Source organism: Calonectris borealis, chromosome 2 (assembly GCF_964195595.1).
Source record: "Calonectris borealis chromosome 2, bCalBor7.hap1.2, whole genome shotgun sequence".
NCBI lineage: Eukaryota > Metazoa > Chordata > Aves > Procellariiformes > Procellariidae > Calonectris > Calonectris borealis.
The window spans coordinates 88303638-88591995 of record NC_134313.1 but is presented as its reverse complement, the minus strand read 5'-3'; the positions used below and the strand labels follow the sequence as shown (position 1 = coordinate 88591995).

The window sequence follows — 288358 nt, the reverse complement described above, 5'->3', positions numbered from 1 at the left end:
AATACATTAGGAAGGTGTCCAAAACAATATTCATTATGTAGAAGTTCAATGGGTACTTTTATGTTTTGGGTATAAGTGATACTTTTAATTAACTAGAATCCCACAAACTTTATATACTGTAAAGAATAAGCAATGATATAGAATGGTGTTATTTCTTCTTCCTGTCAAAAACATGCAATTTTTAATGTCATCAAGATGTTTTGAGCTATAACAGAAAAATGGGTACAGCTCAGATTGAGAAATGCTATACCGAAGTTGGGGAGAAGTTTAGCTCGTAGAATTAAAATCTGGCATCCATATAGACTAAATAGAGGAATAGCCTTATGTCCTTCTGTTTAAATATAGCTGGACATACCACCTCAATACTCACCTGTGCGAAAGATCAGAAATTTCAACTATGCTAATTAAGTGACTTAACTGTTAGTTAGACATAAGCATAGTTGTGGACACTGACTTGGTTCCAACATATTTCCTGTACATGTGAGAAGAGGACAGGCACTTTCTTAAAGTGTGCTAGCTAAAATGAACAAGACCTCCAAAATGTAAAAAAATGCTAAAGGGAAATGTTGATGCCTGAAAAAGATGTATTGCTACTGTAGGCAAATAAAGTATCACCTATCATTTAATTCTTTATCTCTGAAGTGAAAGAGAAACAGAAATTTGCTGAAAAAATATTAATTCCATTACCAATTTTATTAACAACTTGAACAAGAGAAGTAATAGTATTATTGCTTCCTTTTCAGGTAGACTGTTAAGTCCAAGTTTGAAGAACAAAGCAGAAAATAAACAAGCAAAAGCCTTACAGAGCTCAAAACATTTGTAGTTACATATAACTTGACAAAGTAAGTATTTTTGCAATGGATACAGTATATACATTTGAAGAAGGTTGGTTTTGTCCAGAGGAGAAGGGGTGTTCATATTCAAAAGCTAACATTCCTCTTCACTACTGAAGATGAAACACAGTATTTTCCTTTACCTTTCAGAGATGGTCATAAACTCTTTTTGACTTCAGCATAAGTAGAGAAAGACTAACTGTTAGTACTTTTGAAGATTCCACCTCAAATCTTTTCATTCTACAATAATTATTTTACATTTTCTCTTGAGTATCTGAAATACTTTCCTCAAACTTTAGTATTTAATGGCGAGTCAGATTTTATGATACTACCTCACAACTTCCCTGCTTCTTTTCCTTTCCTTTTATTACTGATTAGCATCTATTCTTCTTACAACTATCAAGTTTTAATACTTTAATATATGTACATAAGAAAGAAAGAAAACAGTCAAGATACACGTATAACAGCAAGCAGGTCACATAATAGACAGGTAGAAATCTTCTTGCTTCATACTGTTCATTCATTTTTCACTGGCTGTTAGATCCTTGATCTAAGAATCTGTCTTTTTGTGTCTACACTATCACACTTCTATTTTTTATTCACAGATTTCTGGGACATTTTCCAAGTAATTAATAAAAACATACATATCATGCAGGCTTGCATATAAGAAATAATTTTTCTTATTATGAGATTTCATATTTTCTGGACAAAATTATTTCTTTTAACAGTAAAGGCAGATGAAAAGCTTTAAAACTTTGGTTTAAAGCCCTAAGATTTGATGGTTGTTTTGCGTCAAGTATCTTAGTCAAACCAACTCAGTCTCTTGGGTTTACGGGATTGGCTTGGAAATCTCCAAAAGAAGGCTTTCCCCTGAGGCTTGGTTGTGTTTCTCATGTCCATGTAGTTAGCTCCACAATACCACAAGAACTGCATTTCTTATGGTATCTTTTTTGTATACACTTCAGGAAGTACAAAGATTTATGGAAATGAAAGCATACTAAATTTTTTTATAGCTACAGAAATGGATTAGACATTGGTTTCCTGTTCAGGTAACTTATATTTTTTTACCTGGACCAGTTTTAGTATAGGGTAATTTAAGGATATGAACAGCTGCTGTAATTTCTAACAATGGTTAGCATAGTCCACTGCAAAACTTACGAGAAAATATCTTAGAAAGGAAACTTAAATACTGAGACAGGAAGCTTAAGGGAAAAAAAAAATTGGAAAGGCAAGTCCTGAATACTGTGATTATAACAGCTCTTATTTTTCCTTTTTTTTTTTTCCTTGAATTTATGCATATATACTCCTATAGCTGGCAAACTCTCTTAGTGACAATATCTATTTCTATCTTCAACTCTCTGGGCTCTAACAAATATGTTTTTCGTTACTTTGGATGTCAAGATGACTGAATGTACAATGTGTGTTTTGTAGAATATTTTTTCACAAAAAACACCCAGGTTTTTTATACAAGTTAATGTTACATTACTGTGTTGAGACTGGCCTTTTCAGGGTTGAAGTGAATCCTAAATGAAAGTTTCAATAAATAAATTCTTTATTTTCCTTCTATTTTCCATCTCAATTTTTTTTTTGCAGTTATATCTTCTGCTTTCAAACCAGAAAGATATATTCTTTTTTTTTAATTATGTCAGCTTTATGTAGTGTGTTTTGAAAATATTCAGGAAAACATATGTTTTTTAAAGGACAGTCTGGGTTTCCTTTAATTTTTGTAAATCCAGTTGATAGTGTTTTATGCAGCCTTTAAGTCATTCAACCGGTAATACTTCTATTATGTAAATGGAATTCTTTTTAATTTATTGGTTGCAGACAAGTGATCCTGAGAAAGAGTCTGGTAAATGCTGAGTATGCTAGATTACTATTAAATTCTCTTTCTGTTTTCCCAATTTAAAATGTCTTCTACAAATCCATATAGGCTTATATTTTCCTTCTACTTATCATTTTAATCTGCATATCCACTTAGTTTTTCAAGTACACAAAGAATGCCATGAGGTTAAGATAATGGTAAGGATAAAGAGGGGAGAGAGACAAACTAATCTATCATTGGACTGAAACCAATAAAATATGCTTGTTCCAATGCTTAAACTGTCCAATGGAGTCACAACAGCTCATGATAAAAATTTGAGATTGATTAGTTGTGCATTTCTGTACCTCAGTTGGGGCAAGCTACATAAAATGAATTCTTTACCAGCCCGCTCTTGGGATTAGTCACATATTCTCTATAATTGCTTTTTTTCCTTAGCTTATATATGTCCTCTGCCTTGATTTCATTTTAATATATCTTTTTAAGGAATATACAGCAGTTTGCATGTGCATATGTTTGTGTTAGTAGGTACGTACACAAGACATACATAAAGATGCACAAACCAAAAGTTTTGTTTTGAACAGTATGTATATTGGTCACTATATTTTACAGCCCTAAATCTTTGAACGTAATCAAATGAACCACAACAAGTGCCATGCTAGAACAAATTCTTTCATTGCTTTGCATGGTTAAGCCATTCAATTGCATTCAGCTTCCTCATGGCTTTTTCCACATTTTGTTCACAAGCTAAAACTTTTGCAGAGTCTCAGCTTATTAAGTCTCTAAGAACACTAGCTTTGAACATTTAAAGGTTACTGGTTAAAAAAAAAAACAAGCTAGTACTTCTTATGAGTCACAGTCAAAGTTGGTATACAGTATTCATCTAAGCTAGAAAGAAGAAAAGGGTAGATTTCTCTAAAATCTTTTATATTCATTTCTTTTGTCAAGGCTTGGGATTGCTAATGATATGTATATATGTTACCATAACTCAGGAGTTCTGCAGGAATTTCAATTAAAAAAAAAATCTGCAGCAGTTTTCTATTCTGATTCACTTTCTACAACAAACATAAATCTGTTCTTCTTTCATTCTGTATATATATATATTCCTATACATAACTGAAGTTAGTCTTGGTGAGGAGGATACAAGTAGCTCTACACTGTCAGTCTCCTAGCTTTTCTTTCCAGCTGCATTACAAACAACAGAAGTTGCTGGTTAAGTCCTGCTCTGCCCTTGCAGGTTTTAAAAGAATAATGCTCAGTCATTCTGCAACAGTGGCATGTGTCAGCTATCTGCATATGTAACTTACAGAGGCTTGCACAAAACAAATTAAGTTACTAAAAAGGTAGCCTCGTCTCTGTTAGGCATACATGGACTGCAATGGTTCAAAGTTTTATGATTTAGATAAATGTTTACAGTTTCAGTAGACAATTAAGAATTCAGCAAACAGCACATATGACTTCTCATCTGCCAAAACCTTGCTTCAGAGAGATCTTCTTAAGAATTAATTAGTTGTAGGCCAATTATATTGTATTACTATACAATTACCATACTATAACTATTACTAGTTATAATGTTACAGATTACAGAACTATATTTGTGGAAACACATCACATGTGCTTCTTGTCCACATATTACTGGTAATAATAACACACATTCATACTAGAAACAACATGGAACATTTATCAAGTAAAATTTCAGTCTATGTAACTACAATTTGGCATGGTTATCAGTAACTAAAAAAAAGCTATTTCCATGAAAAACATCAGACCACCTTAAATAGTGATTATATTAACAAATTCATCTTTAATGATGAAATTATAGATGTTTGTATGACAAATAAAAAAGCAAGAGATAATTGAAACTAAAAAAAAAAGGGTTAGAAAACAAAGAAAACAAAAGAGTTGATTTACAATGCAGTTTTCAAAAGCCAGATTACCATAAACAAAGAGTAACTAGACTGAAATAAAAATGAGACTAAAACCAGGGAGAAGTGAAAACAAATAAAATACAATGGCAAAGAAAACCAAAATAACAAAGGGACTACTGAAAGGACCCAGCATTAAACAATATGAGATGTAAAAATGGAATGACAGACAATAGACAGCAAAACCCATGTACATATTGGACCCATTAAGAGAGAATATAAAAGATGAAAAGATTTTCTCTTGATATTTCTTAAACTAAATAATACTCTACTTTGATTTTTTTTTTTTTGGGGGGAGTCAGGAGTCCAAGACAGTTAAAATGTTTGAAGAGGAACTGCTTTGGGTTTAAGTGAGCATACCAAAGACAGCAAAAGTTTCCAATCTCCTAGATTGTGTTTAATTACAACACAAAGAGAAAAACTGCTACAAGTCAACCTTTTAAGCAGACTGGCTGTGATAAAATTTAAGAAGTTTTGAAACAGATTTCTGCTCTGCCCACTGTGTCCTCACAGAAGCAGAACTATTCTTGTGATTCTTCCTTTCTGCACTGAATTTTAGTTGTTTCCTATGTTGCAACAAGCTCCCTTAAAAAAAAAAAAAACCAAAAACCAAAACAAAACCAAAAAAAACCCCAAAAAATCAAACCAAAAGAACTTTTGATTCTTAGTTTTTTTATCAGTTCTAAGGTATGGCTTTTGCTCTGATGCCTACTGGCTGCAACTTCCCTGTTCATCTCAGGAATCTCAGCTGAGACACATAATACAGGATTAGGGTACACTGAAATAAATCCAGTTGTTCTCAAAGAAGGAGCATGCCCTTTATCCCTCCTTCCAGAAGATTGCCTCTGCTTTGTAATGCAGTGGCAAAGACAAGGTGGTCACATTTTTTTAAACAGAAGATCAGTCACATAGAAAACACATGGTAAACTGTGAACAAGCCAGTAAGTCTACTGTCATACATTTCTACAAGCCTGAACTCATTTTAGTATGGGAGTTATAGAAAAACAAAAATCATAATAACACAATCAGCTTGTCAGGGAATAACCCATTGGGCCTTAAGTAAAACTCTGTTGAAGGAGAAGAAATGCATACAGATAAACACGAGCTCTTTGTTGCCTAGAATTGAAGTTAAATACAACTGCTCAACTTCTTGGAGTGGTTATATCTCACTACCTACTGAGTCTGGTTTTGTGTTTTGGGATGCACCTCTCTGCTGTAATAATACAGCAGTAAACCTATGAATGCCAATATATGGATTCTGTTAATAAAACTATTAATGAATTTAGTCTTTGTGCAATTTCTAGTAAGGTACATGCTTTATAAGCAGAAGTCCTTTGTCACAACATTTTTCTTGTGGTCTACCAAATGGTTCATACTGTCCTAATAATGTGTGTGGCATTGCCACCTTATGGGTTTACCCTGACATATTTTCATCCTCTCTTCTTTATTTAACTTTATTGAGTACGGTCCAATGCTTGCTATAAGGAGCAAAAATTCATTAAGATTTTTTAAGAAAGAGGAGAAGTAATTAACAGTAAAACAACAAAAGCAAAAAGATGGTTGAATAGAAACAGAAACAGAAAAGTAGACAAAACTCAAACTCAATAGCTTATGGGAGGAACTGTATTTCCTACAATAGTTGACACCTTTCAGAACTTTTGAAATCTTACGAGACGTTTTACTCAGTGCGAACACTGTTAAATTTCTGAATAAATAGTTCATGACACTGATTTTTTTTCAAAGCTGTGGTTAGAGGCACAAATTTTCTCTTTTTGTCATAATCACTCTGATTAGGTTTAATACCGAATGCAAAGTTTTTCCGTGCTTATTATAACCACATAGCCCTGTAGGACAGTATTGTGATTGCTAGTAGCTGGCTATAAGCTTTGTATGGAATTTGCAAAGCCTCAAGATCAAGGTGCCTTCTTCACCTTCCTGCAGCTTTGTTTTACTTGGTTTAGCTGTGACAGCAATTTTTCTAATTGACCAGATATCTAAGAGTAATTTGTTTTGCTTTTGTTTATCTTTGTGTGATACAATCATAGTTTTACACAAATAGCTGTAACAAGCATGTAGTCTATGTAGAATGGCATGTTTGTGACTCTAAAATAATGATGAAGTATAGAGAAATACAGGCCTGGTCCAATAGCACAGGCTTTGAGAACAGTCACGCAATGAGGTGCAGAGGAGCACAGACATGGGAAGAGATAGGGCACAGGGTCAGTAATGGAGACCCCACAGCAATAAACAACTCTTCGGTGGTCAGTTAAAGAAATGCAGACCTGGATCTAGACAAAACTAGTCTTAACGGTAACAAAAAGAGCTAAGAAATTATATATAATATACATGAAAGGCATTTGGGTGTAACATGGAGCTGCAAACCAAGGAAGAGAAAGGTGTAAAAGCATGTTAGGAAACATATAAAAATGATCCCAAGTAGATCCCTTAACGAGAAAGAAGAAACCATCAACATGAACATCATATTCCTCCTGGAGAAGGTCTCCAGATGCTGACAACTCACCCAACACCCCCCAACCACCACCACCACCAGAGCGAGACCACTGACCACCCAGAGCAATAGGGGAAGTAGAGCATAACACCAGGGAAAAGTATAAAAACTAAGGTGTGTGCCTGTTGTAGTTTTGACTGCACTACTTTTCTTTCTTTTTCTCTAACAATATTTCAGTTAAGCTGACAATAATTTCTTGGGTTTAGGTATATATGAGGTCTGCTTCCTCTTTGCCTGTGAACAATATTTGCAATATTTTGAATGCAATATCTTCAGGCTTACATTGTGGTTGGTATTCCCCAAAGAAGTGTCCTACGTGTATGCTATCTGTAATGTTGCAGATAAAAATAAAACAAATTGTACTAAAAAGCAGACTCCAGCTTTTTTTTGTTTTTTGCTTTTAGCACAGAGTCAATGTATAAGTCACCAACATTTGCTGCCACTTCAAAATTGTTATGACTTGCTGGGACAGCCATATACCAGTCAAAATAGTAATGCTGTAAATTAAAATGGACATAAAGATTCCCAGATTTTTACTTGGCTGTCTGTTGAAGGGGTTGCTGAGATATCATGAATATTAAAACACATGACTTGAGATGCCAAACTTCTTGAAACTAGAATATCTGTTTCAGGAAAGAGAAAGTCTAGAATTCTGAAAAAAAAATTAGTGGCATTTTGGAATGAAAAATGAGATTTTAAAGATTTTCTGCAAAAGAGAAATCAAAAATAGTAAAAGAGATGGTTTAAAAATAAAAATGAGGTTGAAAATACAGACTCTGAATTCACAGCTCAGACATAATCCCAGGGTTTCTAGTCCTGTGGCACAGAAATATGGAGACGAATGAGAAACGAGCCGGAAACCCAGAAATCTGTGAGGGGTAGGAGTCAAAGCTCCAATGTAGGCTGACAGGAACCCCAACTGCCTCTGTCTCATCAGAAGTTCAGCATGAGTAATGCGTTCTCATTCTTCTCTCACCCCTCCAAAATCATATAATCATTTTCTGAATGCAACCTGTGACACTCAAAAACTTCCAGCCAATCCTACTATGTTGGAAACTGGAATGGTACTAATACCATGGTTGCCTTACAGTATTCTGTTGTTTTTCACAAATGGAAACTTTCCCCTGGTTGTTAAGGAAGTTTTATTGCTGTCAATTTATCTATTATAAGATTTATAAAATATCACTTTGCTGTTATCAGATTAATAATGCTGAATGAGCAACTGCCAGATGTACTTGCAGATGTATATAGGATGTATGCAGAGTCTTAAACTTAGCATCAAAGTTGGTTTAACAGCTCTGTTCTCTTGGAAAATCTTCTTACTTGTGATTGAGAGTATTTGTTAAAACCCTGATCTAAGGAAGGATTGTGACTGGTTTTGAAGGATGACAGGGGCTTTGATGTACTGTGGGATCGAAGGGAATAACAGCAAGGAAATAACCTGTTTTATGGACAGTGTGTTCTGCTAACAATAATAAACTAACAGCAGTCTTCTGGGTTTTGCCCTCAATTAAGTATTTTAGCTACTATTTATCTACATTTTTCTTCACTTTTTACAGTATACTTATTACCAGACTGTCTCAAAAAGATATGAATAGATTAGCTCAGGGAGAAGACAAGGTTATACCAGTTACATGTGTCATATTAGATTGCCTGAACAAGTTTAAAAAAACAACCCCATGGAATTGCTGAGACAAGACATTACACAAAACATTAACAACATTTCTTTTAGAATATGTTTTTTATGAGTCCACATGCAGACAGTGTAGGAATTCCCAACATATACCACAGGAAAATAAGAAGATTTTGTGACTGACACTGCATTTGTATCTTCAGCATGAGAGGGCATAACTTTGAATCAAAAGGAAGAAAAAGGAGAGAGAAAATAATTTGTTAACCAATCACATTATGGGATTTGGGGTTACACCTTCAGACCCACCTGGAAAGTTCCAAACATATAGGCATTTTCACTGCATAACACATACATAATGCCTCTGATGTTTCCTAGAAATGACGTGCAGTGACTCCATCATGTCCAGAACACACAGATCTTGCTGAAGCTGTGCAGACCGCCTGTGTGGCACATGCACAGCAGTAAGCAGAAAATGTTTTGCTCTGGGATTGCTAATGAGGATTGGTAACTATTGCCACACTGGCAAATCTCTGCCTATAGTAAACAAAATTTCCACATGTTGAAACAGAATTGCACTGGAATGAGAGAGTCCCCTAAAGCAGATAGGCTGTTTTATTGCTGGGTTTAAATGGTTTAAACCAGAATCCTAGTACCTTTTCATTTTTAGGAGTGGCCAGGCTTTGGGGAATGCATGCAACCAACACCAGCAGAAGAGGGCAGTTTCTAACAGACATGAGGTTTGTGTCTTGGGCCCTTGTGTTTAAGGGAAGGGAAAAGGTCTCCTTAAACCTTTCCTTACACCTCCACAATGATTGGGACAGTCTGACCTTCTGAATTTATCAACCATTGTTAAAAACAGAAAATAAAGGGAGAAGCAAGGCAAGGGATGCAGTTTGAGCATAAAGCAAACCTGACATTAGCCACCACTTTGGGAAAAGTCTGTAAGACATAACAAAATGAGAAATAAAAAGTTAAAAACTGGGTATTTGAATGTTAGGAGGAAATATAATAAGGTCATTAAATAAGCATCCATGCCTGGAGTAAATTATGATGTAGTTGAAGAATCATAAACTGAGAAGAAAGATATGGTAATAGAAATTGTTATAGGTTAAATTAGATAAAACTGCAGTACTTTCAATAGCCATATAGAACTAAACTTTATTACAGTTATACTATTCTTCAACTGATGACTCACTATTGTGAATCGTTTAAACAAGCATTTACTAATCAAACATTTGATTAGCTAGTGGCATTATGTTTTTTTCCCTCACTGTTTTGTATGTGAAACTAGTATAAAAATTAAATTTCTTATATTATATGTGTATCTCAGATTCATCATGATATGTTTGAAATTTCCAACCTTATTCTTTCCTTTATCATTTTAATATTTTTACCTACCAGCAGTGATTCTGCCTCAATGATACATACACATCAAGCTCATTACCTGTTATTTCTCAAAAATCCCAACTAAACAAATAAGGTACTACAGATTTATATTCTATTAGTGAGGTTTCTATACTGAGGTACTTTTCTCAAATTATATACATGGTAAAAACTCAGCAATTTCACAGTTCCTTTTTCTTTTTTTTTTCCCCAATGCAAAGACTAAGGTCATTGCATTGCTATTCTGTAATGACCTAAATATATGTCTTCGGGTGGCTGATGTTTAATAAATATTATAACTCTTTTTGGCTGCTAGAAATAAACAAATCCAACCAAAATATCAAGCTGTGTTTTGATTAAGTGTTTTAAATGCAATTAATGTGACAGCATCTGTCACAGAGTTATCTGTGACCTCTCCCTGAGCCTTTTCAGCTGGTTGCTTTCCGCTTTCTTTGCTTTCCACCACCACCTCTGCAGCTGTGGGGGGAGCACTTTGGGGAGCACCAAGCCACACAGCAGGGACATAGCCGGTGCTCCCTGTGCCGGCAGTGGCTTGTCAGACCCAACACCCCCTAAGCAGAGGGTGCAGCCTGGAGTCCCGCTCCCACCTTGTGCCCCTGTCTGGTGGGTCAGTGGGTGGTTTCCAAAATTGGAGTCATGGACATGAAAGTAGTTGACCTACACAGAGCCATGGGAGAACAGAGAGAAGGAGATCAGCACTCCCCTAAGTAGTTAACACCATGAGAATTAATATTCTCCTTTCCCTGTTGCCTTGGACCCCAAGAGAAGGGGGCAGGAGCCTTCCTTTCTTGCACAGTGGGGACCTGCACCTCTTCTCTCCCCAACCCCAGCGGCCCTGTGGGGGAGCAGAGCAGGGACCCAACAGGAGTCAGGTCAGCCCTGATGCCCTGGCTTCCTCCAGATCCAAATGGTGATCCCACTTGAATTATAGAATGATTCACTTCTTCTTGGCCCCTTCAAAGGTGTGCAGCCACCCATCTGGCTCCTCTCACCAGCGTGCCTTCCTGGCACAAAGCAATGCCAGCGGCTTGCCTGTTCCCCACGGGAGCCCCAGAGCCAGCAGCAATCGGGCATGCATCTGACATGTCAAGTGGAACAGAAACAGCATGTCTTAACAGGCAGATAAAAAGTGAGTAAATGACATACTGGCGAGGTGGAAATGCAATTGTATGAAAGATTACCTGTAGGGAGTGGCAAGGAAACACAGATACACACACCAGTGCTGTACAGCAAGTGCCGCCACGGTTGAACTACATCAGGGTGTGAGACCTGGATGAGGTTTGTAACCCCTTTCCCACGAGCTCACCCCTGTGGCAGTCAACGGAAAGCTCAGTGAGGCACACTTTGCAGCAGGACTGATTCTGCCTTCCTGGCCAGCCTGTCCAGCTGGCTTCTGCATGTAACATTTCAAACCTGTTTTATCATGATACACACAATACGAGGAGATAAAACTCTTCAAAAACATATTACAGAGAGTGTGAATATTTGCACACAATACTAAACAAGCAATAGCTGTCTCATGTTTTAGACTTACCTGACATCTCGACAAATGTTAGCAGATTGAAAACTCAAAACTTAGATGAAGGGTAAGTGTTCCCTTGTAAAATTACTGTGAATTTGAGTGGATATATTGTTAACACATCCTCCATCTGAGACTTTTTAAAAGAAACTACATGGCTGCATACTTTAATTTTCAGCAATCAACAACTACCTTACAGTAGACTGTATTTCCAAAAGGATCTGAGCACTGCCCCTTGAAATAAGGTAGCTGAAATAGACTATAAATTACATTTTAAAAGGGGACTATTTTCCCCTCCTCCACATATATATGCAATGTATGTATATATTTAAAAATATCTATTACTTTAGCTGTCTGCTCATTATGCTAAAGAGAGAGGTGGTGAGGTGAATAAATGGTCCTGTGGCCTTTTTCCCTCTAACATTCACTTAATGTCAAAATAACTTAATCTGATGGGACAATGTAACAAGCATTCTAACATGGAAATCAAATTCTAAGTTTGTGTTTCTAGCTGAAATAAGATATACTTCTCAATTATGTTATATGTCTGTTTTATTTTGGGGAATGTGCAGAATGATTCCTCCCAGAGGTATTTGAGAAATATAGACCCAATGTCCAAAAACTTTAATCAAATTTTATATACTTCTGATGATTTTTACTATATAAGGAGTTATAATAATGGCATACGTTGTCACACTGCAGAGCAAGAATATCTTACGATGTTAATTCCAGGGTCATCTCCAAACAAATTCTCTGGTTTTATCCAATGCCTTTAAACCTCTGCTACACAGACCCTGAAGCAACTGCAAAGTTTTTACCTGACATGTTTCTTACTTGTTAAAACCAATAAGTTTCAATGACATAATAACAATGCAATATGTAATATATATTGACTATGGTCTACATTTAGAGGGCGTAAACAATGTGCTGTTTGTAGAAAAAGTAAATGACAATGGGAGTTAATGGCCAAAGCTATATGCTGAGTGCATTATGGGGCACTGGAAGTTAAATATTCAACCAGGGATGCACTGGTTGTTTTAATAAAACAAAATCTCCAATCTTTGCAGAGTTTATTATTGTGTTGTTGGGGTGTTTTTTTTCTTACAATAGACAATAGGGATGTAATTTCTGATGTTCTGCTAACAGTTGTTTGTATCTTGGATTATTGTAAATAAACTGTCTTCATTTTATAGATTCTCCCACAGCTGCCTTTTTTTTAAACTGAAAACTCAGTGGGTCTTTGATTAAAATGAAATAGAACCAGAATGAAATTTCATTCGGTGATACAGTGTAATTTTCTTCTCTTAAAGCTGTTTTAAAGAGCTCTTAAAGCTCTTTCCATGATGATTCTTTGAGTAGTCCCTTCATACTTGGAGGTGAAAAGAAATGTTGTGTTGTTGACAAACAAAAAAATTTGATTGAATACCCTCTGCTTCACTAATTTACAGTATATGTATGTTTCAACCACAGCAATATATTTATATCACACGTATTTTTATGTTTATGTTGCATTCTAATTGATTTTACTTGAGCTTTCTTATTGAGTGGTAGGGCAGTTTTTTGTTTTGCTTTTTTGTAACGCTAACTATAAAGTAGATACACATTCTGAGATAAAAGTACTTTCAGTGTTTCTCACTAATAGTTATGTAATACTTTTTATCTCACAGGGAAGATGTTAGGTTAAACTCTCTGGATTTTGTAAAGTGGATACATGTGGTGATGAACTCTGCAGAAAAATCCCGCAAAAATCAGTAAATGGTAATGGTAGTGTCTCCGTAGGTGATTTAATCATTCATATGATAATTTTAAGGAGCCTATAGTGCTGATTCAGAAGATTCTGGGGGATATAATGATAGGAATTCACTTATGGAAGTAGGATGTCTGAAAATTAGGTACTATGATGTCCAACAAGGAGGATCCCAAGGCCCTTTTTTGGATCGGGGCCTGTTTTTCTAAGGAAATTGTGTGATCTGAGAATGTGACTTATCCAGCTGCAGGAACCTATTAAATGACATGCACTTTGCCCTTATCTTTTTGTCATTCAGAATAGTACAGAACAGTACATTGTGTTCAGAAGTGACACTGAATCAGTATCAGATGGCTGGGGAACGTGAACTGTGAAATAATATTGAGGAATTCTACTAAGTATTTTACAGGAAGTATCAGAATGGGGTACATTTTACTTCCTTCAGATAATTTTATGGTTTTGATTTTACAAAAGATCATGCTTGCTTTCATCCTTAAATAACAAACCCATCTGTAATTAATCTAAAATAAGTAATGTTTCAGTTACATTGGAATAAATACTATTGTAGTTTCACACATATTACCTGAGGAGGTCTGTCGAAAATCTTTAATTTCATAGAGATACTGCTTACACTCATATGTCTGTAAACAGACAGCCTTTTCTTTCCTCACTTCTACTTTTTCCTTTTTTCCCTGGCTCTGAGATCTTTCCCTCATATAGATGACAGGAGTATATGATTATGTAGTACTTTTATTCAAGCAACAACGTTTTAGAAGTGTTGATTATCTAAGACAGTTTGTAAGTACGAAAATGAAGTATCATCCTCATTTGCAGTTGATTAAACTGCAGAACAGAGAAGTGATATTACCTTGTTCAATATCCTAACTTAAATGTATGGCAGAAACAGGAATCATAGAATCATAGAGTCATAGGATAGTTTGGGATGGAAGGGACCTTTAAAGGTCATCTAGTCCAACCCCCCCTGCAATGAGCAGGGATGTCTTTGACTAGATCAGGTTGCTCAAAGCCCCATCCAACCTGACCTTGAATATTTCCAGGGATGGGGCATCTACCACCTCTCTGGGCAACCTGTTCCAGTGTTTCACCACCCTTATCATAAGAAATTTCTTCCTTATGTCTAGCCTGAATCTATCCTCTTTTAGCTTAAAACCATTCCCCCTTGTCCTGTTACAACAGGTCCTACTAAAAAGTCTGTCCCCATCTTTCTAATAAGCCCCCTTTATGTATTGAAAGGCTGCAATAAGGTCTCCCTGGAGCCTTCTCTCCTCCAGGCTGAATAACCCCAACTCTCTCAGCCTTTCTTCATAGGAGAGGCGTTCCATCCCCCTGATCATTTTTGTGGCCCTCCTCTGGACCCGCTCCAACAGGTCCACTTCTTTCTTGTGCTGAGGACTCCAGAGCTGGACGCAGTACTCCAGGTGGGATCTCACCAGAGCAGAGTAGAGGGGCAGAATCACCTCCCTTGAACTGCTGGCCACGCTTCTTTTGATGCAGCCCAGGATACGGTTGGCCTTCTGGGCTGCGAGCGCACATTGCTGGCTCATGTCCAGCTTTTCATCCACCAGTACCCCCAAGTCCTTCTTGGCAGGGCTGCTCTCAATCCCTTCATCCCCCAGCCTGTATGGATACTGGGGGTTGCCCCGACCCAGGTGCAGGACCTTGCACTTGGCCTTGTTGAACCCCATGAGGTTCACATGGGCCCACTTCTCAAGCTTGTCCAGGTCCCTCTGGATGTCATCCCTTCCCTCAGGCATGTCAGCCGTACCACTCAGTTTGGTGTCGTCTGCAAACTCGCTGAGGGTGCACTTGATCCCACTGTCTATGTCATTGATGAAGGTATTAAACAGTACTGGTCCCAATACGGACCCCTGAGGGACACCACTCATCACTGATCTCCATCTGGACACTGAGCCATTGACCATTACCCTCTGGATGCAACCATCCAACCAATTCCTTATCCACCGAACAGTACATCCACCAAATCCATATTTCTCCAATTTAGAGAGAAGGATGTTGTGGGGGACCATGTCAAAGGCCTTACAGAAGTCCAGATAGACAACATCCGTAGCTCTTCCCTTGTCCACTGATGTAGTCACTCCATCATAGAAGGACACTAGGTTGGTCAGGCAAGACTTGTGCTTGGTAAAGCCATGCTGGCTGTCTGAAATCACCTCTCTGTCCTCTATGTGCCTTAGCATAGCTTCTAGGAAGATCTGTTCCATGATCTTCCCAGGCACAGATGTGAGGCTGACAGGTAGGTAGTTCCCAGGGTCCTCCTTTCTATCCTTTTTAAAAATGGGTGCAATGTTTCCCTTTTTCCAGTCACCAGGGACTTCACCTGACTGCCATGACTTCTTGATTATCATGGAGAGTGGCTTGGCAACTACATCAGCCAATTCCCTCAGGACTCTGGGATGCTTCTCGTCAGGTCCCATAGGCTTATGTATGTTCAGGTTCCTCAGGTGGTCACGAACCTGATCTTCACTTACAGTGGGAGAAGAGCATAGAATTCGTTCTGCCACTACCGTCTTTTTGTTGGTGAAACACATACACTTCATAGGTTATACTTCCTAGTAATTCTGATTTGTTTGTCCCTAAGATGCTACCTTAGTCTAGAAAGTAACCTAGTGAAATATTAAACAAACATATATGTGCTAAAGAATGATGTAGACTCACATTCAGAAGAAAATAATAATGTGTCATTAAGTAGTTGTCTCCACAGTTATGAGAAAACTGAAAGAATGACCTGTAACGGTGCCAAAGAAAGTCGATCTGGCTTCATCAAAAAAATGGGTGACTAGTGTGCATTCCTTGACATGCTTAGGTTATATGACATGCATATTTTATGAATGGACAAAAATTTGTTGTTCTTGACAGTTACCTACTTCATGCAGTTTATTTTTTAATTTTACTGTGCCACACCTCACTTGTAACCTCAAATAGCCTGTTTGGCATTTTACTTAAAATAATTTCTGTTGTCACATTAATTTCAGTACTTTCTTCTGCTTGACACTTATTATAATGTTATATAAGAATACCTTGAGTTATATGCCTGTTAGTTGTTTCAGCACCTGATGTTGTAGAATAACAACAACAAAAGCATTTAAATGTATTACTGTACTTAATTTTAGCATCACTATTATCCCTCAGGTCAATTGTTGTTCTGCTGTGATTGAATCAAACTCTAAGGGAAAACTGTAGTATCCAGGGATTATCTTTGTTGAATGAACATGTTCAGATACAGTTCTGAAATCAATGAACTAGAAAGATGTCTGCTTATGCTGGGAACACAACTTACCTGTATGGTAATAAACACACAGAGAAGGTGTCATGCAAACAAAGCCATAGCCTGCAGCAGCAAATGACAGTTCTCTGAATTAGTATGCTTGTCCTTAAGCTTAAATTTGGATATGTTTCAAATCTTTCTGATAAAATGCTCAATACTGCACTGTGAAGTTAGCAGATTAAAGCCTCTCTGGTTTTGCTGGATAAAAATGACAAGAAGAGCTATGAAAAAAAAGTGGGTGGAGGGAAAAGTTCACTCTACTCATTTTTTTCCCTTTGGAAACAAAAATGTTGCAAAAGTTATGGTATTCCATAGAAATGTCAGCACTGCAATCTGTCTGCAGAAGTCTGCATAATTGGGAGAACTTTCACTAAACACAATGTAGAAGCAGAACCAAGTAAAAGGTCATGTGTTATTATTCACTGCGTAGTGCAAGAGGGAAAAGCAATTAAAAAAGCCAGAGGGAAACGCAAAAGCAGCAGCAGTGCACCTAAAGCTCTTAGCTAAATTTTAGAAGTGGCAGAGTGGGAGGATACCATATGTATTGGTCCCTAAGGCTAGCATCTTTAATTTCTGGATGAGATGAATCAAGGTAAAAACAAAATTCACAGCCCAAGCTATCAGCAAAAGTAACAATGAACTAATTAGGAAAAAAGCTATTATTAAACAATAATACAGTAGAAGAAGAAGAATAAGGTATAATAAATCATTCAACCCCCCCTCCCAACACACCACCACTACCACATACAAGCCCTGCTATATTACTATTATGGACAGGAGAAAGGTTTTTAGAGTGCATCCGGCCAGATTCACCAGTATTTACGTGTTTTGTGAATTCCTGGACTACAGTTATTTTCAGTTTTTAAATACAACTTGAGAAGCTGGGATATGCAGTATTACTGAGTTTTGTTTATCCCTATGCTCACTTTTATTTCATTCAAGTAGTTAATTTTTCATCCTGGGTCAGAGTAATCCATTGCTAAAACCTGTTGTGAACAGGAGTGTGATTGACTGTTTGTGCAAACTCATTTTCTTTTCTCCCTGTTAATCTTTTTTACCCAGTGGGACAAAGATGGGAACACCTGAAAGGCTTTTTTTTTGATCGTTAGGACATGGAGCTACTAGCTAAATATAACTTAGGAAACATACATATTGGAAAGATTGGTTCAGTTTTCTGAAGTTCACTTAGTCTGGAGTTTCAGTAATGTGCTGTATCTATTTCAGAGGTGCAGGACTGTTATGTACAAAATCTTGTTGTGGGCAAAAAGGAAACACACTTTACAGGTAAAGCCAATAATGTATTGCTGGTATAACAGAAATATTAACAATCTAATCAACAAATTCTTTTTAGCCCAGATCTAATTACAAAAAAGAAAAAAAAAAAGAGAGAAAAAGAAGAATCCTACTGTTACAGAAGGTCTCTGTGCTAATAATACCGTTAGATAGACATACATGCACTTCCTAGTATATATCTCTTTTTCTGGTGCTATGTTCAACCTTCCACAGCCCTTCTAGGTCCTCGGGTTGATAGCTTCAGTTTGGTTGTGGTGTACAGCAAGTTATCAGCATCTGAAGTTCTCTACCAGAAGGGGTATGATGCTGGTGATTTCTTCTTCCTCACGCTAGGTTTCCGTTTGGGTCACTTTTATATATTTGCTAATGTACTTTTGCAGGTCCATGTTACATCTGAACTTACTGTACATGGTAAATTTTACATATCTTACATACTTGTGTTTACTTACCCCAAGACTGGTTAGTCTTAGCCCTGTGTTCCAACGTTCAAGGCCCCCACTAATATACCAGGGCTGTATTCCTCTACACTATACCACTATATCAGAGTTGTATATATTTCATTCTGCACAGAATAAGTACTTGTACTACTATTTGTATAAAAGTCTGGTTATATCATATGAAAATAAGCAAAAATAAAACAAATCATAAAACAAATCAGAAGTAGCTATCTTGTCATTAGAAAAAAAAAATTCTTAGAGCTAAGCAAAGTGAAAACAAAGCTCCAGGAGGGTCAACACAAGTTGAGACAAAATAAGCCTGGCAAGCCTCAGTTTTGCAAACTCAGTGCAAAGTCTGTGGCCTGTTACTATCAATGTTAATATCATATGTACTGGGCTCAGTTCACTTTGCACTTCAAGTATTCTGAGTAGTCTATAGGGAGGGTATATCAATAATTATGTCAGCTCATCATATGTACTCTTTGTGTTAGAGTCAATTCTATAGCAAGTCAGTAGATTTTTAAATAGACTATGCATGGCTCTTAAGCAGGCCATGCAAGGATGAAAAGTTCTTATACTCTTCTAGTTGTCTGCCACATTGGTCAGGGATGAGGCATATGCTGTGACCAGAAGCAGAACATGAAATCATCAGGTTTCAGTTCTCATGAAAGACATTAAATGAATGACAAACGTAACCCATCAGGTTTAGACTTTTCATGCATACATATATAATACATAGGCTAATATTGAAATATGAAAGAATTTACTGTGCTATAGCTAGTCTAAAAATTTAATTTAAGACAATATAGCTTTAACGGAAAAATTCCACAGTACATGGATTATTTTTTCATTAGATTGAATGTTAGTCCCAGTAGCTGTAATCAGAGCATGTTTTCTTTAATTGTTCATTAACATATCTGTTATGTTGCAGTTAAATGATGCAAATACAATTAATGAATTCTTACAAAATCATTATAGATCCTTACCTTTAATTGATACTTAAAAAAATCTTTCCACTGTCTTTTTATGAATAGGGTATATGGGCAGTAAGACAGTTTAAGTTACAATGTGTTTGGTGGTTTTTTGGTTGGTTTTTTTTTAGTATAATAAAATATCCTGTTTAAAACATTTAACTGACTAATAAACTCAAAAATAACCGTTTGGGTAAGTATATGGCCGCAATGTTGCATCTAGTTTTCCTTTTTCCTTTAGCTTCAGAAAAGCTTAATGAAATACTATTTAAAAAAAAAAAGAAATCCAAAATAAATTGCAATGAACAAGAAAGTTTCTTTTTTTCCAGTGACATATTAAACCATATGTGAAATGCAGGAGTGACATTTTGTATAGTTTTCAGTAAATTGGGTTGCATTGATTAATATTCCTTACTGCTCCTTGTAGCAAGTTATTTATGGTGTGGTGAGATCACCTACCTACTACAGTGATTCCTTTGTGTTACAGTACTTGATTCTTAATATTTTTCAATGCATTTTATTGCCTGTTTTTTGTTGGGTTTTTTTACCCAGTGGCAAGATAGCTTATCTATCTTTGGTTATCTAATTTTTTATGTATAAAGCACTTCCCAAAGAAATAACATCATATATTTTAAGCTTTGCAGAAGTGGAAATGGTAAATGTAAAGCTTAAACAATCAGGACCAAAGCATGATAATATGTGTCTCATGCATAATAAACTTCACTGTAATATCTAAATCAATTATTATACTTGCATTTTAATTGACAGTGAGTTAAGAAATCAATAAAAGAGGAGAGTAGATACTACTATGTAGAAATTCCATGTATACTTCAATGAGACTATATGAAGTGATAGTCATTACAAAATTAGTTTTTCTTGTATTATCAGGTTTTAGTCATAAATATTTCTTTAGGGAATGACAGGCTGGTGCAAAAAATGGTGAAAGAACTACTAAAAACCCAACACAACTTCATGAAAAAAAAAACCAACAAAATGCAAAACTATAATCAGTGGGTAAAATGCCTATCTGCATTTCCCTTTCTGAAAGGGAAAATCTTTCAATGATCTGACATAATGTTTTGTACTAATTCTAAATCGTCTCCAGCTGAGCAATATTTTCTTCCAGAAGGCGATATAATGATATATTTTTAGGTCTTTGTGTCCCTGTATTAAAAATATTGGTAATGCATATTCCAAGCATCCATAATTCTAGAGTAATATTTAAAAGAAGCTGAAATCCATTAGTGAATCCATGGTAAAATAGGAAAAAAATTATATTTAATGATGTTGATATCCTTGTTGGATAATAGGAGAAGTTCAGAAAATAGATTACAGGAACACAGACAAGAGATGCAAAAGAAAATAGAAAGAGTTATGATATATTTGTGGTTTCAAGTAAAGAATGAGTATGTCATGAGTAGTATTATGATAGTGAGTAATGATTGGAGACAGGTGATCGTATGGTTGGGTTGCATAGATGCCTAGATATCATATTTACTGATTTAATTATACTTCCATAATTTACTTGTATAAGAAAATATTTGGATGCCTACTAGAAATAAATTGAATATCAACACCTTGTGCCCCTCACTACTCGCACTGAGACTGCAACAATCTGCAAAAGTCTGTCTACTTTTCAAGGAGTTCAACATAAGTTCATGTGCAGCACTGAACATAAACAACAGACAACTTTATGTTCATGTAACTACTAAATTAGGACCTTTGGGCTTTATGGTAATTTTACCTTTCCTTTGAATCTCAAAAGTGTTTGTATTGAATTGATCCTGGTTTGTAATACTATATACTAATAATGTACAACTAGGTGTGATTGCAAATTCATTATTAATTCATGTCATTTTTCATATTATGTATTACACTAACACTACTAATGAATAGAGATTGATAACCTCATGTCTCTGCTTCTGCTGAAATTGAATGTCCTGTGGGCCTGGTTTATTAAAACAATAAAAATAAAAATCTTAAAGAAGCCCAGATCTATAAAAAACAAAATAACAGATTTCTAATACCTAATACAACATTCTGAAAGCCTGGTTAATTTATGTAGGTTACATTTTGTGTTCCAAGCCTGCTTAAGGATCATGAATTTTAAGCACTGTATTTTTTCTTCCTTTTAGTTCAATCAGGTTTGGTTGAAGTTCAGCCTCTAATTTTCTTTTCCTTAAAAATGCACCTTTAACAACAAAAAGAGCTAACCAAATAGAAATGGACCTTTAAAACTATTGGAATACTGTAGGAAAGGGAATTTTACAAACTCCTTCCATTTTAAATGATTGCCGTTTTATCATAAATAAATCTACTCTGTACCAGTATGTAAATCAGATGCAGCAACTTAATTCTTGCCCTTCCCTTCAGAGGAAACCAAGAGCTGCAGTTTGTCAGGATCATTAAGTATGTAATGAACTCTTCAAACACAAAAGGAGTGAGTCAGATTATTGTAATATACTAGTTAATGATGCCTTCGTATTAGCAATTGCCAGAAACCATGTCTTTTTGATTTATATAAAAAAGAAAGTTTACTTGTTGTATTACATTCGTACACACTACTTCCCTTATATGGTGGTATCCACAAGAAAATTACAGACCTAAAGAATAAACTGCATTGCTGATATAAAATATCAAATATGTAATAATCTAAATTGTGTAGCACATAAAATAATGTTTGCCACTCTGCTATTGTACTCTGCTATTACCTATTGACATTAACACTGCAACATATAGGTCATTGTCAAAATTGCTCCCATATTTTTTTGTGTTTATATTATGAGTTGATTCATGCCATTAATTTATTTATTCTTTCCCCCCTCCCCCCTTTTACTTAATCCCCATACTATGTCACTAATCCAAAATGCAGTAAAAGGCAAAACTGATCTTTAGAAGCAGATTTGGGATGTTGTTCATGTGCCTTACAGCTTTACAAAACTAGAAGCAGGAGCTTTCTATCACTAGAATGCTTTCCAATGGGACATGCAGCATTTGCTGTTATAGATTTCATGTTATAATAAAATCTTTCTCTGAATCTTGTTAAGTTATAATCACAATATAAGAACAAAGCTAGGCATCTGTTTCATATATGACATTAGTGCTATATAAGCCTCTTCATACCAGTAAAAAATATGTCTCAGCCAGGTCATTTAGTACAAAAAATATATAAAAATTAAAATGGCCACAAAACGCTAAAATATTTCTAGAATACTGTTTTCTGTGACACAGGGAGTAGTCTCTGTATTTTATCTGAGATTCTTGTTTTGTTATCCAGGGATAATATTACTAGAAAACATTTTTTTCTTTAAAATGAACATCATAAAGCAAAATGGTGAAGAATTAATCAAGTGGACTGAAGGAAGACAGTATGCTCTGAGAACTTTATGAGTATTTATTTGAAGATGGCACATTACAGTGCATTGAATATTGAATTTATCTATATGAATACCAATGAAAAATTCACATACTGTCATGTGTTTTATTTGGTTTTTATTTTGGAGCATATACATTATTTATTGGAACTCTTTTTTTTTTCTGCATTTACAGTCAGATACCATGAAAGAAAGAGGGGAGATAAAATTTAGACTAAGACTAAAAACTTATTTTAATAAATACTTTTTCATTCATTGAAAATGCTATGATATTAAAGTATATTAACCTTCCAACTGTAAAAGTTCACTCTATCTCATTGAATGTGGAGGATATCTCAGATGAGTCAATGTTATACAATGCTTCTTTCTTCTTTTTTTTTTCCTTTTTTGAGTCATGTTAATAGTTCAGTATTTTTTGCTCTTACTCATATTATGAATATGAATTGAGAGTAATTTAATTAAATTACATAAACAATTTTAATTTGACACAGAATGCATGTTGTCAAGTCATTCCTATGGCCTTGTATCTAAAAGCAGTGTGATTTTAGAGAGTTACTATAAATTACAGCTGAACAGTTGCACATTTTTTGTGGCAAAGTTTGAATTTGGGTAACTTTTTTGGAGGGTGGTAACTTCTTAAAAGTTGCTTAGAGTTTGCAGTAGTAGAAGTAATGTTAAAAACAGCTTATGTTGACTTATGAGCATCTTCGATAGATACAATTTTGATTCCAAAACAAGAAAAGCGATGTTGTTATCTCTAGAGGAAACCACGCGCTACCGCTTCACTGTACTATGTTTCTTCTTGTTTTCATATCTAAAGACCAATCCAGATACAATATTCTCAATTTTAAAAGAACTTCACAGTCATTGTTTTGTAGCATTATTTTGTGTTTGTATGTAAAGCAGAGAAGCACAGGATATTTGTGGCATAACTGAGAATTCTGTCAAATCTCTCTGCCTAAAATGTAAAAATGTGCGTATTTTTACTTAATTTATGTTGGTAAAATATCTTATAGGAAACATGTAAGTATAATGAATCATAAATCTTTAAAAGTATGATACTTGAGGGATTGCTGGAGGCAAAGAAACAAGTCTTGCTACTGGTACGTCATTACTGGCCAGTTTCTGATTTATGACTATCAGTTTTTGTAAAAAAATTCAAAGAAAAAATAATGATTCCAAGCAGCAAAAGGGAAAAAACTCATCTATGAAGAACACGTGAAGTACAGTGCTATAGAAAAGACTCAGGGTTTTTATTCATATAGTTGGTATTGTATTATATATATATATATATATAGTGCCGGGTCCTGCACTTCGGCCACAACAACCCCAGGCAACGCTACAGGCTTGGGGAAGAGTGGCTGGAAAGCTGCCCAGAGGAAAAGGACCTGGGGGTACTGGTTGACAGCCGGCTGAACATGAGCCGGCAGTGTGCTCAGGTGGCCAAGAAGGCCAACAGCATCCTGGCCTGTATTAGAAATAGAGTGGCCAGCAGGAGCAGGGAGGTGATCGTGCCCCTGTACTCGGCACCGGTGAGGCCGCACCTCGAATACTGTGTTCAGTTTTGGGCCCCTCACTACAGGAAGGACATGGAGGTGCTGGAGCGTGTCCAGAGGAGGGCAACGAAGCTGGTGAAGGGCCTGGAGCACAAGTCTTATGAGGAGCGGCTGAGGGAACTGGGGTTGTTTAGTCTGGAGAAGAGGAGGCTGAGGGGAGACCTCATCACGCTCTACAACTACCTGAAAGGAGGTTGTAGTGAGGTGGGTGTTGGTCTCTTCTGCCAAGTAACTAGCGATAGGACAAGAGGAAATGGCCTCAAGTTGCGCCAAGGGAGGTTTAGATTGAACATTAGGAAAAATTTCTTTACTGAAAGAGTGGTCAGGCCTTGGAACAGGCTGCCCAGGGAAGTGGTGGAGTCACCATCCCTGGAGGTATTTAAAAGACGTGTAGATGAGGCCCTTAGGGACATGGTGTAGTGGGCATGGTGGTGTTGGTTTGACGGTTGGACACGATGATCTTAGAGGTCTTTTCCAACCTGTATGATTCTATGATTCTATGATTCTATGATTCTATATTATAATCCTTTCCCTGATGTAGTTTTGGGAGTTATCTGCCAGTCATAATAGCTTAAAGACTAAATAATTTTTTGCTGTAGCCAAGAGGTTTAATGTGCATGAATTTCAGATGGTCGTATCACCCACTTACGGCACAGAGTTAAGGTTATCCCAAGCAATAGCCAGCAGAAGTTTAAACTACAATACACAGAGTTTATTTTGTGTAAGCCACGTAAAATTAGAATTATCTGTACAGGGAAGCTAGTTTACTAAGTTTCACAGTGACTTTTGGTTCTTTTATCAGGACTGCTTTTTCGTACGCTTCAGTAATACAAATCTTGACAGTTCCATGCCATTCCAACTATAAATTGTTCAAAAAGTAACAAACATTCTTAAAAACAAAGGAAGATTACTTAGACAGTACCATGGTTTATGATCTTCTAAAGAGCAGAGACTATCCCCTGTTTTTTCAGTTCATTTCAATGTGTTTGTGACAGGCATATATAGGCTAAATATAGGTAGATAAAACAAGCATTCGGAAATTAGTAAAATTAGCAAAACTGCAGAAAATTCTAATAATTTTGCCCATAGTGGTAACTTTAGGTGCCTTACGAACACAAGTTACTCCTACAACATTAAGAACATTTGTAAAATGTACTGTATGGTAAAATATTAGTTTTGTCTTAAAGTAAAAAAAAATGAATGAGGGGTGCTAACTGTACTCAACAGCAGAAAGATTGTGTGTATCCTTTTTTTCCCCATTTTAATATTAGATTTGAAATAGTTAGGAATACTGTTTGAGGAAAGCAGATTGATGAACATTTATGGAGGAAAAGAAATAAAAAACAAGTATATTTTTAATATTCTCAGCACAGAGGAAAATATCAGACTAAAACGCATCCTCAAAAGTAAACATTTTTTGTATTTAAACTGAATTTCCTTTCAAGAATTATCTGGCAACATTCATGTCAGTTCAGATGCTCTGACTCCAAGACACGATTGCAATATAATGAAGACTCAGAACACGATGAAGAAAAATTGGACTCTTGAACACTTGATGTTTACTAAGCAGAATGAAAGTGAAAAGAGCAGAATGAAAGTCTTAGGTAGAGCTGAGGCACTTGAGTCCAAAAATACAAATTACACAATCCTTTTCAGTCTCACTATGCAATGTCATAATTTACTTTCAAGCTCTCAGGAAACAAGTTTGTCTGATGAATATAGCCAGGACTGCCAGGACTGGACAGATCTTTTTCTGATTTGTGACTAACCCAGAATCCAGGAACTAGGCATTTTTCATGTAAATCTTTAGAGAATCTTGATCTAACAAGCATAAGGCTTAAGAAACCCAGTCTGGCAGTGAGTTGTAGATTTTTCTTTTAAAACAGAACTAAACTAGGAGCTAGTATGGGTACCAGTGCTTCTTTTGTTGTTGTTGTTGTTGTTGTTGTTATTATTATTATTATTATTATTATTATTATTATTATTATTTTGATCTCTTGTTATTAGTTTAGTAATTGAAAAAGCAAATCTTAGATTTGATTTTGTCTGGAAAAAAAAACATTTTTTTTGAGTGGAAGTTAACCATTGGGATACAGGTGCTAGATACATATACCTACATACATATACATTAATTAATTATTTCTCTCTCTTCCTCTTGCTCAAGGAAATTATATTTTTTTCTGTATCACTTTATAAACAAAGGTGGAAAGTGATTTCATTTTGGACATGCTAAATTACTTACTAAGGAAGACAATTTTGGGAAATGGAGATTTGAATTGCTTCATTTTAACAGAGAAATTAAAAGATGTCTGCTTGAGGATCCTAACTACTTAGCACAGAAATATAGGTTGCTTCTTCCCACAATTGTGTTTTGCTAGAAAACAGCCTTCTGCAGTTCTTTGAAAGAACTGTTACAGGAGAGACTTCCAAATCCTTGATAGAGTTGCTTAAGCCTCAGAAAATCTCCATCAGACAAGCTGATACAGCTTTACGCTTACAGTTTTCCTTTTACCTACTCTAAGTGGCTCACTGCTCAACTTAAGGATTTCTAGAGCTGCCATTTTAGAGCACCTAACTGTCTCCAGAGATTGTGCAAAACTTAAGGAACTTTACTCACGAGAGACCTTATGCCATTAACTAAAATAAAGTAGTTCACAAACCTTTTTTGTGTCTACCCACGCTAAGCATGTTAGATTTATACATACAGGGAAACTGGTTAACTTAATAGGATTTACAATAGAAAATGCCTATCTTCTACTCCATGACTCTCCTGCTATATAGCTGCACTCGCTATTGTTTCTATTGTGACTATTTAATTATTATGCAGAATTAGCTCCAGCTGGGGTAAATGTAGGTACAGATAACTGTTGAGCAGTAGTTCATGGTCTCATTTCTTTGTTCAAGATAATAGTTCCTATTCTGATTGAATATTTTTTTCTTATCATTTGATAAAGGCTACTTGATTTGGCAGCATTATTTTATTGGTATATTGAGCTTTTTCTTTTAATTTAAGCTGATTACAGTAGTGCTAAACCATTTGATTGACTTTTACTACCGAGATAAAGAACATATGATTTCCTGCATGCTTTCTTGCTTTAAAAAAAGAAGGTGTGGGTTTTTTTTTTTTTGTCCTCACATGTCAGAGTTTGGTGTGTCAAGGAATTAAAATCAGACAACCATCATGGATTTGTGGCTTCCTTCTATTCCCATTAAAGTCAACAGAAACATTTCCTGTGAGAGTTCAAAGACAAAAGAATTAAGCTATCTTAAGGAAAAAAAGGACCATTGTGTCTGTTTCCATCATTTTTGTAATCTAAATGATTACTTGATAAAAATGTAAGAGGGAGTATTAATAAATCCTAGTCTATATTGTTCCCTTAGGGCCATACTCCAGATATTAGATAATAAACAACAGAGGGAAAGTAGGTAGGCAAGCTCCTCTGCCACAATCCATAAAAGATTGATTCCTATCTACTTGTCTGTCTAATTTTTCTAAGAACCTAATTTTGCTGAAACAGTCCACTGAAACTTTTTTACTGTGAAAAGATATGTTTAACAGTTGGAAAAAAGGAGGGCAGTTAAGATGTAATTTCCTTTTTCCTCTTCCTTCTCCAATTCCTTCTCATTTCTGGTGATTCATGGATCTGGATTCACCTCACTAAATATGTTCTATTGAACAATTTTTCTGTAAGTTTTATATATTTATGTGTGTGTGTGTAGCATTTAATAAGGTTTTCACAGAGTGACTGAGCTTGTTGCAGTATTTTTGGGGTATATTGCTGTGATATATAAGGCAACTAACACCTAACCTCTGTAAGTTAGGTATTATTTGGTCATTTTTTTAGGGCATAATGTCACAACCATGTGTTTCAATTGCAGTGTCTGCTTGTGCACTACAGTCATGCATTCCCATCACCAGATTGGCCATGACAGTACAATTACTGTAAGTCCCCATGGTGAAGTATATTAGTGAGCTGATGAGAGTTCACCATGCAGTTATGGCTGCACAGGATTTGGGGTGGTACTAGGACAAAATCATCAGATGTGTAAGCTAGCAGTGTTATTGGGGAGGGGATAAAGGGAAAGCTTGTGAAAATTAAGCTGTAGTCTTGACTAGTTCTGTTAATTAGGCTTCCCTTTAGTTAGTCTGCAGTTCCTTTATTGTGTTGTCTTTGCTTGTTTGTGCTACAGAAGGACTACTAGTTGTAATTGTGCCTCTAAAAATTCCTAATAGTTTCATTTCTCTTTAAGCAAAATCACTTGGGGGAATACTTTGAGGAATTTAGAGCCATGTTTATCACCCTCCTTCAGACAGAGGACACAGGAAAAACATGATGAAGTGGAGTTAGTATGAGGTTTTAAAGCGGACTGAGAAAGCAGGTGGATATGGTGTCAAGGAAATTTTAAAAATTAGTGTGTGGTTTCTTCTTAGCTACTTTTTGGGGTTTATTTTTGAGTTATGAATTCTGTTAGCTCTGTACTGAATAAAGGAAAATATGTGAGTGCAGATAAATAGAAATGTTTTTAAAAAGTACAATCCAAGGACATATAACTTCAGTTTCAGCCAAGTTATAGAGATAGTCTTGTAGTACTAAATTTCTAATTCTCAGTTCAGCTAGCCATCATTTTCTACTTATATAACAAGTGTCCTTCTGAATAAAGAGGTCCCGTTTACTTTAGGAAGAGCTAAGGTGGACTGGGTGGTTGCACAGGTGTAAGATAGCCCCCTACAATAAAAGCACTTGGGTTGTCACTTCTTTCACTTTTGTCAAAACTGGTGAAGAATGTATGTTTTTAAAAATTCTGTCTCCTAATGTGCATGGGCAGTAAGAGTATGATTTTGAGCTTTTTTGCTTTATTTCAATAAAGCAATAATGCTGCATAACCTAAACATCAGTAATTACATCTCAAGGAAGAGAAGAAAAAATCCAGGGTTTTTTTGTGTTTTGTGTTGTGTTTTTACATTCAACTGAAGAGCTGTGTTTCATCTTCTGAAGCACCTGTCATTTTCCGCTGTCAAAGGCTGAGGCTTATTATCAATAATATGCAGCTAAGTCAGTGTTCAGTTTAAAAGTAGAGGGGGAAAAATCTGTTTACACTTTCTTTTAAAGTTTTAAACTGTAGTTCTGAACAAATTTTATTTGTCATGTTTTTCATTTGCGTGACCAATGTATTTAGCTGGCATAAAACTCAAATTGGAATTTGGCTAGGGTACTGAAACAAGCATTCTATAACTTCTCATAATTAGCATTTCCACCACAATCTTTTTACATGTTTGGGTGTTCAGAGTTATTTTCTTGCACATTTGGTATCTTCAAGATGTTTCTCCAGGGTTTTCATCAAAGAAAATGTTTTGATGAATTTTGTCTGGATGAGTATACTATGTCTTTAGTGGATGCTTGCATAAGAGTTTGTGATACTTCACCTTCATAATTGATCTGGTGTTTGCAAACCGTAGAAAATGCCTCAAAGGAAAATATTATAGAGAAACAATCTTGAATACTGTCTTAATTTGTCTGTTTATGAGTGAGGTTTTAAACATCTGCTTTCCTTTCAACTGGTCTTTACAAATATTTTGAAGTTTCACAACAGCACAGTTGATCAAAGTACATTAGGGGCCAACAAACAGGAAATAAGAACAAAGCGGGAAAGAGAGAGAATATAAATGGGAAACAATGATGTGAAAGGTGATAATAGAAGAAAAATGAGAGGAAAATAAGACTGTAGAGATTCCTTTTTCTAATACCAGTGTTTTATTGGCCCTCAACAGACTTTTCATATAAGAAGAATATAAAATGATGAGAGAAATACCACGTGTTACTTATATGCCTAGTACAGTATGACCACAGATAGATCATCCAGATGACATGAAAAATATGAGAAGTCTAGTGGAAGTGGGATAAGTTACATTTCTCTGCTTTTTGATGTCTTGAAGTTTCATGATACTTCTCTTCTTCTAATGTTTTTTCATTCTAAGTATTCATGTAGGTTTAATTCCAGAAGTTCCTGTGTGTATTACAACAGCAATGAATCCCACAAAATACTTTTCATTTTAACTGATTGGAAGTAGAAAAAAGATAACAGTAGCTAAAGCTTCATAATGTCCTTCCAACACAGTGAAAGTGAGTCTTTAATACAGATGAAAGCAGAAATTATTAACACATTACAACTTGGTAGGTATGGAGAAGAAAGAATTTAAATTAACATTTAAATAGTGTTAAATGTGCTGGATTTATACTTACGTAAAAGAAATGTCTATCTGTGCTGAAGTGTCCTTGACATAACTTTAAAATGTCGCAGATACCATATCTCCTCACATAACAGCCACTCTACCTGACTCAGTCACAATCAACAGAATACTATAATTTATGATAGATACTTACTATGACCATGAGCTCTTTTTTGAGGGAAAAATCTCAGGCTGATCATTGGGAAAACATACTGTATGCAACTAGATTAATCATACTTAAGTATTATTGTAAAGCAAAGGAAAATAGGTTTGAGTATGAAATTAAATGTAAAAGTTAAGTTTGCACATTTAGATTTGACTTGTGTTGTATGCTAGTTTTCAGGTAGTACTTTCTTTTTCTTTGTCATCTTAAAGGACTGTAACTGGAACAAGCCAAACCTTTCTCTGCTCAGCAATGCTATAGGGGATCGGTAGCTAAGAAACAGTTGCATGTGTAGATCTTTATAATAGTTTTCTGTGTTCATGAATAGGTCTACATGGTTCACCTGTGGTTCGACTTAGAAGGCCAAGCAGGAGATAATGGAAAACTGCATAATCTCTGGGGAAGTGAGTTATTGATAAATCTGAGCAATTGGTGTATAAAATGGCATGGGAAATCTGGGAAATCCATCAATATATATCTGTTTTGGCTCAGATCACAGACTATTCTAAGCTGCTGCTTTTTGAAGTTATAAATTTTATAAACTACTTTATAAGAAGGAAATGCTATTTCGTCCTGATTCAGGAAGAAGATAAATCAGGCAGTTTTAGCAGGTCAAACATGATTTGAAATTCTTAGTAAAAAACATGAAAATTACATGAGACAATTGAACCTACTTCCTAAAATACAAAATTACTATTTCTTCCATTTAACTATGTTTGTATATTTAAATATTACCTGAACCGTGTAACATACTTGACATTCTTTTTTCCCGTTTTGTCGTTGCTCATGTGCAAAATCTGTTAATAGACTTCCATAACAAAAGGTCTGTCAAAGCATTAACTCTTGCAGAGACAAAAAGTGAAATGAAATTTTTCACTGTCAAATTTGCTAATGAAAATTTTTCATGATGGTGTTGTCAGATCTACATCACTGACTGATGAAAGTAGCTAACTCTATTAATCCAATTTCATTTTCACTGCCACACACAACTGCTGCCTTTCCAAAATGTTTTTGATTAACTATAATATTTATTCATAGAATGAAAATACCTAATTTTTTTGCATGTGGTCCAAGCTGGATAGAAAACACAGGGTTTTTCATGCAAACCTGCACTGAAAATATTTGGTTAAGTGATACAAAAATTGTCCTTTTGGACAGACACTCTACTGTTTTAATTTATAACTGTGAAGAAACAATTGATAAGTAATGTTAAGTGGTGCCACGTGTACAATTTTCTTTACACTCTTGGAAATGTTATATCATCTCACACATATGAAAAGACTAAATGGGAAGAGCAAAATTAGCTATACAATAAAGATTTGTAAATGATCAGGCAACTGAGTTACAAAAAAGAAAAATCCAATTTGTTAATAGGCACTAGAATGGACTTTATACTAACAAAACAACTTCTTTAGTTCAGTGAGGGCATATGTCAATCACATATGTAATGTTCTCAGACAGTGATAGTACTTTCTCTCTAGCTCATAAGTGATCCTCTTTCATGAAAGCAAAATCTGAATTCTTCCTTAAATGAGAATTGTTGAAACAAGCCAGAATACTAATAACTTTTAAAGAACAAAAACCTTACTGTATTATCATGTTAGATGATTTTTATCATGTTATAATGTTTTATCAGGTTAGGCAGTTTTATTCCTAAGAATATAGGCACTCGAAGGAAGGTGCTCTGGTGGCAAAGAGTGTAACGTATTGATGCCCTCTTGCCAGAATAGTGGGAAGATATTTTTAAAATGTAGACTTGGGGAAAAAATAGAAATGGAAAACTAAGTCTTTTTCATATTATTTCAAATTATTTCTTAACAGTTTTCTATTTATAAAGAATGCAGACAACATCTTTCCTCAGAAAGATGGTAGGCTTGATAAAAAACAGACTGCCTCAATTTCTATATCAATGTTTGGATCCCCAGAGAACTCTGTGCTCCTCCAGAAGTCAAGACTTACCACTGCTACTCCTATTATGTCCTTGCTTTCTCATCTGACATGCACATAGCTTCCCAAACACCTGCTCTTGAGCATTATTTTCTGCAATCAGTCCCTCAGAAAACCTTTCAGACCATGTAGGTTGGCTATACTCAGGCTGTACTCATGATCTCGTACAATGGTACCCTGAACTGTAGAAATGTCTTGAAGGTGACCAGGCTTCTTGTGGAAGAGTCTTGCTGACCCTGCAAGGAGGATTAACAGAAGCAAGCCAGCTGTCTCACTCTTTGCTGACTGAATCCTTTTAACAGGACAGAATGTAAAACTATGAGCAAAGAAAACACATACTCTCCATCATGAATGGCAATCATTAACTCTCCTAATTAAAAGTATATTTGGACAATTAAGTAATAATGTATTTAGAAAGATAATCACACTTAAATCTCCAGCAACTTCCGTGTATAATGTAAACTGAGACTGTATGCAGCCTCACTAGGCAAAAAAATATTTAAATTGCCCCAATACTTCCAGTAGCATCAAGCAGGCATATGATAACACATTTTCCAGATGCACAGTTCCTATGAGTGCTCCATAATTAATTCCAGGCAAAATCAGCCAGATTAGTTTAAATAGTTTACACAGATATTTTGAGCACTTGGGTGAACTGCCTTGCCATCAGGATAGCAGGGGCGCTAGCTTCCATGTGATGCTGGCGGTGTACAATGCAGAAAGACACCAAAAGGAAACCAAGATGACGTCTGCAGATGTCACTAAAGTAAAGACCTAACATATACTGAACATCTCAGTATATAAAATAAAGCTTTTGCACCACTGTGGCCCATAGCTAAACCTTGTCATCTGGGAGATTATATTAAAAAAAACATGCTAGTTTACAGGAAGAAATGACAAATGGGTAAAGTGAGAAGATTCGTTGCTGATGGTAATGTATACATCAGTCACAAAAAAACAAAATCAGAAAACTTGAGTTCTATTCTTTAGGATGTTTTGTTCTGTTACTCTTTTAACAATAAATCATTTAATGTCTCTGCCTCTGTGTCTCACCTGCAAAATGAGGATTACATCAATGTCCTTTGAACTTCTGATATATCTGTATGAAAAAGGTTCTTAAACGCAGAATTACTATGCATAGAGAAGACAAGGTATGTGTTTCTCTTAGGATAAAAGGCAAAGTAGGTCTGTGAAGGACATTTTTTGGATCTTTGTTTTGTTTTCATAATCTGTTATTGAACTTCTCCCACCGCCATGTACATGTACCCCAGGAGACATGTAAGGAAATCTGGAATATTTGATAATGATCTGTATGTTCTTGGAAAGACTATGGCTCCATTAAAATTCTGATGTCTCCCTTGAAGACATTATATAGAATCATAGAATCATAGAATCATACAGGTTGGAAAAGACCTCTAAGATCATCGTGTCCAACCGTCAACCCAACACCACCATGCCCACTACACCATGTCCCTAAGGGCCTCATCTACACGTCTTTTAAATACTTCCAGGGATGGTGACTCCACCACTTCCCTGGGCAGCCTGTTCCAAGGCCTGACCACTCTTTCAGTAAAGAAATTTCTCCAAATGTTCAATCTAAACCTCCCCTGGTGCAACTTGAGGCCATTTCCTCTCGTCCTATCGCTAGTTACTTGGCAGAAGAGACCAACACCCACCTCGCTACAACCTCCCTTCAGGTAGTTGTAGAGCGCGATGAGGTCTCCCCTCAGCCTCCTCTTCTCCAGGCTAAACAACCCCAGTTCCCTCAGCCGCTCCTCATAAGGCTTGTGCTCCAGGCCCTTCACCAGCTTCGTTGCCCTCCTCTGGACACGCTCCAGCACCTCCATGTCCTTCTTGTAGTGAGGGGCCCAAAACTGAACACAGTATTCGAGGTGCGGCCTCACCAGTGCCGAGTACAGGGGCACGATCACCTCCCTACTCCTGCTGGCCACACTATTTCTGATACAGGCCAGGATGCCGTTGGCCTTCTTGGCCACCTGGGCACACTGCTGGTTCATGTTCAGCCGGCTGTCAACCAGCACCCCCAGGTCCTTTTCCTCTGGGCAGCTTTCCAGCCACTCTTGCCCAAGCCTGTAGCGTTGCCTGGGGTTGTTGTGACCCAAGTGCAGGACCCGGCACTTGGCCTTGTTGAACCTCATACAGTTGGCCTCGGCCCATCGATCCAGCCTGTCCAGGTCCCTCTGCAGAGCCTTCCTACCCTCGAGCAGATCAACTCTCCCGCCCAACTCGGTGTCGTCTGCAAACTTACTGAGGGAGCACTCGATCCCCTCGTCCAGATCACTGATAAAGATATTGAACAGGACCGGCCCCAGTACTGAGCCCTGGGGAACACTGCTCGTGACCGGCTGCCAACTGGATTTAACTCCGTTCACCACAACTCTCTGGGCTCGGCCGTCCAGCCAGTTTTTTACCCAGCGAATATGTATCGTTTCTCTTTGGAACAGTGCATGGGCAACTGCCTACATTATCTTTCTGTGAGAAACTGTATCTCTCTCCTCTGCCTTATCCAGGCTGACATTCTTATCCTTCACATTGTAAAGGATTATAACGTGAGAACAGGATGTGAGGTGACGAAATGTACTCACCTTTTGGAAGGGACTTTCTGCCAGCATCTAAGTTGGCTAAGGCATGACGTGATTCATCAAGCAATAATTTGAGTGTGGATTGGATTAGGAATGATTTCTTAACTGATAAATTGGACTGAGTAAATGGCTGTCTCTTATGAGAGCCGTTTTCATTGTTCTGAATAGAGTAGAATGCTGTGAACTCCTTTGATTTAATTGAAAATTTGGTGGTTTTCCTAGTTAGCAGCTCCTAGAGTAGTACGTTTTCATGGAAAGCTCAAGGTTTTTCTTATCTACTGCTCTGTACTTAAAAGTTCATGTGTATTACTTAGATCATATTTATCATCATCTCTTTTTCTTGATGATGAAACATAATGGAATAAGACATTTGGACAAACTACTGAGATACCGAAGGAAAGAATTTGGAAACATGAAAATTTGGATTTTATTTTTATTTGTATTGTTTTCTAAGAAAACAAAATGTTACTCTCTCTTATTGCCTATAAAAGCCCCAGGAGCCCAGCACATGTTTCACACAGAAACCTTAAGTTGTTGTAGGGGTCACTAGCCAAGTGTAAAGTTTGAATTTTACTTGGCTAGTCCTGTTTAGATAATTTTAACTCAGCCCAAAGGAAACCTGGAATGTGAAAGTATTCTTAAAATACATTAATTTCTATATATGAGCATCTGAGCATGGAAAGTATTTTAATGGTATTTGCCATTTTATTTTCTTTTTTTGTTATTTTATTTCTATTCAATTTTTTACATAGCAAATATTTAAATTGGTTTTTCTTCCTAACAAAACTGCCTTACATATTATTATAACCATTAACTCTTCTGATTAATTAGTCTGTACAAGTACCTGCTTTCCAACAAATGAAGGGAAAGTAAAAGGCCATAGAAATAGCAAGCAAAATGACATAATACCCTCAGTTTATCAACATACTGACATTTTCATTGACCTTTCTTTACCCCTTTAAGTAGAAATAGGTTTTGGAGAAAGAAACTGAAACATTTTGTTATCTCATGTTGTATTACACTCTTTCATAAAGTACTGAAGTGAGTTGTAGTGTCATCTAGTCTGACATAAATGGTGGTGACATTCTCTTTCCTGTGTTTTAGAACTACTATATGATATATCTTAAGTCAAGTATAGACAAATTTAGAAATATGCTATATTAATTACACTGAAGAGTACACTCTTGTGAGAAATATTTTGATTTTATATTTAGAATTATTTTCTCTCTTTCTCCTTTTGTATTGCAGTGCATATGTAGATATATTACGTACTTAAGTGAAAGGGAAGACAACTGACATTACATAAAATAAAAGAAATGTAAGGGGATAATACGTATTGTCCCCCCCAAAAAGAAGTAACATGCACCGAGTATCCTAGATTTCTTTGCAGAATTATTTTCAGTGTAATACAGGTGAACATGATGACCTCTGGTTCTTTACATCCGGTTCCCTTATTCCAAATCAATTGCTTCTACAGGCCTAGTTTATTGCACCTCTATGTTTTTGCTCTAAATGTTTTCCTCAGGAAATCAGCATATCAGAAATCTTCATATCACATAAAAAGTTTGGAAAATAGTTAATTTTCCATTGTCAGCTTCAGAAATAAAAGGTAAGCATAGAATAATGAATCTCATTTTATTTGCTAAAGCATAGAGGAATGAATCTTATTTTATTTGCTAAAGCCACTTACCATTGACTATTAGTTATATGTGTTTAAAAAAAACCCAACAAAATAGGCAGGTTAAGTATAGATTGCACAAATTAATCATATGGATCTATAGTAGCATCTGTGCACTTTCATTCAGAGTGACCTTTATTTTCTTTATACAATACACTGATATTAATTCTACAGCCTGCATACAGTAAGAAAATACACAGCACTCAACAAAAACATGGACAAATATCTACAATAGGATGAATTCCTATGTACTTAAACATACCAAGGAAAAAGGATTTGAGCTCTTTTCTTAACATTAAGAAGCTTTAAATGTAGGAATGTTTTAAATATAGAAATGTTTTAAATGAAGAGACATTTTAAAGTATAGTTTAAAATACTTTTTACTTAAATTATCTTCAACTTTTACAAGAAATAAACTACAGACTATCTGAATACCAATATTTTATGTCAACTTTGATGATACATTGTCAGAAGGGGTTTTTTAGTACTAGCCTGATTTTACTTTTTTTCTCAAATCTTTTTTTTTTTTTTCCAAATCCTCTAAAAAGTGACTAATTTCAATTGACACGTGTTCTTTTTAGGATAATCAAAGTCTGCCTTATTCATGTAGTATACAGTATACTTTTGTTGGGCTATATGGCATGTAACTGTTGGTTCTTCATGATTGCCTAGCTATTATCTAAATTAGACTTACTACTAGGACTATGGTGTGTCAACAAGACATTTTTTTCTGAGGGTTGACTAACATCCATAATGTGAAAAGACTTTGGTATGTCCTGGGTAACTAACAATTACATCTTTGAATTGCTGAACATCTCATGTTTTGGTCAGAGCTGGGATACTGCAGTGTATGTTTTTCTCTATATTAAGCATTGATTCCCGAGGAAAAACAGCCGTTTGTCTTACGTTTTCTTTACATCCTCCACATATTCTTCCAGGCCACAGTAATCAATGGATTTGTGATAGTTGTTTGGTGTTTGAGGCTATCACACATGGGTGATGGGTCTCATTTTTCTATGAATTTCCTTGGACTGATGAGGACCAGGGTGTCCAAAACTGGAAAAATCTCCAGAGATGGTATGCAGTTTTTTGCATTGGTGATCATTGTGTTAATAATTTATTTTCACTAGAAGATAATCAAGATCCTAGTTTCTTTGGTTTTTCTTTTTTGTTTCTATTTTTGAAGGGAGAGCGGGACATTTAGGTGCATATGGAAAGAAATGTAGTTTTAAAGTCTGAAATTAAAATTTTATATATCTGTGATATTATATTCTAATTTAAATTTCTTAAAGCTTATAACACTGCTTTGCATTCAACAGCATGCAACACTTCTGCATACTCAGTTGCAAAATATATCTGCAGTGTGAATTGGTAATGGGGCATTCAATCAGCCTAAACCAAATTCTTTCTACACAGAATATATTATAAGGTGGAAGAGAGTTCTGAAGTCTAATTTCAGCTGTAGGTTTTTGCTTCAAATCTGTTTTGAACTATGCTTACTGCAACAGTTTATGTACTGGCTTATGTAGTTCATAAAGATAACTGGAACTGCCTAGCACTTTCACAGAAGATCATAGAATCACTAAGGTTGGAAAAGACCTCTAAGATTATTGAGTCCAACCCATCAACCCAACACCATGATGCCCACTGAACAAGGTCCCTAAGCGCCTCATCTACACGTCTTTTAAATACTTCCAGGGATGAATTTCACAGAATTTATTAATACAGAGGGGAAAAACAAATTAAATTCTGCTTCTTGATTTGAGAGGTCACTTGGGGATAATCATGTCAATGTTTAAGGTCTATTTATTTAGTACTAATGATACTCTGTAGATTTGCAATTATTGTAGGACATATTTTGCAGGTTACTGAGAATGACTGGTTTTTATATTAAAGGAACAATATGTAGATGCATTATTCACTAGAGAATATTCTATAAAATTCTGCAATATAACTGTCTTTTATCTGAGGCAAGATACTATTTAATCATTCAGATTCCTCTTAAACACACAGGAAAATGTTACCTATCCCACACATTTAGTGTAACATTTATGCATTGGTATTTCTGCTGAAAAATCAGCCATATCATTCCTAGTTAAATTTTTAATCTAAGAAGATTCCTATCTGTATACAGCTTTGAAATTGTGTGGAGAAAAGTGTTCAACTATTGTACTGTGAAGTTATTTTCACAGTGAGCAACCAAATAATGATGGTATGTGAACAACATAATATACATAGCAATTTTACTTTTAAAGTATTTTTATTGTGTATTTGTTGTATGTTGCAGTTTCCCTCATTCCCTCCCACCTCCAAAAATTTACAAATTTAGGACAGACTAGTAGCATACTTCACGCTGAAAATATATGGTAGGGCAATGTGGTGGTTACATTTATATCAGCTAGCTCAGTGGTTATTCCCTTTCTCTGAATATGAAAGGTCTGTTCCATCTTCTGACTGAAGAGATCTGATCCCGGGACTATGTCTAAACTGAACAGACTATAACATAACAAGTTCTTACCATTCTACCATATTTGCCTTTCCTTTTATTACAAATGTATGAAACAAACCCACCCTCTCTGTAAAGAATTGTACTGAAATATTTGAAATATTAGCAATGGATGGCTATAAGCTGTTCAGAAGGGACAGGCGAGGAAGGAGAGGCGGTGGGGTAGCCCTGTATATTAGGGAGTGCTTCGACTGTCTAGAGCTCAATGGTAGTGATGATGAGGTCGAGTGCTTATATGTAATGATGAGGGGGAAGGCCAACAAGGCAGATATCCTGCTGGGAGTCTGTTATAGACCACCCAGCCAGGACAAGGAGGCAGACCAAATATTCTACAAAAGGCTGGCAGATGTCTCACAGTCGCTAGCCCTTGTTCTCGTGGGGGACTTCAACTTTCCGGACGTCTGCTAGAAATACCACACGGCAGAGAGGAAACAGTCGAGGAGGTTCCTGGAGTGTGTGGAAGATAACTTCCTGATGCAGCTGGTAAGCAAGCCCACTAGGGGAAGTGCCTTGCTTGACCTGCTGTTCACGAACAGAGAAGGACTGGTGGGAGATGTGGTGGTCGGAGGCCGGCTTGGGCTTAGCGACCATGAAATGATAGAATACTCAATACTTAGTGAGGTAAAGAGAGGGACCAACAAAACCGCTACCATGGACTTCCGGAGGGTGGACTTTGGCCTGCTCAGGACACTAGTCGAGAGGGTCCCTTGGGAGACAGTCCTGAAGGGCAAAGGGGTCCAGAAAGGCTGGACGTTCTTCAAGAAGGAAGTCTTAAAGGCGCAGGAGCGGGCTGTCCCCATGTGCCGCAAGAAGAACGGGCGGGGAAGACGACCGGCCTGGCTAAACGGGGAGCTCTGGCTGGGACTCAGGAAAAAAAAAGGAGAGTTTATCACCTTTGGAAGAAGGGGCAGGCAACTCAGGAAGAGTACAGGGATCTCGTTAGGTCGTGCAGAGTGGAAATCAGAAAGGCAAAAGCCCAGCTAGAATTCAAACCTGGCTGCTGTCGTGAGAGACAACAAAAAATGCTTTTACAAGTATATTAATGACAAAAGGAGAGCCAAGGAGAATCTCCATCCTTTATTGGATGCGGGGGGGGAATGTTGCCACCAAGGACGAGGATAAGGCTGAGGTACTCAACGCCTTCTTTGCCTCAGTCTTTAATAGTCAGAGCAGTTATCCCCAGGGTACTCAGCCCCCTGAGCTGGAAGACAAGGACGGCGACCAGGATAAACCCCCCATAATCCAAGAGGAAGAAGTTAATGACCTGCTATGCCACCTGGACGTTCACAAGTCTATGGGGTCGGATGGGATCCACCCTAGGGTACTGAGGGAGCTGGCGGAGGAGCTTGCCGAGCCGCTCTCCATCATTTACCAGCAGTCCTGGTTAACAGGGGAGGTCCCGGACATCTGGAGCCTTGCCAATGTGACGCCCATCTACAAGAAGGGCCGGAAGGAGGATCCGGGGAACTACAGGCCTGTCAGCCTGACCTCGGTGCCGGGGAAGATCATGGAGCGGTTCGTTTTGAGGGCGCTCATGAGCCATGTCCGGGACAACTGGGGGATCAGGCCCAGCCAGCACGGGTTCATGGAAGGCAGGTCCTGCTTGACCAACCTGATCTCCTTCTATGACGAGGTGACCTGCTTAGTGGATGAGGGAAAGGCTGTGGATGTGGTCTACCTGGACTTCAGTAAAGCCTTTGACACTGTCTCCCACGGCATTCTCCTAGAGAAGCTGGCGGCTCACAGCTTAGACAGGTGCACTCTTCGCTGGGTAAAAAATGGGCTGGACGGCCGAGCTCAGAGAGTTGTGGTGAATGGAGTTAAATCCAGTTGGCGGCTGGTCACGAGTGGTGTTCCCCAGGGCTCAGTTTTGGGGCCGGTCCTGTTCAATATCTTTATCAATGATCTGGACGAGGGGATCGAGTGCTCCCTCAGTAGGTTTGCAGACGACACCAAGCTGGACGGGAGTGTTGATCTGCTGGAGGGTAGGAAGGTTCTGCAGAGGGACCTGGACAGGCTGGATCGATGGGCCGAGATCAGTTGTATGAGGTTCAACAAGGCCAAGTGCCGGGTCCTGCACTTTGGCCACAACAACCCCAGGCAACGCTGCAGGCTTGGGCAAGAGTGGCTGGAAAGCTGCCCAGAGGAAAAGGACTTGGGGGTGCTGATTGACAGCCAGCTGAATATGAGCTGGCAGTGTGCCCAGGTGGCCAAGAAGGCCAATGGCATCCTGGCCTGTATCAGAACTAGTGTGGCCAGCAGGAGCAGGGAGGTGATCGTGCCCCTGTACTTGGCACTGGTGAGGCCGCACCTCGAATACTGTGTTCAGTTTTGGGCCCCTCACTACAAGAAGGACATGGAGGTGCTGGAGCGTGTCCAGAGAAGGGCAACGAAGCTGGTGAAGGGCCTGGAGCACAAGCCTTATGAGGAGCGGCTGAGGGAACTGGGACTGTTTAGTCTGGAGAAGAGGAGGCTGAGGGGAGACCTCATCGCGCTCTACAACTACCTGAAGGGAGGTTGTAGCGAGGTGGGTGTTGGTCTCTTCTGCCAAGAAACTAGCGATAGGAGGAGAGGAAATGGCCTCAAGTTGTGCCAAGGGAGGTTTAGACTGGACATTAGGAAAAATTCCTTTACTGAAAGAGTGGTCAGGCCTTGGAACAGGCTGCCCAGGGAAGTGGTTGAGTCACCATCCCTGGAAATATTTAAAAGACGTGTAGATGAGGCGCTTAGGGACATGGTGTAGTGGGCATGGTGGTGTTGGGTTGACGGTTGGACTCGATGATCTTAGAGGTCTTTTCCAACCTTAATGATCCTATGATTCTATGAAGTATAAATGTCTGCTGAGGAATTTAAAGAATTTGTTTTCAAATTATGTACAGTTGGAGATGTGATGCGTGATGCAGAAAACAGGGGATTCTCCAAAATTATATTGATGAAAGATTAGAACAGCTATTTACACTGAAAAATGAGCTAGAAAGAAAGGAAATACATACGAAAAAAGCACTCAAGATTTGTTGTGTGTGAATCACATGGATCTTCATATTTTTCTTTGAATTTGGAAAGCTTTGCAATACCCAATCCAGAAGAGGAAGTACTTAAATTTCCAAACTTAATGTAGTTATTTAGTACTAAATTATACTCTAAGTTGAAAAGAAAGCTTTAAACAACCTAAGGTTTGTACTGTTTGTACTACCTTTTTTTTTTTTTTTTGGTCAGCTTCAGCTCCATTGCTTTAAACATAAGGGTGACCTCTCTTCCCTCAGACACTATGATAATGATTCTCTTGTGTATGTGTTTGTGTGTTAGTGTGTGCTAATATCTCTCAGGCATATAAGATCTACACAGCCACATATTCGTGTAATCCAAAACTGGCAATTACAGGGGCTGGATTTGTGCTCCTGTTGCCGTTTCCTTCATTTTTGCATCTACCCATCTGGCATGAACACTTGCCATCTTCCCTTTCCTTGGCATTAGGAGTAGCCTGCATGCCTCTCCTTTGTGCAACAGGGGGGAAAGAGGTGCAAGGGAAGGAAGTGTCAGGACACCACAGAAGTTCAAAGATATAGCCAGTGTCTGGGAGAACTGTACTGGCCACTGGTCTGTCCTCTCAGCAGCAGCAACATACTGTCATTGCCAAGCTATGAGTAGCTACTAAGTAAACAGGTATGCCTCACCTCTTTGAGGGAAAAGGCAGCAGGCCAGATGGCAATGGGTCTCCAGGGTGTCATTTGAACTGTACAGGACTAAATTGTGTCTTATTAATCACAATTAAATTGTGATTTATTAAATCACATTTATTTATTGATTTATTTATTAAATTGTGTCTGATTTTTCCTCGTTATCAGAATACATTCGTCTCCCACAGAACACTTTAATATGTAGATAGCCTGGTTTATGTATTATTTGGCATGCTAATACAAGAGACTGTTTAAGATGCACAGTTAGAAACTCAGAATTCAAAGCAATTCCAATTGCATCCTTAATTCAGTTAAGCACAAGTGCCTTTATTTGTCAAAGAAGCTGTAGGATGCAGAGGGACTAAGACAAGAAGGTGGTACATGAATGCTGTCTTTAAGAAATGGCTCCTTTTCTGTTTCTGCTGCAGAGGAAGTACTGCAGACACTCAGTGAAAAAAAAAAAAAAAAAAAAAAAAGTTTTTTTTTGACTCAATGATCTTAGAGGTCTTTTCCAGCCTTAATGATTCTAAAGGGACTGAATGACAAGTGTTGAAGAAGGACATCATTCAAACTTAATTTATACTTTCTGTTCAGTGTATTATCTATCAATTGAAAGAAGCAAAGTTTCTGTAGAAAATTTGATCCCGTCACTTAAAAAGTTTGCCAGAATGTAAGAAGCTTAACTGAATGTAGTTAGTGTTGACGTGGGTATCTCTAGCTTTTGAAGTCTTTGTTTTGCAAGCTACTATAGTCTCTTGGTATGGAAACCAAATTAAAGATTTCTATTTTATTATTAACTGATCTTTCAACTTTGAACTATTTGAGTGACTGCCTTGCAACACAAAAGGATTTTATGAGGGTAAGGACCATTGTCCTGCAAATATTTTAAGTGCATAGAGCATACAAAAATGAAAGTTGGAGGGAATTTTGTGAAACAAGCAGGCTATATATGATGTTTATAATAAAAAAGAAAAAGAGGAAACCTTTTTCTTTTTCCCTGATACACTGAATGTGCTACTCTAGTATGAAAGCAATTTTTCCAGACTATATATTTCAATTCTATTGATTTTGACAAAGCATCACATGTATTAGAATTAATAGTGTTATACAATTTATACAAAACAAATAAACAGAGCACAACACTTTTCATAGTGAGAAATCCTAGTATACATCCCAATGAGCAAATAATTTGGCATCATTAACTTGCAATGTCTGAGAAAGCTAACTTTTTTTTAATCAGTCCCAGATTACTCGGAATTTGCCTGCAAGTCATAAGACTATTTCAGAAATACTATTTTGGTAATTTACAAGTTCATGGTATTCCCCATAATGATATTTACATTTCAAATTATGAGTATAGGTTTCTTGTCAGCCATGCATCACAGTGTCAGAAGCTATGCTGTCATGTGAAATACTGGTATTAATGCGCAAGTTAGATAAGTACTTCTATATATGTATGCATGTACTGGAAAATCAAGAATCTTGTAAGTCAAGTTTCAAGGTTTTACTTCTGTATCTAATCAGGAACAGATATTAATTCCCACTTGAGATTTAATGATTATATAAGGCTAGATATAGAAGATCTACTTGTTATCTTTATGTTTCCTTTTTTAGCAAGACCAGTAATAGTCAATATCTATTCAGAAAGACCTCTCTCTTATTTTATCACAATATTTATAACATATAAATCGATAGTGCTGCATAACATAGAACAGTCACATAAATTACTCAGATCTACATTGACCTTCAGTTAGAAGAAAAAACTATTCAATATTATCTCTCTCATTCTTCCATATCTATGCATAAGTTATCAAGACCTTATACTTTCGGTGGCCAACAGAAATCTGACTTTTCAACAACTTTCTCTTGGAGCACAGTTGCAAATGTTCTGTGCTCACGAACTTACAAAAAAGTCTGGCTACTGTGGATGATTTAAGAGTACCCTGACAAGACAAATAATCAAAGTGGTATGAAATGAAGAAACTAAATATAAACTGGGCCAAAACCCAAACATTAGTTCCATAATTTCTTAATCCAGAATTTGAGTCTTCATTAAGTTAATATGTATCTTGAGTGGACTTGTACTCTCACAAAAAAATGTTACATTATAATACATGCCCTGTTTCCTATTTTACTAACATTGGTCCTCACTGAAGTGCATATCTCATAGCCTGGAAAGATAAACATGAACGTACTTCACATGACTCATTTGAAAACTAGAACACCTGCATCCTGCTGCTATCCATAAAAAACAAAGTTGTCATTCACTCTAATTCCTACTAGTGTTAATTTTATCCTGGTTAAATGTCTTCACCAAAACCTAGTCAAGAAGCTTTTATTAGAAATTTTCACTGTCTTTCAAATATTCAAATACTTCCTTATCTCAGTAGGTTCCCATTTAAAAAAAAAAAAAAAAAAAGAATCAGAAATTCATCTCCAGAAAAAGACATTTTCACCAATGTGTAGGATAAAGGTGGCAGACAGTGGTTTAACTGAAGAAACAAATTAGTGACTCTTTCATTTTTCATACTGTTCATTATGTAATAGAAGAGTATACAAATTAAGTTTCCATACTATCTATGCTAAAACTATTTTAGGCTTTTTGTGAACATGGTATTAGCTTACTACTGTGCACAAAAGATGACTCAGACATAAGGGCTGAAATTATTAGTGTGGTGAAAGTCTCATAGTGAAATCTTAACTTATGAGAACTGGTATACCTCCAGAGGAAAAAAGTCTCTAATATGAAATGCTAACACATGGAAAATGGAACCACTCAATTTTTACATCTATTAAATGGAAAAGGTAATATGCAGTTTTCTCCCAAGCCTTTTGTTTTGGATCACTTTTATTATATATCCAAGGGTCATTTATCATTGCAACCAAGGATTCTGAAAATGTGCAATTTAATTTGAGGAACAATGATGACAAGTGCAGTCAGGTATTTTTTACTGGGCTTTTCTAATTGTTGTAGAATGCCCTAAAAAAGATGTAGAAGGAGGTGTCAAGAAAAAAAAAAAAGAGGAAAAATTAAATAACATTTCCATGCCTCTTACAAGCCAGAGAAGATATCAGGTCTTCCAGCAGTGTAGGGTACTTCATAGAATAAAAACTTGAGAGCAGCAAGTGTGATGTTCCTGTAGGAAAATGCTAAATGGAGACTTGTTTTTACAAGCTTCTGTACATAAAGAGTATGAATAGGAAGTATTTTTAATCAGTTCTCTTATCTAAAATTTTATTTACAAATAATCGCATCTACTGTGCTTAAACAGTAGATGTTCTGGAGCACAAGTCTTATGACCGGAGCACAAGTCTTATGAGGAGCAGCTGAGGGAACTGGGGTTGTTTAGTCTAGAGAAGAGGAGGCTGAGGGGAGACCTCATCGCGCTCTACAACTACCTGAAAGGAGGTTGTAGCGAGGTGGGTGTTGGTCTCTTCTGCCAAGTAACTAGCGATAGGACGAGAGGAAATGGCCTCAAGTTGCACCAAGGGAGGTTTAGACTGGACATTAGGAGAAATTTCTTTACTGAAAGAGTGGTCAGGCCTTGGAACAGGCTGCCCAGGGAAGTGGTTGAGTCACCATCCCTGGAAGTATTTAAAAGACATGTAGATGAGGCACTTAGGGACATGGTGTAGTGGGCATGGTGGTGTTGGGTTGACGGTTGGACTCGATGATCTTAGAGGTCTTTTCCAACCTTAATGATTCTATGATTCTATAAACCCTTTCTGCACTTCTTGCTTTACATCATTTTTTAATAACAAATATCATCATAAGGAAGTTCTGATGGGCTGGAGTGCTTTCAAGTTGCCTTAAAATCAAGGGATACCTTGAAAATGTCAAGTAGAGACCTGTGGGGTTTTTTTAAATCCATAAGAGCAAGCAGTGGTAGAACATTTTTCATCTCTTCTTCCCTATTCTTGGCAGAAGACTAGCCATTTACACACGGGTGTACTGACATCTTCATGTTGCACACAAATTCTTGGCTAGTTATTCATATTCTGCAAAGATTGTATTCTTGTGCTATAATTCCCTATGGAAACAGTGTCAGGTAACTAGCGTACTTGAGCATGTTTCATCCCCAGCTGTTAGACAAAATTACTTTGAGGCAAGGCAGGTATGATCCTTCTACAGTATGTATTATACAGGATAAATGTGGCCTACATGTGCTAAGTATTTAGATATGATTAGAAGAAAATATCAAGGAATTTTACCCATTGCAATATTTCATTAAGAGTTCCCAATTTAAAAATAAGAAGGGCATGGTTCTTTATAAGCATGAGCGTTAGATAGTCATTTACATCTGAGTCTGGCTAGAAAGGAAATTTAAGATGTACCTTTTTGGTGTGCTTCCAACACAAACTCTGCACATTCATGTGAAGATACCTTACCTGAAAGAATTCACAGCTGAAGACTAGCTACACATGATGTGCAGGGAGAATAGAACTGCAGAGTGGGTACAGTGGCTACCATTGCTGAGGGAGTTGAAGGAAAGGAATGATATTTTCCTTACTTGAATTGGAGAGGTCACAAACAGATGGAGTAAAGCATTTAGAAATTTTTGCAGAAAAGTGGGCAAGCAGAAGATAAAGTTGGTGATGTTGGAAGAGCATGTGGTGTAGATCAGTGTGCTGGAGCAGCAGCTGGGAAAAAAGAACGTAGTTCTGAAAAGCTTTGGCATTGGAATGGGAATCTGGATATTAATCTTCTGTTCACAAGTTAAAGATTTAAATTGGGGTAAAAAACCAAACAAACAAACAAAACCACATACACACACAAAAAACCCCAATAACAACAACATCCAAATAAACTAGAAAATGCTGTGTTTCCTAAAATAAATTTTCTGGCAGATTGCCTCCTGTTACAATCCATTGTGGCAGTTATATTCAGTTATGCTCTTTGTGGATAGTTTAAAAAATTATTATTTTTCCTTCTAGCTTTTTAAGTATGTATTTTCTTCGTAAAATTGGTAAAAAAATGTTTAATGGTTAAGTAATACATATAACATTTAGAAGAGTTCATCTTTTACCCTTGTATTGCAACAGTAATAGGTTTTAAATTTTTTTTTCCTCTAAAGTTGCTTTCCTTATGTTGATTGTTTTCAAGGTCTTCTCTCTTACAAACACTCACATGTCTATTCCAAAGGGAAGATTTTCTTGCTAAGCAAGATTTCACTCCCCACCTGGAAACTACAAAAATAATTCAATGAAAATATTTCAAAAATATTTTTTTGTATAATAAAAAATAGAGAAACACTGATAGTAAGAACAAAATCAGTTCAGGGATCTAGCTAACTTATAACATGTTATTCTTTAATTCTCTTAGCCACACACAGAACAGAATATTTATTGTATTGTCACAGTGCTATTAGTAAGTTCCCTTTCAGTGATAAATAGTAAATGTCTCTATCAAAGTCAGTTTTCAGGAGGATTTTTCTGATACCAGAAATTCCTTAAAGCTTTGTAATCAGAAAATAAGCCTGCCCTGGAGAGGATTGCCTCTCCTAGGTTATAAAGCTAGTATAATTTACTTGAAATTCAAAAACCTTATTTAGAAAGAATTTTCCTCTTTTTGCTTCCTTTCTCTGTTACTATTGCAAGAAATAGTAGCTAGCAATTATGATAGGCAATTATAAAAATGAAAGCAGAATTAAGAGGCGAAGCCTTTAGTGTTATGTTTGAGTTAGTTTTTGTACAAAATGAGAGGTGAGTGCTGCAGGGATGGGGTGAATGAAGGCTGCTTGACAGTGTGGCCAAAATTAGATTTCATTGCTGTAGGGTGATATGCCAGAGCCTTATTACCTTATTCACAAGAAATCATGGGAGAAGAAGGGAGAGGGATGGGAATCCCTGTTTCTTTTACTGCTGATAGGATGGACATGGCAAGTACTAATGTTAGAAATGATCACCTCTGCTCTTGAGTGGCCATCACCAGACAGGTTTGTCCTCTAGTGGAGACAAGAGTTGCAACCATTCTGAGTTTCCAGAGACACAGCATGGGCAAAGTAAGCACCAGTTTAAGGTTATTTTGTTGCCCCAGGTGACTGGCTACATTGCTCATGTTAAGGTTCATCTCATGTCTTAATGCATCCATTCTTCAAAAACACCCACATTAACTCATTAACTAAATCTGTGGATGTGTCTTCATGGGTCACCAGAGGATATTTTAGCACATAACTTGTGGCTTTTCAGCTAGTACATTTAAGAAATGTCATTGATAATGCTATAGCAATTTCTCACAATTCAGAAATAATATTTTGATCATCACAAACAGAAAATACTTTCATGGACTATAGTCATAACATGCTTTCAAAGTGCCATCCACAGATTCCAAATATTCTCAGCTTGTGCACTGTTGCCATATATCTAGGACATATTTTGAAAAAAGTACAGAAGCATATATAATAAAATAGATTATGGAAAGATTTTGTTCCTTTATGGCAATTTATAAAGTAGTTGTTGCTTTTTTTCTTTTTTTTTTTAACTGAATTGTATTCATTATTTATTTAAAAGGAAAGGCATGATGGAAAGGGAAAGAATCAGGCGTGTTATGTACCTTTCAACCTAATTTCTGATCAAAATAAAGATTACAGCTGATAAAACAAACCAAATAACCTTTGTTTTCTTGCATGAAATAAATTGGCTCCTTTTAGATCTCTACCTTCTAGTTTCTGGTATCTTTCTGGTCTGTGCATTAGCTTGTTATGACCTGATGAGTTTAAAAAAAAAAAAAAAAGTAGTTTTGTTTGTGTAAAGATGAAAGGAGTTTCTTTTTTTAAAAATTTCTTTTAAAATGTCCTAAGTATCATTGAAAAACTATCATAATAGTAGATGAACATGCCTAATTCATTAAGATTCATTAACAGTTTTGACAGATATTGTCAATAGAAGTTGTTTATATTTTTAGAAACCATTACTAATTCAGTGGGTTGCTGCTATACTGTTTTCTGTTAAAACATTTCATATAAACCTCACTACAAAAAACTTGATTATTTAATGTAATTGTGAACCAGCTCCTCCACAACAGTTTACAGAGATTCACTCAGTACTGGTCTCCTCCTGCATTGTGTCACTGGTGAAAGAGCCCACTGTTTTACATTTCCTGCTGCCTAACACCGTTTTCTCTTTATCTTTGCTTTACATTAATTTCAAAACTCAACTGAAAAGTTTTTTGTCCCTGGCCAGAACCTCTGAATATAAGGGGACTAAAAACTAAATGAAACAATGTTGTTTTTTTTTTTTAATTGAATGTTGTGGATGGATCTGTCTTAAAAGAGAAAAATATTAATGAGTATTTCAGCAAAGATACTGTCAAAGCATTAATATTAGCAGAGTTGCAACTGTGCTCATAGATAATCTCAGAGAAAAAGATTTCAGGTGTGTGCATTGTACATTGACAGTCAGCACTGGATACATATGAAAGATCCTAGCCAAAATAGGTAGAAGCGTGTCTGAACATGTATTGCCTGTTCTGTAGAAATACTAATAGTTTCAGAAATTTCAGCATAAAAATGTCATTAATTTAATTAAAGGATCTCAAGGTGAAAAATAATCTGAAATGTTTTGCACTATGAAAGTAGAAAAAACAACTGTAGTTTGAAACTGTTTTTAACTTCAGTTCTTGAAGTGTGGGGAAAGGAGTCAGACTACTGAGAATTGAACCTTCTGGGCTGTTAGGAGGGAAACATGGCCTGAAACCAAAAGCAGCCTAATCAGATGGGACAGAAAGGTGACAAGAGAGAATTGAAAGTATCTATAAGGTGAGCCAAGAGGAAGTTTTTTTTCCAGAACTGTGGAAAATTAAAGGTAAGATAGAAAAAGGATACAAAAGTTGTGAGAAGATTTTTTTTCTTTCATTGGATGAGATGAGGAAGGGCTTGTAATTTAAAAGAAATGGGAAGGAAAAAGGAGGGGAAAAAAAGAAGGAAATAATGAGGGAAATATTGAGAGACATTCGAGGCAGCAGTATTTTAGAGGGAGGAAAGCATTTTAAAAGGGCAAGGAAGTTAATTTCTTGATGCTGGCAGCAGAAAAACTAACCTACCAATAAAAACATTTAATATCTTTGTGAAGGGGGTGAGGACTGATAACACTTCGGAAGATAGAAATTAGTCTTTGCAACTCTCTAAAACTAAAATGTCACTAGAATACTTAATAATTGTTAGAACTTGACAGCGTAAGTTCCCTCAATGTTCAGGTAATTCCTTCTCTTAACATTTTCAACTGGTTTGATCCTTTAACTTTTCTCCTTTAAAACTAACATTCAGTGAGGTAGTTGGGCAACAAGATCAATATTACCAATGTCACTGTGACATTTGATTAAGTAAAGTCTTGCCTGGCTTATCATGAGAAAATTCTGGATTTTCATTGCCAGAACTTAATTAATTCCCATCTTTCTAATTTGATTAGCTTTGCAAATTCAACTTGCATTTTAATTGTGAGTACTGTTTCAGAAGCTAAATACTGTCTAGATTGTCAGAACCATTGAGACTTGTATAGTTTAGTCACAATGTGTGTTTGTGGGCTGGGTCTTTTTTCCTTTTTTTCTTTTCCTTTCACATGTGGAACATATTGTCTGATATAAAATCTGATTTCTATTAGGGCTTGAAGGCTAAACAGATTAGATACCGACATTGCAGTTTTAGTTTGCTATTTTTCTGCTCTGAAATAACATTGGGAAACTTAGCTTTATTTTCAGGCTTCCTTTCCATGGCATAATCAGAGTTGCCATGTTATTTTGTCTAGCTACCAGTTACCTTATCTAACCACTAAAAATGTGCTTTTTGGGTTTTCAATTTTATTTTTGGTGTGAGGTATTTGTGGGGTTTTTTTGCAAGCTACAACTAAAACAAAAAATTATATTCTATTCTTAATTATAAAGGGTTTTCTTTTTGCTACAAACAGAGAAAGGTATTGTATTTGGTCTCTGTATAGTTCTTCCAGAAACCAACACAGTTTAGAAAGAAGTGCCTAAGCGAAACATTCGCATGGGAAGGTGTGTGTCAGCGGGGAGGCCATAGGATGTCTGAGGCCATAGGATGAATTAACAGCCATTACCCACAACAACAAATTTTGGTCTTATTATTACCTAAACGTTTGGATTTATGTGGCCAAAATTCATGAAGCTTAATGAGACTTTGAGTACTTCAATGTTAATCTTTATATTGCACCATGGTTATCACAATTCACATAGATTCAAACCAGGAGGTGTTATTGTATATTTTGCTTTACTGATAGCAGTTTTCAGTTCACCTTTGTGCTATGCAGGAGTTTAAAGCTGTAATTCATCGGCATAATTCATACTGTTATTACAAAAAATTTCACTATTCATTACTGTTAAAAAAGGAACGTTGTTACTTTAGAAGGCAACTTGTGGTTTAAAAACGGTGCCACTTGAAGCTGCTATTGGAGAGAAAGTATTAAACCATTTTACCTTCTTTTCAGACTGCTGAAGGTTTAAGTCAGTTCAAACAAAGTGTAGCTAGATTAGCACTAGTAACAGCGAGAGTTTCCTGCAGGACATGTCTAATCTCGACAAGGAAGGTGATAGACTCTATCTCTTCTGAAAATTCACTTAGTTGCACAGCTAAAAAAGACTTGGTTTTCATTTTGGTCAGACTCTTACTCTTAAGATGTCACAGAATGACATGTCTCTAAACAATGATCTACCGCAGAAAACTGTGATCTAGAAGTGCACTTAAGTGTCTCTTGTAAAACACTTGGAAACACTGTCAATGAAGTTAGTAAAACTGCTGGGAGAAATCAAAAGCCGTGTTGAAGCAATTTGAGTCAAAAGTTCATAAGGAATCTCAAATATATCTGGAAAACAGACTAGGAAGAAGCTAAAGCTCTCTCCTCCAGGGCTGCTAAGCTTTTGAGTTTCTTGAAATGTCACTGATCTTGAGACCAGTAATGCATTTATCATTATTTTATTATATTCCATTTTACACAAAAATAAACTTATTGATGTAGAATCTATTATATACATTTTCTACTGATACTTCAGTGTGAGTTTTACATCTACAAACAAGAGAAGAATTTGGGGTTCTTTAAAAACCTCAGTGGTACTTGGCATTGTTCCCAAACCCTGAGTTTGCCAGAGGTCAGAAGCGTGCTGACCGTCCAATGATTCATTTCATATATTTCTAGTGTTATTAACTGCTCCAAGCAGACATTCCAAAACTAGTCTGTATAACTTGTAAATAAATACGTTGACCTGAAGCTTGTTTGTTTGCAAGAACTCTAGAAGTCTACCAGTCTAATCTGTGCTCACAGCAAGTCCAACTAGATCGGGTCATGCAGAGCTCAGCCACATGGGCTTTAAGGGATGGAGGCTTCAGAGCTGGCTTCACTGACAAGGTGTTGGCAGCGGGGGGCTGCAGGGCGGCCCCTGCGAGGCGCGGCCGGGGCTGCCCCGGGCCGGGCATAGCCGGTTCCAGCCGGCTCCAACGGCCCCAGCGCAGGGCACAGCTGCGCCCCTCAGCCGCGGGCGGGCGCCTCGGGGAGAGCCCGGGTAAGGAAGGGCAAAACGCTGCCCGGCAGCCAGGGCTGAGGAACCCGTGTGAGAACCAGCCCTGCGAGCCCCGCGGGGAGAGCAGGAGGAGGGGCGGAGGGGCTCCGGGCGCCCCAGCAGAGACGCCCCTGCGGCCCCGGGAGAGACCCCGATGGGGCAGGGGTTTCCCTGCAGCCCGTGGGAAGGCCCCAGGCTGGAGCAGGGAAACGCGTGAGGAGGAGGGAGCGGCAGGGAGGGGCTGTTGTGGACTGACCGCAGCCCCCAGCCCCCTGCGCTGCTCGGCAGGGAGGAGGTCGAGGAGTCGGGAGTGAAGGGGTGAAACTGAGCCTGGGAAAAAAAAGGGAGGAGAGAGTGAAAAAAGGTGCTGTGTGAATTTTTGGGTTTGTTTCTCATTACTCAAATCTATTTTAATTGGCAATAATTTACATTTATTTCCCCCCGTGATAGTAATTGGTAAGCAATCTACCTGTCTTTATCTCAAGACATGAGCCTTTTCATCCTTTTTTCTTCCCCTGTCCTGTTGAAAAGGGGGAGTGAGAGACTGGCTGAGTGGGCATCTGGCCGTTAGTCAAGGTGAACTCACTGCATCTCCTTTCAGGGTAGATGTAGATAGCCATTAAATCCCCCTTACACTTCCTCTTCTTGTGGCCAAGCAAGTCTTTTCCTCACCCTTGTGGCCCTCTGCTAAAACTACTCCAGTGCATTATCGCTCTTGTACTTGGGAGTCTGAAACTGGATACAGTTTCCAGATCTGGTTTTGTAAGTGCTGCTGTTACTGAACTGGGACATCCACTTCTGTTAACGTTATATCTCTACTAACTTTAAAAGCTAACATCATCATTTATTTGAAAGACTTTTGCATTTGAATGTTCTCTGTCACAGAAAACGGAGATGGAGAAAATTCAAAATAGAACTTCTATTTGGGTAGACAGAGAAAAACAGTATAAAGATATGGAATAAGAAATTAATAAATTATGAAGGTCACAAATGACCACTGTGATCTGCTAATATAATAGCATAAGGGAACTTCATTTCCGTCTTTAAGCTTTAATAAACCTTAAACTATTAAACTACCTTTTTAAAAGGTATCCAAAGTGAATACAAAAATTGAAGAGGTATAGGGATCTTACCAATGTCTTTGGTAGATTTTGCATAGCCTAACTAAATTGACCACTTAAAAAAAAAAATTAAAAAATACAGCCATTGGTCTTACCATACACACATCCAGCTATGCTAGAGTTTTAATCTCAGGAATTACTCTCACCTGTTGGCTTTTGTTTTTCCTTTTGTAGACAAATTAATCTTAGTGTAACACACATAAAAATGCATAGAAGCAAGTTTACAGTAAATCCTTATGTAACAGTGTCAGCATAACATTTCAGATTTTTACAGTCCTTAACTTAAGGAAGCTGTTTGACTGACACAATAGTATTCTTGGTCATTTCAAGAAAATGGCGAAATGGTGACCAGACAGAAAAAAAACATTGCTATGTTTTTATTATGTTAAAATATTTCCATTTCTTAAGAGTATTGCATTTGTTGGAGAAAAAAAAGATCAACAGCAAAGTGCAAATGCGTATCTCGTAGCAACAAAAAATCATAACAGCTGTCAGAAGATTTTAGAGGAAATAACATACCTTTTCAAAGGGATTTTATTGTTAACTGCTTGTAGTACTTTACATACCCATAGTGGACCAGTAGATCAGTTTCCCCGGAACCTTTTCTTATATATTTTTATATATATGTATATAGAATATATATATTTTCTTATATATATTCTTATAAATAATGAAAATTAGATAAGGAAGAGCAAAAGAGGGAAATTTCCCTTTTAGACAGATTATTTTAGACAGATTATTATCAGTAGCGTTATCTAGTAGTATTAGCATTTATTAGCATTTACTTCCTTATAAGAGAAGGAAGCTTCTGTCTTAAAGAGCAAAGTTTCCTGCTTCTTTAAGGAAGCTAAATATTCCTGTAGATAATTTTCCATTTTCCGAGTTCAAAATGGTTTCTGAAACATATATTGGCAAGAACTGGAGATTTTTAATAAAGATTCTAAAAAAGATTACTGTTGATGTAAACTTAGAACAGTTTCTCTTAATTCTCCTCTCTTTCTGTCATTTCTCCCCAGGTTATCTGCTGTACATTTCTGGTTTTCAATTTTTTGCGTCGTAATAGTGAACAAATGTGTCATTAATGTTTTTTACTTAACTGGTTTCCATCCAAATCCTTGCCTCAGATACTTAGAACTATCTGAAATGCTTAAGTGTCTTTTACATACTTTAGATTAGGTTTATTCAAAGCTAGAAATACAGAACACTGTAATGCACTTGGTTAGCTAATAAAATATCACAGTTTGAATTAGAAACCATATCTTTAAATTATTCTTATAAAATGGTTTGAGATAGCTACATTAGGTACTTAATTTTGGAGATTCAATATACAGTTAAAAAGAAAAATTGCAGGATTTCTCCTACTTGTTAATGTTCCTCCCTTTGTCTTCCAGTAATTACTTTTCAGTTTCAGCATAGGTTGTTTTTTGGCTCCTGCCTAGTTTTATTTAACTTGTGCATTCCTGTGAAGGACGGCATTTGCTTGTTCAGCAGTTACAGTAGACATGCAGCTACATTGCATTGTGCTGAAATGAGAGCTAGAGTCTCGAGGTCTGTTTTCCAAACCTTTTATCTGCCACATTCAGGAGAGTTGAATCTTCTCTACTGAAACAAATTCCTCTATTCCAGGTTATATTTCAATAAAACACTAAGATCATTGTTGTGCTGCACAAGCATAACATTTGTGACTCTGAATTCTAAAAGAAATTTTAGTTTGTTGTTTGAATTTGCAATTAAACTATATCCATCATTAGAAAAATGAATGCCTGATCAAAAGGGTTTGAATAATTGCTCAATGCTGTGTAAGGGGTTAGATGATTTTCTTCCTGTGTTCATAGTATATATCTTCCAAATTTTTGTAAGTTTCATTCAAGGCAGATTTCCACTCGTTTTCCTTTTCTTTCAAAAGAAAATAAGCATTCCTTGTTTAATTTTTTCATGTGCTGTTACCCATTTTGATAACTTTCCTCTTTCTGATTTTTAATTTTTGATTAGATATTTTTTGACATTGACTTTTATATAAAGAAAAAGAAATTGTCTGTGGAACACTTGTTTGCATTTGTATTTGTTGCTTTGGTTTTTTTTCCTTTCTTTTGTCCTGAGATTAGAATGAATCTTTCGCAAGAGAACAAGGTTTTCTGAGTAACTGGAGTTATAGAGGCAAAGATTTTGAAAGTGAACTCAGCAAAATAAAACAAATTCAACAAAACTTAAAAAATCTAGGCTTTATTTTCAGAAATTCAGTGAAATATAGCCAAACAACTTGGTAGAATGGAAAAGTCATTTTGTTGGCATGGGATTTTCTCTTCCTTAGCCTTTGTAGATGACTCAGCACTTACGTTTTACTGACCTTCATTTTCCTTATCAGCTTACTGTGTAAAGTTTAAGCAATTATTTATAACCCTATGTATAAGAGGAAAATCTTCAATTTCTAGAAAATGTACATATGTGCTGGATGATTAACTTGTTTGGTTTACAATATTGAATAGGCATTTCAGCTGAGCTGTGTAGATCATGCAGATATAAAATGCAAGGTGTCACATTCTCACAAAGAGTTGCTTTGGAAAAGAAGAGACAAACACTGATACTATTGTAATGTTTCCTGTAAAAATTTTCTCCAATGTATTATATACAATTTATAAGTGGTGCTCTATATAAAAGTGTATTTGTTAAACAGCATTATTTAATGTGCCTTTCCAAATGCACAAGGGTAACAAGACAATTAAACATTTTTATAATGCCTTTCCAAGATAAGTTAGGTAGGGAATTAACTACACTGGTGGCCCTGTGGCTTAAGTCAGAAGCAAGTTAATGAATTTTTTTTTTTTTACAATAGCTAATGCTGAAATTTATTATAATTTTAGTTAAAGAAGAATTTACAAGTTTCTAGGAAGAGCTGTTTCACTAAATAAAGTAAGTCTGGGATTGTATAAACCAAAAGATGATGGAGTGATAACTGAAGAGACTTAAGTGAGATAAATTTATGCATGTATTTGTTGTGAATGAATACACAAAAGAAAGTATGAGGTGATAAAATACAGAGGAAAGTTTGAGACCAGAAGTAAATGAGACCAAGAGGACCATTGGGAAGCTTAAAGGATTAAAATTGATGAGAAACTTGTGTGTTTGTAGGGAGGAGGAAGATGAAGCAGGGTAGGAAATGAGAAATTCTCACTTCAATTTCCTTTTGGAAAAGGTCAGGTGTTTAGTCAGAGAAAGGAGAATAGGAGATTTGTGAAAGGAGTCACAGAGACTGTCAGAGTAGCATTCACTTTAACTAGATAAGTAGAGGTCAGTCAATGGACAAAGAGGAAAACCGAAGTTATAAAAAGCATTCTGGCCTTGGGGTATCCACGTGTGCAGTGGCGATGGGACTTTGCGGGTGGCTGACAGTGTAAGGGTACGGAGAAGGAATTCAAAGTGGGGTGAACCTTGGAGAGATTAAACTGTTCTGGTATATTTCCTTCCTATGTAATGCCGGCTCCAATCAGCCTCACCATAGCGTCTCTTTGGGATGGTTGGTATAATTCAGAAAATTGCTTTATCTTCTGCAATGCAGAGCAGTATGATTAATGTTCAGAAATCATGTTTAGGGAGCTACACAGCTATTCTGGGTTGGTAACTCTTTCTCTTTGAGTTTCCTGTTGTTAGATTGGGACAAAAATGGAGGAGACATAGAGCTAACCAGATATCTGACTGAGAATAATGGAAAGCCTAGCAGGCCAAGAGTCAAAGCAGGACAATAAATGAAAATATAGTTTTCCAATAGGCTTATTTACCCTCTGACAACTATCTGATAACCTTGGGTTTGGTGGGTATCAACTTCCCATTGTGACACATATTTCTTTTCTTATTTTGAGCAACGTACAGTAGCTCTGATGTGCTCAGATATTTCCAGTTTGAGAAAGGAAGAATGAGGGAAGAGAAGGTGCCAGTAACAGTGTAAATATTTTCCCTTATGGTTGCAGGGTGAGAGGTTCTGCATTATTAAATACATGAATAACTTGCTGGTATCAGTTTTATTTCAGTCTTCTATTTTTTTTCTCTAAATTCTAGAATATGTGTCTCAAGGGAGTTTAAATGCTGTAGAGTGCACTGACAGTTTGAAAAAGAAGCTGAACACTGACAGCAGCCTTTCCAGGCAGCTTCAAATATAGGAACAAATGACTTGTCCAAATAGACTATAAACAACTATGTACCACGGATCCAGAAGATAGTAATCGATTAAGCAACAGATAGCGGTGAGTATTCTTATTCCATGTCACTAGTAAATATTCTCAGAAAACAAAAATAATCAGATGGTTATTAAGATGTACAGGATTGGACATTTGGGGAGCGGGCCTCTAAGCAACAAAAATTTAAATGAAGAGATCATACTGAAATTGCATATATCAATAGTTTAAATCGAGTAATTTCGTAATTCAAAACCAACCAACCAAACAAACAAAAAAATCCCAGAAACCCACAACAGAACAGAATGAATAAATTCTTGCTGTCCTAGTGAAAAAGTTACTGTTTCCACAGATAGGGACTTGATGACTCTTGATAAATTATGTCCCATTAAAAAGTTTTGCCTTTGACTAAATTAAACCAAGTTTTGCCTGTGGGAGAGGTGAAATATCCTTTTGATCTTTTTTAATAATGTAACCAAGGTTCAAATATCATCTTTCTCTCATTGCACATGCTCATTAATGCCACTTTAATATCAATACTCTGTCTACTGTGGATGGTAACCTAACACTATGCTGTGCAAACTCTGGCAATAGTTAGCAACAAGTAACAGCTGGTGGTGTATACCAGTGTCCTAACCTCTTTAGCTTTTATTTAACTATTATATTACTATTATATACTTACCAAAAATTCAACTTGAAAAATAAATTGGCATGGTAGTATTATCAGTTTGAAGATGTCTCCTGGGCAGCCAAATAATTGAATTTTTTTCAGTCATTACCAAATGGATATCCTAATAATGCCTCCTGTCAATTGTGTTCTGTAGATTTTTTTTTTTTCCCCTCAAAGTTCTATATTTCTTTCTGGAAAAAATGTTCTTTGAAATTATAAAACCAAATTGACAAACGATACAGGTGCCGCCTCCCTACTTCATCGCAGTTGTTGTAATAGCATTAAAGCTTTTAGTAACTAATGGCTCAGTCTACTAAAGTAGTTTGAGATAAATATTCAAGATCTCTTGACTTGTTAATGCTCTTTAAGTAAAGTTGTGCATCTGTCAAGGGAGAGAATATAGTTCTTTCTTTTGGTCATTCATTCTGTTTGGAATTTAACCTCAGAGCTGAAATAAAATGAGATGTTCATGGGCTAAGAATGGTATTTGATTAGTGGGAGAACTTGGTTTCAGAGAGTCAATAAACTGAAGACCTTCTAGATGTTACAATGACATAAACAATAGAAAATAAGAAATTATACTTATAAGGATCAAGTAAATTAAAAAAAAAAACACTTTTTAAAAAAAAAAGTTCTCTGAGTGGATGGAATACTTATGAGTTTGTAGGAGGCTAATTTCCAGTGCATTTGTTTCTTCTTGTTGGTTGACTTTTTAAGTTAAATTATACTAAAGATTTAGTGTGCACTCACCCTTCATTAGGTACAAGAAAATGCTCATTCAGGAGAGATGATACAAATTCATAACACCAAGAAAAGTTTCGGTCAGCATCTCTTATGGCACAATCAGAGATATACACTCCCACTGCCATTGCCTGCTAGGTGCCTCACTCTCCCCTTGCTTTTTAATGCATAGGCTAATATTTTTTCCTGGAATAAGAATGATTCAGTATTAATCACTTTTTGCGTAACCTGTGTATCTCTAATTCCTGTAGGGTTTTATTTGTTTATTTTAACCTGACATGCAGATCATACAGCTTCCTGCTCTTCCATCCCCGTATCTGCTGACATTAATAGGGATGTTTTATTATATGTGTAGTAATGTAACATTTTTCTACATGAAATTTCCTAGATTGTATGTGTATGTATGTGCATGTATATAGCCATCTTATTTGATGCACTTTTTTTTTAATGTATCATGAAATAGAAACTTTGTAAGAGCTTGTGCATTACTATGATTTCTTCTGTAAACTGCCCAAATGATGCACAGCACAAAATCTGATGTGTGCATATGTATCTAAATGACCTGAAAAGAGTAGAGAAATACCTTGACAAATGATGGCAAATCTCCTCTGAACAGTTTAAGACAAATTATATATGCAGCTAGCCGTGTTTTCTTTGATTAAAAAAAGTATAGCTTATTGGGAAACTTTATTTTACCTTCAACCTTGTCATTCACCTAAAAGGTTTACTTTAGTCAAAAGTATGTCTTTTTGATTGTTGAAAAGCTATGAGTATTTTCATCTCAAGATGAGAGTGCATCTCAAGATGCAGCATAGTGTGTTCTTATCTTCAGTTCCTTACTGCATCCTGGTTTGGTTCAGTTTTTAAACTAGAAATTAGTTACTGCTGTGTACATAATCATCCTGACCCAATATTTTTTTAATTCCCCACTCTTTCAGTTAACTGGTAAGAGAAGGATGAGAACAAAACCTAATAAGAGTTAAAAAAAAAATCATGGTCACTCTCACATACATTTGCTTCCTCTTCCATTCTTGAGAGAAAAAAACACACCTCTTAACCAGAAAATAAGACATACAGTGTCTGTATTGGTTTTCTGTTGAACGCACTGGTGTAACAAATACTTAGCCGTATTAACATACTTTTTTCACCTTACTCTGAAATGGAAGAAGAGGCTTTGGAGTATATGTAACCTAACCCTAACGTATTGTATGTGCCTGCAGGTATCCTGTATGGCTCACTAGTAACTTGGGTCTCTGGGAATAGTAATTAGAGAATTATTGTTACAGAAAATGTCACAACTATAATAGTTTAACCCAAATAATTTTATAGGTTCTTTTGCCATGCAGAAACTCTCTTGATTGTGATTCACATGAAAAAGTAACAGCAACTAAAATTAGAAACACCGTGGCATTGTCCTGAATAGTTCATTCACTCACACACAAGAAATAAGCCTGTGTTCCCTGGTTACTTATTGATTTGCTTATGCACTGCTGGAGAGAGGTGGAATGATTTCTGCACACCTGCTTAGACTAGAAATGCTCTATTTTTTTTTTTTTTAATTCAGTGCATGATTTAGATGAAGACATTCCCTAAATTTGGTTAACATGTCAAAATTCGACCCTCCCATGTTTTAACAAATACATCTATTGTGATGTAGTTTCCCTCTTTATCCCTCTTTGCTCTTCTTTTCCACAGATAAATACAAATCCAACAGAAGTTTTGAAGCAGAGACTGGATGGTGGTTCTTCAGAAATGAACTAATCCATGGAATAGAGCTGCTCATACTCAAGGTAAGTAGATCATGAAATAGCCTTTTTTAAGGATTAGCTTGCAGCTAGTTTTGTGAAGCCCTATTCAAAGACAAAGAATGTTAAAGGCTGATTTCTAGCTTGAAAATAAAGCTAAATGCAAATTTCAGAGTTTACAAATAAGGCTGAGATCAATACATTTTGAAATCATTAAAATATGCTACATAAATTACTGTTAAAATGAAGTACTTTTTAATTTTGCTTTCTATCACAGTATGTTCAAGGTTCCTTTTTGAAATCTTCCAAGAAAAGTAAAGGATTTTATTTTAAAAAATATACCACATTAGAGATGCACAGAAAACCGAACAACGAAACAAAGTAGATCTTGATATGGCTATTCACTTATGTGTATGTTCTTAGCATATCAGAAGGGAAGTCAGTAAGTACATGACCTAAATGTAATATCTCTGTCAAATGACAGAGATTAGCCTACAAGGCTAACTCTGTAGCAATACCTGTCATCTTTTAATAAAACACAATGTTCTTGCATCTCTCAGTTGTTATTTTCTCAGAATCTGAAGGGACATTTCTAATTTATACCTTGAAAGTAAAAAAAATACTGATTCTGAAAGGACAGAAACTTCAGAATATGACTGTAATCTAAGAGTGTTGCTTTTGATATTCTGGGTATTTTAACAAGATTAATTTCTGTCTTTTATATCTGCGAAGACTTAAAGTGAAAAATAGGGATTTAAATCCAAAATGCCTTTGAAATATAGCATGCTGCTATGAAATAACGTAATTGTACCTTGCCTGTATGATGTGAAAGTTTGACCAACAAGGCATATTGCATTCTCCGGAAAACATGACTTTCTGTTAGCCTGACCCAGAAAGAATGCCATTTTCAGAAAAGCAGCATGTCTCTAATGAACACAACAGTTGTCTTATTTTGGATTTCTTTTCGCCTTTTTGGTGATCCATAGCAGGTTTGTCTAATCCTAACTTTGCAGTGACCTCAACTCCGTAGGCTAGAATGTTCTGATTTTTTTTTTCCTCTTTTGGCCAGTATTTCCTATCTATATGTTTCCTGACACAGTGAAAAGTTAACTGCTGCTCTCTGCAGGCACTGTTTCCATCTCTGACTGTGGAGTAAAAGATTGTTCTGGAAACATTCCTGGGTTCTGGGGAAAATCTTTTAATATTTCATGGGGGTGGTGACTTTCAAATTTGTTGTGCTGGTTTTGGCTGGGACAGAGTTAATTTTCTTCATGGTAGCTAGTATGGGGCTATGTTTTGGATTTATGCTGAAAACAGTGTGGATAACACAGAGATGTTTTTGTTATTGCTGAGCAGTGCTTACACAGAGTCAAGGTCTTTTCTGCTTCTTGCACCATCCCACCAGCAAGTAGGCTGGGGGTGCACAAGAAGTTGGGAGGGGACACGGCCAGGACAGCTGACCCCAACTGACCAAAGGCATATTACATACCATATGACGTCATGCTGAGCATATAAAGTTGGGGGAAGAAGAAGGAAGAGGGGGACGTTCAGAGTGATGGCGTTTGTCTTCCCAAGTAAACGTTGCACATGATGGAGCCCTGCTTTCCTGGAGATGGCTGAACACCTGCCTGCCGATGGGAAGTAGTGAATGAATTCCTTGTTCTGCTTTGCTTGCGTGTGCGGCTTTTGCTTTCCCTATTAAACTGTCTTTATCTCAACCCATGAGTTTTCTCACTTTTACCCTTCCGATTCTCTCCCCCATCCCACCGTGGGGGAGTGAGCAAGCGGCTGTGTGGTGCTTAGTTGCCAGTTGGGGTTAAACCACAACATTTGTCAAATTTACTGCAAACCTTAAAATTGTTTTTCCAGCTCCAAATAAAACAAAAATATCAAAACATTCTTATAAAAATACTCTGTATTTTAACACCCTTTGTAGAAAGCATATACTCATTGTAAATCATTATTTTTTATTGCTATTATTGTTAACATCCAATTGCTTTCTAATAACATGGTACAAACATTAGCACTACACTTCTCACAGTTCTTGGGAAAGCCAATGAATAAGAAATCAATTAAAAAAATTATTATTTGGTAGTATTTACTGAAGTTATTTTGTGTTCTTTAATGACAGCTGAGACATTATTTCGCATTATATTTCTGCCAATATTTTGTGGAAGGTAATTAGGTATTTGTGGATGTGTGTGGCTGGTAACAAAAGTTTAATTGGCTAAAAGCTAGACTTACCCAATTAAGGGAAAAAACATGGTATTGTATATGTTTCCAGACAAAATTAGTCTAGCATTGCATAAGTTTCAGTGGAAAAAAATTTGTCAGCTGAGAAGTTGAATGATTAATTATGCAGAAGAAATGCAAGGAAACTGTAAGCTTTGCATGAGCAATTTGCAAATTGAAGGTGAAATATATTCATTCTGTAATTAATATCTCAAGCTTAGTTATGAACACAGATAAGTGATTGGCCAAAATTCACAAAAGGCATTGATGATAGAGATAGAACAGAGGTGATTATCTCTAGAACTTGCCATGTGTAGTTGCTGTTAGACTAGACAGCCTTTACAGTTTACAAGTTATTGTATAATACCTATTGAAGGTATTTTCTGTTATCAGCTTCTTCCTACTCAATTTTTTTTCCTGTAGCAAACCCATTAATAGTGAGTGATGTCCCATGCATCATCTTACAGTTTTCACAGTTTAGTGTTAAATTTTACATTTTTTGATTCATTTAAGTTATGCCAATTTTTGAAAAATTCAGGAGTGTTCTTTTCTTTGCAATGAAACCTAGGAAGCTGTCATGATAGTCTCCTTGAGTGCACTGTATATTCTACTCAATTTAACTGTCCTGAGACCTACATTTAAAGAAATAACTTTTTTTTTTTTTTTACTTAAAAGTAAAAACTAATCAAGGGCCATAGTACGTTAAAAATATTATACAATAATATTCTGTTTTTCAGGGTTCTGTTCTTTTGTCTGCATCTCTTAATTACTAATTCTGCATATGACATTTATGACAAAATTAATATTAAAAGCTATTTGTTCGGTCCTAAAAAAACTGTGCTAATAGTCTCCCATAGGCCTTCATTATACCTTATAACTTCATGTTATACTGCACAGAAGCGTAATTAAAAAATGCCAGAACTTGGAACTCTCAAATACTTGCTTTCTTGGGGATGAGAATGTAGCACAATAAATGGTCTAACAAGAATCTAAGCTTCTTGGCTGATATCCAGTTTGAAGATAAGCTATAAAAAGCTGTTGGCTGTTTTGGGTCTTCCTGGTTTAAGTTATTTTTATTTTTATTTTTTTTAATGCTACTGTCCTGAGGCTAAAATTTTATGGTCTTTTAGAAAGATGTATGCAAAATTCATTTCATGCTAGATTGTGACATTTTTGAATGAAAAGAGAAAGCATTAAATGACTGAAGTGTGAATCATTGTTTAAAGGTTTATGTTACTCTTCTTGCCATAAAGGTCATATTGTGATGAAATGATGAAGGGTCAGAACTTGAAGGTAAATTCACTTCCTATAACTTTTAGGTCACTTCCTGACTCCTGCATAAAAATATCTCCTCAAAGAGGAATGTGTTTCTAGAAAGGTATATATTTAATTTTATTAAGAATATTTCCTTGTATGCATCAGTGTATTTTTCAAAGGATAAGAAATAGTTGGAAATAGCATTGTGGTAAAAAATATGTATATAAAACCCAGAGAAGTTTTACATCTACTTCTGGAATAATATCAAAGTTACAATTCCTAAGCTTCCAAGTAGTATTGAAAAGAAAACAATTCACATCTGTTGTTATCAAAATATCTAACAAAGCACAAAAATAACACTTTTGTTTTTGCTTATGGCTGAAAGTGTACAATTTTATAGAAATAGCATAAAGCCATACACAAAGTAATATACAGTGATCTTAAAGCATAGGTTTAACTGTGTCTTACTATATTATTTGCAAGAATTTTCCCTTTTCTTATTCTGACTAAGCCATGCAAACCAGCAAGGAAGCAACACGTTGTGTGTATTATCTTTCATTCTATTTAGGGACAACCAAATGTAACAGATCTATTTATTTATTTATTTATAAATTCTAAACTCATCTGATTTCATAGGCAGTTTTCTGTGCCAACATTTGTTCATCCGTTTTTATTTTGGCATCAGATTTTATGCTGTCACCTAAGCAAATCTCCTTTCCTTTTCTGTTGAGTCTGCCAACAAGGTTGCTACTCTAATTAGTACTGATAACGATTTTTATGTGTGCGTATTTATGATGTGGGTACTTACTCATTGGGCAGTTGTCCAAGGCAATAAAGTGATTTTATGTAAACCACTAACTGGACATTAAATGATGAAAATTTCTCATATTAACTACAGACTAAATTTTAGTATAAAGTACCTGCATAGTCATGGCCTTGATTATATGTTTTGCCTATTCTGAAGACATCCATTTTTAAAATGAGACTTGCGTGTAGCTATCACATGATTTTGAATTGCAATTTAATATGCTGTTATTTGCCTGAAAGTTGTATTTTGACAATTAACATGTTTCTTTTTCAGAAAGCTTAATGATGAAAGTTCTGCACACAATGTAGATGCTGATCTTTTAGCTAGAATGAGTAAAAGACAGAATGGCTTGAAAATGAGACGTTCTTTCTGTGACACTCCAGTAGGATTCTTCTCTCGATACAGAAAGATCAGATTTCAAGGCTTGAGGTGGGGCAACTGTATCCTCCAAACATGGGAGGGGATGGGAACATTTGTTGACTTCTGGTAATTTGCCCTTGGGGTTAGAGTTGAGCACACACCTGCAGTCTGAAGTCTTTCCTGCTGGGTGAGGACAGTCATTCTTCTGCAGCCTGGAGTTCTGTGTCTCTTTTGCATCCCACTGAAATATTAAGCGCATGAACTCTAATCTAGGGTGCTATTTCATACCTAAATCCCTACAAGTCTCCTGACTGATCTGTCTCTGGTCTTGTATTTGGAATAGAGGAGCTGATGATTTGACTAAATTTTCCAGGGGAAGAAAAAAATAATATGAAGATGTAAAACAGATGAATACAGAAGTTAGAAAGCAAACAGTTCTGCTCAAAGATACTGATGATGGTTTTGCAAACTATAATGGGTGGTTTGACTTTGTCTTTTTCTCCCTTCCTCAGAGAAAGATATTGCTATTCCTGTAGCAAAGATGTTTGCTCACGGGAGGAAGTTTAAGACACGCTATTACGAGGGTCAAAAAAAAAAAAAAGATGCTGTGTGCAACAGCAGCTACATTGTTTTAGCACAGATGCAGCATTTCAGTGAATTATCTGGCAATTTTTTTTTTAAAGCATAATTCTTCTATTTTATGGGAGCCTTTTGTTGGGCTTTTTTCCCTTAATTGAGAGTAAATCATACAGATGAGAGATTTGGTTTTGTGATTGGGAACTTAGGGTAAGCGTCAATGTTAACAAAAGGTGCTCTTTTTTTACTCTAGTACCTTGTTTCCCTTATTACAAGAATAAAACTGCCTTCTGCTGCTTGGTATATGTCTTTTAACATCCATCTATGCAAGATATAATTTTTTGTTTTGGAGCGGGACTTTAACTTTTCCTCCCCTTTCGGTTTCCTTTACTTCTAGTCTAAATTATATCAGTAAGCCTGTATATTACTCGTCTCTCTACAGTGTTTACCAGCGCCTCAAGTTTTCTACCTTTATGGTACTTATTTAGAGTTTATTAATGCTTTTCTTTATTTCTATTTATTCTGAGATATTATCTTCAAATCTTGATTTAGAAACATTATTAACTAACCTCTATTGCAAGCATAACTTCTCTAGGATTATTTATCCTATTAATACAAGTGCAGAGGAAACTGAAGAGAGGCATATATAGAGAAAAGGACAGTTCTGGCAGTCTGATGGGGCTGATAAGACTCTTCCTGATACTGTCATGGTCTAACCTAAGTGGCAGAAGGGAGAGCATTGGTGCTTCAGTTTCGTGAAAGCCAGCAGGGACAGTAACGGCCTTAAGGATATCCTTCTGAGGAGAAATTCATCATTACCTGTGAGAAAGTCAGATCACCTGACAGTCCAAGCAGAAAGGAAGAAGACGATTGTAACCTTTTAGATTAGGAGGAAGTCGTTGTATTGCCAAAGTGCACCAGCCTAGGCAATAGAAAATTTAAATTTTATGCCCAGTTCTATCATGGACCAGTTTTACATTATTTCTTTTTCGCCCACCATCTGTCTTGTTTCTGATTACATTTGGGGTCTCACACAATGGTGTACCAGCTTCTTGAGGTCCCTGTCAAAACATACGCAACTTGAAAGCTTCTGAAGTGACTAAACACTAAAGATATTGTCCTGGCTGGGAAAGGCATTGTATTAAGACAGAATAGGCCAAAGTGGGAACATTTGGTGGGATGGAGATGGAAGATCTGCTCCAAGAATTCTAATAAGGGATGGCTACAACTCTAATAAGATCAGACCAAGAAATAGTTTTCAATATAACAGAATATTGGAGTTTAATGGAGTCAAAGGTATAAAACCCATATTTGTCTTCCAGTAGGAGAAGAGAAACGCAATTCTGCAATATACTTAATTAGCTTGTTTGGTTTTGACATACTTATAATTAAAACGTAAGAAATCGATTGTTACTGATACTTTCTGCCTCCCAGGTGAATGCTTTAAACACAGAGATAAAAAATTTCTAGTAATAATTATGCATTCCATTGAAAACAGCTCTTACTGAGCATTCTGACTGCTTCCACATTCTGAACACCACACTTCTCAGTTAGAATCTGATTTTTCACTGAAGAAAAAAAAAGTGGAGTTTCAACATGCAGCAGTCCTTCCTCCTTTTCTTTAACCCTTTTGTTTATGCAGTGGATCAGATCCCATGAGGTCCAGGAGAATTCTGACACTGACAATAAGACTACATGTGCACAATTACTACTGTCATATTGTGCTCTAAGAGATGTGCATGTCATTTTCATGTACTTGAGTAAAATACTTTTTAAAAAATAATTTAATTGAAGTTCTACAACATCCCAATTTGATTTATACTTGATATAGGTGCAAATTCTTGTTGCTTGGATTTTTGCAAAAAATGTTTGGCTTTCAATCTGGCAGTTCTGGAATTCATGCTAATACCATTGCTCACATAGACTATGTGAGTCTTGAAATATAAAATTGAACCTTCAGTCATGATGGTAATAATTGAAAGGATTCAACCTTTGCTTCCCAAAATTAAGAGCAAAATCATATTTGTTATTCATACCAATAGTCTAGCTAAGGATAAGTTTTTATCTATTTCTACATTGGCTATCTAGACTTCACCAGGAGGTGAAGTTAAGTAGGTGAATTTACTACCAATCTCTCAGTCCTTATGTCTGAATATTGGACTATGTCTTGGTCAGTTCGTATACATAAAGGAGTTTGTATGCATAGGTAAGTGTGGGTTTGTGTGTGATGCTTCTAAAAAAACTTGCATGAAATAGCTATAACCAGAATCTGGAACTATTTGATTTGCATGTTGTTAATCTGATTTGCTCTTTGGTAAAGATCCTAAGTTTGGTCTTATTGGTTCTGTAGTACTTAAATGCATGTATTTTAAGTGTATGATCTGAAACTCATGGTTTTCTCTTTGAATTATGAGTAAGAATAAGTACAGAGTGAATTATGAGTAAGAAATTGTACAGTGAAGTCTCCCCTCTACCTATTGTCAAAAGTAGACTGAATTATTGCCCAGATTATCTAGAATAGATAGAAATATTGCCTGAATTATTTGGAACCAGAGCCCAGGTTGATCTTGTACCCTTCAACAGGCGACTTATTATTACTGTTATTTTTTGTAGGACGTGAAATATTAAATGCCATATCACTCTTCTGTTGTTAGACAACTTCCCTCTCTCTAACTGTTAAGTTTATCCTGGTGCAATTATAGATAGCAAAGAAGAGACTATGAAAATGCTTAGGTTTGCAAACCAAGAGCTGATACCTGAATCAGTGCTAATAAGAAAAGACAAATATTTTGCAACCTCTGCTATTCCATAGTTTTGTATTCTCAGTCAGAACATGAATTCTCATCTAGTCCCTAGTCTAAGCTTTACTAAGGAGGTGTTTCAAAATAAAGGTGGAGTACAAGCACAGGCTGATTCCTATTAGGAGAATTTATAGGTGAAAATTTAGAAGGAATAGAAAAGACTACTAATGGGACTTCCAAACCTGTTGATTGCAGCTGGACTTGGTTACTGCAAATCATTGAAGGTCTGTTAGGAAAGAATTGGGGGTGGAAGGATTGGGGTTTTTTTATTGTTTTGTTTTATTTTTTCTTCACCTGGCTTGTGCCCTGTTAATGTTAATGTTACTCTCTGAGAGAGGTTCATTGGAAAAAAACATTTTCTCAAGTGTACTGCTTTGCACATTGGAAGCTTGAATCGTATCAGGGACAACACAAGAAAGAACAGGTCCTTTCTTTATTTCACTTCTCTTCTGTTATCCTAACTTTAAAGTGTGCCTTTTGATAAATACGAAGGTAGCACAAGAGTGGCACTTTTCATAATCTGTTAAAGCTGAAAAGAGAGTCAATGTGCGTCCTGCTAATTGCATATGAACACTTCAATGAATAAGGAGCTTAAAATGTCCCAAAATCTCTCTGAATCCAAATGTGATATAGCTACAATGATACACACATGTTGAAATGTAGCATTTCTTTGTATTTTTGATTTTTTTTCTGAGCGGGGTTATGGTTTACTGTCTGCTTTTGTTTACAAATGTAATTCCTGGCATTATTTTGACTGAAAAAGCAAGCTTAATTTGATTTTGTTCTCTGCAGAAATACAGCTTCTTTCAAGTGTGAGCAATTGATCTAAAGCTGTTTAGCAGTTTAGCTGTTCTTAACATATCACCATCACATTTGTCAAATGCAAAAGTGATAGATTTAATCTGTGTTCTTCCAGATATGTTATCAAGGGAGGAGGGATTTCCTGTGTATTTGTTCATTTATTTACAATTGCATATACATGCATGTTCTTATTTAAGTGTAATGGGGTGGCACTAAGTTTCCTGACAAACCTGCAGAGACAGATATATGTATAACAGCATTGGTATACTATAGTAAAATTAGAACCATGCAGCTAAAGCAAACATCTGAATAAACCCAATGTATAAAAATATTATTTACTTGTGAATGCAGACAAACATAGTAATGTTAGATGGGAATCAAACAGAAAGTTGTTGGAATTGTTCGTAACATTTCTGGTGCAGTTGTCACTGAATGGAAACTAAGAAATGGAAAGACCACGGAAAAGAGAGATCTGGTAACTTTCACATTACTGTTACTAAGGTCATCTTGCATAGCAGTTTGTGTTTACACAGTGTAATGACTTATATCTGCAAGTAACTTTAACAATGTTTGAGCCAGTACTAACAGACAAATAACAAACAACCGACTGACTTGAAAAGGGAAAATCCACAGAATAATTTTAGTGAAGTCAAGTAAAGGTATTTTCTGTTATATTTATTTTCATAGTATCATACAGAAATAATACCTTTTGTCCAAATCAGAGGATATCTGTTCTGTCAAAAGGCTTCTGCTCAGTTGTATTAATATAGCATTATTTCCAAAAAGCACCCTGTCTGTTCATGCTGCTAAAAACAGGCGATTTGAATGATAGGCGATTTGAAGAATGCTACCAATAATCCATAAAGATTTGTCTTTGTTGTGGTTTAACCCCAGCTGGCGACTAAGCACCACACAGCTGCTCGCTCATTCCCCCGCAGTGGGATGGAGGGAGAGAATCAGAAGGGTAAAACTGAGAAAACTCGTGGATTGGGATAAAGACAGTTTAATAGGGAAAGCAAAACCAGCGCACGCAAGCCAAGCAGAACAAGGAATTTATTCACTACTTCCGATCGGCAGGCAGGTGTTCAGCCATCTCCAGGAAAGCAGGGCGCCATCACGCGTAACGGTTACTTGGGAAGACAAACGCCATCACTCTGAACGTTCCCACCTTCCTTCTTCTTCCCCCAGCTCTATATGCTGAGCATGACTTCATATGGTATGGAATACTCCGTTGGCTAGTTGGGTTAGCTGTCCTGACTATGCTCCCTCCCAGCTTCTTGTGCACCTGGCAGAGCATGGGAGGCTGAAAAGTCCTTGACTGCATAAGCACTGCTTAGCAACAACTAAAACATCATACTAAGTCCAAAACATAGCACTATACCAACTACTAGGAAGAAAATTAACTCTCTCCCAGCCAAAACCAGAACAGTCTTTATGGTTGTTTTAATTTTTTTTATAATCATTAGATAAACCATAGACAAGTTTGTATACAATATAGATGTTTTATTGACATCATTCTTAGTAATTTTGTCTTTTGTGTGTGTAGTCTTTTGTATGAATTAGGTTCCATTTATACCATGTTTATGGAAGTTTTCTAAGTAACATAAACTTTTTTGTTTACTGTACTAAAATTCACTTGTAGCATCAGAACATTTGAATGCTCAGATACAGGAGTAGGAGAGCAGATGATTTATAAAACCAAAAGAGTTTTAGCAGATACCAGGATGTGCGCACTCTGTAAAAACTGCAGTGAGTGAAAGAATGGGTAGTTGATTCTTTGGAGACAGCTATGTACTTATGGCTTTCAATAGTTGGAAAAAAATATCTGTTTGGCTTAAAATGAGATGCCAGAAACTCAAAGAACTCAAACAACTTTCTTGGGTTTTTTTTCCATCATGATAGATCAAAGGAGATTTATAACAGAAGTCAGGGCACTGCAAGGTGTTGCTGAGAGTGCATGGAGAATTAGATGAAATGGTGTGACTGTCAGAGCAGGAGCTGCAGCTGGTATGAACATTACTGAATGTAACGACGTGGTGATGCTACTTTTAGAAGAGTAATATTTCGGACTGGGTACTGTTCTGTTGAATTTTTTTTTCTTAATGCATATACTGTGAAATATTTTGCTCTTCCTTTCTTCATGAACAGCCTTTTGTTCCTAGTACTATCTATGTGTTCCTCCACAGCTCTTAGGCTGTTTGACCTGGAAGCTTTGCTCCTTTATTACACCATCTCCCTGTACTATTTATCATTATTCTTTTCCTGTTGGGTTTGTTTTTTTTTTACTTAGCCACCTTTTTATGTTGTGTTGTCCATCCTTTCATGTCTTCTTTTTGGAAAAAATCCTTCTGTGTGGGATCTGTTGTTGTCATATTTTTGTCTGTGTGGTCTCACAGAATCACAGAATGGTTGTGGTTGTAAGAGACCTCTGGAGGTCATCTTGTCCAATCCACCCCTGCTCAAGCAAGGCCATTTAGAGCCAGTTTTCCAGGACCGTGTCTAGACAACTTCTGAATATCTCCAAGGGTGGAGACTCCACAACCTCTCCACACGACCTGTGCCAGTGCTCAGTCACCCTCACAGGACAAAAGTATTTCCTGATGTTCAGAGGAACCTCCTGCATTCCAGTTTGTGCCCATTGCCTCTTGTCCTGTCACTGGGCACCACTGAAAAGAGCCCGGTTCTGTCCTCTTTGCACCCTCCCTTCAGGTATTTATATACATTGATAAGATCTCCCCTGAACCTTCTTTTCTCTAGGGTAAAGAGTTCCATTTCTTTCAGCCTTTCCTCATATGCGAGGTGCTCCAATCCCTTCATCATCTAAGTGGCCCTTTGCTGGACTCTCTCCAGTATGTTCATGTCTCTCCTGTACTGGGGTGCCCAGAACGGGACACAGCATTCCAGGTGTGGGCCTCACCAGTGTTGAGTAGAGAGGAAGATCACCTCCCATGACCTGCTAACAATACTTTTGCCTAATGCAGCCATTAGCCTTCTTTGTGGCAAGGGCATATTGCTGGCTCATGTTCAGCCTAGTGTCCGGCAGAACCACCAGGTCCTTTTCTGCCAAGCTGCTTTCCATCTGGCCAGCCCCCAGCATATACTGGTGCCTGGGGTCATTCCTCCCCAGATGCAGGACTTTGCACTTCACATTGCTGAACTTCATGGAGTTCCTGTCAGCCCATTTCTCCAGCCTGTTGAGGTCCCTCTGGATGGCAGTATGACCCTCTGACATAACACTCCTCTCAGTTTTGTGTCACCTGCAAACTTGCTGAGAGTATACTCTGCCCTATCACCCAGATCATTAATGAAAATGTTAAACAGAACTGTATCCGATACTGTTCCCTGGGATATACCACTAGCTCCAACTGGCCTCCAACTAGACTTCGTACCCAGGTACCTAGTATATTCATGGTCACTTAATGAATAAATAATAAAAATTCCAAATGCTGATGTGCATGCAGTCATTGTAAAAGAATATTACTAAGATTTCAGATTCAAGTTTGCGGAACTTAGGAAATGCTAAAATTATCTGCTTATCCTGCAGGTAACGCGTTGTGGTGCATAAGAATCATGATATTTTGCTATATTATTGTATTGAAGGCACATATTTTCATAATTAACAACAATTCTGCTTCAATGTTATTATTCAGTGTTGTTTGAGGCACACTTTTCAAATCCTGCTTTTGTATAACTTTTTTAAGGACTTCTGTAGTGCTTAACATTATAATAGCTGAATGTTTTCCAAACATTAGCTTATCCTCTCAGTAAGTGTCTGATGTGGAGACATGATGTTTACCCTTTTCCACAAAATAGAATTTGAGGCATAGAGAAAGACCATGGTCCGAAGTACAAGCTGACTTAGTGACAAGACACAGAGAACAGACTTCATTTTTAAAATGTTTTCTCTTATTGTAGCACAGAATGTGCTGAAACTGTGAGTGTTCAGCACCTCTTTCTATCAGACCCAGCTCTTCAGCCAGAAACTTAGAAATAATAGGACATAACAGGAAAACACCCGTGAAAGAAATCTTTTTCAAGTGACATGCTCAGCACCATAAGGCATAGGTGGCAGAGGATTAGATATGGTCTGGTTCAAAGGAAAATGTTTTCATTGTGAAAACTTCTATTTTCCCCTCCATTCAGCTTCATTCACTACAAATTTTCTTGCTTCTACACCATAAAAGACAATCTTTTCTAGACAACTGTTGCCATGCGGTGACTTACCCATACAGTAAGTGTGCAATGAGGAAGGATACTTTTGGGAGTGTATGAAGGGAGATGGAAAGTAATTAGGAGACATGTAATAAATTGGCTTCTTTTCATACATGCGCTATAATATTTATTTTTCAGTTTGCATTATACATAGATAAACAATTCTGACCTTTGTTAATTTTGGAGTATTTGGGTTTTATTGTTAGGTTTCTGTGTACAATTTTACAGATGTTAAAAATATATCAAACATGGAACAAAAAAAAGGAGAAATGGGATCATCAGGTTCCATACAGCTCATTGCTAGGTTTGGAGTCTTTCAAAACACCACATTGATCACTATTTCATGAGCTCATGAAGCAACTAATGTGCTCTTTTGCTCCATGTGGACCAACACTGAGTGGAAAGAATTCCAGTAGGTTTGACAGACATTTGCTGATAGTGATACTTAGGAAAATAGGGTCTAATTCCAGATTTTTTCTTTCTCATCCTTCTTACACCTGTTGTCTTCCTACAAATGCAACTGTTGGCTTCTGGGATCTCTGCCAAGTTTGTAACCAGAAATAAAAAGCAAGGAAAGCATCTCCGCTGTAGTCTGAGTAGGTATCATACTAGACTTGTCATTTCAGAGGATAAAGCTGCTTACCTTGAAGACAGAGATAGCAAAAAAGCAACCGCACAGTCCCTGGTAAGGTCTGTATCTCTCTTTCTGACTTTTTAGCTTGTGTGCTTCCTTTTCTTAAATTTTTTTTATTTTTCCTTTTTTTTTTTTTTTTCACCCCAGGTTTCCTTCTTCAGTCTCTGTGAATTTATGTCTTTACTCCTAATCTGCCACTGTTTCTTCCTTCTTGCTTCTTTATCAGAAATATGTCTTTTTTTCTTTGCTGGCCAAGAAGAATACGTCCTCCAGCCTCCACTCCTTCTGCTCCTACCACTCTTCCTTTATTTTAATGCTCCTTGACCTAATCTGTCCCTATTGGTAAGCTTCTCTGACTCAAAGGCCAGCTGTACCCTGTGGAGTTTCACATTCTGCCTTCAGAGCATGAAGTTTGTTTTACTCCTGTGAGAATATTCCAGCTGTATATTTTTTCCTCGTTCTCTGAAATCTTGGTATCATTTTGGCTGAAATGTTTTTAAATTATTTCTGCCTGAGGCAGACCATTAGCGTAGAAAATTTAATCCGAAATAATTTGTTTGGTAAATTTATAAGCAACTGTAAAGGACTCTTCTAATGGGAAGTATTAGGCAGTGTTAAAATTAGGTTATGATGCCACCTTGTTTTAAAGTTATTGTCATGTGTATGAATAAGTATATGGTTGAATAGATGTTTTGCCTTAGATATCCATATGCTATCAGTATAAATACCAGCTTTTAAATAGTTGACCATACCAACAGAAACAGGAGTTAGTGACAATGTATGGCTTTTCTAGAGTTAAACCTTAACTCCCAAAATTAGTCCAATTTAAGGGTGCAAGTGTGACTTGCAGTAACTATGCCTGAATAAATTAATATATCTCTAAGATATGATTGGTTCATTCTAGCTGAATAAAATCCTAGAAGAAATATACCAAAATACTCCGCAGAAAAGGGAGTAAGCACACATTCAGTGACTCTGAAGTTCTTGTTCCTGAATAATTCCACTAGGTCATTTATTTTCTTTGACTTCAGAATTGGGCGTAGCTCTATGTGTGTGTATATGTGTGTGTGCATGTGTAGAATAAACTTTTGTATACATACACAAATTGTGATTTATTTCCCACTTCATGGTTGCAACTTAAATAATAGAAGACAAAATGTTAAAAGGAACTGAAGCTTTTAACTTAATTTTCAACACTCAACATTTTGTTCATCATGCAGAAAGCAGTCCAGCTTTAAAGAGCTACTTCCCAGCCATGTATATACATTTCCACATATTTGTGTCTCCTTTCATTATAATTTAATTTGTCTGTATTATCAAATTGAAAGTGCAACTTTTAATCTAAGACAATCTCTAGCTTTCTACTATAGATAGAAGCCTAGATCTAGTATTTTAGGAGGCAGAAGCACAGTTGGTCCAGCCAGAAAAGAAAGTTCCATGAACTTTACCTTCAGGTCAATGTAAGAGGATTTACACAAAATAAGAGAATCTTATGCTTCCAGTTTTCCACAAATAAATGGGTAAACTTGGGAGACAGCACAGATGTCTCAATATTGTCAGTTCCACATGAATCACTGGGAACTGTGAAAGTATCTTTACATAGTGTAATGTCAAATGGTGACAGAGATTAGGAAGCTTGAGTTAGATTCTGCAGTCTCCTCCCTTCCTGGAAGACTTTCAGTGAAAGGACTGAAAATGAAGGTCTTTGGAAACCAGGAGCAGATGCACATGCAGCAATTCTAATTTTTGTACTGATACAACAATGAGAAAGGGAGAAGGAAAGCAATGGCGTTTTTTTTACAGATTTGTTATGCATTGCACTGTGTATTTATGTGCCCAAGTACAGCCAAAGCCAATGAACTTCATCGTCTTTCCTTGAAAGATTAAAAATCTATCATGGTAGATAATTTTTTCAAAACCAAATCATTTCATATATGGTAGTAAAAAGATATTCCCCCCACCCCACCCCCTGGCATTTTGCTGCTTTGCTTCTTTCTATCTCCAGGTGATGTGTTCATGTTACTTAAATGCTGACTTGCTCATCTGCCAAGAGGTTGTACTTAGGTAGTGGCTCATTTCTTCCTACTGATGGTTGCAGATCTGAGGAAGTGACAGCAGTTGGTTACATTAGGAAGTGATACTAAGCACGATAAGGATCTTGCCTTTCTTTTTTTATTGTCTTTTTGACTGATAGTTAGCAGCTGAAAATGAGCAAAATAGTTACCACTGAGCAGCCTAATAACAGCCAGTGATCTATCTACTCCTATATTAGATTTTCATTGTTACTTTCTTCCTCACTCCCAAACATAACATTTTTCAGCTCCTGTTTTAAGAGAATTTGGCTTTTTTTTTTTTTTAGGAAGACTTTTTTACAACCAGAGAAAGTCCCTTATGACACTTTTTAGATAGAGCAATACTGACATCCATTGGTTTAATCTTATGTGACTATTTGTTAAATCTCCTAAATAATGTACACATAACCCTCTACAGTATCATAGTGAAAGGATTGGACTTGATATGATCCGAGGAGGATTGTGCTAAGTCCAATTTGCTGTATTAGAAACATGACACCAACACAGATTAACTTGATGAAAAGGAACACATTGCAAAATATTAAGTCCAAATAAAGTGACTGAAATAAAATAAAAACAGGCATCGCAAGTATCAACTGGGGAAAAAATATTAATGGGGGATTAGTAGTGATGCTGGAATTTTTTTCCGATAACCTCTGGAAATGTGAAAATACCTAATATTATATGAACCTGTTTTGTTTTATATTAATCATAAAACTGGTGAAGCACGGGGAAAAATGTTTCTAATCTAATAGCATAAGCAGTTCAATGAAGAAAATAACTACTCTCTGTGGTTTCATCTGAACCCTCTGAGGTTGTAATTTAACTTGGCACCATGCTATTTTTTTTTAAATATATATATATAAATTTTATAAACATTGCTGTAAGGTCACTGGCAGTGTAGGAAAGTGGTTATATTTAATCAAGAAAAATACACCCCAAAAAGTGGTGGTCTTTTCAGTATTTATTATTACGACAAGCTAAGCAGATGAGGCTGATTACCTTAGACTTCAAAAACAGAGAACCATTCTGTCAGGGAAGGGAGGGCGACGGGCTTTAACAAAAAAGCTCTCCGTTTGCTGTACCCTCCCACAGCATTCACTTGCAAATCACTGTGTGCTTGGAAAAGCCTGCACTTCCCTCGTCTCCAACCTTCCCAGGGTAAGTGCTGCGGCTCCGTCAGCAGCGCCGCTCTCCCCCGCTCTCGTCCTCGGAGGGAGAGTGCGTGTGTGCTTGTCTGTGCATATTGTGTGTGTGTGGTGGAGATGATGGTGTGTCTTTTTTTTTTTTTTTTTTTTAATTAGGAGCTCTGAATGAAAGCCAGTCAGAGGGAGAGCTCCCCCTTAGCTTTGGTTCCCGGCTGTCCAGAGTTAAGTGATGCTGGGAGAAAAAGCCTGAGTTAGATCCAAGTAAGATCAGTCTTAGAAAATAACAGGAGAAAACAAACAAAAAAAGGACTCTAATAGCTCGTTTTTCAGTTTGGTTGGGGTGGACACTACTTCACTTTCTCAGAAGAAGAATAAAAGGTAGGAGCCTTTCTTATTTTTATTTCCTTAAGCTCTTTGTAGTTGTTGTTATTATTATTATCATTATTATAGCATGAACAATATGGTGTTTAATGCAATGCATGGAATTGCTCTACTATATACAACTTTTTACATTTTATAAATATGCTTCAGGAGTCATGAGACAAGGGATAGGAAATAACTGCCGTGTATTCTCTCCTCAAAGTAAACCGATATCATATTTATTCAAACACTAAGCATTTTATAATTTTTTTTTTTCTTCTAGTAAGCAGGCTATCTTTTGAGCAGCAGTTTCCATCTGTATTCAGTTCTTGCAAATTCAGCGAGGGGGGGAACAATACTACTTGAATTGAAAAAAGCACAATGTTTCATAGTGTAACTGTTATGAACATAGCATGAAACATACATATATGCGCCCTCACTTTCTGTATACCAGTGCAAGCCTGTTACAGCTTTCACTGCTATTCGTTCTGCCCTGAATTGAATTTCAGAATAATTATACACACTCAGAGCAAATGGTTCTTATGAAGGAAATCCCTGTGGAGAGGGATAGCAGGGTGGATACAGGCAATATTTCAAATATCTGTACAAAGCTATATACACACAAATGGGGAAAATATTGCCAGGTTTGACATTTCAGTAAGGGGGGGGAGAGAAGGGAAAAGGTGGAGGGAGGAAAAATTTAGTCTGCACCTGTGTGAGCGTTTATTGTCACTGCTGCAATAAAATCCATATTTGATGTGGTGTTAAATTAATGCAGCACAATGCAAGTCTAAATCCATGTTCCCAACTACTAACTATTGATGGCATTGTCAGCTGCATTAGAAATTTACAATAGGCTAATACTGTACATGATACTAGTTGCAGCTGTAAAAATCTAAGTCCTTCAGCTTAACAGAATGCATCTGCACGTGCAATCAGTGACAAATAGTAACCAGCATTTTAAAACTGACCTATCATCTCTGTTGCTTCCACGCAAATGGAGCTGTTGCCTATAATCTTCGTCTTTCATTTCAGTAAAAGCCTCTGTATTACCCCAACTGCACACCCATTGCTTTTACGGTATTTTTTGAATTGTACAACTCATTATGTATGCATATATGAGTGTGTGAGTATGTGCATGGTGTGAGGAAGCAGGTTTGTAAAAAATTATGTGTCTTTTTTTTCTTTTTTTTAAAGCTAGTAGGCTTTAAACTTACATGGTGATATTACTGGAGCAGAAAAGCAGGGAATGTGAGACTGGAACATACTTCTGAACCTCTAAATCCTTTTTAAATACCCTATTTACTAGGAATATTATGAGTCTGGTACAAGCATTTACTGAGATTTTCCAGTTATTCAAACTTTTATATTAATTGGTTACTTTTTGAATGTAATAGTAGTCTGTGCTATTTTAGAGGAGGAGATGAAAGAATGAACTTAGGGAACTGGGAAAGGCAAGTAGAAAAGACAAGCTATCTTTCTGAAGAGTTGAAAAACAGCTTTTTAGAGTCAATATGGGCTTACATCAAGAGAGGAATACTTCTTGGGTAATAAACTGGTAATCTAGTTTGTGCCTGAGGGAGTCTTCTCATATTGTTTTATACTTTGTTAAATAAAAGTATGAATGAAGAGGTCACTTCTGTAGCAGTTTCTGTTAATTTTAGTTTAGCTTCATGTCCATGTTTTCTTTGTGTGGTGTCAAGATGATTTTGTACACTTAAATAGGAACTTTTTAATGTCTGAGGAGTGTTGATTGTAATACAGATATTTAAACTTGAAACTGATGATGAGGATTTGATTTTTTGTTACTTTGGGTAGGATTGGGAAATATGTCTTGGTTGTTTGCTTTGCCAAAGGTTTGTATTTATAGTGCTTTGTAACAGTTCATGGAAAAGAAAATAGCAAAATATATCTTAAAGGGATTGTACGTAGGAATTTATATATTCTTAAATGGTCTTGTTGGCGTTGCATTAGAGTAAATGAGTGTAGATATACTAAAACTTCGTACTTGCATGTTCTCAATAGACAAAGGATCTGTGAAGAAACTGGTGAAACGCTGAAATGTGCTCACAGTAGACACTGTGGTTACTGTTCTTTTCTGTGCCTAGCTGTAGTTGAAAAATGCATAAAAATAATGTTATATGTCAAAGCAAATGAGTTCATCATTAATGAAATGTAGAGAGATATTCATAAGATATACATCTATACATGCACACCAGTATAAAATTTCAGCTAAGTAATATGTTAGTTTTTCCTTGTTAAATAATTAAATGTAAAAGGCAGAAAAGGTTAATTGGAAAATAATATCTACCTCTGATTCTAAGAAAGTAATTTCCTGGTCTCAACGTGATTTCCCAAGGAAACAAGTGACTGAAACAGAGCCTGTCTCATCTGGATAATTCTGTGCAGGTGACTTAGTTTCTATATCTGTTAACCATATTTACAGCCAGCTTGCAAGTGATAACACACTGCCCTTGAATTAGTATGATTTTATACCTTATCACACCACTAGGTTGCAGCACTAGCGCAGGGGGTCAAATTAAGATTGAAATATTGCTGAATGGTAGCAATGGGATGAAGTTTGACTGTTATCATAATATTTTTTTTAATTCATTCATTATTATCACTTGAAACCAAATTTGTAAACACTGAGGTGTCTTAATTGGACTTCACAATATGTCCTTGTTCATAGATTTGAAAAAATCTGCTGTACAGTTAATTCTTTGATATTACATGATAGACGGAAATGGAAGGAAAACACTGATTATTTGGGCAAGTAAATAGGCAGAATACAAGGGTTTAAGAAACATTTTTTGACTCCCTTAAGTGAACCACATAAATATAAATTCTGTATTACCGTTGTATTTACTATGGGCTTTTTAATAACATACTAATTGATGCATCCTTTATTATAAAGGAGGAAAACTGAAATTCAGAAATAAAACCTATTTTCTTATGAGTAGAAATAAAACTTCTTTTCTTTACTTATGCCAAAGTAAAACATAATGAAGGGTGGCTTCACTGCACATAAGGATGCCATACCATAGCACATTTTCAGTTGCTCTGAATAGTATGCAACTATCAATGAAAGCTCATGCAAACTAAAGGTACAGTTCACTGAAACCTTGGTTGACTATACAACACACACACTGCACATCTTGCACCTCCAAATCTACAATGTGAACACTTCTTGAAAAAAACATACTTCCTCTACTGTCCAACTTCTGGAAAAAACTTGAAAGCAAGAAACAATGAAGAAACATTGTCTGAATTCTGTCTTGAACTAAACGTTCCCCAAATCTCTCTTCAGGCCGAGAGAACTCCTATGTTGAATGTTGCTTTTCCCTCCCTGGATTTACAGCTCTTCAGCTTTGAGTCCTCGGCATAGCGACTTCCCTAACTTGCCTGTTTTTGTGGGCTACTCTACAATAGAGCAATAGAAAATAATCCTCATGTCTGGGAAGCTGAGTGTGTTACAGTTATCAGGCAGTATTACTACACACAGAAAAAATCAACTAGACTTGAGCACTGTTTTTTCCTTTGTTCTGTTTTCATCTGGTGGGAAGCCAGAATACCACCCAACCAAAGAGCTATTGAGCTTATATGTTCTGTTTACCGGCTTATCAGTCTAATTTTTAATATGTGGAGGATCTGCCAAAAACCTGCCATTTGAAGCTTTAAACACAGTTCTTTGTACATGCAGTCTTCCTGATTATTAAATGTCAGAGCCAGTTACCTCAAGTGTGTGTGTACAGTAGAGGCAAAACAGGGAAACCTTTGTCTTGTAGAAGGATTGCGTTCTAGCAGGCAGAATACTGTACAATTTCTCTCTTAATTTATATCAACTTTTTATTACTTCACTTTTTCTGTAAGCTCCCACTACCATTTCTTGCCTCTACTAACTTATATGAAATAGATAATGTTTATCACTTCTTTGATAAAGAAGCGTGTCCAGAAGGAGGCATAAGGCTCTAGCAGTATCTCAGAGGTAGTCCCCAGCTTGTACTGTCACAGGGCATCTGATTTGGGATATAAACCCAAGGCTGCTTGCTGGAGGTGTGTAGTACTATGTCTGTACCAACAGGCTGCATCAGGGGAATACAAAGACTTAGGAAGTTAACTGGATATAATGAAAAGCAACATGGCAGGTGTCCCTTTTAATATTTTTCCCACATACACATCATTCTTCACACAATGCTTTTTTTTTTATTTGTAACTTTATTATGGCATCTCTTAATTGTAACTCAAAGTGAACTTGAATCATATTTCAAACAGTAGGAAATCATGTAAAGAAGAGACCATGTGTATGTCCATTTATATAAAGGTAATGATTGAAGAAATGAATTGAAAATAGGCGTTTCCAGAATTATGTTGCTCAAAAGCTAGAACTGTGTTCTTCTGTGTTGTACAAAAATAAATAAATAAACTCAAAAATATTTTCTCATGAAGAACTGTACATTATGTGATATATGTATGTATGTATATGTATGTTTTATGATTTTTACTGTTAATATTCTACCACCTGCCACATTACAGATTGGATTTATTGTATTACCTTATTTCAGTGCTTTGCATTACAGCATAAAGAACATGACATACCATCACTTAGCCTGATCAGATATGACCTTAAAAATGAATGCAATCCTCATGAACTCTGCAATGCTGTAATATCCAGATTTTTAAGACATAAAGAATAGGTACCAATGTAATTTACAGCATTGTGAACAAGGCTCAAAATGCAATGTCCAACAGGACTGGTGGTTTTTTTCCCAAAATTAACATAAAATAAAAATATGTATAACTGAAGTGTTATCGTGTGCTTGTGTATACCACACTTCAGTAGTTCATGTCATATTTACACTTGTTTAATGAATGAAAAGGTTATCTTGTTAATTGTTATGCTATCCTAATAGTAAGCACAAATAAAACAGAGATATGCCTGTGTCTAGGAAACTTAGATGCTGTGCATTGTCATTGGTTACTCTAAGTATAACAAGTGTACAGCTGATTTTTACTTCCACTGGAATCAAGAGAGTTTTACATGTCGATTTTCTTGAATATGCTTCATATCTAACACATACGACAAAATACATGGACAAAACCTTTGAGTTTTTAAATGAGGGTGAGAAAAGAGAATGAAACGCAAAGTATTTGTAATTATTTAGAGGTAATATTCAGGACACAGGGAGGATGGGCAAGTTTATCCTGCTTCTAAGATTTCTAAGAAAAATTATCCCTTAAATGCATAAATTCCTTTCTCTTACAAATAGTCACCTGACATTTTCCTGATGCCTTTTCTATGGTAAGTAGAACTGGGACCATAATGTCCAAGATGCAAGACTTGGTCAGTATCAGTAATGTTGCTGTGCATACAGTGTTAGCATCCTTGCCTCTGTCCCCTGTCTTGGGGCAGTGGAATCTCTAGCGCCAAGGCTCTTGTAACCCTGCAAAAGTCTTTGTACTGGTACTACTGCCACAGATGAAGCCTCCTAAAAAGGGATCTAGACAACCTTTTGAAAATAAGCGAGGACAGATATGAAAAAAGAGACTCCTCCTTCTCTCACGACATTGAGATTTTCCTGACTCTGTCCACGTGGTTTAATAGGCATAATATAATATTTTTTGCTTGATATGGTTACCATTCTCATAATGTTCTTTTAACAATACTGTGCCTCACTAGACCTTAAAATGTTGTCAGATGTGGCCTTGACAGGTATATGAACTTCAATTGTAAATTGGGACTGTAGTGTGTTTTATCTACAAGATCCTATTTTTTAAGGGAAGGACTGTACATAAGAAGATTCCTTAAAGACCTATAGATCAATTTTATCTGTGTGTCATCAGCAAATTAGTTAAAAGTAGACTTAAATGTCATTGATTTCTCTACATCATGAAGATTCTAAGTAATACATTCACTAAGATGTACACGTGTTAATTAGGTGAATAAGATTTAATTCTTAAACTAATGTGAGGTGTTTGTTGTTTTTTTTTTTTTTAATGTTGAGGCTACTCAGAAGATGACCTGGATTTTCAGTAGCGGAGTGTCAGTTGTTAGAAATAATTACAAAACAAAACCCAAGAAAAATAGAAAGAATACAAAGAAAAAAGAAAGCAGAATACATTTAAAACAAAAAAAATCCCAAAACATGATGAATTGAAGCACGAGAATGACAATATTTCAGCTCTTACTTTCTTTCCACCTGTAAGAATAAATTTTAATAACAAATTATGCAAATAACCTTTCACAAAAATTTTACATCATGCTATAGATCATATTTTCATTATCAGTATAGGTGCCTTCTAATTTTTTTTTATTTCATTTAGTAGGGGGAGGACTTTTACATGTCAGTACTGTTGTATATTGTTTTGTTTTCTTTCATTATAATCTTGATCCTGCAAAGTAAGCTATGCAGAGCTACTAGCCTGCCCTCATGACTTTCTGCTAAAAAATCAAAACAAAACCAGTTGATAGAGCTAACTAACCCTTGGGTCATCTAGTAGTGAATTACAGTTAAATACATAGTTTAAAACTAAAAGCCATCCGAATCTATAAAATCACTGCCATAGAGTAAGGGGAGTTTCAGCAGAGACCAACAGCATTCAGCAATTTAATCAGCAGTCTTTAATCAAAATAGTCCTATATTAAATGGTAAGCCATACTGTAGACCTCAATTTAAGAATGAGTTACTGGGGTATACGCAGACATTTTGCAGCTATATGAAAAAGATTTGCTCATTTCTAAGATTGGGGAAGTAAGACATTCATTACGACATTAGAGATAATTTAAGATCTGCTTCAGCATACTACATCCAAGTTCCCTAAATATGCTACTGCTTTCCACTTCCCAAGGCCAAGTTTTAAATAGCATTTTTGTCTCCTACTTCTGTTTCCCTTTGGGATAGTTTCCACAGGCTTTTGGCAGAAATGTAGTATCCATTAAAGAGTAGGATATAGAACACTATCGTGAGTACCATTTTAGGGAATTGTGATTTTTTTCCCTCTGTTGGATGAAGATTTTTCTGTCATTAGCATGCTGAGATGTGCTCTTTCCCTTGAGTAAGAGTATGGTGCTCACGGTCAAGATATCACTGAAGCTGACATCTTGATTAAAATGAGAGAACCAAGCCCCAGGCATATTAGGTACATTTGGTTCTCTCCATGACTTAATACTTGGGGCATTTTATTGACAGTTTGTGATTAAGAACTTAAAAGCTTATGTGTTATGTGTTACTAGATCTACTTTTTTCTAGTAGTTACAGTTGAATGGCAGATGTACAGATACAGATAGATGGATTTTCCTCTGTAACATTATTCTTTTATAAAATATATATTTTTTTCCCTTATACAATTCCTTCAAATTTCTCCTCTTAAGTAGTTTCAAATGAAGTAGTACCCTGATTTGACAAATTAATTTGAGAAAATCTTTCTTAAGGTGGAAATGTATTACTTATTTATTTACATTATTTAGACAGTCTTTAATTGTTCTGATGATCAAAAGAAACTAATCTCTTTTTTAAAATTCAAGTATGTGTGTGGAATATATGTACATAATCGAAAATTAAGACAAAATCATACATTTCTTCTTCTTCTTATCCCCGACTAGCAAGGCATCTGAACACACTCTGAAACACGTGCTATTTCTGAATATATCCTAATTGTTGCTTGGTATCCTCTAGCTTTTTATTTGAGGTCAGAATAATGAGAACTGGAAAAGAATGATGAACTAAGACATAGTGTATTATAGTAATAACCCCATTAAAGTTTTGATGAGCATAAATTTTCAAGAGAATTTAGGAATCTATAATGTGAATAACAAAGGTCACTGGGCTTGAGCTATTCTAAATTGGATACCTAAAAGATTATGACAAAGCAGGAGAAATCAATTATTTAAGTTCTGAAATGCAAAGTTTTTAAAACAGTAACAGTACAATTACAATTCGTTACATTCAGGAGTTTAAATTATACTTGTTATGCTGGTGTTTTAGAACAGAAGTTCCAAATGCCATCTACAAATGGGTTTTTCAGGTTTTCATTTCCAACACCTACTCAGCTGGAGTTAAACACAAATGGTAAAGCTCAAAGTAGTTCAGCCTTTTAAATGACAGGACCAAAAAAAAACCTGTGTTAACACACAGCTGTGACTTCTTGCTAAATTTTGGGTTATGTACATTCAGGAGAGAAAATGCCCACTTTTTCCTTCCTCCATGGCTGCAGCCATCAAGATCCAACGAGTAAGTGCTTATGTACGTAGGGTCGGAGGTGTTTTGCCACTTGGACAGCCTGTGAAAGTCAGGTCTAATGGGATAAAAGCAGCCTAGGTGGATCAATCCCACAGCTTCCAGTTAAATGGTTCCAGCTCAATCTCCAGAAAAGCACACAGTCAGTCTTGTTTTACAGGTATACATGACTGTGGGGTCATTTTAGTGATGTGACTGGTTCCTTGTTACTCTGAGTATGTTGGTTGGAGTCCATTTCTAGCTCTAGCATATTAAAATCCTTCTTTTCACTAAGAAAGGGCACACAAGTAAAATCATGATACTTCACTAGAAAAATTGATTTCTGGACTAGTTTAGAAACTATTTTGTTATCATTATAGTGAATTAAAACTGGACTATTGGTTATTGGGACAATAACAAAAAAAAAATCTGGTGTCATAATGGCATGATGACTGCAAAAAAAAATATTTTAAAGGATTAATTTAAATTCTATTTAAGTAAACAGTATTCATCTCAATGATTCTAATGTGTAATCAAGCACTGACTTCTCAAGGATAATCCATTAGTGCTTTAAAATATACGAGCTAAAATGAAGTGATGTACAGAAAAAAATGTTTTAAGGTAGCTTAATACGTTTCTGTACAATCAGAAATACTAGCAATGAAGATCAGGATCATATTAACACAAAAATAATTCTTTTATAACCTTGATATTTTTCAGGGTCTTTTCTCTTTAAAGGAAACAATTATAATGATTTAAAGAAATTTGCTGGTGAAATAGTAGTTTTATGTTCTGAGATGCTTAGTTTCTTTCTGGCTGAAGGCTGTGAACATTTTTTTAAATAGTTGTTTTGTTGGGTTTTTTTTAATAGATAAATGAAATGTACTATATGAAATAATTGCCAGTGAAGTAATTATGATTTGAAAATTTTCCTCCCCCACAAGGCTTTGGTGTTTCGTTTTGGTTTGGTTTTATGCAGTTAGTGCACGCTGACCTGTTCCTATCATATTACACTATTCTTTGTGAAGGAAGAGGTTTTTATTCTTTGTAAGTATGTGAGAATAGAAAAACACTAATTTGACAATGAGTTATCCTATAAGCTAGAAATACTGTTTCTTCAGTATTTCTCACATTATATAGATGCACCTTTTTACGAGTTCACTAAATTTGAGATCAACTTTATTTTTTTAATTGCAATTGGGAGGGAAAATTGAGTAGAGTAAAAGGAAAATTCTTAATGTATAAGTTGTTGAACTTTACTTTGATAAAATTTCCTTTAGGGGAGACTATAAATTGCTGGTGGGTTTGGAGTTATTTTGGAGTCTCTTTAGTTTGTATTCATATATTTGCATATGTTCTTACTTCCCTGACCTAAAAAGGAAATATATAATTCTAAATGTTCATTGCTTGTTCTTTGCAATTTGTGGGAAACTTAAGCTTTAGTAAAACATTTTTTTTCTCCATATTCATTAACTCTATGGTAAGTCTCAGCATTTCAGCGGTTTGTCAAAATAAGCAGAATTATATTCATAACTTGCTAACCAAATGTTGATGACATTTCTTGTGCAATTCCCTGAAAAGTTTGTTCATCTTTTCAGATGGGAACTTTAGGAATGCAGATATTATTAATCTTTTGGTGCCATCTTGTGGCAAGAGGATAATTATATGAAACCAGGACATACTCTCTTTTCTAGCCCACAGATTCTATGCCTACCAGCAAAATATCTTGCTTTGGCAATAGATATGTATGTATGAATTTTTATAGTGACTGTAAAATACCAAACCAAGTCACACACAGGACAAAGTTCTCTTTGGGTGCTTCTTTTATTTGATCTTTTCAAGTGCATTACTATAAATATTGATTAGAGAAATCTCACAAAAATTGACTATAATTACCACATAGAAATAGATTTTTAGTCTGTAATGCATTAGACCTCTGTAGAATACTTAAATACTTAACTAGTTCAAGGCAATCATCAATAGATTTTTATTGTATTAGTGCGTTAGATCTCTGTAGAATACTTTAATACTTGGCTAGCTCAAGGCAATATTCACTTCAGCATCCTGTAACGTTTAACAGAAAGCCAAGGTCTCGGCTAGCATTCTTGTTTTTCATTTTATTTTCTGGTTTTGGCTTGGGAAAATTCATACTAGCCTGCATCCAAAAAAGCAATAACAGCACAGGAATGCTGTTTATTTTCCTGATGTTTTCACCGGGATTCAGCAAGATGGGTGGTTTTGGTTCTGTGCTAAATGAATACTAGTTTAATACCTGGTTTTTTGAAGATAATGCTTGTAGATGTCTGCAATGAGTACAGATCACATTCTCGCTCAATTTCCTAAGGAGTTTTCTATGTGATAGTCCATATTTGCTTATTTACTTATCTCTGACTTCCAGTCATGCTGAAAGCCTCTAGATGAAAAAATATTACTCCCTGTCAATAGCTGGAAAGAAAATCAGATGTCAGTCCTGTTTTTACTTAAACCAGTGGTTCTCACTCTTTAAAAAGTAAGGATGATTTTATTCTTTCCTTTCCTTTTTTGAAAGACATTTATTGTAGTCTGGTTCAAATAGTATCCAAATATCTTGTAGTCATTGAAGATCAATTGCAGATTATAACTTCGTGAGTTATTATAATATCCTTTTTTCAGACAAGGGGTATGAAAGCAAATGAAGATTAAAAGTGCTCATACCTCAGGGCTAGAAAACAGACTGAAATTTTGAATTTCATTCCAGTACTATAGCCACAAAAGACCAAAAAAAAAAAAATTACAATATTTTTGATAGTATATCCTCCCAGCTAAAGGAGGAAATACTATCAATCAAAATGAGTACCAAATGAGAACACTGTTTAAGATCTCACTTTTGAAATGGAAATAGTATTCCAACTGAATACTCTTGCAATGGCGGATACTTCCATCAATTTCTGTACACACGGGCAATACTGCCTTGTTGTGTATTATATTCTTTCTAAAATTATACAGAAAATAAAAATATGACACGGATGCTAATACAAGATATGTTTTCTAGCAATTATATGGTATATATTAAAATGTTAGTCACTAGAATGTGATTTTTAATAAGCAATCACTAGCTGAGGTACAGTTGTATGCTGCACCAGCTCATGATTGTGATAAATCAGTCAACAGTTGAAGGGTTCCTTTTGGATGGTTAGAAATTGTGTGGTTTCTCTGATTAGGGTTAGCTGGGTTAGCTAGAGATAAAACTCTGTTGCCTATCAGCAGGAGTGGAGGAAAGAATCACAACATTAATGTAATAAGATACCGAATTTCAACAGTTTTGTACATGTATGTGAGGATGTGTTTGTTAGAATTTTTCCTCCTGATCCCAGTAAAATTCTCTTGACGATTAAAACACTTGAATGCTTCTCTCTCTTTCTGTATCTTTTGGTGCCTTCTATAGTATACTTTACCTACAAGATTAAAATGGTAGGTGAATTAATTAAAGAAAGAATTGCAATTGCTCATTCCAGGGAATTCACACCATGTGAAGACAAACCTAAATATGTGTCATAGTCTTTTTAATAGAAAGGTGTGAAGCTTAAGGCATGACTCTAAATAATATTTGTATTATTGACATATATATTGACTTATATAATATGCTAACAATGATTACATTGAAATCCAAAATATAGTTTGTACCTTTTGCAATCCATATAAAATCAGTTTCTATATCATTTTATGATTTGCTTTCTAGGCCTAATAGAGACATTTTCCATAACTACGATTTCTAGGCCTGGTAGAGTTTACATTTTCTTACATCGAGAAATATAGTCAGTATTTAGTCATTAAACAGTATTTTCTGTTATTTCAAAGTAACCTGTGAATGGTCTGTAAAAATGAAATTTTAAAAAGCTTTCTAGAAAATTACTTATCAAAATTGCATCTTCTTAACATCTTATTCTGGATGAATACTTTTCATTTCTGTATGCATGGCACTGTAATTTTCATGTGGTTACATTTAATGCAAACTGAGTACAGAATATTTTAAAGAATATTCAAGAGGGGAAAAATAGAATTCTGTTATGTATATTAAAATTTTTGTTAATTTGGTTTATGGGGTTTTTAAAATGTATTTACTTATAAAAGCTGCAAGTAAGGTAGGCAGCATGCTTAACCTGAAACATGGAGCGAGATAGGCAACAAGTCAAGCACAGACACAGGAAAATGATGTAGCATGTCATAAGTTCCAGTGAGAAATGGTTGTGTTTATGTAGCGCAAAAAGCAGAAATTAACTGTGATAAGTGAATGGATGTTGTGGAGGAACAGACAGAGAGTTCCTTGGATTGATTGATACGCATACGTGAAGCACTTCAGGAAATTAAGTGAATGCTTATTTGAACAGAAGAGTTTTGAAATTTGGAGAGAAAGTGTCGTAAAGATTGCGTCTCTTAATTCACATGAGAACATACTGCACCAGCCTTCAAACATTAAGGAAGAGGCCATATGCAAAAGAAGCATGATTTTCAATGGTTTGGCCAAGAAATAATGTTGACATGAGATTAAGAGAATTTACAGACAGTGTTATGTGGATAAGAGGGATGTAAAATAAATTTAAGGGATAAAAAGAGAATGTAGATAGTTAGGAAAGAGTCTTGGAAAGATGAAATAATCCAAAGTATCAATGTCTCCATTGAAGTTAGAGAGGGAAGAGGAAACATGGTCAATTAAAGTTATTTTTCCTATTTGTGGAGCTTCTTGAGATGAAAAGAAAACAGGGGAAGTTAATGATTTTGTGATTATAATCTGGAACACCTGGAAATCTGTATAGTAACATTTCAGAATATGTTTTTGAAAGTAGTGGAATTGCTAGAATTTCTTCATCTCGGTTGCCAAATCCCTTGTATGCCCTCTCTGCAAATTACACCCATTGAATAGTAGATTTTTCTCTTTCAGTCCCAGTGTGCTTAATTTAGTTAGAATTTTAGGTAGGTAAGTAAATACTTTATTTATGCTGGAAACTGTTAGATCCTGTATATAAACGGGAGACTGAAAAGTGTCTGTCACAGAACTTGTCTAGATGATCAAAAGGAAAAAATGTTTTTTAAAACTGTTTCTGCAGTTAGTCCATCAGATAAGATTGATTGCTGATCTGTGGAACTTGTATATTTAGTGTGTTCTTCTCCTGACTGTCAAAATTATTTATGTCTAGTGTGAATACCCGCTAGTCTAAGCAACATGCATCTAGGCTGTGTCAGTGAAAGAAGAAAATTCATCCTGGAGTACAACTGCAGTAATATATAACTGACATGTTTCAGAGCTTGAATGCCTAGAGAAATTCTAAACAAGATATAAAGGTCACAAAAGCACAGGATCCCAACAACCATGGGTGCCGTTCTTACATACAAGACATAGGTGTACCATCTTTGCAGAAACAGTCTGAATGAGTTTGTCACTATGACTTTGTCCTTCGGAGATTACGGTATTTAGGGCAAACCAGGAAGTGCTATTTAAATCGAAAAGAGAACTGCTAAAATAAGAGGAGTGACACTGATATTTCAGGTTATGCACTTTTTGGCACTAGGTTAAAAGATCTTTCATTTGCCAAAGTGAACTTTGTTGTTTTCTCATGAAGATGAACAGAGAAGCCTATGTATACCTTAGCTGCAAATGAAGCACTTGTTTCCTTCTCTACCTTTTACAGTATAGGAGTAAACTGTGAAACACTTACATGGAGATAGCTGTCACTTTTGAGTATTGTAAAAAGAATTCAGGAAACGAAAGACAAAATAAATTGTAGTTCCATACAAATGGGAGCAAAAAGTCCTGCCTTAAAAAATTTTAAAACATTATTTTTTTCCCTAATTTAACAATAATTTGGCAATAGCCTTGCAATGTCTTGTGCAGGAAAAAAAAAATCAGTGAAACTAAAACCTTGTCTTTCTAGAACTGTCTCTCACCAACAGCATTCAATCAAGTTTTCCTTGGCCAAAGGAAAAAAAAAAATTTCCAGATATTCCAGTAGTTTTTTTGGTAGTCTTAGACCAGGCAGTCTTAGACAGCTCTTTTCTATCTCCTCAGAGTTTGTGACAGCTGATTTACATGAGAAAGGAATGGCAACAATGACCAGCTCTCCTGCTTTCTCTTTGTTAGTCCACATTGCTATCCACAAGAACTCTACAGTTTTTGCACTTTGAAAAGACCATACTGGAGTCTTTCTTGCTCCTCATTTAAAAAAAAAAAAATAATCCTGAAGGAGGGTAACTAAGAGTTAATTTACACTACCTCTTTCTGTGTGTTTTCATACTTTCTCTGAAAGGCATTTTGGTTAACAGCAGCAGTCAGGTGCTCTTGTCAATTAGACTATGCTTGAAATACCATGTGCTTGTTCACACGTAAAAGCCATGCATTTGAAGAACCAGAAGATGCAGGGCTGGGCAGCACTGCAGAAGCTCTTCATTGTCAATAGATTTCTGATGCCCTCTTCCTAATTAGAGGGGAAGGGCTTGCCTGCAAGGAGGATTAAAAGCCACCTCCTACTATGTATTGTAGTCTTGGAGGATGTACTAAACTGCAGAAGTTTGAGGACCATGGTATGTTGTTAAACTAATGTGCTTTTGTGCATGGGAGACCCCAGCATTTTGCAAATGACTTAAGCTTGTGTTTAATTTCCATTACCATTGACAAGATTTGATCATATTTATAAATTTAAGCACATTTAATTTTTTTTTTAACACTGTGCAGATATGTACACACTCATGTGCTTTGGCCAACTTAGTCCTTAATCAAAGCTGTGCCTTGTTCTGAGACTTGAATTTTCTAGCAGAAAATAAGAATAAAATGGCTCTGTATTTCTGAGATTAACTGGATGTTAACCACCAACCTTATCTGCCTTTGTCTCAGTTTGGGCTTAGCAGTACTGTGTTCAGGACTTCTGATTTTTTCAGACATTTTATTGGTTTCCACCTAGATTTTAATAAAAGGGCCATTTTCATCCCTCACGTAATTCTTAGAAGGCAGTGATTTTTTTTCATAACCTTTTAATGATCTCCAATAAGTATTTGTCAGGGAGTTGATTTAATTGATTTAAAGACCAAGATGAGCATTCTGCTTTAGTAATGAAATGCAGAGGACGGTTGCAATGAATGAATTATATATAGAATACATGTGATCAGAGCTTGTCCTGGAAAAGAAGTGCAAAATGAGAACCTACGCTGAGCTGATCATTCTTATTACCAAGGAAGCACTTAATTGCCTTTTGCTTCAGGGTGCATTAAGCAGAAATTTCACATCTAAAGCAATATATAGAATTATATATTTAATAAAATATCAACATGCTATCTCACTAAAAAGGCTACAGTGTTGTAAGTCAAACACTACCAAATATTTTAGAATTATTAAATCTTCAACATAAGACTATGACATAAAATTATAAGGGAAATCAAATTACAAGCTTTCATTTCTGTGCTTTTTTTTATACACATATTTCACCCCTAAAATTTTAATGTTTGTTGTGTTATCCTTTATGTGTTTCTGTTCATAAACTTACAAACAATTTTTTTGTTTCTAATTACAAACAATTTTTTTGTAATGTTTTGTACATCCTAATGTTGCCCAATTGTTACTCAGAACTTGATCACCTGCTTTCTTTATGTGCTGTGCAGGCGCTGGTATTTTGGTGTTCCTTTTATGTGTCATGTTCTTTGCTTAGGACATACTTACGTTCTTTGCTTCTCTCTTCATATTTCCTGCCAACCATGGATGTTTGACTTTCATCTCTATGATGTAATATAGCAAAATAAAAGTTGAATACTTTGAAATCCTGGTTCTTGTGAACAAGACTGGGGTTCACTGTGACAGGCTAAAAGGAGCCTGAAGTCCTCTGTGGGAAATTTTATTATGTAGCTGAAACATAGAACTCTTTTTTAAAACAAAATATATGAATTCTGGCTGGGCATATAAAATTTATTTTCCAGTGGGTGGCTAAGTACTGTGTCATACCTCTTGCAGGTATGCTTTTCCTGGGCTGTATCACTAGGACCCACAAAAATTGGTTAAACTTTGATAGACCTAATTTGAGTAGCAATGCCCTGAAGAAACATGCCACGTAAGAGACAATGTGGCACACTAGCAAGGAGAAACATTAAAAAACTGTTCAGACATAAACACTCATGTGATAAGTCCCTTTACATCTGTCCATAAAATAGACTGTTTATGGGTATCAGTACACACATCCAGATACTTCTTCGATACTCTATCGAAGGATACTTTGGATATCCTTAAAAATAGGGGTTTTTTTCTTGTGTTTCTTCAGTCTCTTACTCATTTTTTAAACATGGATTTTATGGTATGCTTTGGACCTTTTAAGAATATTCAATGCTATCAACAATGTTCATGCTGTACAGCTGTAGTTCCTGGATAATTTTCAATATATAATGGATATTATTTATGAAGATTTAATTAATGATAAGGAAAAGTTAGTTTCTATCATATATCACTTATTAGCTATTAATAGGTATGTGAAGTACTGGGGTTTTTTGAGTTGCAACAGTGTTTGTGCTTAGGCACTGTCCTCTTACCTATTTGTGCACTGCCTGGTTGTTTGCAGAACAGCAAAGGCTTCAGCGTCACTGAAGAGCTTTAGGACTTCTTTTTGTCCATATAACACATGATAATTAATGAACACAAAATACCCCCACAAACTATATCCATTCTACTTATTCTGTAGTCCTCTTAACTCCTAGAAATTTTCTGAGTTATACAGATGGTTGGGCAGCATACAAAGATTTTTTAGTGAAATAAAAAATAGTTCATAACTGAAGTTTTTTGTTCTGGATCCAAACTGAACTAACAATCAGTATTCAATCTAGAGAAGCAGCATGGCTGTTACCACTGTATACCAAATAAAACCTAAAATCAAGTCTTCCTGATTATTTGGAATTATCAAATAGTATATAATACAGTTATGAGTGCACAGATGTTGAGAATGGCATTCTCTCTCAGTTTCATCTTGGGAATTTGTCCTACTAATTGGACTGCTTGGGAATTTGTTCTACTAATTGGGCCCCTTCTTTATAAAGACACTGTGGTGGAACTTGGTTATTCTGTCCTTCCATCTGCCTTCAAAAAGGCTAGGACATGGGGAATAGCTCACAGAGGTTTGAAATAACTTGCCTTAGTTCACACTTCACATTGCTTGAAGGTTTAGGAATAGAAACTCTCTCAGGTTCATCCCTGTCCACTGGCTATGTATCATATTAGTATGCTTAAGTAAAAAAACATGAAAATATACAATAAAATAAATGTGGGAAAAGGAAGATAACTTCCTGGGACCTTTCAAGGCTGATGAAATTTAACAAAATGTTGATTTCGGTTTCTGTGTGTGGTTTTTTTTTTTTTTTTAAAAAAAAAAATAGAAGGTTTCTCTAAATTAAAATTATTGATTGGTTTCCTCTGCTTCTTCCCACCACAATTTCTTTGGAAACATAACGTTTGATAAATGACATATCACATTACAGCTAAGAGTGATTTAAAATGCCTGAAATATCTAAAAGAATCAAACATCATATTGGAGACAGGTCATCCTTAATAGCAATGTGATTACAGTTTTCATACTATTTTTCCTCTTTCAGACAGTGTTTCTTCTGCATACTTGGAATAATTCCATCTTTCTTTCCTTGAAGACACAGCGGGTATATAAGCATTAACCATTGTGTGTTCAGGCCCTTGGGCTATGTTTCCTGTTTCCAGTGATGTTAAAAGGTACTTCTGAAAATCCAGTAGTCTAAAGTGACAACTCTAAAAAAGCAAATGTATGGTGAGCTACTACTAAACAAAATATGAGTAGGCATTTAGTTTTTCAAATTATGTTTAATCCCTAGAGGGCTGTGGAAGCCAACTGGCAAATATTACTTATTTTATGTTCAATCTAGGTTAACAGACCTTTTTATTAATTTTTATTTCACAGAATAGAGTCTGTATGATTAAGATTGGCTCAAAAAATTTGGTTCTCCTACTTTGTTCAGTTATATATCTGAAAATATGTATTATATAGCTTTTTATTGCTGTTTTCAGTGTAAATAAAATAAAGTTCAGGGTTGGTCTTCTGGGTATAGCACTTACAAGATTAAGGATGGATAGAGGTGGAAAGGGAAGTTAATCTCCAAGACAGTCTTAAGAGATGAATTATATTATGTAAATGTGTGCTAGTTCTGTCTGTAGATGTAATTATCATTAAAGTTACAAAAAAATTCATTCCCTGGGCTGGGTTTTGTGTTTTTTTTTCCCAGCTACAAATCATCTCAACCATTACTTCTTGTCATGTTCAGTAGATGTGGATAACAGATTATCCCCTGTCTCTTTTACAGAAATCTTACATCTTTGACAGTTGTAACTTGGTCTCCCCTTTCACACGCTTTTCTGTTATAACCTAGTGGCACCAGTTTGTTCACTTGTGGCAGGATAGTCATGACAATTCCTCTTTTACCCTGGCTTCTCCACACCTGTCCTAAGGTGTGGTGTTCAAAAATGAATTTATTGTTTCAGCTGAGCCCTTCCCATTGTTGCCTGAGTAGAGAAGATATACTTTATTTTTCTTACAGGTAATAATCCTGCTTATATATCAGTTTCTTATTTGGATCCAGGTGATGCTGTTAAATCGTGTTCAGTGATCTGTTTGCCTCACTAGCATTAAGATGGTTGACATTTACTGATTTTTCTCTGTCCACAAGGCATGATGATTATTCAATTATAGAAAGAATTTAGAGTAGAATTGAAGTGGAAAATATATTTTTAAATAAGAGAATGACTAATTATTCTGAAACTGCTCCAGCCAATTCATGTTCTATACTAGTAGTAAATTCATTAGGCCCAGTGCTTTAAAAACCTGTAATTTGCAATGAACAGTATGTGGTCCTTGCCTCGTTCCCATGCTGAGGTGGTTTTATTTTATCAACACATAAACGTGCTGATACTGGGTTGCTTGGTTTTCTGAATGTCTTGTCACTGAAAGAGTTGTCCCATAAGTTAACGTAACTGGGTTGCCTTGCTCATAGCTGCACACCTTGTCCAGTGTGGTTCCATTCCCTTTAGGAGTTCACATCACTTTCCACCTAGGAATTGTTTATGGATTTCTCCAATGTCTCATGGCTCTTGGTTGCAAACCCAGCTTGATACACAGCTAATAGGATTGCAAAGGCTGGCCATTCTCATCTAAGTTCTTCAATTAATCTTTATCCTGACTTCTTCCTGTTTAATGTTGAGACAATAACATCGTGCTGCCGATATTAATTGTATTAGCTACCTGTCCTAAATTTACTTTTAGAAACAGTGCTGCTGAGAAAAGACACTGTATTCTCCAACTTCCTTCATTCTATCTGTAAAAGCACTATTTCTCCATTGATTATTGAACCAAAGTTTTTAATCTTGCTCCTGTTGCTTATGCTCTTACAGAATAATTTCATCCTAGATGTCTCTGACCTCTCATCTTGTGCCTCAACTTTGTCCAATTTACCTCTTTCTTTGCCTGCTATTCCTTTATACTCATATTTAACAATACAATATATTTTATATTTTTGACATGCTTGCTTCCCTATGTTTTGAATAAAATGACGGCTTATCCAAAGTCTGTTCTTTACTGCATTTCCTATCCCACTTTTGCACTAGAAAAGCTTTTGTTTGTGCCATACAGTTTCTTTCAAAAACCATCTCTTCCTTTGGTCTTCTTGTCTTTCCTGAACATAATATTATCATAATAATAATGGAGAAAGTTTCCAAATTAATTGGAAAAGGTTGTGGAATAGGATTTGGAAAAACACTGAGGCACAGAGGTTTTGAAGAGGCTGTTGTCCAATTGCAGACCAGAAGAAGGGACACACATGCAGTACCTGTCAGGACTGAGGATGGAAATGACAGCAGCAGTGCTGCTGCTGTGATCCAGTTGTTCAGCGACATGACTTCTTGCTGACCTCATTGTCTGTCAGGTGGTGTTTGACATCTTACCTCACAAGTTGCCAGAAAGGTGCAAAACTTTCAACAGTGTGAAAGTGACTTTATATCATACTTAGTGTATGGCCATTTTTTAAACACCTGTCTGTCTTCTAGAGCTGGTGTATTTATTGTGGGTTGGTTGTTTTTTTTTTCCTTCACTACCATACAGCTGTCTTTCTCAAAGAGTTGCACTGAATGATGTGATGAAGACATGGCAAATTGGAAAGTTTGTTCATAGGCACAGGAAAAATTTACACTTCTTCGATATTCACTCATATATATCTATTTTACTTTGTAATAGTGTTTAAAGGAGAGGGAGGAAATCATTGCTTGACATTTTCTCTAAGTTTTGCTAATGTGTGTATGTATATTATAGCATTGTAGTTCTGTGCTTCTCATCACTTAGGAAAAAATCACCATAGTTCTTTAGATATGGTAATATACACTTTAAATATATATCACATTGTGCTCTGAATGACACCAGTGAATATCTTCGCGTATGAGTTGGCGGGGCTCATCGAGAGGGCTTTAAACTAGGTTCGAAGGGGGAAGGGCATAAAACCAGGCTCACTAGAGAAGAGCCTAGGGGCGGCACGCCAATGTCGGGGGAGAAATCGGCAGCCCAGCTCAAGTGCATCTACACCAATGCACGCAGCACAGGCAGCAAACAGGAGGAGCTGGAAGCCATTGTGCAGCGGGGTAGCTATGACTTAGTCGCCATCACGGAAACATGGTGGGATGAGTCTCACGATTGGAGTGCTGCAATGGATGGCTATAAGCTCTTCAGAAGGCACAGGCGAGGAAGGAGAGGCGGTGGGGTAGCCCTGTATGTTAAGGAGTGCTTCGACTGTCTAGAGCTCAATGGTAGTGATGATGAGGTCGAGGGCTTGTGGGTAAGGATGAGGGGGAAGGCCAACAAGGCAGATATCCTGCTGGGAGTCTTGTTATAGACCACCTAGTCAGGACGAGGAGGCAGACGAAATATTCTACAAAAGGCTGGCAGAAGTCTCACAGTCGCTAGCCCTGGTTCTCGTGGGGGACTTCAACTTTCTGGACGTCTGCTGGAAATACCACACGGCAGAGAGGAAACAGTCGAGGAGGTTCCTGGAGTGTGTGGAAGATAACTTCCTGTCGCAGCTGGTAAGCGAGCCCACTAGGGGAGGTGCCTGCTGTTCACAAACAGAGAAGGACTGGTGGGAGATGTGGTGGTCGGAGGCCGGCTTGGGCTTAGCGACCATGAAATGGTAGAATACTCAATACTTAGTGAAGTAAGGAGGGGGGCCAGCAAAACCGCTACCATGGACTTCCGGAGGGTGGACTTTGGCCTGCTCAGGACACTGGTTGAGAGGGTCCCTTGGGAGACAGTCCTGAAGGGCAAAGGGGTCCAGGAAGGCTGGACGTTCTTCAAGAAGGAAGTCTTAAAGGTGCAGGAGCGGGCTGTCCCCATGTGCCGTAAGAAGAATAGGTGGGGAAGACGATCATCCTGGCTGAATGGGGAGGTCTGGCTGGGACTCAGGAAAAAAAGGAGAGTTTATCACCTTTGGAAGAAGGGGCAGGCAACTCAAGAAGAGTACAGGGATCTCGTTAGGTCGTGCAGAGAGGAAATTAGAAAGGCAAAAGCCCAGCTAGAACTCAACCTGGCCGCTGTCGTGAGAGACAACAAAAAATGCTTTTATAAGTATGTTAATGACAAAAGGAGAGCCAAGGAGAATCTCCATCCTTTATTGGATGTGGGGGGGAACGTTGCCACCAAGGACGAGGATAAGGCTGAGGTACTCAACGCCTTCTTTGCCTCAGTCTTTAATAGTCAGAGTAGTTATCCCCAGGGTACTCAGCCCCCTGAGCTGGAAGACAGGGATGGTGAGCAGGATAAACCCCCCATAATCCAAGAGGAAGAAGTTAATGACCTGCTATGCTACCTGGATGCTCACAAGTCTATGGGGCCGGATGGGATCCACCTGAGGGTACTGAGGGAGCTGGCAGAGGAGCTTGCCAAGCCACTCTCCATCATTTACCAGCAGTCCTGGTTAACTGGGGAGGTCCGGGACGACTGGAGGCTTGCCAATGTGACGCCAATCTACAAGAAGGGACGGAAGGAGGATCCGGGGAACTACAGGCCTGTCAGCCTGACCTCGGTGCCGGGGAAGATTATGGAGCGGTTTGTTTTGAGGGCACTCAAAAGCCATGTCCGGGACAACCAGGGGATCAGGCCCAGCCAGCACGGGTTCATGGAAGGCAGGTCCTGCTTGACCAACCTGATCTCCTTCTATGAGCAGGTGACCCGCCTCGTGGATGAGGGAAAGGCTGTGGATGTGGTCTACCTGGACTTCAGTAAGGCCTTTGACACTGTCTCTCATAGCATTCTCCTAGAGAAGCTGGCGGCTCACGGCTTAGACAGGTACACTCTTCTCTGGGTAAAATACTGGCTGGACGGCCGAGCCCAGAGAGTTGTGGTCAATGGAGTTAAATCCAGTTGGCGGCCGGTCACGAGCAGTGTTCCCCAGGGCTCAGTACTGGGGTCAGTTCTGTTTAATATCTTTATCAACGATCTGGACGAGGGGATCGAGTGCTCCCTCAGTAGGTTTGCAGACGACACCAAGCTGGGCGGGAGTGTTGATCTGCTGGAGGGTAGGAAGGTTCTGCAGAGGGACCTGGACAGGCTGGATCGATGGGCCGAGGCCAACTGTATGAGGTTCAACAAGGCCAAGTGCCGGGTCCTGCACTTGGGTCACAACAACCCCAGGCAACGCTGCAGGCTTGGGCAAGAGTGGCTGGAAAGCTGCCCGGAGGAAAAGGACCTGGGGGTGCTGGTTGACAGCCGGCTGAACATGAACCAGCAGTGTGCCCAGGTGGCCAGGAATGCCAACAGCATCCTGGCCTGTATCAGAAATAGTGTGGCCAGCAGGAGCAGGGAGGTGATCGTGCCCCTGTACTCGGCACTGCTGAGGCCACACCTCGAATACTGTGTTCAGTTTTGGGCCCCTCACTACAAGAAGGACATGGAGGTGCTGGAGCATGTCCAGAGAAGGGCAACGAAGCTGGTGAAGGGTCTGGAGCACAAGTCTTATGAGGAGCAGCTGAGGGAACTGGGGTTGTTTAGTCTGGAGAAGAGGAGGCTGAGGGGAGATCTCATCGCGCTCTACAACTTCCTGAAAGGAGGTTGTAGCGAGGTGGGTGTTGGTCTCTTCTGCCAAGTAACTAGCGATAGGACAAGAGGAAATGGCCTCAAGTTGCGCCAAGGGAGGTTTAGATTGGACATTAGGAGAAATTTCTTTACTGAAAGAGTGGTCAGGCCTTGGAACAGGCTGCCCAGGGAAGTGGTTGAGTCACCATCCCTGGAAGTATTTCAAAGACATGTAGATGCGGCGCTTAGGGACATGGTGTAGTGGGTATGGTGGTGTTGGGTTGACGGTTGGACTTGATGATCTTAGAGGTCTTTTCCAACCTTAATGATTCTATGATTCTATAAGTACAGTTCAGTCACTGAAGCATCTGGCTTTTTGTTGCTGAAACTGAGAACAGATCCTTGACATTCTTGTAGTAACATAAATATAACACTTTTGTTGTCTTTACATTCTTATGCTAGCCTGCCTTTCTGAAACAAGTGTTTGGAAGAGGACTAAAGGGCCCAGGGATAAAATGAAAATGTTAGGAAAAGAATGGATGGTTGTCAACATACCAATGAAAATACATGTTCAAAATATAGGCTAGAGCAAGTAATTCATGAATGATACTGGATGGAAATTGCAAAAGTGAACAGAGAGAGTCATAAGAAAAAAAACAGTCAATGGGATGTATTACCATGTAATTTATGTGACCTTTACAGCCTGTTAAGAATAATTTTCACTTCCAGTTTGGAACAATTGTTCTTTTGGGCCTTAATGAATGGATGTAGGACCTCAAGTAATGTTCCTCCTGTGTTTTTCTAAAGTTCTAACCTTCTTGTAATTGCTTGCTTTACCGTAAAACAAGCTATAAACGAGGATAGGAAGCTTTAAATGATCAGCATTGCTTCTTCCCATGTTGACACTAGCATTGGGTCTATACATTTTTTTTGGAAGGTGCAACAAATATGTTTGTAGCAGTATGACAGAGATTCAGCCTGACATAAGCCTTCCAGAAGTGAGAAACTGGACACTGTTCTGTAAAAATATCAAGGCATATAAAGGATAAAACAGTAATGCTTTAGCTACTAGCTAAGTTATGGTATGCTTTGAATGGAAATGGATTTGCTTCCCCAGGAGTGATTTTAATCACAGATGGTCAATATTTCCTATACTGACACTTCCCAGGATATTTTTTTTCAGAAAGTATCTGAGTATATTGTATCTGTATGTGTACTCTTGTATCTGTTTCTTTGTGGATTTATTTCCTACCTAGCTTTTAGATGACAGTGTTAGTAGAAGATAGGAGATTCAGATTTTCCTGATGACTTTGCAACCCAAGAACGGTAAGGAGAGTTTATTACAAATAGTTCTGTGATCTTCTATAGCGCTTCCCTCTCTACAAGTGATTTGAAGGAATCTGTTGGAAAAATGTACAGGTCATTTGGTTCTTGTTATCCTGAAAGATACCTCTATTTGAGATAGCTTTCTGTGAGGAAAAAAAATGGATGGATATTGTAGGTTAACCCTGGTAGGCAGCTAAGCACCACACAGTTGCTCCCTCAGTCCCCCTGCAGTGGGATGGGGGAGAGACAGGAAAGGATAAAAGAGAGAAAACTCATAAAGACAGTTTAATAGGTAAAGCAAAAGCCACGCACGCAAGCAAAGCAAAACAAGGAATTCATTCACTACTTCCCATCGGCAGGCAGATGTTCAGCCATCTCCAGGAAAGCAGGGCTCCATCACGCGTAACGGTTACTTGGGAAGACAAACGCCATCACTCCAAACATCCCTCCCTTCTTCCTTTTTTCCCCAGCTTTATATACTGAGCATAATGTCGTATGGTATGTAATATCCCTTTGGTCAGTTGGGGTCAGCTGTCCCAGCTGTGTCGCCTCCCAACTTCTTGTGCACCTCCAGCCTGCTCGCTGGTGGGGCAGCATGAGAAGCAGAAAAGACCTTGACTCTGTGTAAGCACTGCTCAGCAAGGCTAAAACATCCCTGTGTTATCAACACTGTTTTGGTCATAAATCCAAAACACAGCACCATATGAGCCACTGTGAAGAAAATGAATTCTATCCCAGCCAAAATCAGTACAATGCGGAAATTAATTGAGGCATTCTAGTTTATTATTGTATGCATCTAGTGGGATTAAGTGATGAGATTTCCTTGTTTTTTGCCATAGCTGAGTGAATATTTTAAAGCATTAATTCATTTAGAGAAATATTTTGTATCTGTCCAAGCTATACTTCATAGTATCAAGAAATTCTATGTAAAATATCTTAGTTATATGCCACATATCTCTCTATATATTTCACATATGCAAATTTGAAGGGTTTTGCCTTTAAATATGGGAGAGCTATCAAATTCCTGTTGTCCTAAGAGTAACACCTTTGTTCAAGGCAGTTTTCTCAGGGAAGTAGGTGGTATTTACATCATTATTTTTACACTTATTTGGATAGGATGGGACGGAAGTCTGTTTATCACTGAGTAGACACTTTGTTTGAGTACACTGTTGACTCAATTAGAGAATTATTTTTCTGCAGTCTCCTCGTGTTTACCTATTTGTGATCTTTACAGGAGACATTTCACTTGCTGTTCTAGACCTTTGGTAAGTTTACAGAAGAATATTCTCTAGAGAAAAATGTTACGTATTGCCTAAGACAACATCACTTATTCAGAAATTATATTAAAATGTTGCATATAATACAGCACAAGGTAGGAATAAGCCCCTGTAAAAACACTTTAAACCTTTTTGTAGAAAAAATTGCTTTGTAGTCTGTAAGCTTTGAAGATCAATACATCATTAATCATTGATAATTTGTTTTCAGTTTGAAAAAAGACTGTTGTTTAAAAAAAACCTTAAGTTAAATTATTAGTTGTGCACATTGTGAAGAAACAATCCCTAATTTTGTTAAACAACAAATATTTTTAGTTAAAATTATATATTTCTATAAATAGCATTATCTAGAAAAACAATAATTTCCCTGACATATTCTGGTGTAAAAAGAAACAAAAACCAGAGACTAGATAATATTTGACAGACATAAAGAATTCCAATAATCTAGATGTCTTGTATTTCTCCTGTACAATTATTATTCAGTCACATTAAATACAAATAAGCACCATTTTTCACACAGAATTATAAGTTTTGACTCCTAATTGACTTCCAGTTATAATTAAAATATAAATATTTGGTTTCCAATTACAATAGTAATCTATTCATCTTAGATTCAAAATACAAAAAAAAAAGGAGAGTGATAATTGGAAAATTTTATAAATATTGCATGCATCACAAAATAATTTCTTTACTTACGTAGAGCCACAGAATTCACAGTAGAACAGGTATATTGATATAAATCATTGAGTTTTACCAGGATAAAGGATAATCCTACACCAGAATATTATTGTCAGGAAAATTATTGTTTTTCTAGATAATGCTATTTATAGAAATATATAATTTTAACTAAAAATATTTGTTGTTTAACAAAAGAAGAAATTGGGTAAACCTATAATATATGAATCCATTATATGAACCATGACAGTTACCTTGCTATTGTAGTACAATATCCTTAAGTTTTCTTGCAGCCTGTTTTAGTTATTTGCTTGCTAGCTAAATGTTACAAGGTATAGTGTTTGCATTTTTTTTCTGGCTGTTGTAGGTGCAGTTGGAGAATCATTTGAGGGAAGTAGCAAGATTCGTTGCACTTTGGATATGGCGTGGACAGGCAAAGACTCTACCTAGTAGAGGCCCTTGCAGCTTTGCATTTTCAGTTTGGAGTAAAGAGAGCTGTTAGGCAAAAGATAATCTCACTGGATGTGACATGAGGCCTGGTCATTATTGGTTGAATAGTTAATGATAGTTGGTACTTTATGAGTGTCCAACAGCCATGTAAAAGGAATCTATGACTACAGTGATACAGAGAGGAAAAAAAAAAAAAAAGAACCAGAAGAACAAATGAAGCACAGTTGATCAGAGGGGACTTATCAGAGAAACAGAATAGAAGTGGGTTTACTTGAAACAGAATATTGAACAGAATTAATACTAAAATATAAATTAAAAAGCAAAACAAAGTCTTGAATGTTTTTATTTTTCTCTTCGTTTCCCTTCAGAAACAGATATTTTTCTATCTCCGTATAATATTCCTACTACTATGTACTTTGTTGTGTAAGTATTCCTATGTCTGCAAAGTTTATACGTACACACATACATATACACATACATAGAAATAAAACAAACAAGCAACTGCGCCCAGAATTGGATAACTTAAAACTTTATCAGCCATCCAACAACCTCTCAGATAGCACTTGCAATAAAGCCATTGCAGTCTGAAGAGCTCCAGTTTTGTATTTCTGATTTCAAAGACTTTCATGAAATTAAGATAATCTCAGAGAATTCAGCTGAGAAAGAAACCAGTGTAATAATAATATCTATCAAAAAATCTATATTCCTCCAGCTTTTTTTCATCTTGACCTTTTTATGTTATTCCTAGTTCCTGATGATTTTAAAAAATAATTACAGACCATTGTTTTGCTTATATGACTATTTTCTTCCTTTCCCTCAATCTTAGTTTTTGTCCAAAAGGAGAATTTCTCCTTTCTTTTGAGTGAAAAGGATGAAAACTCTCCTTTTAAAACTAGCAGATGCTAGTTTTAAATAATATACTGATAGGCACTGTAGCTGCTGTATATTACCTGCTGATTGCGAATTCAGTATATTCCAGTGTTCCAACTTAGAAGTCTGGTTGGCCAAAAACTCTTGTAAGAACGAAAAGGTAACATCTGTCACCAGCGTAATCCTTACCTAAGTTCTCACCTTCTAATCATTGTTTTATAAATACCAAAAGCCCACAGTAAAAGAAGTAAATTCCTTTTATTGTCCAAATTGTCTCTCGTAAAGAAATTGTCTATGAAATTTCTTGAGTTTTCTGCAAATGGTATTGAAGCATCTTTTTTTTTTACTACAGAATGTTACAAAATAAAGTTAATTTACTCTGCAGATGGTATTGTATGCCATTTTGCCACCAAAAAAAAACCAATCCAAAAACTTAAAAATGGTACCTTATGAGGGTTATATTCTGTTAGCTATTGTCAAACAGTTTAATACAGTTTGTTGGATGATTGCTTCACAGCGATACTAGTGGTCATTGGGGAGAGAGAAAAAAAGGAGGAAAATCTTTTCTGTCAGAAGGATCATGACCAACCTGTTCAGGTGTCCAAAAGTTTAGAGCACTTCAGTTTTCAAGTCCCTAAATAGAACAACGAGGTTAGCCTGAAATTCATGTGTAATTGGAACTTTTTGTGATTGTTACATGAAAAATTAGATCTTGCAAGTCTCAAAACATGTTTTCAAAATGCATTAGCACCTTGGAAATTGTTGATGAAAGCACTGTTTTATCCAGGTTTTTTGTGTGGTTCCTAGAGATACTAATTGGTATTGCAAGCAGAAGGCAAGAGCAGTGAGAGATTGCCAGTGAGAATGCAGATTAGCAACAACTATAATATAATATTCTGCCTGGCTTTGATTTTCCTTCCTCTGAGGCCTTCTTGAATGGCATGACTACTGGGCAGCTGTCATTCTCTCTTACCTTTTTTTCTATGTTTCATCAACTATGAAAAAGTCTACACTGTTGAGTAATTTCAGTGAAAGGGGCTGTGAAAGATCCTAAGACCTGATGTTCAGAACAGGAGAAGAATGGCCTCGGTTAACATCTCTGCCTGATTAGTTGCCATCTGTACTGAATTTGTAAATGATTTTGGAGTTAATGAAGTCACACTTTGGAGAGAAAATGTACTGGGGGAAAAAAACAAAAGCGCCCTACCTTTTAAACAAAAAAACCCGACCTTTTAAACAAATCCTCCTTTCTTGCATTAACAATTTTTAAAGTTTGTATTTTACAATATTTAACCCACACATAGCACCTAATGGGCTTAATGACATGATACAGGACAAACTGGGGGAAAAGAAAAGAAAATTTAATACCACAACTGTAGGTAAAGCTTTTTCTTTTTTTTTTTTTTTTTTTTTAAAAGCACTCTTGGCCAAGCCAATAAACTCAAAACTTAAATTCAAAAGTCCAGTAGATCCTGTAGTTTTTTCGTAAGGATCTATCTGTTGTCTTTCCTCCTTCATGCAGACTGTGCAGACCACAGAAAACATCTCAGATGAATGCCAAGGTCTGGGAAATTTCCCAGACATTCTCTTGTTTTCTTCCTTTTACAGCTCTTTTAAGAACAAGTTTATCTATAATTACATGGTATTATTCCAGGCTTTCTTAAGTCCAATCACTGTGTCAGTTCACTTTCAATTACACTGGAAGATCTTTACTTCCCAAGCTAAAAAAAATAAATACGCACACATACCAATATGGAATAATCATTCCTTTTACATTGTACCATGAGTCAGAGCTATTTTCTTGCTTGTTACCTGATCCCTCTCCTTGCAAATGTCATTACTCTGGAATATTTTCATGCTGTACACCATGGATGTTGCTACTTCATTACTTGCTGCTAAGCAAGGTTTGGGGGTGGGGGAGGAGATTAAGAATGGAGGGTGCTGATTCTCTACAGTCTTTTTTCCTTCTCACTCTCCACTTTGTCCTGCTTGCCAATATGTGCATTGTTTAACTATTCATTCTCCAGACGCTGTGAGCCACACGTAGACCTTCAGGATGCAACTGCTCATGCACCAATTACAAATGGATTCCTGAATTTGCCTCATATCTCGCATCTTTTGAAGACAAGGCCTGCTCATGCTTACCCACACCACTTCACTCAATACTTCATCTGACACATAGCTTTCCTCATTTGGGGCAGCAAAGCAGATAGGTTTTGGTGTCCTGTACATAAGAAGCACTTACTATTTCAGTGATGTCAGTTTTCAGCAATTTCTTTCTGGAGAAGAGTGTCTCTCCTGCATATCTCTTTAACAGTTCCTTATACATTGTGTGATTCATTCTCCTATTATTTATCAGTCCTTGGTATTTATGTTTTAACAGTTTACCAACTTCAACTTTTCATATGTAGTCTCACAAACTTTAATGACAGCCAGCACGAAGTTTTAAATTCATTTTATTCATATTTGGAAGTGACATATGGACCCTTCTTGGTCTGCACATCCTCTCTCACATAATAGCATAGATAACTTCTGTAAAACATTGTTAGTCTTCCTACGGACTAAGGAGATTCTGCTTGTTATTTCATTTTCTAGTTGCTTGTCAGTCCACACTCAATTATGTTAATGCTCTATTACTTCAGTTATATAGCTATAATAATTTAAGTGTGTTTATAGCTCTTCAGAGCATAGCTTTTTCCTACAGGTAGGAGCTTACTACATTTTTCTTGTCTACCACACACCCCCCTGAGCAGCTGAGCAGCTGAATGATTTCACTTGGCTAATAGTAAGTCCATTACTATTCATAAACTTGATGACCTCATCAAATAGGCTTGAAACAGGGTACATAAGTACAGGATGCAGAATAGAAGCCTCTCAGAAGAGGATAAATGAAAGGCCACTCAGTATTGTACCTCGAGACTTCAAAAGATGCAATTTGCCTCCTTGCCTGTCACATACTTACTCTGCAATCTCAGGTGATTACTTTGTCTTTGCCTGAGTTTCTTAGTTATACAGCCTAGAATAACAGACTGGAATAACAGAATAATATTTTATTATTGTGTTCTGTAGAGTAATAGAAAAGAGTATATTCCTTCTCTGCATCATGGATGAAGCAATAATGAATGCCATAAAGACTGCTAGTGTTGCTGTAACTGTAATGATCCAAGGACTTATAGATGAGGTATAGCTTTTTTAATAAAGTCAAAATATTTTACTAGCCTGTCTGGCTGTATTTGGAAAAAAAATTACATTCTTTCAGGCATAGAGGTCCTTTTTTTACATCTGAAATAGAAAAAGTGGACTTAAAAGACTTGTCGTGGTTTAACCTGGCAGGCAGCCAAACACCACACAGCTGCTCGCTCACTCCCCCCCCCCCCCCCCCCCGCCCAGCCAGACGGGGAGAATTGGAAGGCTAAGAGTGACAAAACTCGTGGGTGAGATAAGGACAGTTTAATAGAACAGAAAAGGAAGGGGGGGGAGGGAATAATGATAGAATATACAAAATGAGTGATGCACAATGCAAATTGCTCATCACCCGCCGAGAATGCCCAAAAAACCAGCGATTGCTACTTCCTGGACCACACCTCCTAGTTTATATACTGTGCATGACATCATATGGTATGGAATACCCCGTTGGCCAGCTGAGTCAGCTGTCCCAGCTATGCTTCCTCCCAGCCTCTTGTGCACTTGGCAGAGCATGGGAAGCTGAAAAGTCCTTGACCAGCAGGGTACTTAGCAACAACTAAAAACATCAGTGTGTTATCAACATTCTTCTCTTACTAAATCCAAAATACAGCACTAGGAAGAAATTTAACTCTATTCCAGCTGAAACCAGGACAAGACTAAACAAAAGCTGAGGACAATTTCTCTAATTTTAATTAGATAGCCATCAAGTACATGAACTCTGTAAAGTTTTTTTCTGTAAAGGAAAAAAAAAAAATTATAGTTGCCACCAATGAAATCATCTGGTATGAGAAGGGTGCTGAAGAGAACAAGAGATATTTAGCTCTCAAAGGAAAGAGAGAGTTAGGTAGTTTATAACCTGAGGACACACAGAGGTTAGAAGGGAAGGGAGAGAGATTATAAAGTTCAATAAAACCAGAAACTCATTTGAGTCCATTGTTTTTGGCTTCCAGCTGAGTTTTGAAGTTTTGTTCCTGGTTTATCTTTGAAAGGTGTTTTGTTGGTTTCCCTTGAAAATTGGGAGTGAAAGGCCAGAGATGGAATGACTGTTTTGAAAAAAATGTGTCTCCTGAAGCAGCTGGGTGTAGTCCTTAACCAAATAACTGTGCAAGTTCATTCTAGTGCAAAGTGGTTGCTGATTTCCACCCATGTATTTATCAGAAAAGCTACACTGTGCAAAACATGTTACGTTATGGGAAAAAACACATGTAGAATTCAGTGATCTATTTCTCCAGAGGAGTGTTCTTGTTGGGAAGAGTTCCTCTTCGCATTATTGAGGTGGGTATTACAAGTGTTCTTCAGCACATTGATTTTTTTTTTTTCCTGAAATAATAATTTTTAAGTATTTGTTTTGTCAGTGTTCTACATAGGTGACATCTGGATGGGAAAAGTAGGCACCTCTTTATTGTCTTTCAGTAACTGTCTTCAGACTATTTCTGTAATAGTCCGATATTATTACCATTTTCTCAGATGCTATGGTCATCATCAAAAAACATAACCATTAACCTACAGCATATAGAAAACCAGCAAACCAATATATACATTTCTGTATAACCAGCAACCATGAAAGACATGTCAAAAAAAGTTGTACTATACAAATATGTTCTTAAATATAATCAGATTTGCTCAGAGAATATTTCTGAAATCCACAAATTTATCTGACTTTTCCAGCTAAGCTTGCTAGTCCAATAGAATCTATTGTGTTGGCATAATGTTTTTTACCTTGAAGACTGAGACAGTAACAGAGATTGTATAAAGCATAGAACTGTACAGATATTGCAGGAGGCATTCAGAACAGTCTTGATACAAGTGTGGAGCCCAGGGTCAGAATATGCATAATTTCATTTATCTGATCAATGTGTACCTCTATGGTCTTATACAACTGTGCCACTATACGTATAAAGGATGTTTACCAAGTGTGAAGAGCAATCTGAGTGTCAGTATAATTATAGTGCTGGTGGAGTTTTACAGTACACGGAAACATTTTTAAGAGAAGTTTCTTTACCTCCAAAGTTTCTAATTGGCCCATGTCCATCAGCAGTTTATGCCCTTATGTGATGCCTTGAGTGATGTGTTATTTAAAAGCAGATATCTCTTTTCAAAACTAGTCAAGATGCATCCTTTTCATTATTGAGATATGCAAAAAAGGTGAATTTTTATTATGTGAATTGCAGGTCTTTATAGTTAATCCTGGTGCAAAACTAATTTTGAAAAGATGTGAGCTGTAGCCTGCTGTGTAACGTTTTAAAGCCAGGACCATTTGGGGAAAAATAGGGTGTGATTTTCTAATTAACTGTTATCATCATGCGTACATCGTACAACTGATAGTTTGACATTGCATAGGCAATATCAAATATTATACTGCCTAAATTGAATACCTTGTGTACAGTACTTCATCTTGTTGCAATGCACTATAGATGGTATAATGTTAAGCACAAAAGGCTACAGATATACATATATCTGTATATACAGATATATATACATATATATACACATATATCTGTACATATATACAGATATATATACATATATATGTATATATATACACATATACTGTATATACAGTATACATATATGTAATATATTCTTAAAAGGTTTCTTATCATGGGTTAACATTTAAAACACCTTACAGACAAGTTATAAAGGAGGCTTTATAATTCTGACTCACTAATGGTGAAGAAATTATCATAATTTTATCCAACCATGGCAAACCAGTATAAGAAATGCTATTACCACTCCCTACATTTTTTCTTTTTTTTTTTTTTTCATTATTTCAGGTCATCCTGGCCCGACAAACCGCAGTCACCCCATAAAGGGACTTTTACTTTGCTGCATAAACTGAGAACAATACCAAGAGCCATAGCAGGACTTTTTAATAGGCTAAAATAAGTATAAAGGAATTGAACATAAGGTGAAATTCCAAGCACTTTAAGAAATATTTATAGTAAAAAATTCCAAATGCATTGCAAATATACCTTCTTGTAATTCAAGATTTATTTTTTTAATGCCAAATATAACATTTATGGGATTTGTGAATAATAAAGTGCATTTTTCAATACTTACATGTCTATTCTAATAAATGTGAGAGATACAATCATATGCTTTAACAAACTTTCTTAAAATGTGATCCTCTCTTATCTTTCAACTGTCAGCTTCCATGAGAAATGGTTGTTTCCATTTCTTCCTGTCTGCTAAGAAATAATGTAATCCTTCTGCTATCATCTAATTAGCAGGAATGGGACTATCCATGCTGTAGGCACAGGCACTAACACAAGTTTGAGGAGCCACTGTGTAGACATCAATGAACACTTTATTAAATTACACAGTTTTCTAAGCAGGCACAGTCTCTCAATGCCCCAATTCTTTATGCTTTAGTGAACTGCCTCTGCTCTCTGAAGCTCTAAGGTTTCAGCCTGAGCTGAAGATATAAACTCCTGATGAGATTATGGTGAGTTTTTAGATTTTTGGCACGCTTCTGTGCTTATTCTATTTCTCTAATAAGGCTTAGAGTTTGCTGGCAGGTGAAAGCATTGGGTAGCAAAGACTAGGAGATTTAAAATTCCACCTGCCCTGAAGGGAAAGAATGTCTTTTTTGTAACTGTTCAGCATTATTCATTACAATTCACCCTGTTCAGGAAAACCCTTCCGTACAAGGAGAAAGAATATTAAGTCCCCAGGTCTAGACATTCAATGATCTCTCAGTTTTGGCTTTTGGCAAGTTCCAGACAGAATTTTCTGATCTTTTCATTTCCAGAAAAATCATGCTCTGTCAAAGATGGACTGAAATTAATATGAAAAAGAAAATGGGGTATTAACAAATTCTGTTTAGTATATGCTCTTGTGTCTAAATTACAATGTTATAGTGATGCAAATAGATTTACTTTCTCTGATAAATCACTATTTTCCTCCTATTCCATACGTCTTCAGAGAAGAAAACAACATTCTAGAATTTGTTGTTTGCTATTTCCCATTAGAATGGGTCATTGTCCTCCTCTCCACCATCACTCTCTTCTCCCCTTCCCCTAACATGCATGCTAAATATCAGAACAGTTTGTTTTTTTTTTTTTTAAATTGTGAGGTGTTTTGTTTTGTTTTGTTTTAATTAAATAAACAAAGAAAGAAAAAAAGGAAAAAGAAAGTATAATCAAATACTAAAAGCTGTAACTGTTTGGTTTTTGGCTTTTTTTTTTTTTTAAATAAATGAAGTAGAGGACTACCTTCTTTATAAAAGAAAAAAGTCTGCTAGTAATGGAATGTGGATGTTTTAGAAGGCAACATGGCCACGGGCTAAACACAAAGGGGATAATCAGCTAGGAAGAAGTACATGGGGTAAATTCAGGGTGGAGTAGGAAAGGGGTAAATTCAGGGTGGAGTAGGAAAGAGCTAAATTCACTCTCTATCTGGGAGAATATAGCAGACAATTGATGGGATAAATGCAACTCCAAAATCTTATGGAGGGAGACTCAGAGGACTGGCACAGACCTTATCTAAATGGTAGGGAACCATTTAGTGGCTAGGACTGTGTCATTGGATGTGGAAGAGCATGCTACACTGGCTGGCAAGCAAGAGAATTTAAGCTGTTTTCAACCCACAACAGTAAATCTACAGCCGCTTTTGAGATGAAATTAGATAAATGGAAAAGGATGGGGTTGAGCTGGAATGAATAATACATATTCATATATAGGATAATAGGGTTGCCACTGGTAACAGTGGCACCAGAGGTAGGAAGACATAATGAGGAGAAATAATGACATGGAAAAAGATGGGATAGAGTTCTACAGGACAGAGCTTGAAAAGATCTTGAGAAATCCTCTGGTCACACCAGCTGCAGGCAGCTCATTTCTGAAAGTAGTTCACTCAGATTGTTCTTCCAAACTTTCAGTCACATCTCATTTTGGCTGCCCACTACTCCTGCAAATATATAGGAAGTTTTTCTTAGTGCTTAACCTAAATCATCGTTGTGCGATTGAAACCAATTGCTTTTACTATCATCTGTGGTGTGCATTGAGAATAATTTCTTATTTTCAACAGTGTTTCTGTTTCTGAAAATTACAGTCTTACCACCTTCTTAATATTTTTTCCTCCTGTAGACTAGGCAAATAGGTGTAGTTGTTCTTTCCTCAAAAATAACACTTTTTTCCTAAACATTTTGTTGCTAGCCTGATTTCTCATTATTTACATGTTGGTACTGTGATGTTCAAACCTGGACAGCATTTGAAATGAGGCTGTGTGGAGAGGAAGGATTATTCCATACTTCTTATAAGTATATAAGTATATATAAGAATAATATTCCTGTTCACATATCTTCTTTTCCCCCTTTTTTTTTTTTAAAGATGAATGATAAAATATCCACCATATTAAGATTGTTCAGAACTACTATATTCTTTTTCCTCAATTATTTTCTCCAGAACTGTGCCTAGGTAGTTTCCTCCTATATTGTGCAACCTATTATGATCTTTCCCCTTCTTTTTTTAAATCATATCCTGCACATGTCAATAATTTCTTTAATTTTTTGAGAATACTTCGAATTTTAATTGTTTTTTTTTAAAAAAAAACTCTATAAATGTATAAAATTTATCCGTTCTATAAATTTATTAACTTAACTTTCTAATTGTTCATCCAAATTAAAAATACTGGGTAGCTACCAAGACCTGTGAAAGTTAACTCACTATATATAATCAAATAGGAAAGAGTAATCTAGAAGGGAGAACAGGATGCAGCAAGGAATGAAATGCTATGGGGACCTCACAGGGTACAGAAATGATAAAGATCTATATAACTTTTGCATGTCCACAAGTCACCTACCACTTTGTCACTGCTGCATGCATAACTTCTCTCCCAAAATTTTAGGGACAAAGGTAAATTTAAATGTCTAAATAGAGAATTACCATAATAGTGCGCTACTTTCGATGTCTTGCTGTGAGAAAAAGTGAATTCACCATATATAGAGAGCTAAGAATTATTGTTAGGTTTCCAAGTAATCTAATTAATACAGAAAAGCCTCATTAATAAACAGTCAAAATTGTTATGCAAGACAACTTACCAATATCTTCTGCCTTTTCTCTGGTGTTCTGCTCACCCTTTCAATGTCCTGTTGTGTCTTAAGACCGAGGGTTTCAGTCTTCCTTAAGAAGAATAAGGAAGAGTTGCGGTGAGGCATCCGGAGAGCTTTACAGGGAGGAGGACAATGTTCCCTGCAGCAGGGGAACTGGGAAAAGCGAGGTGTTAATGCTTTCTTCATCCTCAGTTTAGTGTTCGCTTGAGGTTATTTTATCAATTTTTTGGCTATCAATCACGTTTACTGAGCTACCCGTGAAGGGCAGACTGAATCTTTAACCTTCCACTTTGAAATCAGTATAGTGCATGTTAACTTATTTTCTTTAATAACAATTAGGATTTGTACCATATAAATATGCTTAAAAATAAGACATAAGGTATGCTTCTATGTAATCTCTCTGTTGCCTAAAATATTATTTAACTTTCGTAGCAAAAGTTGTAATGCTCAGTATTTCCTTTTCCTTTGTTTCTTCTGCTTGTGTTTCAGTCTTTCTCCCCATGAACTATGAAAATAATATGAAAACTCTCAAGTATTTCTGATGATTGGGAAATATGATTACTATTACTAATTAAAATACATAATTCCTGAAATGTTAGTTGCTTTTTTTAGTTTAGCATCAAACTATGCATACTCAATTCAAATTCCTAAGTGGATCAAGGGTTGCAGGACTTCATAAAGAGGATTGAGTTCTAAAGTTCAAAGGTATAGCTGACTACTTTGCAAGTTCATGTTATAATCTAATAACTCGAAGTGTGGCCACTGCGGTGTGTAAATGTTCCGCTGGAGGCTATGAAATAAGCAGCTTATTGACAATTTACCAATTATCTCCTTATTTCAGAACGAGACAATTATTACATTATGAACAGCTTTAGGCAACTTCATTGGGATATAATAGATAAAGCAAGGAACATAAATCTATAATACAAGGAATGATGAGATTAGAATCCATTAAGGATTGATCATTTGAAAGAGCTCATTTGTTTGCTTCAAGTACTCTTAAAAACCTTTATAAAAAGTGTTGTCGTCTTTTTCCCTTAAGGAGCAACTTACACCTGTAAGTTTCACTTGCAGAGGGAAATATTTTGTTGTGTTTTGAATAAGAGTCTCTTGCAAAGGTGTCTGTTTAGAGTACTTGCTTCATCATAGTGTGCTCTAGAGCATTAGAACTTTCTTCCTGTTTTTGATAAAGAGATGGCAAATAAGTTAAAACACTAAATTAGCTGAGCTGGAGGGTCTTCTGAGGCTCATTGAATATACAGCTTTTTCTGCACTTAGCTGCCTTCCTACTTCAATTTTCACTAGCTGGTTAAATAGTTCCTATTATTTCAAAACCTAGCCACAGTTTTGAATTTTGTTTATGTCATCATAAGCCAGCAGTCAGAGATCTAATAAAATAGAGAGGCACCTTACCAAATTACCTACTTTAAGGAGGAAACCAAAATGCTAGCAATTGTGTTTCATGGCTGATGGCTGTAGCCACTTTGAAAGAGGGTCTGCAGCCTGTGGTGGTAGCTCTATACTGGTGGCTGGAGGGGGACCAAAGATTTGGAGAAATGGGGCAGAAAATAAGAAAAGTTTCTCACTGTGGTTGTATATAAGAATAGATCTATTGCTGTCACCTCTGCAGAGCAGAGAACAAGAACAAAACATGCTCCAGTGTCTTCCATTGTAATAAAATTAAAGATAGTTCTTTTCAGAAAATTCCAATGTAGTTTAACCTAATTTGTCATGAAGCATCTTTGGTTCCACAAATATCTTTCTTTTGTACAAACATAGCAAAAAAGGATTGAAAGACAAGATTAGAGATGTGAATAGGTAACGGCTCCCAGCTGAAACAGAAATGGTAAAAACAGAAATGGCATTGCATAAATATCTTTCTTTAAACAAGCTCTTTGAAATGTTACACAATTAAAATTCAGTTCAAGTTTGACCAAGGTTAAACATGGAACAAAAATCATAAATTGTAGCTATCCCAAGTAAAATTTTTTGCTGTTCAAATTTGGTCTTCACAGGAGAAAGAGAAGTTTACTAATATTAAAAAAAAAAAGAATAGACAAGCTTTTGATCCATATTACAGTTTCTACTTTAAATTTAATTCTGCTGACTTCCAAAAGCAGCTATACATTAATACAAAAAGACAGACAAAAAGAGGAAATCCTTTACTAAAGAAATAACATCTCAGCTGTAAAAGATCAACCTCCTGAAGCAACCAATAAATGGAAGTCTAATTGAGAAGAAGTGCATCAGTTAAAGGTATTCATGGCACACCATGTGTCCGTTAAATCTCATAGGTTTCAAATGGTATGAAGTATGTTTTAGTATTACTAGGAGGCTTGCATGACAGAGCAAGAAAAATATATCATCTTCCAAATTTTGCAAAAATTACATTTGAAATCACATGAATACAGTAGAAGTTGCATTGAAACATTTTCTTCTAAGTTCTGAGGGATATAGAAGTGATTAACCTATGGAATCTGAAAACTGCCTAATTGTTTTAAAATTGATAGCTGAAAGCTAATGGTGAAATGATTAATAGCTTCAGTGATGATTCATCCACCTCCTCCATACTAGAGATTGTTCCAAGAAAATTCATTAAAAATAATTCCAAACCAGAAACCTATATAAACAAGAACAGAGTTAGGCACAATGTTCCTCTGTAGTAACTTTAATGTAATTTAGAATGATATTACACAGAAATATGGAACCTTGCACATATTTGGTAGTTTTTAGAAAGCTTTAAATTTTTTAAAATTTTTTTTTTCTGTATTTCTTTTCTGTTGTGGGAAAAAGTTGAGAAGTGATCTTCTGCAAGAAAAGGTAGAAAGAGATTTGAGGAGAAAGACTGGTGAAATAATTTCATTTGAAACTATTTAAAGCTATTTAAAACTATTTCAGTTCTTTAAAAAAAAACCACTTACTTAAAGCCAGCAAAACTATTACAGTTCTGCTGAGTTCTCAGACCCTCTTCCAAGATAAGATTTTCACCAAAATTTAGACATTTTTCCAATTAGTTTTCCAGGGAATTAAAAAAACCAGATGATAAATTTATCTTCCTCTGTTTACTGCTCCAGTCTGGCAGGGTAGTACAGACCCAAATATGCAATGTATTACAGAACTGGGACTTCTGTCTATTTTCTGTAGGTATATATTAAAAAGTTTCCTTCATCTAACTTTCTTCAAACAAAATTGTTATTAGTTCAGTCTGTTTTTTCTTGTTTGCTAGCTTATTTTTAAAGGTAAATATTATTGCTTTACTGTAGATTACTATCAAACTCATTACATTTAAAGCAGGAAGCTGAACTCTAACAGGAGTCTCAAAGGAGGGAAAAGACCTTGCTGGTACGTACATCCATTAAGCAGCCATGCTTGCCAAGTCCATGTGTATTAGCTGCTTTTGTAACTTTAACAAATTTGATCTGAGCTTTCATTCTGCTGACCTAATTTAACAAGAAGGAAATTCAATAACAACCCCTAATATTGAAGCATTATTTCCCAAGAGGAATTTAACAACACTTCTACATGAAATAATAATGTGTGAATAATGGAATACATATATACTGATGGCAACAAGAAAGTGAAAAAAGAACAAAAAACCCTACATCAAAAAAAGAGAAAATATTACATCTCTCTTTCAAAAAAAACCAGTAGCTTTCCAACTTTTAGGGAAACTAATATCTTGAAGAGCTAATTTCAAGTTTGAAATTCCTATGGTCTTTAAGAAGAAACATTTCTATGTATCTGAGAATAAATCATAGTCCTCCTCTCTCACTCAGTATACTGTTGTTTCAAAAGAACATAAATATGAGTTGTGATAAATAATTTCCAAGGTGGAGGACCACAACTCCAGTCTGTACATGCTGATATAATTTAGCATATGTTATTAGTGGTTTATATTAGAACAGATTGTTCTGGGTAGTATTCAAAGTTCACAAATCAAGTAAATGTCAAAGTTTTAGGAGAAAGGAAGAAGGGATAAATGAAACAATACATAACCTGGTGTTTATTTAGACAAATGGAAATGAACGTCTGTGAGTTACTGAGAACAGCCTGGGGGCTGAAGTCCTTGAAAGGAGTGGCTTTGAGAAGTTCTTTACTCTTCCAAATGTTGGAGGAGAGGGGAGAATGTTCTCCTGAGAGAATTTAACTCTGAAGACAAAAGCTGGTTCCTGGACTGAACTGTTCAGTTATTAACACACACACACACACGCACACATACACAGTGTCTTTTAACTGTAATAAATCATTACATTTCACAGGCTTTCCACTCTAAACCCCTGATATTTTATTGCAAACTTTTAATCAACACAGACTTACTGGAAATATCTTAAGTAACACATCAATATCAAACTGAAACTCAGAAAGAATTTCTGAAAGTTTCACATAGCTCTACTTGGAAAAATAAAAAATATTTAAGACGATAGTGAACTATAGTATAATGTTATTGAAACCAGAAGACACATGGGATTGCTGTGTGCAATGATACTTATCTATCAAAATCAGAAAAGAGGAGAAAAAACCCCTCAAGCTTTTTACTATTTGAGTTTTGTGCCACATATGGAAGAATATATAAGGAACTGTAACTACCATCCATGCATTTTGTTTTCTGTGGGCATGCTAAAAAATAAACACAAACCACCCTGACTAAAATTTGCAGAAACTATACCCTATTATGAAGACAAATCATAGGTTTTCATTATTTACTGAAGGAAAACATTACCAAATTATCTCATTAGCAAAAAGTGTTACTCTTTAAATGCTGGGATGGAAGTAAAGTGAAGAGGACCTGGCTAAATTTGTCTTGCTGAAATAACATCTCATGGTTCTGTCAGAAGAAGGAAAAAATAAAAGAAAACAAAGCAAAACAAAAAAAAAAGTGGAGACAAAGCAAAGATTAATTAGGAGAGGCTTGCCTTCTTTCTGCAATATCACTTCCCACAATCAGATTAATTTCAGTACTTCCAAAATTAAAGTTATTCACGATACTTGCAAAACAGGCCCTCATTTTTTAAATACTTCCTACATTTTAAGGCTAAGTTTGCATCACTCCATATTGCAAGATCATCTCAAGAACTTTTTCTATTTAAAAGTTTGCTTCTTGTCATGTTGTATTTCTTCTGATGCATATGATGTTCTCTTTTACCATTTAAAACACCCTGGAGAACTAGTGTTTTACCATTTCCTCATTTCTAAAACTACTTTGTGTTGGCTTTTCAGTTCTCTTGATAGTAAGATTAATAAAACACTGGAATTCTTGTAAATCAAATCAGGTGGAAAACATTTGAAGCAAAGGCAGCAGTATTTAACGTGTAAGTTTCAGCAATATTAATCCCCCAGTTTATATAAAGAACACACTTAGAAGTTTCTAAATTGAAAGATTTTAATGGGGAAATAGTTGATCATCTCAGGGCACTCTTACTCTTTCTTAGGAAGTGTTTTGACAGCAGCTACCTAACATATTCACAATGTTCTCCCTATCTGCATAACCTTTATATTCCTAACCAGGTTGCTTTTTATGTTTTGTATCTGCAGGGTACAGTAGCAGGGATGTTGGACACTAGGGAGTGAATGCATTTCAACTTACATTGTCTCTTCTCTGTTTACTTTCAGGACTTGGATACTATGTACAGTTCAGAGATGAGTTGCTGGAAACTGCCTGGCTACATCAGCAACTAGGGACATAAAAAGCAAGTCAAGAAAAACAAAACTGTAGCCTCCATTGCAGACCAGCTTGAAGAGCATCAGCAGTGGAGAACTATGACAATACAGCAACTCCTATTGCTTCTGCTGCTCTGGATGTGGCTGCCTCACCCCTGCCATACAGAAATGCTGTTTAGAAGGACTCCTGATCTCAGACCCAAAAGCTTTGGGGGACGTGCATCAGGGAATGATGGAAAATCAATTCACCGCCAGAAGCGAGGCTGGATGTGGAACCAGTTTTTCCTTTTAGAGGAATACACAGGATCTGATTATCAGTATGTAGGCAAGGTAGGTTCCCCATTAAGATTTCTGTATAACTGTCAAGTTTACTTATCTTTCTACAGAGTCCTAGTTTCTATGTATTATTCTACTGCGTAAACAGCAGATTTCCAGGCAATATATAATTTGTCCTGCTAGAATCACTAAATTAGGATTCCTAGTTAAAGTTATTCAGAAACATTTGAATGAAAGAAATGAAGATATCTTTGACGAATTTGTTTGCTTTAGCACATTCCTACCAGCAGCCCATTCAGTATCTCTTCTGTATCAAAGCATATTTTATAATTAATTATAAAATTATTTTTCAACTCTTTGAATATTTCACGTTTCATACAAGTTAATGCAGTCTTTTTCTGTGCTTATGTTTGAAGAATGCAACCTATTTTGAAGAAAAATTATTCTTCCTCTTTTATTCTCTCGGTATTTCAATAAACTGCAGTGAGTAAAATTCATTGACAACCATGTGATAGAAATGAGGTGGTTAGAAAGTGAACTACAATAGAAGTCGACAAAACTGCACATGTGACTGCATAGAATACTAGATGCATACATAAAGGACACTGGAAGTGTCCTTTAAATTATTTTCAATTGATGCTTATGTTTTGCCATGTGATTTATTGAAAAATATATAACACATAATGCCACAACAACATTCAAACAGGTACAAGGAATTAATTCAAAATGGTAATTTGCTTGAAAGTGGAAGTTAGTCTCAGCAGTAATAGGCACCAGTTAGCACCAATGGTTGGTGATAAACACAGAAATTTCTTTTTCTATAATCTAGATTTTCATTTTTTACATGGTTTCGAACTTGTAAAATACTGCAGAGAAGTACTGACTTCTTGAAAATCACAGAATCACAGGATAGCTGAGGTTGTAAGGCACCTCTGGAGATCATCTAGCCCAACCTTCCTGCTCAAAGTAAGGTCAGCGAGAGCTTGCTTAGGACTATATCCAGTCAGATTTTAAATATTTCTAAAGATGGAGACTCCACAATCTGTCTGGGCAACCTGTTCAAGTGTTTGACTACCTTCTCAGTAAAAAGTTTGTTTCTATATTTAAAGGCAATTTCCTGTATTTCAGTTTGTGCCTATTGCTTCTTGTATTGTCACTCGGCACCACTGAAAAGAGATGGGGTCTGTCTCCCTCACTCCTTCCCATCAGGTATTTAGGTACATTAATAAAGTCCGTGCTGAGCCTTCTCTCCTCCAGGCTGAACAGTCTCAGGTCTCTCAGCCTCTCCTCACATGAAAAATCCTCCAGTTTCTTAGTCATCTTAGTGGCCTTTTGCTAGACTCTCTCCAATGGCTCCGTATCTCTCTTCTACTGGGGAGCCCAGAACTGGACACAGCACTCCAGATGTGTCTCACCAGCGCAGAGCAGAGAGGAAGGGTCACCTCTCTTGATCTCCTGGTGATGCTTTTCCTAATGGAGCCCGGGGTGCTGTGGACCTTCTTTGCTGCAAGCGCACATTGCTGGCTCATAGTCAGCTTGCTGTGCACGAGGACCTTGAGCTTTCTGTAAAACTGCTTTCCAGCCAGTTGGTGCCAGCATGTACTGGTGCACGGGATTATTATATTATAAAACGTTTATTGGAAGGATTAAGAATGTTGGGGGGTTTGAGAAAGGAAATGCTTATTAAAATTTATGAAATTTAAACACTAAGTAAAAATTTAAGAGTGGAAACTTATGAATGAGTAAACTGCGTTTTTGTTTCTACTTTTTATTTGTTGCTTTGAGTCTATAACTTTAGCACTAACATTTGAATGATACAGCTATTTCCAAAGCATGTTGAGAGCCTTATAAATAGTCATACTCTTATCAAGCGTAAAGTCATGCCTCCCAGGTGTTCCAAAGTATGTAGGCCCATTCCTCAGTCCAGGCCAGACTGATAGCTTACAGAAATTAATCTTGCCCACAAAATAAGAAGTGTCACTGTATCAAAACACTATGCTGTTGTATTTGGAAGTGTATTGCTCCCAGAAATCCCAGGAAATAAATAGCTTTGCAGAGCATCCTGAATTTCAAATTATTTAGGCTCTTTCAGAAACCTGTTGATTACTTTTTTTGTTGCATTATTTTTGAATGTTTGTGATCCCAAATCATAAAGTGTGAGTGAGTGGTGTCACTTAATAATTTTCTTCCAGTCATGATGAGTGAAGGAAGACTCTTGAGAAGGAAAAGAGTTAACATTTTTATAGGCTAACTCATCTGCATTAGAAAAAGAGAGAGAGATGTTGATAAACACAGAACTACTTTGGCTGAGAGAAAATAAGTGTTTGCAAATGGCAAGTGCTAAGTAAAGATAAGTAAAATGGCAAATAAAAAGTACAGAACTGAGAAGAAACTTGAGGAGCAGCTAAGACTGCACTTTCACCTTTTTTGCTCTGGTTAAAGCAAAAGAATTGCTAATTTGAGCAAGCAAATTTAAAATTAACCTGAGTATATAAAGTTGCCCTATAGTAATTTTCTGACAAGTTTGGGAAAAGTATAAAAAACACATGCAAAATGAAGAGTATCATAGCATTGTATTTGCACAGGGAGAGTTTTGCACAAAAGAAGCAAAAGGAAACAGAGGTTTTATGTGGAGCTAAAAATTGTTTGTTACTCTAATTAATGTTTTAACAGTCTGATAGCCCAAATTCTCAAATTATTAGAGAAAAAAAAGTTAATTATTAAAATCGTGGTACATAAACTTTATAGTAGCTATCTCTTTTCCCTGGTGTTGCACTCACCTTTCCAAAGGCCATCTAGGATGTATAGTCAAATCATTTCTGGATGTTTCCTTTTATCTGATTTTATCCAAAGCCAAAATTATTTGGATAGGTGCGTGACATAAATGCCACATTCCTGTTAATTTCTTCACAACATGTTTGGAGATGGTGTTTGGAAATTATGTGAGATAGTAAGAGCACAAGTTAGAATTCAATGATTCGTGGTCAATGACTAGGAGAGAATGTTTGTCATAGAGAGGTTTCAGTCAAAAATAAGTACTAAGTGTGATTTTAAAAACTGAGAATAATAGTTAGAAGACAAACATACCAGTGAAAGGATCAGCAGAAATTCCAAAACTGAGGCTATCAGATTCATCTGGATTTGTGATTTACATTTGCCTGCTTTCTGAGCTCATGATTGATATATTTTTTCTTGTTTCTTATCCTGCATCTATATATCTGTCAAGGGAGTTTGAAAACCGTTGAATATCACATTATTCTTGAAACCAGTGTCTACAGTTCACAATGCAATTTATGCATTCATTTATTCACTGTTTAAGTCAGCTTGAGAAGGTTCTACTAGAATAATATGATGGAAATGAGGTTCAATGAATGAATGGGACACGTAATCCAGTAACAGCTGAAGAGCTCCTTATTTAAGTCAAACATTCTTGTGAAATGGTAGCAAAGTACATATTGACTGATTATGGACATACACTGGTTGCTTCAGGACAGTATTTATTATTATTATAAAAAAGAAGGATGGTCATCCTTTCCTTCATGTAATACATAGCAACCTGAGGGTAGAAATCAAAACTATACAAGTGAATTTTGTAGACGCAGAACCTCAAACAATAATTACAACAGTAGTTTCTAGTAAAGGCTGAAGCCATAAAAGAGCTATGTGAGAAATCAGACCTGTATATGTATTACACAATTTATCTTTGAGCTATCTTCGCAAAAATATACTAGAACACAATAATTCTGAGAAAAGGTACTTTTCCCAATTTCAGAGAAACAATGCAGGGATGTTCAAAAAGAAGCTTAAACCGCATATCAGAAAACACATTTTATTCATATTTGGGGTTAGAGTTATGGTTAATACTTCCTCTATGTCTTTTTCTGTGCAGGAAGTCTATGTATGCTCTATTATTCTTTCTTAACATACTGAAAGCTGATTCACAGTTTTAATTTCTTTTTGTTACTGTATAGTTTCAAGGCCCATTTATTATTTTTCAGATAAAGTGGTGCAATTACAAAGTATTATGTATTTTCAAACTTGTTCTGAAAAACTTCAATTTATTTTGAATACATCCAGAACAAATATTTTTCTTTTAAATCTAAAAATTATACTCTAACAGCTGTCATCTAAAGAAAGCACTACTATGTACCAACAGTGTCTTAATCCATAGTCATTCAAAAATAAATTTACAAATAAATTCTTCATCCACATTAAAGTTTATTTTCCTTCTTTATTATTTCACCAGATTTTGTCATTTGTTTCATTCTTGCAGATATTTTTCCCACTTTACTTTCTGAGATAGATAGTGACCTTCCAGCAATTTTCATCACAGTAGTTTTATTGCATAAAGGATCAACTGACATGAATTTTTCAGTACTTTGAGAGACTGAAGTTCTTAGTTACACTGCAGTGTTTTTTAGTATCTCAAAAGATAATTTATCATATATTTGCACATAAATTTATATATAATTTTGCAAGTGCCATATTAGAACTGTTACCATAAAGGATTATCTTGGCAGTATTCATAATTGCATGCTTCTAATTGCACCCATTATCTTTGACGATGTAAAGAGCAGAACACGTCAACCTCACTTAGTTCCCTTCAGTTCAAGAACTCCAACACAGACAGGATTCTGAGGAAGGGACTTGGAGTATTAGTAACATATGCATACATGACACAGTTTCAAGAACAATGGTTTGTAGCCTATCTTTTCCTTTTAGTAACTATCTGTGTCTATTGACACCGTGGGTGATTGTCCTGGTTTCAGCTGAGATAGAGTTAAATTTCTTCCTAGTGCTGTGTTTTGGACTTAGTATGAGAAGAATGTTGATAACACACTGATGTTTTCAGTTGTTCCTAAGTACCCTGCTAGTCAAGGACATTCAGCTTAAAAAAACAAAACAAAACAAAACAAAACAAAACAAAACAAGCATTGGGAGGGAGCACAGCCAGGACAGCTGGCCCAGCTGGCCAACGGAATATTCTATACCACGTGACATCATGCTCAGTATATGAATGGTAGGCGTGTTCCAGGAAGTAGCGATCGCTACTTGGTTATCGGTCAACGCAGGTGGTGAGCAATTGCATTGCGCATCACTCATTTTGTATATTTGATGATGATGATGATGATGATGATGATGATGATTATTAATATTATTATTATTATTTTCCCTTTTCTGTTCTGTTAAACTGTCTTTATCTCAACCCACAAGTTCTTCTCACTCTTAACCTTCCAATTCTCTCCCCATCCCACCAGGGGCAGGGGAAGTGAGCGAGCAGCTGCGTGGTATTTGGCTGCCTGCCAGGTTAAACCACGACAGTCCTTTTTGGTGCCCAACGTGGGGCTCAAGGGGTTGAGATAACGACACATCTGACCCGAACGGGTTAAAACAAATTTGTTATAAGCATTCATTATATCAGTTTAGTACTCGTTGGTCACAATGTTGGTTTATTTGCCCCCAGAGCTGTTGGATCTGTTCTTGGAGTTTTGGTATGTCACACCATACTGGCTGTATATACTACTGATTATCAGTATTTATGCGGGGTTTATCATCTCTGGGAAATGGATTAAGGTCATCGGTTTGCTATACTGTGTGACATTGGTTTATGTTATGATAAAATTATTGGTCAGGAGGCTGTACTCAGCACTGCTGTCATTCCTGCTCTTCGGGAGCTATCTTTTGGAAACTATTAATAATTACACTTTTTACGTCTTCTCCTTGGAGAGCCAATTTACCAGGGGAGACAGCTTCCTTCACCTTCCCCTTCTCCTCCAGGCTGATTACAATAGCTCTTGAGGATTTTGAATATCCTTGGGATGTTCAAACCAGCACGTTCCTATTGCTATGTCTCCTGAATGTGTTTCAGGCCTTGTTTAAGGTTAAACAACTATTTAAGAATACCACGCAGAGATCTGCCTCGAGGCTGGATAGTTACGACTGGCAGGGTGTGTGGGATAGTATGGGCAAGTATCTAGGACAGTGGTCACCTCCAATGTTTTGGAGCTTCACCTCTGAACAAGTGCAGAATCCTGAAAAACTAGTAAAATATTTAGAAAACGTATGCTGTCACCCTGGCAATTCCAGAGAGACCCAGATTACTGCAATGTGCTGGGGCCTGGCCCATGCCTACCGAGCCCTGTTCAACACTATTCAGAACCCTCAAGGGGGACAGAAGGTCTCTGGATCTGATGACAAAACGACGAGCACTGCAGCTACTCCAACCCCTGCAACAGGTACTACAGCTGAACCAGAGGACCAACCCTTGCTGGTATCAGTCGCTCCTGTACAGAAGAAGAACTCTTGGAAGCGAAAGTCAGGTCATTTAGAAAGGGATGATGGAAAAGCAGGGCCATCACGAGGAGGGGAGGAGGAAGAGGAAGAACTCGTAAACGAGATGGAAACCACCCGATCCCTATCCCTGAGTGAGTTGCGAGATATGCGGAAAGATTTCAGCCATCGTCCAGGCGAGCATATTGTTACCTGGCTGCTCCGATGCTGGGATAATGGGGCCAGTAGCCTGGAATTAGAGGGTAGGGAAGCCAAACAGCTGGGATCCCTTGCTAGGGAAGGGGGCATTGACAAAGCGATTGGGCAAGGGGCACAAGCACTCAGCCTCTGGAGGCGACTCCCATCATACGTGAAGGAAAGGGTATCCCTTCAAGGAAGATGTTACATGCCACCCACTATGGAGAGAGGTATCCAGTACCTGAGAGAATTAGGCGTGCTGGAGGTGGTTTATAGTGACCTGGACAATGAGCAAATGCCCAAAGATCCAGATGAAGTCCAGTGCACATGACCCATGTGGCGGAAGTTGGTAGGGAGCGCACCAGCGTTGTATGCCAGTTCATTGGCAATACTGTGCTGGAAAGAGGAAGAAGCACCAACGGTGGATGTCATGGTTAGCAGACTCCGGGAATACGAAGAAACTGTCTCCTCCTTCCTTGTCTCAGCTGTGGAGAAACTGTCCTATTCTCCACCTGTACGGACCAGTATCTCAGCCATTAGGAGACAGCGTTTTTCTGCTCAAGAGAGAGGATATAGAAAGTACACACCACGGGGCACCCTGTGGTTTTACCTGCGTGACCATGAAGAGGACATGAGGCAGTGGGATGGAAAACCTACCTTGATCCTAGAGGCACGGGTACATGAGTTGCAAGGAAAAACAATGACACAAGGGGGTTCTCCCAGGAAAAATGCTGCTCCAGTTTTCAGAAAAAACCTGTCTCATGACAGTTCCAGTTTCCAGTGAACAGTTCCCCAGACAGAGTAGAAGGGCTGATCTTACTTTGGATTGTGATGAAGAAATTCTAGATTCGTGTTTGCAAGAAGTGAGAGATGGATACTATGACCAAGAGTAGAGGGGCCCTGCCTCCGGCCAGGTGGAGGAAAGGGACAACCGGGTTTACTGGACTGTGTGGATTCTGGCACTTCAGAGCCACAGGAGTATAAGGCTCTAGTAGACACCAGTGCACAGCGTACCCTGATGCCATCAAGCTATGAAGGGACAGAACCCATATTCTGGAACCGTATTTCTGGAATGACAGGGGGATCCCGAGAGGTAACTGTATTGGAGGCCGAAGTGAGCCTGACTGGGAATGAGTGGCAGAAGCACCCCATTGGGACTGGCCCAGAGGCTCTGTGCATCCTTGGCATAGACTACCTCAGGAGAGGGTGTTTCAAGGACCCAAAAGGGTACCAGTGGGCTTTTGGTATAGCTGCCCTGGAGAAAGAGGAAATTAAACAGTTGTCCATCTTGCCCGGTCTGTCAGAGGACCCTTCTGTTGTGGGGTTGCTGAGGGTTGAAGAACAGCAGGTACCAATTGCTACCACAAAGGTGCACCGGCAGAAATATCGCAGCAACCGAGATTTCCTGATTCCCATCCATAAGCTGATTCATTGACTGGAGAGCCAAGGAATGATCAGCAAGACTCCTCACCCTTTAACAGTCCTATATGGCCAGTGTGAAAGTCTAAGGGAGAGTGGAGACTAACAGTAGACTACCGTGGCCTGAACGAAGTCATGCCACCACTGAGTGCTGCCGTGCCGAACATGCTAGAATTCCAATACGAACTGGAATCAAAGGCAGCCAAGTGGTACGCCACAATTGATATCGCTAATGCCTTCTTCTCAATCCCTTTGGCGGCAGAGTGCAGGCCACAGTTTGCTTTCACTTGGAGGGGCGTCCAGTACACCTGGAACCGACTGCCCCAGGGCTGGAAACACAGCCCTACCATTTGCCATGGACTGATCCACACTGCACTGGAACAGGGTGAGGCTCCATGTCCATTGATGACATCATTGTATGGGGCAACACAGCAGAAGTTGTTTTTGAGAAAGGGGAGAGAATAATTCAAATCCTTCTGAAGGCCGGTTTTGCCATAAAGCAAAGTAAGGTCAAGGGACCTGCACAGGAGATCCAGTTTTTAGGAATAAAATGGCAAGATGGACGTTGTCAGATCCCAATGGATGTGATCAAAAAAATAACAGCCATGTCTCACCAACTAGCAAAAAGGAAACAGAAGCTTTTTTAGGGGAATGCATATTGCAGATTACAGCCTGATTCTAAGCCCTCTCTATCAAGTGACTCGGAAGAAAAACAATTTCAAATGGGGCCCTGAGCAACAACAAGCCTTTGAACAAATTAAACGGGAGATAGTTCATGCAGTAGCCCTTGGGCCAGTCCGGGCAGGACAAGATGTGAAGAATGTGCTCTACACTGCAGCTGGGTTAGAATGGCCCCACCTGGAGCCTCTGGCAGAAAGCACCAGGGGAGACTCGAGGTCGACCCGTAGGGTTCTGGAGTCGGGGATACAGAGGATCCGAGGCCCGCTACACTCCAACTGAGAAGGAGATATTGGCAGCATATGAAGGGGTTCAAGCTGCTTCGGAAGTGGTTGGCACTGAAGCACAGCTCCTCCTGGCACCCCGACTGCCGGTGCTGGGCTGGATGTTCAAAGGGAGGGTCCCCTCTACACATCATGCAACCGATGCTACGTGGAGTAAGTGGGTTGCACTGATCACACAACGGGCTTGAATAGGAAACCCCAGTCACCCAGGAATCTTGGAAGTGATCATGGACTGGCCAGAAGGCAAAGATTTTGGAATATTCCCAGAGGAGGAGGTGACGCGTGCTGAAGAGGCCCCACTGTATGATAAACTACCAGAAAATGAGAAGCAATATGCCCTGTTCACTGATGGGTCCTGTCATCTTGTGGGAAAGCATCAGAGATGGAAGGATGCTGTATGGAGTCCTATACGCCAAGTTGCAGAAACTGCTGAAGGGGAAGGTGAATCGAACCAGTTTGCAGAGGCGAAAGCCATCCAGCTGGCCTTGGCCATTGCTGAACGAGAAACATGGCCAGTACTTTATCTCTATACTGACTCATGGATGGTGGCAAATGCCCTGTGGGGGTGGTTGCAGCAGTGGAAGCAGAACAATTGGCAGCGTAGAGGTAAACCCATCTGGGCCACCGTGTTGTGGCAAGATATTGCTGCCCGGGTAGAGAACCTGGTTGTAAAAGTACGTCACGTAGATGCTCACGTACCCAAGAGTCAGGCCACTGAAGAACATCAAAACAACCAGCAGGTGGACCAGGCTGCTAAGATTTAAGTGGCTCAGGTGGATCCGGACTGGCAACATAAGAGTGAATTATTTATAGCTCAGTGGCCCCATGATGCCTCAGGCCATCAAGGAAGAGATGAAACATATAGATGGGCTTGTGATCGAGGCGTGGACTTAACCATGGACGCTATTGCACAGGTTATCCATGAATGTGAAACATGCACTGCAATCAAGCAAACCAAGCAAGTAAAGCCTCTTTGGTATGGAGGACGATGGTTGAAATACAAATATGGGGAGGCCTGGCAGATTGATTATATCACACTCCCACAAACCCGCCACGGTAAGCGCTATGTGCTCACCATGATGGAAGCAACCACCGGGTGGCTGGAAACATACCCTGTGCCCCATGCCAGCGCCCGGAACACCATCCTGGGCCTTGAAAAGCAAGTCCTATGGTGACATGGCACTCCAGAAAGAATTGAGTCAGACAATGGACTCGTTTCCGAAACACCCTCATAGACACCTGGGCCAAAGAGCATGGCATTGAGTGGGTCTATCACATCCCCTACCATGCACCAGCCTCTGGAAAAATCGAACGATACAATGGACTGCTAAAGACTCCACTGAGAGCAATGGGTGGTGGGACATTCAAGCATTGGCATACACATTTAGCAAAAGCCACCTGGTTAGTCAACACCAGGGGATCTGTTAATTGAACTGGCCCTGCCCAATCAAGACTCTTACGTACTGTAGATGGAGTTAAAGTCCCTGTCGTGCATATGAGAAATATGCTGGGGAAGACAGCCTGGGTTACTCCTGCCTCTGGCAAAGAAAAACCCATCCATGGGATTGCTTTTGCTCAAGGACCTGTGTGCACTTGGTGGGTGATGCGAAAGGATGGGGAAGTCTGATGTGTACCTGAAGGGGATTTGATTTTGGCTGAAAATAGCCAATGAACCAAATTGTATGATGTTAATTGTTATATGATATTGTATATCATTATTTCTATGGCTGCTATCAATGGTATAGCAGTAAAAATCACCCCGATTAATGAAGAATGAACTCTAATGAAACTAAGCAAAGTGCAGCGATGATAGAACCAGATGAGTGCAGCAATAATGGAATCAGAACTGGCTTCAGGATGCAACAATCCAACACCACACACCGTCTCTCCTGCCCTGAAAGACTGTTATGACAGATGGAGCCCAAAGTCATGGACTAAATGAACTCAATGGACATTTTAGAGGGACGGCCCATAGACTAATGGAATGATATCTCTGTGTGTGTGTGTATATATATACATATATATAAAAAGACAAGGAAGGTGATGGTGATTAATTGGAATGTATTAGAAAATGTGAAACCTAAGTATGATGTAAATGGTATAGAATAAGGGGTGGATACTGTCCTGGTTTCGGCTGGGATAGAATTGAATTTCTTCCCAGTGTTGTGTTTTGGATTTAGTTTGAGAAGAATGTTGATAGCAGCAACTAAAAACATCAGTGTGTTAAGTACCCTGCTAGTCAAGGACAAACCAAACCAAACCACAAAACAAGCTTTGGGAGGGAGCATAGCCAGGACAGCTGGCCCAGCTGGCCAACGGGGTATTCCATACCATGTGATGTCATGCTCAGTATATGAGTGGTAGGCGTGTTCCAGGAAGTAGTGATCGCTACTTGGTTATTGGTCAGCGCGGGTGGTGAGCAATTGCATTGTGCATCACTCATTTTGTATATTCTATCATTATCATCATTATTATTATTATTATTTCCCCTTTTCTCTTCTGTTAAACTGTCTTTATCTCAACCCACAAGTTTTTCTCACTCTTACCCTTCCAATTCTCTCCTCGTCCCATCGGGAGTGGGGGGAGTGAGCGAGCGGCCTCATGGTATTTGGCTGCCTGCTAGGTTAAACCATGACAGTGATATACCACAGAACTGGTACCTGAAGGAGGGTCCCACATCCTTAACTCGATAAAGCCTTAGAGGTAGCTATCCCAAAAGTGGCATTGCTTTTGGACACCTCAGCAAGAGCATAGCGTGTAACAAAAGTGTGAATGGAGCCCAGGACAGCTTACCACCCGGTCATAACGATGTAAAGTACGGAAGCCTCAGATGTTTCTTGTACTCTAGTTAAATATATATGTATTAGAGTTAAATATTCTGTTTTAAGTTAGTATTGCTAGTATTCCTTCATATTGCTTTGTAGTGTTCTCATTGCTTCATCTAGTCCATAATCCAATGAGAAACATTTTACGTAGAATTTCGCAACATCAGAGGTAAAAAGTTGTATTTTCCTTAAAGTCCCTGTTCTGTCAACATAAAAGAATAAAGATTAGCTAACATCAGACGTGCATAGAGTTGTCCCTGTTAGAGAAACAGTCAGTTTTAAGGAAAGATTAAACAAAATAATTTCCGGAAAGAAATGAAAGCCAGAAACCATCCTGGGCAGGAATTTTGAATGGACTTTTCTTTCTGATGCAGCAGCTACCAAACATACTGGTTTTGGAGAGAGTAATACAAAAGAACATGTTGTCTTGATTTCAAAGGAGTCACCATCAAGTGGGACACAAAAAAAAAAGATCCTAATGAAGTGTTGCTGTTGTAGTGGTAAGATGAAGACTTACCAAACCCTTTTAAAAACTTCTGTATTTTGATTCCTGAAGAGTGTTTCTACCATAGCTCTTTCTTTTATAAAGACCTTTGGTATCAGGAGAGCCTAAAGAGCAGGATTTTTAATTGAAAGTGCTCATATGCAGGCTTATTATTTGGTGTGAAGATCTGATTGAGCACAAAATGCCTTCCCTTTCAGGTGAAGGGCATCAACTCTGTGGCATTGAATTTCTGTAGAGGTTGAATTTTCAGCTAGGCCAGATTCTCGTGACAGGGATCAATAAAGAAAAATGGAAATGGAGGAAAGATATTCTGCAAACTGAATAAATGAATTGTATTCTGCTATGTCTAGGACTCAGCTGCCAAGGCAAAAGAGGACAGCTTGTCCTTTAAGAGTTTCCACTTGAGATTTTTTTGGTGTAACTCTACTGGATGCAAAAAGCAAGTTGTTCACAGCTGTGTATCTTCAAAAATCTTATCTCATTGAAGATACTGCTGCAGTGAGGTGGAATTGACACTTGAGGGACAACAACATTTAGAAAATTATTTCTTTCTCAGCAGGACTTAACACACAGGCTGTGAAGAGGGTTATTTAAGGCACCAATTTATGGCAAGGATATGAGAGCTTGCTTTTGGTGGTACATGTGTGGGCTCCTAGATATTTCAGCACAGGACAAGAGTGTCAGAGAGAAATATGTTTCAATTTTTTTTCTTTTTGAAGGACTACTTCTTCTTGTAGTCCAGAACACAGGGAACTATGATGGCTTCTCAAAACACATGGTACAACCGTTGTTTTTCCATAACATCAGAGGTATCAAAAGCTTCCTGTAAGATTGTCCTGGAGGCCAACTGATTCTCAGTGAGTGCTGAGATGAAATTCTTTCTCAAACTCTGTTGGGATCCAGCTTAGTAGGGAGTTTATGACTATAACTGGTTAGATTCAGCATTTACTTTAAATTAAAGTTTGCAGAGGGTTTATATTTTCTGTTTGCAAAAGGACTATTCCTTTGGAAACCTCAGTGTATGTTGGAGTCTCTGACTTCTTGCTTCATTAAACAGCAGCAGAAGGTACTGCTGGCAAAGAGCTGACCTGGCTGATTAGTAAGGTTTTATTCCCATACAGAATGAATTATTTGTTAGCTACTGTACTGCATGTATTCCTACAGGACTGGGTTGTGCTGGATGACACAGGATAGAATTAACAGACATTTGTTGAGGAACACGAAGGCTTTGTAATATCCACCAGTGTTAGGGAAGACCGAAGAAGCCACAGTTGTCATGTGTGCCTGAATCCAAAGCCAGATATATTTGTTCAAAGGCTGTGGATTCCCAGCCCTGAACAGATGTCTGTGCATACAAATTTCTTAAAAGTGTTGTCTGGCAAGAAGTGAAGAGGGGTTGGGTCATTTGGGTAGGGTATACTGAGGGCATACTCAACCCAATTGCTTAAGGGTATAATCCCCAGTGTCAAAATTATCCGATGGTAATTTTGGTCAGATGTGTTAGGCACTGTAAATGAAAGACCTAAGTGAGCATTCCCAGTTGCCTCTTTAGACTGGCAAATCTTGGTAAGGAAGAACAGAGACCTACAGTGAAACTCCAGTGCTTCACAGTGAACTAGTACTGGAATGGATTAGTGTCCTTTTAGACTTTTTTTGGAGGGTGCAGGCATCATCCAACAGAGCTGAGAGTAGATGTTCCAAGACAGTTTTGCCCTTCTCGGGGAGTTCAGTGTCAGTATTTGTTCTGTTAAGGAGAAATGCTGAATGCGTTGAATGCATCTCTGCTTAACATCTGTCCTTAAAGACCAAACAGGCAGACTGTTTTGGGATTGTGCTTTTTCCCTAAAATGGTAAAGTCAATAGGACTGTTCATCCAACCAGAACCACCTAGTGCTGCAAGAGACATGTTTCGTAAAACCAGTAGAGCCTCATCAGATGCTGATAGCTCAAACTGTCAAGTGAGGTATTAGAGGAGATACAGCACACAGGAAGGAAGGAAGGAAGGAAGGAAGTATATAGGCAAGGATAGCAAAATGAAACCAAAAAAACTAAAAAGATTAAAAAGTAGTCTAACTAACAGTAATGCCATTCAAACTCTAGCTTAGCAGAGAAGATCTGGTTTGACAGAACTGAAAGGCAGCGTGTCCTATATTTTTATTACTGTATGAGTTGGACACAAGGGAGAGAGCTCGAGCATGCCAATGCCTTTATGGGTGCTGCTAGAGAAAAACCGTCTGGCTAACAGTGCTAACCTAGTTGTAATCAAACGAATATGTCGTCTTTACCAACTGGTATGGTGAAAAGAGGGGAAGCACCATGATTCCAGGTTTGTATCTGTATCAAATCTTCACTGGCAATGAAGTCTGTGCCAGTTCCAGGATCACATCACGTATCCATACATAGCTAATTGCCGGAGGACCTTAAGTCACATTGCAAGTGATGCTCCGGTGAACAAAGTGAACCATGGTCCCAAGAAAACAGAAACCAGTCTCTGAGACTATAAGACTCCAAACAGAAAAGCAAGGTAAACCACATAAAAAAGAACTGTAAGACACTAAATTGCTCAGGTAGACACATCTATGTGTTAGGTAGACACATGTAGATGTGCTTGTTGACAATAGCTTGAAGTTGAACACTAAGCTTAGTCCAGGACCTTTTTCACTTCTATGGGTACAGTTTTATACATAGTTTGCATAATTTTAAAAGTCATGATAACTGGAAAAGAATGAAATGAGATACCATCTCTGAAAGTTATATATGCTCAGCTTCCAAGCAATTACTAATTTGATAGTCTGTTCTTATTTCTCCTCGGCCTCTGTAGGACAATAAGTATTATATAGTTTAACACTGTTAATGGCCTTTAATTGAAATGCAAAGCATGGAAGCTGCAATAGATCCTGAAAAACATGAGGTGGTTTTAATCATTATTCTTTTTTTCCCCTTAAGGAAAACAAAGTAAAACTGCATGCCATTTCTTGTAGGAGGTGCAAAGTAGAGGAAGCTGCTCATTGAAATAGGTCTTGAAACATTAAATTCTGCTGAACAGAGTTATTAATCAATTGAAAATTAAATGAACTTTCTAATTCTTTCTGACCAAAATGACCCTTTTACATGACAGGCATGTAAAAGCTTTCTGTTTCAAGCACTGCTTTTACATACTACTACTACTGTATAAAGTAAAGTAGTAAAGTAGGTAAAGTAGTAAAATGTATTTCCTATTTTCTATCATATGTCACGGGCAGCGTTTTGCCCTTCCTTACCCGGGCTCTCCCCGAGGCGCCCGCCCGCGGCTGAGGGGCTCAGCTGTGCCCTGCGCTGGGGCCGTTGGAGCCGGCTGGAACCGGCTGTGCCCGGCCCGGGGCAGCCCCGGCCGCGCCTCGCAGGGGCCGCCCTGCAGCCCCCCCCTGCTGCTGCTGATGATGATGCTGCTGGTGCTGCTGCTGATGCTGCCGGCACCTGGGCACCTGCACCCTATACGATAACATAATTAGCTCATGTATACTAAAATAGTTTTTTGGTATTCCCTTTTGATACAAGAGTGAAGAAGATTATTCGACTTCTCCATTTTACTATTTTACACATTGATACTTGAGTGCAAGCCATTTATCAATATACTCCATTTTTGTTTTCAAAGAAGAATAAAAGCAGGTGCATCGTGACCATAATTTAGAATCAGAACCTGGGAACTCAAACTGTGATAGAATATGTCAGAGAGATTTTGCATGTGTTTGTTGAGCACACTTAAAGTTGCAGCTGAGGCAGACTTTCTTTTCTGAGTGCAGGAGATGCCTACAACAGTAGCGGTGATAGTTAGAATATAAATAATTCATGGAATAAAGGCTTGGTTCTGGTGTGAATTTGACGAGAAGTTAAGTGATAATGAGAGTTGAGTGGTCAGTATGGTTCTACTAGTCACTGGGGTAAGTTTCCTGCCACTGCCTTTCTCAGTCTCTGAGAAAACTATTTTAAAATGTTGAATTTTTTTTCCCCCCCTAAAAATCCCAATAGCAGTGATCTGCCATTGTGAAACTAATTTCTAAAAGAGACAATTCCACTCTGTGCAAGCACAAAGTGTAATAGCATCCATCAGTGGTCAGGAAGTTTTAGAGGGAAGTTATGGACATCCTTCCAGCAGGTGTAAAATAACCAGTAAGATGCATTTTGCTGCCTTCACAGAGAAGAATTATAGCTCTCTTGGGTGGTTTCCAAACTCAGAGTTTGTACATGGTTATGCATTGCACTTAAAATGGCATCATGCTTCAAAATAGTATGAGAAATAGGGAAGTAGTTTAGTCTGAACTCTCCAGTTCCTTTCAGTTCATTTTCTCTTTCAATTTTAAAATTGTATCTGCTTGTTACAAAAAGATACTCCAAAAAGGAAAGAACTGATAAACCTGAAATGATTTATATTCAAAGCCATAGCTCAGGAAAAGTAGAGTTCACTTCATCACAGTACATTCATTCACTCAAGGAATTAAAAAACTTAATAGAAAATGGAGCTTTAGAAATGTTCACCTACACTTTATTTGAAATGATAAATGTATAAAGAGCCAATAGTTTCGACAGCAATTCAAAGGCTGATGCTTTAGGGTGGTTTTTTTTTTGTCTCTTGATTTTTTTTAAATCAGATGCAGATGACCTTTTGAATATCTGACATATGCAGATAGCAAGGAAGAGCAGGGGGTAATACTGAGGGAAAATCGGTGACTTGCAACAAAATACCCATGAGGGAGAGAGTTCTAAGAAGTTAAAAGTTGATGTTTACCCTTTTAAAATGTCTTCGTGCTGGAAGTGTTTCTTATATTTATAAGAGTGTTTTTGTCTTTGAAGATAATTAAAAATAACCTGAACCAAAAAGGCTGTAATGGCAAGTTCTTTCAAACCCTCCAATGCCTTCTGTTTTGAGGCAGTAAGTAGCTCTACAGTCAATGTATCTGAATTTCCTGGCAGACAGAGTAGGATTTGTTTGCAGGAGTAAACAAACATTATTGTCCAACTCATCAGTGTTACTTCCTCAGACTAAATTATTTCTGTTTCCTGAGTCTTTTAACAGCTATTTACTTGAGAGTGTTAAAGGAGGACTGGACCATTGAGGGAAAATTTGCCCTCTAACTTGACAGTATTTTGGTTTGTAGCAATTTTAAATTGTGCAACCATAGGTGAGTTCACAGACTCTTCAAGTCTGAAAAGAGAAGCTGTCTTGTTTTAATTTCAAAGATCCAATTCACAGACCATACAGTTGCCTGAAATGCAGGTGCAAGGTACCTTACATGTCTGAACACACCTAATAGCTTAGAAAGGCATTAATGAATAATTAGGTTGCTTGGCATGCTAAAAGGCATGTCCAAACAGACTGTATGCAAGCATCTAGATGGAAAATATGAGCTGAAGGAAGGAACATTATGTTCTGGGATATTCATTATATTTTACTTTCGAAAATGCTAGTTGCAAAGATTACTGCCTGCACTGTAAGAATCAGATGGCTGGGCACACAAAATTTCTGTGGGAAAAAATTCTGGATACTTTCAAGAATATAAAAATTGAAGAAAACCTCAGTACTCAATTGCAATTCTCTTCACCTCTTCTGTTCCCCTTTTCCTAATAGAAAAGCCTTGCACCTTCATATTGGCTTACACTGATACTCTGTGCCTTTCTTTTATTTCCTACATCTATGGTCTTCAGTCCACTTATGCTACCTGGATTTAGCATTATTGTTTTACATGCAATGCAGACCCACACCGAATTAACTTTTCTTGGCAAGAGTGTAGGTGCTCTGTTTGCTTCTGAACTTCCTTCGAGCCTGCCTTTCCTTTCAACTTGACTACATATATATCTCAAAGCAGTGGTGGGAAGACATGAACATATTAAGTTTCCTCTTGATGTAAAGTGAGGTTATCATACGGTCCTTCATTGCCAATATTTTGGTGACTTCTGATTTATTTTTATTGCCCAAAGAATGGTTGTTCTTTCTTGATAATTCTCAAGCAAATGGCATTTATTAAGACAAGAAGAGGTTGGACTTGATGATTTGAAATATTTTAGGGTGAAATTGTCGTGACAAAAAAAAAAAAAAAAACACAAACCAAAAAACCTAGTTTGTAGAAGAACTTGGAAGACTACCATTCTGAGTATTTTGTAAAGTGGCTGCATGATACAGTAGAGATGATCCTGCAGAATACTTTGTCTCTTCCTCATCCAAAACCACCTGAGTAAAGAAGTAACCTCTTTTTCCTCCCATCTAGTTAAGAAACTGTTTTATGTAATGAAAATGCTTTTCCGGGTTTTCTTTCTAAAAAGTTTTAATAGTTTTTTTGTAATTATATATAATTTAGAAGTACATATGCTACAATATAGTGATTAGTAGAATAAATAAGACTTGATATGCAGAGGCATAAAGTAGTAATACAGATTTCTTCCTTCTATATTAAGAACCCCATCTTCCAACGAGCACTTTTGCATACCCTTTTCTGAGGTATGGCATTTGATGTAAAGTATGCATAAATTAAAATTTTTGAGTCTGCATGTTTATGATTGCTAATTCCTACAAATGGGATCTTTAGGAAGTAGAAATATTTAAGAAATATTATTTTGGAGTTAATATAAAAATTAACAGCTATTACTACCTAGGCAATCATAGTTATAAATTATTTAGCTTACTACTAAATTATAAAAATGATATCGATATTTTAAATATTGACAATGAGAAAAATGACAGATGTAATTTTGTAAGAGGTGAAGTAAACAGGCATGAGCATTCTATATAAATTTTATATTTTAAAGAGTAGGAATTTAAAAAAATGTCATGAAACAATCCATTTTGAGGAAGGAAACAAAAAAGATAAATAGGGTAACGCAGTGTTCCAGGCCATGTTACTAAAATTTAGGAAAACTTTTGATGAAGTAGATGTACTTGTGAAATGCTAAATTAATGTGACAAATAGAATATATGAGCTTCAGGAGAGGCTAAATCGGTATAGCAGATAAATACAACTATGAGAGGACAGAGCCAGGACAGATACAGGACTTTTGTAAACTGATACTAATTTTACTGGCAAAATTTCACAGAACTCTCCACTCCTTTTGTTCTTTAAAAATATCTGTCACTTCTAAGAATTACTGTGCAGGAATATGGCCACATTTTTACACAGTGATGCTGCTGAGGATGCCAGCTGCACAGAGTATTCCTCAGAGGACTTAGAAATACCTTTAGTAATCAGGAGGATCTTAGGTCATTCAAAAAAGATAGTGAGTCTGCTATATAAATAATACAGTTGGAAGATAAGGAAACTGATTAATTATCTCTTTAGTTAGGTCAGATTATGTGACAGACCATTCTCACTGTGTCAGGAGTGGCAGGTTTCCAGGTAAAAGCCAAGTAAAATAATAGAATCATAGAATCGTTAAGGTTGGAAAAGACTTCTAAGATCATCGAGTCCAACCATCAACCCAACGCCACCATGCCCACTAAACCACGTCCCTAAGCGCCTCATCTACACGTCTTTGAAATACTGCCAGGGATGGTGACTCAACCACTTCCCTGGGCAGCCTGTTCCAAGGCCTGACCACTCTTTCAGTAAAGAAATTTCTCCTAATGTTCAATCTAAACCTCCCTTGGCGCAACTTGAGGCCATTTCCTCTTGTCCTATCACTAGTTACTTGGGAGAAGAGACCAACACCCACCTTGCTACAACCTCCTTTCAGGTAGTTGTAGAGCGCGATGAGGTCTCCCCTCAGCCTCCTCTTCTCCAGACTAAACAGTCCCAGTTCCCTCAGCCGCTCCTCATAAGACTTGTGCTCCATGCCCTTCACCAGCTTCATTGCCCTTCTCTGGACACAGTCCAACACCTCCATGTCCTTCCTGTAGTGAGGGGCCCAAAACTGAACACAGTATTCGAGGTGCGGCCTCACCAGTGCCGAGTACAGGGGCACAATCACTTCCCTGCTCCTGCTGGCCACACTATTTCTGGTACAGGCCAGGATGCTGTTGGCATTCCTGGCCCCCTGGGCACACTGCTGGTTCATGTTCAGCCGGCTGTCAACCAGCACCCCCAGGTCCTTTTCCTCCGGGCAGCTTTCCAGCCACTCTTCCCCAAGCCTGTAGCATTACATGGGGTTGTTGTGGCCGAAGTGCAGGACCCGGCCCTTGGCCTTGTTGAACCTCATACAGTTGGCCTCAGCCCATCGATCCAGCCTGTCCAGATCCCTCTGCAGAGCCTTCCTACCCTCGAGCAGATCAACACTCCCGCCCAGCTTGGTGTCATCTGCAAACTTACTGAGGGAGCACTCGATCCCCTCATCCAGATCGTTGATAAAGGTACTGAACAGGACCGGCCCCAAAACTGAGCCCTGGGGAACACCGCTCGTGACCGGCCGCCAACTGGATTTAACTCCGTTGACCACAACTCTCTGGGCCCGGCGGTCCAGCCAGTTTTTTACCCAGCGAAGAGTGTACCTGTCTAGGCCGTGAGCCGCCAGCTTCTCTAGGAGAATGCCGTGGGAGACAGTGTCAAAGGCTTTACTGAAGTCCAGGTAGACCACATCCACAGCCTTTCCCTCATCCACTAGGCGGGTCACCTGGTCATAGAAGGAGATTAGGTTGGTCAAGCAGGACCTGCCTTCCATGAACCCGTGCTGGCTCGGCCTGATCCCCTGGTTGTCCCGGACATGGCTCGTGAGCGCCCTCAAAACAAACTGCTCCATAATCTTCTCCGGCACCGAGGTCAGGCTGACCGGTCTGTAGTTCCCCGCATCCTCCTTCCGCCCCTTCTTGTAGATGGGCCTCACATTGGCAAGCCTCCAGTCATCCGGGACCTCCCCAGTTAACCAGGACTGCTGGTAAATGATAGAGAGTGGCTTAGCAAGCTCCTCTGCCAGCTGCCTCAGTACGCTCGGGTGGATCCCATCCGGCCCCATAGACTGGTGAACGTCCAGGTGGCATAGCAGGTTGTTAACTTCTTCCTCTTGGATTATGGGGGGGTTTATCCTACCCTCTGTCCCTGTGTTCCAGCTCAGGGGGGTGAGTACCCTGAGGATAACGGCTCTGAATATTAAAGACTGAGGCAAAGAAGGCGTTAAGTACCTCAGCCTTATCCTCGTTCTTGGTGGCAACATTCCCCCCCAGATCCAACAAAGGATGGAGATTCTCCTTGGCTCTCCTTTTGTCATTAATATACTTGTAAAAGTATTTTTTGTTATCTCTCATGACAGCGGCCAGGTTGAGTTCTAGCTGGGCTTTTGCCTTTCTAATTTCCACTCTGCACGACCTAACGAGATCCCTGTACTCTTCCTGAGTTGCCTGCCCCTTCTTCCAAAGGTGATAAACTCTCCTTTTTTTCCTGAGTCCCAGCCAGAGCTCCCCATTCAGCCAGGATGGTCGTCTTCCCCGCCCGTTCTTCTTATGGCACATGGGGACAGCCCGCTCCTGCGCCTTTAAGACTTCCTTCTTGAAGAACGTCCAGCCTTTCTGGACCCCCCTGCCCTTCAGGACTGTCTCCCAAGGGACCTTCTCGACCAGTGTCCTGAGCAGGCCAAAGTCCGCCCTCCAGAAGTCCACGGGAGTGGTTTTGCTGGCCCCCCTCCTTACTTCACTAAGTATTGAGTATTCTATCATTTCATGGTTGCTAAGCCCAAGCCGGCCTCTGACCACCACATATCTCACCAGTCCTTCTCTGTTTGCGAACAGCAGGTCAAGTAAGGCACCTCCCCTAGTGGACTTGCTTACCAGCTGCGTCAGGAAGTTATCTTCCACACACTCCAGGAACCTCCTTGACTGTTTCTTCTCTGCCGTGTGGTATTTCCAGCAGACGTCCGGAAAGTTGAAGTCCCCCACGAGAACAAGGGCTAGCAACTGTGAGACTTCTGCGAGCCTGGTAGAATATTTCGTCTGCCTCCTCATCTTGGTTGGGTGGTCTATAACAGACTCCCAGCAGGATATCTGCCTTGTTGGCCTTCCCCCTCATCCTTACCCACAAACACTCGACCTCATCATCTCTATAAATGTAATAGCTAGAGGAGTACTGAACAGTGCGACACTGAAAAGAACTGCATGGGATTAATCAAGGCTTATCATTTAAGAATAACGGTAGAGATTTCGGTACTACTGATATATATGCTAGGAGGGGATAATGATGTGCTATAGAAAACAAAGTCATCGAAAGAGCAAGGAATACCATTTCAAGTGTCATGTAAGACTGTGTACCATAAAAGAGAATTAGGAAATTTTCTAGGAATAGTGTAGGATTACGGAGATGTGGAGGGGTGGTCCCATGATTGGAGTGTTGCAATGGAGGGATACAGGCTTTTTAGGAAGGACAGGAAGGGAAGACAAGGAGAGGGAGTTGGCCTTTATGTGAGATAGCAGCTAGAGTGCATGGAGCTCTGCTTGGGGATGGCAGAGGAGCCCACGGAGAGTTTATGGCTTAGGATTAAAGAGAGGACAGGCAAAGGTGACATTATAGTGCGTGTCTGCTATAGGCCACCTGACCAGGAAGGACAAGTGGATGATGCCCTCTAAAGACATATAGGAACAGCCTCACATTCACAGGCCCTGGTCCTCCTGGGGGATTTCAAACACCCTGATATCTGTTGGAAAACTACACAGCAAGGCATAAGCAATCCCAGAGGTTCCTGGAGTGCATTGATGATAACTTCTTCCTCCAAGTGACTGAGGAGCCAACAAGGACAGGCGTTCTGCTGGACCTCATACTTACCAAAAAGGAAGGCCTCGTTGAGGATGTGAAGGTCAAAGGCAGCCTTGGCTGCTGTGACCATGAGATGGTGGAGTTCAGGATCCTGAGGAGAGGGAGCAGAGTGAAAAGCAAGCTCACAACCCTGGACTTCAGGAGAGCAGACCTTGGCCTCTTCAAAGATCTGCTTGGAAGGGTCCCATGGGATAAGGCCCTAGAAGGAAAAGAAACCCACAAAAGCTGGTTAATATTCAAGGACCGCCTCCTCCAAGCTCAAGGGAGCTCCATCCCAATGAATAAGAAGTCAGGCAAAAACACCAGGAGGCCTTGTGAGGATGAACAAGGAGCTCCTGGCGAAACACAAACACAAAAAGGAAGCATACAGAGGATGGAAGCAAAGACAGGTAACCTGGGAGGAATACAGAAACATTATGCAAGCATCCAGGGATGAAGTTAGGAAAGCTAAAGCCCCAATAGAATTGAATCTGGCCAGGGATGTCAAAGACAACAAGAAGGGCTTCTGTAAGTACATAGGAGACAAAAGAAAGACTAGAGGAAATGTGGGCCCATTGTTCAACGAGACGGAGGACCTGGTTACACAGGACATGGGAAAGATCAAAGTACTGAATGCTTTCTTTGCCTCAGTCTTTACTGGCAAGACCATCCTTCAGGAATCTCAGATTCCAGAGAGCAGGGGGAAAGGTTGGAGCAAGCAATATATATCCTTGGTGGAAAAGGATCAGGCCAGGAAATACTTGATCAAACTGGACCTCCATAAGTCCATGGGCTCTGATGGGATGCACCCATGAGAGCTGAGGGAGCTGGCAGATTCATTGCAAGGCTACTCTCGATAATCTTTGACCACTTATGATGACTGGAAGAAGTACCCGAAGACTGAAGGAAAGCAAATGTCACCCCCATCTTCAAGAAGGGCAAGGAGGACCTACAGAACTAATGGAGCAGCTAATCCTGGAAGCCATTTCCAGGTACATTAAGGATGAGAGAATTATCAGGAGTAGTCATGCTTGACCAACTTGATAACCTTCTGTGATGAAGCGACTGGCCTGGAAGATGAAGGGACAGCAGTGGATATTGTATACCTGGACCTCAGTAAGGCCTTTGACACTGTCCCCCATGAACTCCTCATAGAGAAGCTGTTGATGTATGGGCTGGATGAGCAGACTCTGAGGTGGACTGAAAACCAGCTTAATGGCCAGGTCCAGAGGGTGCTGATCAGTGGCGCAAAGTCTTGTTGGAGGCCAGTAGCTAGTGGTATATCCCAGGGATCAATATTGGGTACAGTCCTGTTTAACATCCTCATTAATGATCTGGATGATGGGGCAGAGTGTACCCTCAGCCAGTTTGCTGCTGACACCAAATTGGGAGGAGTGGCTGATGGGTCATGCTGCCACACAGAGGGACCTCAACAGGCTGGAGAAATGGGCTGACAGGAAGCCCATGAAGTTCAACAAGGTGAAGTGCAAAGTCCTGCATCTGGGGAGGAACGACCCCAGGCACCAGTATATGCTGGAGGCTGGCCAGATGGAAAGCAGCTTGGCAGAAAAGGTTCTGCTGGACGCTAGGCTGAACATGAGCCAGCAATGTGCCCTTGCCACAAAGAAGGTTAGTCGTATCCTGGGCTGCATTAGGCAAAGTATTGTTAGTAGGTCAAAGGAGGTGATCCTTCCCCTCTACTCAACCTGGAATGCTGTGTCCCGTTCTGGACACCCCAGTACAAGAGAGACATGGACATATTGGATAGAGTCCAGCAAAGGGCCACTGAGATGGTGAAGGGACTGAAGCATCTCTCATATGCAGAAAGGCTGAGAGCTGGGACTGTTCAGCCTGGAGAAGAGAAGGCTTAGGGGGGATCTTATCAATGTATATAAATACCTGAAGGGAGGGTGCAAAGAGGATGGAGCCAGGCTCTTTTCAGTGGTGCCCAGTGACAGGACAAGAGGCAATGGGCACAAAATGAAACGCAGGAGGTTCCCTCTGAAAATCAGGAAACACTTTTATCTGTGAGGGTGACTGAGCGCTGGCACAGGTTGTGTGGAGAGGTTGTAGAGTCTCCATCCTTAGAGATATTCAAAAGTTGTCTAGACACGGTCCTGGACAACTGTTTGTAAGTGGCCCTGCATGAGCAGGGGTGGATTGGACAAGATGACCTCCAGAGGTCCCTTGCAACCTCAACAGTTCTGTAATGTAATTGTGGCTTATCAAATCATTATATATTATTTAAACTATTAACTTCTTTACTTAGTAATTGGTATATAGATAGGATTTTTCTTGAGAATACTGTTCTCTAGAATAATGGATTTCATAATTTACTAAAAGGTGAGACAAATTTTAATGTACAAATAAAAATGTGAGTTGCATTTAAGGGTTTATACATATTACACCTCTCTTCTCTCACAGATCTACCTTTAATACCTTGACTACCCCTGTAGACTTATAAGATAACAATACATTTCTTCTGGACTATGCATCTGTTACATGAATAGTCCCACTGATCTCACTGGGATATAAAATGAAGCCAGGATTGATCCAAGGCAGCTTCATCTGTCCTGGTTTCAGCTGGGACAGAGTTAACTTTCTTCCCAGTAGCGCTGTGTGTGTGTGTGTGTGCACGTGCGTGCGTGCTGTGTTTTGAGTTTGGTATGAGAGGAGCGTTGATGGGCCATTGATGCTTTGGTTGTTGCTGGGTGGTGCTCGCAGCGGGGACTTTTTGGCCTCCCATGCTCTGCCAAGTGCAGGGGAAGCTGGGGGCGGGGAGCATAGCCAGGGCAGTTGTCCCTGCTGGCCAATGGGGTATTCTATACCATGTGACATCATGCTCAGTATAAAAACTGGGAGGCAGGGGGGCTCCCCCCCCGTTCGCAACATGCGGTCCGCGAGTGATAAGCAGTTGCATTGTGCATTGCCTGCTTTGTATATTCTGTTGTTGTTGTTGTTATCATTGTTATTATTACTGTTCTACTGTTTTATTTCCATTATTAAACAGTTTTTATCTCAACCCGCAAGCTTTTCTACTTGTGCCCTCCCGATTCTCTCCTCCCATCCTACCAGACGGGGTTGTGAGTGAGCGGCTGCATGGTGTTTAGTTGCTGGCTGGGGTTAAACCACGACATTGTCCCTCATTGTTTGAAATCTTACAATATTAAATATAGTTCAGATATAGATCAGTTCAGATTCATCAGTAGTTTCCTGAGACATGAAAAATGTGCCTACTCTCTCTCTTTCCCTTTCTTCCCTTCCTTGGAATTAAATTTAACAATAATACTATATTATCATGGATATCACTCTTTTGGAGATTATTAAAATATCCCCTTAATGTTTTTTATTCCTCAATTCTAATATATACTCTCCACCTTAGCTGACATTTTCCACTTCCTGGGTTGACAGACATTGTCACTCAGTTCTCTGTGGTATATTTGTTGTGGCCCCTAAGTATACCTCTTCCAAAGATACACATACTTTAGAATATACATGAGGACAAAATGCACACATAATAAAGGTAGAAAATCTTCACAGCTCTTACCAATGTAAGTTACAGTGATTTCAGGTGGAAACAAAGACAATCTTGTTTAACATGTTTTTAAATGGCCTCCAGCAGTAGGTGAAATGAACTAAGCATCACTGGTGTTCTGCATTTGTTTAAAAAAATGCAATGCTTTGTATGTATAGTGCAAATTGTACATTAGGATATATACAAACTAATGCTGGTTTAGTGGTTATTTTTTCAATAACTAGGCTACTTTAGGAAAACATATATAAGCTATAATAAAAAAATTCTTGTTAACAAAAAAAAAAATTACCTAAAATTGCTTCTTAATTACCTCTTTGTTGTCATTAATGCAGAGAGCATGAGGATTAGTGGTGACTTTTCCTTTAAAAAAACCAAAACTAAACAGACAAGCTCCAAAGCTTTCAAATACATAAAAAAACTGTTCTGTATTCAGTAAATGAAAGATATGTGCTGTTTTAGCATATTAGACTTGCTAGGCCATTCCTTGGTGGAATAGAAAAATTGTTGTGGAAACTACTTAATCCTTTATACAATATTTAGTACAGATTTGTATTTTAGTCCAGAATCAACCAAACAACATAAAACATAAAAAATATGTATGTTAAAAAAAAAAAAATCTGAGGAAAATCTTATCAGACATATTTCCATCCTCAGACCATAGGTTAGTGCACAGAGACTACTCATGGAAGTAGGAATATAGGCTTGTGACACATCAAGCTGAGGAGCAGGACCAAAGAATGCTTTTTTGTTTAGTCCACTTTTGTAATGAAAGGGAACCTGAACAGCAGACATAGGTTAGGATTTTTTTTTTCCCTTTAACACAAGAATTTCCTTCTACATATTCATACCCAATCATCCACAGGAGGTATAAATAACACACAATAGCACAGGACTGGCAAACTGATGATATAACTGAATGATAAAATTAAATGTGTGACAAGTCTCATTAAAATTTAGTGCAAATTCTTGCATCACTGAAGAGAGTTGCTTTAAATATTATCTTAAGGATAAATTGAAATAAGCGGATCTCTTTTGTGAGTAAAATCTGCCTCAAAGCTATGACAGTTAAATCTGGCAACTAAGAGAATAGTGTGCAGGACATGAGCTAGTCTGCAAATCTTTTAGAATAAGTGCAGCTAATGTTAAACAACTGCATCATTTAATAGTTCAGTTCATGATGCTTAAAATAAATATCTCCATTGTGGGAATTCTATATGGATAATTCTCTGGTGATTTCAGATTGAATCTGCCCACTGTTGTGATTATGTTTACAGAGACTATCATTATTATTCTACAAAGTATCCAGTGAAGGTGTTAATTTTATAATATGTGCTGTAAAATTTTGAATGCTTCCACAGGTGTGTTTTGGTATCATATGGCTAATATGATTACTTAGAAAAGAGCTAATAGGTTACAATTTGCCCTGAAATTTGTCCTCAGAATTAGGAGAAATTCAGGACTTATTTGAATAAAATCTAAAAGAGTAATTCAGGAGTGTACTGGGGTTTCATTGTTACTATGATACTTGGATTAAATTGAAATGTTGACGAATATATTGCAGAAAAAGCAGAAAAAACATTTTATAGATTATACAAAAAAAAATTACTGTTATAAAGTAGGAGAGTGAAAATGTGTTTAGTGAGGTAATATTGGAATAGTCTGTCATTTGGTAAAGACTACAAAAAACTGTAAACTATATTGGAAAGTCTCCTATAGATCATAGCATATTAAATTAAGATAAAAAAAACCAACTTGAACTGTGTTAATGCCTACAGTAAGAATTCAAACTAAAGGCTGGTTTGTTAATAGAGTCATATTCTGGTCTCTAGTTATCTGAATACCAATCACTGAAAATTCATAGAGGGACTTCTGAATCTGAAATTCAAATAGAAATAGGTATGACAAATCTTAAATTTTTTATCTGGCATTGTCATAAATAATTTCAAATTCCAGAAGTAGTTTGTATGATAAAACGGGTCTGACTAACCTAATCTGCTCTCTGTTTTTCACAATAGCATCTTCTGGCTTTTTGGTGAAAATAAGATTAACACTTTGTATGCTATTAGAAAAAAGTCCATGACCGTTATATTCACTTAGGAGATTTCAGACTTGGGTGGAATTCATAGGGGGAGAGGAAAGAAAACCCAGACTTCTGTAATTGGCAGGTTTGATCTGAATCATTGGAAGTCAATTAACATAGAATTCACACGTTGTAATTTTCAAGTAATTTTTAAAGCAGAATTATTTTGTTCTTCATCTAAAGTCTTCTGAAAGATGTTTTACAAAGGTATTTTACAGATCTAAAAAGATATTGAGCTGAATTGGATTGTGACATCTTCTAATTAACTCATTTTATTTATGGTTGCATTTACCTTGAAGAACAAGGTAATATATATTAATTAAATCCTTTTTTATTGTAATTGAAGAAAAAAGAAATCCCTCTTTTAAAACGTGTTTTTCTCTCTGTCTTGCATTGGTAACTCAATGAGGTGCCTTGCTTGACCTGCTGTTTACAAACAGAGAAGGACTGGTGGGAGATGTGGTGGTCGGAGGCCGGCTTGGGCTTAGCGACCATGAAATGATAGAATACTCAATACTTAGTGAAGTAAGGAGGGAGGCCAGCAAAACTGCTACCATGGACTTCCAGAGGGTAGACTTTGGCCTGTTCTGGACACTGGTTGGGAGAGTCCTTTGGGAGACAGTTCTGAAGGGCAAAGGGGTCCAGGAAGGCTGGACGTTCTTCAAGAAGGAAGTCTTAAAGGCACAGGAGCGGGCTGTCCCCATGTGCCCTAAGAAGAACGGGCGGGGAAGACGACCGGCCTGGCTGAACAGGGAGCTTTTGTTGGGACTCAGGAAAAAAAGGACAGTTTATCACTTGTGGAAGAAGGGGCAAGCAACTCAAGAAGAGTACAGGGATCTTGTTAGGTCATGCATGCAGAGAGAAAATAAGAAAGGCAAAAGCCCAGCTAGAACACAATCTGGCCACTGTCATAAGAGATAACAAAAAATGTTTTTACAAATATATTAACGACAAAAAGAGAGCCATCCTTTATTGGATGCGGGGGCGAACATTTCCACTGAGGATGAGGAAAAGCCTGAGGTATTTAATGCCTTCTTTGCCTCAGTCTTTAATAGTCAGAACAGTTATCCTTAGGGTACTCAGCACCCTGAGGTGGAAGTGAGGGACGGCAAGCAGGATAACCCCCCCAAAATCCAAGAGGAAGCAGATAACGACCTGCTACGACACCTGGACGCTCACAAGTCTATGGGGCCAGATGGGATCCACCCGAGAGTACTGAGGGAGCTGGCAGAGGAGCTTGCCAAGCCACTCTCCATCATTTACCAGCAGTCCTGGATAACAGGGGAGGTCCCGGACGATTAGAGCCTTGCCAATGTGACGTCCATCTACAAGAAGGGGCGGAAGGAGGATGCGGGGAACTACAGGCCTGTCAGCCTGACCTCGGTGCCAGGGAAGATTATGGAGCGGTTCGTTTTGAGGGCGCTCACAAGCCATGTCCGGGACAACCAGGGGATCAGGCCCAGCCAGCACGGGTTCATGAAAGGCAGGTCCTGCTTGACCAACCTGATCTCCCTCTATGACCAGATGACCCGCCTAGTGGATGAGGGAAAGGCTGTGGATGTGGTCTATGTGGACTTCAGTAAAGCCTTTGACACTGTCTCCCACAGCATTCTCCTAGAGAAACTGGCGGCTCACGGCTTAGACAGGTACACTCTTCGCTGCGTAAAAAACTGGCTGGACGGCCAAGCCCAGAGAGTTGTGGTGAACGGAGTTAAATCCAGTTGGCGGCCGGTCACGAGCGGTGTTCCCCAGGGCTGAGGTTTGGGGCTGGTCTTGTTCAATACCTTTATCAATGATCTGGATGAGGGGATTGAATGCTCCCTCAGTAGGTTTACAGATGACACCAAGTTGGGTGGGAGTGTTGATCTGCTCGAGGGTAGGAAGGGAGGGGACCTGGGCTGAGGCCAATTGTATGAGGTTCAACAAGACCAAGTGCCGGGTCCTGCACTTCGGCCACAACAACCCCAGGCAACGCTACAGGCTTGGGGAAGAGTGGCTGGAAAGCTGCCCAGAGGAAAAGGACCTGGGGGTGCTGATTGACAGCCGGCTGAACATGAGCCGGCAGTGTGCCCAGGTGGCCAAGAAGGCCAATGGCATCCTGGCCTGTATTAGAAATAGTGTGACCAGCAGGAGCAGGGAAGTGATCGTGCCCCTGTACTCGGCACTGGTGAGGCCGCACCTTGAATACTGTGTTCAGTTTTGGGCCCCTCACTACAGGAAGGACACGGAGGTGCTGGAGCGTGTCCAGAGAAGGGCAACGAAGCTGGTGAAGGATCTGGAGCACAAGTCTTAGAGGAGCAGCTGAGGGAACTGGGGTTGTTTAGCCTGGAGAAGAGGAGGCTGAGGGGAGACCTTATCGTGCTGTACAACTTCCTGAGAGGAGGTTGTAGTGACGTGGGTGTTGGTCTCTTCTGTCAAGTAACTAGCGATAGGATGAGAGGAAATGGCATCAAGTTGCACCAAGGGAGGTATAGACTGGACATTAGTAAAAATTTCACTACTGAAAGAGTGGTCAAGCCTTGGAACAGGCTGCCAAGGGAAGTGGCTGACACACCATCCCTGGAAGTATTTAAAAGACATGTAGATGAGGCACTTAGGGATGTGGTTTAGTGGGCATGGTGGTGTTGGGTTGACGGTTGGACTTGATGATCTTAGAGGTCTTTTCCAACCTTAATGATTCTATGATTCTTTTTTAAATATTCATATAACACTCCATTTTGTTACCCTCTCTAAATATTAATTATCTTCTGTTTAACAATAACTTTCTTTTTCATTTATATGTAATCCTTCTAAATTTAAAAGTTTGTTCAACCAGTTTAGATAGATGACCAAATATGCAAAATTGTCTTTCACAGTAATTGCAATTACTGTATGATGAAACAGGGCAATATAAAATAAAACCAACAGACATTCTGATTTTCTATACAGTGAGAAAAATTGTATATAAAGTACGTATACCACCGACAGCTGAAAAGGGAGGTATTTCTGTGGAATAACAGCAAGAAATTCACTGAAACAAGAGTTTGCAAAATATCAGTGACAGATATGAAAACAAAACCACATCTTCACAGCTGATCATTTTGTGCAATAAAATTGCTAAATGAAACAGATGTCTCTCCATTTCTCAGCTTGGCTGACATGATTCACAGATGCCCATTAGCCAAAATAAGTATAGGAAACACTTTATACTAAAAGTAGCAGAGAAATATTTCGCAGAACTTTTTTTAATACTGGAGTATAATGACAAAACTTTGCAGTGCTGATTGACACACTGCTCATTCATGTCAGAGCCGGGTAAAGATTCAGTGTTCAAGGCTGTCAAGCACATAGGGTGGTCTTTAGCCATCTTGATTGCTCTGATAAAATCTGGATTGAATTAAGAGCTAAGAAAATGAAATGAGAGGTATTCTCTTTCCTTGCTTACATATAATACACATTTTCACTCCTTTAATTATATCTGGAAGCCTTTCATTGTATCTATAGCTTTGTGTTTCATGATCACCCAGGAAGACCTTCGGAAATGTCATTCTGAATTTTAAATTTTTCTACAATAACTGTGGATTGTTATGTGTATACATAAAATTTAAATTGGATTATGAATCCAAAGTGAAATTATTAAGCTTTTTTGGAAAATGCAAAGTGTTATAGCTTAAAGTGTTCTTCTAAACCATGCAGGTTGGTATTCCTTATAAATATGTTACTCTAAAGTGCAACTATCAGCTCCCTAAAAGCCTTTATGTGGATGTCTCAAAATCTTATAGTCAGCTCCCTTTCCAGTCTTTTGTCTAATATAGGTTGGGGGAAAAAAAAGTTTGAATTTGGTGGAGGTAAGAGGTTAATGATTTTGTGAGTGGTGTAAAAAGAATATTTTTCACTTCCAAATCAGCTTAGTACATAGCTACAGGAGAAGGAATGGAAAACCATCAACATTGGTAGTACCTTACATATTAGACAAATAAGTATGTGTTGTGGTTTAACCCCAGCTGGTGACTAAACACCACACAGCCGCTTGCTCACTCCCCTACGGTGGGATGGGGGAGAGAATCAGAAGAGTAGAAGTGAGAAAACTCATGGGTTGAGATAAAGACAGTTTAATAGGAAAAGCAAAAGCCACGCACGCAAGCAAAGCAAAACAAGGAATTCATTCACTACTTCCCATTGGCAGGCAGGTGTTCAGCCATCTCCAGGAAAGCAGGGCGCCATCACGTGTAACGGTTACTTGGGAAGACAAATGCCATCACTCTGAACGTCCCTGCCTTCCTCCTTCTTCCCCCAGCTTTATATGCTGAGCATGACATCATATGGTATGGAATACCCTGTTGGCCAGTTGGGTTAGCTGTCCTGACTATGCTCCCTCCCAGCTTCTTGTGCACCTGGCAGAGCATGGGAGGCTGAAAAGTCCTTGACTAGGGTAAACGCTACTTAGCAACAACTAAAACATCAGTGTCTTATCAACATTACTCTCATACTAAATCCAAAACATAGCACTATACCAACTACTAGGAAGAAAATGAACTCTATCCCAGCCGAAACCAGGACAGTATGTTAAAAGATCTTTACACCCTGAATTGAATCTAAATATAGTTGTTCAAAAGCTTCATATTTTGTAGTGTAGGGGTTTTCTTCATTTTCTGATTTAGTTCTGTTCTGTGCTTCTAGTGCCAGCCAACATTCTCAGGCACCAGAATGCAGTTATTGGGATTGCTAAATTATTTTGCAAGTTCCTGGTGTCCTTTTGCGCTCCAAACAATTTCCATGCATGATTTGTGAGTTAAATTTGGCCAGATACTATTTCTGGGAACTGTTTGCATAGGGTTATGCTATTCTGGAGATAGAGAATTTATTAGAATGGACTTTGTCAGATTCTGCTAACTGATTTCTGAGTTAAAGAACAGGCACTGCAGCCTCAATGTACTATTGTCAACTTCTGTAAGAATTTATAATACCAGATCTGACTTTGGAAAGCATATGGGAAAATTGCAATGTGCCCATTTGAAGATTTTTTTGCCCCTCAATCTTTCTTGCTCAAACGAGCCTTTATTTTGTATTTCTGGTGCACATGGCCAAGCAATAGCACCCTCCTATAACTGTTCTTCATCACTCTCTGTGAAAATACTGTATCTAGAGGTCATGGACCATCAGTGAGCTCTTAGGACCAAAACGTTTTTGAAGATAAGGTGGTATCCTAGGAATACTTGGAGAAAAAACACTTAAAAGGATTTTGAGGACTAGTTACACTAAATGACATTATAAAATGGGCCATGGCCTGCAAGATACTGTCCAGTCCCCTAAAAAGAATGTTACCTAGAAGGGTGAAAGGTCACAACTTTAATGGGCCATCAAGAAAGGAGCAGGAGGGATTAAAGTTCACAGTAAAAATTCATTCCCCAAAAGGGGAGTGAGAATGGCTTGAAACCTTCAGTTTGAAGTGAGCAAGAGAAATGGAAGGAAAAGAAAGAATAGGATTTATTTGCAAAAGATTTCTCTTAACATCTACTTTCCTACGCTTCATGTTTGGTGGAGCTTCCTATTTCTTTATTTATTATAGAATGAAATAAAGAAAGTAGTAAGAAAATGTGTATTTTGTAAAGTAAACATACACATACGCAATGTAAGCAAAGTTTAATTTGTCATTCTTTGATAAATGTTTACAGTGTTTCTCAAGGTTTATTTCTGAACTGAAAGAAAATAGGAAAACCTTTATATAGAAAATCAAAGTTCAGAGCAATGATAGGTTTCTAAATTTCTACCATGAAGGCTTTCATCCAAGTTTCCACATGAGCTGCTTCTGTTCCACATATTGCAAGTGTGTGGGAAACATTCAGTGTTTGAAAATGTTTCATGGCAGAGAAGTTTACTGTTTGACTTCAGCTTATTCTACCAGACCACTGTGTATGTTTCGTTTCAGCACAAAAGGCAAGGAAAGCCGCATTCAAAACCCTAATAGTTGAATGTTCTACCTTTGATACTGACTTAAAATGGATGCTTTGGAAGACAATATGAGGGCACCATAGACAAAAAAGAGAGATATTTCCATGACTGCATGCCAAGGGGAATATTTATACTAAGCTACGTGTATAATGTTTTTCATGATCTGAAATGTGAGCTTAAATCAAGAAAAACCCTTCACATGACTAAATATGATCTGACTGCAGTTCTAATTGATGTTGTTAATGTGTGTTCAATTAACTGTTTTTAGGAAGGAAAAAAATGCACTAGTTCTGTCTTAAACTTTTTGAAACATTCTGGTATTTTCTGAGTGTGATTTTTAAAAAGTCTTTATTTTTTTATTTGCACTTCATTTTTGTAATCAGAGCTTCTACTTGATTTGCTGAAGCCAAAAATAAAAAAAGTGTACATTTCATGGTGAAAATGAATCTGAATGCCAGGTTCTTTCAGTTAATTATGAAATCAATGAGATTGGAAGGAACTTTCCAACAAGGTGATGAAAGAAATTATGGTAAGTGTATCCAAAAGATCAAATGAGCCAACCACATTACTGTATTGAACAAAGCAACATAATTGAATATTTTTTTTTTGTTATGGATGTACTAAAGTCAGTCAGTACTACAAGTCATTAATAGATGAAGTTAAGCTTTGTATTATTTACATAATGGATATTAAATCAATACTGAATGCTTAATAAATTTGTTTCTTTCCTTTAGGCTATTTACAATAGTTGATGGAGTGAAAATGATAATGACTTAAAATGAAATGTTCTCCAATTTAGGAGAAATATAAATAATATGAAATAAAATTTAAAAAAAAATTAGTATGACATGGAACAAGTTGTTCTATTTTCCTTAATTGGCATGTATTCTGCCATGTTCTTTATCTGCTTAGTGAATTTACAACTAGCACAGCAGGTTGTGAATTTTTAATAGGATCTCTTCAAGGAAGGAGAAGGTCAGTATTAACATAAAAATCTTCTTTAAGAATTGTGGTGCAAAGGTTTCTTAGCAGAGAACAGGTGTTGCTGCAAAACTAAAATCTGCCACAAGAGTCATGTTGAAAGATTCTTGGAGCTAAGTTAGGAAACAAATGCCTCAGTATGACACCATGATTGCCAGTCAATGGCAAATTACTTTGTTTTGTTGGTATTAAACTTTTGTTGGTCGCAGAATGATTTAATATATAATAACATATAATAATTACTTTTAAAAAGAAAAAAAAACCTTTTCATTACTTCTAAATAAAATGCTTTTATTTTTCTTCCTTTTCAGCTTCATTCTGACCAGGACAAGGGAGATGGATCCCTCAAATACATTTTGTCAGGAGATGGGGCTGGTACTCTTTTTATAATTGATGAGAAAACAGGTGACATTCATGCTACTCGGAGAATTGACAGGGAAGAGAAAGCCTTTTATACCCTACGTGCCCAAGCTATTAATAGAAGAACTCTGAGACCAGTGGAACCTGAATCTGAGTTTGTCATCAAAATCCATGACATCAATGACAATGAACCAACATTTCCGGAAGAAATTTACACTGCCAGTGTTCCTGAAATGTCAGTAGTGGGTAAGTGCTTTATACTGAGGCACAAATGCCTGCTCTATGTTACTTGACGAATAATTTCCCCATTCTCTGTAAAGTCAGTCATGTTTGGAATTCTACCTCATGGGTTAAGTATTTTTCATTTTGCTTTTCTTTTCAAACACTGGAATTGCAACCAGAAACAGATTTTTGTGATTTGACATCTATTTCTACTTGAAATATTCAAATTATTAGTGATTTGGAATATAAATATAAATAGAAAGCAGTTAATGATGAATCACCGTCCTCCGTAAGAACTGTTAGAACAAGATCACTAAATTAGCCTGTTGAAAGCTCAATGATTTTTTCCTTTCATTTTCACTGGAGAACCCCAGTGATGATAAGCAGTGAATGGAGAGCTGTCTCTACTTTCACTCTTTCTGTGGCTGAGGAGAGTTATATGTTTACTCATGTGCTGTTGATGCACTGCCTGAAGGTAGACATCCTCTTTATTCTCTTTGCTTTCAGTTTTTTAGTGTATGGACAAATCCTCTTGTGCTTTCAGTTCCTCCCTTAACTAACTCATGAATGGGAGCTTCACAAGTCTTAAACAGCTGTTTGAGTTAATCTTTCTTCTGTTTGCAATGTATCTTCAGCTCCTATCTTAACTACAAAGTTGTGGCCTAGATCATGCCAGTTGGTCAGATTTATAAACAATAGCATTTTGGAATATGAACTATTATTAATCAGTGCATACAATTCTTTAGAAAGAATCTTGAAAAGCTTAAAAATATATACAGTCTCTTTTTAAAAATTAATATTCACTTATTCATTGTATAACTGTAAGTATAATACTAATTTCTAAATATTCAGAAAACACACAATAACTTCAATACCTCTTTTGGCTATTATTAAAATTTTAATTACTACCACTGCCTGAACTAGATCAAACAGTGTTTTGAGATGTTTTATGCATACAGGTATTGAAGTTTTAGTACTTATTTTCCTGGGCTTTGGAAAATGTTAAAAGAGCAAGAAAATACATAGTTATTGAAAGAGAATGGCCTCAGCAAAGCTGTGCAGCAATGTGTGGAAACATAATACTAATAATTTTCTATTCTTAATAAGATATTTTAATCTGCTTTTAGTTTGTGGTTGAATCATTTTTTAAAGTCCCAACATTCAGCAAGTGGGTTTTAGTATAAAGGAAAACAAAAAAAAGAAGGAGGAAGAAATCTGTCAGATGATTGCATCGGGCTGTACTGGAATCCCATCAAACCAGTCCACATAAAGAGGAGAACTGAAAAGTCTTCTTTCTTTACTGTTCCAAAATAGAACAAAATGTAATATTGATTTATTAATTTACTGATGTATATAGCTTTAGACAAAGGATCTTGAAAGAGCATTGCTGCATTTTCTAGAGAGGCATATGGGAAGATTACAGTAGGGATGAAAAAAGACATCTTAGAGCTTCCACTTTAGTTCTCATGTTCTTTCTAGAAATTCCAGAAGGCATTTCTTAAAATATTCTTGGAAAGATTTTATGCAAATGATTCAGTGTTTTCATTAAATGTTATGCTATTATATAACATTCAGATATAATCTATTGATTCCTAATTTTGTCAGTCTCAATTACATAAAGATCATCTTTTTCTTAAGTGTTCTCAAACATCCAAGACATTATTTCAATGATTCAAAAACATTCAGGATGCAAGGTTCCAGTGTATCTGTACGTCCACATAGATCATACAAATTTTGAAAGTGCAAATTTTGCTGCAGTGTAAAAAAATAAAAGCATGATAAGAAAAAGAGACATGATGATAAGAAAAATATCCAAAAAACTACACTGATGGGTAAAAAACAAAAAAAGGTTGGATGTATTTAGAGTATTAACCCTGTATCTTGCACAAATAGTTGTACTGAAACAAATAGACTTTATTCTGTCAATAAAATGACCATAATTTAGAGAATTGTGACTAGGTTAAAATCTGTCATGTTCCTGGATTTTATAAATGTGATCATTCAGCTGCTAGACTACTGACTACCTGATAGGTAGAATTTGCTTATATCTTTATGGCTTTTAGCTTTATGGCTGATCCCTAGAGGCATATGTTCATCTGCAGTCCATGAGCGGATGATATAATTTTATAAGGTATTCCTCAGAGTTGATTCATTTCTTCATAACACTAATTTAATTTTCCAACTTAAACAAATGTACTCTGCAATCTCAAAACTAAAGGCTGAATGGAGAAGGGGAGAAATGTTCTAAAAGAAAAAGCTGTATAAAACTTTTGAGGCAGATAGAATTAATTAGAAATTTTAAAGTCAGTATGTTAAAAAGTCTTCACATGTTTGTATAATAATTAAATATATTATCACATAATTAATTACAAAATATTTTTAAATCAGTATCTTTTTTATCATACAATTCAAGCATTTTTAGTACAGAAACTTGTATGAGAAATTTATGAAAAAAGAAACATAAAAAATTATTTTTGTTATGACATCACCTCCCCATCAAAAGGAAAACAGGAAGAAATTCCTGCATTGCTCTATTTTGCTCTCTCCAGAATTTTTTTTTTCAGTTATAGTATTGCAAGTAGCCCATTACTTCCCCAGTGCTGTCAGTCATGGGCTAAGAAAGTGTCAGACTTGTTGATCTAAGGAATGCAGAGAGAAACTGCAGTCGGGTATAATCGTACTGTTGCATTCAATCTGTCTCCTCCTGTGGTACTCACCTCTGTGAGCATATAAAAACATATAACCTTTCTATAAGTGTCTGAAAACATTAAGCAGAGTTTAGGATATGAATATTGTCTCAGGTATAGGTACAGTAAGAGAAATTACAAAGACAAATTACAAATTACCTGGGCAAGTAGATAGCATTAGAGAATCATAGAATCATTAAGGTTGGAAAAGACCTCTAAGATCATCAAGTCCAACCGTCAACCCAACACCACCATGCCCACTAAACCATGTACCTAAGTGCCTCATCTACACGTCTTTTAAATACTTCCAGGGATGGTGACTCAACCACTTCCCTGGGCAGCCTGTTCCAAGGCTTGACCACTCTTTCAGTAGTGAAATTTTTCCTAATGTCCAATCTAAACCTCCTTTGGCGCAACTTGAGGCCATTTCCTCTTGTCCTATGGCTAGTTACTTGGCAGAAGAGACCAACACCCACCTCACTACAACCTCCTTTCAGGTAGTTGTAGAGCGCGATGAGGTCTCCCCTCAGCCTCCTCTTCTCCAGACTAAACAACCCCAGTTCCCTCAGCTGCTCCTCATAAGACTTGTGCTCCAGGCCCTTCACCAGCTTCGTTGCCCTTCTCTGGACACGCTCCAGCACCTCCATGTCCTTCTTGTAGTGAGGGGCCCAAAACTGAACACAGTATTTGAGGTGCAGCCTCACCAGGGCCGAGTACAGGGGCACGATCACCTCCCTGCTCCTGCTGGCCACACTATTTCTGATACAGGCCAGGATGCTGTTGGCCTTCTTGGCCACCTGGGCACACTGCCGGCTCATGTTCAGATAGGAGTTATATTGTTCTGTAAAAAGTGCTATGTTATCAGGACTGTAATATTTTCACTATCTAGTCCAGCATAGTCAACATAATATGGCATTGCACTATACTGGGCATCTGAGAAAGAGATAGATTACTGGAACCGCACCCTATTTGCCCTGGGACAGGCCCAACACGCAGACAGGACACATGACACAGAGGATTCCCTATCCTCTCTCCACTTGGCAGAATGTGGTGACTTAAGGGATAGGGGGCAACGGTGACAAGTTCCTGCCTGGCGCAGCAGGCACTTCTCCTCCGTGACTACCCCACCTTCCCAGGTGCCCTTGTACAACAGGTATGAGGCTCTGCAAGTGGAACCAAATAATAACGAGGACGATGGTTCATCTAGGTTGGAGGTGTCGCCAAGGTTAAGTCAGCCTACGCCCTGCATCAAAACCACTTCCATAAAGAAAAAAAGACTGGTCATTGTAATAGGAGACTGCCTTCTGAAGGAAACAGAATGCCCAATATGCAGACCGGACCCACTTCTTAAGGAAGTCTGCTGACTCCCTGGGGCCCGGGTTAAAGACGTGACGAGAAAACTTACTACCCTGGTACAGCCCTCGGATTACTATCCATTATTGATTTTTCATGTAGACTGCAATGAAGTTGCATTAAGCAGTCCAAGGACAATCAAGAGAGACTTCAGGGCCTTGGGAAAACTGGTTAAGGGGTCAGAAGCACAAGTAGTGTTCTCCTCTATTCTTACAGTTGCAGGGAATGATGAGGGAAGAAACAGGAAGAGCTGGCAGATCCACACCTAGCTCTGAGCCTGGTGTCACCAGCAGAATTTTGGGTTTTTTGATCATGGGTCAGTCTACATGGCACCAGGCCTGCTGGCGACAGACAGTGTACACCTTTCTTTCAAAGGGGTAAAAGGTTCTTTGCGCAAGAGTTAGCAGGGCTCATTGAAAGAGCTTTAAAGTAGATTTGAAGGGGCAAAGGGGAAAAGGGATAAACCACGCTCACTAGAGATAAGTCTGGGGGTGGCACACCAATGTTTGAGATGTGCTAGCAAAGTCCTTCAGTCTGCTCCACGATGTGCTGAGAACACTAGAGCACATTTGAAATGTCTTTATACTAATGCGCGCAGCATGAGGCATCAGCAAGAGGAGCTAGAAGCTTTGGTGCAGTCCCAGAGCCACGACATCATTGGCATAAACGAAACCTGGTGGGATGTGTCTTGTGACTGGTGTGCTGTGATGGACAGTTATAGGCTCTTCAGGAGGGATAAGCAGGGCAGGCGCCCTGGGCAGAGGGGGCGGCGCTGTGTATAAGGGAGGGATTGGATTGTATGGAGCTTGCAGTTGGTGACGACATGGTTGAGAGCCTCTGGGTAAGGATGAAGGTTAAAGCAAATAAAATGGATGTTGTCGTGGGATTCTACTATCGACTACCCAGCCAGGATGATGACACTGATGAATTATTCTACAGGGAATTAAGGGATATCTCTAGATCAACTCCCCTTGTCCTTATGGGTGATTTTAACTTCCTGAACATCAACTGGGAATATCATACAGTGGACACAAACAGGTCCAGGAAATTCCTGAAGCATGTTGAAGATAACTTCTTGGTGCAGGTACTAAGGGAGCCGACTAGGAAAAGTGCCCTCATAGATTTGTTGTTTCTAAACAGAAGGGGACTCGTGGGTGAAGTGGTGATTGATGGCTGTCTTGGTCACAGTGACCACGAAGTAGTTGAGTTTCAGATCATTGGAGATAGGAGAAAAACTGCCAGCAAAACTTCGCCCCTGGTTATGGGGAGAGCAGACTTGCTGTTAAAATATGTTAACAGCAAAAGGAAGATCAGAGATAACATTGGTCCATTACTTGATGAGGTCAGTCACCTCACAAATAGGGATGTAGACAAAGCAGAGACGTTTAATGCCACCTTCGCTCTGTCTTCAACACCAATGATGGGTCTTGGGACCCCCGGAGCCCTGTATTGGAAGATCGTGACTGGGGGGATGATAAACTCTCAGCCGACTCTTGAACTTGTTCGAGGCTTGCTGCTCCAGCTGGATACGCATAAATCTATGGGGCCCAATGGGATTCATCCCAGCGTACTGAAAGAGCTGGCTGATGTCATCACGGGACCTCTCTCCATTATTTTTCAGTGGTTTTAGGAGTCTGGAGAGGTCCCAGTTGACTGGAAGCTGTCCCAATTTTCAAGAAGGGTAAGAAAGAAGACCCTGGTAATTACAAGCCTGGCAGTCTCACTTCAGTGCCTGGTAAAATTATGAGAAGGTTATTCTGGGAGTTACTGAAAAACACTTGAGAGACAACACAGTCATTAGTCATAGCCAGCATGGGTTCATGAGGGGAAAGTCCTGCTTAACCAACTTAATTTCCTTTTATGACAAGGTCACCCATCTACTTGACCAAGGGAAGCCAGTAGATGTGGGGGCTTTGGATTTTAGCAAAGCTTTTGATACTGTCTCTCACAGTATCCTTCTGGACAAAATGTCCAGCACACAGCTAGAGAAGTCCATAATACCTTGGGCGAGTAATTGACTGACAGGTCGAGCTCAAAGAGTTATAGTAAATGGGGGTTACAGCAGGCTGGCGGTCAGTCACCGGTGGGATTCCCCAGGGCTTGATTTTAGGGCCAGTGCTCTTTAATGGTTTTATAAATGATCTGGACACAGGAATCAAATGTACATTAAGTAAGTTTGCCGATGATACTAAACTAGGAGGAGCTGTGGACTCCCTGGAGGGTAGAGAGGCTTTACAGGCAAAGCTGGATATACTAGAGAGCTGGGCAATCACCAACCACATGAAATTTAACAAGAGCAAGTGTGGGATTCTGCACCTGGGATGGGGTAATCCTGGTTATATGTACAAATTGGGGGACGAGAGGCTGGAGAGCAGCCCCACGGAAAGAGATCTGAGGGTTTGGGTTGATGGCAAGTTGAAAATGAGTCAACAGCATGCCTTGGCAGCCAAAAGGGCCAACCATGTCCTGGCCTGCATCAAGCACGGCATAGCTAGCCAGTCGAGGGAGGTGACTGTTCCAACCTACGCCACACGGGTGTGGCCCCACCTCGAGTACTGTGTGCAGTTTTGGGTGCCTCAATATAAGAAGAACATCAAACTATTGGAGTGTGTTCAGAGGAGGGCAACAAAGATGGTGAAGAGTCTCGAGGACAAGACATACGAGGAGTGGCTGAGGTCACTTGGTTTGTTCAGCTTGGAGAAGAAAAGGCTGAGGGGTGACTTCATCGCAGTCTACAACTTCCTCAAGGCAGGCGGTGGAGGGGGCGGTGCTGATCTCCTCTCTCTGGTGACCAGCGATAGGACACGAGGAAATGGAATGAAGCTGCGTCAGGGGAAGTTCATATTGGACATTAGGAAAAGATTCTTCACTGAGAGGGTGATCAGTCACTGGAACAGGGTCCCCAGGGAAGTGGTCATGGCACCAAGCCTGACAGAGTTCAAGGAGCATCTGGACGATGCTCTTAGTCATATGATTTAGTTTTAGGTAGTCCTGTGAGGAACAGGGAGTTGGACTCGATGATTCTTATGGGTCTTTTCCAACTGGAGCTATTCTATGATTCCATGATAGAATTATTCACTAAAAATGAGTCTGAATGTTTTTAGAATGCCTTGCACTCCTGCTACTGTCTGTGCATCCAAGTTTGATAGTTTACTATCAATCACTTTATCAGGTGGGAAGGTTGGAGCACTAGACAGGCACATACACGTACACAAACACTGCTTTTTAAAATGACAATTTATTTAAACCAACTATATAGAGAAAATTTTTTTTATATATAAATATGATTGGTGAGTGGTAATAGCAAAATGATGTGAATAGCAAATGAAAAGGCATGGCTTTTTCACTACCAAATGTGAAAAAGGACCTGCTGCAGATAGATGGTAATATTGATCAGATGTCATGCCTTTTATTGGGGGAGACAACACTGGAACAATTCTTTTTGTTCATTAGTTCTAATTCTTGTAGAAGTTGTCGTCATCTTTTACATCCTCTACTTATCTTCTCTATATTTTCACCATCACGTGATGTTTTACAGATGTTAAATTTTTTTTCTTTTTTTTCTTTGTTATACTTTAAATCCAAGTCAATCTGTATTATGACCAGTAACTTACAAATTTTATGCCTTTGGGAGCCTCTGGTATGCATTCTCTGGGACTCTAGGACTGCATTCTCAAGACCTCTGCTATCATCTGGTGCCTGCACTCTCAATCCCAGTACTGAATATTATTGTTTCAAATGGATGTGTTTAATCTTATGTCTATTTTAAGAAGTGTCAAAAAAAACTAGTCAACTATTCTGCAGTTTTGCAACTATGTTGTCTATTTGTACACATCTGTACTGCAACCACAGTGAGGAGATGTTCATATTAACTCTATTTGCACTCGTCTGAATACCAGAAAGAAGACAGACATGGTAGCATATCACATTATATAAGTTTACTCATGTGCCTCATTGCTTTTAGAGCTACACTGTATAATGTAGATAGCAGCTAGAGTTCAGATCTATTGGGTTTCTCTTCATAAATTTTAAGTTTTCAGCAAGATTGCATATATCATTAATTTAATCAGTATACCACCATATCTCTGTTACTTAATAACTGAGGAAATTGGTAAACTTTTAATCACCAGAATTTCTTTACTAATTCATAAATGAAGGCTGTTATTGCCCAATGTCCTGCTTTCTTCACCAAAAGCATTAAAAGAAGTGCACAAGTAGCAAAAATGTGCAAGAAGCATCAGCTTGAAATAACTGAAATCTGTGCACCCTTTGGAGTGCTGGGTTTGCTCCATCCTAAAATGCCCTATACTATAAGGTACTACAAAGTGGGCCAGGAGCTAAGAAAAAGACTATTAAGTCTTTAATTACTCCTTCTGCCCACATCCTTAAGGTATCATAACATGATGTAGCCATACACCAGCTGCCTTCAGACCAGAAACAGCAGTTTTGATTTCTTCCTCAGGCTGTGGTATTAGCCAGATGGATACCTGAGAATGTGGCTATTTCTATTATCAAATACAGTGTCTTGACAAACGCTTATAAATTCTTTGTTGTCTTGTTCATCTTCTGCTGCTCATGAATCATAGTAAAGGCAGAGATAAATGGCTCAACTTCAGGATCTTGCAGTTGCGTCAATATCCTAGAAGACATCTTGTTCTCCTGATGTCTTTGTACTGATTACCAGATATTTTCTGTTCTTTCACTTTTTCCTTTCCTTACTTTCAAAGTTTATGACTGAGAATATTCTTATGGTTTTGACTACAATCTTCTGTTCTGTCCATCATATTTTTCACCTATCTATCTCTCTGCTCATTTAAAGGTTTCTTTTCAGAACTGAAGATTAGTCTATTTTCCTCTATACGGCTTTTCCTGTGAATTTTGCCTATTGGTATCTTTTAGACAAGCTTTCAGAACTTTCTGCTATTTAGACCTTTTTTTTTCATCATCATATCCTCTCTTTTATTTGTTGATGTTTCTCTATTCATCTGTTGTATCCTATATATTCTCTAATCACTCCTTGCCTTTATTCCACCCTGAATCTTCAGCACTATTTCTACTATCTGTCATGCTCCCTACCTGGTCTTTTCTGCTTCTGAATTAGGGATATTAATATATGCTTCATAACATGTAACCTCCCTCTGTGTTTACATGTGAACTACAGGTTGGGTGTCCCACAGTTAGCCTGTCATCTCTGCCTGTGGTTTTCTTTTTGTCTTTCTGATCAGACAGCATTTAGACCTACTCTCGCTTGGCTTTCTCCCTAGGCTTTTTATACACTCCCTCATTAGTGCTGTTCCACCAATTCCCAATGCTTAGTCCTCTCTGCCATAGCATTTATCTTATAACACTCCTTTCTTGTTTCCTATTAAGAAAGATTTTTTAATTTTTTTTTTTATATAGTTCTCTCACCAAACCCTTTTGCATCTTCTGACTTATAATTTCATAACATTAATAATGGCAGATTTTGAAAACCGAAATGATTATATTACATTTTTTGATTTTTTACAAACTCCAATTTCACTCTGCACACAAATCCTGCCATAAGGAGAGGGGACAAAAAAGGGAAAAAAAACCAAAACAAAACCAAAAAACCCCATGATTAAATATTTTTTTTTCTTTAAAAGGGACATCTTAAAAGAATTAGAAAAATCCATTGACGTGCTTGTTTCCAGGTTATTGTTTTCCAAGATACAGGAGTACTATGTAGCCAAAGACCTTTGTGATATCAACTTCTCTGAATATGCAGCGCTTTCCACTTCTCTGTTACTGTGCTTCATTAACTAGTTTATTTCAGGGGAGAACATGTGTCATTATTTCCTCTCTTTTCTGCTAGAAAGAGCAGAAAATTTCAATTAATTCGACTTGTTATTTGTATGGATAATTTACTAGGGAGGGTACTTGCTGTAGTTAAATATCACATAACTCAGTTGGGATTAAGGACAAGGAAATATAAGTTACAAATTCAGCTCTACAATGGATATTCTGTGGGTTCTTTTTCCCAGCTAATTATCTTCAGTGATTCTTATCTAATACGTCTATATCATATAGAATCATGATAGATCATCTAAGATCATCGAGTCCAATCATCAACCCAACACACCACGCCCACTACACCATGTCCCTAAGCACCACATCTACACGTCTTTTAAATACTGCCAGGGATGGTGACTCAGCCACTTCCCTGGGCAGCCTGATCCAAGGCTTGACCACTCTTTCAGTAAAGAAATTTCTCCTAATGTCCAGTCTAAACCTCCCTTGGCACAACTTGAGGCCATTTCCTCTCGTCCTATCGCTAGTTACTTGGCAGAAGAGACCAACACCCACCTCGCTACAACCTCCTTTCAGGTAGTTGTAGAGCGCGATGAGGTCTCCCCTCAGCCTCCTCTTCTCCTCTTCTCCCAGTTCCCTCAGCCGCTCCTCTAAGACTTGTTCTCAAGACCCTTCACCAGCTTCGTTGCCCTTCTCTGGACACGCTCCAGCACCTCCATGTCCTTTTGTAGTGAGGGGCCCAAAACTGAACACAGTATTCGAGGTGTGGCCTCACCAGTGCTGAGTACAGGGGCACGATCACCTCCCTGCTCCTGCTGGCCACACTATTTCTGATACAGGCCAGGATGCTGTTGGCCGCCTTGGCCACCTGGGCACACTGCCGGCTCATGTTCAGCCGGCTGTCAACCAGCACCCCCAGGTCCTTTTCCTCCGGGCAGCTTTCCAGCCACTCTTCCCCAAGCCTGTAGCGTTGCATGGGGTTGTTGTGGCCGAAGTGCAGGACCTGGCACTTGGCCTTGTTGAACCTCATACAGTTGGCCTCAGCCCATCGATCCAGCCTGTCCAGGTCCCTCTGCAGAGCCTTCCTACCCTCGAGCAGATCAACACTCCTGCCCAACTTGGTGTCGTCTGCAAACTTACTGAGGGAGCACTCGATCCCCTCATCCAGATCATTGATAAAGATATTAAACAGGACTGGGCCCCAGTACTGAGTCCTGGGGAACACCGCTCGTGACTGGCCACCAACTGGATTTAACTCCATTCACCACAACTCTCTGGGCTCAGCCGTCCAGCCCGTTTTTTACGCAGCGAAGAATGTACCTGTCTAGGCCGTGAGCCGCCAGCTTCTCTAGGAGAATGCCATGGGAGACAGTGTCAAAGGCTTTACTGAAGTCCAGGTAGACCACATCCACAGCCTTTCCCTCATCCACTAGGCGGGTCATCTGGTCATAGAAGGAGATCAGGTTGGTCAAGCAGGACCTGCCTTCCATGAACCCGTGCTGGCTGGGCCTGACCCCTGGTTGTCCCGGACATGGCTCGTGAGTGCCCTCAAAACGAACTGCTCCATAATCTTCCCCGGCACCGAGGTCAGGCTGACAGGCCTGTAGTTCCCCGCATCCTCCTTCCGGCCCCTCTTGTAGATGGGCGGCACATTGGCAAGCCTCCAGTCATCCGGGACCTCCCCAGTTAACCAGGACTGCTGGTAAATGATGGAGAGTGGCTTGGCAAGCTCCTCTGCCAGCTCCCTCAGTACGCTCGGGTGGATCCCATCTGGCCCCATAGACTTGTGAAAGTCCAGGTGGCATAGCAGGTCGTTAACTTCTTCCTCTTGGATTATGGGGGGTTTATCCTGCTCGCTGTCCCTGTGTTCCAGCTCAGGGGGTGAGTACCCTGAGGATAACCACTCTGACTATTAAAGACTGAGGCAAAGAAGGCGTTAAGTACCTCAGCCTTATCCTCGTCCTTGGTGGCAAGGTTCCCCCCCGCATCCAACAAAGGATGGAGATTCTCCTTGGCTCTCCTTTTGTCATTAATATACTTGTAAAAGCATTTTTTGTTGTCTCTCACGACAGTGGCCAGGTTGAGTTCTAGCTGGGCTTTTGCCTTTCTGATTTCCACTCTGCACGACCTAACGAGATCCCTGTACTCTTCCTGAGTTGCCTGCCCCTTCTTCCAAAGGTGATAAACTCTTCTTTTTTTCCTGAGTCCCAGCCAGAGCTCCCCATTCAGCCAGGATGGTCGTCTTCCCCGCCCGTTCTTCTCATGGCACATGGGGACAGCCCGCTCCTGCGCCTTTAAGACTTCCTTCTTGAAGAACGTCCAGCTTTCCTGGACCCCTTTGCCCTTCAGGACTGTCTCCCAAGGGACCCTCTCAACCAGTGTCCTGAGCAGGCCAAAGTCCAGTCTCCGGAAGTCCGTGGTTGCAGTTTTGCTGGCCCCCCTCCTTACTTCACTAAGTATTGAGTATTCTATCATTTCATGGTTGCTAAGCCCAAGCCAGCCTCCGACCACCACATCTCCCACCAGTCCTTCTCTGTTTGTGAACAGCAGGTCAAGCGAGACACCTCCCCTAGTGGGCTCGCTTGCCAGCTGCGTCAGGAAGTTATCTTCCACACACTCCAGGAACCTCCTTGACTGTTTCTTCTCTGCCGTGTGGTATTTCCAGCAGACGTCCAGAAAGTTGAAGTCCCCCACGAGAACAAGTGCTAGCGACTGTGAGACTTCTGCGAGCCTCTGGTAGAATATTTCGTCTGCCTCCTCATCCTGGTTAGGTGGTCTATAACAGACTCCCAGCAGGATATCTGCCTTGTTGGCCTTCCCCCTCATCCTTACCCACAAGCACTCGACCTCGTCATCACTACCATTGAGCTCTAGACAGTCGAAGCACTCCCTAACATACAGGGCTACCCCACCGCCTCTCCTTCCTCGCCTGTCCCTTCTGAAGAGCTTGTAGCCATCCATTGCAGCACTCCAATTGTGAGACACATCCCACCATGTTTCCGTGATGGCGACTAAGTCATAGCTACCCCGCTGCACAATGGCTTCCAGCTCCTCCTGTTTGCCGCCCATGCTGCGTGCATTGGTGTAGATGCACTTGAGCTGGGCTGCCAATTTCTCCCCTGACATTGGCGTGCCACCCCTAGGCTCTTCTCTAGTGAGCCTGGTTTTATCCCCTTCCCCCTTCGAACCTAGTTTAAAGACCTCTCGATGAGCCCGGCCAACTCACACGCGAGAATCCTTTTCCCCCTCTGAGACAGCTGAACTCCATCTGTCGCCAGCAGGCCCGGTGCCGTGTAAACCTCCCCGTGGTCAAAGAAGCCAAAATTCTGCCGATGGCACCAGCCCCTGAGCCACGTATTGATCCGATGAGTTTTCCTGTTCCCTTCAGTATTCCTCCCCGCCACTAAAGGGATCGAGGAAAACACCACCTGTGCTCCCGATCCTCCCACCAGTCGCCCCAGTGCCCTGAAGTCCCTTTTGATCCCTTCGGGACTTCTCTCTGCAACCTCCTCGCTGCCAACCTGTATAACCAGTAGCGGGCAGTAATCGGAGGGCTGTACCAGACCAGGGAGCTTCCTAGTAATGTCCTTAACCCGGGCCCCAGGGAGGCAGCAGACTTCCCTGTGGGATGGGTCTGGCAAATGCAGTAATATAAAAAATAAATGTATTGTGAGGTCAAAGTCATTAATAATTGTATGGTATTTGAAAATGCTTTCAAGGAACACATTAAAAAGGGCCAAATATATTAATTACTATTATAGTACCAGACCCTAGGGAGATTCAAATATTATAATTAAAATTATGTTAAAATATACCTTCTGAGAACTACAATAATCTGACAAATGACTGTTTATTTCTGGGCCTAGCTCACCACTGTATAATTCTGGTTTATCGTATAATAAAATTTGCAAGTATACAAGGAGAAAATCACAGAATTCCTATGTCTTATTAATAACATAGCTGATGCCATATTCTCCAGTATATTATCACTGTCTCCTTTATGTCCTCCTATAGAGTTCAGATTAGGCTTTAGATCCTGAAGGCCAAAGACTCTTACCAACTTCATCAGAAGCAGTCTGTGCCTATGTAAAAGACAGGGCGAGAGCCAGACCAAGTAGTGCACCTAAGTCACACCGACAATAATTTTTAAACCCCAGGACGACTGATCATCTTCAGTGCTCTTGGGGTTTCTGGTCTGCAGAACAGACCAGAGCAAACAATATATTTGTAGTATTGAGCATCAGTGGCCTTCAGTGACTTCAGTGAACTGAAACAAAGCAAAACAAGCTGATGGTTTGACAGCTGATGTGCACAACATAACTGATATACTGATATACTGGCATACTCTTCCTGTTTGCTTCTTTGAATGGTTTCTGTCAGGTTCTTCCTAAGAATCACTGATCCCTCGGCAGAAGCCTAGAGAGCATGTCTCTCTTCTTCTTATGAGCAAGGGCCAAGATCAAAGTGGTGACTTCTGCATCCTGAATGGCAGGCAGAAGTGTAGCGGTGCCCTTGCACTATGTTCACTGCAGTTAGAGAGAAGGATAGCTGATATGATTTGTTCTGTTTCATGTGTATATGTATTAAAATAGCATTAATTAATATATTATATGTGCATTATAACACTCATAACTGAGGCAGCAGTAACTATTAGACACATTATTACATTGCAAATGGAATTTTTTAAAATGTATTTTAAATCTATTAAACATGTTCTTCAGTTTTCTTCCAAATTATTCTTCAGAGTTGATTCTGCATGATTTTTTAAACTACAATGAAATAAAAATCTCATACAATTGACCTATTAATAAATACTGCTAGTTTGAACATATGAAGGAAATGTGAAAATTAGAAACAAATAATTCAGTTACATGTAATAGCGACAAAATATCACCTTTCATGGGTTTGCAATGTAGACTTTTCTGATTAATACATTGTGCTGTTGTGATAGATGCTTTGATGTTGACTGTTCTCTTTTTTTTCAGATATAAAATGGAGGATTTGTAAACTTTACTTGGATAATGCCATGTTGATCAGTATAATTGGTGGTTTGATTTTTTTTTCCTACTGGTTTTCTGTTGTGTTTTTTTTTTTCCTTGCAGCACTTAAGTTACTGAACATGATTTGTTCTTATCTTTCTTTTACACAACATCTCTTTGCTATTTCAAAGCAAATATTCTTTAGGAGCAAGTATACATTCTAGCACTGCAGTTTGCTACATATTAGGATGGTCCAAAAAGTGCATTTCAGAATCAAGGCAATACTCCTCAGAACTTAAATATACTCAACAAAAAGGCCTCTGTATCTTTTAATAGAATAGTTACATAGACATATATCTACAAATGGAGTTCAATGTGGCTAGAGATATAAGACATTTGTGAATCGGAAACAGATGAAGTTTTTAGGACAGCTCTACCACTCCTACATTCTTATATTTTAAAGATGTTCAGATTTTCAGTTTCAGCCCTAGTCTAGATGATCACTAAAGCAATCATTAGTACAACGGAAAGTATGCATAATTTTCATCTTAGTTTTTCATTATACTTGTGTAGCAATTTTTTATCTTTTTTTAATTTTATTTTGTGTTTGAGGCTTTGTTCTGTTAAACCATTGATTCATTCCATTTTAATATCAGTAATAATATAACCAGGAATTTGCCTATTATGCCTTCTTTATGAGAAGCAAGTACTTTTAGGGACTCACTAAAACATGTGTTTCTGTTCTAAAACAGTTGAAAACTGAACATTTCTCAGGACTCATCTCTGATTCAACAGTTAGGCATGTGCTCATTCCATTGATATTGGCGTAATTGTTCACATGATTGAACAATTGATTTGTCAAAAGATTTGTCATCATCTTGTGAAATCCCAAACTGAGGAAGCTTAGCATTTACTTCTATTTACCTTTCTGTGTATGTTAGAATAAATAAGTAATGTACTCAAAATATGAGAGGGAATAAATAGTTGTGTCAAGTGGCTTGGATTTACAATATTTATTTCACAATATTTGGCAGTATTTAGTGGAGGGAAAGAATGGGGATAAAAGGATAAATATGTTTGAAAGGCGTCTGGTCCTCAGAATAGCCCGTGGCTAACCAGTCACGTGCATATGATGATTTATTTTCTTTTCCTTGTTTTTGTCACTTCTTTCCTATATACTAAAAATCATATCTGCACTTTGTGGATGTGCAATAGGGGAGAGCCTTCTTGATATTTTATTTCTCTGGTGGAAGAATTGAACAGGATGTAGAAACTATTTTGATTCAGCAAGAAATGGCAGAGGCAATGGTAAGCATTTCATGTTTTGAAGGACTGGTATATTCCACTAAAATTTAGAGATGGTTTTTAAGAGTAAAAAATTTTCTGGAGTCTAAATAACCAGCAGATTTCAAAGCCCATATGGCAATATTTCTTCTGGTAGTATCTATCTCTATTAACACTTAGAAGGTAGGGAGAACTGATGACTAGTTTTTCCCAAGTTCCAACGACCTATTTAATCATCTTTTCTTGTCATGTTCCTGCATGTGTAATTTCATATCATGTTGACATCATTGGACAAAAAAAAAAAACTGTTCGAAGTAATGGAAAGTAAATATTTATTGTAATAAAAACAAGTAAGTCTTATGAAAAGAGGAAGTGAGTACATAAGTATGAAATGATTGTATCTGGGTAAGGATAAAAATTCAGCTCAACCATAGCTATTGTTTACCTTTGCTAATTAGATCTTAATCACACTTGTGGGATTAGGGAAGTTTAGATTCAATTTAAGTAGAATGAGATCCTGAAATAGGGAAGAGTGTACCTGAAGTTGAGTATAAGATCATAAATATATTTGAAAAGCCCAACAGACATTAGCTGAAATTTTCTTTGGGTTCTGCTCAAATGGAAATTGATGGTTTTGGACCTCCACCTAGTACCATGTGAAACTAAGTTGACTTCGGATGTTTCAGGTACTTCTGTGGTGCAAGTCACAGCTACTGATGCCGATGACCCTTCATATGGAAACAGTGCCAGAGTAATTTACAGCATACTTCAGGGACAGCCATATTTCTCTGTGGAACCAGAAACAGGTCAGGAAAATTGTCATTATTTCCATTTACCATGAACTGTAGACTTTTTCTTTCATTTTAAAAATCTTAGATCACTTTAAAAAATTAATTTTAAAAACTAACTGAAATGAAATAATATTTCTTGCTTTTTTCCTCATAATTTATAATTCTTATAATAAATATAAAAACTTAGAGTTATTACAGCTGACACTATGAAGCATAAGTAACTTTACAGTGTTACTATTGATAGCTTAAGGATCTAAGTAACAACATTTCTGATAAAGGGAAGAAGAAAGGTTTGTGTCCTAGAAAATGTTGTTCTTTTTTTCATGTTCATGGTTCTACTTGGACTAATAAAAGGTGTTCTTTCTACTCGTAAACCATGTGCATAAATATCTTGAATCATTTTTAGCATGAAATGTAAACTGGAAAGGGAGCTGTGATATAGAACTAAGGATTGTTTAACAAACAGATAGCCTGTACTGAAGACTATTTATAAAGCTTATGTTCAGAAATTTGTACTTTAAAACATGAAATTAATATTCTAGAAATATATTTCACAGACTAATACAAAAAAGATGCAGCAGTTTGCTGCACATTAAAAATAAAGAGATTATGAACAATTTTTGTTTTTTCTTTATTTATTTAAGGCATCATCAGGACTGCTTTGCCAAACATGAACAGAGAGAACAGGGAGCAGTACCAAGTAGTTATCCAGGCAAAGGACATGGGAGGCCAGATGGGTGGATTATCAGGGACCACCACCGTGAACATCACTTTGACTGATGTCAACGACAATCCACCTCGATTCCCCCAGAGTAAGCTTCATTTAATAGTTCCCTTGCACTGTAAGAGCTTCAAACTAAAGAGTTAAGCAATCACCATCTGGTTTAATTTAGAGTAAATCTGGATTATGGGGCACACATGAACAAAAGGCTTATATACTGATTTATTCACTATTATTAAAGCAGTATATTAAATGTTACAGCATTTGTTTGTTAGGAAAACTGTTACATGGTCCAATATAACTGCAGCAAACGTGGAATACTTTCCAGTACTATGGGGGGAAGGGCGGGTAGGTGGGCTCGTAAGAGCATTAGAACAATGTTTTTCTTTTCCCTCACCTATTGCTTAAATCCTACATATTCCCCACTGGAAAATAAAACATGTAGTAATTCTAGATATGCAGAAATGTTTGAATTGTAGTATCTGCTTAAATATTTAATCATGAAGAACATGGAAAAGAAATTACTTGAAGGGAACCAAGCAGATTTGTACTTTTCCAGTTGCAGTGTTACAAAACTTAATAGAAAATTTTCCAAAGTAAAGTAAATGGCATTTAACTTTTTTTTTTACAGCTTAAGTTTACCAAAGCCTTTTATAATGCTTTTTAACTTCTGATAGTACAGCTATCAAGATTTTGTATCCTCAAACTAAAATATAAAAACATTCCTGGTCTCTATGTAATATGGAAATATTAAACTATGTAACATCAAACTTGTTAAAGGTTAAGCATTTTAAATACATTTGAAGCATTTTGCATATACTAAAGTTGTAAATTTGCAAGATGGTTTGGACATACATACTTAATAGCTAAAGGATTTAGAGTATCCTCACCACCATTTTTTCTTCTGTATAACTCTACAGAATCCAGTAGTTACTGATGATCAGCTTTCAGGCACCAAATAACAGATTCAGCTTCAAATGATTCTGATTTTAACATGCTCTTTATGGCACAAATGGAGTACATAATTTTGTTCAATTTAATATTGTAGTTAATATATATATGTTTAGCTACGATGTTTATCAGCATGTGATTTCATATACACACTCAAAATAGAAATATTTTGAACGATTGAGTTTGTGCATTTCCACACAGGCCCTATTCTGGACAGAATTTATTGTTAATTTGTTATTTTATGTTCTTTGTATTTCCACAACTTTTTGATTTATTGTTTTTCTTGTTTTCATTTATATAGAGAGGATTATAGTAATTCCAGTGCTGTGTAGGTGAGGAATGCTGTATTACTCCTCTCTAGACCTATTGAGGAAGACTATTCAAAGAGGTGTCATGTTCAAAGCTATACGGAAAAGCTATTTTCAACAAAAATTTTTTAAAGAAACTTTTTAAAAGAAACTTTTAGTCTTACTCTCATGTTTTTTTTGTTGTTGTTGTTTTGTTTTGTTTTTCTCTCTAATTTCTCTCTGCCAATAGCTTTGCTAGGTATAAATGTATGTTTCACTGGAAATGAAAATGAAAATATTTATAAAGCTGACTTATTTTACTAGATATATGAAAGTAAAAACAGCTATTGACTTTTTAAAAAATCTTTATATTTAATCTCAAAATGCAAATAGACATTATAATGATTCCCGATTTTAAAAGAGTTCAATGAGTCTACTGGAATTGATACTGATTAAGTTAAATTATTCTTATTCTGTTCCATTAATAAAAAATAGATGTGTATTAGGTTCATGAGACAATCATATTCATATCAGATTTATAAATTGCCAGGAAATATATTAAAAGGTCCATTATGTTTTCACAGGACTCAGTAGCATAATACAGCTACATGTTTCAATAAAATATTTCATAACAGATTAAACTTCTCCCACAAGAAACTCATATTAGAATTGTGGAAAATTCTACATGCTGTATTTTATCATACTTTCTCAAAAAAACCAAGAGAGATGTTAATTCCTCTGTTGTTTAGATTACAGAGCAAGGGCTCTTCAGAATATTTTTCTATTCTTAAAGAACTCCTGAAAACCATACAGGTAGCAGTGGCTGTTTTTCTGAGGAAACATGATAAAATTTAAAATGTTATCAAGGTTTTGCATAGAAAGGACATCAAAGACCTCAGATATTGGATCTCTGTATCAACTGTAATCTTTCCAAGTGTTCTCAGAAGTAAGGAGATGGTGTTGAGCAATGACAAATGGGAAAAGTGGTTTATGGACATAGGAGCCCAAGTCTGACTGAAACCCAGTGATTCTGAGTTATGGCAGCACTTCTCATGTGAGACTATAGCCTGTATTACTCTATAAAAGTATTTACCTTTACATTATGTGCCTAGAACGCAATCTGGCCACTGTCGTAAGAGACAACAAAAAATGTTTTTACATATGTATTAATGACAAAAAGAGAGTCAAGGAGAATCTCCATCGTTTATTGGATGCCGGGGGGAACATTGCCACTGAGGACAAGAAAAAGGCAACACTACAGCCTTGGGGAAGAGTGGCTGGAAAGCTGCCTGTCGGAAAAGGACCTGAGGGTACTGGTTGACAGCCGGCTGAACATGAGCCGGCAGTGTGCCCAGGTGGCCAATGTCTTACTTAATGCCTTCTCTGCCTCAGTCTTTAATAGTCAGAGCAGTTATCCTCAGGGTACTCAGCCCCCTAAGCTGGAAGACAGGGATGGTGAGCAGGATAAACCCCTCATAATCCAAGAGGAAGCAGTTAACAATCTGCTATGCCACCTGGGTGCTCACAAGTCTATGGGGCCGGATGGGATCCACCCGAGGGTACTGAGGGAGCTGGCAGAGGAGCTTGCTAAGCCACTCTCCATCATTTACCAGCAGTCCTGGTTAACAGGGGAGGTCCTGGATGACTGGAGCCTTGCCAATGTGACGCCCATCTACAAGAGGGGCCGGAAGGAGGATCCAGGGAACTACAGGCCTGTCAGCCTGACCTCGGTGCCAGGGAAGATTATGGAGCAGTTCATCTTAAGGGTGCTCATGAGCCATGTCCGGGACAACCAGGGGATCAGGCCCAGCCAGCATGGGTTCATGAAAGGCAGGTCCTGCTTGACCAACCTGATCTCCCTCTATGACGAGGTGACCTGCCTAGTGGATGAGGGAAAGGCTGTGGATGTGGTCTACCTGGACTTCAGTAAAGCCTTTGACACTGTCTCCCACAGCATTCTCCTAGAGAAGCTGGCGGCTCACGGCCTAGAAAGGTACATTCTTCGCTGGGTAAAAAACTGGCTGGACGGCCGAGCCCAGAGTGTTGTGGTCAACGGAGTTAAATCCAGTTGGCGGCCGGTCATGAGCGGTGTTCCCCAGGGCTCAGTACTGGGGCCGGTCCTGTTCAATATCTTTATCAACGATCTGGATGAGGGGATCGAGTGCTCCCTCAGTAAGTTTGCAGACGACACCAAGTTGGGCGGGAATGTTGATCTGCTCAAGGGTAGGAAGGCTCTGCAGAGGGACCTGGACAGGCTGGATCAATGGGCCGAGGCCAACTGTATGAGGTTCAACAAGGCCAAGTGCCAGGTCCTGCACTTCGGCCACAACAACCCCATGCAACGGTACAGGCTTGGGGAAGAGTGGCTGGAAAGCTGCCCGGAGGAAAAGGACCTGGGGGTGCTGGTTGACAGCCGGCTGAACATGAGCCGGCAGTGTGCCCAGGTGGCCAAGAAGGCCAATGGCATCCTGGCCTGTATCAGAACTAGTGTGGCCAGCAGGAGCAGGGAAGTGATTGTGCCCCTGTACTCGGCACTGGTGAGGCCGCACCTCGAATACTGTGTTTAGTTTTGGGACCCTCACTACAAGAAGGACATGGAGGTGTTGGACCGTGTCCAGAGAAGGGCAACGAAGCTGGTGAAGGGTCTTGAGAACAAGTCTTATGAGGAGTGGTTGAGGGAACTGGGACTGTTTAGTCTGGAGAAGAGGAGGCTGAGGGGAGACCTCATCGTACTCTACAACTACCTGAAAGGAGGTTGTAGTGAGGTGGGTGTTGGTCTCTTCTCCCAAGTAACTAGTGATAGGACGAGAGGAAATGGCCTCAAGTTGCGCCAAGGGAGGTTTAGACTGGACATTAGGAGAAATTTCTTTACTGAAAGAGTGGTCAGGCCTTGGAACAGGCTGCCCAGGGAAGTGGTTGAGTCACCATCCCTGGAAGTATTTAAAAGACGTGTAGATGTCTTTTAAATATGCGCTTAGGGACATGGTGTAGTGGGCATGGTGGTGTTGGGTTGATGGTTGGACTCGATGATCTTACAGGTCTTTTCTAACCTTAATGATTCTATGATTCTATGATTCTATTCAAGAGTAAACAGGAAGAAGGGTAAACATGAATAAGATTGCTTTTTCATTCTTTATGACTGACTGAAGTATTTCCAGACAGAAGTGTCTCATTTTCACTCCCCTTAGTATATAGAAAAGCTTTTACTTTCCTTGATCCTCCCATTTTCATTCCTCACAGACAAATGAAAGAACATCATTCACTGGAGTAAATGCAAACAGTAAGTTACTCTCCCTGAGGAAGAAGTGAGAGAAAAAGGATTAACAGCTGAGTTTTGCAAGAATAATTCTAGTTTGGTGTAGTTTTTGTTCTGATACAGTGTCTAAAGCTGCATTGCAACCCATACTTAGTCAATGCATTGAATATCTTCAGTAACAAAAATAATAAAATGAAATGTCTCATACTATGGTGGAGATTTCTATAAATGGATAGGTTAGACCTAAAATTATTTTCAGATGATAGGTTTCTGGTTATTTTCACTCTCTGTTTCCACTACCTTATTAGCGATTCAAGATATGAGCTCTTTGCACTTTGTAGACCAAATTAATGAGTTGGGTATTGCAATGAGAGCCAAAATAGCGTCCACAAGGCATAGCTTGGGGATGTAGTTGTAAGAACTCCAGACAAAAATGTGGGCAATAGTTGACACACCATAAAACTGGTTATAACATATAAATATTAATTGGGAAAAAACAAGGGTCTTTCACCATAGTCTGACATAGTACTGAATAAATACTAAATGGGAGCAAAGGTTATTTTTTCTTCTGTTTTTTTAACCATTAGGCGATTACAGAGAGATTATATACTAATGTAGCAAAGTACAGATTTAGGTATTAGAGAAAGGTAATGAAAACGTCAGAGCAAATGCAAGATAAATCACTCAATTGAAACACTAAAATATAACTGAGTAAAAATAAATTCATATAAATAGAATGTGGAGTGTATATGGCTATAAAGTATTAATTCTGGTGCTGTATATCAGTTTCATATCAAAAGCTGCCTAAGTAAAATTATGTGAAGAAATTAAATTTCAATTTTTTATTCAACATTTAATTACAAACTATATGTGAATGTGTTTAGTTTTTTTGAATTTTTCCTTTTTATTTGTTTTAGGTTTGGCAAACTATAACATAACAGAACAGAAAAAAATAGTTCTACAGAATGAAAGTCTCAAATGTCCCAGTGAATAATAGTTTTTTTTTTCAGTGAGCGTTCCCAAAACCAAAAGCAGTTCCTTTGTCACTCTGTAGCTGGCTTGTAATATAGTCTTTTAAGAGACATTGATAATCCTTACATGACTCACCTTTGCTTTCCTGAAGATATGATAAGATCATGTTGCCAGTGGCTTTCCTGTACTGCCTTGCCACTGCTCTCTCCCCATGATTATAGAATCATAGAATCATAGAATCATTCAGGTTGGAAAAGACCTCTAGGATCATCAAGTCCAACCGTCAACCCAACACCACCATGCCCACTAAACCATATCCCTAAGCACGTATTTAAAAGACATCTACACATCTTTTAAATACTTCCAGGGGTGGTGACTCAACCACTTCCCTGGGCAGCCTGTTCCAAGGCTTGACCACTCTTTCAGTAATGAAATTTTTCCTAATGTCCAATCTAAACCTCCCTTGGCGCAACTTGAGGCCATTTCCTCTCATCCTATCACTAGTTACTTGGGAGAAGAGACCAACACCCACCTTGCTACAACCTCCTTTCAGGTAGTTGTAGAGCGCGATGAAGTCTCCCCTCAGCCTCCTCTTCTCCAGACTAAACAACCCCAGTTCCCTCAGCTGCTCTTCATAAGACTTGTTCTCCAGACCCTTCACCAGACCTTCTTCCTGATCGCACAAAACTAGTAATTCCCTTTATGGACTTTTCTGTACTTCCTATTTGTAACAAGGTATATATGTGCTGCTTTTTGGGTAGCCTGTTCAAGTTTTCCTGTTGTGGTTGGTGGCCTTTACCACTTCCACTTTTGTGTTACTGCTAACTGAACTATCTTTCTAACCCATTTTACTTACCGTAGGAAGTCTCTAAGTAAAACAGCAAATCTTGGCACGCTTAACTAAGGCCAGAGAAGATGTTTTTCAACAGAGCTTTGATGACTTAACTTTCATCTTTGGAATGACAGCTGTATCTGCATTCATTTTAAAATCTTTTTCTGAGAATTCTTCATAGTGCATTATGTGTCCCACGTGTTTTCCTACCGTATGTTCTGACAGATGGGACCAGAGATCTCAACCCTTATTTACAGTTTTCACAGTAAGGCTAGGACATAAAATACTAAAATGTTTGGTAAAATATTTATTTCAATTTATTACAGCATGTCTGAATGATGACAGTTTTATTCCTATGTTTTTTATCAGCTGTACGACACCACAATAAAGGGATGCAACTGAGCTAGGAAAAGTAACACAAAACCAAAATTGCAATGTTCATAAGCCTTATTTAAGTATGAATTAACTGCTTTAAGAAGTACAGGCACACCTTCTGCTTGTGGATTTTCAAAAACCTATCCCTGCATTAGGATGTCATTCAAATTTATTTAATATTGTATCTGACTATCTAATTTTGAAAGCTGAAATGTCAGTCTGCTACTCTAGAATTGGCTAGCGAAGTCAGAGCGTTCTGTTCTTTGTATTGCTTCCATGATAAAATAGATATAAAACGTATCCCAAAAGATTCACCTTAGATATTAAGGGGAAAAAAGTAGAGTGAAGCCTGAAATGAACACAGAGCAATCCTTCCAGGTGATGTTTCAGGAATGACGTAGACAAGAAAAGTACAGACATAGTTGATTCTTCTTTGAGATGGAAGAATAGGGGTCCTTTTCAATCCGATTTTTCTATGAATTTTTTTTCTACAATATTGTTTTCAATCTTGTACCTAAAGTCTTCCCCTGCATAGTTCTCTGCCTCACATTTTGGCCATCCTCCCAGTACTAAATGGCAAGTTCTCTAGAATAAAAGATACACAAAAATATGTAATCAGCTATTGTGAGACACGTTACTTAATGCATGTGTAATGGCTTGTGGGGCTCCTGAGCCGCTCTTTGTCTCTTTGACAGGTACCATCCACCTCCGCATTCCCGAGTCCTCCCCAGTTGGGACAGCCATTGGCAGCGTCAAAGCCACAGATGCAGACACTGGAAAAAATGCAGAAGTAGAGTACAGAATTATAGATGGCGATGGGACAGATATGTTTGATATTGTGACACAGAAGGACACACAGGAAGGCATCATAACTGTGCGAAAGGTGTCTATTAGCAACATTCACTGAATGATTTTGGTGTCAACGTTATGCCACAAATGTTCATTGGAAAAAAAGTGCTTAGATCATATGATGACATGTTCTAACTGCTTAACACTTGCAAGCATCCCCCATCACTGACTGAATGGTACTATTTCCTTTTAAGATGAACTGGAAATAACAGGTAGTAACAATATCTGAGACACAGCATAGGTTTAAAGCATTATTGCCAGCAAATGGACCATCCCCAATGTGTTAGTACTAATTATCTCTGATTTCAAATACAGACTTCTTTAGTATTCATGTAACCTATTTTTTTCAGCAAGCAACATGCAGTTCACTCACTACTGAGAGACATAGGTTTTCGTTATCTAGGAGATTCTCATCAACTTAGGTGACCAGTGTATGCCAGAACACAAACACACTCACGGAAGCTGAGTCACAAACTATCTTGTTTGTTTTGTTCCTGTTTCCAACATGTCAGCTGGTTAACACGTGAGCAGTGAATAATGATGGTGTCCCTGTTTCAGAGCTAGCTTTAGTTCTGCCCTCCATCTTGCATCTCAGAACACTTTCAGAGGTGTAAGATCTCAGACTTAGAAATGCCATTTTCCTGCTCCTCAACAATTTCCCTTCCAGAAGTCCCTCAGTACTTTTCTTTGGGATTTTGAGATGTGTTTCTAAAAAGTTCAAGCAGCATTTCTAAGATAAAACACTGTTTATATTAGCTTTTTAAACAAATCTCTGTAAGCTTAGAATAACGAATTAAACGCTACTATAAAATATATCTCCACATCTCTTGCTAATGGCAACCAACGAAAAGATAAGTTCTGCAAAGATCAGAGTGTGTTCCTTTTTAATCTCTATGTTCTTCTACGCTCATAGTCAGCATTGTAGTTTACCTGGGAAGGAACGAAAATACGAAGTTTGGGGCCCGATGTTTTTCCTTTTCCTAGAAGATTGCGAAGGCTTCTCTTGAGATGCTCCTTTCTTGCTTGCTTCAGATTTTTCACACAGACTGCTATTATATTAAATCAATACAGTCTTGAAAAAACAGTCTAATAACTGGATCAAGCATAAAAAATTCATAACTTATAACACAGCAGCTCCAAAAATGTCATCAATAAATACTAATAAACAAGATCTTTTCATTTTGTCATTAGCAATCTGACACATTTTGCAATTTTCAGGATGCTTTCTCATATTGACAAATATGTAGTTTATTTGGATAGCACAGACAACAGCATTAACTAGCAAGGAAGAAGATATGTTCAGTTTGTTCATTTATGAAAATATTCTCTTTTTCTTTATTAGTTAGCCACGTTGATTGTCATTTCTGTTTTCAATGGTGAATAACTACAAATAGCTGGTGTTCCTTTACTGAGCTCTTAAGTTACTAAGACTGAATTTAATAGCTGCTGCATAAGAACTTTTTCTGTAAAAGTTTTTCTATCCAAGTTCTCAAAGACAAAATAATTGCTTTGCCACAATTTCATATATTTGGGCAACAGTTTGTTCATTATTGGTGATATGTTGGAATATGCGTATAATCCACACATTTTATATCCATGTTTTGCAGCGTAGCCTGAAGAGATGTCCAAACTGGATGTGAATATACCAGTAGCAAGTTAATTACATCTGCATGGCACACCTTCTGGCAAATTAAGCCAGCTAATTAGAATAAAGCAGAACTAACATGGCTTCTTTGCTTCTAGGCTTGAAGCCAGCATCCCTTAACAGCAGCATGCTGCACTTTATAGACACACCAATAGTCTCAGATCTAGCTTAAATAGCAGCACTGTGTTCCATTTCTCAATTATATTCATAGATATTCTCCCTTCTGCTCTAACTACTTTTTTAAAACAAGTTTGGGGCAGTGGGGAAACTCATTCTTTCACTGGACTGCATCTTCCTGCTCTTAAATAGAATACTTAAATACATGGCATCTTTCACGAACATTAATTTTTATTTAAAAGCAGTTAGGCAGAAAAAACAAGTCTTCTACCACCTATTTTGATGAATGAAAACTACCAGTTTGGTGTCTCCCTGAGATTTTGGGGGAGTTAATGAAGTCTTTGTGTCAGAAAGGTAAATTCTCAGCTTGCTCATTTCCTCAGTATCATTAATTAGCTAACACTTTTTATCTATGACAGTTAGAAAAATTTGAAGGAATAGAAGTTTTTTTCTATTCAAAATGGTTTCTAATTATAACCTGAACCTTTCCTCATTTCATTTTAAAAAGGAACTGCTGACAAAAATGTCAAATCTATTTTGCAAAAAGAATCTCTGATGTTGGATTCATTAAATTAAATGAAAAGGAACAAGATTAAGCTCTTACTGTTTCTCTAGATATAGAGAACTTTGACACACACACCCTCCTTAAAAGAAACCTAAAACATTCCTGATATTAAAGGCCAGCTACATTTGTTTGACAAAAAGGATACTCAGGCCATTTTGACTATCCAAGAGTTTATAGCATTTCCTGAGAATTATTAGTATTAAGTACCTTGGTTTCAATGTCAGTATTTCAAGTCTGTATTTCAAGTATTTTAAATGCTTATATGATTGTTTCAAATCCATACTCTTGTGAAACAGCTGCAAAATTCACTAAATAATTGGTAAATTTGCACTGAAAATCTTTTTGTCATTGGTGCTATGATAATTCAAACAATACTTAGGAAGAGAAACTTCCTCTAAAAACAATGGAAATTTCTTACTAGAGAAAGTGATCCCTATGCTGTGGAAAATTTGAACTGTATTGGGGTTCCCCCACCCAGGGCAAGATCTGACAAGGCTTGAGTCCTCTTCCGTTTCGATTATGTATATAAGTCAACGTCTATCAATATGTAATGTAATTTAATAAACTTTATCATCGTCTTCATTTTTAGCCACTGGACTATGAGACGAGACGACTTTATACCTTGAAAGTAGAAGCTGAGAATACCCATGTGGATCCACGCTTCTATTATCTTGGGCCTTTCAAAGATACAGCTATTGTGAAAATCTCTGTAGAAGATGTAGATGAACCTCCTGTTTTCAGCAGGTCTTCTTACCTTTTTGAAGTGCATGAAGATATTGAGTTGGGGACAATAATAGGAACAGTAATGGCACGGGATCCTGATTCAGCCTCAAGTCCGATAAGGTAATACTCCAGTCTCTGTAAACACATCATTTGGTAAAGAAATTATGAGAAATAGTAATACAACATGAATTTTCACGTACACATTGTACACAGGAAAAAGATGCTAATGTTTTTTTCTGTTATTTATTAGTGTCCCAGAGATAGACAGAATTGAGAATGATGCTATCCGTAAGCCTCTGAACACCTCAGGGAACAGCCATTCACTTGCACACAAGAGACACAGGAAATGTTTTCTAATACTTCAAATCTCAGAAAACTTATAAAATTACACATTGATTTCAAGTAGGCTGTTCAGGACTACTTCTTCCTTCACATGGTGAAAAAGTGTCAAACCAGTCTATGGCCCAGGAAAGGGACAGAGCTTTCTAATGCTTCCTCGGGTCAGTCCTGGAAAGTATGCAGTGCAGATCTCACCTGCTCTGGTTGGTGCCTCATGCTTTGCAGGCTTGCCGGAGTGATTGCTATACAGAATAAAATTATCTCTGTGCATTCTCAAATACCCCAAGAAATTAGATATTGAAAGATTAATATCTTTAAAAATCTTTTCTATGTATACTACTAGACGCTACGTGCTACATCACCTCTAGCTGAATGTAGTAAACTATATTTTGGTGTGGGGTTTTTTGTTTGTTTTTCTATAATGCATAAGCTTTAAGAAACAGGTAAGACAATGCTGTCCAAGTTGGATGTGTGTTGTCTGAAATACCGAACAAAGTACAAAAATTACATTCTGGCAAAAGAACCTTATTTACTGACTTTGAGTCAATTGCCACATACTTCTTAATGAGGCCCAGGTGGTAAAACTGGATTAGAAAATTAAACTGAATCTAATTTTCTCCTATGGTGATTCGTGTGTATGAAAAAAATAGAGGATAACACCAAGCCTCTAAAATTTAAGAATATATAAATAACTTAGCATTGCATTTTTATCCACTCTAATTTCATGAGACAACTGACAATTTTAGTAGTTATATTTTCTTAATCGTGACTGGAAAAAGAACAAACTTGGAGATTTTGCTCATTTTGTTTCTAACACAATTTGATGAATTGAAGAACTGTGGCAGGTATTTCCCTCATCACTATTATTTACACAAGGTAGCAATCTAAAGATTATTTTATATAATTTTTTTATGTCCTGTTGATGTTTCTTTCACTTTCCCATAGAACATAATTTAAAAGAGGCAGGTGGAGCAAACCAGTAGTAATAACGGTAAAGAAATTTCTAAAAAATTGAAAGGGACCATTGAACCTAGATTTAGTTCGCTTGAAGAAAAAAACTGAAGATATATGTGATAATGCTCTTCATAGCACAGTCATTTCTTTTAGCTTTCATTTAATGCTATCTAGTTGAAGACAAGAACTTTAAAACAATTTGCATAGCATAGGTCAAATTCTCTTTAGTATTTGCTCTGTTCCTCAATTTCCAAAGCAACCTTGTATATTCATTCAAACAAAGATTACCTAGGATAAGTTTTTACAAGCCTTTACTTCTTACAATATCAATATTAAATACAGAGTACTGTGTGTTTACCCCAGAAGTGAACAGCTAACATTTAAACTAAAGTATTTTGAAAGTTGTCATATTTTGAAATTAGGGCAGTTTGTATAATACTTTAATACTGCTATCAAGAAAAAATATTACAGCTTCAGATTGTAGAATTGATTCAGTTTTCAATTTTTTTTCTGTTTAGCTGTTTATTTTTAAATATTAGTTTCTGTTTATTAAAATTCTGTATAAGATAGGCTTCCTATAAATTGAGTGCCAATAGCTTCCTGTTGCACTGATTTCTATTTCTGTTCAATGAATGTGGAGGTATTTTCTGAAAATAATAACTTTGATAGCATTTGCTGGCCATTAGAAGTAATATGATGGGGTAAAAGTATGTGCTTATCTCATGCTATTATCAAATTTAGTTAAGTGCTGTAAGTAAAAATAGATATACTTGATGAACTGTTTAGATCACTCATAAAAGTTCATAGAAACATGAACAATACTGTACAAGCGTACTAGCAGACTTTTTTGTTTTTAATTCGGCCCAATTCTGCCAGGTAGTTAGATAAATGTTCTGTACTTCACAAAATCCTACATTTAATTCCACATCAAATGTTCAATCCTAATTTTGAAGGCAGAAAAATTGGAGGAAAGAGCAATTTTCTGATTCTAGTTTGACATTCTGCCATATTGTGTTAGTAGAAGTTTTGTTTGCAGAAGTATAGCAACTATAGCAACATAGAAGGTCCTTTAACATCAGTATATTCATGAAAGTGCAAGTTCTGCACTGTGAACTTTAACTTGACCTCTAGTAAATTAATATATCCTAAAGTGTAGAAGCTGAGCTTATAACAATACTTTTGAAAAGCTCATAAATTAGCTGTCAGTCTCAGTCTGAAAGAACAGTACATCAAAGGCAATTTTCCTTTCAGGATTAAGTCTTTAATTATTATATTGAAATTCTGACTTATTTTTTATGATTCTCACATATGTCTATAAAAGCTCAGATGATCAAATTTTACACTATTGCATCATATTTATGAAATTCTTGCAATTTTTTTTCTTCATTCTATGGAACTAACCTTGAGAATTTTCATAAATGTTTATAGAAACTAAATATATGTCTTCTCAAAACTAACCTTTGTAATGTAACATATAGAACCTAAAAGCTGTATTGACTTTTTGTGAAACATATGCTTTCTTCCATTTTCTATCATTTTGACAATACTTTTTTTTTCGTTATCATATTTAGGTTTTCTCTGGATCGTCACACTGACCTTGACAGGATATTTAATATTCATTCTGGAAACGGGTCCATCTATACTTCTAAGCCACTTGACCGTGAGATATCACAATGGCACAATCTTAGCGTTATAGCAGCTGAGATCAGTAAGCCAATTTGTCTCTGTTTCTTTTCAGTTTTCCTTAGCCTGCAAAGTTACAGCTGTGACTTCATGAGAAAAAAACTCCCTTCCTTCCCTCCCCCCCCGCCCCTTTCTATTAGATATTCTGGGAAAATAAATTGAGGGTAGCTAAGAGCAGCTGTTTCCTCATTGCTTTTTTCCTCACCTACTTCCACCACTGACCTTTAATGTCCAAGTTACTTCTGAAGTGTGACCCAATTAAATAAAAACACTGGAATAATTCTGTTTTCTTCCTTTTCTTTGAGGACAGTGACATGATTTTGCTGTTAAAGTAGCAGAGTTCAGGATGGTAATCTATGGTTTTGTCTCTACGGTTTTCTTCATTTCCTTAGAAATAATTTCATTCTCTCTTCCTATGGTATCTACACCTACACCTCTTGGAATCAATACAGCTTACAAGTTAGTTTCAATTTGATGCCTAAGCTGTAGCATTTCCTGGACTATTTAAATCAGCTCTCTGTAGATATTTTCATGTTAAAAGTACGAAGAGGAAAGCAGAGATCCTCTTAAACCTGCTACATTATTGAAATTAATTGCCCGACAAAAGATGTTCTAAGGGACAAAGGTCTGATCTGTGAAATCAGCTAGGGAGGATCACTTGCTTTCAAAGACACTGGTTTTTTAGGCTTAATTCTACATCAGTCAAAAAAAAAAAAATGCTGATCAGCAGTGAAGCATGGCTGGCAAGAACTACACTGCAGAGAACTAAATGGAACATTGTGTCCAGCCAATTAACCACTCTTAGCCTGCCTGTCCTCATTTCTGTAGTCCAGACCAATAGGCTGGTTGTATCAAGCATACCCATAGCTGTACCCTTTTTTTTAAAACCTTTTTTTTTCCTCTTGTAATGCATGGTCCTGAGCTTACAATCCTTCATGGTGCTGTCCAATGTTGTAAGAATACTTTTCAAAAGTATTTATATAATGAAAAAACTTAGTATCCTTGTATGCAAATATCATATTGCTAAACCGATTTCCTTGTCAGGATACTTTGAGCAAAATTTACATTCTGGACCTAGTTGGAGTACATAGAATTCTCCAAAGAGGTACATTAGTTTTGGAGAAAGAAGTGAAAGGGGAGATTAGATTTAGGTCTTTAAATCTTTAAAAATATTACCTGTGAAGCACGACCCAATGGGACAGCAGTGTTAAGACTGGAACTCATTTGGAAAGTTAGTACAAAAATGCAAAAGGCTATGAAAAACAGTGCCCTAAACCTGCCATTTTAAACAACTCAGGATGTCAAAAAGATCCACATCACACTCTTTAGCAAAGGTGTTATTAATAACAAGTGAACTTAATGCCAGCTACTCCTAAACGTTTATTGTTTTATTTGAAGCAGTTTGTAAAGGGGGGGGGGGAAGTAATTTTGAATCATCTCTACAGTTACTTATCCTATTCCATTCAGGTTGCAAAATCATACAATATTTAGCTACCAGCCCGCAGAATTCCAAGAAATGGCTGTACTTTTTCACTCCCAGGCATTATTTCAGATTCTTGGTATGGCAACTAGATCAGCAAGTGGGAACAGGGACATTTGTATTCCTGAATTAACCTATACTAATGAGAAGGCACTATAAATAATACTAGGGTTTCGACATTTGGCAAGGGAGAGGTTACTATTCTTGTTTCATAACCTAAGGTCTGAAAATCTACATTCATATTTTTTAAGGCAATTTAAATATAAAAACTCTGATTCTAATAAATTCTTTACCAGATTTTTTTTGGGGGGATACTTTCATTGGCTTTGTTGGAATTTCTCCCTATTTATTAAGGCACAAGGGAGGAAAGTCAGGCTGGAAAAATTTCCAAAACATGTATGCACAAAGTCAATGTCTTTTCTGTGTAAAACAAAACAAATCACAAATCATTTTAAAATTAAAAATCAAAACCTTACAGCAGAATAATACTCTTGAACCCACCAAATAATCAAATTTGTCATGATAGTAATGGGCATACTTTTCATATGCTATATTTGGATAGATTATTAACAGTTGCAGCCCTTATTTTCATGTAAAAGCTTAATTACTCACTAGACACCAATACTTTAATATATTTTTTACTCTAAGTAAAACATCTCCTTATTTTTCAGGAGGCCTGTTTCTTACCTGGTATTAGTTTGTACGCTAGTTTTTGACCAGTTTCATACCTCATCTTGCATGTCTATTGCTCATGAAATTTGGAAAAAAACAGAAAACTTTTAGTAGGAAAATAAACTCCTTCTTCTTCTTTCTTCTCCTGTCAGACAACCCCAAAGATACTACTCGTGTACCTGTCTACGTAAGAATTTTGGATGTTAATGACAATGCCCCACAGTTTGCTGTATTCTACGATACTTTTGTCTGTGAAAATGCAAGAGCTGGACAGGTATGCCTTTGATAAACACTTTCCATTATCCAGTTTTGCTACGGCACTCAATTGTAGATCATTCTTGCCTGTTGCTTGGGAGAAATCATGTCCGAAACAGCTTTTGAAATATTAAAAATGAAAGCAAAGTAGCTCTATAGGTGAGGCTTAGAGTGAAATATCAATATATTACAACAGCATCAGTGTGTGAATTACCACTTTTCTTTACCTAACCCTGTACTACTGTTAAATCCTGACTAGATCTGTCCAAGAGACAAGATCATAATTAGTTTTGTTGTTATCTTCACAAAGTAAAATGTTATATGTAGCTACTAAAAAGTTTGATCTATATTTTCAATAACTCTCAAATAGAAAAATTCAGATGTATTTCAATCCATGCTGATTGTGATTACAGACATCTACATCTGTCACATCTTTTTTTTTTTTTTTTTTTTGCAATTGTTAGGCTTATCTTTTATGATCGCACCAAAAATTTTTGAAAAGAAAATATAAAACATACATTTTTTGAACTGGTAACATAATATTTTGTTTTGCCTCTTAGAGGCTACAGAATGTGTGCTTCAATTTAAGTGAAATGACTGCAGTGCTTAATACCTAGTTCCTAATAGGCAGCTGCTTATTAGAACTGTTAAAAAACTGTTTTCCTATTACAGCACAACACATCCCAGAGCACAGTTGGCCAATAATAAATCCTTTAAAATGGTAGCAGTAGTACCTCAGTGCAATCATTTTAACACCTTTGAATAGAACGTGGGAGAAGTGCCAGCTTGTCTTAACTGTTTGAGTCCTACAGGTATGACATTCAGGTTGTATTACAAGTTTCACATTCAGATTGCCATTCTTCTTTCTAAAGTAACATCAGTTGGAAATTAGAACAGAGGATTAAAGGCCCAAATTTATAATGCATAAAATATCTAAAGGTACTGAGAAAGGGCATTTGTCTGCTACAAGAGTTGTAAGATAATTCAAGCTGTTGGATAAATAGAAATCACTGGCTAAACATCTAGAATTTCTGACAGTTGTACTGTCTTCTATAAATGCTAAAATAATATTTTAATCACTTTCAATTCAATGAGATATGGATTAAGAATTGGAAAAGTAGAACACTGAATTTTCCTCTTCCAGTTTCACAGAAAATTTCCTGGGTAAAAAAAAGTTGAAATGCATTCATCCACAAATCTTACTCTGTTTGAGGTTTTAGAATCTGTTCTATCCAGGTCGCTAACTATAGAGCATACAGGAAATGCTTAATAGAACAGTTATATTTTCATGTAAACATATTTTGAGGAACTCTATTTTTCTGTGCTATCTAGAATATTAAGGTCAATATAATTTAAAAATAAATATATAAGTTATTTCTGCATTACACTGGTTTTCTGTTTACATTCAGAAAAGGCTGTCAGTTAAAAAGTTGAAAAAACCCACACTAATCATTTATGACTAATAAATGAGAACCTAAATAAGTGCATGTATCCATAAATGTTTATTTAAATTGTTATAGAGCTCAGTAGTGTCTCCTTTATCAGAAATAAGTGCCAAGTTTACTAAAAGGGCTATAATTATAATTTTTTTTTAAAAAAATCTGAGTTGCAAATGATTGTTTAAAGAAAACAATTCACAGGAAGACAAAAAAATGCAATGCAGGATAACATGAATAATCTATTTGAATGTAATTATATCCTTCTTGCCTACTGGTAGATCATAAATAAGACTTGTTATTTTGGAATTCAGTCTGTCCTGAGGGATTGAATCTAATCAATCCATACTGAACATGGTTCTCTAAGTTTGGTTCCTCCCACATCTATGCTATTTTTCTTTCCTTTCAGGTTTTCATAATTACATTTGATCCATGATCAAATTTAAATCTTCCATTAGATCACTGAAACTATGATGATACTTCATCAGTCACAAATTCTGTGGTACTCATTTAAATATTTCCTATCTCCTACTGACAAACATTTTAATGAATATTAGAGTTTTCCAGTTTCTTTATTTTCCCTTAAAACTTCCATTTACCTAATTTATATAGAAGTATATATGAAAAATATTTATATACACATATATATACTTACATCTATAGACACACACACTATATATTATATGTGTGTGTGTGTATACATATATACACACATACACATATATGCATGTATTTAGCAAGAGAGAGAGGGAGAGTACTTTTTTTGAAACTTTGGGGTCTGAGTGACTCAAAGGGCCTGTGATTGTTTTCCTGCTTGCTATTACTGTTGATGTCAGATCGTACCATGACCTTCTAAACAACGGGAATACCCTGTTCCAAAAAGCTCAAGCTACAAACAAGCAGCACCTGTGGCAGAATGCCATTTTGATGGCTGTTGTTTTTTTGACCGCCCAAAAATGAGGACAATCTTGGTGTGATGGCATAAAGGGGACACGGGCATTCATGTGGGCTATACAAGGCTGACTCAGTAGGAGTTGAGGGGAAGGAATGAAATGCTCGGACTACTGCAGTCCTGTACACAAAGAATTTCAGCTGTCCTCCACTCCCAGGTGGGAAAAGCCAGGAGCTGGGCATCTAGGCAGATGGATTGCCACTGGTTTTGTCAGCTCCCAGTGGCCACACCTCTGGCAGCTCAGCAGCCAGCCTCCAAAGATCCTCTAATGTAAAAAGACAGGAATCAGTGTAGAAAGTATAAGTCAGTCCTACTTTAGAGAGATTTTACATGGAAGCTGAGTATATTTTTTCTACATATTCACTTTCCCTATAGTAATGGTCAGAAGAGGGGCCCTTCTTCTCCCTTGTAAATGACCTACCAAAAGAAAAAAGGGCATGAGCTGACCTTGGACAGCAGCCAGGTACCCACTCAGCCACTCCCTCCCTCCTCAACAGGACAGGGGAAGAAAAGAGGATAAAAAAACTCATGGGTCAAGACAAAGACAGGGAGATCCCTTACCAATAACTGTCACAGGCAAAACAGACTTGAGGAAAGTTAATTTAATTTATTGCCAATTAAAAGAAAGAAATTAAAAAACCATCTTCTCTCCTCCCTTCCCCCCTCTTTTTTTTTTTTCAGACTCAACTTCACTCCTTCATTCCCAACACATTCTCCCCCCCCGCTTCGCAGCGGTGCAGGGGGACGGGGACTGGGGGCTGCGGCCAGTCCATAACAGCCCCTCCCTGCCGCCCCTTCCTCCTCACGCGTTTCCCTGCTCCAGCCTGGGGCCTTCCCACGGGCTGCAGGGAAACCCCTGCCCCAGCGGGGTCTCTCCCGGGGCCGCAGGGGCGTCTCTGCTGGGGCGCCCGGAGCCCCTCCGCCCCTCCTCCTGCTCTCCCCGCGGGGCTCGCAGGGCTGGTTCTCACAGGGGTTCCTCAGCCCTGGCTGCCGGGCAGCGTTTTGCCCTTCCTTACCCGGGCTCTCCCCGAGGCGCCCGCCCGCGGCTGCGGGGCTCAGCTGTGCCCTGCGCTGGGGCCGTTGGAGCCGGCTGGAACCGGCTGTGCCCGGCCCGGGGCAGCCCCGGCCGCCCCTGCAGCCCCCCGCTGCTGCTGGCACCTGGGCACCTGCACCTGACACAAGTATATTGTGATGTTTAAATGGGAAACTGTTTAGTTTTCTTTTATTTCACCTTGGCTGTTCACCATCTTCTCCTACTTCTTGTCATTGTAATGTATATATACACACGTGTGTCTGGGGGCTTATATACATAAAATTTAAAAATATTGAGTAACAGGCATATACCAAATCACATAGGCCTTGCATTAACAGACCTATACCATCATGGGTGCCCAGTGGCATTCTGGTCCTTTCAAAAATCACGTCCTTTCTCTGAAGGACTACCTGCCTGAGCCAGAGGTAGGAAGTAGGTAAACAGCATGGTTCCCTGTACCTTTCAAAGCCTCAAAAGTAATAAGGAAAGTTGTGTTTTCATCTGTTTGCATCTCCAAGCATGCTTGTTACAATCTTGCTGTTATTAGCCTTCATTTTACCAAACCGATAACATGCTCACTCCCTTTTCATATGTCCCAATGTTATGTGGCTCATCATGGATCCTCTTTCAATAAGATTTTAAAATATGAATGATTTATTCTTTTTTTCTTTTTCCTATACCTTAATTCAGCATAGATGATATAAACACACTAGGTTTCTTGAACCAATTCTTTTTATCAACTTATTTGACCCATATAAAAAACTTTATCAGGGATATTTTTCCCCACCATAACCTTGCTTAAACATGTTTTTTGGTATCTTTATACTTCCAGCAATTTCCTTATTATATTCACCAGGTATCTTTCTAATCATTATTCCTTTTACTGAAAAAATAACTATATATCTATCGAAAAACTAAATTCCTTGCTGTTTCACTTTCTAGGAATTCAATTTTCCCTCCTTTTTTTAGATGTTTTTTATAGAACTTTCTTATATCCTTTGATCCTGAAGTGTTATTTTATCTTTTTTTTTGCATCTCCCTCGTTTCTTTTGTCATACTACAATTTCTGGTCAATTTACTTGAATATTTTTTTCTTTTCCTTTTCCATCTCTTTATTCTTACTTTAGTTCCTTCAATATATTTCCATAGATCTTACCTCTTTCAATTTTTTTAGTAGTATCAGAATCTTCCTGCTTTACTTTTTTCCAAGAACTCTCAAAGTTTTACTCTGTTTTACTCTGGTTAAGAGAAAGTTTTTGTAATGCAAATCAATATAGGGTTTCTAAATAGTTGTGGGTCTTTTTCTTAATATTATATTTCCTGTTCTTTACACAGAATTTAAAAGCAAATATATAGTGTGTTTTAGAAAAAATAAACATATCCTTAAACAGTGGGTAGAACTCATGCTCAAAGTGGACCTACCAAGAACAAAGGTGAATTTTGTTGGAATAAGCAGCCTACACAGCAAACTTGTTTCTACTGTTTTATCAATTTTTAGTGACTAACAACCCTCTTTGTCTACTTTTGGGCCCCTACTTTCCTGGCTGTTTTCAGACAGAGTAACAACCTTGGCTTCCCTGCGGTTGTTAGTGTTTTGTGGCATTGCTAGCAAGGAGAAGCAACTTACTGTGGTGTAACGGGGGTATCCTGTGGTTGATTGGTCTAAGGGGAAAACAATACTGTATGAAACCATGTGTAAAACATGATATATCGCATTAATATAGTTACTTATATCATCAGGAAATAGTATGCAAAACATGCAATATAGTGCAACTGTTTATTTGTGTTTTTTTTTAATGCAGACCAAAAGCACTCCCCCTGCCCTGTCCCATGGGAGTCAAACAGAACAAAGAAGGACTACCACTAACTTACGTAATTGAACATATTGCCTGGAGCAATGGAATACTAACTAGGCTTGCTTCTCGTCAAAATTCCAACATTAAATAAGTTTGTGAGAGTATCATATACATACTAGTATATGTTACGTCATGCAAGAACCCCCTTAGATTATTAATACTGTTTTGTGTCAGTATAATTACTGATATAGATGTTTAGCTATAAAGGCTATGGAGAATAATTTTATGACAATTCCAGGGAAACAAAAGACTTCCCAGATTTCCATTTCTGAAATAGTACTGATAGCTTCTAAACTTCTTCAGACAAATAGCTATTTCCTGGTAGTCTGTCACTTTCTTTCTAAAACTCTGGTTTGTTAAATCAGTTTCTCATGGAAAGGCAGGGGGATAGTAGAAGTTAATCATATTTACTTCCTCCTTCAAAGGGTCCCTTATAACCAAACAGGATTTTCTAAGGAGACTTAAGTACTCCTTTCCTGGATAGTTACTACTGCTTGTTTAATTACATTTTTTAAAAACATAGTACAAAATGGTATAGACAAATTTAAGAAACTGAGGACTAAAACCTTTAATAATTCAGTATTGTTCAGTTTTACTAAAAAATGAAAAAAAATGTACATTAGCAGTAGCAGATTATCTGCAATACCCGTTATCTATATTTACAATGTAACACTGGGTAGTAGATAACCTATAAGGCAGTTTACTCTCTACCATTTCAATTCCTCTCAATTGTAGGTTTATATTTGAAAGCCACTGAGAAAGGGAAAAGGCTGCTAATGTACATATTGATTACAAATTAAGAGGTGTACCCAGTAAAAAAATGTTTCTTTTTTCTTCAAGTGGATTTGCATATATTTAAGACACTCTAAGTAGTTACCCTGCCATCAATTACAGCCCAGAGGTTCAGAGTCAAGAAAGCAATGGCTAAAAACTAGTATACTGAAGGCTTTATCGGTCTTTCAAGAATGAGTCCAGGTTTGGTAAAACACAGATAGTATTGCAAGTGGCTGCCTAGCAACTGCACAAAAGGGAAAACTCGTGCAAAACAGCTGCCGTGGTTAGTTACAATCTTAATTACTTCTATCAGTTCTGTGCCCACAAACAACTGGATAATAACTGGATAAAAATTAAAGAGTTATTGGACTTACCTGTCAGACTGTGGTACAGTCTGGTTAAAGTGGTTAGATTTGTGAAAATACTTAAAAATTTGAGCAAAGACCCACTTTCATGAGATCCATAAGGTGCCCCAAGATGGCTGAGACTGGAATGCTGGAGAAACAAGATGTGGAGCAGCAAGCACAATACACTGAAAGTCTGGAAGATAATATAGTGCATTGGTCTTAGGAAACACTTTCTGTCACATATTGCAATTGCTTGCACTAGGGAACAAAAGGAGGAGTCAAACACAAAGAACTGTCTGATACAAATAGCATGAGATGGAAAGGTCTGACTCCAACCCAAGTCCTCATTAGGCAAGTCTTGGAGAAGAGGCAGAACTGAGTCCAAATGGCTAGTCTGAAAAAATTGTGAAAACAAAATTCCCTGTGCCACACTAGGATCCTCAGTGTCTCCTCACTCTCATTTTTATCACAACTGCTGAAATAGAAGAGAGGGGAGGAAACAAGTACAACAGAGCTATTTTGACCAAAAAAAAAAAAAAAAAAAGGAATGCAGCTGAGAAGGATTCCAGACCTCAACCTACTCTCAAACAGAAGTTGTGATAACTGTTTTTACTCAAGTCAACAATCAGCAAGTCAAATATTAGGACATCCAAACCTGTGATACTGCTATAACTGTCTGCAAGAGAGATGGAATAGGCAAGCAAAGAAATCACCAAAACAATCTACATCTTTGACTATGGCCTATAGCTGTATTTTTATTGCTTCCCAGCAACACAGGAGGAATCTGCTTTCCCCCTTCCTCATTTGTATGTTGTGTCCCTGTGCTGTCTGAAGCTTGCTTCACATTCAGGCCTCAAAAGAGGACAAAAGTTCATGCAGTGCTTCAAAAAGTTAACAGGAAGATGCTGCTCCCTCCAAAGACCAAAGGCCAACTCTAAATAAATATCACCCACACTGAGCTTCCAATCTGGTAAATAGCATGTTCCTTGTGATGACATACAGGAGAAACTCAAGTGCACCAGTGATCCTGCAAGGAGAACTTTCCAGGCTCACACAGGAGATGATGAGTACCTGCTCTACATGGCCTCATTTGAAAAGGAGCTAGTAATGCACTTCGCATGTGAATTTCCAGTAATATCCTCATTTGCAAAGTTTAGGTTCTAATCGAGAATAGGAAAACAAATCATGCTTTTGTTTCTGATATGTTTTACAATTTAATTTACAAGTGTTGTAAATGTGACAATGTATCTAAACATATTGTTTCACTAAGATCAACTTTAAAACTTTGCCTTTTAAAGAAACATATAAGCAAGTAACTTGAAACTGCATAATATCTAGTCAGCCAAATGTTTGCTGGCATTTTTTAATTATTCTTACATTTTAATATTTGAATGATGCTTGCAACAAAAAAAACACAAGCAAGTTGGGCTTTTTATCCCTAATGTAAGCAAATTAGCTGAATTTGCTTGCAAAATATATCATAAGGTTAAACATGATCAGTATTTGAACAGAGAAGTTCCCAGAGAACTTCAATTGCTCCAACACCCACCTTGCTACAACCTCCCTTCTACGACTACCTAAAAGGAGGTTATAGGGAGGTGGGTATCCGTCTCTTTTCCCAAGGACAAGAGGAAAGAGCCTCAAGTTGCACCAGGGAAGGCTTAGATTGGATATTAGGAAAAATTTCTTCACCGAAAGGGTTATCAAGCATTGGAACAGGCTGCCCAGGGAAGTGGTTCAGTCACCATTCCTGGAGGTATTTGAAAGACGTGTAGATGTGGTGCTTAGGGACATGGTTTAGTGGTGGATTTGGCAGTGCTAGGTTAATGGTTGGACTCAATGATCTTAAAGGTCTTTTCCAACCTTAATTATTCTATGATTCTAACAAATGATGAATGCGGGAATTAATAGATATTTTCTTGCTATTTGTTGTTATGCTAAGGGACACAGGTGGGCAGTGCTGTAGTAGCTAAACAATCCCTGTAAACTGGAAAAGATTTTAGGCTATAAAAAATTCTACATACTCCTTTTAAACTATGGGTATGGACACTCAGAAGTGGAGGAGTTGATTTTCATCAACTTAACACAAACAACTGACTGCATTCATGATCTTCACTTGTGAAGTAAAATGGACTAGTGTTTTCTTGACTTAATTTTGCAAAAATCTCTAAAGATTTATTTGCTAATTACTCACTAAATAATTAAAAGGCTCATTCTTTAAAAACAAATAATATTCTATGCTTGTATTATCTGTTTTGTTCATCCAGTAAGTTATTGGAGTTTTATGTGAGAAAACAAATTTAAAGAAAGACAAAACTCCAGTTGAGAAAGCAAGCAAGCTGCTGTATTAAAAGAAATCCAATCCCTGTCTCATGAAGAAATTTGTTGCTGTATTCTGGATGCACAAGAGAGAAGTTGGGAGTTAATCACGCATTTGTTAAGGCAAACAGGAGTACATTGCAATTGTTGATGTTGAAGACAATCAGTCCTGACAAAAGCTGTGAGATGAAGAGAAATGGCTGTATTTGGAAGAACTGGAAGAGGAAAAACAAACAGGGTTTAACAAGTATGCCACAGGGAAAGAGTAGTGTCAAAAATTAGATGTAATTCCATGCTTGAAAAAACACTGCAATTTAAAATGATGGATCAGACGTGAAGAATAAAAAAGACCTAGGCTAAAGATTAACCTATTTTTGGAAGTTAAACTTAAGAACATAACTGAACATTCACACATGTGCACACAAAAATTCAGCTATAGGTACAGTTTTTATTGCTACAGTATTAAAAAAACTCTGCAATAAAGCAATAAAGATGTCAAAAATTGTATTTTGTTTGGGAAATGACATTTTGCCACCCTTATGTGGGTGAAGCTTCAGTGAAAAAAGCTTCAGTGAAAAAAAGCCACAAATTCATTTACCTGGCAGATAAACAAATGTTGATAAAGGGCTTGCCATTACTTCCCCCCAAAATACCCAAACTCTTTTGTAGGCATTGGAGAAATCCCTCAATACAAGGATTGAACTGACCTGATGCAGCTTACTCTGAGAATTGTGACAGCAGATTCACATCCCACTTTGAGGTGGTGCATCTGTAGAGTATGCTACAATGTTTTGCAAGAGTTGAAATATAAATATATAATCTAACTGGCACTTTTCATCTCAGGAATCTTATTGGTATATTTTGCTGTACTAATAAATAGAAAAATCTTGGCTTAGAAACAAATGTTTTTATTTTGAAATTTAATTTGAAACTTTAACTTTCCTATCAGAAACATCTATTTGATAAAATACCATTTTTATCACAAAAATATAAAATATTCTCTGAATTCCTGTCTTAGGTGTTGATTTGATTTTAAAATGATGGAGCAGAGATGAAGAATACAAACAACCTAGGCTAAAGATAAAGCTATTTTTGGCAAGTTTACTCCTCTTTGTAGTTACAAAAATATATAAATATGTATTGAAAAAAGAAATAGAGGACGACTAATGTAGAAGCTGGCCATTTTACACGTGTACATGTACCATGACATGAAACATGTATAGATGCTCTTGTTGGAAAAACTTATATGATGCGCTTGTTTAACATTTGTTCAGTTAATGTGTTCTACAGATTAAGTCAATATGTGTATAGTTTGAATATAAAGTTGTCTTAACACTTCTAGTCTATTTGAAGTAATCAGACAGCTGTATCAAAAACCTAGGTGCATTTGGGTTTTTTTGTTGTTTGTTTGCTTGTGTTTTTTTCCTGCAGCTTATTCAAACCATAAGTGCAGTAGACAAAGATGACCCTCTTGGTGGACAAAAATTTTTCTTCAGTTTAGCTGCTGTTAACCCTAACTTCACTGTTCAGGATAATGAAGGTAAAATTCATGCCTGTTCCAAGGAAGGAATTTTATCTTTGCTGTCTGGCATACATTCCTGAAATATATTTGCTTTGGATGTCTATCAACATGTAGAATAATAATTTTACCTGAATGTTTGTGGTGTAGGACTTCTGCATTTTCATCTGTGTAAGGGAGGCAAAAATTATCATGGCAAAAATGGGATAAAACAAATCATAAAGAAAATCAGTAAAAGTGTTCGTTTGGGGTGAGTAGCCAGATGAAATGCTTGACTGAAGGAGGAAAAAAAGGTTTAAAAAATGGCTTCAGCTGACAAGTTCAGATTTTTCACTTTAGCCTTCTCTCATATAGTGCTGAATCCCCTGGTCTTCTGTTTTGCTTCTTTCTGACCATTAATGAAAGTAATGACTCTGAACGCAAAGCCACTTTGGCTTTTCTTTTGATCCTTTATCAATCCTTCTTTAGCAGAGAAAATTTTCAAAGGACTTTCTTGAGGAAGGGGGACTATGCACCCATTTTGGCCTTCATTATCAGTATGACTAACTGAGAGGGCTCTAGATTACAGAAGAAATAAATGAGGGGGAACATGGTACCAGCCTTCAAATGTGTTAAAGGCATAAAGGCAATAGGAATAATCCCCTTTTCCTGATGAAAATTTCAGGAAGTAATAAGCTGCAAACAACATAAGGAATTTTAGGTTAGATAGAGAAAAAAATTCTAACAGTAGGGAAACTGAAGACTAGAAATCAAATTGTTTGGGTACTTTATAAAATCCCCAGCAGCAGAGGTATTTAAAGATCCATAAGACACACAGTTTTTGATGTTGAGTGAAAACGAATAGCATACAAATACCCAAAACCAGTGAAGGGATGCAATAAAGGAAAACTTTGTTTTTCACATCAGAGAGGCCATGAAAAAAATATATTATTTAATATTTTAAACAAAGATTATATCCTGGTGACTTGGTCCTGAGTGTATAGAGGTATAGACCTTGTTATGTCTTTTCTATCTGTAATTATTTTCTTTCTTTTCGCACATGGGTTATTTTAATTCAGCCTGAAGCTGGCTGGCAAGATAGCTGACCACCTACCTCAAGAGATCCACAAGTATGATGAATAATTTTTCCTTCTAATGGAGACTAAATCTGTATTTTCTCTCTTTTGGACTAAAAAGTTAGCAACCCTACTGTTGGCTCACACTCCAGTGTTGTGGCCCTAACAACAGAAGAAATAGTCTCTCCCTGTTATTCATTTCTTCCCTTCCTTTCCTTCCCTCTGGCCACTCAGTGAACAGCTTTTGATGCTGAAGTATACTGCATGCAGCTAAGATTTGTCTACTACAATACAGTACCAAATACAGTTTGGTAAATTCACTTCTCAAAACTGTGCAGGAAAACCTACCGTCTTTCACATTTTCTGAATTCCTAAGACAATTTTTCCAAAAAAAATCTACTTCATGTGCTAAGGTACATAATTCATTGTTCTACAGCATGTTGAAAGTGTTTTGGTGTGGAAAATCTCATACAGAGTTTACAGATAGCATTCCCGTGGGTGTTGTCACAGAAGATCCATAGAAAGAATCTTTCAAAACAGAGTGCTTGTTGAACAGCATGAAGTGGAAGGTTATTTTTTCTCAGTTGGCCACTTCATTTCAGGGCTTTAGCCCTGAACTGGATCTGTGTCATGCATTGCATGCATTAATCTATAAAACATTTTAAGCTTTGAGAAATCCTCTTTTCAAATCACACTCGAAGGTGCTGCACAGGGGAGCAGGCCAGATGTACGTAAAAAATTATAAATAGCTTTCTGATCAAATGGAAATATCATTAGGAAAAGAGAGATATCACTATGATATCAGGAACAGTTTCAAAATGCTACCAGTGATGTAAAATATGATGGTTTGCATGTACTATAAATGATACACTTTTTGTATTCATATACTATACAACAGTATATTTTAATCAATCTAGATAACACTGCCAGAATTTTGACAAGAAGGAATGGCTTTAGTCGACATGAAATAAGTACTTACCTTCTACCAGTGGTGATATCAGACAACGACTACCCGATCCAGAGCAGCACTGGCACGCTGACCATTCGAGTGTGTGCCTGTGACAGCCAGGGGAACATGCAGTCCTGCAACGCTGAGGCCTTGCTCCTCCCTGCCGGCCTCAGCACGGGGGCACTGGTTGCCATTCTCCTGTGCATCGTTATCCTGCTAGGTAAGACAAAGAAAAAGAAATGCATCTTTCCCCCCATGAACAAATGCTTCAGGCCTGACTCATTTTACAAAGCTATGCAGATTGGTAAAATTAATGATCATGGATTTTGCAAGAAGAATTTAACTGCAACTTAAAACAAAAAGAAAAAAAACGGCAAAACCTGCTTGTCTGGGAATTGGACATTGTAAATAAGAATTCAAGTCACAGACTTTTAAAACTATCACTGTGCAACGAGAAGCTCATTTTTGTTTTTTCGTTAAGTTGTCCAAAAAAGATGATCAGAGAGGAGGAATAGCATAATCAAAAATCACTTTCATGTCTTTCATTTTAAATTTTTTTGATGGAATGTCTCTTTTTTATTTAAATAACTATCTAAAGTCAACATGCAGTACATATTTTACATAGAATAAGCCAGTAAATAGTATTTTTACTATATTAAAGCACTGTCTATCCAGAGGTTTTTGTGCTGTAATAAAAAAAAATGCAAATTTTGTAAAATCTCCATTTTGAGGTTTTCAGAATATCACTTAATGAGCTATAATTCACCTCAAAACCAGTTTTTAGCAGTACACTTTGAGCTTAAAAAAGGGAAAAGATCTTCAGAATAAATCTAGCTATTTTAAAACTCACTGAAGTTACAGAAGGAACATATAGACAAACTCATGGTTCTGTAAAGCAGAGCAGTGTGTGTGCAAAATAGCACATTTTGATATAGACCTTACTGCGCTACCGTTAATACAGATAGAGATGTTTATCCATTTATCAGACAGAAATGAATTGCTGAAATGTAGCTGAAATAAAGCTCTTGTACCTGATGGATTTGCTACTAAGAAATTACTAAATAGAGATCTTTACCCATTCTTTGTTTCTCTCTTTAAGTTATAGTGGTGCTGTTTGCTGCTCTGAAGAGGCAACGAAAGAAGGAGCCTTTGATCCTCTCTAAAGAGGACATCAGAGACAACATTGTGAGTTACAACGATGAAGGCGGTGGAGAGGAAGACACCCAAGCCTTTGATATTGGCACACTGAGGAATCCTGCAGCTATCGAAGATAAGAAGCTTCGACGAGACATTATCCCTGAAACGTTATTTGTACCACGGAGGACTCCTTCAGCACCAGATAACACGGACGTCCGAGATTTCATTAACCAAAGGCTAAAAGAGCACGATACTGATCCTTCTGCACCACCGTATGACTCGCTTGCAACCTATGCCTATGAAGGGAATGATTCAATAGCTGAATCCTTGAGCTCCTTAGAGTCGGGTACTACAGAAGGAGACCAAAACTATGATTACCTCCGAGAATGGGGGCCTCGGTTTAATAAGCTAGCTGAAATGTATGGTGGAGGAGAAAGTGACAAAGACACTTCTTAACCTACAGTAGGCTACATTTTTGTTTCCTTTGAGCGGAAGTAATTTTACAGACACCTTCTGCACTAAACAGTATTTAACATTCAGGAAAATTTTCCTGCCACTCAGCACAATGGTTTCCTTTTAAAATTTGTTTTAAATTTCTCCATTAATGTCATTCATTCTTTCTAGTAAGATGCCACTTGGAATATATACAGCATTTTATTTAATCACCTTCCAAGAGCCAAAGCTATGGAAATTCAGTGTTGTCCATTTTAGTAAGTAAAATAAACAATATCTTACCTTCAGAAATTTGAACAGGGTGATAATCCCTTAAGCAACCTCATGTACAATCCGCTTCTGTTAGGTACATGTCCTATCCTTGCAAGTGCAGCTTTTAAGATGGCAAAGAAGAAAAAATCCAGTATGTCCTGTTCTGTACATTAAAATTAAAACAAAATGTACACGTGGTGTTAATAAGTGTAATATGCAGCTGGTTTAAAAAAAAGTTTGTGCAACTTCATTTCATCAAATTCTATCTGCCAATGTTTTATATTTATATTTTTGTATTTATTTTTAAGAAATAAACCAGTTTTTACAACTATGTTGTTGCTTGCCTGCCTGTTCTGGCCATCAGTTCCAGGCTTGAAGAGTATGTGAAATTTCTCTGATGACAGCACAGCCAACTGCAATTCTATGCTGCAGTATTCTCCATACATTTAACACAGTCTGAAGTGTTTGTGCTCACAGGGAGAGGATCAAGTTATAGACCTATTTGCTTGCTTGAAAGTGCTACTTCCTACAGTTGTCATGTTTAAGAGAAATTTTGTTTTATTTTTGAGCTGAACTAATGATATTCTGTTCTAGAAAGATGAACTCTTTTGTCTCAGTTTGAATTACCTTATTCTAAAAACATGCTCGTACAACTAATCCATCCAAACACATAAAATTAGTTTCAAAAACTGAATTTATTTGTTTTACAGTTCTTAGTTTTGAATCATAATTGCATCATCAGATCTGTAACTGCAATGGATAAAGTGTAAAAAGATGTTTAAACAATCATTTTTAAGCACTATCCATTTCTGAAGACAAATCATTTGATGACAAACCACTATGTGTTGTATTGAGGGTAACCTAATCTCCTTTAAAGCTGTCAGGCTGAAGGCTGACAAAGTGTCAGTAAAACTAGCATACTCCCCACCCGATTTACTGAGTTTTCTGATAGCTTGGAAAAGTCTGGTAAAAGAAACCTGAGCAACTAGCCAACTGTAACAGAAATCATACTTCAGCTATCACACATCAAAGTAGGCATCCCAAGATATTTTAAGATGCCTCATTTTTCTTTCAATCTTTAGATTACACAAATCTATTTAGTAAACAAGCACTATGATTTTGAAACATTGCTGAGATGAAATAATTTCAGAACAAAAGCAGGATGTCATAGGGTCTGTATTTACTTATTTATTGTGGAAGAAACACATCTGAAGGATACTCCCTCCTCTGCCTCTTTTAACTTCTTAATGGCTTAAAATCAACAGATATTGAAAATATATTAGTCCTTCAAAAAGTGCAATGCTGCATTCTTATTTGATCAGATATTTCTTCTCCTTAATGGAGTGATTAAACCCAATGAAGTTGAAAGCTGAATACAGTGCCATTATGCAAGCTATTTTGGTGCAATGGAGACCAAATTTTTATTGACTTGATATCAAGTTAACCTATTTGATCTATTAAGAAACTGTGAAGATTATGGATTTTTCTTCATTTCACTCAATAATACTTTCATTAACCAAGGAATTTTTATATTCCTTAATAGAAAATAATTCCAAGAATATTAAGAAACATCTTAGATAATCAGCATTACAAAGCTTTGTAGAAGTCTTACAGGCCGTACAAACAGTTGATCTTCTTTATGATTGTCTAGTGAAAGGGACCTTCTTTTTTTCTTCCTTCCTAATCTCCATTTGTCCTTCAACAGCATGTAATAGGATGAAACAAACAGACAGAATTCATCCATTAAATACATAAATAGCCAAAAGTCACTCTTCCAATACCGTTTTCTGTCTGCAGCAACACTGAGATCAGTGACACCCTATATAATTGACTGAATATGTATTAGGACAGAAGATAAAATAGGGTGTAATACAGCTGGTTTTTACCTCTTTGTTAAAAACAAGATTTTGGTCAAGTAGGTCCAGACAACACTTTTTTATATAACTCAGTAAGAATGTCTGTTTTGTTTTCAGAAAGAAAACACAGACACGCACAGCTCCCTCACTCCTTAAACATATCAGCAAATGTCAAATAAGACTATTATTTTGATTTGCATTACAGTACTTATTTCTGAATAATAACTATGTGGAAATATTTGTCTATTGCTACATTTAAGGAAGTTATTTTGTAATTGTTCAGCAGAATCTGAACCTAATGTTTAAAATTTAATCTTGTATGCATTATTAAATACAACAGTAGTATATATTGTGGAAATATATAACAATATATAAACATACTACTAAAATTATTATATAAGTAGTATAAACAAAAATTTGTTTTACCCCTTGCCATATCCTTGGAGTTTTATTTCCCAGTACATTTTAGGAAAAGGGAAAAAAAATCCATTTCAGCACTATAGATGTTACTGTGCAAATAGTGTTTCACTGTACAAATATATACCATTTTACTGTACAAATACCTCAGCCTAGTGAAAGTCGGCATAGCAACATCAAGTCACCTGTGCAGACAAATTGTAAAAAAGCATTCAGGAAGTCATAATTCATTGTTATATCTAATTTATTTTAGGAACTGGATCATTTAAGCAACTGAGCCCGGTCCTTAATGTTACACAGAGTCACAAACACAATGTTCTTCATGGTCTTCATGCCAGAGATGAGTCATAACAGCTTAGTCAAAGTTAAGGCCATATTGTAACAGATAAAGGCCATGAGTATCAGAAGTCACGGAAAGGCAGAAGAAAGGAATCCAGGGCACTATCCCAATGTCTTTCTTACACCCTTACAATAGTGAGGAATTGGAAAGTGAAACTCCCAGACAATTGAAAGTGGAGAAAATGTAAAATAGGATACCTGCTTCCAAAGTAGTATCTGCTAAGCCTAAACACATGAAATTGTACGAAACTTAACAAAATGTAACAACATGTAGTAAACAAGACGCTGGCATTGTTTAGTGTGAATGAATTTTCTATACGTTCTTATGACAAAAATGCCACAGAGCCACACAAAACAAAAAGAAAATACATTAATATTGCATTTCAGGTGGAACCTACAAATGACTTACAAGACAGACCTTATGAATGTTTAAAAATTCAGAAACTTATTAAAACTATTGCAGCCACTGGACCCCCAGGAAACAGTGAGTTCTTAGAGTCTGTTGCAAAAAATTGATTTCTTTTTTTTTTTTCAAAGGGATTTTGTGAAAGGAGGTGTGTACAAGATCTTATGCTAACAACTACAACAAAAATAGTAATATTTCCTAAGACCTTCAGGGAAAAGGTTGATGGTAAGAACTGTCTAAACAGACTAAATAAACCCAGGGAATAAAACAAGCACCTAAATCAACAAAATCCTCACATTGCACATCATCGGGTCAATATCCACCAGCTGCCAGCCTTATATATGCAGATGTTTTTCACTCATTCACTGTTACAAGGTGTCACATTTCCACCATTTGTCCTTCAACCACATGTAATACTATTCCCAGACCAAACTATTTATCAATTACATTACTGTCTGTCAAGAGTCTACCCTTCATTCCTCTCACTCATTGTCCACTATTGCCCTTGAAACAGATGTTCCTATAATATTTTTTTAAATTCTTCATATGCTACCTATCACACAAAGTTGGAAGAAAAAGAACCAAATTTGCTACATTATTCTCCTTCAAACCGCTTCTTATAATTTGCTCCTACTGGAGTAACTACAGAAGTACCTGTTAAGGGCTACAGAACTGCTCACTATGCTAACCACAAATGATGGAGACAATTAAATCTAATTATTGCTCCAGGTTGTTTCAGACTGGTTTGCCTTTATTCTAACAGAAGTCAAATTATTGGACAGTGTTCCTCTAGGTTTATCCAACATTTGGGAAAAAGTAAAAACTTTCTTTTGGCCCATCACTAACTACTCAAAAGAAAAATCAATGAACTTTTTAGGAAGCTAGTGAGTAACATATATCTGATATAAGCATATCAACAAAAGAGTCTAGGCTTCCTTACTTTTTGTCATATGAGTGAACTAGAGATCTGACTATAAAGTTACCAGAAGCCTTCAAGCACTGTGTTATCGTTATCAGACTCACTTGAACAGCACAGAAATCACCCAACGGTAATTTGTTCACAGCAAGATGAACAAACAGATGTTCAAGCTAAAACAATTGCACTTATTCGTAACAGTGTTATCTATTATGTCCAAAACCATTATGTAAATAGTAAACATAAGGAGATAATAGCAAATATAAGGACACATAATCCCAACAAAATGTCATGGGCTTCTCTATTGTCTCTCCAGTTTTTCAGAGGCTTATTCAAACTCTATTCTAATATGGTTGAACTGGCTGAAAAGTCACTTTCCACATAATTGAAGATGTAAAATATAGTCATAACAACATGGGAATCAATAAACACAATAAGCCAGATAAAATTAATTTTTAAAAAAATTTATTTTGTTTTCTCTTCTTTACAGCTATTTTTGTTTTCATTTTAAAGGAATATAGTCAACTATGAAATCAAACTGAGTTTTTAAACTAATGTTTTTTCTGAATGCAAGTTTCTCTCTTTTTTTTTTTAAAAAAAAAATTTCAAACCAAACATTTAACTTTTGAGAAAACTTCATTGTCTTTAAGTTGATGTGAACCTCAGTAAACAATGAAAAATAAAAAATTCTTTGAAAAGAACTATGACAAATACTCTTTCTTCAATTTTTGGCTACAAACCAGAGATCAGATATATTTTGAACATATACTTGGCAAAATACTACTGAACTTTTCCATTAATGTTTGCAAAATAATATTTTGATTATTGATTAAGCATTGGAAGGAAAACATTTTCTAAATATATTTGCACCCATGTTTAGGTACTGTGTGTGGAAACTTTCAGCAATCTTCTCTTATATCTGTCCTTTTGAGGGAAACAGAACAAATTCTAATTGTATAATATTCCTTAAAATGCCAGAGGAAAGCCAACAGTTAAATTTAGAAAGTATCTTTTACGTTCTAAACAGGCTATAGGATGATAAAGTAGTGTGACTTGCAGCTGTCACAGTCACAAAATGTACAGCAAATCCAAGAAATTAATTAATCAATAACTCCTGAAAAGTTTTTGAAATCATTACAATGATGACAAAATTTAATTTACAGAGAAACTTTGGTATCTTTAACAATGGTGCATAAAGAATATCTCTATCATAATGCACGTCTCTAGTATGCATCATTGATAATATAAGTGATGCAGTGATGGGACATGGTTATTCACAAATGAGATCTTGGAGTTATAATAATTATGAGAAAAGCTTAGCTCAGTATTAAGTAAATAAAGGAAATAAAATAGTAAGAATTATTAGGAAAAGAACAAAAAAAAATGTTACGAGGTTGTCTGTCACATCCTTATACTAAAGGTTTTATTACAGTCTTTATCACGTTCTCCCCCAGACAAGATAATCTAAACCTAGAAAAGATAAAGAAGAGGTTAAGGGATGGTCAAAGGCAGAAAATGGTTTCTTTGTGAGGAACAATGAGGCCAGTTAGGATTCTTCAGCTGCTAGGAGATATGACAGATGTCTATGAAAACATGAGTGATATAGAGGATCTACTATATTCACTGTGTTTTTCAATAAAAGAAACAGGAATCATCTAATAAAACCAACAAATATCAGGTTCAAAAAGAAGAAAAAGAGGTTATTTTTCAGACACAAAACACACCTAAAGCTGTGGAGTTCCTTGCTGCAAGATTTTGTAGATGCTAATTGCTTAAATGGACCACAAAATTGTTGAAGGAAATGTTTCAAAAGCTCCTCAATGCAAGTTACGATCATCCAAGAAGCCCTGGAATTTTACACTGCCAGCGAACATAGAAGTAACTTCTATGTGAAAGTATATATACATGCTTACTTTATACTTTCACTCTTCCCAACCATCCACAGCTGGCCACCATCAAAGAGAGGCTCTATAGACCTTTGGATTTCTGGTACAGTGATTCATATGTTCTCATTTTTATGACATTCCCCCTGCCCCCCAAAACAAATTCTGAATGCAAATGGATCAGCAATCCTTGACATTCTTTCTTTATAACTGCAACTGCTGCTGAATCATCATGGGATAATTTTCCAGAAAATGCTTTAACAGTATCCAGAAGAGAGGTAGACCAGAAAAATGGTAGATAGTATTGATAGAAAAACATTTTTTTACTCAGCTAAACTCACCTTGCCTTCACTACAGTAGCCCTTTAATATAAGTGGGCCCAAAATATTAATTTATTTGAAGAAAATTTAATGGCTACATTTTCAAGACATTGCTGACATAACAGCTAAAAATCATTAAGTTTAACGTAACTATATTTAAATTGCCATTTAAAATATTTCACTGTATGAAAGTCCATCAGACACAGCAAAGGATATTACAGATAATTTAGGTGCCATAAGCAACATTTTATTTAGTAACAGAAGTTGGTGAAACTTGTTCATAACTCACAGGCTGATGAAAACTGTATTATTGGAAAGAAACTGTTGTCCACCTTCTCTGTCCTCCAAATTATTCATGTTTGAGAAGTATTCTTTTGCTTGCTACTCTTTATTGATGCATTCAAGGCAGAATAGAACATAAAGAAAATATTATTTCTAACATCAATATTCCATATATATGTACACATATGTATGTGTGTTCTAGATAAACATACATATACCTGTACACAAAATATATATGCATGACATGGGAAACAAACATGTTTTTCATATTAACAAGACACAATTTTGGAAATGTCACAGTAACCTTTCTAGATGACACTCCCAGCAGAGAAACTTTAGACAACTATTATGCACAATTATGGCAAACACATATATAAACCTTCCTGCATCATCATCTCAAAATAGTGACCTGAGCAGCCTTGGTATAAATGAGGCTGGAAGACAGAAAAAAAGAAAAGCATGAAGGTTGTGCTCTGCCCTTTAATTATATAATCTGAAAAACTGTTCTTGTAAAAAAACAGTCCTTTGTAGCTAAGGGCTCAGTCTAGCTTTCTTCCATACTAATGCACTGTTGAGAGAGAGAGGAAGAAACCTTCTTCCTTATGGCAAATTTCCATATGCTCCAAGTATTATGGTAACTCCTACATTCTCCGCTATCTTAGTTCATAGTGCTCTATTTTCCTCAGTTACACACTTGGTAGACTTGTTTTGGGAATGGTTCGAGGCTATAGTATAATGACTATTCTGTGTAGAGATTTGCCTCATTTGATACAGAGATTGGTATTCTGCAGTACAAATATTCCAACAAAAACTGCACTCTTCCCAGGGAAGCAGTTTTCTATTTTTACTACAGAGTCTTAAAATAAAATAAGTATTGATAATCATAACTATAAAGTTTTGAATTTCTGAGCTCCAAACTTGCGGAAAAGTGTTCCAGGTATGCAAAACCATCAATCCTTAAGACCAAGAATTCAGAGCTACATATTCCAGCTGGAAGGTATTTTCTTACTTCCGTAGTTATTCCTCAGCTTCTTATTTGTAAAATACAGATAAATAAACCTTTTAGGCTATGAGGATTTTTCTGACTAAATTGTGAAAATTTCACAATTGTTAAACACTTATCTTCTATATGGTAAGCACCATAGGAATGCCAGAAAAAAAAAAAAAACTACTTGGTAGCCCCCTCTGAGCAGAATAGAGCAAATGAAATGTACCACTCATTGGACAAGGACAATAATTACTTAGGAAGTGCAGGTCAGCTTTCATTCAGTAAAGGAGAAACCTGAAAAAACCACCACATGATTAAAACTAACTCATAACACATAAAATAAAGAAATAAGCACAAACAACCTCAATAATGGCATTTCCTGAGTTGCCTTGGCAACCTTAAAAATGTTAACTAATATGGTTTTAGAGTATGATGTCAATTACTACGTGATAAATTTTTCCTTAGAAGTTCAAATTTTCCTGTCTTCTAATGTGTAATAAACCATTTCAGAGGTAGAATTTTCAAACATGACTGGTCTAAGATTCCTTTGTAGTTGTAGCATTTTTAAATATTGGAGTTTATATCAAATGCAAGGAAAACTTGTTTGTTTCTTTGTTTCCTGTAAATGAGGCTCTACCAGATTGTTTCCTAAAAAGCAGAATCTATTAAACTGCAAAATAAAACCTCAGAATGCTTTTCTGCCATGTAGCAGGATGAAAAAAACACCCCAAATCTTCAAATAATAAAACATTAAAAAAAGAAAGCCTCAATATCAGCAGAGAGATAAAAGCAAATTCTATATATTTCCCTAAAATTCCAGCGCATAGGGTAAAAACACGGTTGAATAATAAATTGTAAGTATTGTTAAAAGCAGATTTAACAATTTTGCTGTATTTATTCCCTTCTGATAGCCCACTAAGAAACACCCAAATAAGACTATGACATACTGTTGTCATTTCATTCACAGGCATATCCTGACTAATACCATAGGCCTTCCCTCGTAGAATCATTAAAGTTGGAAAAGACCTCTAAGATCATCCGGTCCAACCGTCAACCCAAGACCACCATGCCCACTACACCATGTCCCTAAGCGCCACATCTACACTTCTTTGAAATACTTCCAGGGATGGTGACTCAACCACTTCCCTGGGCAGCCTGTTCCAAGGCCTGACCACTCTTTCAGTAAAGAAATCTCTCCTAATGTCCAATCTAAACCTCCCTTAGCGCAACTTGATGCCATTTCCTCTCGTCCTATCGCTAGTTACTTGGCAGAAGAGACCAACGCCCACCACGCTACAACCTCCTCTCAGGAAGTTGTAGAGAGCGATAAGGTCTCTCCTCAGCCTCCTCTTCTTCAGACTAAACAGTCCCAGTTCCCTCAGCCGCTCCTCATAAGATGTGTTCTCCAGACCCTTCACCAGCTTCGTTGCCCTCCTCTGGACACGCTCCAGGACCTCAATGTCCTTCTTGTAGTGAGGGGCCCAAAACTGAACACAGTATTCGAGGTGCGGCCTCACCAGTGCCGAGTACAGGGGCACGATCACCTCCCTACTCTTGCTGGCCACACTATTTCTGATAGAGGCCAGGAATGCTGTTGGCCTTCTTGGCCACCTGGGCACACTGCCAGCTCATGTTCAGCCGCCTGTCAGTCAGCACCCCCAGGTCCTTTTCCAACAAGCTTTCCAGCCACTCTTCCCCAAGCATGTAGCGCTGCATGGGGTTGTTGTGACCCAAGTGCAGGACCCGGCACTTAGTCTTCTTAAAACTCATACAGTTGGCCTTGGCCCATCGATCCAGCCCGTCCGGGTCGCCCTGCAGAACCTTCCTACCCTCGAGCAGATCAACATTCCCGCCCAACTTGGTGTCATCTGCAAACTCACTGAGGGAGCACTCGATCCCCTCATCCAAATCGTTGATACAGATATTGAACAAGACCGGCCCCAAAACTGAGCCCTGGGGAACACCGCTCGTGACCGGCCGCCAACTGGATTTAACTCCATTCACCACAACACTCTGGGCTCGGCTGTCCAGCCAGTTTTTTACCCAGCGAAGAATGTACCTGTCTAGGCCGTGAGCCGCCAGCTTCTCTAGGAGAATGCTGTGGGAGACAGTGTCAAAGGCTTTACTGAAGTCCAGGTAGACCACATCCACAGCCTTTCCCTCATCCACTAGGCGGGTCACCTGGTCATAGAAGGAGATCAGGTTGGTCAAGCAGGACCTGCCTTCCATGAACACATGCTGGCTGGGCCTGATCCCCTGGTTGTCCCAGACATGGCTCGTGAGCGCCCTCAAAACGAACTGCTCCATAATCTTCCCTGGCACCGAGGTCAGGCTGACAGGCCTGTACCTCCCCTGATCCTCCTTCTGTCCCTTCTTGTAGATGGGCGTCACATTGGCAAGCCTCCAGTCATCCGGGACCTCCTCAGTTAACCAGGACTGCTGGTAAATGATGGAGAGTGGCTTGGCAAGCTCCTCCGCCAGCTCCCTCAGTACTCTCGGGTGGATCCCATCTGGCCCCATAGACTTGCGAGCATCCAGGTGACGTAGCAGGTCGTTAACTGCTTCCTCTTGGATTATGGGGGGTTTATCCTACTCTCTGTCCCTGTCTTCCAGCTCAGGGGGCCGAATACCCTGACGATAATTGCTCTGACTATTAAAGACTGAGGCAAAGGCGGTGTTAAGTACCTCAGCCTTATCCGCGTCCTCCGTGGCAATGTCCCCCCTCTGCATCCAATAAAGGATGGAGATTCTCCTTGGCTCTCCTTTTGTCATTAATGTATTTGTAAATACATTTTTTTGTTATCTCTTATGACAGTGGCCAGAATGCGTTCTAGCTGGGCTTTTGCCTTTCTAATTTCTTCTCTGCATGTCCTAACGCTATCCCTGTACTCTTCCTGAGTTGCCTGCCCCTTCTTCCACAAGTGATAAACTCTCCTTTTTTTCCTGAGTCCCAGCCAGACCTCCCCATTCAGCCAGGCCGGTCGTCTTCTCTGCCCATTCTTCTTACGGCACATGGGGATAGCCCGCTCCTGCGCCTTTAAGACTTCCTTCTTGAAGAACGTCCAGCCTTCCTGGACCCCTTTGCCCTTCAGGACTGTTTCCCAAGGGACTCTGTCAGCCAGTGTCCTGAGGAGGCCAAAGTCCGTCCTCCGGAAGTCCATGGTAGCCGTTTTGCTGGCCCCCCTCTTTACCTCACTAAGTATTGAGAATTCTACCATTTCATGGTTGCTAAGCCCAAGCTGGCCTCTGACCACCACATCTCCCACCAGTCCTTCTCTGTTTGTGAACAGCAGGTCAAGCGAGACACCTCCCCGAGCAGGCTCGCTTACCAGCTGTGTCAAAAAGTTATCTTCCACACACTCCAGGAACCTCCTCGACTGTTTCCTCTCTGCCATGTGGTATTTCCAGCAGATGTCCGGTAAGTTGAAGTCCCCCACGAGGACAAGGGCTAGCTATTGTGAGACTTCTGCCAGCCGCTTGTAGAATGCTTCATCTGCCTCTTCATCGTTGTTGGGTGGTCTATAACAGACTCCCAGCAGGATATCTACCTTGTTGGCCTTCCCCCTCATCCTTACCTATAAGCACTCGACCTCGTCATCACAATCGTTGAGCTCTAGACAATTGAAGTACTCCCTAACATACAGAGACACTCCACCACTTCTCCTTCTTCGTCTTCTGAAGAGCTTATAGCCATCCATTGCAGCACTCCAATCGTGAGAGTCATCCCACCATGTTCCTGCGATGGCGACAAGTCATAGCTCTCCACAATGGCTTCCAGCTCCTCCTGTTTGCCACCCATGCTGCGTGCATTGGTGTAGATGCAGTTGAGCCAGGCTACTGATTTCACCCCCAGCATTGGCATGCCACCCCTAGGCTCATCTCTAGTGAGCCTGGTTTTGTCCCCTTCCCCCTTCGAACATAGTTTAAAGCCCTTTCGATAAGCTCTGCCAACTCATGAGCAGATCATCCACCTGGTCACAGCGCACACAGGCGTCATCTCTGCTGCCCTCCAGTACAAGTGACAGGCTCAGGCACTCCCTGCAGCTGGAGACCTGGACAGCTGCATGTTTCTGTGGGGGCTCCCTCTGGGTCGCTACATTGCTTCTAGAGATGGCTTTCACCTGAGTGGAAACTGTAGGTAGGTCCTCTTCTGGGACAGCGATGACCACTAGCTGAGTTAGCCTCTACAGCCAGGAAATGGACTGCCCCCTGCCCGATCGCCCTCCCTACCCGCCCTGCCCGCAGGAACTGCCGCGCTGCGCCCTTCTGACCCACCACGCCCTGTTTGCCCGCCGTGGTCGCCGCGCTCCGGGTCGCTCGCGCTCCCTGGGGCTGCTCTTGTGAGTGAGGGCTTTGGCCGCCGTCCCTCCTGTCCCCGCCCGCCCTGGGTCAGAGCAGCCGCTCGTTAGGAGCTCGCTCCTCCGGCTCGGGGGCGGCTGGGGCACCCTCTCCCTGCGCTTTTGACTTCGCGGTTTTTGCCTTTGCGGTTTTGCCGCTTTAGGAAGGGTCCCCCGGCGCCATCCTCCGCTCCGGAGCCCTTCGCCTCGGTGCCTTCGCTGAAATGCCGGCTACAGTGGGTTTCACCCCTCCGGCTCGGGGGCGGGGGGGGGGAGCTGGGGCACCCTCCCTCTCCCTGCGCTTTTGCCTTCACGGAGGATGGCGCCGGGGGACCCTTCCTGAAGCTGCAAAACCACGGCAAAAACCGCGAAGGCAAAAGCGCAGGGAGCGAGAGGGTGCCCCAGCCCCCCTCCCCCGAGCCGGAGGAGCGAGCTCCTGACGAGCGGCACCTCTGGCCCAGCGCGGGCGGGGACAGGAGGGACAGCGGCCAAACCCCCTCAGGTACGAGAGCCGCCCCCAGGGAGCGCGAGCGACCCGGAGCACGGCGACCAGGGCGGGCAAACAGGGCGTGGCGCGTCAGAAGGGCGTGGCGCGGCAGTTTGCGCGGCAGTTCGGGCCGGCAGGGCGTGCGAGGAGGGCGCAGCCCCCCTCCAGGCTCCAGAGGCTGGCTCAACTCGTGGTCATCGCCCTCCCAGAGAGGACCTGGCCATGGTATCCACTCGGCCGAAAGCCATCGCCAGGAGAAACGTGGCGACCCAGACGGAGCCCCTACGCAAACACACATCTGTCCAGGTCTCCGGCTGCAGGGAGTGCCTGAGGCTGTCCCTTGTACAGGAGGGCAGCAGAGATGATGCCTGTGTGCGCTGTGACCAGGTGGATGATCTGCTCAGCCTGGTGGCAGAGCTGAAGGAGGAAGTGGAGAGGTTCAGGAGCATCAGGGAGCGCGAGAGGGAGATAGATTGGTGGAGCCGCACCCTACCATCCCTGAGGCAAGGGTAGCACATGGAGGCTCCACAAGAAGCAGAGGATCCCCTGCCCTCTTGCCACCAGGCAGAAGGAGGGGACCCAGGCGACAGAGGGGAATGGACACAGGTCCCTGCTCGGGCTGCCAGGCGAACCTCCGCCCGGCCTCCCTCACCTCAACCTTCCCAGTTGCCCCTACACAACAGATACGGGGCTCTGGATCTTGAGGGCCAGACAAACGAGGACACAGATGAAGGCCCATCCAGGGGGTTGCCCAAGGAGAGGCAGCCAGCCCCACGCATTACGATTGCTTCTGCTAAGAAAAAAAGGAGGGTAATTGTCATAGGCGATTCCCTTCTGAGGGGGACGGAGGGCCCAATTTGCTGGCCAGACCCATCCCACAGGGAAGTCTGCTGCCTCCCTGGGGCCCGGGTGAAGGACATTACTAGGAAGCTCCCTGGTCTGGTACAGCCCTCCTATTACTACCCGCTACTGGTTATACAGGCTGGCAGTGAGGAGGTTGCAGAGAGAAGTCCCGAAGGGATCAAAAGAGACTTCAGGGCGCTGGGGCGACTGGTGGGAGGATCGGGAGCACAGGTAGTGTTTTCCTCGATCCCTTCAGTGGCAGGGAGGAATACTGAAGGGAACAGGAAAACTCATCGGATCAACACATGGCTCACGGGCTGGTGCCATCGGCAGAATTTTGGCTTCTTTGACCAGGGAGAGGTTTACACGGCACCGGGCCTGCTGGCGACAGATGGAGTTCAGCTGTCAAACGGGGGGAAAAAGATTCTCGCGTATGAGTTGGCCGGGCTCATCGAGAGGGCTTTAAACTAGGTTCGAAGGGGGAAGGGGATAAAACCAGGCTCACTAGAGAAGATCCTAGGGGCGGCACGCCAGTGTCGGGGGAGAAATTGGCAGCCCAGCTCAAGTGCATCTACACCAATGCACGCAGCATGGGCGGCAAACAGGAGGAGCTGGAAGCCATTGTGCAGCGGGGTAGCTATGACTTAGTCACCATCACGGAAACATGGTGGGATGAGTCTCACGATTGAAGTGCTGCAATGGATGGCTACAAGCTCTTCAGAAGGGACAGGCGAGGAAGGAGAGGCGGTGGGGTAGCCCTGCATGTTAGGGAGTGCTTTGACTGTCTAGAGCTCAATGGTAGTGATGACGAGGTCGAGTGCTTGTGGGTAAGGATGAGGGGGAAGGCCAACAAGGCAGATATCCTGCTGGGAGTCTGTTACAGACCACCTAGCCAGGACGAGGAGGCAGATGAAATATTCTACAAGAGGCTCGCAGAAGTCTCACAGTCGCTAGCCTTTGTTCTCGTGGGGGACTTCAACTTTCTGGACGTCTGCTGGAAATACCACACGGCAGAGAGGAAACAGTCGAGGAGGTTCCTGGAGTGTGTGGAAGATAACTTCCTGATGCAGCTGGTAAGTGAGTCCACTAGGGGAGATGCCTCGCTTGACCTGCTGTTTACAAACAGAGAAGGACTGGTGGGAGATGTGGTGGTCAGAGGCTGGCTTGGGCTTAGCGACCATGAAATGATAGAATACTCAATACTTAGTGAGGTAAAGAGGGGGGCCAGCAAAACCACTCCCGTGGACTTCTGGAGGGTGGACTTTGGCCTGCTCAGGACACCTGTCGAGAAGGTCCCTTGGGAGACAGTCCTGAAGGGCAGGGGGGTCCAGGAGGGCTGGACGTTCTTCAAGAAGGAAGTCTTAAAGGCGCAGGAGCGGGCTGTCCCCATGTGCCATAAGAAGAACGGGCGGGGAAGATGACCATCCTGGCTGAACGGGGAGCTCTGGCTGGGACTCAGGAAAAAAAGGAGAGTTTATCACCTTTGGAAGAAGGGGCAGGCAACTCAGGAAGAGTACAGGGATCTCGTTAGGTCATGCAGAGTGGAAATTAGAAAGGCAAAAGCCCAGCTAGAAATCAACCTGGCCGCTGTCGTGAGAGACAACAAAAAATGCTTTTACAAGTATATTAATGACAAAAGGAGAGCCAAGGAGAATCTCCATCCTTTAATGGATGCAGGGGGAACGTTGCCACCAAGAACGAGGATAAGGCTGAGGTACTCAACGCCTTCTTTGCCTCAGTATTTAAGAGTTAGAGCAGTTATCCTCAGGGTACTCACCCCCCTGAGCTGGAAGACAGGGACAGAGAGTAGGATAAACCCCCAATAATCCAAGAGGAAGCAGTTAACGACCTGCTATGCCACCTGGACGTTCACAAGTCTATGGGGCCGGAAGGGATCCACCTGAGGGTACTGAGGGAGCTGGCAGAGGAGCTTGCCAAGCCACTCTCCATCATTTACCAGCAGTCCTGGTTAACTCGGGAGGTCCCGGACGACTGGAGGCTTGCCAATGTGAGGCCCATCTACAAGAGGGGCCGGAAGGAGGATGCGGGGAACTACAGGCCTGTCAGCTTGACCTTGGTGCCCAGGAAGATCATGGAGCAGTTTGTTTTGAGGGCGCTCATGAGCCATGTGCAGGACAACCAGGGGATCAGGCCGAGCCAGCACGTGTTCATAGAAGGCAGGTCCTGCTTGACCAACCCAATATCCTTCTATGACCAGGTGACCCACCTAGTGGATGAAGGAAAGGCTGTGGATGTGGTCTACCTGGACTTCAGTAAAGCCTTTGACACTGTCTCCCACAGCATTCTCCTAGAGAAGCTGGCGGCTCACGGCCTAGACAGGTACATTCTTCGCTGGGTAAAAAACTGGCTGGACAGCCGAGCCCAGAGTGTTGTGGTGAATGGAGTTAAATCCAGTTGGCGGCCGGTCACGAGCGGTGTTCCCCAGGGCTCAGTACTGTGGCCGGTCCTGTTCAATATCTTTATCAATGATCTGGATGAGGGGAGTGAATGCTCCCTCAGTAAGTTTGGAGACGACACCAAGCTGGGCGGAAGTGTTGAATTGCTCGAGGGTAGAAAGGCTCTGCAGAGGGACCTGGACTGGCTGGATCGATGGGCTGAGGCCAACTGTATGAGGTTCAACAAGGCCAAGTGCCAGGTCCTGCACTTCGGCCACAACAACCCCAGGCAATGCTACAGGCTTGGGCAAGAGTGGCTGGAAAGCTGCCCGGAGGAAAAGGACCTGGGGGTGCTGACTGACAGCCGGCTGAACATGAGCCGGCAGTGTGCCCAGGTGGCCAAGAAGGCCAACGGCATCCTGGCCTGTATTAGAACTAGTGTGGCCAGCAGGAGTAGGGAGGTGATCGTGCCCCTGTACTGGGCACTGGTGAGGCCGCACCTCAAATACTGTGTTCAGTTTTGGGCCCCTCACTACAAGAAGGACATGGAGGTGCTGGAGCGTATCCAGAGAAGGGCAACAGCTGGTGAAGGGCCTGGAGCACAAGCCTTATGAGGAGCGGCTAGGGAACTGGGACTGTTTAGTCTGGAGAAGAGGAGGCTGAGGGGAGACCTTATCGTGCTCTACAACTACCTGAAAGGAGGTTGTAGCGAGGTGGGTGTTGGTCTCTTCTCCCAAGTAACCAGCGATAGGATGAGAGGAAATGGCCTCAAGTTGCACCAAGGGAGGTTTAGATTGGACATTAGGAAAAATTTCTTTACTGAAAGAGTGGTCAGGCCTTGGAACAGGCTGCCCAGGGAGGTGGTTGAGTCACCATCCCTGGAAGTATTTAAAAGATGTGTAGATGAGGCGCTTAGGGACATAGTGTAGTGGGTATGGTGGTGTTGGGTTGACGGTTGGACTTGATGATCTTAGAGGTCTTTTCCAACCTTAATGATTCTATGATTCTATGATTAGGAAGGGTCCCCCGGCGCTATCCGCTGCTCCGGAGCCCTTTGCCTCAGTGGCTTCTCTCTTAACTGTCAGAACATCAAATATCTAATGTGAAATTACTCACATAAAGTTCTGTAGCCTTCTACATTTTATTCTGGCCATAACAGTCTTGCAGATATAAAACATGCAAACTGAAAGCATGTATTTTAGCTAAGACAGCAAGCAGCAATCCTTGAAGTATCTGCTTTCAAAATTCAAATCTGTGTAGTTCCAGTGGTATAAACCTGATTGATTATTCATTGTTACAGAGGGACACTAGTTCTTTCATCATCAAGTACAGCATGTGTTACAAAATAAGCAAGGCCCATCTATTTCTCAAGTATGCCTTAATACTATTAACATGAATGGCTGTAAGCTTTATTGAAGATACCTAAAATCAGATTTGAGAGTAACTTTGAAGTCATGTAACAGGAAGGTCAGGGGAAATCTTCATCAAAGTTGTGTGTAAGAAAAAATAAAACAAACCACAGAGCTAATAAAGAAATACATAATCTGAATAGTTATGTTTCAGCTTTGTAGCTATTTATCATCTCTGTCCATTTCAATGAAAACAAAATATTTCTATGATTACATCCATTACTTTAATTAATATAAATAAAAGCAATAGTAATCAACATTTATATGTGTAGATACAGTCTGTGTAAGGCCACTGAAAATAACTCCTCGTGGTCACTGTCAGCTATTTATAAATTTTTAAGCCATTTAATGCACAAACAATTATCTTACATAAGGTATTATGGGAAAAGCAATTCATGTTTAAAAGGAAAATGTTAGACAGGAGAGGGGAGCACTCTAGTTTTTGCCTAGCACCCAAATACTGTAAAATGAATGAACATCAATTCATGCTGCGACTGGAGTTTAAATATAAATTCATTCTTATTTATAAAATAATGCAAGCTGAACAATGAGTTTCATTGATTCTTGTTATTACAAGAAGAAGTGTTAAAATAATATAACAATAAAATATTGCTGTATTACTTGCAAAGATGGCAGATGTTTCCTTCTATCATCAATTTGGTTTCATTTCTTCCATGTTAACAGTAGATGTACCTCAAACAGTTGAGAGGTTCAGTTCGGTTCTGATAAGCGGAAAAGATTCATTTAAAGCCTAATTGAATGTTTTTAGGCCCTAGTCCCTCTTGGTGTCTTGATATTCCACTGCTGATGTTAAAGAAAGTAGAGCCCCAAGTCTGGTAGAGGAGTTTGATATATCATGAGACAACTTTCATGTAATTTCAGCAGCATCCAATTTGAGTTAATCAGCCAGGACCATCTACTTTATGATTTCTGAATTTTTCACCTCTTTCATAACTATACTAGTTTTTGTTGTGCACAATTGAGGAATTAGAGAGAACATGCAAAGATAAAAACATATAAATAAATAAAACCTTCATTAAAATATTTTGTTTCTGAGAAACAAGTATGTACAAGGTAAAAATCAACTTGTTTATTCATGCTGAAAGCCTACCATTCTCTTATGTGTTCCTCAATACAGAAAAATGGTCACAGACTTAAAAAAAGAAAAACAGTAGACTATGGATTTTTTAACTTTCCTCAACAGAGATGGTCATAAGCCAATCTGTGTTTTGGGCATGAGGGGAACTGAGTTTGAAAAGAAGTTGTAGTAGATTCTACTACTATATCCTGGTGTAATTCTCAGAGAGAAGCACCATTAATTTACTTGAATGGCATCTATCCCAGATGGATAAGGAGAAAAACAAGATTAGGGAAAAGACAATAGAACTCCAAAGTCTTTGACCATGCCCTGATTCATAAAAAAAACCAGAAGCAGTATAGCGGGTTTTTACTTATTACTCTCAAAAAACTGACTATGACTGAAGATGACTCATACCTCTGCCTGGCATTACTATATTTCAGGGAGAACGTTACTGGTAGTATTTAATAATTTCTTTGAGAATCAGATTTATATGTTAATATCGCACCACATTTATTAATTGATTTTAATATATTTGGTAACAGGTTGCTGTTATCTTAACCAGAAGAGTGGTGAAGGATGGCAAGAATTATTCAAACACGGTCCATTTTGTGTTCTTCTTTGTTAGTACTCTTCCTAAAATGTATACATATCAAAAATATCACCTAGGCCACTAAGGAGAGATTCAAGATACAACTGTCTACAGTATATTCTATATGCTCAAATATTTCTGCCTTTCAGTGAGAAGCTCTATATTTCTAATGTCTGTGGAAGATACCATCTATTTTGTTCAATATGCAAAGATCAGCATATTTCAGTTATATTTTCTCAAGTATACTTAAATAGAAAGTCAAATATTCAGAAAGTAACAATAATATTTTTACAACATGAAAAAAAAAGAAAGCTGCTTAAATGTTAGGTATTATGATATTGCCAAGAAATTGTATCAGACTGAACTCCTGACTTCCATGTTAACTGCATGTGACATTCTAGCAAAACACGTTTTAAAAGTGTACAGGAATCTAAGTATTTCAGAAGTACTAGTATACGTGATAACATTTCCACAATATGGATATATCAGGTCTCTCTGGTAGACAGAGCTCTGATCAGCTCTCTCTATTAAAGCATATCTAGTTCACATTTCAGCATATCATTAAAGGTATCAATTTCACAAAGATGAAGTTGCTCAAGAAACATGTCATATAGTTTTGTGACTACACAAGACATACATGCTATTATACCACTAAGAGAGGTATAGGAAATGGCTCGGAACTTTGAATTAGAACACTTGAAATTTCTTCTCTAGATAAAATCATTTTACAAATACAAAATTAACCATTGAAAATTAATTCTCATCCCCAAGTGAGCAACTTCCCACTCATGACATTTTACTTCAGCACTGTTACCAATGGGAAAAGAATGAGTTACATCAAAACAAAAAAAATGTTTATTAATATAAACTTATCCAAGCACCTTTATTATACTTTTTATTAGCTTAGTGAGTTTTTGCTTTGGCATAAAAAATCAGGACTCGGTGAAACATTTCTATTGACTTTTTCAGTATAACTGATGTGCCAATTGATTAAACCAAGCAAAAAAAAAGAAGTAAAATCCCAACATAATCTAATGCTATATTTGGAAATCAAGAGACTTTTTAAAATGGGCTTCAAATCCTTCTATTTTGACTTGTGGGTCTTTCATCCCCCTTATTCCCCTGTGGTGGTGCATTCCCCCCCCGCCCTTTTCCCTGGGCCGCTCGTTGATCTTAGAAATTCCCATGAAACCTTGGCCTTGGTGTACTGAGTCTGACGGTTGAGCGCTCCTTGACCATATCAGAAACTCTGCATGGCTGAGGCTGGGAACGTACTCCCACTGCCTGGCCCAGGTGCCATCTTATCTGAGTTGTAGCTCAGTTGTAACAACACTGAAACCTTCAGAATTTTAGTCACTACCACCTCGGACTGTGGCCAGGATGGAAATTTACAGATGACTAAAGCCAATCATCTTGCTCACCTATAAATGGTGGTCCTAAGTGAGACCCTTTGAGCTCTCCTAGACCGCAGTGGGCTGCACCCAGAATCTCCCTCTGAGATGAATGCTCCTGAGAGTTTGCAAACTCTCGAGTATGCGATATTCGGAGGACCATCGCCGGCTGGCACAGGATCTGGGCTGCAGTACCCCTCAAGGCTCAACTCTTTGCCTGTTGAGAAATGCCAAGACATTTTACGTGAGTATTTCACTGAACTCGAGGGGGATTTTTAACAGATATATCTTTGTATATTTACCCATTTTTGCATCCGTGTGCATGCATGTGTGAATTGATGGAAGTACCTGCTAGCAAATATAGTCTGCTAAAATCTTATGATCTATCTTACGGTTGTGAATGAACCTTAGACTGCTGCTAAACTCATATAATCCCTTAGACATATACCATTGACCAAGTCTGAGACTAGGGGTAGATCTAGCCGGGTCTACTCTGAACCTCATGACTCAACGGGAGGGTCTCCCTTTAACCTTTTCGTTCTCGGCCTCTATATAAATCATCCCAACTCAGTTCTAACACGATACCCTGGTTTTGGCTGGGATAGAGTTAATTTTCTTGCTAATAGCTGGTATAGTGCTGTGTTTTGGATTTAGTATAAGAATAATGTTGTAACACTGATGTTTTAGTTGTTGCTGAGTAGTGTTTACACCAGCCAAGGACTCCTCAGTTTCCCATGCTCTTTTCCTTTGTACACTTCATCCGTGTAGTAAGTGATAGAGTGAACCTTGCCATCGAACTCTGCTAAGTAGCACTTTAATAAATTTCTATTAAAATCACTTTCTGTTAATACCCTTAACAGTTATTCTTTGAGCAGCCTCTAAACCACTCATTCGCGACACCCCCCAAACATTTTTTTTTTTTAAACTGGACTGACATTTTAAGCAGGGGCATATTATGCAACAATGCTGCCAAACTGCTTTCTCCTTAATGTTTTGAGCTCAATCACATAATGATGACATTAATTGATTCCACATTAAATATTAGATTGCTGGAATAATTGTTTCAATTGTATTCTTTTAAGTCTTTTACTTGAAGTATACTGAAGTAATACATGTCCTACAGTAGCATTATCAATGCAATTCATAAAATACTAGGAAGAATTAGAAAAAGGACAAATTTCAGATGTTTGTTAAGTGATTTTGCATACTAATGAAATATCTGTAAGAATTCTCTTTTTTTAAAAAATTTTTTTTGGAGTTCATATTAAAATAACATAATCTTCATAACAAAAGGTCTCATGTCCCACCCCCATACTGCATTTCTCAGTAAAATTCTTTGAAGGACCTCTCAATACATTCTACACAGACTGTACGTATAGCAAAAAATTGTGACTCTTTAGCATCTCTTCTGGGTTGAAGTCTCAGAATTGTTTTAGCTCTTTTTCAGCTGGTAATGGCATCCTGCTCAAGACTCTCGGAGACATTCTTGGTCAGTCAAATCCTATGTCTGATGCCTGAGGCTATGACTATTCATTCTTTCCATGAAAACTGTTGGGAGGGTTCACTTACTGTAAAAAGGACCTGTATTGGTTTTTCAGATACCAAGATATGAGAATACAATGGTGTTCAAAGCTTTCCTGAAGCCTTATCCTTTTTCTCATTGAATGTGAGCCATTCTTTTTTATGGCATTCACAGTCTTAATGGAAGGCCATATAATTTCTTCAAGGAAGCTAGATCAGCAGTTGCAGAATGCTATGGAACACATATTTTTCAGGCTGAGACAAAAAGTAATTTTGTATAGCATCTCATCTTTCTAAAACATGGCAATAGAACACCTGATTTAGCAATTCAACTTCTGCCATTATAACATTTATAGCAGTGAAACTGATCTCATTTTCCTCCATGCAAATTTTGAAGGAGAGTAAGTACATTTCAATGACGTTATCTTGGATTTTAACAGGAAAGAAGGAAATCTTGGCATGCTCTTTTCAGATAAACACTTGAGATTTTTTTCTTTAAATATCCTTTGTCGGTAATATTCTAAGTAGTAGAGGAAAAATAACAGGAGTTTTCTTTGAAAAGCACAAATCTTTACTTCCTTTAACCTTTTTGAAAAGGTGCTTGACACCTTATTTCTGCAGATGTTATACCTTATGAACTGCTTCTTACTTTCATGCTAATTAGTTATCTCACAGATTTTTCACAGTTGTTTTTTTCCTGGCAATGTGTGAGGGTTTGCACTATAAAGTGAATGGCATCATCTTGTGGGGGAGAAGTTCTTCTCTATTAAAGTCAAAACCTGAATTCTGACTTTCTCAAACACCCACTGCTATGCAAGCTGTTGTGCAAGGCTTGACTGTCTATAAACTATTTTCCTTTTCTCGTAATCATTTACTAGATTTTGGCTAAGAACAGATGTGATCAAATGCAGGAGGAACCTACTAACATACAATGCTAGCATAGAGGAAAAATGGCATATGTGGCTTAATACGAAGTATTTCTTCCAAACTTATTTTTGCCAAACCACAACAATCTTGTGGAAGGCTTTGCTTAACTGGTGATTTAACACAATGCCACCCAAACAGATGGACAAGGAACATTGGTGACCAGAGGCCACATTTGCACATCTGTCATTGGGTGGGGTTCAAGGTTTTTCGTTGCTGTTTTATATTTTGGTTTTTTTTTTATGGGGAGGTGGGGGGGCTGGAACAGCATTTCCAGCCACGAATGTGAAAATTGGCTCATTATTATTTGTGCGTAAAATATATGTTCTAAGACACTAAACTGCACACAGTTTGTTTTTTAATGTAAACCAAACCAAACCAGACCAAACCAAATATATGTAGCAACATTGCCAGTTGCCAATGTTTGGAATAGATATTTGGAAGCCTTTGTACTCTAGTTAAACTAAACTTCAGTTTACGACTGAAAATGCTCCATCTTTCTTGACTACTCTTGGTTTTTTACTGAGTAAAGACCCATTGATCACTCTTGATACAAACACACCTTATACAAGTATGTGACATAGGTAACTCAGCAATTAAACTGACCAAGTCCAACTTGCTTGTCTTCAAACTGTTCAGGTTCCAGGTGTGAGTCCTATCTCTCCAACCCTTGTTTTCACATCATTCTGCTTTTCCAAGTGTGAGAAACCTTTCAGCAGAGAGCGGTAGAACTGTATTTACTTATTTAAGGTTAGAAATAATAGATAATTGCCATATGGTGATGATGTTCCTTTTAGATGTAGCAAGTTAGTGTGCATGTGCCAGTTCATGCTTGCATTTTGCATAGATTGAAAAAAGGATGGTGATAACTTGCAACCTTCTTTAGTATCTCTTCAGGGATCAGGTCTCAGAATTGTCTTAGCTAATTTTCAGCTGACAACAACATCCTACTCAAGGCTCCTAGAGACAACCCTGACCACTCATGCCCTATGAATTTTCTCAGCTCATTATACATTGCTTCTGTTGTTAACTTTCTCAGCTTTCCTGCTTACCTTTAGAAAATGCCTACCTCTTAATTTGACAAGGCATGCAAGCAGCCTTTTCAAAATTGACCAAATGCCAACTTAAGAACCTTAAAAATGTCTCTGGGAAGTACGAAATAAAGCAGTAATAGCTGTTTTAAACTTGTCAATAATGTGCAAAACCAAAGCATCTGGATGATGAGCATCAATACTCAACTGACTGCTGAGACCTCTAAACTTTTAGCTACCTTTCCCACTTTCTCTCCACATACAGTTATCTCTGTCTAAAAAAACCACAATTTAGATTTAGTTAACTGTCTGTTAACAGCACAATTAGATAAACAGAAGCTAGCAAATATAATTGATTTTTGCACTAAACAACTGCATCAGGCAGTTGTACATGATTGGTGTTGAACATAATTGTTTTGATAATTTTTTGTTGTATCTGTGTGAATGCAGAGAGCTGGAGCTACAAAAGAATAACTGAACCAAAAGTTGGTGGGTTAGAGCACACAGCTCCAGATCCCACATGCAATTAAATCTCCTAAATACTTTACCACAGCTTTTATTTAAACATTGTTACTACCCAAGATTACCCAAGATCTGGGACCCTATGAGTATACTCTTGTTTGGATTTTTAATAGGACTGGCTTCTGCTCCCCTTTCTCCTTCACTGCAGCCTCCTCCCTCAATACTCCTGCTTTTGGTCTCACTCTGGATGAGATGGCCAGACAAAAATGGAACTCAGAACTCTGGAAAACAATGAAAATGAGTTTTATATTGTTTTGCTTTTTAACATAGAACCCATAACTTGAAGTACATTATGGTGCAATATCATTGCACAACTGGAGGTGAAAATGCTTTTTTGTGCTAAATGAGTCCAAATGAATTTGTGGAGACATTAATCTTACAGGAGAATGACAGTGATAATGAACTTAGGTAAGGTATCAATTTAAATATCTTTGTATATTATTGTCCCGGTTTCGGCTGGGATAGAGTTAAATTTCTTCCTAGTGCTGTGTTTTGGATTTAGTATGAGAAGAATGTTGATAACACACTGATGTTTTCAGTTGTTGCTAAGTACCCTGTCAAGGACAGTTTCCATGCTACCAAGCAGAGGGTGGGAGGGAGCATAGTCAGGACAGCCAGCCCAGCTGGCCAACGGGGTATTCCATACCATGTGACGTCATGCTCAGTATATGAAGGGTAGGCGTGATCCAGGAAGTAGCGATTGCTACGTGGTTATCGGTCAGGGCGGGTGGTGAGCAATTGCATTGTGCATCACTCATTTTGTATATTCTATCATTATTATTATTATTTTATTATTATTGTTTTCCCTTCTCTGTTCTGTTAAACTGTCTTTATCTCAGCCCATGAGTTTTACTCACTCTTACCCTTCCGATTCTGCCCCCCGTCCCACCGGGGCATGAGGGGAGTGAGCAAGCGGCTGCGTGGTATTTGGCTGCCTGCCAGGTTAAACCACAACAGTCCTTTTTGGTGCCCAACCTGGGGCTTAAAGGGTTGAGATAATGATAGATCTGACCAATTCGTGTTAAGACAGAATTGTTATAAGCGTTCATTATATTGATTGGTCACAATGTTAATTTATTGGCTTTCAAAGTTGTGGGGCTGGCTCTCAATGTTGGGTTATGTAATACCTTGCTTGCAGTAAATGTTCCCTGTTGTGCTGTTTATCATTATTCAGAAATGGGCCAAGGTTTTAATTTTTCTGCTGTTTTATGATATGATAAAAACATTGGTCATAAGTCTAATCTGGTATCTGTATTCAGCATTGCCGTCATCTCTGTGCCTCGGGAACCACCTCTTAGAAACTACTTGTAATTACACTTTTTTCTCCTCAGAGAATGAATTTAGGGGGGAGACAGGATGGGACACTTTCTCCCACTTGTTCATCTTCCCTTCCGTATCTTCAGAAACTCCTTTTTCTTCTATCCTCTTCATTGAAGATGTCCACAATATTCCCTGAGAATTTTGAATGTCCTTGGGATGTTCAAACAAGCATGTTCATATTGCTATGTCTCCTGAATGTGGTTCAGGTCTTGTTTAGGGGGTTAAACAACTCTTCAGGAATACTGTCCAGAGATCAACCCTGGCAACAGACACGGTGGCTACTCAAACCCTCACGACAGGCGCTGCTGCTACTTCAACTCCCACAACAACGACTGTGGCTACTCAAACCCCGGCAACAGTCACTACAGTTACTCCAACCCCCGCAACAGGCACTGCAGTTACCCAAACCCCAGCGACAGGTACTACAGCTGAACCAGAGGACCAACTCTTGCTGGTATCCGTCGCCCCACATACAGAAGAAGAAATCTTTGAAGCGGAAGTCAGGTCGTTTAGAAAGGGATGATGGAAAAGCAGGCCATCACAAGAAGGGGAGGAGGAAGAGGAAGAACTCATAAACGAGACGGAAACCACCCGATCCCTATCCCTGAGTGAGTTGCAAGATATGCGGAAAGATTTCAGCCGTTGTCCGGGTGAGTGTATTGTTACCTGGCTGCTCCAATGCTGGGATAATGGGGCCAGTTGCCTGGAATTAGAGAGGAAGGAACCCAAACAGCTGGGATCCCTTGCTAGGGAAGAGGCATTGACAAAGCAATTGGAAAAGGGACACAGGTCCTCAGCCTCTGGAGGCAACTGCTGTCAGGCGTGAAGAAAAGGTATCCTTTCAAGGAAGATGTTATATATCGTCCAGCAAATGGGCAACTAGGGAGAGAGGTATCGAGTACCTGAGAGAATTAGGTGTGCTAGAGGTGGTTTATAGTGACCTGGACAACGACCAAATGCCCAAAGATCCAGATGAAGTCCAGTGCACGCGACCCATGTGGCGGAAGTTTGTACTGCCAGTTCATTGGCAGTACTGTGCTGGAAAGAGGAAGAAGCACCAACGGTGGATGACGTGGTTAGCAGACTCTGGGATTTCGAAGAAACTGTCTCCTCCTTCCTTGTCTCGGGGGTGGAGAAACTGTCCCGGGAGTTCCACCAATTCGAAGAGGATACGTCCTATTCTCCACCTGTACGGACCAGTATCTCAGGCATTAGGAGTCAGCGTTTTTCTGCTCAAGAGAGAGGATATAGAAAGACCACACCACAGGACACCTGTGTTTTACCTGCGTGACCATGGAGAGGACATGAGGCAGTGGGATGGAAAACCTACCTTGACCCTAGAGGCACGGGTATGTGAGTTGCAAGGAAAAACAATGACACAAGGGGGTTCTCCCAGGAAAAATGCTGCTCCAGTTTTCAGAAAAAAACCTGTCTCATGACAGTTCCAGTTTCTAGTGAACAGTTCCCCAGACAGAGTAGAAGGGCTGATCTTACTTTGGATTGTGATGAAGAAATTCTGGACTCGTGTTTGCTCGCAGTGAGAAATGGATACTATGACCAAGAGTAGAGGGGCCCTGCCTCCGGCCAGGTGGAGGAAAGGGACAGCCGGGTTTACTGGACTGTGTGGATTCGACGGCCTGGCACCCATCAGAGCCACAGGATTATAAGGCTCTCGTAGACACCGGTGCACAGTGTACCCTAATGCCATCAAGCTATGAAGGGACAGAACGCATCTGTATTTCTGGAGTAACAGGGGGATCCCAAGAGTTAACTGTATTGGAGGCCGAAGTGAGCCTAACCGGGAATGAGTGGCAGAAGCACCCCATTGTGACTGGCCCAGAGGCTCAGTGCGTACTTGGCATCCTCAAGAGAGGATATTTCAAGGACCCAAAAGTGTATCGGTGGGCTTTTGGTATAGCTGCCCTGGAGAGAGAGGAAATTAAACAGTTGTCCACCTTGCCTGGTCTCTCGGAGGACCCTTCTGTTGTGGGGTTGCTGAGGGTTGAAGAACAGCAGGTACCAATCGCTACCACAACGCTGCACCGGCAGCAATATCGCATCAACCGAGACTCCCTGCTTCCCATCCATAAGCTGATTCGTCGACTGGAGAGCCAAGGAGTGATCAGCAAGACTCGCTCACCCTTTAAGAGTCCCATATGGCCAGTGTGAAAGTCTAAGGGAGAGTGGAGACTAACAGTAGACTATCGTGGCCTGAACAAAGTTATGCGGCTGCTGAGTGCTGCGATGCTGGACATGCTAGAACTTCAATATGAACTGGAATCAAAGGCACCCAAGTGGTACGCCACAATTGACATTGCTAATGCGTTCTTCTCCATCCCTTTGGCGGCAGAGTGCAGGCCACAGTTTGCTTTCACTTGGAGGGGCGTCCAGTACACCTGGAACCGACTGCCCCAGGGCTGGAAACACAGCCCTACCATTTGCCATGGACTGATCCACACCACACTGGAACAGGGTGAGGCTCCGGAACACCTGCAATACATTGATGACATCATCGTGTGGGGGAGCACAGCAGAAGAAGTTTTTGAGAAAGGGTAGAGAATAATTCAAATCCTTCTGAGGGTTGGTTTTGCCATAAAACAAAGTAAAGTCAAGGGACCTGACAGGAGATTCAGTTTTTAGGAATAAAATAGCAAGATGGACATCATCAGATCCCAATGGATGTGATCAACAAAATAACAGCCATGTCTCCACTAACTAGCAAAAAGGAAACACAAGCTTTCTTAGGCATTGTGGGCTTTTGGAGAATGCATATTCCAGATTACAGCCTGATTCTAAGCCGTCTCTATCACGTGACTCGGGAGAAAAACAATTTCAAATGGGGCCCTGAGCAACGACAAGCCTTTGAACAAATTAAACGGGAGATAGTTCATGCAGTAGCCCTTGGGCCAGTCCGGGCAGGACAAGATGTAAGGAATGTGCTCTACACCACAGCTGGGGAGAATGGCCCCACCTGGAGCCTCTGGCAGAAAGCACCAGGGGAGACTCAACGTCGACCCCTGGGGTTCTGGAGTCGGGGATACAGAGGATCCGAGGCCCGCTACACTCCAACTGAGAAGGAGATATTGGCAGCATATGAAGGGGTTCAAGCTGCTTCGGAAGTGGTTGGTACTGAAGCACAGCTCCTCCTGGCACCCCGACTGCCGGTGCTGGGCTGGATGCTCAAGGGGAGGGTCCCCTCTACACATCATGCAACCAATGCTACGTGGAATAAGTGGGTCGCACTGATCACACAACGGGCCCGAATAGGAAACCCCAGTCGCCCAGGAATCTTGGAAGTGATCACGAACTGGCCAGAAGGCAAAGATTTTGGAATATCCCCAGAGGAGGAGGTGACACGTGCTGAAGAGGCCCCACTGTATAACAAACTACCAGAAAATGAGAAGCAATATGCCCTGTTCACTGATGGGTCCTGTCATCTTGTGGGAAAGCATCGGAGATGGAAGGATGCTGTATGGAGTCCTATACAACAAGTTGCAGAAACTGCTGAAGGAGTAGGTGAATCAAGTCAGTTTGTAGAAGTGAAAGCCATCCAGCTGGCCTTGGACATTGCTGAACGAGAAACATGGCCAGTACTTTATCTCTATACTGACTCATGGATGGTGGCAAATGCCCTGTGGGGGTGGTTGCAGCAGTGGAAGCAGAACAACTGGCAAGGCAGAGGTAAACCCACCTGGGCTGCCGCACTGTGGCAAGATATTGCTGCCCAGGTAGAGAACCTGGTTGTAAAAGTACGTCACGTAGGTGCTCACGTACCCAAGAGGCGGGCCACTGAAGAACACCAAAACAACCAGCAGGTGGACCAGGCTGCTCAGATTGAAGTGGCTCAAGTGGATCTGGACTGGCAACCTAAGGGTGAATTATTTATAGCTTGGGGCCCATAACACCTCAGGCCACCAAGGAAGAGATGCAACATATAGATGGGCTCGTGATCGAGGCATGGACTTGACCATGGATGCTATTGCACAGGTTATCCATGAATGTGAAACATGCGCTGCAATCAAGCCAAGCGAGTAAAGCCTCTTTGGTATGGGGGACGATGGTTGAAATATAAATACGGGGAGGCCTGGCAGATTGATTATATCACGCTCCCACAAACCCGCCACAGCAAGCGCTATGTGCTCACCATGGTGGAAGTAACCACTGGATGGCTAGAAACATATCCGGTGCCCCACGCCACCGCCCGGAACACCATCCTGGGCCTTGAAAAGCAAGTCCTGTGGCGACATGGCACCCCAGAAAGAATTGAGTCAGACAACGGGACTCATTTCCAAACACCCTCATAGACACCTGGGCCAAAGAGCATGGCATTGAGTGGGTATATCACATCCCCTACCATGCACCAGCCTCTGGGAAAATCAATTGATACAATGGACTGCTAAAGACTCCACTGAGAGCAACGGGTGGTGGGACATTTGAACATTGGGATACACATTTAGCAAAAGCCACCTGGTTAATCAACACTAGGGACTCATGCTGGCCCTGCCCAATCAAAACTCTTAGTGTAGGTGGAGATAAAGTCCCTGTTGTGCACATAAGAAATATGCTGGAGAATACAATCTGGGTTATTGCTGCCTCTGGCAAGGGAAAACCCATCCGTGGGATTGCTTTTGCTCAAGGACGTGGCTGCATTTGGTGGGTAATGCAAAAGGATGGGGAAGTCCGAGTGTAGCTGAAGGGGATTTGATTTTGAGTGAAAGTAACCAATGAACTGAATTGTTTGATGTTAATTGCTGTATAATACTGTATGTCATCACTTCTATGGTTTCTATCAATGGTATAGCAGTAAAAATCACCCAGATTAATGAAGAATGAACTAGCTCCGATAAAACCGAGCTAAGTGCAACAATGATAGAACCGGATGAGCGCAGCAATACTGAAATGAGAACTGGCTTCAGGATGCAACAGTCCAACACCAGACACCATCTCTTGTCCTGAAAGACTGTTATGACAGATGGAGCCCAAATTCATGGACTAAATGAACTCAATGGACATTTTAGAGGGATGGCCCATAGACTAAGGGAATAATATCTCTGTGTGTATATATATGTACATATAAAAAGACAAGGAAGGTGATGGTGATTAATTGGAATGTATTGAAAAATGTGAGACCTAGGCATGATGTAAATGGTATAGAAGAAGGGTTGGATACTGTCCTGGTTTCGGCTGGGATAGAGTTAAACTTCTTCCTAGTGCTGTGTTTTGGATTTACTATGAGAAGAATGTTGATAACACACTGATGTGTTCAGTTGTTGCTAAGTGCCCTGTCAAGGACAGTTTCCGTGCTACCAAGTGGAGGATGGGAGGGAGCATAGTCAGGACAGCCAGCCCAGCTGGCCAATGGGGTATTCCATACTATGTGACATCATGCTCAGTATATGAATGGTAGGCATGATCCAGGAAGTAGCGATTGCTACGTGGTTATCGGTCAGGGCGGGTGGTGAGCAATTGCATTGTGCATCACTCATTTTGTATATTCTATCATTATTATTATTATTATTATTATTATTTTCCCTTTTCTGTTCTATTAAACTGTCTATATCTCAGCCCACGAGTTTTACTCACTCTTACCCTTCCGATTCTGACCCCGTGCTACCAGGGTGGGGGGAGTGAGCAAGCAGCTGCGTGGTATTTAGCTGTCTGCCAGGTTAAACCATGACAGTTACCAAGATAGAAAGGCAAAGTACTGCATTATTTGGTGGGTGGGTTTCTTTTCTCTGATGCAGTCAGAGGTGTATTTATAAGAGCCTTTTAAACTCACAGGTAGAACAAACAAGAAGCCTGAAACACACCACAAATGTTTATTTATAGTGGTATTGAAATCACTGCCTAGCAAACAGGGACATGGCTAAACAATACAAATGAGTCAATTTAGTAGCTTGCTGACACCAAAACCAGAGGTTTTATTCTTCACAAGGTTCTCCTGTGCATCTCCTGAATTTCTGCAACATTCTGCCACCTCCTACATGTCAACTCTGGCAACTCAGCACTGTTGAGGAATTGACAAAAAGGCAAGTAAATTCATCTCAGCAACCCAGCATAAAACTTTTTTTTTTTTTTAATTGGATCAACTTTATTTCAGTTGAATTGACTCAGAAAAAGATCAGAGAATCAATAGAGAAATTGCAAAGGAAGCAACAGAAGCACATGTTTTTCTTCTCTTGGAGGGAATTTTTGGTGGCAGCAGGTTTGTACCTGAGAACAGTCACATTAAGATTGCTCAGATGAACTCAGGGTCTGACCTAGTAGTTCAGCATAAGATGTAATGCAATGCACAAATATCTAGTAAATGTTTGAGATATGCGTAGTAGTCAGAATGTGACTCACTTGGAGGAGAAGCTGGCTTCTCAAGAAGAAGAATCTTAAAATGAATCCTGAACTTGATGTATGTTTTTCATAATTTTAAGTATTTCGTTTTTCTCTCCAAACGTAGATAGGACAAAAGTTTGCAGAAAATGTTTAAGCTCGAAGAAACCAGGTGAATTGGAATAACAGCATAGAAGGTGGCAGACATGATTTAGGATGCTTTGACTTAGTCCAAGGTCCACCAGAAAAGGCTGGAGAGTTTTTGGATGATTAATGTGTCTGCATCAAGCATTAGAAAACAGTCATTACTCCTTATAAGCCTGGTAGGGACAACTCTCATTTTGGTATGTAGAAAAGTAGCACGTGGTAGCTCTGGACAAAATTTATTTTAATTATTGTGTAATGAACAGATATACTTTATTTTTAAAGTCTGTTTTTATATATATGTATGCATAATATATACCGGTTTTATATCTGTTTGTATATACACATGTATAAAAGAAATTCAAATACTCTTCTGTATATAATATTTATGTCTTCAGTGTTGATGGCACAATTCCTTTAGAGGCTACTTTTTCTCATCTAATACCCTTTCCTTTCCTCTCCACTGACCACAGATCTTCACTAAACCACAGCACTCCTTGCTATGCATTATAGATCCAAGAACAGCCATGAGATTATTACACGGCAAAGAACCTTCAGTTTTTCACTAAATCCAGTAGTTTAAAGTTAGCAGCATCTAAATATTTCCTTGAAACAATAATCTTAGTATGAACAATATATCTAATTAAAACAGCCAAAAGAGCTTTGAATTTTCATCTGATTGATACACATCAGTTGAGTGAAAATTAATTTTAATTTGCCTTTTAAATATGTGCAATCTTTTTAGCAGTTTGAGACTTTAGTTTCCAAATCTTTAATTGCTTGAAGCTAAGTGTGCCAGAGTGTATCTTTATCAGGCTGTTCTTTGAAATGATATCTAAAGACTCAGGATGTGATTTTGCTTACCCTTACATTAGTGTATATCAGGATTAATTCTGCTGAAGCTAATAAAAAACAGCACTATAAACCTGTTGCAAGAGAAGTCAACTCCTTTGAATTCTTTCTACCTGAGTTTCCTTCTTGTGAACTAGGTCCTGAATTTTCTTCTCCATCAAGATTTTTTTATCACTGTACAAAGCACTTTCTAAAACTTCAGAAAAAAAAGAAGATGCATAGGTTTGATTTAGCAGTCAGTGGCAGTCTGAAGATCTCTGTTGACCCATAATTCACTGCAATATGTGCACATCATTCTGACCAACAGAACAGATAAATAAATAAGAGGAGTGTTACAGAACAAAGTAACGTACTTACTTTAAGTACTTGACGTCTGATTTTCCAGCCCACTTTAGAAAGACAAAGGGTGTTAAAACCAAGCTCCAGATTAATCCAGCTTCAGTTTTCCAATGGTATTGAAAATTGAAAAAGATGGCAATTTTATTCAAATACATGTGTGTCTATGAACACATTTAGGCACCACAAATGATACTAGAAGAATAGAATATATACATAGAACCCTTCCAAATGGTCAGAATACTGTTCTACCCCATGAAGATCACATCACATAATATTTTGACAGGATCTAAACAGAATAAAAATTACCTAGAATTTATATGAACAAGGCCGCAGTTTTTAGTCTGCCAAAAACCTAGGAAATACCACATACTTACATATTGTAATTGTGAATGATGATTAAGTGAAGCAAATAGATAAGCAAGCCAAATATCAAAACAAGTGGAAGAGTTCTCCATGTTTTTCCACCCTTCCAGAGACATTTGCTTTAGAGTTAAGGTTGTAATATCTCCTCTCTTCCCTCCTCCGTTCTACACTCCCTACATCAGCTACTAGAGAAGGAGCAAGCTCACAGAATTGATTAGTCTGCCATATGTTCATGGGGTAGCTCCAGGTGACATTATACACACAGTAGGAATACAGATATCTTAAGGCAGTTCTGCACCAGTTCTGTCACAATAAGATAAATGTAACAGTACTGCCCCTAGGGCTTGTACGTATATCATGGTCCCTGAATGATTAATATCGGTTGATTAGCACTCTAAGTAAAATGTGAGCTAGCACAAAAGCACTCTAAGTAAAATGTGAGAGAAAAAGTAGGCTAAGCTTGTACCTTACCTAGGATCATCTCAGCATCTCTTTAAATTAGATTCATTTTTTATCTTCTAGGGTAGTTTCTGCATCTATCCATTCATGGAATCCCTACTATCCCTTGTCTGCCAAAACTATATTTCATATAGTTTTCAAATGTCAGAATATTAGTATATATGAGTGGGAAGAGTACAGTTTCCTTAGTATTATTACAAAATTAATATTTTAGATCAAAAATCAAACATTCACTGACTCAATCTCCCCAGCACTATCAGGTAGCTCTCAATTACCTGTAAGCACTTTTCAATACATTTTTATATTCTGTCAATCTGTAGAAGTATGACATGTGAAGTCAGGCCAAAATATTATTACTTCTTCCTCTCTGTGGGATATACTTCTCCATTTCTCATCTCTTCCAGATATGTTCCAAAACTTTACAGGGAAGAAATTCTTTGAATTGACTGTCCATGTGCAAAATCACCTGGCATTGCTCGTACAGCAGGCCTTGGATGTACAGCAGCTACTAAAGTTATGCTAGTTAACGATATCTGAACAAGTGCCAAAGTCTTCTCAGCAGCCATTTTCTAGAGGAAAGGCTGTCCAAGGCCAAAGTTTACTGCTTCAAAAAGGTTACCTGTTATCTTGGCTCTTGGCTAAGCAGCACTGGGGAGCTACCCAAACTGGTAAACTATGGCACATTATCCATAAAAATTGCCACCAATCAACAAAATTTGTGGCCAGTGACAGTGCCCCTCTCTACTAGTCCATTTTCAGTTTTCAAATTCCAAATTTCTTTTCATGTTCCCTTTTATTGTTAAAACCTAGAAAGGTTCTAATAATAGGTCTTTACATTTTATGTAAAGATCCTCTAGGTCTACATTTTATGAAGTCAGGGAGTTATCAATTCCTTCATGTCTGTGAAACATTTTTGGGTACTGCACATCAAATCATTGCATGTAAGTTAGGAGTTAAATATATTAAAATGCATTATTATTTTATGAAGAATTTTAAAACACTTTAAAGAAGGATATATGCTATAGAGTTTTCTTATTCTGAGATATTACTTGTAATAGTTCTCTGCTTAGACTTGCATATCTTTGGCATCCCCAATAAATATTACTGTATTGTTATAGGTGTATAACAATGTGCTATCAAAAGTTAATGTAAAAATGAAATTCTGAGGAACCATATGAACAAGCATATCTAACCACAGACTCTAGGAGTTTGTGTACTTACTGAAGTGAATTGGTAACTACCTATTTACAATCATGCAGTAATTACTTCTGATGATAGCTTCAGTCTATCGAAAATGTCACCTTTTTTCCAGATATTATTGTCTATAACATGGAGAGCTATTAAATCACATGTAACACTGTTGGAATCTTTAATATAATTATTGACTTTCACTATTCATTGCAAATTATCTGCCTTTTTATTACAGATGCATAATTTCCTTTGTAATTTATCTATAAATTAAAACTATATTTTTGAAGAACAACAGTGAAACAAACTCTGCAGTATCTTTGCCAAAGATCAGTATTCAATAGTTCTCCATACTAATATATAGCTTTCATTATCTAGGAAGAAATATGATACATTAACATGTATCAAGGGAAATTATTTATACTAAAGATGATTCTGTACTCTAACCTACAAAAAATGAGTTCAAAGTGGATTATTTATTCCTGGTCAGATGGATCCCGTAAAACTAAGGATGCTATGTAAATAAAGACAACATCCATAAGTGAAAAACGCAATATAAGTTATTACAATCACTGATTTTTTCATTCTCATTGAACAAACAATTTATTATCTCAGTGCTGAAGATAGGTCACAAAATTAAATAGGTCATAGTACTGATATCTTTTAAGAAATAGTAAAAGAAGTTTGTTTTGGGGGTTTTGGTTTTGGCTTTCATTTCGAAGAAAAAGAATAAACAAAGCTATTAAAAGAGAAATGTAAAATAAAAAAAAAGAAGAAGATATGATCAGGAGGCTAACATTCTTATGCATAGAACTGTTTAAGATTTGAATTTTCATTTCAAGGACACCCAAAGCTTGAGTTAAGGGGAATTAAGAAATGTGGCAGGGAAAATACAGAATATTTTTCTTGCTGAATTTTTTGAAATCTAAAATCCTTTGTGGAACTCATTTGCAAACATTTAAGACATCTTATGAACTGAGAATTTTGTCTTAATACTTTAAAATATAGGTTTTAAACCATAGAATTTTTTATACCTGCAAACAAACTTTAATTTTTAATATTAGCATAGAATTTGTAGCTTAATGTTTACAAAATGTTCCAGTTTGATAATTAACAAGGTACAACACGTACTGAAAATTGGTAAGCAAATAATTCCAATGAAACATTTATGCAGGCTGCAACCTCTCATGTTTCAGAAGCTTAGGAAAGTGCCTAACTATGAAGGAACTAAGAGTCACTTGAAAAAACTAGATTATTTAGGTTAGTAAAGTTAAGGTGTACACACGCAGAAATTGTATGCTTGAAGAATAAGATTTAGGTCCCTGTCCTGGTTTCAGTTGGGATAGAGTTAAATTTCTTCCTAGTGCTGTGTTTTGGATTTAGTATGAGAAGAATGTTGATAACACACTGATGTGTTCAGTTGTTGCTAGGTACCCTGCTAGTCAAGGACATTTAGCTCAAGAAAAAAACAACAAAAGAAAACAAGCGTTGCGAGGGAGCACAGCCAGGACAGCTAGCCCAGCTGGCCAACGGGGTATTCCATACCATCTGACATTATGCTCAGTATATGAATGGTAGGTGTGATCCAGGAAGTAGCAATTGCTACTTGGTTATCGGTCAGCGCGGGTGGTGAGCAGTTGCATTGTGCATCACTCATTTTGTATATTCTATCATCATTATTATTATTTTCCCTTTTCTGTTCTTTTAAACTGTCTTCATCTCAACCCACGAGTTTTTGTCACTCTTACCCTTCCGATTCTCTCCCCATCCCTCTGGGGGGGGTGGGGGGAGTGAGCGAGCAGCTGTATGGTATTTGACTGCCTGCCAGGTTAAACCACGACAGTCCCTTAGCTATTGTCCACTTAGTGACAATAAACATAAAGGTGCATACATATTTTCAGGATTTCATACATCAGTTAATTGAAATAATAAGGATTTTCTTATATTGTAAGTCTAAGTGCATGACTCTACGTGAAAGCGGGAAAACCAGAACCGATATAGTTTGCAAAGCCCTAAGAATGTATTAATTAGCATTTCATTTTTTTATTGTTATTAACTATTGTCCTGGTTCCGGCTGGGACAGAGTGTCGCGAATGAGTGGTTTAGAGGCTGCTTAAAGAATCACCGTCAAAGATATTAGCAGAAAGTGGTTTTAATAGAGATTAATAAAGGTGCGACCTAATAGAACTCGAAAGCAAGGTTCACTCTATTACTTATTACACAGATGAAACGTATAAAGGAAAAGGGTTTCTATTTCAGGGACTATATGTGTTTGGCAGCAGTCTAGGTTTCATTCACAATTTAGCAACACTTAATTATCAACTAATCATTTACAAACTTTAGAACACTTAATCATTAACTAATTCAGTATTTGCAAAGTGAGTTAGTAAGTCTACTACAATCACAACTTAATTACAGATTATGCTTACTATCAGTTCACACACACAGAGAAACATATATATATATATATATAAAAATATACAGAAGGTACCTGTTAAAAATTCCCCTTGATTTCAGTGAAGAAATATTCACGTCGAACGTCTAGGCATTCCCTCTCAACAGGCGAAAGGGTTGAGCTTCGAAAGGGACTCACCCAGACCCAGTGGTCCTCTGAATATCGCAGGCCCGAAAGATGGCAAGCTCTGAGAGGCGTCCCACTCAGAGGGAGATGCTGGGTGCAGCCGCTGCGGTCCAGGAGAGCCCAAAGGGCCCCACTTAGGACCACCGTTTATAGGTTTGCAAGATGGTTGGCTTTAGTCATCTGTAAATTTCCATCCTGGCCACAGTCCCAGGTGGTAATTACTAAAAAATTCTCAAGGTTTCGGTGGTGTTCTACTGGACACCTGGGCCAGGCAGTAGGAGGATGTTCCCAGCCTCAGCTATGCAGAGTTTCTGACACGGTCAAGGAGCGCTCAACTGCCAGACTTCAATACACCAAGGCCGAGGTTTCATGGAAATTTTTGAGATCAAGTGGCCAGATGAACAAGTGGCCCAGGGAAGAAAGGGGGGTATGAATGCGCCACTACACAGAGTTAACTTTCTTCCCAGTAGCTTGGGGGGTGTGCTGTGTTTTGGGTTTGGTATGAGAGGAGCGTTGATGGCCCATTGATGCTTTGGTTGTTGCTGGGTGGTGCTTGCACAGGGGAGTTTTTGTTTCTCTTTTCGGCCTCCCATGACCTGCCACGTGCAGGGGAACCTGTGGGGTGGGGAGAGCCTAGCCGGGGTGGTTGGCCCAGCTGGCCAATGGGGTATTCTATACCATGTGATGACATGCTCAGTATAAAAACCAGGGGTGTGGAGGGGCTCGCCTCCTGTTTGTGACACGCGGTCGGCGGTTGGTGACCAGTTGCATTGTGCATTGCTTGCTTTGTATATTCTGTTATTGTTGTTGTTATCGTTGTTATCATTACTGTTCTACTTCGTTTTATTTCAATTATTAAACTCTTTTTATCTCAACCCACAAGTTTTCCTACTTCTGCCCTCCCGATTCTCTCCCCCATCCTTCCGGGGTGGGGGGGGGCGAAGCAAGTGGGGTTTATTTGCTGTCTGGGGTTATACCACGACAGCTATAGCCTGATTTTGTAAGAAAACGGGGTGTTTATATATGTACACATACACATGTCCATAGACACAGAAGCAAGGCTATTGTATGTAAATCCCCCACTAGTAACTTGCAAATCAGCTGCCTTGTTTCTACTACATCTGCAGAAGGTAAGCTGTTTTGAAAGATATTGTTTCTACAGCCTTCATGAAGATAAATACCAAGGTAGAAATGAAAAATACATATGTATTTATTCTCCAGTCTGCAGAAAAGACATCAGTGAATCCAGAAATCTCTATACTTGAAGACGCAAATCCACCAGAAAAATGGTTTCAGTAGTTCTACTGTTTGCAGAAATTTCCTGCAAACAAAAGAAAAAAGAGTTTATGCACTAGGTAGAAAGCATACATAAAATTGTAAAATTTTCATTAGCACAATATTGTCATAGACATACAAGGTCATAAAATCACAGTTTGGTGGGAAAGGGTGACATTTCCCTATAAGATTTTCTTCCCACTCTCCTTATTTTTAAGACAATTATTTGTAGCTGCTCAAAGATTCTGAGTGTTAATATAAGTTCCAGTTAAGAGGAATTAACGGGAAGAATTATACAGCCTGGCAACGACAACTACAATCCATAAAATAGGTACACAAATGTTCTCACTGATTAATTAATCTAGATGTGAAGTATATTTACCAAGCATAGCATGCGTCTTTATACAGCTTTTAATTTTTGTTGGATAGTAGGGATTCTTTCAAACTATTCTTCACATTACATAAAAATGTATGTCTGCTGTATTTATTGACCGATATTTTCTTTTTATTTTAACATTACAATAAATGTACTGTGTATATAAGATACTAAGGCTGTATATTAAAATGACATCTTTTATTAATATTAAAATACACTTTTATTAGTATTAAAATAGTTTAATGATTATTGCTATATTAATAAGATATATAGATCATACTGATGGTTATTGTAATATTAATAAGATATAGATAAGATTTCTGTAATGGTTACTGCATTTTAATAAGATATATAGAAGATGTTCGTAAGATGGAAAAGATACTTTCCTGACTATAGAATAAGCTGTTACAGTGCTCACTGTAAGGCACAGTAGAGAGATATCAGTGATTACGTGTAATAATGGAGAGCTATATAGCGTCCCTATAGATGTTGAACATTTGTACTACAAGATAGCTTAGGTTATTAATTTTAAAATAATTTCCTTTAAAAGTATCCATGTTTTATTCATAATGAAAATAAAATACTGTAACATCTTGTCCAGTCTCAAATGCAGCACTAACTTCTTTTCTAGGAAGAAGGAATATAATGGAATAGATTTTGAGGGGGGAAAAGCAGGTATTTGAAAACAAGACTCCTGGAGAACAATGAGTGAAAAGAAAAGAAAAGCAACCAAAAGCACAATCCCACAAATTCTAGTTATTTAGTGGGAGCAATCTAAAACTAAAATGATGGGAAACACTTCCCAATTATATAAAGTCTATTATTTTCTTAATGTTCAGGAATATTCAGACTCCAGCTTTCCAAGTATTAAGTCAAAATAATTCTTTACTCATTTGTTATGTGTAATGTTGCAGCTTTCAAAGGCTTCTATCAGATCTGCAGTCTCTACACCACAGAACTCATCAGTGAAGTAGTTATGAAAAAGAGAGTGTAGACAGAAAAAAATAGCTGGTGAATATGTAAGATGGAAATCTTTAAAAAAATTATTGTTTTTCAAGATGCTTACAGTTGAATTTTGCAGATTCTTTGTTAGATTTTTCTGTCCAAAAGGCTTAAATAACAAAGTCTACAAACATACAAACAAGAATGTGGCAGAAAGGACAAGAAAGGCTTCACACAGCTTTAGTTTCAATGCCTTGTTTTTCAGAGGGAAAGGCAAAATTAGGTGTGTAAATTAGGAGGTTGTTTGTGGAGAGAACGACACCCCTCTGGAAGACAGTTTAGAACTTTTAAGTTGGCTCCTTCACCTTTGGGTAGGAATCTGAAGAGTATCTGAAAGATCACACAAGCCCTTTGATTTTTTTTTTATTTGACAGCTCACACCTTGATTTATTTCACCATCATGAAAATGATACACCAAAAGATCAGACAGTGTCCAATGCAAAGGAATAGCACACCACTGATACCCTCCAATTGGAAACCCCCAAATGAGGGATGTGATCTTCAGGAGCTGTAGGTCTTCAAACACTTTTTCAGTGTTCACAGCTCCTGGCCTTATGCAAATCTTTCAGGTTGTGAATTAGCCTGTAGCCATTGCTCAGCCTCCTTAGGTACCTATTTTCTTTTAAGGGCTGAGGCCCTGTCCATCCTACGGTACCAGACTTTGCCTGCTGTGATCTAAATGCCTTAATATTGCAAGAAATTTGAGACCAAAGTACTGGAGGCCTAAGGTTCATACCTACCCCGAAGTCCAGACTTTGCTGGTTGATACTATGAGAGGCTGAAAAACCCAGTTATGCATGCAGCAATCCTGCCCTTCCCAGAAGGAATTCCTTTTGCAATACTAATTTGTAAAAAATGGTAATACAGTGTCGTATAGTGCAAGAGTCTCCCTGCTGACTTTATCCTTCCTGAGTAGATGGGTTGGAACCTGTTTCCTGTGCCTCTAGAGGAAAAATGGGTGACCGACTAGTGAGAACACAGTTATAAGCCTTCTTGTTGAACAGTTTTCCACACAGCACATCCTACATGCTTGTGGAGAAGAATTGTGGAATCGGGAGTTTCGGCCCAAGATACCATGCGCTGAGAACTAGCAGACGTGCACATACACCTGAGATAAGACCTGAACACCTGGCTTAGTTGTCTCTTCTGTAAGGAAACTGTAAACACCAAAATGAAAAAGCTCTCAGCTAGGGATGCTGCTTGCAGTCACCCTGAGGTGGTAGATGTGGAAGCTAAAGAAGAATTGAATAAGGCAGAAGAGGTGGCCTAATGAGCACCAGCTGATTCAAGAGCTGAAACAGGTGAAGGGAATTGTGAGCAGACATGTGATCATTGCCGGAGGGAAGAGAGACTGGTTTTTCTCAGTATATAAGGGAGACGAATGGGGTGATGAAGAAGAGTGGCAATGGAGGGAGAGGTAGTGGGGCTGCTCTGTTATGATAAAGGATATTTTTTCCAGTATTGTAACAATAAAGGATTCTGTGCATGTATATGTGAGGGTCTGTGCAATCATACACCACATATGCTTTCCTTTCTAAGGTTCCTTTTCTAAAGTAAAGAATAGAGGTAATAATTCCCCTAAGAATAGCACACATCCTGCACCTGGGTTGGCCAAAACATTCACCTGATGAGTATTCAGGGCACAATCTTCCATTCAAAGCTATCCTACGAAGGAACCCTTTTCTCCAGTAATTGTTTAGAAAACCAACTTGCTGATGGAAGTACATTTATTCCCATTACATATATTCAGCAAATGTACAACAATGACAGATAGAAATGAAATTACTTGAAAACTCAACCACAGCCCTCAGAGTAGGAATAAAATATTCAGAGCTTCCTTAAGTATCTCATTCATGAGTATGCCTTCTTCACCAAAATACATGTGGCTGTTTGACTGCGTCATAATTATGACCAAAAACTATATAGCCAATAAAAGCACAATCAATCTAAGCTTCTTACATTTTTTTTGTTCATTTCCCTTCATACTTATTCATATGGCATTTTGCTTCTCTCAGTATTAACCTTTGATTAAATACATACAGAAATACAATATGGAATTATATAGAAAACACAGGCTACAGAAATATAGAAGTTTTGTGAGACCTTTTCATCACACTCAAAGAAGCTAAGTAGGTGAGACTGGACCACAGTAGTATATTTTAGCAACCTACTGCATTATTTATTGTCATAGCCACAAAAGCACAGCAGTGGAAAACAGTAGGTTACTGCAGTACTTGTAAGAACAAACTTCTACTGTTTGTACTGCAATTCATTTAATAATGTAATACTTTTGATATAGTTTTGGTTTCTTTCTTGATGGGATTTATGAAAGTAATTTATGGACTGATTGATAATAAAGTGACTAGATATGAAGGCCCCAGTGATGTTTTCAGTCCTTTTTTCTTTTTTCACTTACTGAAATCTCAGATAATTTATTTTCTCTTCCCATTTATATTGCAAACAGCACTTCAGGATTATGTCTTTTTAGCTTACAATATTAAGTACTTAAACTGACACAATCTGAGAACTACTTAATTATTTATTCTTTTTGTTAAAAATAAATAATCAGAAAGAAAACATTTTAAAGATAACTGTTAAGTGTAGTTGCAGGTAGTATAATGTACAACGATCTTTCCTAGGAAGAATTTGCCAATTAAAGAATCCTAATTGCTAAACAAGACAATTGTAGAATGAACATAACAGCAGAACACGGTTCATTTGACAGTAATCAATCCTATAAATTATCTCATGAAAATGACTGAAAGGAAGAAGCATCCTACCTGTAATCTCTCAGCTTCCTCTATTCTATTTCCTGTGACCTAACTCTACCGTGCTTCACCTCAAAAAAGAAAAATCGTACATTTCGAAGGTTGTGTTTAGTACTTTCTGAAAAATAAGTACTTTTACAGCATTTGGTATTGGCTATTAAAATAATAAAATTCATAACATTACTAATCACTGCTGAAAATCTTGGTTGGAGGCTCAGGATCATAAAATCATTCACATGAAGTGGAAGTTACCTGTCTTACTAAAGCTCCATTGTGACAGACTTCACATTTCAGAGCAGCTCCAGTATGTTTTTTTCCTAACAATGAACAAGCTGTTCCAAGGACAAACGAAATAATGAAACTTAATCTCCTAAAGGTGACAAACGTACATATAGTTCTCTTCCTCATTTTGCAGAGACCTTGTCCCTCCTACTGAAGTGTCCCATATTTCTTCCACCACTTTTTTCACTCACTTCTATCACAGTACTCACATTTTCTTTCCTGATCAAGAGACACCAAGTAAGTAATAGGCCAGGCATAGTTCTTGAGGTCACATGTGGGTATCTCTCTTCTCTTTGTCTTTCAACATTCTAACTTACATGAAATTAATTCTAAGACTTTTACATCTTTGAGAAATTTGGTTATAACTGTTCAATGGGCTCAAAAGCTATCAATAGGAACTGAAAGGTAGAAGGTAGACACTGATCTCTTAATTCTTGTTGCTTTAGAAAACCATCAAATATTTCTGATGATAGAGCTCTCCATCAAAAGTTATTCTGAAACCATTCTAAACAGAACCTAAAACAAATTGTCTACCTTTGTGTTAAAAATATCCAATTTCTGGATCCAAGCTGCTCTGCTTATCTTTCAGAGATACAGGACCCATCCGACTAACTCATATCCTATAATGATTTCTACCTTAACTAAACTGAGTATATTTCACAAACAGCATGCTTCTACCTTATGCAATTGTGGTGGGTTGACCCTGGCTGGACACCAGGTGCCCACCAAAGCCGCTCTATCACTCCCCCTCCTCAGCTGGACAGGGGAGAGAAAATAAAACCAAAGGCTCGTGGGTCGAGATAAGGACAGGGAGATCACTCGGCAATTACCGCCATGGGCAAAACAGTCTCGACTTGAGAAAATTAGTTTAATTTATTACCAATCAAGTCAGAATAGGATAATGAGAAATAAAAACTAAATCTTAAAACACCTTCCCCCCACCCATCCCTTCTTCCCAGGCTCAACTTCGCTCCCAATTTTCTCTACCTCCTCCCCCTGAGCGGCACAGGGAAATGGGGAATGGGGGTTGCGGTCAGTTCATCACACGTTGTCTCGTTGTCTCTGCCACTCCTTCCTCCTCAGGGGGAGGACTCCTCACACTCTTCTCCTGCTCCAGCGTGGGGTCCCTCCCACAGGGGACAGTCCTCAACTGTCTTCTTCAAACTTCTCCAACTTCTCCACAAACTTCTCCAACGTGAGCCCTTCCCATGGGCTGCAGTTCTTCCCAAACTTCATTGTGAGTCCTTTCTATGGGGTTTAGTCCTTCAGGAGCAGACTGCTCCAGCGTGGGTCCCCCACGGCGTCACAAGTCCTGCCAGCAAACCTGCTCCAGCATGGGCTCCTCTTTCCATGTGTTCGCAGGTCCTGCCAGGATCCTGCTCCTGCATGGGCTCTCCACAGAGTCACAGCCTCCTTCAGGCGCATCCACCTGCTCCGGCGTTGGGTCCTCCATGGGCTGGAGCTCTTCATGGAGAATGGTCTTCATGGCTGCCTCACCATGGTCTTCACCACGGGCTGCAGGGGAATCTCTGCTCTGGTGCCTGGAGCACCTTCTCCCCCTCCTTCTTCACTGACCTCGGTGTCTGCAGAGTTGTTTCTCTCACATATTCTCACTCCTCTCTTCTGGCTGCTGTTGTGCAGCAGTTTTTCCCTCTTCTTAAGTATCTTATCACAGAGGCACTACCACCATTGCTGATTGGCTCGACCTTGGAGCTGGCTGGCATTGGCTCTATTGGTCATGGGGGAATCTTCTGGCATCTTCTCACAGAAGCCATCCCTGTAGCCCCCACACTACCAAAACCTTGCCATGCAAACCCAATACAACAATATTTAAGAAAATAACAACTATGCTTTCCTAAGTAAAATATGACAAGGAAGTTACTTTTATCAAGAGCGCTATTAACTTTGTGGCTTAGTTAGTGAGAGGGTTCAACCAATTTTCATGTCCCTTGATGATAGGAATTCATTTCCTAACTACTTTCCTAAGAGAGGAACAGGAAAAATCCCAAGTTTCTGGAGAACTTTGACAGTGTTCTTCATACTCCAGTGTACCTAGAATAAGACTCACAGAACTTAATCAGTTCCTGGATTTCCAGCCATTTTGACTTGCGCATCTCACCTTCACAGCTGCTCTTGGAAAAAATGAGTTTTAATTGTAGCAATGTCTGCATGACATTGTTTCCAGTGTGCAATTTCCAATAAGAACAGTTGTGACAATCAGATTGGGGCTCATTTGGAGCATCCTTTTCTTCAGACTTTTCAGAGGAAAACTTATAAAAACCTCCAACCAAATAGGAATAGGAAGACAGCAGTCATGTTCCAGCACCTACTAAATGTAGCAATAGATTTAAGTCTCTAAAATAATATTTTTCTTTCCATTTCTATATCCACAGCAGAAAAAGAAGTAACTTTTATGAATCTGGTTATTATTGATACCAATACCAATATATAACCTCAATTTCATGTTTCCTAACTCTGTTGCCTCAGAACTAGCTCTATATCAGATATGAAGTTGGCTAAAAGTATCCCCATTCCCCCAAAACTCTTCTAAATCTTCTGGGAAGAGAACCAGTGATGGAAATCCTACTGTTGTTCACCCAGTTATAACAAATGTTTGGCTACTTGTAATGATTCCCAAATGCTTTTATTTCCTTTACAGGGACAATAAAACAAACTGAAATAAAGTTTTTGGCATTCATATCTAGGGACAAATGTATTATTGAAATTAAAAACAGTGTTACTGAAAAAGATATTTGTATAAATTGTTTCAAGTAATGAGCACCATTACAGAGAAGAATTTGATATTACAGCCGAAATATGAAGTAATCTGAATGTAATGGAGCTGGGCTAAAGTAGAAAACAGATTCAGATCTATCATATTCAAGTCCAGACATAAATGCTTTGCAGAATAAGAAGCACTTTGGGTTCCAATTTAGCTGCAAGACTAATTCTTTAAATACTAAATGATATTCTAGTAATTATATTTTAAAATGGAAAGGACGATAGAGAAAAAAGTAAGTAAAACTAATTAACATACCAAAATCAAGTCTGGAGTATACTCTAAAGCTTTAGTATAGATTGGCTGTGAAATAGAAATTTAAAAAAGAAATGCAACATATTTCATCCGTCTTCCAGAAGCACATATTGTTTCCTACGGTATTTTGTCCTTTACAGCCTAGTTTCACTGTGCCAGACATCATAGAATCAAATAACTAAAGGGCATTCACAGATTATAGTGAGAGCTATAAAGGGAAGGGGCAAAAGAAATAAGAATGAAAAAAGCAAGCAATGTTTCACACTCCTATAAAGATTCTTCACAGAGGCTACATTGAAGAAATTATTCATGAACATGACAAACTAACATTAGTATCCTCAAAGTACACCAAATTACCACTTGAGATTATAAAATTACCCTGACTTCTCTATGAATGTTATTTAAAATAATTTTTAAAATAAAATTTTAAGAGTTTAGCAAAGGCCCATGAGCCTAAAAGCTCAAAAAGAAACGAAAAGTCTCTCCATAGAAATAAGCAATCTGTTAAAACAGTGAATTCATTTTGTATAACAAAATTTTACTTTCAAAACAAGCATGAGAACTGTTGGTTGTTCCTTGTCTGTATCATTCTATCTAGCCTTCGCTCTCTAAATCTGAACATAGTGTTTATAACTATGGAATAGTGCTATTCTATAGCTATAGTATTGCTAACTAAATTTATTGTGAAATATGTATGACAAATAATGCTGTACTTAAAATACCTATTGAGCTGTAAAAGGCAATCTCATTCTTACCTGAACTGCAAAGATAGGAATTATTGTTGATGAAGACCTTTGTTTTACTTTCTTTCATATTTAGAGAAGTCTTATTTGCAAAAACAAGTTGGATTAAGACCCAGAATGTGGTCTCAATCTTCCTAAAACACAGAAATCTCTCCTCTGAGTAACATCCCAGGATTACAATAATTTTCATTCAAAGTCTGTAGTTTTTCAGGAAGGCTGCTGCTCTACAAAGTTGCAAGTCTGTAATGCATCATGATTATGTCAGAAGAGATCACTCTTATTCAATACTGTTCTGATACTAGCTGCCCAAAGTTAACAAATTACCTTTCTACAAATGATAAATGTGTCTGCTTTTTAATTTCTGCCTTTTTTAAAACCATCTGGGAGATATATTAAAATCTTAGAGAGACCTGTCTTTATAAGATAAATTAAAAATATAGTATTAACAAAATTATCCTTTTAGTTCTCTCCTATTGTTTGTTATAAAATTTCATCCATATGTTTGCATTTTGTATCATAATATTTTGTAAAAGTTCTGTTAACTCTGAATTTAAAAACAGATCTTAACACATAAATAACAAATTCAACAGAAACTTCTCTTTCAGGTTTCAGGATAGCAAAATATATCTTAAATGTACAATTATATGAAGCAATTTCAAGGTTTTAATATTTGATAAACATTATAATGTCAAGAGCCAAAAATACTTTGCTATTTCAAATATAGTTCAAATTATAAAATACAATATTCCATAATATCATGGTATAATTTTACTCACATTCTGATGTGTGCATATTGACACAGTCTACTTAAAGAGGTGACTAAAAGAGTTCGTAGCTCAGTACCATATGATTCAATTTTTAAGCTATGTCCAAGAAGTCAAATATCAACATATTGCTTACCAGTTGCCTTTTTACTAAGAACCGAGCATAACAGGCATATCAGTGGCTCTGTGTAAGAAAGCCTATGAAAAGTTGTCTCAAAGCAAACAAGCAAATAAAATTGCTGCATTATGTCAGCATTAATAGCTGTACAGCTTCTTCAAGGTAATTGTCATGGTTTAACCCTAGACAGCGACTAAACACCACACAGCTGCTCGCTCACACACCCCCTCCGGTAGGATGCAGGAGAGAATCGGGAGGGCACAAGTAGGAAAACTAATGGGTTGAGATAAAAACAGTTTAATAATGGAAATCAAACAAAGTAGAACAGTAATAATAATGATAACAACAACAACAACAATATACAAAGCAGGCAATGCACAATGCAACTGCTCACCGATCCCGCCCCCTACCCCTAGTTTTATACTGAGCATGATGTCACATGGTATAGAATACTCCATTGGCCAGCTAGGTCAACTGCCCCAGCTATGCTCCCCTGCCCCAGCTTCCCCTGTGCTTGGCAGAGCATGGGAGGCCAAAAAGTCCCTGGTGCAAGCACCACCCAGCAACAACCAAAACATCAATGGGCCATCAATGCTCATCTCACACCAAACCCAAAACACAGCACCCCCCCTCAGCTACTGGGAAGAAAGTTAACTCTGTCTCAGCTGGAACTAGGACAGTATCCACCCCTTATTCTATACCATCTATGTCATGTCCAGGTCTCACATTTTCCAATACATTCCAATTAATTACCACCACTTTTCCTGACTTTTGATATATACACACAGATATCATCTCCTTAGTCTATGGGCCATCCCTCTAAAATGTCCCTTGAGTTCATTTAGTCCATGACTTTGGGCTCCATCTGTCATAACAGTCTTTCAGGGCAGAAGAGATGGTGTGTGGTGTTGGATTGTTGTGTGCTGAGGCCTCTTCTGGGTCCATTATGCTTGAATGTCCCACCACCCATTGCTCTCACTGGAGTCTTTAACGGTCCATTGTATCGTTCGATTTTCCCGGAGGCTGGTGCATGATAGGGGATGTGATATACCCACTCAGTGCCATGCTCTTTGGCCCAGGTGTCTATGAGGGTGTTTCGGAAATAAGTCCCGTTGTCTGACTCAATTCTTTCTGGGGTTACTATAAGACTTGCTTTTCAAGGCCCAGGATGGTGTTCCTGGCAGTGGTATGGGGCACAGGGTATGTTTCCAGCCATCTGGTGGTTACCTCCACTATGGTGAGCACATAGCGCTTGCCTTGCCGGGTTTGTGGGAGTGTGATATAATCAATCTGCCAGGCCTCCCCAATGTTTATATTTCAACCATTGTCCTCCATACCAAAGAGGCCTTACTCGCTTGGTTTGCTTGATTGCAGCGCATGTTTCACATTCATGGACAACCTGTGCAATAACGTCCATGGTTAAGTCCATGCCTCGATCACAAGCCCATCTATATGTTGCGTCTCTCCCTTGATGGCCTGAAGTGTCAGCTTCAGGCTATAAACAGTTCACCCTTAGGTTGCCAGTCCAGATCTACCTGAGCTACTTCGATCTTAGCAGCCTGGTCCACCTGCTGGTTGTTTTGATGTTCTTCAGTGGCCCGACTCTTGGGTACGTGAGCATCTACGTGACGTACTTTTACAACCAGGTTCTCTACCTGGGCAGCAATATCTTGCCACAGTGCGGCAGCCCAGGTGGGTTTACCTCTGCGCTGCCAGTTGTTCTGCTTCCACTGCTGCAACCACCCCCACAGGGCATTTGCCACCATCCATGAGTCAGTATAGAGATAAAGTTCAGCAATATCCAAGGCCAGCTGGATGTCTTTCACTTCTGCAAACTGGCTTGATTCACCTTCTCCTTCAGCAGTTTCTGCAGCTGGTTGTGTAGGACTCCATACAGCAGCTTTCCATCTCCGATGCTTTCCCACAAGACGACAGGACCCATCAGTGAACAGGGCATATTGCTTCTCATTTTCTGGTAGTTTGTTATACAGTGGGGCCTCTTCAGCACGTGTCACCTCCTCCTCTGGGGATATTCCAAAATCTTTGCCTTCTGGCCAGTTCGTGATCACTTCCAAGATTCCTGGGTGACTGGGGTTTCCTATTAAGGCCCGTTGTGTGATCAGTGCGACCCACTTACTCCACGTAGCATCAGTTGCATGATGTGTAGAGGGGACGCTCCCTTTGAACATCCAGCCCAGCACCGGCAGTCGGGGTGCCAGGAGGAGCTGTGCTTCAGTACCAACCACTTCCGAAGCAGCTCGAATCCCTTCATATGCTGCCAATATCTCCTTCTCAGTTGGAGTGTAGCGGGCCTCGGATCCTCTGTATCCCCGACTCCAGAACCCCAGGAGTCGACTTCGAGTCTCCCCTGGTGCTTTCTGCCAGAGGCTCCAGGTAGGGCCATTCTCCCCGGCTGTGGTGTAGAGCACATTCTTCACATCTTGTCCTGCCCGGACTGGCCCAAGGGCTACTGCATGAACTATCTCCCGTTTAATTTGTTCAAAGGCTTGTTGTTGCTCAGGGCCCCATTTGAAATTGTTCTTCTTCCGAGTCACTTGATAGAGAGGGCTTAGAATCAGGCTGTAATCCGGAATATGCATTCTCCAAAAGCCCACAACGCCTAAGAAAGCTTGTGTTTCCTTTTTGTTAGTTGGTGGAGACATGGCTGTTATTTTGTTGATCACATCCATTGGGATCTGACGACGTCCATCTTGCTATTTTATTCCTAAAAACTGAATCTCCTGTGCAGGTCCCTTGACTTTACTTTGTTTTAAGGCAAAACCAGCCTTCAGAAGGATTTGAATTATTCTCTCCCCTTTCTCAAAAACTTCTTCTGCTGTACTCCCCCACACGATGATGTCATCAATGTATTGCAGGTGTTCTGGAGCCTCACCCTGTTCCAGTGTGGTGTGGATCAGTCCATGGCAAATGGTAGGGCTGTGTTTCCACCCCTGGGGCAGTTGGTTCCAGGTGTACTGGACGCCCCTCCAAGTGAAAGCAAACTGTGGCCTGCACTCTGCTGCCAAAGGGATGGAGAAGAACGCATTAGCGATATCAGTCGAGGCATACCACTTTGCTGTCTTTGATTCCAGTTCATATTGAAGTTCTAGCATGTCCGGCATGGCAGCACTCAGCAGCGGCATAACTTTGTTCAGGCCATGGTAGTCTACTGTTAGTCTCCACTCTCCATTGGACTTTCGCACTGGCCATATGGGACTCTTAAAGGGTGAGCGAGTCTTGCTGATCACTCCTTGGCTCTCCAGTCGACAAATCAGCTTATGGATGGGAATCAGGAAGTCTCAGTTGATGTGATATTGCTGCCGGTGTAGCGTTGTGGTAGCGATTGGTACCTGTTGTTCTTCAACCCTCAGCAACCCCACAACAGAAGGGTCCTCCGAGAGACCAGGCAAGGTGGACACTGTTTAATTTCCTCTGTCGCCAGGGCAGCTATACCAAAAACCCACCGGTACCCTTTTGGGTCCTTGAAATCTCCTCTCTTGAGGCAGACTATGCCAAGGATGCATGAAGCCTCTGGGCCAGTCCCAATGGGGTGCTTCTGCCACTCATTCCCGGTTAGGCTCACTTCGGCCTCCAATACTTCCCAGTTAACTCTTGGGATCCCCCTGTCACTCCAGAAATACAAATGGGTTCTGCCCCTTTAGAGCTTGAACTGCTAGTTCCTTTGTAGTCTTTGATTCTTAATCCCAGAAGAGTCAAAATGAGCTGGAATGCATTCTATAATTTCACGAAACTTAATGCTTGTCACCAGATAATTATTTGGAACTGTTCTGTGCCAGTAAGTCCTAACATCTATCTCATATTTATAGAAGCTTGCTGACATTCTAGTTTACATCAGCCTTTGTAGTTCTGATAAGTTTCCTCGATGCAACTGCTCTACCTTTTGAGGTGAAGACAATGAAAGTTCTCATTGCATGTCTATAACCTGGCTAAAAAGTGTGGAAAGAAAACACTGGCTATAAGGCAAGACAAGAAGGCAAGAACGAAAGCGCCATATTTTCAACAAATGCAGCCTGTGAGTAAAACAAGGAAATGGGTCACACAGGTACAATGATAATAAGAAAAGAAGTTTACTGTATAGTTCTTTCTACATTAATAGCCTTCAACCTCTAACCTTTCAGAGCAGTTGTCTTTCTCCCAACAAAATGCCTGTTGTTAATTGCCCAACTCTGCTCCAACTTTTGTGAGGGCTTTCGCATACTGTAGGTTATTTGAAAAGGACTGTTAGAAAGATTATGTGTGAAAATAAGGTATTTTCATTCTATTTATCAGTATGATACACCTTATATGCTCTACATGAATAATTAAGTCTATTTCAGGAGGACCTGTATGTGTAACCTGGAGGAATAGCCCTACTACATGTCATTGCTTTCCGAGAAAATAAACAAAATAGTCACATTTTTAAATTTCCTTCTTTCAGTTTCTAAAAGAAAATTACTTTCAATATGGCAGTAAATTAAAAGTTCTAGGAAGGCATGGAGATTAAGCTTCATGCTTTGTATTATTCCCTTTTTGGATCCGTATGTTTATTTTGGAAACAGCTTGAGGGCTGACCTGCTCCACAAGTGCATCCCAAGCTGGGTATTTACAGGAGCCTTTCAGTTTCCCTGAGAGGGAAGCACAGATATTGCCATAGGACTGGAAGACACTTAGATACAATTGTTGAAATACATCATTTGAAGCCGCCAAGACAATATTTAGTTCATTTTTGAGCTTAAAGCAGAGATTTAATTCAATTCCCTTCCTTGTTATAAAGAAATAGCAATAATGTATCTTAGAACTACAGCAAGTAGTCCACACCGAGTGAATTTTCTCAAAATATATTTAAAAATAAATCTTCATAAATGCAGAAGTACAAAAAAATACTTCTTAAATGCAGAATGGAAAGCTCACTTCAAAATAATGGACCATGTTGCAGTCTGCAAACTAGGCATCTCAAGAGTTTTATTGAGCTGTCTAACCTAGGGATTGTGGTACTTAAACCATACGCTTCTCACATGCCTTCATCATGGTGGTTCAGATCTGTTAAACTAGAAGCCTCTAGTTCCGTGTATAGCCAATAGCAGTAGACATATGTCTCTAAGGAGTAATTCAGTGTCTAATTGGAGTATGTTTACCATTCCTCATTGGCTGTATAAAAGCTTTTGTGCTCCCTAAGGCAAATTTAGTACTTCTACATTGTACCGTGGCACACTTTTGCCTACAAGGAGTATCAGGCAAACAGATAAGCTTGAATGGAAACCTAAGTCAGGCTTTCACAAGCAATCCCTGTATTCACATGGGATCTGGAACATCACATCAGCTTCTAAAAGTGAGGAGGAGGAACAGACAACCTTTTTGTGACTGCAGTGCTTGTCTAGGAAATAAGACCAGACTTGACTGGGTTTTGGAACAGTCAAGGATGAGATCCCTTCTCCTCTCTATCTGGTGAAACTTCATCATAGTGCAGATAGAAAAGTAAGATTTATATGGTTTGAAAAAAAGAATTTTCGTTTGTAACTCACTGCAGAAGATGCTCGCCTTGAGGGAAAGACGTAGATTTTAGTCCCTGATCCCAGTGTTTTTGTGCAGTTTATCCAATAATTCTCAAATAAAAATTATATGTACTTCCAATCTTCTGTGAAGGTACCAAGGAACTGTATGCCTTAAAATGACTGTCATGGTTTAACCCCAGCCGGCAACTAAGCACCACACAGCCTCTCACTCACTCCCCCCAGCTAGGATGGGGGAGAGAATCAGAAGGGTAAAAGTAAGAAAATTCGTGGGTTGGGATAAAGACAGTTTAACAGGTAAAGCAAAAGCCGCGCACACAAGCAAAGCAGAACAAGGAATTCATTCACTACTTCCCATTGGCAGGCAGGTGTTCAGCCATCTCCAGGAAAGCAGGGCTCCATCATGCGTAACGGTTACTTGGGAAGACAAACGCCATCACTCCGAACGTCCCTCCCTTCCTTCTTCTTCCCCCAGCTTTATATGCTGAGCATGACGTCATACGGTATGGAATATCCCTTTGGTCAGTTGGGGTCAGCTGTCCCAGCTGTATCCCCTCCCAACTTCTTGTGCACCCCCAGCCTGCTCGCTGGTGGGGTGGTGTGAGGAGCAGAAAAGGCCTTGGCTCTGTGTAAGCACTGCTCAGCATCCCTGTGTTATCAACATTGTTTTCAGCACCAATCCAAAACGTACCCCCATTCAAGGTACTATGAAGAAAATTAACTCTATCCCAGCCCAGCACAGTGACAGACCCAGATTTATTTCAGGTATTTCCAACAAAAAGGACAAACTTCTAAAGGAAGTTCACATCAACATACTAAACCAGAAATGAAACTGAAAAATCTCAATTTTTCTTTGATACTGAGTTGCTCTTTGAGAGCTTGTCCTCTGAATATTTTGATCACCAGTCTTCCCTTACAGGTGACTGACTCAAAAGGAGTATGAACAAGCGTGCAAGTTATATTGTAGGAGTTTATCTGCATGCATATGACAGAAATGTTTAAGAAAAGAGCAGTAATATGAGGATAATTGCATGTGAATCTGTTAAAATTCTAGGCAATTTTCAAGATATATACTGCATCTGACAAAATAAAGTGACTTTGAACTGAATTTAATGTGCCAGAATGTTCTGTTAAGAGTAGTATAAAATATTTGCATTACTAATGTAGCCATTTAAACATAATATTTCACACAATTGAAATTAGCATAAGATAAAATTTTCTTGAACTTTCTTAATTGTGTGTGGGATGGGTCGTTGTTCTTAAGAAATATAGAAGTTCAGACTCAATCAATATAGTATAAACAACAGCAAATTGATATAAAATACTAGCACTGATACCTGGCATTGTAAACCTGGGAAATTAGAGATAAATTTCAAATAACAGAAAAGAAATGCATTAAAATAAGGGAGATGCAGAACACCCAATGTCCATAATTATCTCTTAAGTAACACCACAGACAGAAAGAATATATCTAATATATATTTTAAAAATAGTCTATTGTCTAAAACATCCATAATCTCTGATGTGCATTATTCACTATCAAACCCTTATTTTTTACATTATCACATACATAAATTTGTATGATTAAATGAATTGACAGTTGGATGATGATCTTAGAGGTTTTTTCCAACCTTACTGATTCTGTGATTCTGTGATTCTGTGTATTATACAAAAAGAGGCTAGGAACAGTAACACTTTATATTAAAATGTTAACAAAACCTTGAAGGTAAATAACTATCACAATATTTTACTTAGTCCACATTTACAATTGCATCTATAGCTTTTGGGTATGCACTAGATAGTATTGAGTGGACACCCATTCACCAGAATACAGAAGTGAAAGAAACACTTTTGTCTTGACAGAGCTCTTTGTTTCATGCTTTACTCTTTCAACATATTCACATGCATCCAAATACAAGAGACAGAACCCAAAATAATTGAAAAATTTTCCACATGTAAGGTACTTGTTGGCTTCTTAAGAGGACTGTAAAAATACTTTAGCACTGCCATTTGAAGAAATCAGATTAGTGGCAACAGACAAAAAAAAAAATGACCCAACTAAATTTTTTGGAACAGAAAAAAACATTAAAGGAATTAATCAGGAAATCTTTCAGGGTCACTTTTCTTGAAATAGAAGCACACACCAATAAACTAATATGTTTGGTTTTGGTTTTTTTGCTCTTCCCAGACATAGCTAACATACTAAATTTTAGGTATATTACGGGACATTAGTTTACAAAAGCATGAAAATGCCTGAATTGTTATATGCTTACTCCACTTTCTACCTTCTTCAATCGAATAGTGTTTTTATTACATGGGATTCTGCACCATTTAACAGAAATGAAATACATCATATGATTTACATAGCTCTAACGAATCAGAAGTCCATGGGTTCACTGCTCCATGCAGTTTATTTTCAATCTTCTCTGCAATTTAAATATTATGATTATTATGACTATTGCAATTTAAATGTTATGTCTGATTGCAGTTGGAAGCATAAGAAGTCATGGTTTCTTAATTTCAGAAAGGTTTACAGTAGAGTACAGACCTCATACCTGTTTCCTGATAATGCACATACCATAGATCAGTCAGATGTAGAACCATAACGCTGCATTAATCTTCCATCTCAAGAGCTATTCATGTTCTGTACTTGTTACACATACATATTATAATTCAAGGTGGTGAAATACTCTATTGAAAGGATAAATTTACTAAAAAACCTGTCACAAAGTATAAAGTGTTTGATTTTTCACCTCTAACTTGCTTACAAGTTGGAATCTAAATCATTATTGATTGCTGATTTGTAAAATAAATAACTATAGGGATATTTTAAATCCATTATAATCACAATAGAGAACAATGATATAGTAGCACTTCAGAATAAGTATTCTACCATTATTTTCTACCTTTCTTATTAAAATGAATTAAGAACAAATTAAAATTTATTTAGAAATAGAACAGCTGATGTTGATCATAATAAATGTATTTTTAGAAGTTAAAAAAATGGGAAAATAAAGCTAGAGAAATTTGGACTAAAATCAATTAATTTTTAACTTTTTAAAAAATTTTAACAAAGGTAAATAAAGTTTGTAAATAAGCACAAGGGCATATTTCTAAAACATATTATAGTCCAATACATGAGCATTCTGTAAAGATGTTGGGGTGAAGTTTTAGGGACTATGTTACCATCATGATCTTTTTTTCTGGCCCTCTGAATATCTTTCTTTCTGAATGATATAAAAAACTACTTTTTTTTTTTTTAATTGTTTATATCATTAAGTGGGAATCATTGTAATTTTACATCAGCCAAAGTATAGTCTAATTTACATAAATTGAACTGAATTGTAAAGACTAGATTTCATTCATTGCACTCACCTAGGTAGCTTCACAGAATGTCAACAAATGTACTCACATGAACAGAATTCAGATTATTAGATACGCTAACAACGTACAGACACTGGGTTGTCTGCAGTTGTATAATGTTTTCTGGTATTCTAATTCTACATGTTCTTGCAAGTTATTCAGAAGATTTATACACTAAGGGTTGCATAAATTTAGGAGTGTATTCAGTATTTCTCAGGAAGCACTCAGAGATTATTATATAATGTCTTTCTCTGATTCTTTTGACTATCCTATGAAACTTGTATTCATTAACGTTTGACCGTGGGAGTCTGGTATACTAAAACCAATCATAACTAAGCTGCAAGATTTTCTTAATTGCCACATAAGAAATATGCATTACCCACCTTATAATATACGCATAGTATTCCAGTGTCTTTAAGTAGGATATCATTCTACACAAATTTTTTTTTTTCTTCACAATAAAGGACACTTTTAAACAGTGTATAACAGTTCTATATTAATCTATTAAAATCCAGTGGTTTAGTTCATTATTTGGAGAACCTTATGAATTAAAGAAACATCAGATATTCCTTCCCCACCTGCCCTTAACACAATATCAAAATCTTTTTGATTCATTTAGGGTACAAAATTAGGAAGATGTAGATTCAAGCCTGATATAGGGTATAAATCAACTTCCTATGGGAGGATTTCATAGCAGCATTTTCAAACTAAAAAACCTGGCATTTATACAATAATACATGCATAATTTCCCCCTTGTATGTCACATTTTTGAGAAGAAAGTAATTTTAAAACACAAGGTCAGAGAAATATCTGCCAATGTCAGTAAAAACAAAAAGGAAAAAGGCTAAGAACAATCATAGAAAGCAATTTAGCATTTTTCTAGTCTTCATAACATTTAGTACCTAATGTTCATTTTCACACAGAATCAGGGAAAGAGGTAACAATTCCTTCTGTAAGATAGAGATAAATTCTAGGTAGGGAAACTTTTTCACTGATTTAATGACTACTATTGTTCATTGGCCAACAAAACAGTTGGAGCCACTCTTGCAGAATCACAGTATCTTCTGTATCTTATAGATGGTATGACCAGAACAACCTCAGTCACAGCAGGAGAGACATTGGACAAATTGTCAGCATGATTTACATACAAGCTGTCAACAGCATCTGGGTTGCTGTGCAGAAGACTGATGGAGAACAGATGTTTCTAAAAATGTACCCATCCGCCCTATCTAAATATACATCCCCTGTGAAACGGTAGGTTTCAATAGCTACAAGAGATCATCCTGCTCTGATTTTTCAACTTTGATCTTCCTTTAACATAAAATTTCTCCCAAAGTTTAACATAACCAACATACAATTACTTGCTGAGTTATTAATGAGTAATGTTCAGTCGTACTACTACTACAGAAAACTGTAGAAGAGTAACCAAAGATGATTGAACTAAAGTGGTCAGTAGTGACTACAGTACTTTCACGGGTCTAAAACATATTTTCAAGTGTAAAATGTGCTTTTGACCTTTTAACCAAATCCTGCCTTAAACTAATAAATACATAGCAAGTAGCTAATTAGCATCCCGAACAGCTCTCTAACTCTGAAATATCTTAAAAAAAAAAAAAAAAATCATGGTAGCCCATTTTCCTCTCTTCAGAAGAACTTTATGCTTTTCCCAAAATTAACTGTTTCTTATAATCTAAATATGTAACTATTGGTGAAAAAAATTCAAACTCTCACTGTGTCTTTTATATATATATATATATATTTACTTATAAATAGATATGTGTGTGTGTGTATAGATATAGACATATACATGCACATATATATGCATATACATATGTATGTATGCACATATACACAGAAAGAAAAAGAATCCAGTTCACAAAAAGTGTATTGTTATCATAGCTCATACTTAACAGACATAGAGAGAATGGTGAAAAATATGTGATGGTGAAAAAAACACCAGCTTATCACCATCTCATTGCAATACGGGCTATTATGTCTTTATTGCAGTCCTAATTATTGCTTAAAGCTTCTTAATATTGTATTAAAATAACATGTACTGCCATGTAACAAATATATAGCTCTCTGATATATAGTCAGTTATTTTTTATGTATATAGCAAACTAAAATGTCATGTGATAAAAATAATATAGTATTCAAGAAAGAAACATCTGAAATTAAGCATTTATGAAAATATTATCTGAAGATAATAACTCTATGGAACTAGTTAGATTATGTTTTCTTTGGCAACAGAGGTGATAGTGAAAACTCCATCACTAGCTATCTGTTCCTGCCCAATCATTTCTGGTTATAAACTGTTTATGAATCTCTGTCCATAAAATGCTGGTAGGTTGTTAAACATAAAGGGGAAGGAGGGAGACTGGTATGTTAATGAAAGCTATTGCAGGGCAAAACCAAAATGTTTTCAGTGGGAGGAGATTTAATGGAAGTAAAAGATGAAAAAAGTGAATATATATCACAAAATCAATTATAGCTAATTGTCACTAACTAAAAAATATAATTTATATCAGGTAAGATAATTCAAAGATTCTACAGAGGATACTAAAATTAGAAAGTATCTCGCTAATATGCCATCCTGCTTCATGGAAGTTTTGTTTCTTAGTATGATTTTGTTACTTGCAGTGGAAGTACAAATTTAAGAACCCCCCTCACTTCTACAGAACGTGAGAGCAATATTCAGAACTTGATTTTAATTTATCTTAAAGGAAGAAGTTTGCACTCACAAGTTTATGAAGACAACAGAGAAGTAAAGGAAACATTTCTGTGAAATAATACTGATGTCTACTAGACTACTACTCTACTAGACTACTACTAGAAGATGATTGTAAAATAGACACAGTTTCAGATGAGGGAATGTTAATGCAAAGTAGAGCTGACAAGGTATTAAGGGAGTTACTCTTTTTACTTTCCCTTATACAGTAGTAGCTAACTTGTGATGGTCTCTAAGAAAAGAAGTAAAAATGTTGCTTCTCACACATTAGAAATAGAGAACAAGTAATAAATAATAATTGGAAAACAAGAACATAAGACAAATGCCTTAGCCTCAGAATACTAACACGTTCCTGAGTAATTGGTATGTTAGCTGGTTAGCAAATAATAACATGCCTAGCAAGGTCAAACAAGAACACAACATGCATTGGAAAACGCAACATAAAGATACGTAGTAAATGATACTGGAATGGAATGATACAAGCTCTTTAGGAAGGACAGGCAGGGGAGACGAGGAGGGGGTATCACCCTCTATGTCAGTGACCAGCTGGAGTGCATGGAGCTCTGCCTGGGGATGGATGAGGAGCCGACCGAGAGCTTATGGGTCAGGATTAAAGGGGAGGCAAGGAACAGGTAACATTACGGTGGGGGTCTGCTACAGGCCACCCAACCAGGAAGACCAAGCGGATAAGGCTGTCTGTAGACAGATAGGAGCAGCCTCACGTTCACAAGCCTTGCTCCTCATGGGGGACTTCAACCACCCCGATATCTGTTGAAGGGACAACACGGCAGGGCATAAGGAATCTGGGAGATTCCTGGAATGCATTGATGATAACATCCTTCTCCAGGTGGTAGAGGAGCCAGTGAGGAGAGGTGCTATGCTGGACCTTGTTCTCACCAACAAGGAAGGGCTGGTGGAGAATATGAAGCTCAAGGGAAGCCTTGGCTGCAGTGACCATGAAATGGTGGACTTCAAAATCCCTAGGGCACCAAGGAGGGCGCACAGCAAGCTCACTACCCTGGACTTCAGGAGGGTAGACTTCGGCCTTTTCAGGGATCTGCCTCTTCAGGTAGAGTGCTATGGGATTAAGCCCTGGAGGGAAGAGGGGGCCCAAGAAAGCTGGTTAATATTCAAGGATCACCTCCTCCAAGCTCAGGAGCGATGCATCCCAACAAAGAGGAAGTCAGGCAAAAACGCCAGGAGGCCTGGATGAACAAGGAGTTCCTGGACAATCTCAAACACAAAAAGGAAGCCTACAGAGAGTAGAAGCAAGGACAAGTAGCCTGGGAGGAATACAGAGAAATTGTCTGAGCAGCCAGGGATCAGGTTAGGAAAGCTAAAGCCCTGAGAGAATAAAATCTAGCCAGGGACATCAAAGGTAACAAGAAAAGCTTTTATAGGTACGTCAGGGATAAAAGGAAGACTAGAGAAAATGTGGTCCCTCTCCAGAATGAAATGGGAGACCTGGTTACCCAGGATACGGAGAAGGCTGAGGTACTCAATGGACTTTTGCCTCAGTCTTCACCGGCAAGTGCTCAAGCCTCACCGCCCAAGCCGCAGAAGGCAAAGGTGGGGACTGAGAGAATGAAGGGTCGCCCACTGTAGGAGAAGACTGGGTTTGAGACCATCTAAGGAACCTGAAGGTGCACAAGTCTGTGAGACCTGATGAGATCCATCCGCAGGTCCTGAAGGAACTAGTGGATGAAGTTGCTAAGCCACTATCCATTGTATTTGAGAAGTTCCTGCTGACTGGAAAAGGGGAAACATAACCCCCATTTTTAAGAAGGGAAAAAAGGAAGACCTGGGGAACTACAGGCCGGCCAATCTCACCCCTGTGCCTGGGAAAATTATGGAACAGATCCTCCTGGAAGCTATGCTAAGGCACATGGAGGACAGGGAGGTGATTCGAGACAGCCAGCATGGCTTCACCAAGGGCAAGTCCTGCCTGACCAACCTAGTGGCCTTCTATGATGGAGTGACTACATCAGTGGACATGGGAAGGGCTACAGATGTCTATCTGGACTTCTGTAAGGCCTTTGACACGGTCCCCCACAACATCCTTCTCTCTAAATTGGAGAGATACAGATTTAATGGGTGGACTGTTCAGTGGATGAAGAATTGGATGGTTGCATTCAGAGGATAGTGGTCAACAGCTCAGTCTCCAGATGGAGATCAGTGATGAGTGGTGTCCCTCAGGGGTCCGTATTGGGACCAGTACTGTTTAATACCTTCATCAATGACATAGACAGTGGGATCAAGTGCATGCTCAGCAAGTTTGCAGACGACACCAAGCTGACTGGTACGGCTGACACGCCTGAGGGATGGGTTGCCATCCAGAGGAACCTGGACAAGCTTGAGAAGTGGGCCCGTATGAACCTCATGAGGTTCAACAAGGCCAAGTGCAAGGTCCTGCACATGGGTCGGTAACTCCCGGTATCCATACAGGCTGGGGGATGAAGGGATTGAGAGCAGCCCTGCCAAGAAGGACTTGGGGGTACTGGTGGATGAAAAGCTGGACATGAGCCAGCAATGTGCACTCACAGCCCAGAAGGCCAACCGTAGTCTGGGCTGCATCAAAAGCAGCGTGGCCAGTAGGTCGAGGGAGGTGATTCTGCCCCTCTACTCTGCTCTGGTGAGATCCCACCTGGAGTACTGCGTCCAGCTCTGGAGTCCTCAGCACAAGAAAGAAGTGGACCTGTTGGAGCGGGTCCAGAGGAGGGCCACAAAAATGATCAGGGGGATGGAACACCTCTCCTATGAAGAAAGGCTGAGGGAGTTGGGGTTATTCAGCATGGAGAAGAGAAGGCTTTAGGGAGACCTTATTGCAGCCTTTCAGTACTTAAAGGGGGCTTATAAGAAAGGTGGGGACAGACTTTTTAGCAGGGCCTGTTACGACAGGACAAGGGGGAATGTTTTTAAACTAAAAGAGGGTAGATTTAGACTAGACATAAGGAGGACGTTTTTTACAATGAGGGTGGTGAGACACTGGAACAGGTTGCCCAGAGGGGTGGTAGATGCCCCATCCCTGGAAACATTCAAGGTCAGGTTGGATGGCGCAACCTGATCTACTTGAATATGTCCCTGCTCATTTCAGGGCGGGTTGGACTAGATTACCCTTCCAATCCAAACTATTCTATGACTCTACGATTCTATGATTTACAAAATCTAATCCTGCATTGCAAAACACACAGCAAGGGTATGACTAATATATTCAAAACAAATTTACATAAAATTACTGGGTATTTTACTTGGAAGGAGTAAACAATTTGCAGCTTTCCCCACTGTCTTTTAACACAGTTTTCCTGTTTCTGTCTTCATGAACAGTGACTTCACTATAAGTATATAGGGACAGCATTTGGTCATCAGAAGTTTCAGAAACACAAGCTACTCTGTACTGGGTCTGTCTGGGATGGAGTTAAGTTTCTTCATAGCAGCCCATATGGTGTTGTGCTTTGCATTTGTGGCTAAAACAGTGTTGACAACACACCAGTGTTTTGGCTCAACAATGCTTGCACAGCATCAAGGATTTCTGTGTTCCCACTTCCACCCCCCCCCTCTTGTGCAGACTGGGGCACAAGAGATTAGGAGGGGACACAGCCAGGACAGCTGACCCAAACACCCAAACTGGCCAAAGGGATGTTCCAAACCATATGACGTGCTCAGCAACGAAAGGTCAGGGAAAGGGGGAGGAAGGAAGGACATTCATAGTTATGCTGTTTTCCCAAGCAACATTTACAGGTGCTGAGGCCCTGCTTCCCGGGAAGTGGCTGCATTGCTACCTGTTGATGGGAAGTAGTGAATAAATTCCTTATTTTGCTTTGCTTGCAAACACAGCTTTTGCTTTCTTTATTAAACTGTCATTATCTCAATCTGAGTCCTATCACCTTCCTTTGATTTTCTCCCTATCCCATGAGAGAGGGGAGTGACCAAGGGGCAGGGTGGGTGTTTGGCCACTGGCCAGGGTAAACCCACAACAAACTCAGATTGGAATAGGGAAAAATTGGAACATAAATTTTTATTCCTCTGTATTTTTATTTACTATATCTTCAACTGCAAATGTTGTGGGGTTTGTCTATTAAATCTAAAACCATAAATGGCAAGTCTATTTTTATTATATGTAATAATTTATCCCCGAAACTATATGAAATTACTGTTTAAACTGAATTAAACAATTAATTAAACAATTAATGTACCTAAAAGCAATAAGCTACATGTATGCACTAAAATGAAAAAAGGGCTTGTGTAACGGCATAGAAAAAGTTGTGTGTTTCACATTTCCAAGGGTCCACAAAACATTTGCATTCAATATTGATCAAATCGGGCACCTAAAATAAATGGGAATCACTTATTTTTATAGTAAAACTGGGATGTCAAGCAGTAACGTCAGCTATAAATTAGATCCTACAGTTACAGATGATGGAAAAACGGAGATAAATGGGTAATATATTGTCATTTTCTTTGAAGATTATTTCACCTCCTCCTGTCAGCTGCACTTGCTGTTAAAATACCTCTTGCTCACTTACTATACACTTAATTTGACTACCCACTCTATGATGAATCAATGCAAATTACACTTTTTCTGGCTATACCACTGTTTATGATCTGTCAGAATATTATTCCAGGATTGAGATGACTGTTGCACTCACTCAGTTGATTACGTTTGGTGCATATTGATCTACAGATCCTAGACTAACAGGAAGTCTAACAAGGATAGATAAGGAGGATAACTGACAGTGAAAGGAGATGGAAGATGGGATAGGAAATGTGTGTGGGAAAAAATAAGTTATCTAGAGGAATTAAAACAAAGAAGGCAGAAGCCTAAGACAGCTTAAAACAGAGATAGTTATAATAGACTTTCAACATACATAGCACCACTGTCACTCATCCAAACCAGACACCCACCTAGTATTACCTGGAATCCTAATGAATAAAGGTATAAGATTAATGGGGTAAATATGATTGAGTATCTCACAGTAGCCATTTGATAGGTTACCAGTAAGGAATGCAACATGTTTATTCCCTTTTGTCTGACGGCAAAAGTGCAAGACCTTTTCATACAAAGGCCCTCATGCTCAACAGTGTAGGCACTGGTGTTGTGACTGTCCTAGAGATTCCTCCCCCATCTCTGGTTCTGGATGCAGACGGTCTTTCTCAGCCTTAACTACGGAACACAACAGAAAATCAAACAGCTCCACTTCCATTCCTTTTTGCCTTTCCTCTTGCTCTGTTTGATGGGAAACCTGATTGCAATCGTTACTGGAAATAATCAATTTGTCAACAGTCTCCCTTTGACAAACCAGTTTTTCTTTAAATGGAGTCAGCTTGTTGGTTAGAAAAATTACAGGTCAGCAGTGGAGCCCTTAAAACAATAGCCTTCTGCTGCTAGCTCTGAACTATCCCCTTTCTGAGCTGCTTCTGAAGATTGGGCTGAAAAAAGCAGCAAAGAAGCAAAAGGCTCCATGTACGAACTGCAATACCGGCCTGGGACAGATCTATACAAAACATGAATAATCTTAATCAGAATTCATAAACAGAATTCTGCAGGTTTTCCCAATATATTCAACTGATATCAATAAAGATACAAAATAGAGCAGGAAAGACAGAAGACACTAAAGATCTGCCGAATCCATGAAACTGCTGAGATAGCTTAAACAGGCATTTCATTGCATCCTGATATCCCTTCCTCTCTCAAAAATGTATTGTTGATTTTCAACTATTTAAATAAGAGCTAAAATAAAACACTTCTGACATTTCCATTTACAGATGAAGTAAACCATAATGCACAAAATATTTTAATGTATTGTTAAATTGCTCATTTACCTCCATTTGCTAACAACAAAAACATTTAAAATGATAGGCTACCATGTAACAATATTAGGTTAAAAAGCATAATTTCCTAGATTCCATTTTATATGCAGTTTTAAAATCTGTCATGCCTTAATTATTAGTGATCTATCCGACAGACCAAAGAATTATAAGACTGAGGTGGGCATGTCAAGCTGCACATCTGCATATATATCTATCTCTCTCGTTATAAGTCTTTTGATCACTACATTGAATGGTGCAAGGAGATTTATTTACTTTTATTTAAAATCAGTCTATCTCAAGTTTGACTGGTGAACTTGAAACTAAAGACAAGTACATGGTTCATTTACATTTCAAACCAAAGCAGGGGTAGGGTGGGGGGAGTAAATCATCTTTCAGAAAAAATAACATTAATAGTGACAATGCATAGAAATTAGATAAACATGGCAGCTAGATTAAAAAAAAATGTACAGAATATGGCTAAACCCCACAAACACGTTGAACCTTCTACCAAATCCCACTGTAAAATGTCAGTCTTTTAACACAAGGTAAAAATAATGTTTCTCTATCACTATCTTGAAGTAAATAATGAATTTATAATGTTAAAGATTGTATTGGGTTTGTGTGGCAAGGCTTTGGTAGTGGGGGGGCTACAGGGGTGGCTTCTGTGAGAAGCTACTAGAATATTCCCCCATGACTGATAGAGCCAATGCCAGCCGGCTCCAAGATGGACCCGCTGCTGGACAAGGCCGAGCCAGTCAGTGACGGTAGCACCGCTGTGATAACATATTTAAGAAGGGGAGTTAAAAAAACCCTGCGCAACGCCAGGATCAGTCAGAGAAGAGAGTGAGAATATGTGAGAGAAACAACCCTGCAGACACCAAGGTCAGTGAAGAAGGAGGGGGAGGAGGTGCTCCAGGCACCAGAGCAGAGATTCCTCTGCAGCCCGTGGTGAAGACCATGGTGAGGCAGGCTGTCCCCCTGCAGCCCTCAGGGGTTAACAGTGGAGCAAATATCCACCTGCAGCTCATGGAAGACCCAATGCTGGAGCAGGTGGATGCGCCTGAAGGAGGCTGTGACTCTGTGGAGAGCCCATGCAGGAGCAGGCTCCTGGCAGGACCTGTGAACACATGGAGAGAGGAGCCCACGCTGGAGCAGGTTTGCTGGCAGGACTTGTGACCCCGTGGGGGACCCACGCTGGAGCAGTCTGTTCCTGAAGGACTAAACCCCATAGAAAGGACCCACGGTGGAGCAGTTTGGGAATAATTGCAGCCCGTGGGAAGGGCTCACGTTGGAGACTTTTGTGGAGGACTCTGTCCCATGGGACCGACCCCATGCTGGAGCAGGAGAAGAGTGTAAGGAGTCCTCCCCCTGAGGAGGAAAGAGCAGCAAAGACAACATGTGGTGAACTGACTGCAACCCCCATTCCCCGTCTCCCTGTGCCACTCAGGGGGAGGAGGTAGGGAAAATTGGGAGCGAAGTTGAGCCTGGGAAGAAGGGATGGGTGGGGGGAAGGTGTTTTAAGATTTAGTTTTTATTTCTCATTATCCTACTCTAACTTGATTGGTAATAAATTAAACTGATTTCCTCAAGTCGAGACTGTTTTGCCCATGGCGGTAATTGCCGAGTGATCTCCCTGTCCTTATCTCGACCCACGAGCCTTTGGTTGTATTTTCTCTCCCCTGTCCAGCTGAGGAGGGGGAGTGATAGAGCGGCTTTGGTGGGCACCTGGTGTCCAGCCAGAGTCAACCCACCACAAAGATTTTTCTGAAAATTCCAGCTACATACTATCTCAAAGTATTTTAGGATTTCCTTATTTTCTTTTGCAAAATGACCTCTGAGATGCACTCTTGACTTTTTAAATCAGTTTGCATTAAGCACTTAAGATGGGAACAGATGGTAGTGTTCAAACTACATGCTGAAATGTACTTAAAATTACAGTTATTTAGCTGTAAAAAATAGTATTATTCAATATTGTTCCTCAAAACTTTAGAAGCTTCCAGTTTTATCAGATCAAACATTAAACCCATGTTCTAAAATCTTTATCTATACTACCCATAGGAAAAGTCTTCTGCCATCAGTCCATGTATCTACAACTTTTCTTCCTACAGTGTTTATAATATTTCAAGTTCAAACACTGGAATATTCTCTTTTCTAGCTTTATTGTTATTTTGAACTAATATGAGCAGGATACAATGCTGCTATGTGAATTTCATTTTCCTAATTCATTGCTTTTAGGGTTTTGCTATTCCATTATATTCTCCTATAACTCCCTCTATTCCCGACAAAGATTGCAAATTATTCATATTCCTGTTGCAGGGTTCTTCAGCTAACACTGCAAATTTTTTTCTGATGTCAGAGTTGAGGTTTCCATATTGAATTTCAGCAATTAATGACATTTGTTTTCACCTACAGATAACATTATCAAAAATCGTTATTGTACTCTTCCAGTTCTTTTTCTTCATATCTTATAAAATATGTGCTTTAAATAACATGGCAAAGCCAAACAAATCTTCCTCTGCATATCTGTTCTTAAAACTCCCTTTAAAATTTGTTGGTTGTTCCTATTAACAAGCAGAAAAAACCACCTCAAACACTAGAAAACAGTGAGGCAACAACTACTCATTTACAGTCATGCTGAACAATACTTTTAACTTATGCTCCCTGGTCATTTTTCTTATTTGCTTGCTTACATTGCCATATCATTGAGCGAGTTGGCTTTGGTTTTGGGTTTGCTTTCAATACTGTACAACTCAAATAAAACAGCTCTGACTAAATAAAATAGAGCCGACTAGCTCTATTTCCTACTGTAAAGTTAAAACCTAGATTCCCTACGAGATCTAACATGTTAATGTCAATTACTCTCATTTCAACAATACTTGTTAAACATAATATTTAGCAACATTTTGTTATAAATAGAAAATTTAGCTTGTGTAGGCCCATCAGCTAACACCACAGTATTTTGTCACGTGCAAGTTCAGTTGTAAAAGCAGAATCATTTAAAACTAGGCTTTAGCCTGAAGTGTTCTGTGATTTATTGCATGGAAAAATCTATGATGCTGTTTACATGCTCTCTTTGTGTTATATAGTATACTTTAGCACCTCCTAAGAGCAATCCAACCAGAGAGAAAATGCCTGAACACTACTCAGAAGTGTCTTTTCCTGTACTGCTTCAAGGTTAAAGAAAGGATATACTATCTCCCCTCAGGTGGAGTAGGCTTCATCCAGAACTCTGAGAGCACAGAAAACAATTAAAGCAGAACAGAGGATAGAATACTGTAATCAGTGACATGACAATTAAGTATTTTTACTTCAGTGTTGCTCAGTAAGAATTTTTGACAAACAATGAACACTTACACAGAGTAACAATGTTGTATGAAAGAAGAATGGAATGTTTGTACAATATGAGATGTACAGCTCTCAAAGTGACCAAGAACAGAAATGTATGGATTTATGTAGCTGTGCAATAGTGCTATTGTTAAAGCTGGTTATAGATGATCAACTCTAGTGATTTGAGCTAATGGCTTATTGGTATACAGCTGGCTTAAATACACATATCTGTAAAAGCCTGAGTGAATGTGGAATTATATCGCATGATCAGCCAACTTCAAAATGGATTTGAAATGGCTGAACTCTCAAAAGGAATAAGGGTGTGCACAAACAGTAAGCCAAAGAAAGCTCTGCAAAACCAATATGACAGGATATGGAAATGTACAAAAATACGTTCCAAAGACATTTGCATCAACTGTGCACATCTTTCAAATTCTAAGAGTCAATAAACCTACAATGAAATGAAAAAATTATAAAACCTGTGATTCATGAAATAAAATCCACTATACCAATGTAAATATAAAACCTAAGGAGGTTTTTTATTAGTTTAAAACAAAATTAAAATACACTGAACTTGGATTCATTTAGTAACAATATTCAGCTTTTGTATCAGGTTTACAATTGCATATTCATATAGTCCATATTTCTGAGTATGAGAGTAATAGTAGCTTCTGCACAGACATCACATGGCTCAAAATACCAAGATTCACTTCCGCTTCAAATTAAACATCCTCTAATAGTATAAACACCACGTCAAGTATATGAACTTAGAATTTCTATTCTGCCATGACTATCAGCTACTCCAGATCTTGAAATACTACATTTTTATGTCAAAGTCAGGATCAAAAAATATTTCATTGTTTTTTAAAAGAAAGGTATGGCAACTGTTGCACTGTATAGTCATCTGCATCATTATTAATGTTACACCTTTCATAACTGACAGAACAAAATATAAAACCAGTAATGTGGGGAACTGCAATTGCAGCAGCTGGCAAATCCCACAGTCACAAAGAAATAGTTACTATCCATTGCTCTGACTTATTTTTAATATTTATATTTTCACCTCATATTTACTTCAATTTAAAATATCAGCTATTGAACTCAGAATTCAGTAAATATTATTGTCTTTATTTTACTCCAGCAGTAAAGCAATCTTAAATCCAATTTAATGAAGATTTCCTCAGAGGTCAACAAAGAATTAAGTCTTAGGATTCAGCATTACATTTAAGAGGCATATTATTTATACCATACTATCTTTTTTTCCATTAGCATTTTACATATTTAAATATACCGATAACGCCAGAAAAATGAAAATAACCTCTGATATTCTTACAAAAATAGGTGAAGACCTTGTATTCTATTGTGCCAGACCTTAATCGGAGTCACCAAAATATTAGAAGCCTTTAAGAAATCTAACAGAACACAGAAAATCATTGTATTTTTCCCCACCATATGAAGAATAACTGAACTTCCTTCACAAGATCAGCAAGAACAATAATAGCGATTGCATTTGGTTCACATTATTATAGTATGAATCAAAAGTGAACACAGGTGTGTATGTCTCACCCACATTTCACCATTGCTTATTGTCCTAGTTTCAGCTGGGATAAAGTTAATTTTCTTCCTAGTAGTTGGTATAGTGCTGTGTTTTGGATTTACTATGATGAGAAGAATGTTGATAATACACTGATGTTTTAGTTGTTGCTAAGTAGTGTTTACACCAAGTCAAGGACTTTTCAGCTTCCCATGCTCTGCCAGGTGCACAAGAAACTGGGAGGGGACAGAGCCAGGACAGCTGACCCAAACTGGCCAAAGGAGTATTCCATACCATATGACGTCATGTTCAGCATATAAAACTGGGGGAAGAAGGAGGAAGGGGGGGACATCTGGAGTGATGGCATTTGTCTTCCCAACTAAACACTACGCATGATGGAACCCTGCTTTCCTGGAGATTGCTGAATACCTGCCTGCTGATGGGAAGTAGAGAATGAATTCCTTGTTTTGCTTTGCTTGCATGCACGGCTTTTGCTTTATTTATTAAACTGTCTTTATCTCAACCCACAAGTTTTCTCACTTTTACTCTTCTGATTCTTTCCCCCATCCCAGCAGGGGGTAGTGAGTGAGTGCCTGTGTGGTGCTTAATTGCCGGCTGGGGTTAAACCATGACACTCATATAGGTTGAGAATGGCAGCCTAAATCCTTGGCAGTGCTGTGCACATCAGACCGCATGGAACTGCATTTTTTTTTAGGGAAAAACAAGAAATTCTTGTGTTTGGTAGTTAATCTCTTGGAAATGACAAAAACAACAGGATTGGCCATGAGATTACTTGATTGTGAGACACACTTATCAATGTGGCACAGCTGTGCCATCACAGATCAGGGATTTCCAGTGAAAAGAAGGAGGAGCAATGCTCATACCTTACCTAAACCATTATGCACATTTCACCTGCAATGAAGAAAAAAATCCTTAGATTGGAACAGACACAAAGATGGGCCATTGACAAGACTGTGGAAAATGGACATATTACTATTCAAGAGAAGACAGGAGTAGTTTTGATCTAAGAAAATTAAGTCCAACAAAGGATCTTGTTGTTTTCCTTAAAGTTCCTTAAAGAACTTTCCTTAAAGTTCCTTAATGCGGCCATTAAGAAACAGCAAACTCTATTAAAACTTAAGGACAAATTTTGGCACAAGAACCAACATGGATATATTTAAGATAGGAGTTAGGCTGATTGACAGAAACATCCAGGATGTATTGTTCTGTCAGCAGTGGGTAAAAGAAAACAAAGTGGTGTTAAGACACTGGCTGGTAAAATCATATGTGTCTGTAATGATAAAACACTGTTTTTTTTTTTTAATCCAGGAATTGCCTTCCACTTCTATAGTTCTCTGAGAACATCCTATGTTTTGTGAGTATGTTGTGGGTTGACCTTGGCTAGCCGCCAGGTGCCCACAAAGCCATTCTATCATTCCCCTTCCTCAACAGGTCAGGGGGAGAAATAAGATGAAAAGTTGTTCTCCTGCTCTAGCATGGGGTCCCTCCCACGGGAGACAGTTCTTCATTAACTTCTCCAACGGGAGTTCTTCCCACACAATGCAGTTCTTCAAGAAATGCTCCATCATGGATCCTTTCCACGGGGCATAATCTTTCAGGAGCAGACTGCTCCAGCGTGGGTCCCCCACGGGGTCACAAGTCCTGCCAGCAAACCTGCTCCAGCGTGGGTTTCTCTCTCCATGCGTTCACAGGTCCTGCCAGGAGCCTGCTCCAGCATGGGCTCCACAGAGTCACAGCCTCCTTCAGGCGCATCCACCTGCTCCAGCATTGGGTCTTCCATGAGCTGCAGGTGGATATTTGCTCCACTGTTAACCCCTGAGGGCTGCAGGGGGACAGCCTGCCTCACCATGGTCTTCACCACGGGCTGCAGAGGAATCTCTGCTCTGGCGCCTGGAGCACCTCCTCCCCCTCCTTCTTCACTGAACTCAGTGTCTGCAGGGCTGTTTCTCTCACATATTCTCACTATTGTCTTCCAGCTGTTGCACAGATTTTTTTACCCTTTCTTAAATATAGTATCACAAAGGCGCTACCAGCATCACTGATGGCGGGGGGAGCGGGGATTTCGTTCCTCATAATCCAGCTTTAGAAGCAAGAATATGATTGGTCTTACAAGTCACTTGGAAAATATTTGAAGGAAGGAAATAATATGGAAATATCTCAAAGAAGATTAAACTTCTTTGTCTTCCTTCCTCTATGTCACAGCTTTTGGGGGCAATAGAGAAAGGTATCGGTCTCAAATTTAATGAAAGCTCAGAAAAAAGCAATGTTCATCATTATTAAATGAGATCCATAAAAAGCAGGTAGAACTGCTCAAAAGACAGGTAAGTGTTATCAATGAAATGACCTATCAGATCAATTAATTCTCCAACTGACCAGCAAAATGAAGCATTCAGCATTCCTGGTAATAGATCCATGTGTAATTAAAGAGGAGGAAAGAACCAGAGGCATCGTCTGTTTTGAAGTCTGTCTGCATTGCACACATTTACCTAACTCTATTTTATAGACAATAGAGATAATGAGATAATGAAAATATTGAATGGGTAGAATTCATTTCATACTATTGGCATATGTTTCTTGATGAGGAATTAATACAAATTTGCTGATAAAAAGTATACCATTCGCTTCACAAAACCACTATTTTAATCAAAGCTTATTTTCTTATTAATGGATATACTTGTACTATTACGGGTGAATAATATGAAGTGTTCACCCACAAAATATTAATCATTCAGTCATTCTCTACCTATCAGTAAATATATTCTCATACTTGCTATTAAAATATGGGTTTGCATTTCAGTGTTTACTGTAAGACCAAACATGTTTGATTGTGAAAAAGAAGTAATGGACATATTAAAATCTTAGAAAGTTACCTCATTTTTGAAAGTTTGCATATGGTCAATCACTTCCATGGATATCCATCAGTGATTATTAATCAATTGATACCTATTATCAATCCATTCTAAAGCAACAAATTAAGCAAACTTCATAATGGACTTGTTATAGCTAAATAATATAGAAGATGAAAATGGTTTCCAAGGTGTCTGCCATTCCTTACAGGTTCGGGAGACTGATGTTCTGTATGTGGAAGATTTTCTGGGGACTTTGGATTCATTCAGAGTTTATTTACAACACATGATGTATTTGACTGTGAAGCCAGCTTAAGAACTTCCAAGTGTCTCTTACCCGCGGCTGCCCATCTTTCCTCCACACAAACAATTCACTATCTCCTCAGCTTTGTCAGCACAAGTTTCTGAGGGGCTACACTGTAAAGTGAACCAATGAAAACATCCAAGTTGAGATGATCCAGGACATTGATGTATAATCATGTGAGTGTTGCTCTCCTAAAATGTCTGGCAAATGCATATCACCCTACTGGAGTATATACAGTTGGGCTATTGCAGAAAGTTATCTCCAGTAACTGTGAGTAAGAGCAAGGGGATTGACTTCAAAGTTATCAGCTATATTCTGGCAGAAACATTGACTTTAAATCTTTCATGGAACTACTGCATCTCATTAAATACACATTTAATAATCTTTTTTTTTCAGTAATTTCTGTTCATGTGTCAAGTAGTACGCTGAAGAAATGAGTTTCAGAGATGAATGATACACAGATCATATCTATTTTTTCCATTCTTTAACACTGTCTTTAAGTAGTTTTACAAGATTTCATAGGAAGTGTGTCCAGTAGTAAAGCGTGAAATTTTCCTACATTCCAAATATGAACCTTAAATAGAAGATTGTACTGGTTTTAGCTAGGATAGGGTTAATTTTCTTCATAGTAGCTCATATGGTTCTATGTTTTGGATTTGTGACCAAAACAGTGTTGATAACACACTGATCTTTTAGTTATTGCTGAACAGTGCTTGCACAGCATCAAGACATTTTTGTTTCCCACACTGCCCTGCCAGCAAGGAGGCTGGAGGTGCACAAGATGTTGGGAGGGGATGCTGTCAGGACAGCTCACCCCAACTGAATAAAGGGACATCCCACACCATACAATGTCACACTCAGCAATAAAAGCTGGGGGAAGAAGGAGGAAAGGGGGACATTTGGAGTGATGGCGTTTGTCTTCCCAGGTAACCATTACACGTGATGAAACCGTGCTTTCCTGGAGATGGCTGAACATCTGCCTGCTGATGGGAAATAGTGAATTAATTCTTATTTTGCTTTGCTTGTGTGTACAGCTTTTGCTTTCCCTATTAATCTTTATCTTATCCCACCAGTTTTCTCACTTTGTTATCCTTCCGAGACTCTTCCCAATCCTGCTGCAGGGGGAGTGAGCAAGCAGGTGTGGTGCTTAGCTGCCTACCAGTGTTAAACCACAACAAAGATGAAATCGTGCATTTCTTTTCCTCATTTGTTATTAGAAATATTTTCTTAATATATTACCCATATTTTCAATGCTGCAGGTTAAACACATTCCCTTTTCTCCATGCAGTACAGTAAACCAGACTATTCTATCTTTCCACCAGCCACCTTCATGCATTTAAAACCTTGATACTCTGTTCCTAAGTCTTCTAATCATTAGGTTAAATAAGTCAAATTAGTTCATGCTTTCCTCAGTTTTCATAATTTCTAACTTACTGTTTGTTTTCCATATTTCGCAATGGATTTGTATCCTTTGTTGAAATTGAGAGGTCAAAAATGGATATCGTATTCACCCAGAAGAAGATGAAGCTACTGACTCCCTGGAATAGGATTTGAAATCAAATTCTAATAAGATAACCTAAAGTAATCTTTGTTGTCTAAAATTACCTCATAGGTCAACATATTTTTCATTCAAGAAGAGGTAAGTTCATGAATCATTTGATAATTAATATAAATTTTATTTATAAAAATTTGAACTTTTTTCAGAATTTTTTTTGTTTTTAAACTTTCTCTGATAGAATTTTTAAAGGTTGTTCCACAAGCTTAATTTTTTTAAAAATAGCACACAATAGCACTTTTAAATTTGATTTTATCTACATTGTATCTAAATTGCAATGACTGTGGAATCACAGTTTGACAATTGTCATAGTTTCACATCAGTAGAAGTTTGAAATATTTCTAGTGGTTCATCATCATTCTATTTTCTTCATACTTAATGAATGCATTTTTAACATGTAGATATATTAATTACATTATAATATAATCACAAAAAATTAGGCATGGTTATAGCTGTAAAGACAAAACTATTGTATATTACATCGTGCAGCATGCTTTTAACCACCATATTAAAAAGTAATTCTCTACTGAACCTAGATATTCATAAGTTAATGATCACAATAGTATTTATTCAGAACATACAATGTAAATGATACCATTTGTACTGCTCCAAGTCTTATTATGAGCCTAATTATGTCTCAAAGACTTAAAAGGTAATTCATGTTTCACATTAATAAGCACAAATCACTCATGGTATTCCTGAGAAAAAAGTTGCAGAAAAAGTAATTTATTATGGAGCATATTCTACAAATGTACTTCTGCAAGCATGAATATCAAAGGGATTTGTGGTACTCTTACTCTTTTTATTAACAAAATTGGTGATTGCTTTTAACCATAATTTTCATATTTTCAAGGCATATCATTTGTTTTCATTAGAAGTTTTCACTTGTTTAATGTTCACAGTCAGTGGGTTATTTATTTAAACTACAAGTAAAGTCTTTCTCTCACACCTCGTATCTGAGTTTGCGCTAAACCATTTAGGAAGGTAAAATTTTGTAGTAGTAATAGAAGTAGCATAGTCATTTCAATTTTGCTTTGGTATGTTGTATTTGTCTCCCCAATCCATGTAATCCACTTTCCAACTGTTTGCTTTTCTAAGTTTTCCTTTTTCCATGGCTAATAATGCCACTAAAGAAATGGTAAGAACACATTTGTAGTGTCACATGCTTTATTTTAAAAGACCATATCAAACCCTGTAGATCATTGAATAAAACAAAAAAAAAAAAAAAAAAAGAAAAGAAAGAGTTTGTCAACAAGGAATACATGAAAATGAAATCTGAAAACATACACAAAAGAGATGTTTTACTTTCTAAAAACCAATATAGTTAGAAGACAATCTTTTGTGATAAATGATTGTACTTCCCTCCTCACTGGAATGCACTAGGCTTTGTCAAAACAATAGTTAATAATAAGGTATATATTTGCCTTCCTTCTTGCAAAGTTTTCCTTCTGCAGCTAATTTGGCTGCCTTCTGTGATGTATTTTTTCTAAAAAATACACTGCATATAGAGGTTAGAGGGAGTGAAGGATATCAGGGTTGTATCAAGTCGGCTTGACGCAAGCTTCTCCAGTGCAGAAATCAGACCATTTCATTAGCAACCATGAGACTGTAGCAGGTATCATTAAGTTCTGCTGAGAGCTAACAAACTGCCAACTGAGAGACCACAGGTTTGTGAGTGGTGCATTTTGCTCATACTTCAGTTAAAGGAGTACAAATAGTGCAGTAGATTATCAGTTCGCAGTAAACATTGTAATGACCACATTCTTGCTGTGAAGAGAGGATTCAGAGAAAAATGCGTAGTCACTGTTCAAGTAAATAGATTAACCCTACTAGTATAGATGCTAAAAGCATTATTTTCTCTTAAATATGCTGGAGGTAAAGCTTTTGAGTATCAAAAGTCATTAAATCAAATGAAAATGACACATCTCATTTGAACTGACCTTTAAATCATTACACTAGTTACCAAAAAATCTGAAAAACAGACTTAGTTTGGAAAATACCATTTGGGCCTTTAACTAAGTAGCAATTCAACAGATGATTAATATGCCTCAAAGGGCTGTCTTCAGCATCTATATCATGTAATTGGAAGATGAGGACAGAATCTTTACTTCTTCCTTTCCTTCTGCCTGCGACAAGGGAACATAACTACAAGCTTAAATGTTGTATCAAGTAATCATTTATTTTTGCTTCAAATTTCCAGCTGCAAAGATATTTGTAAGTGCTTCACTGCAGTCTTGAGCTTGTCTATTTGTGCCTTATAGCATACTAGGATATATTATAGTTATCCCTAGCTGCTTCTTTTTTTTTCTCAAAATGATAATGCAGATAATAAAATACTAAAGAAAAATCCGAGAGTTGTATAATATATACAGCTTACAGCTGGAGAAGGAACATTTAAGCTCTGAGGCCTTTTATAAACTGCACCAGAAGTGACATTTTAAAGGAGCCTTTTCAAGAGTACTTGTGGGATATATAAGCATTTAGATTTAAACTGCTATGGCCCAGATTTCTGAAAATCTTTAAAGTGAAGTTGCATGTTCTTTTACCAGCTTTGATTTAAAAAGAGAGACAAACACCACATATGCCCAGCAAACTTGGGATGTAAAAACCTGCGTGCATTTTTAGCAAGTGAATGTAGTTGTGGTGGCAGATTGCATGTACATAATTGCTACTAAGAAAACACCTTTACAGTTTGAGGTGGCAAAACATACAGTTTAAACCTTTGTACTCATTGGAAGCTGTCTTTTATCCTAAACTAGAACTTCAGTTTTATTTTGCTTTCAGTAATAGGATACTGACGTAGTCATTGTAAAGTCTAAACTCACAGACTTTTTAAAATCAACATTAATTTATTTAGCTTTCAAATAAAGGCCTGAGTTTTTACTTTCACTTGGTCCAGAAGAGTTAAAAAATCTTTTTAAAAAAAGTTTAAAAACTTTTAAAAGTTAAAAAACTTTTGCTGTTTAAGGGATTGATAGATTATATGTACCCTAAAAATTATTTTTTGAATTTGGACAGTAAATGAAACATACTGTACATGGTGTATGTTGTGGTTTAACCCCAGTCAGCAACTAAGCCCCACACAGCCACTTGCCCACTCCCCCTGCAGTGGGATGGGGGAGAGAATCGGAAGGGTAAAAGTGAGAAAACTCGTGGGTTGAGATAAAGACAGTTTAATAGGGAAAGCAAAATCCGCGCACGCAAGCCAAGCAGAACAAGGAATTCATTCACTACTTCCCATCGGCAGGCAGGTGTTCAGCCATCTCCAGGAAAACAGGGCTCCGTCATGCGTAACGGTTACTTGGGAAGACAAACTCCATCACTCTGAATGTCCCCCTTCCTTCTTCTTCCCCCAGCTTTATATGCTGAGCTTGATGTTATATGGTATGGAATATGCCTTTGGCCATTTTGGGTTAGCTGTCCCAGCTGTGCTCTTTCCCAACTTCTTGTGCACCCCCAGCCTATTCACTGGTGGGGTGGTGTGAGAAGCAGAAAAGGCCTTGACTCTGTGTAAGCACTGCTCAGCAATAAGGAAAACTTCCCTGTGTTATCAACACTGTTTCCAGCACAAATCCAAAACATAGCCCCATACCAGCCACTAGGAAGAAAATTAACTCTATCCCAGCTGAAACCAAGACAGTGCATTGTTATATGCTGAATTGACATGGAATATTTTTTTCTTATCCATGAATTAAAGCATTAGTAACAATGTAACACTCACTTACCAGTACATATCATGCAGTCTGATATGGCATCTGCATGAACTAATTAGATTGTGTAATTTCCATCAGTATACTCCTCATTCATCAAAATACATTTGAATATCTTAGCTCATTAGAATGAAATTTTATTTTCTTTTGATCATTCAAGAACAATTCCAATGTAATTGGCATTTTATTGAACAAGAGCTGGAAAGTATATCATATTCCATTATGATTATTACTAGTAAGAAGATAAAAAAAGAACATATCACTGACAATTCTCAGACATTTTATCACTTAGGCAACAATTATGAATTTTAAGTAAAGCAACCAAATACATTGGTAACAAAAATTACTAGCAAAGAATAATCTACAACATTGATCAAAATTCTAACAAATGCAGATGTTGCTCAAGCTGTTATTTTACTTCAGGGAATATTATTCATAAAAAGCACATGACGACTATATTCCTGGATTCAATAGGTAGCTATTTTGTCTATATAATCTCTTTGCATATTTGGTTGAAATGTTCTTTTATGATGTTACATTCTGTTACATCACTGACATCTAAGTACAGGAGGGCCAAATGCTGCCCTGATATTTGATTTAAACTGGTGGACAGGTGATGGACAGGCAATTCAATAAATTTTAGTAGACTAGACTATAATTCAAAATTATTTTAACAAAAACGCCCTGCTTGTTTTTATTCTTTATCTTGAACTTCTTTACAACACTACAACATGTTGTTTGTTCAAGGAAGGGTGTTAGCCCTTTACTTCTTTTATAAGCGTGGAGGATCACAATACTGATGAAAGTGCTCACTAGAGCATATGAACTTTAATAAAGTGGGGCAGGATAGAACAATTTTGGTTATTACATTGTGTAAGAGATCTCTTTATAACTGTAAAAGCGCACACATTTCATTTTCCAGCTCCTCAAGTACAAGTACACTTCCATTTGTTTCTCTCCTGTTGCGCAATCTGACAGACTCATGCTGTATCCCAACACCACTAATACTTTCTTCTTCCCTCCAGACTTTTCTCCTAGACCCCTCCACTTCCATGCATATGTTTCCATTGCTTCTTTCTGCTCTGACACACTTCTGCTTATCCACTTCTATTAAATTTCAGTTTCCTCTCTCTAAATTGTTTTTACTCTCTTCTTTCTCTCCCTAAAACCTAGCATTTTCCTTCCCCACCTAGCCTTGTTTTCACTCTTTTCTTTCCACTCAAACCCTCCTACTCTTACTTTTTTCCTCAAATATCTCCCTTTCCTCTCCTTCCTGTGATTTTTTACAATTACCCAAGCCTCTGCTTCTTTACCTATGCACCCCTCATGATTTTTTTCTTTTTAAATTAAAGCATAGAGGACTTTTTTTCTCTTGCTCCACAGACCTTAAATAGTTCTAAGGAAAGACCTAAGCTAGAAAGGTGCTGAGCTGGCTGGTAATTGGAACCTGTCAAAAGAGAGAGGAAAATGCACTTCTTTACAAATGAGTGGCAAAAAACCCAAACAAACAAAAAACCCCAAACAGTTACCGTTCTGATGTACTGAAGAACTTAACATCTTTCTGTTCCTTTGTCCAGTTCCTTTCATGGCCAGCAAAATTTACCCCCTGAAAAGAGGAAAAATCTCCAACTTTCTTCCCTATAATTGTATCTATGGTCTAATGTAGGATGGTTCTCATCAATTCAAGAGTTTCCCCTGTTTACTTTTTAAGAGGAAGAGAAACATCTAAAATTACACTAAGAAAACAGAGACTGTTTTCTAAGTAGCAAATATTTCATCAATAATTCCACCATTAAGAATCCAACAGGCAAATAAAACCCCAGAACTGATTTGTCTCGTGCTGTAAAGGAGACAAAACCAAGAAATTATAATTTTCTCCTTCAGATGCTCTGAAAATGAGTCAGTTGTTATAAGCAAGTTTTCAGGATCTGCAGATGTTTATTCAGAGATTTAGGTGTCTAAACCTTTGTACTGTATTGTGTATTGAATTTGCATAACCTATTTTCTTTTTTTCAGGAGATTGATGGATTTATAAAAACAACTACTTTTAAATACAAAGACTGGATTGTAAGTGAGAGAACTTTTCACCTGACAGCGACAGTTGAAACAAGACATTAATATAATTTTTTTTTGGTTTTTTTTTTTTTTTTATATACAAGTGTCTGAAACACAAGCAACAAAAGAAACTATTATATTCATTAGGACTTTTGTGTGTACACCCAAATTGTGTATTCTATATCCTAAAATTTCTTTGAAAGACCTTGAACAAAAGAGGTACAGATGCCTGAATAGGAATAAGTATCCTGCCTTATCAAGCACCACTTACTGAAAATTTATTTTATTGTGTCTTAAATTTACTACCAATGCATTACTGTTTATCAGTATTCAGTACCACATTTCACAGTGTGTTGAAGAATAGAAAAATCTATCCAGAGGTGGAGCAGTAAGTAGATGAAAAGTGCTTTTCAGTCTATTCTAGATACAGCTCTTCTCCCTGCCCCGTAATTATCATATTTCAATAACATTTTAACAGTAGTTGAAAATAAATTTCTGAACAACAACAATTATTACTACTTTATAGCACCATACATCTGCATAGGATTTACACAGCATTAAAATCTCAAGAACTTCCAAATCAGCTAATCAAATGTCATAGTGTTATTCATAAGTGTAGGTCTGCTGACATTCAGCAGGGCAGTCATGTGAAAAAGATATGTGGGATTTGGTACCAAGTTAAGACATATAGTTGCAAATGCTGAAGTTCAATGTGCAGGTGCATCAGCTGAGGCAAAGAGACTACTAACCATTAAAAATATTATGCTTTAATTTGCACTTCCAGGTTCTTAAATGTTTTATTTTAATTTCATAAAGTTGAGTGTGATTCTGACAAACCAAAAGTTTGGCGGAGACACAGATATTGCCGTGTATCTCTTTGCCTAGCAAACCTGATATTCCACTGCAGTTTTTGCCTCTCTATTTGGCACATTAAAAAAGATCCACAGAGTCCTTCTCACCTGAGACAAACAGGAAGTTCTCACAGGCAAGAAAGACCTGAAATCAATTTCTAAGAAAATTCTCTCCGTGTTTTCAGAAAAGCTAAGTTTCTATTCATAGCAGTTGTAAAGAAACCCTATAAAGGTATGAGATGAGGAGCTGTTATTGCTGTCAAAATTTAAAAGCGATTTGGCTTGCACCTAAGAAATGAAGGTCTGTAATAAGCATCACAGAACCTAATGATTCTTTGGTTACTCTGGACTCAACCCCTCCGAGAGTGTGAATTTATGGGGTAGGCATGCTTCTTCCTCATGCTCAGGTTGGGGGAGCCAGGCTCAGGCAGTCTTTCCACCTGGGGGTACCAGTCTTGTATCCAGACAACAGAGAGCTAAAATATCAAGTTGAATTGACTGTGCATCTAAACAGGTTCCTATGGGAACTGAGGAACCATGGTAGACAAAAACAAAGAAAACAGATCTGTCAGAATGAGATGAGATAATGAGGCAACTGCTGTGACCATGCAGAGATTCAGTCCAGGGACAGAGAGTCCAAAAAGGATCAGGGAGAGGAGAAATGCTTAGGAGACATCCCTGTTCAAATAACCATTGCCAAGAAGTCATAAAATATGCTAGGACATGAAAATAAATTACTGACATTACTGAAATTTTAGAAAGCAGAGGCAGAACAGAAAAGCTATTTACTTAAAGAAGAGATTAATTACAAGTTAGGATGAGCAGTCTGTGAACAGCTCAGGTTAGGGGAGATGATAACTGTGAGGGTAAGAAGGTAAGCAGAATTA

The 288358-nt window shown here is 38.4% G+C and overlaps 1 protein-coding gene across 1 annotated transcript; it reads left to right on the top strand.

The window, feature by feature from the left end:
- The first annotated feature begins 78985 nt into the window (after positions 1 to 78985).
- Positions 78986 to 206319, top strand: CDH10 (cadherin 10). The gene is made up of 12 exons (XM_075142501.1): positions 78986 to 79362; positions 122078 to 122455; positions 158098 to 158392; positions 175127 to 175246; positions 175876 to 176043; positions 183321 to 183508; positions 186391 to 186644; positions 189389 to 189525; positions 191805 to 191926; positions 202056 to 202164; positions 204116 to 204367; positions 205247 to 206319. Exons 2-12 carry the CDS (start codon positions 122225 to 122227, stop codon positions 205738 to 205740), a joined length of 2370 nt encoding a protein of 789 aa, XP_074998602.1. The 5' UTR covers positions 78986 to 79362; positions 122078 to 122224; the 3' UTR covers positions 205741 to 206319.
- The last annotated feature ends 82039 nt before the right edge of the window (positions 206320 to 288358 follow it).

Bases quoted from the DNA above. Each gene is read 5' to 3' on its own strand.
- CDH10 (XM_075142501.1), top strand. From the start codon at position 122,225: ATGACAATACAGCAACTCCTATTGCTTCTGCTGCTCTGGATGTGGCTG. The intron at 122,456-158,097 runs GTAGGTTCCCCA...CTTCCTTTTCAG, and splicing joins ATTATCAGTATGTAGGCAAG to CTTCATTCTGACCAGGACAA. The intron at 175,247-175,875 runs GTCAGGAAAATT...TATTTATTTAAG, and splicing joins CTCTGTGGAACCAGAAACAG to GCATCATCAGGACTGCTTTG.